Here is a 219,513-nt window from a genome sequence, read left to right as displayed (position 1 = left end):
AGTGGATCAAGGACACAGCTTTCGAGTTTCAGAAGAGGATTTGAAAATGGTTGTAATGAGATGCGAATTGCACGCCAATAATAAGGGCGATACCTCATTTGAAGAACGCAACGACGCTAAAAAAAGTTTATATTTGTTATTTCGCCTAAGTAGGGAACGTTTCTCATAAACCCATATTGCAGTCAAAATTATATTTCTACGCTGGCTCTGAAAAGGTGGATCGAACCTTGTAATCACACTCAGTGTCTGTGAAACTGACGCTGAGTGCAGCGCGCTGATGTGTACCTAAAGAATGCACCAATTATTTAGCATTTTCCTTTTTTCACGTTGATATTAGATTCAAACAAGCAGTAACGCGGTAAAGCACCTTTCAGGATGTTTTCATTTGCGACAAGTACAAGGCTTAGCATATAGGAGAAGCACTAAGTTTCAAATGCTTTCTTGACACTTTCAGAGTTATTTGCTCATTGAATAAATAGAAAAGTACCTTTAGTTGCGGTATTTACGCGCTGTAGATTTCTAATTTATACTAGTAGCTGCAATATGTTACAGTTATACTGCAAGGACAATGGTAATGAAGTTTTAAAGAGCTTTTTTTAAATACCCTATATATTATTTAACACTGGTAATTATTCGAAACGAAGCAGTCGTAACCTGTACGGAGTGAATAAATGAACTTTATTCTTTTGAATCATACCGAAAAATGTGCAAGCAAAGCTTCATACTGTTAAAACATAGTTTCCATGATTTTCTACCATCCTTCTAGGACTTACAAGTCAGTCAGTCAGTCAGTCAGTTTTTATTTGCAGGAAAATCACATCATCCTGCGGGTGGCAGAGACTAAAGGCATGATTGCCTGACGAGGTCTCTGCCCCCGTAACAAAAGGAGCAGTCTGCAGCAGTACATCAGAGAGCTGGTAACAAAAGAAGCGGTGTTACAAAGAGTACACGCATACAGCCTACATCATACATTCTATACAATATGGGTGTACTTAAACACTATGGACAGTTTATTTTTTTTTTAAATCACATTGAAGATTCGCTCATATCAAAAAATACTTAAAAGGAAGTCAACAATTGAAACGGAAATTTACATTTGTCATTGTAATTTAACACTTTCAACCAAAAACAGAATCGACGGAAAACAAAATGAACCGCAGTTCACGTTTGAACGTTTTTCTGGGTAGGCAGAAATCCAAAATAGAAGCACAGTTATTTAACATGTCTATTACCTGATATTCCAGATCTTGTTTTCCATAATTTGTTCTGACTTTTTTATTTCTGCGTTGGGGGTTACGGATATCATATTGCGCCAAGACAGGTGTGTAAATACTGTGGAGTTTCTGTTTATAAATTCGCTGTGCCAGTATCCATAAATAGACTTTATTTGCAGGTAAAACATCAAATCTAGGAAAAAGTGGTTGTGTCGGCAACAAACTAATAGGGCCGGTGTGGTTCACAAAAATCCGGAGGACACGTTTTTGCAGCAGCTGTAGCCTATCGTAGTTCCCTTTTGTCGTTGTCCCCCAGACCAGAATGCCATACAAAAGTTTAGAATAGAACAGGGAGTAATATAGTGATTGCTTTAGCCATAGGGGTAGAAGAGGAGCTATTTTTCTAATACAACCAACAGACTTCGCGAGTTCGGAGAGCAGATGATTGACATGGGGGGTCCAAGACAACTCTTCACTAAACCATACCCCAAGGAACTCTTGTACACTTACTTGTTCTAAGTTATGTCCTCTGTACTGTAAGTTAATCATTTTTTTATGCTTATTGATTGGCTTAAATATCATGTACTTTGTTTTTACTGCATTCAACTGAAGTTTGTTTTGTTGCAACCATGCGGATAAATCATTTAAATACAGATTGGCCGATTGCTCAATGTCATGCAATGTTCTACCTGTAAAAAATAAACTAGTGTCATCTGCAAACATGGTTATTGTGGATGTTCTTTGTAGATCCGTAATGTCATTAACATATAAGAGGAAAAGTAACGGGCCTAATATCGAACCTTGCGGGACACCTAGTTTAATGTCAAGCTGTTTTGAAGAACTACATTCTATTTTAACAAACTGACGCCGAAACGATAAGTAGCTCTTGATAAGGTCCAATGTGATACCTCGAATTCCATAGCAATCTAATTTTATAGCTAAGATTTCGTGGTCAACAGAATCAAAAGCTTTGCGCAGATCGAGAAATATACCTAAGGTGAAGAGCTGATCTTCAATATTTCTGATTATTTGCTGCTTGACGGCAAGAAGAGCGTCCTGAGTTGTCTTGTTTTTCTGAAAACCATACTGTGAGGGTGATATTATATGATACTTAGTTAGATATTTTGACAGTCTGTTATTGATTGACAATTCGTAAATCTTTGAAAACACCGGTAGCACTGAGATTGGCCGGTAATTAGCAATATCGTCAATTCTACCTCCTTTGTGTATTGGAATTACTTTGGCCAGCTTTAATTTATCTGGGAAGACTCCCGTAGAAAATGCGAGACTAATGAGATAGGCTAGGACAGGGCTGATAATTAATGACACTCGCTTTACAGGTTCAACTTTAATTTCATCATACCCACTTGCGACATTATTTTTAAGCATATTATAAGACCATTGATTTCTCTTTCGGTAACGGCATCCAAAACAAATGAATTTACTCGACTAGAAGGCCAGTAGAGCCCACTTTGTTGAATAGACGGCTGGGGTACGGCTGCATTAATGAAATACTCGTTAATTTCATCTGCTAGCGTCTTGCCTCCTACAGAGTCATTTATTACTATTTGGTCAGCCTTAACCGGTGATGGGTTCCTTCCAGTAAGGTAATTTACCTGTCTCCAGATCTTTGCCGGATCCGTTCTTATCCTAGCAAACATTGCTTCATAATATGCAAGTTTGGCTTTCTTTAAATCAGCGTTTAATTGATTGCGATATTTTTTAAATTCTTTGAACAAGTCACCGTCTTTGCGTTTTATGAATTTGTGGAACATATTATTTTTCTTCTTGATGCGTTTTAGCAGGGCGGTGTCAATCCAGGGCTTTTTAATCTTCCCATTGCATTTCTTATACTCTCTCAGTGGAAATGCATCATTGTAGCAACTAAGAAAGACCCGAAGAAAAACCTCATACGCAGAATTTGCATCCTGCTCTAAGTACACATTTGACCAGTCAGCCCGCTCAATTAAAGAATGAAAGTAGCTTAACGATGAGTCATTCACCACCCTATGTTCAAGCCTGCTGCGTTTATAGCTCGTGGTTAGGATGTGTTGTGTGGCAAAGAATATAGGCAGATGGTCACTGATGTCACATGATAATGCCCCTGCTTTGAAATCTGATGCATTCAGGTTTGAAACACATATATCTATGGAAGTAGAACTTTGTGAAGTAATTCGGGTTGGCATAGAAATAGCATTTTCGCACCCATAAGAGGATAAGAGATTCATGAAGTCGCGCGCAGAAGAGTCGTCGGCCAACGTATCAATGTTTACATCTCTCAAGAGAAAGAACTGCTTGTTAGTATTAATACAATAGATTATTACATTTTCTAAATGCTGTAGGAAATGCCGCTTGTATCCAGTCGGTGGCCTGTACAGATCAGCAATTAAAAACATGCTGGTTTCCACCGTTAAGCACTCTATATCCTTATTCATAACTGTGCACTCATCAACAATATGATATGCATACTTTCGCTGTAGATAAATAATCAGGCCACCACCTCTACCTGTTCTGTCTAATCGTATTGGAATGTAATCAGTAAAACAAGGAGAAGGCTCATCTTTGCTTAACCATGTTTCTGTGAACATGAATGCGTCAAAATTAACTTGCAGGGATTTCAGCCAAATGTCCAGCTCATCTTGTTTGTTCCTCATGCTACGGACATTTAGGTGTAATAAGGAAAAACATGGGTGTAAATATTGAAGATTTGATTTTAGCGTGGACGATTCAGTAATGAAAGAGGATGAGTTGAGCATCATACCGATTAAATTAGAAACCCGGGCCAACACAATGACGTCTAAGATTATTTGATGCGGGCGATATCTTGCTTGTCTGCAATTCGAATGGCATCGGTCTGTTCATCTTTCCGTGCCAAAATTTTACCCGAGCTGACCCAGACGTATTTCCATCCGGCTTTTTTCTTTTCTGCAAGGGCAGCCCCAAGAAGTTGCTTGTTCTGTCGTGTTAAGTGCTCATTCACGTAAATGGTAGTGAAGCCTGTGCCCTTATATCCCACATCTTCAGATGACAGCTTCTTTTTTTTTTGACTTAGCAAGGAACGTGTTGCGCTTGGTTCGCGATATGAACCGTACAACGATGTTCTTATCCTCACTGCGGGCCGTGGGCACCCGGTGGCAAATGTCGATATCAGTATCAGTTACCGCTTCACCAACAAGTTCACCTATCTTTTTTATCACTGAGGTCGAGTCGAGCTCCTCTGGCACACCCCTGATTTCCAGATTATTACTTCGCTGATATTGTTCGAGCTCGTCCACTTTCTTTTCAAGTCTCTCGTTTTCCGCTTTGAGATGTTGATTCTGAGCTGTTAACGCTTTTATTTCTTGATGTAACGCCTTGATGTCACCAGTAATTGCCTTAACTTCATCACAGGTGTCGCTACAGAAGCGCAGACTATCTTTAATTTGCCTCATTTCAGGCCGCATTTCCCTGCGGAAGTCTGATAACGCACTTGCGAGTTCCTTTTATTCTTTCTTTGACATCGTGTGCCCACGTCAAAAAGCAGTCAAAATACAAAATATATATCTATTTTTGGTTGTCCGGCAGCAGTGCAGCAAGCAAGGTAATTACTATAACGTGTCAAGGTCGTTTGTTCTTACCTGTAACGATATACAGGATCACTTAGTCGACCTGCTCGCTGGGTGCACTGCTGCCGGACTGAAGAGCGAAGCAGGGATTCCGGGCTTATGTAGGCAGCCGGGCACTCTGCTCCGTCAGCGTAGGCAGAGACGAGGATGCGCAGTAGGTTGCACGGGCGTCACGGTAACCAAAGGGCTCAGGCAGCCTGCGTCGTTGATGGCAAGCCGAAGCGTTGATCCAAGGCCCCGGGAAACGTGTGGCTGTAACGATATACAGGATAACTTAGTCGACCTGCTCGCTGGGTGCACTGCTGCCGGACTAAAGAGCGAAGCAGGGATTCCGGGCTTATGTAGGCAGCCGGGCACTCTGCTCCGTCAGCGTAGGCAGAGACGAGGATGCGCAGTAGGTTGCACGGGCGTCACGGTAACCAAAGGGCTCAGGCAGCCTGCGTCGTTGATGGCAAGCCGAAGCGTTGATCCAAGGCCCCGGGAAACGTGTGGCTGTAACGATATACAGGATCACTTAGTCGACCTGCTCGCTGGGTGCACTGCTGCCGGACTGACACACGCCGTCAACACTCATACTAGCTTCTTACACGGATGCACCCTCAGCCATTCTCCAAAATCTTATCTTATCTGATATTTGGGTGGATAACATTCAGAATAAAAGCAAATATTCTGTACATTCAGCAACGTTGTTTGTCTGATACCCCAGTATGCTGAAGATTTCCCAGCGTATCCTTGCCGTGGAGAACACAGACACTGTATACCACCTCTGGAATCCATGTTTGCACAAGATCAATGGGGGCCGGTTGAAGCGGACGTGCGAGTCTATATATATTTGTTGTCGTTGATGTTGAGATCGCAGGCGACAAAACTGAAAATTTGACGAGGATGCGTCCCACTTCTCCGCCAAATTCGTCCTGCATAGTACCGGGAAAAATGAGATTGCACCCATGTGTGTTCTAGAGTTCACGGTGTCATTAGAAACACAAAGGACAAGGAACAACAGTGCACGAGCTTTGTCCCGGATGCGCCCTTTCTTTTTTGTTGGAGTAGTTTTTTGTCGCACTCATTCAAAGAATGCCTCAATTTCAACTCGTCCAGCTATCCAAGTTAATAAGCAATTTAACTGCAAGCAGGGTTCAACATCACAGCAATATCTCGCACAAACTCTGCCCATCGATATCGCAGTTTCGTCATTTTCACCACTACTATGTATTTTTAATTGATCATGCTGTCGTGATATTTTGTGATGGGGATCTGCGGCTAGTTGCTAAGCAGAGCCGGAATACATTTTACCTTCTACACTTCGTATCAAGTAGACACATTGTTTGCTGATGGAGCGGTGTCTAATTACTTTTTAATAGCGGGATTAAATCGTACCGTGACTTTTCACGCTAAAGCGGTTAAGGGAGTTTAGTAGCGGGATATATGTTTTTGGCATCGTTAGCATTGAATGTAAAGTAGAGAATAGCCAGGAACTCAATCTGCGTCAGACCTGTGAAGTGGCTCCAGGAGAAGAGTGTCGGGGACAGCGGGTAGCTGGATGAAGGGAGACGTCGGTTATTTACCCTCACTTAAAGCCACCAAGGCAGCTGAACTAGGCCATCGGAATGTGAAGCGCGTACACCACTGTCGACAGAACCTGGCTGCGTATAAACATCTGCTCAACACACGGAGTGTATAGAAGTGCTAACATGACCCGTAGTGAAGGATTTGAAAGGGCTCGTGTAAAGCGAATGAACTGAATCACGCCTAGGGACATTCCCGCAAACACTTGGGAAAACTTGAGGCCACGCGCCTAAAAACCATACATCTAGTATTTGTTAAGAGTTTGAGAACTCCAAGAAGCCGCTTCACGTTCTTTTATTTGTTAGGTGTTTTAGCTTAGCTCTCTGAAGGTGTTTTAGAGCCGCAAGCGATAGCACGACCTTTTCTCAGGTATGTGTTATAAAGTTCAAGCCTGAAGTTGTACGCCTCACGCCTAACTTTACCAAGTAGTGAGCACCCACATTGGTTGCATAGTGGTTTTGGCGTTGCGATGCTAAGCCTGAGGGCGCGGTATCAAATACCGGCCACGGCGGCCGCATCTCGATGGAGGTGAAATGCAAAAACACCCTTGCGCTTAGATTTAGGTACGCGTTCAACAACTGCTAAAATTAATCCGTAGTCCCCCACTGCGGCGTGCCTGCGGCGGTTTTGGCGCGTAAAACCCCGTGATTACAATAAAAAAAATGTAGTGAGCCTGTCAGCATTGCAACGTTTGTGGCACTTCGCCTTTTTTCTAACTCGTAATGTGGTATTTATACTTGTACACGCTACAGGAATAATGTACCAGATTACACTTACATTTCTTTTCAATAATGTAATAATTGCATTTACCAGTTTCTATCCAACAAAAATAATTCAACAATAAGTAAAACCTAATCATTTACTTTAACGCTAATTTCTAGCCTTGGACAAATACAATCAAAAGCACGAGCTGATCTGGCTTTCTCAATACGCCCTCTGGAGTCCTTCACCCGTTTTTTAGCTTCACTAAAAATAGTTTTCAGAGTTTTGTAGCAATCTTCCTTCGTTTTCTTGTCACGCCACACATTGCACACAAGATTGTGGTTACTTAATGCCACATGCTGGTGTCAGTCCTCTATGAAGCATCGCACTTCATTGCTGCTGGCGTCAAGGCGCTCTCGATAGCGTCAGTGGAAATTGAAGACTCCTCGACATGTGATTCTCTGGCATCAACGTCCGAAGTCTCCATCGCTATTGAAGTATAAAATAGCCGTTGAAAGGTCCCTGTCTATTTAACAGGGAGAAGCGGGCAAGTTGGTGATCGATATTGAAATGCATTGTGTAACCGCGCAAACGACAATGGACGAAGAAGGAAACACACATCCGCGTTTTTCCTGTGTCTTTCGTTCTTCGTCCATTGTTTTTGCGCGGTTACACAATGCATTCCAGTGCCTGCCTTTATCTGGCAGGCATCCTTCCAGCGCCCTTCACTCACTGGACACTAACCGCTGCATTCGGAAATGCAGCTTAACTTGAAAGTTATATTTGACTTTGTTTACATCACGCCTGGCGTGGACGTGCCTCAAGATGCTCACTGCGTTTCCTATGGCGCGCTCGCGATAGGCGTCAGTTAGATCAAGTCAAGCATGAGTTTCAACTTAAGATGCACTCTGAACACGGGGGTACGACTTAAAGCGCTAAATTGGAGTCCCGATGCACTACACACCTCAAAATAGCTTGTTTCCACAGTGACGATACGTTGTGTCGCCAAATAGCTATATGTTAAACGCATTCCCCGCCATGGTGACACCGTAGCTCTGGCTTTACGCTTCTAAGCTTAAGCGTTCGGAATCAACTTCCGGCCACGGCAACCGCATTTTGATGGTCGCGAAATGCAAAAAGAAAGCCCTGGAACCTTGCATTGAGTGCATGCACGCTTAAGAATCCCAGGTGGCCAAAATAACCCGGTCTTTCCTACTTCACTCTGCCTCATATTTATATCTTAGTTCCGGCGCGCGAGGCCCCAGAATTTAATTTAACCTTATGCTAAACGCATTACCATTGATGGTCATGGTGAGATGAGTTCTGCCGAATTTTTTTCTTTACCTCGTAGCTGCAGGCTTTACGCATTTCTGACTTCATCATAAATGTATACACTGTAGCATGGTATTCCGTCCACACGACTGCTTTTCCAAACATTATATGATAATGGATGGCCGCGTATGCTCTGAAGAGCACCTTGTGGGCTAATGTTTTAGTTGTTCATATCATTCTCCATTTCTGGTTCTAGTAACCATGCTTCTTATGTGCAGCGTAATGCCATGTTCTAGTGCTGTGAATATCAGGGTGTAAAAATTGTACGGTATAATTGTGACAAGACTCTATCTTATCGGCAATCCCTTGAAAAAAAATGTACTATATTAAACGCGCTTGGTGTTTGGCGCTTCTCAATTTGGCCTTCAAGTTGGCTAATAACACACCTTACTTTATTTGTACAGTATAATTATGGAATTGTTATCACCACTCTGGCCGCAATGCAGTAGCAAATGGTGCGTTAGACTAGACTACTGGGCATTTTTATCGACGAATACTATAAAACACTGCCATAAAACAGATTAATGGTATGTAAACATTATTTACGAAACAAAACTGAGCACAATTAGGAAGGTCTTACTACACACCCTTCATTAAATTCTACCCTCTAGTGTACTTCCACATGCGGTAAAATAATGCTACCTCAGTGTGTTTGCTTTCTAGTATTGCTATTTATTAAAGCCAAGCAGTAGCTTTGCAGCAGCTTGCTTACCTAGCGTAGATATTGCAACAGACACAGGAGAAAATTAACTCATTTTGACTATTCAATTAGGACGTGGACATTGCAATTCTCTACGCATTAAATGTACTCGCTTAAATTTTTTTTTCGAATTCGATATTTCGAGTAATACCTTGCACACTGGTATTTGAACTGTGAATTGAATGCGATTTCTTCGCAACGTGCACAACCATGCTTCGCCTCTTCTCTGCGCCATGTATTGCTAAAGCTAGCAGCGCACATCATGTCAGGCTGCATGCTTGTCATGCTTGTCTTCACGCGGATTGGTTTTGATCCGTGAATAAAATAATGCACCATATTCAATTACTATTTCAATAACCATTGCAGCGATTCTAACGAAGCGTTTGTTCTTGCTAATTTGTGTGGAGAATTCTTCTTAGAGAGGCATGGTCTAACCAAAACTGATAAACGTATTTGTAGTGGGCAAGAATAACGAAATGCATTTACGAAATAATACAAAAGGCAATTGTTTTTAACATATACACTGTGGAGCTTTGAAAATAGCATGCATCCTGCAAATAATTCAAGGATCTCAAGTAAACTCTTGCTATCCATAGCATAAAGAAAGAGTTGCAGAAATTACAAATTATGATTGTCAGTGTAAGTGAAAAAACTTATCCGGACCGAAGAGATTAAGTGCACAAAATAACCATTGTTCAAAAATGGTTTCCTGACTTTTATAAGCATGTTTGATAAATTCGGCATACATCATCGTCACCATATTTTAGTAGCTGGTGAGGACTGCGACGGTGATGGTGTGTGCACGATGACGTGAGGATGGTGAAATCGCGATGAAGGATGTGCTGACTGCGGGACAACAACGGCGCTTGACCAATTGAAGGTCTCCATGATCACAACGTAATCGTGATGTTGTGGCGACGACTATACAATGACGGGCGCCAAGTGGCAACAGAAAGGTGACGCCGTGATGCGATGGCATGACAACAGCAGCCAAGTGCCAGGTTACACCATGCAGGAGTACCAGAGAAGCTTTAATATCGCGCAAATATCTTGCATTATTGCAGTCAATCTATGCGAAACTGTGGAGAGCCGTCAAGAGGTAATCACGAAACTAAAGTAGAGGCACACCCGGATTTCAGCGAAGAATGCGCGCCACGATTTCATGGCCTAGGAGTACATCTTTGTATAAGCGGACAAAGATCGGCCACCGGCCAGCGCAAAAACAGACAAAAGATCCATAAAAATTTATTTGCATTAGAGAAACGTTCATATACACATTCTTTTAGTATTTTGCTTACAGCTGTGGCCTCACTTAGTGGGACGATGTCCGGTAATGTCATTAGGTGATCTTTGTACATGAGAATGTCTTGATGCTTGGAAGTGTCGCCGACACATGCCGAAAATGCCGCTTTGTTTTTTTCAAAATTTCCACCACTCAAGCGATGGCCTTAACATTCAGTAGCATTCTTAAATGTCTGTCGTACAACAAATAAAAATGACCAAAATGTTAGCTGTGAGAAGGATGACTCAGTATAGAAAGGTGGAAATTGTACATCAGCATGGTAGCAATTGATTCAAATGCTCTCAGACAGATTCAGCCATGGCTGTCAGTAGTATTTTCTATAAGAATACGATGGATACGCCGACAACTAGGCCGTGTTGCGCAAAACGGGCAGTGTTGTCTGGTACGACGCAGAAAAGTGCACATGTGATATTCACCACAACGTTAATGAAGATAAAGAGAGACGAAATTTTACAGGTGCTCGGTTAAGGTTGATGAGTAGCCACCTTCAGTTTTTACCTATTTTTCAGCCAGATTTAGAGCAGTTGCAGTTTACGTGGCAAGGTTGTCTTTCTAATGAATTGCTGTGTGCACAGTCAGCCTCACAGTTTTCTGTGTTAGGCACATTAGATAAAAAGTGTAAGGTACTGCCCTACCTGCGCGCTTAAAATATCGAAGATTATAAGCCTACACGAGAACAAGAAAGAAAACGGTGTATTAACAATGAAGTAATAGCATTACGAAAAAACGTATTACATTGAAATACACCGCAGGCAACTAAATTTGAGGTTAAGCTGCATGATTACGTTGAAATGAGCTGTAGGTGGAAAGAGGAAAGAGCAGGTAGAGTGGAGTGGAGGTAGAAAAACGCCATTTCCAGTCGCCACAGCGAAGGGAAAATGTCCAGAAGCGCCTGTTGCTCACGTTGCCTATTAAGAGTGTGTGCTCCCCTTGTACCTTTTCTTGTTCTCGTGATGTCAAGTTCATGAAATAAGCGGTATTCGTTGTTTCTATTCTCGCGATCAAGCTTTCTAGGTGACGTGTTTATTTAAAGAATAAACAGAACAAATGAGGCTTCACCACCAAAATTGCACCGCCATTTATGAAAGCCACCATAGTGTGCTGTTCTCGTGAAAGATCGACCCCTTGGAACCCTTCAAACAGCCTGAGAACCATACTACAGGAGCGTTTTCAAATATCGCCTCCAACAAAATATGGCCGACATCGGTTATTCAAACAAGCTACCTCGCGCTCAACGGGAGGAAGTCATGCCGACTGAACCACGTTATTATACATATGTTTGTACATATATATCGCAAAGAACAATCGGTTTCAGCAATGTAAGCAGATGTACACTGTTTTTCAGTATTAACCTACGCTATACAGTGTTTAATATACAAATTAGGCCCAGGTGTTAGCAGATGTGGACTTGGCATACGGTATGACATGGCATTCAAGCCTATCAACTAAACTGATTCGTCATTGTTTTCTCATAATATAGTAAAATTATTGTAATACGTAAACACAGTATTGCTTGTCCGCGTCACACATGCCCAAGGAGAAAGATCTCTCGCACTCCACATGGATAAAACGCGCTCCCATTGAAGAACTCAGGGTACTATAAAAGTCACCCGTTTTATTGTGCAGCTACCTCTACAGACGCGACACCATCACGTTTATGTAAGGACAACTCTTTCTTTTGGTAGTATTTTAATACATCTGCGCCGGCACAGACAACTTTTGGACAGTTGAGGCTTGGCGTTGTGTTTACGCGCAGAATGGCTTTATAGCATTGCGTTTTTTGGTTGCTCCTGCGAACGAGAAACAAAGAGGACACCTTGAACTCTCTTGCCCCAGCCAACATGCACCCTGCTGGACTCGTGAGGCTAAAGTTACTGTAGGACTGCATGTATCCTACGTCTACAACAAATAACAACCCACAAAGCCCTTACGATCACATCACAAGAAAACTGCGCATTAGGGCGGCTGGTGTACTTCCGTGGTCATCAACCGTCTGCGAATGGATTCTTTAAAAAAAATACGGGGCCACATTGTCATGCTGGGTGGGGTCATTACAAGTACCATTGTCGAGCGGCAGATGGAATGATGGACAAATATTATTTCTACCGAACAGCATCTTTCTCGCTATAGGGGACCATGTTAGGTCATAATTGGCCATGTTTGACCATGTTAGTCAGCTTTATTAGCTAGACTATTTTCCAGCAGTTCCAAGGAGCAATAAAAAGAACGAGACGGTTCAAACTTAAATAAATAAGGGTATTATAAGCTACCTTACGAAGACCATATATGTTTAGCACCAAACATGTTTGTTAGAGATGTGGTTATGTACTCTTATTCATAAATTTATGGAAATGCTTACCAAGGGTACAAGAAAAGACGACAACCAATACATACAAGGACGGAAAGCGAACAATTATGACCGGTACAACACTGAGAAATGGTGATACCTTGTTCCATATGAAACGTGGGCTCACGCAAAGAAATGTATTTTGCAATCGTATGAGAAAATGGAGCAAACGATGGTGTTACACCACAGGGTGAGTGGGTCAGCTCGATAACTCTGATAAAAGTAGACATGAATAATGTTATAGTTTGTTTAAATTACCGAGCTTCAAAAATTAACTCGCTTTCACAATTCTTAGCACTACGAGCTCGACAAAAGCCAGTTTCAACTATGGTTAGATGATTATACTTGCTAGATTTGTTAAATAAAAATGTCACAGCAGTTATCGGGATTCTTCGAACGCGGTTCATAATAAATTTGTATTACGGAGACTGATTCACGCATGGATCTCGCACTGAGTCTGATAAATGACAAGTAGGAAAATAATTTTGATTGTGAAGAGACTCTTAAGATTTGTGCCTCAAACAAAACATTTGTGCGAAGACTGACGCACAGTTGTTGTTTATGTAGGTGTTCCGCGATAGCATGCTATTAAGAGCGCATACCAGACATTTCGGGCTACAAAGCTTGTGAGCAAGTTCTGAATGGAATGGGTGGGTGTAATTATTAAAATATGTCTGCGTTATTACAAAAATTACGTATTTATCCCTGTTGATTGTCACTCCCCAGGACCTCCACGACACAGAAGTAATAGATGAATAATAACGCAACTTCTTCGAATCATATGTAAACGCACTTTCTTCTAAAACACGAACTGCCATGAGCACGCACCCAATTCTGATAACACACTCAAAAATGCCAAGAAGGTCTGTAATAAATAAATAAAATTAAGAGAATGGAGGACACTGTCGTGCGTCCCACCAGACGAGCCTGGAAGCTCGTTGAACAGTGTTTCGGAGTTTAAATAAGCTGTTTTCGGATATCTATAAGCTATTTTCGGGGTCAGCGGATATCAAAGAAATTAATATTTCAGAAATTTCCATGTTGCAAAGTTTCAAAGTAGTTGAAGACACGCCATGTTGTTAAACGATTTACAGAAATAAATAAATGAAATTTAATGGAACGTCACAAAAATTAACCGCAGAATCAAGCTCAGTGAGCGTGAAATATCATTGTGTAAGTTTGTGCTGAAAGCTAGGTATAGTTGAATGCTGGTTTAACTTCGCTGTAGGCTAGTTGCTATGTTCAGCGGGCTTGTGGCACGAAAGTTTTGAAAAAGTACTGTGGCAAATTTCTTCAAACAGCTGAGCTTACTTTCTTTAATTTCGCTGCAATACTGCCACTCTCCCAGTCGCTCCGCAATTATTATGGCAACAATGTAACGCAGAAATAAAGAATGCAGTTTCCAATAGGTACGTAATAACTTCGAAGGAACGTGATCTGGACATTGTACGGCACGTATGAAATTAAGAGTTTTAGTTTCGACATCTGGAGTGCAGATCAGTTCAGAAACTGAGAATGATAGCAAACGTGTCCACATAATTTAGTTTCGTGCATATTGACAGGAAAGCGAGAAAACCCCATGAAAGTACATATGAATGGCCTTAAACAACCTATAATAAACCAACAAACATGTGCCTTCTTCACTTCAGGCTCTTCTTTACATTTTCTTCACACATCGTGGCGCCAACACCTTTGAGCCTGTGACGTCCCCAAGGCAAACGTGATCGATTGGTCAGTTTGCGAGGAACATCAGACCTGGGGCCAAATTCACAAAGGTCTTCCGTCTGAAGCGACCTTTGCGTTCGACAGCCAAGTTCACTAATCGAATTTTCAGCATAACAACTAGCTGCCACTTGCACTTAGAAACGTTTCAACCGAAAGAACGTTTTGTAAATGCCGGGTCCTGATTCGTACTCACCTTCATCTTGCCCTCGCATACTGGATTGCTTATCGTGAGCCGTCAACTGATTCCACGTTGTGTAGCGTGTTTGGCGCTGTGCGTTTGGCGCCAACAGTGTGTTGGAGGGTAGAACGCGAAGTCACAATAAGGACGAGTTGCTTGTTCCGCATTTTGAAAGAGCGCGACCAGGGCGTTTTGTACTGGCGTAGTGTCCAGCTAAGAGCAGAGAACGACTGTGAGGACGGTAGCGTTGGCAAGAGCGAGAGGGCTTTCTCGTCTTGGCGTCCAGAGTGACATAGAGGCTTTTTAAAGTGTTCGGCAATATAGAAATTTTCTGTAACCAGGTGCCGTTTGGAATACTTGTTTCATCTTTTCTGTAATTCGACAACTTCCCTGCCCCCCTAAATACTTACATGTGGCTTGAACACGAGCTTTAAGAGGACTAATATAATTTGTATGTATATATTTATTTATCTAAGTAGTGTCAGAATAACTAGGGCGTTGCCAAGAGGAATGGTTAGCACTTCAATCACAGCGTAGAATTGGCGGTCTTGACTGAATGCCCGTGGGGATTGCTGGCGACGGAGGCAGGCAGGTAGTTCCAGTCAGAGGCTGTCTTCTCTATGAAGGAATTTGCGCACTTGTATGGGCGGTAGTTGGGCACATCGACTTTCAGAGTGTGATTAATGAGGGAGGAAGTGTATGCAGGGGCAGCGAAAAGTTCGCGTTTTAGCTCTGGAATGTAGAAAAAAGATTTTGTGAAAGATGCATAGTCGAACACCTTTTCGTCTAATTCCCAATTTAGGTAGGTCGAGAGAATGCTTGATTACTGACACCTCGCGTAGTGGGCGTAGTTGAGCAAAGTAAACGTGGACATCGATTTTTATTTAATTCAAGGGAAGAAGTTGGGGTAGAACAGGGAACCCAAATACCTGAGTGATATCAGATGTTTGACCTGACGAGAGCTTTGCAGAGAGTCAATTTTAGAAAGCTTGCAACAAAAGAGAACTTACGGCGAATGAAACCGAGGCTATGATTACAATTATGAATTGCGTAGTCAATGTTCATTTTCATTGAGGGGCTGTTCGTAATATGGGTACCAAATTATTTATACGAGTTATATGAATGTATGGGCACACTGATAAGCACATACAAGTAAAGAAGGAATCAAGAGGTTACATGAGTGCGAATTGTCATGGACTTGCTTACGAATATTGAGCGTCATTGGCCATTTCGGACACCAATGCAAGGCATAGTTTTATAGGAAGACATCATCATTGGGGTTGGTTATATCGCGGTAAATAACATAGTCATCAGCATATAATCTCGCAGTTGATGAGCCTGCATTAGAATATTCAATAATAAACATAAGAAATAGCAGTGGTCTCAGGACCGGGCCCTGTGATAGTCTAGACCTGACAGAACAAACAGGTTATTTACAGTCAATAACAGAGGCAAACTGGGTGCAAGAGGATAGAAATTATCCATCCATTTTAGCACGTTTGAGCCAAAGGTACGTTGGCGGCGCGAGAGAGTTTCAGAAGCTACGGAAGTCAAGATAAATGCAGTCAATACAAGAACCACGGTCAGTCGCAAGAAACCAGTCATTAGTAAAGAGTAGAAGTTGTATTTCACAGGAGAAGTATTTCCTGAAGTTATGCTGAGACGTGGCAAATAATTTACTGTCTTTATGAAATTATATACAACTGCAATCAATGATGTTTCCATTACCTTACATGGAATAATAATCAGGTTACTGGGTCTGTAGCTGTCAGGGTTGCTCGAAATATCTTTTCTTGGCACAGCAACCACCTTCAGCCCCGTGCAGTCACTGGGCAGGTGTGTGCATTGTTAAAAATTTTGACAAGTTAATGATGAATAGGTGTTAGTGCTTCTTAAAAAAAACTGAGCAACAATACTGTCAACGCCCGGAGAGAATACTTGCAGGTTCTCAATTATTCTAGATACACCGATACAATCAACAAACACCGGATCCTTCTGAGAAAACCAGGGATTAGAGATTTTAGGCAGAGCATTGGGAACATTACTCGAAATGGAAGCGGTACAAAACGGAACGCGAAACTTACTACTTGGCATGACAACATCGAACTCGTCAAGCAGTTGAATAGACTGTTTTGGGAACCGTTAAGAATGCAGCAAAATTTACGCGGGTTGTTTCTTAGTTGTGAAGAAAGGACATCAGAGCGGAACCACTCCTTCTCACAGCGCGTAGCCCGTTTATACTCTGAGAAGCCTGCATGGTAAGCTCACCAGTGGTCCCAGTATTGATGGACGAGGGCTTGTCGTCACAGGAGCTTTTCTGTTCTGAGGTATGTTAAGCGTTGGCGTAAGCCATGGGGAGCAGAAATTTGTGTGAACATTCTGCAAAGGCGTGTACTTTTCTTTGATTGAGAGAAGCAAGTTGCTTTAATGCGGGCCACTTATCATGGCAGAGCCATTCGCGAAATTAATCAGGTAAGCATTAGCGAACGCATCTAGTTCGACGTTGAGTGAGGCGAAATCTCTTCTTGCGTAGTCCCGAATGACTTTTTTGGTGTTGGCTTTTCGCAGGCGGAAGACATTGCACACCAAATTAAGAATGGGTTTCGTTTGGTCTACGCAAATGAGTCAGAAAAAAATATCGCCAGGTGATGTGGTTATTAAATATTATAAATTTTGGGATCTAGACACAGTGCTCGTGGGGTTTTCAATTAGTTGAAGGAGATTAATATCAGCACACAGATTAACAAGCTTGGTACTTTCAGACGAACCATAAGAAACTGCTCCATATACATTGGGCCACATTATATTATCAAGATAATTGCTCCAAGAACATAATTAGTACCGTTAAGATGCAGGACTGCAAAGCTGTGCAACAGGTCATGCAATTCGTGACTAAGTCTCATGAGCGTGTTTGGTGGTCGATAGCTGGCGCAGATAAATACATCTTTATGAGCGATGCACCCACATGCACAAGCGAGCTCTAAGGGGCATTTAAGAGGAAGCTTTAGCTCGGACCCATATCCAACGCGGTCTATTCAAATATATGTGTCGCATATTTTAATAGACCGAGTAGGCTAGGTCACTGTGTATCACCACCTCGTTTTAAAGAGGTCATTAAATCATCGTGATCATTAACACGATATTGTGTAACTTGTCACAACTTGACCTGCACGCCACGTAGCGTTGATATTTGTAACTGTTGCATAACAGCTGTGTCGACTTCCATCAAGTGTCCCAACATGTAGCAGTTGCATGTTGCATGTAGCTGGAAATGGTAAAGTCAAGCAGGCTAAGCGAATATTTATTGCCGCCTTGTTTCAAATGGGACACAAATAAATTATCGTCATCATCAACAGGAGCAGCAGCATCGTATTGTAACACGGGTCAAGCGAAGTAGCACGTGCGCCACGTGGTCTCGATACCTCTGTTTATTCTTCGGTACACGTTAAGGCACCACCTCACAAGGTCAGAACCCTCGAGTGCGTGTCGCCGAAAACGGAGCTTCTATGGGGCGCTCCTCCAGCTTACGCTGTAACTGTGCTACGTGTGCCGCGCAGGCCTGTGAGATTTTTATTTGTGATGCGGAACCAGAAAGGGCACGACCATCCCACTTCCACGGCACTAGAAGGATATCGTGACCAATGTTGCCGTAGCCAACAAATGAAGGAGGCGGAGGAGGAGGAGGAGGAAGAGACGCAGGTTTTATCAAGTTATATATAAACGTTCCTAAGCTATGTCTGTCACTGAACATTATAATGAAATATTTTTGTTTCTCCACCTGCTGCTCTGCAACTTGAAGAAGGAATCACCAAAAAAATGAACTTCAAGCTATAAATAAACAAGAATATTATGCCCTACTTCGTCAACACCGTCTATATGTATAGCAAGCATTTTATTTTGCAAGGTGAATATTTATACTTATTTATTATAATTTAAACACATCTGACAAATGACCGACCATGGACGGGTGTAAATAAGTTCACAGAAAGCCAACGAAACAATGATGGCTCACTGAACAACGTAACAATGAAAATCATATTCCTAATAGGAAACGGGACTCAATTAAAATTTATCTTTATTGAAGTTTTTGTTTATTTTTTGACCATAGGGCCTTAGGGCGTTAGATGGAAGTGGCCACAATGTTAAAAAGTTCGATACAACAAAACACAATAGAAACAAACTTACAAGTGGTAAATTAGTTCCGTTGTTTTATAACCCAATACACGATAAGATTGTGACACACGCCATACAGGGGGACTTCTGAATAATATCCACCACTCGGGATTATTTACCGTGCATCGAATGCCCCCTAAATCACATTTGTAATCTTGAAGGGGTAGCGCTAGACGGCAGAGATAGAAGGACAAAAACACAAAGAATAGCGCTGAGCTCGCAACTTCATCAGAAGCCTGACACAACCTAAGTACTACAACCTATATTCCAGTGCTCTCCCATCGATGGCGTCAGTATCAGTCACAGACAAACAGCAAACCCTGTAATCTTTTGCTATACTATGAAGCGCTTTAACAAAGCAAGTTCACTGCCATGCAAATTTAATGAAGGCATGCTTGCGCTACGCGACCTTTTTTTTTTCTGATATGGCAGGCCTCAAAAATCTCTTTCCCAGTCTGATTGCTATGTGCGGAAATAATTGTGGTTCCTTTATCGAGTGGAGCTGACCTATGTTCAGAGCAATGCCGCGTGACATGTGAATAGGCGTTCAAGATGTTCAACCAGTACCAACTTGCGCAAATGTCGATTCTACCATATTTTCGCTTTTGGCTCACATGGAAACGAGGCAACCGCCACCGGCATTTTATCCCGCGCCCTGGTACCTATGAGCGCTACGCCAAGCGATCCACGACGGATAATGCAAACAACACAAAACAATCGATAACTAGTGCTTACTGTTATAGAATTTGACAACGTAAGTTAAGAACGGTGCAAAATACGGTACAAAATCCATCTGCCTTCAATAGCGTATGGCTCTAATTATTAACTCTAATAATTACTTAGATGAATCGAGGAATAATTTGTTTAAATAAGGAAGGGATACTTAAAAATTGACCTTGCCTTCACTGTCCTTACGAACAGTAGGATGATCATTTAAAGTTGTTGAATATAAATATAAGGACTATTGTCAAGATGCTTTCGAGGCTGTTCATGATAGAGTTATACTAACTATACAAATTCGAATCTGAATCTTGCAGTGAGCGTAGTCAATGACAAACAGCCAATCTTCTCTGCTTAGTAAGACACTGTTTAGGTTGTGCCACAATCAACACAATTTTGTGAAAGGCTGAGGCCCAACTGTTGCTTATGTAGGTGTTCTTCTGATGCCGGTTCTTGTGGATGCGATGGCCTGTGAGGGGCTCCCGATTGTCAAGTTCATGGCAGAGATGAGACAGAAATTCAACATAATAGAGCAACGAATAGAGATGCAAAACACAGACATACGCAACATGCGTAAACAAGAAAGAACACAAGGGGTCCAAGACAAATTCGACCAGCGACGTCAAACATTAGGCCTGTATTCAGATAACTAATCATGGCCAGACCCAATGAAGGAAAAGGCAAAAAAGAAAAACTTGAAATCTCGCAGTGGAATTGCAGAGGGTACCGAAGAAAACAAGGACAATTACAACAGTTCAATAACAAGCAGTTAATTCCGCCCGACGTCATTGCTCTGCAAGAGACCTGGGGCTTCACGCCAAAGTTACAGGGGTATACATGCCAAGCAAATGAGGTCACTGGTCGAACAGCCATTCTGATCAGCAACACCCTTGCCGCCATAGCACACGACAAGATTGCTGACACAGACATAGATCATGAGATTACCGAAATTATACAGAAAAAGAAGAACGGGGGAAGTACTTTCATTGTAAACGTATACAGTCCTCCAAAGCAGAAGAAGGGCAAATTCACGCACCTTTTCCACGGTGTGAACAGGTTGGCTAAAAACAACACGCTTGTAATCGTTGGAGACTTCAACGCCAAGGATCCTAGCTGGGGATACAAGACCACCGATAAAAAGGGTACGACAGTCAAGGAGGTGGCTGACAAAATAAACTGCCAACTCTTAACGGACCCAGAGGTCCCCACCAGGATGGGAAACAGCGTCCAGGAGGACACCAGCCCTGACCTCACCTTCGTAAGAAGAGCGAGATAGGCGGTCTGGGAAAATATGCTGGAAAGCCTGGGTAGTGATCATTACATAATCAAGACGCAAATTGGAATGGCTCACGTAAAGCGTCGGATAGGTACAACAAAAATAACGGGTTGGGATGCCTTTAGACAAGCCTGTGATGGACATCCGCTGGGTGCGATACTGTCAATCGAAGAATGGGGGAATATGCTTAAGGAAAGGCAAAGCGAGTACACCAAGGAGATTGACAGCACAGAGCAAATACCGGAGGTTGACTCTAGACTGCTTCGGCTATGGGAGGCAAGACCGAGCCTGACCAAAAGGTGGAAGAGACAGAAGTTTAATAGGAAGCTAAAGCTGAAGATTGAGGAAATTACGCAAAATACAGAAGAGTATGCGGAACAACTGGCGAGAGCAAATTGGCAGCAATTTAGCAATTCCTTAAGCGGAAACCTGAGTACCGCTCGAAAGTGGAGCATACTCAAAGCACTCCTGGACCCGACTAAAACCAAGTCTGAGAACAACAAGGCCATACAGAGGCTGGTTCACCAGTTTCAGGGCTCAGAGTATGAGCTCATAGAAAGAGTAAGGCACAAGTGCTTCGGGGACGGTGACCCAGCCGCCTACACGGAGTGCTACAAGGGGAAAGAAAATTCTGATCTGGACAGGCCTATAACCAAAGAGTAAGTATACGCAGCAACAAGAAATACCAATAGGAATACGGCTGCAGGCGCGGACAAGATAAAACGCAACCTGAGTGATGAGCTGGTAGTCGAACTTACTATCTCAACAAGCACTGGGCGGAGGAGACAGTACCCGAGGAATGGCAGCATTCGGAGGTAGTGCTGATTCCAAAACCTGGCAAAAAACTGCCAGTAGAAAATCTTAGACCAAACTCTCTCACGTCATGCTTAGGCAAGCTGTACGAGCGGGTGGTTACAATGAGGCTACAAAATTATATGGAGGACCACGAGCTGTACCCCCCCCCCCCCAGCATGTTCGGATTCCGCGCTAAATTATAGACGCAAGACGTGCTCCTTCAGCTCAAGGAGGAGGTGCTCAGCAACGTCCCACGAAACAGCGAACACGTTATCATGGTACTGGACATTAAAGGAGCCTTCGACAATGTCAGCCACGAAGCCATACTCACAGGAATGGATAGCCTGAACTGTGGCAGAAGGATTCATGGCTACGTCAAGGCCTTCCTCTCTAACCGGACAGCAACAATCAACCTGGGAGCGATCAGATCAGAGAAGTTTCGCACCCTAAACAAGGGAACTCCTAAAGGGTTGGTCATCTCCCCCATCCTCTTCAACGTCGCAATGATCGGGCTAGCAAGACAACTCGAACAACTTGAAGGCATACGGCACGCCATTTACGCTGACGACATCACGGTATGGGCGAACCGGGGATCGCTCAGCGAAAAAGAAGAGTGCCTTCAAAAAGTGGCCACCTGCGTAGAAACCTACGCTAAGGCCAGGGGCCTCACCTGCTCGACGGAGAAGTCGGAGCTCCTAAGGGTGTGGCGAGGCAAACAAAATCGAACGGTCCCTATAAGCGATGAGCTCAGCCTCAACGTATACCTCGCGGGACAACGCATTCCGGAGAAGACCACCATTTGGATCCTGGGGATGTGGCTTCAGTCCAATCAACGGTGCAATCATACTCTGACACTGCTGAAGACTGCCACCATGCAGGTAGCCCGTATGATCAACAGAGTATCTATCAAGAGACACGGTATGAAGGAGAGCGACACACTTAGGCTAGTCACGAGCCTCGTTGTTAGCAGAGTGGTCTATAGCCTTCCCTACCACAAATGCATCAAGCAAGAAGAAGAACAAGCGGACGCCATACTGCGAAAGGCGTACAAAACTGCGCTTCACCTGCCGCAGCGCACATCGACCGAAAAACTGCTGGCCCTGGGATTGCACAATACCTTCAGTGAACTAAGAGAAGTACTACTATGCTCTCAGGCACGTAGGTTGATGCAGACCCCCACGGGAAGGGTGCTCCTGCGAAGATATGGCGGCGGCAACATGATCCAAGAGATCGAACGTACCGAGACCATTCCGGGCAAGTATCGCAGTACACTGCGAGTCGCACCGATACCCAAGAATATGGACCGGAACCTGCACAAGGCGTGTAGAGAAGCAAGAGCGGAGTACTTGCAGAGAACCTTGGCGAACAAGGAGAACACAAGGTATACGGACAAGCAACGTTCGTCAAAGACGGAAGACACAACAGCAGAGCAGTGGCGTCGGTGGTTAATTGGGACCTCAAGGGGATCACCAGCGCATCACTACAGGACTGCATGGTAGTCGAGGCCGAAGAGGCAGCTGTGGCTCTGGCAGCACTGGAGGGCTATCGATCTGGCAGGTCCCTAACAATAATAACAGACTCTCAAGCAGCATGCCGTAATTATACAAACGGCAGGATTGGGCGCAGAGCACGCCACATACTATGCTCATGCGACCCGGGAAACAAAGTTCAGCATACCATAATCTAGTTACCAGGGCACACTGGCATAACAGGCAACCAAGAGGCGGGTAGGATAGCGCGAGGGCATACCAACCGGGCATCCGACACATCCAGCCTTGAGGAACCCGAGTCAGTACCCATGGGCTACTCAGATATTCTAAAATATTATAAAGGGGTCAGACTGAAGTACCCACCCCCGGATAAGGATCTAAGCAGAGAGGATGCTGTTGCATGGCGACAACTGCAGACGGGTACTTTCCCGAATCTAAATCTTCTGAATAAAATTTTCCCTACACAATATGAGGCTAAGTGCCCATGGTGCGGAGAGAAAGCAGATCTGCACCAAATATCATGGGCCTGTCAAACTATTGAGTCTCCAACTATCTATAAAATTAAAAGCCCGAGTGCAGAACAGTGGGCGAGTACGCTTTCCAGGGTAAGCTTGAATGGCCAAAAGCGCCTAGTTGTGCGAGCTCGCGGGTTGGCCATACTCAGTGGAGCCTTGGACTAGAGCACCAACCCTGTAATTGCAGAAAGAAGAATCCATCAGAAGATGGAAGAGGCCGTCTGAGGCCGCGAAGATCTCTTTTCTAGAGCCCAATAAATGTTTTCCGAACTGATCCAATGTAGGTGTTCCAGGATAACATATTATCAAGATTAATACTAGATGTTTCTAGCGACTGACATTGCAAAGAATTAAAGACTGAATTATAGACGCAGTCTTCAGTGATATTCCAAGGTATGCGCTTTTATTTGCGTTGACTTGGGCTCCTTAGTGCTTTTATCATGCAGGTATATTACTCGAGTTACTAGCAACATTATTTGGATGGTATCTAGAACCACGCTCCTCTTTAAAAGCCCACTGCGATCCGTTCATAACCGGATTCACCCACCACGCGTAACACTGTCGACAATCTCAATAATAAATAAATTAAAGAAAGAGGGCGAAGGACGCTATTATGTGACTTATCATGTGAGATTGGAAGGCCATGGAATGGTTTACCGCTAGTACAAATTCTTCCAGTTGAAGAATTCGATGGATATCCCATAATCAAGTATTTAAAAATTTCCTTTTTCTCATTTCAAAAATAAGTTGAGCGCATGGCACTTTCGTAAAGGACTTACGAAAATGAAACAGTTCAAATGGTGGAAGCTGAAGGCGAACGAAAGAATAATGGAAACAAATTGGATCACGGTGAATGTCTTCTTCTAAATCCGTGCTGACATCTATGTAGTGCGGAATGCTGGTTAAAGATGCGGTATACGGTAACTATGTGAAAAAGGCTTGCGGGCACGAGAATGTTGAAGAAATGAGTCGGCAAATTTCATTCCACAGCTATTGTTCATTTCTTTAACTGTCGTCACTATACCGCCTCTCCTCCATTTGATTGTTCATTTTGATCGCAGTAACGAAGCCCGAAAACTAATAAAACAATTTCGAAGAGTTACAGCATAGCCACAAAGGAATCGTCGTGCATATTTTGAAGAGCATGTGAATTTAATAGTTTGGTGTCAACATCCTGGATAGCAGGTCAGTACAGAAAAGAAAGAAATTGACATGCAACGTTTGTGAAACAAAGCAGACACATGCATATTTACCAGAAAGCGAGAAAACACCACGAATAAGCGTAATAAAGGGCAGCTCAAGAGGTTGTCACAACTTAAAATAACAATCGCGGTCTCCACTTCTGGCTTCTTCGCTCTTTTGATATCGTGATTTCGACAGGGTCATGCGCGTGACGTCACCAGGGTAGCAGCTGGAGATTCGTCGAGCTCCCAGAGAGGGCATCGATCTAAGGCCGAATTCACAAACATTTTCATTTGTAAGTGATCTTTTCCATTCGCCAGCTGACTTTCTTAATAAAATGTCCACCATCAGCATTTGTACGAACGATTTACTCGTACGAACAATCCTAAGAACTTCTTGTAAATAGGGGCCCTGATTCGTACTCATCTTTGCTATGCCATAACACTCCTACACTAACTGGCTGCCTCTCTTTCCGGGCGCGATCAAATCATTCCACATTGGGTAGCGTGTATTAGTGCGACGCGCCATCGTCGCCAGTGGCGTGTAGATAAAAATATGCAAAATGCTGATAAGCGGGAGTTGACTGTAGTTGATGGTAGTTGATGTAGGGCCAACACGTGGACACTACGTCAGCACTGAAGCAGTGAGCACGCATTGTATAGAGATATACCAGGCGCAGGCAACGCCAATAAGAAGGTTAGTGAAGGTCGGAAACAAACTACTCTGTCGTCCTCGCGATAAAGGTGGTTTAAGATCTCTATAAGGTGTTCCGCAATATTTCTGTTTTCTGTGAATAGGAGACATTTAGGATACATATTTTGTCATTTCGGCGATTCGGAAACTTACATTGTTCCAATACTTACGTGTTCCCCTAAATAACCGTTTTAAGGAAGCGCCCGCTAGGCCGACGATAATGGATCCGTTAAATATTTAGTGCGATGTGCTCTACCAATTGTGAATGTACATTGGCTATTTTAATTCCTAAACATGCAAGCCTTTATTTCATATAGTTAGACAATTGGGATATCTGGTGACATGTACATAGCTCATCAGCAGAACGTATAACGGTAAAGAAATGCCTTATTAGACCTGCAACGCAATGTGCGCCAAGTGTTAAGAACCAAGGCCATTATTTGTCCTTTAGCAACCACCGCCGCACACGCTCCTCTAGAAACCCTGTCATGCGGTTATTATTACATAAGCAAGGAAGAAGTTCCTAATTTTTTGTACCACTCCAAGTTTCGGTGATAACTGTAATATGAGTGGAATATTCCAATAAAAGAATTTCTAGTTAAATAATTTCATTTACAATGCTTTAGGACGTATTCGAAAATCAAAACAGCCTCTTTTTGCAGTTCTTGTGGCGTCACATTTGCATTTTTTCCGGTGACTGTCCACAGCTTTTACACGCTTGATCTGTGATTAGTCGCATAATGGAAAAGCCTTTGTCGACACAGAATATGTGCTGTGTACGAGACACTTTCTTTTCCTGAAAATGGTCCAGCCCTCGCGCTATCGTAGGCAAGTTTAGAATCCTTAAGATAGGAGTGAGTGTAGTCAATTTTAGTAAAAAAAAAATACGATGATCCCAGTTTCTTCTTTTATTGTGTACTACTTATTCATTTTAGTAAAATTCTAAATGTCTGTAATTACCGGAAGTTGGCATCCTCGTTCTGTTATAATGGTGAACGTTAACTACTAAGTAGATTTTTATTTGTCTATACATGTTTTTTTTGCACCCAAATCTCACTCGAACGATGACATTTGACTCCTTTATTATTGTGTTGAAGGTCTGCAAGCTTCATAGCCTGCAAAGCTATTTTTATGCTTGATAAATTCTCAAGTACAGCCTAAATATATCTCTGTCAGAGCAATCGTAAATATTGCTTGCGTTTCGTTCAAACACGTTATAAGAATAGTTTCGGGGCTCGCCACGGCGGAGAGCTCGATGAAACAGTGTTCGAAGATGCGCGTTTTGTGTGTCTGAATGCTTTCTGTCCTCCACCGTAGTCGGTGTCGACGCCTGTACTTCGCAGCCCCGAACTATGTCCTCTCTGTTTCTACCTACGTGCCTTTAGGTAAAATGCGCTACTGCGATATTAGATGCTACAAGTGAACGCTTCAAGGCGGTGTGTTCGACATTTGGTGACGTCTTCAGCTGTTTTATTGGTGGTTTGTGCTGCCACAGTGCATCTGCGAGCGTAACCTTTAGTTTGGGTTAAACTTCTACTTTGCGGTAGGTGCAGTGCACATGCAAAGTTTATCTTATATGACACTTCCTGGTCAATTTATGCCATAGTCACCGCCGTGGATTTCGTACAGAGACTTAGTGCGATAAGATCATCTCTTGCGCCGCGGACGGTATATTGTAACTGTGAGGGAACGCGTGCGAGGTTAAAGGAAGAAGAATTGTGCATTGGTGTAAGCGAAATATTGCTTGTCACGTAAGAAAGCGCACACAAACCTGAGGGAAGAGGGCCGTTAGCGCGCGGTAACGTTATCGAGTGCTCGCTAAGAGGGGCAGGTGAGGGTGCGACTCATCCACTAACCAGGCTCTGGCTGTCCGCACGGCTGACACGCATTCGTTTAGTGCACTATACTTCGAGTAAATGTCGGGTGGGCGCAAAGGTTGGAAACGCCGAGAAGGGCTAGTGGCTGCAAGTCCACTTTCTCCCGGCACTCCTAGTGTTAGAGGTCACGTAATCTCAAGTTCCGGAGACGTGTTTCAGAGAAAGACTCCAGAAGCGTTTGCTCCCTTCCGTTTGCACTCTTTCTCACGCCAGCGTTCAGACAGCGAGTGTGGGCGGCTGTGGAGTGAGAGCATTTAGTGTTTACTTGTGTGCGCGGAATACCAGGCTCTTTATTTATGTAGTAACCGAATGCTTACTGCACTTTATACAGCTGATAAAACTGCTAGCCTTACTTCGTGCATTTGAATAACGCTTTCTTATTGGAAATAAGGCTTTGCCGTTCATAAAAATCTGGCTTCTTTCGGGCGCCGCTTTTGCGTCATGCGTTTATTCGTCACTGTTCGCTAAGCAAGGTTGTCAGATATATTCCGAATTCGGCGCCACAGCTCTCACCTTTGCGTCAAAGTACAGAGTCGTGAGAAGCACGCACTGATGATCATTATTTTTATTCGCACCGCCATCGAAGCAATGAGAGGAACTGTGCTCCTGATCTCCTCAAATGATTATTTTTTACTACATGTATTGCAGTCTAGCATTTTGACGCTTTTCTTTATTAGTAATAAACCTTGCTCTTGAATAAAATATTCATTTTTATTGCGCAGTCACCTATGCCAACAATGACCATATCTGTATCAGTTTTTTCCATACCGTTTCTTCCCCAATACATTAAACGCCTATTGCTTGTTTAGACCCAATACCATTTATTGCGTCCATCCATTCAGAATCCCAGAGCGTTAGGAAAGTGGATAATCCCATCTGTTCCTGGTGGGTGAATATATTAGCATTGAGTTACGGTGTTCTGTGTTATCTCCCGACTCATTCTGCTGTTAATAGTTGGACCTTCATATATTTGTCGTCAAGCAGCCAGCTCGGGCATCAACAGCAAGGCAGTGGGATTTTTATTACCGTAAATATTTTCAGTCCTCATTTCTTTCGTAACTCTCCGCAGCAGTTTTGTTTCTAGCATATGTATCATTTTCACCATCTCCGTTTCCCTCAATTAATTTCCGGGGAGTGGCGACTTTATCTACGATTTTCGCTGGCACTGCCAGCGTCGCCAAGATATTCCGTACAAAGCCCAAGTAAGATAAAATAGGGCTCCGCGCGCCATACGCTCATGTTGCGAGGGACAGACAGACAGACAAAGAACTTTATTAATGGTCCTGAGGAACCGGCGTTCGGGTACCCCCCTTTTCAGGGAGTCCCCGTAGCCGTCGTGGGCCGCACCCACGTCGGGGTCGGAAGATCGTGGTCCTGCGCCCTGTCGCAGGCCCTCTGGACAGCCCGTAGTTGCTCTGAGAGGTCGCCGCTCTTAAGGGCTGCCTCCCAGTCGGTTAGAGTGGTTAGCGATGAGCTGCGTAACGCAGGGCATTGCCAGAGCATATGGGACAAGGAGCAGTACGCCTCCCCACAGTCTGGACAGTGGCGTTCTACATTAGGCGCGAAGTGACTGAATCTGCCCCTGGCGGGAAATGACCCCATTTGAAGCATGCGAAACACCGACGATTGTGGTCTATTAAGTTTAGGGTGCGGTAGCGGAAAGGCCCGCCGAGCAAGTTCATAATGTGTCAAGATTTCATGGAAGGTGAGAAGCGAATCCCTGTACAGCCCTAAGTCGCCGCCCGTGTGTCCACCTGAATCATCGCGGTGTGTCAACTCATTGGCGTTAACTCATTGGCCAACTCATTGGCGTTAAGAATCTCAGAGTGTACATTGATTTCCATGTGGGCCGGGAACCATTTGGTGCTATGAAAACCAGCAGCCCCCTCGCTGCCGAGGATGGCCGTCGCCTCCTTTGAGATCTAGCCGGAGGCGAAAGCTCGGGCTGCCGATCTGGAGTCTCTAAAGATATGGGAACGTAGAGGGTCCTTCAGTGCTATAGCAATAGCAACCTGCTCGGCTACTGTTGAAGAAACCTTCCGCACGTATGCTGAATTATTGAGAGTGCCATTGGAGTCAACCGAAACTACGGCATAGTGATCAGAGCACTCGTACTGGGCGGCGTCAATGAAACATGCCAGATTTGGAGTGGCAGCAGCCGATTTTAGCAGGGAACGAGCCCTGGCTACCCGGCGCCCTACATTGTATTGAGGGTGGACGTTACGTGGAATGGGATCTACCTTGAACGTATCTCGGACCATGGGTGATAGGGTCACGTTGCGCTCCGTGATTTCCGGGTGACCGCATCCAACGGATTCGAGGATGCGTCTCCCCGCTCGCGATGATGATAGTCTAATTATTTGAGCCACTCGTTGGGCCTCGATCACCTCTGATAGGGTGTTGTGCATGCCTAGTTGCATGAGACGCACGGTGCTGGTAGTGAGTGGTAAACCCAGCACGCACTAGATGCTTTTGCGCATGAGGGCGTCGATTTTGGCCTCATCCCGTTTAGACCAGCGCAACGCGGAGGCTACATAGTTAACGTGCCTCATCAGAAACGCGTGGTAGAGTCTGAGTAGAATGCTCTCGCTTAAACCCCCTCTGCGGTTCGAGACCCTGAAGATAAGCCGAAGCATATTCTCCGTCTTCGAAGTAATGCGGGCTATAGTCTGTGAGTTGCCCCCGCGAGGGACACCCGTCGACGGTGAGCCAACAAAGATGTTGGCTGGATGCGTGCCGTCATGCAGCGCGCGCATTGCTTAAGACCACGTGATGAAGCCTCGCGCAAGGCGGAGGTGCGGTGAAGTTAGTGCACATCCTTGCCCCTAGTCCTGCAGTCGCATGCGCGGGCGTGTTTGAGCGCATATATATGAGGTTATCTATGGTAAGTACAAAAATTTGGCATGCCGATATGGCGGTTACATTCGCGTGCGCATTCTTCTCGCGCGCCGTTGTGGGAGATCGCGTATATTTTTGGGGTTCAGAGACACGCTTAAGGGAAAGGTTACACGACGCGCTCGCTACCCAGTGCTAGCGTTCTTCATCACGCAAGCGTGGGGTGAGGGAGTGTTCGCAGTGATAGGGTGAGGTCTAGTCATTTTTGTTTGTACACACGGCAGACATTGTACGTTAATTAATTAGCAAGCCAATGTTTATTGCAATTTATATTGCCGATCACACTACAAGCCTTATTTCATGTGGCATGCCTAGTAATTGCATGAGGTTTTAAACTGTTACTTCAGTAGCTTTAACCAAATAAATACACATAAAAATCAAAAATAAAAGCTGACGTGAAATACGCAACAGCCCGGGTTCCACAAGGTTCTGTCATCAGAGAAGTTTTTTTCCTTGTTTAATAAGGGTTCTTCTTCCTCTCTTACACACGAAACAGCAGTAACCCACGCGAATGACAAAGTTCTTATGACAAGACACCGCTCTTTAGAATTTGCTGAAACTCACGCAAATTACCACATAAGAAACGACGTAAATTGGTTTACACGTAATAAGCATACCACAAGTATTAGATAAAATATACGTTTCCCCTGAGGTCGTACGCTTGTCGTACAAGTGCAATGTGCGCTTTAGTGGATTGCATCTAGAGCGTATAGGTGCTTTTTAACACTCAGGAGTCACAGTTCACTCGACTATTCATTGGGTATCTTGGATCCATCATGTACGCGAAAATTTATCCTTCGGTTGTTTCGAATTACTCGAGGTTCTCTGGCATTTTACGAGAAAAAAGAGTAACAAATATACTCAAGCATCTGCCATTGTCATGTGGCTTGCTGTATAGATACATGGTGTTTCTCATCCTCATCGCAATGCGCAGTCGCAAATATCTTGCAGAAAAGACGATACCGATCATGACATTTTCACGTACATCATTTTCACGTCTGCTGCACACTTTATGGAATTCAGCATTATGACATTCAATGGAGGAAATAATTTTAAAACTGCAATTGTATTGATTATATAGCACTAACATTCGCTTTCTTTTGTCTTATCTCGAGTTCGGTGGCATAAACGAGACACGAGGTAGGCACTGTGCATGAATTTTATTATGTCAAACCCAATTAATCTGCATGACCATCACTTGATATACTTTGCTGGCTCCAACGTTCACAATGAAATAGCCCCTTAGGTGATACTCACCAGGAATTTAGCAGCAATCTGGAAACACAGCATAATTTAATTTAACAAGTTTGCTTTTGCTCCTAACAACACATACTGCTTCTCTCGCCTGAAACCTCTCCCTTATAGTGGCGTTATGGTTCCTCGTGTGTTGGCGTGCTTATGTGATGTATATGCATTCTCGTTTGCATTGCTTGTTAAGATATGTTTATGTTACAGTTTCTTCAATAGCCTAAAGAGCTGACTGGTCACATGCTTCATTCTCAATTATATGGTGTTTTTCATCATTCGAGTGTTTATTGTTGTTTCCCATCTCTAAAGTACTCCGTCGTTTGCTCGAAACTACGATTTCTTTTTATTACAATGTGTTACAATTGTTTTAATACAATATTACAACTTTCTGCTTTTCGAATGGCCCTGTACTGTACATTCATTACCTCTTTATCGATTCATTGTCGGTGCTCTGGACGTGCATACGTATTATGCCCATTTTGTACGCCATTTATTTTCCTCTGCATTTATGTGCCTTTCTTGAGATTAAATTTTGTTGTGCGCTTAGTTGAATTTGAAAGAGGCCCAACCCATTTCAGTCTGCCTTATCCGCGGCTTTACAGTGGGTCTGAAATGCCAGCGCGCGTCTTCAGCTGGAGTTTGAGGTATAGTAGCGGCTTGTGATGGCGGCGAGAAACGTTATCTGGGTAGTACCTGCTTGGGTAGTATTGAGCCCTGGTTGCGGCGAAGCACATTTCTAGCCCAGTTCTTGCACCGATTCGCAATTTTTTCTGCCTTGCTGCGAATGCGAAATGAGTCGCCACTTCTCACAAACCATGCCGACCACGCTGCGAGCTGGCTGCAGCCTATAGTTTAATGAAAACGGACTTTCCGTGTGCCTTGGGACGTAATGTTGGAAGCAGAAAGAATCGATGACGCCGATCCGGGAGACCTAGCTCACCTTCGAAAAAATGTCACCATCCTTACTGCTTCGTCGTGGGCTGCCGTGAACAAGAAGACATGAATCCCAACAACTGATTGTACCATTTTCCTTCAAGGCCTCACGAAGCAGATTGTCGGGCGCACTGAATAACAACCAGCCGCCAGCGACAACACCCGCACGTGACATCACTGCACTAACCCTTTAAAACTAACACGCCGAGGATGACGAGGCCGCCTTTGACGAAGATAGGTCCACCTATCGAAACGTTGGCCAGCCTGTCTGAGGTACTTCAACCCTGTTTAAAAAAGTTTATACCACAGTGTGCCATTCCATTTGCCAGCCCCTTTCTTGTTTTTGCAGTTCATTGCAGTTCGTTTGCTACAGCAAGCAGCAAAAAGTGAGAGATGCATATCATAGTTCACAGATGATGTCTAGGTAATGCGCAACACAGTCAGCAGTGACAACAGAGATGCATAGCAGAATTTACAGACCATGTCTAGGGAATGCACAGCACAGCAAGTAGCAAAAATGAGACGCAGTATATAATTTACAGGTCAAGTCCAACATCTCAATTCAGATAGTCATTATTAACTGGCAGACCGACACAGCACAAGGCATGGCTGGTGATTCACGATTCCAGAGCTGGCCACAGCGACAATTAACAATTCCACCGGTGTGAAGCGCTGAAGTGAACAGGTGTGTACAAATGACCACAAATGGTTGGGCTGATTCGGTGATAATTCGCTACCCAACTACGAGCAGCACAGGTTAGTAAAATGTACTCATCCTTGACCTCAAGCCAGCACGTTCAGGCAACGCAGCAAGGTAGTATTGATTACAGAGCATCGATGTTCGAACGCTGTCATTAAAAGTTACATTAAGCGAGCAGCGCACGAGGTAGCGCTTCAGCACGATTCGCACGTACGTTACTGCGACCTCATATGCATTGCATCAGGTATTTATCAGTCGTTAAAGAGACAGATCGCCACTACTATAGTGCATGCATAACTACTTGTCTAGTGGCATGCACTCAACAAAGATTGCAGGAATCCCGTCGTTTTGCGTCATGTCGAAAGACCGCTGCCCTCGCGGCGCGTACCGTCGTGCGCTCGAGCAGTTCCGTAAACATGGTGTCTGCTTATCGCTGTTGTGAATTCTGTTAAAACAAGCATTTCCTCGCGTTTGCGCGCCTGCTATCTAGCAGCGTGCAAACCTCACATGAAGTTATACTTCGTACGCGACTCGCCTCACTTGCAATTGACACCACGCTAAAACTCCGCCGATAATTTCTTGACCGGCGTACACATATTCGGCGTTGCATAATTTTTTGCTTTTACGCAGCGTGCCGCCCCTGAAAAAATCTTCAGCACCCGATATTCGCCGCAAGCCGTGGTACAACAGGACTGAAAGTGGCAGGTCCATATTGTAAACGTGCTTTCCGAAGCAGACGACCATTCTTGGTACTACCCAGTTCAGGACAGAGGGCGCTCTTTAGCACCATTTACGCAGCGCCCCCTGGGCAAAGCAGGAGCCCCTTATGCATGCCTATATTTCGTTAACACCTAGAAGGTCTCTGATTTTATGTAATATTTAACCTTGGCATGGTATGCACTCATTACATAATACGCACAATGTTAGTCTTTTTCCCCGCTCACTTCGTCCACTCTAATCTGTTGGCTCACTATTGCCATGATACATAACCCCAACTATAGAAACTTCGTACTCCCTCACCAGCTATCATCATCGTAACTTTTGTTTCATTAAAACACCATGCTTGGTCATCGACCGCTCTTCCTGTATGGCCATTCGTGGGTATCTACAAAATGGTACCGAAACCCCAGAGCTGCATATATAAACGACAAACGAGCCCCCAGGACAGTCTGACGACGATCTCAGGCATGCATCGTAGGCAAGAGCACCATCAACGCAAGCGACTGCCCTCAACCATCCACCTACATCAGCCCTCTACAAGGATGGCGAGCTGATGATGAATAGGGGGCTTATCAGCAAAACCATAAGCCTCATCATTTACAATATCGACGCTTTTCTCTGTGAAGCCACAATGCTTCAATTGCACCGCATAAGCAACCGGCTCCAAGTGCTTCAGGAGAGGTTTTGTCTCCCAGATGAAAAGATCGAATTATTCACTAATGGCAATGAAGTATATGAATAAATCCTTCATGTAGATTAGAACTTGAGACTGACTCCAACCAAATAACTGAATTTTATTAGCCCGACGTTTCGGAGTCCATTCGGCTCCTTCTTCAGGGGGTTGTTCTTCGGAGGGTGGCGGTGTGCCGCTTTTAAAGCGTCTTTTTTGAAGAAAGGAGGGGGGGGGAACACGGGAGGTGGGGAGACACTCCACAGACGGAAAGGTGGGGGGGAACAAAAGGAAAGGGGGGTTTGTGTTGTTGACCGCTTCCAAGGTGCTGCGATGACCGGTGCTGGGTGGAGTGCTTACGAGGGTGCCCTTGAAGGGCCGCGGGGGGGGGGGGGGGAGGTTACAGGGTGGCGCCGACGTTCTGTGTTGGTGAAACGAGCGGGAGTCTATCTGGCTGTGCGTCCTTTTCTTCTTTTCGTCATGTCGCCAAGGCCATGGACATAGACCGAGGGTAGGTTGCCCTTCACACGGTTTATGTTATTCTCCGTATTCTGAATGTGCCATGACTCCAGTAGTAGTCTCTTTCGCCAGTTCGTTTCTGTTTGAAGGATTTCAGTTTCCTTGAAAGCAATTTTGTGGTCGGCGACTTCAGAGTGTTCAGCGACGGCGCTGCGAATACGGTTGAATGTCCTGACGTCATTCTCGTGTTGTCTGATCCTTTCTTTTAGATTTTTGGTTTCCCCGATGTACGACGCCGGACAGTCAGCACAACTGATTTTGTAGACGACGCCTTGAGCTTTTTCTTTTGGTGGACGATCTTTTGGTTTAGGGAGGAGGATATTGAAAGTGTTTGTTGGTTTGTGCGCTACTTTGAGGCCCTCTTTTTTTAATATTCGGCTGAGCGCTTCGCTGGTACCTCTGATGTACGGGATGGACACTCGCTTCTGGGGCGTCGTCCCAGAAGCGAGTGTCCCAGAAGCTCAAGGCGTCGTCTACAAAATCAGTTGTGCTGACTGTCCGGCGTCGTACATCGGGGAAACCAAAAATCTAAAAGAAAGGATCAGACAACACGAGAACGACGTCAGGACATTCAACCGTATTCGCAGCGCCGTCGCTGAACACTCTGAAGTCGCCGACCACAAAATTGCTTTCAAGGAAACTGAAATCCTTCAAACAGAAACGAACTGGCGAAAGAGACTACTACTGGAGTCATGGCACATTCAGAATACGGAGAATAACATAAACCGTGTGAAGGGCAACCTACCCTCGGTCTATGTCCATGGCCTTGGCGACATGACGAAAAGAAGAAAAGGACGCACAGCCAGATAGACTCCCGCTCGTTTCACCAACACAGAACGTCGGCGCCACCCTGTAACCTCCCCCCCCCCGCGGCCCTTCAAGGGCACCCTCGTAAGCACTCCACCCAGCACCGGTCATCGCAGCACCTTGGAAGCGGTCAACAACACAAACCCCCCTTTCCTTTTGTTCCCCCCCACCTTTCCGTCTGTGGAGTGTCTCCCCACCTCCCGTGTTCCCCCCCCCCTCCTTTCTTCAAAAAAGACGCTTTAAAAGCGGCACACCGCCACCCCCCGAAGAACAACCCCCTGAAGAAGGAGCCGAATGGGCTCCGAAACGTCGGGCTAATAAAATTCAGTTATTTGGTTGGAGTCAGTCTCAAGTTCTAATCAATTTCCCAACCAGACAGGCAATTCTGTCGAAATGTTTAGCTTCATGTAGATTACAGAGATAAAAGGGATGCGCTGAAGTTTTAATCAGAGTTGCTATTGAGACGACACCATGTAAATAGTGAAAGAAGTGTCACAGATCCCTGGAAGCGTAATGACCACCTTATTACTCTTGCGCGTTGAAGCGTTTCAAAAATATAGCAGGTAAAAGATTGTAATACCGAAGCTACAAGCCATGACCTCATTGAATAACGTAAAAGAAAGAATGACATCAAGACAGAAATCTAAAAATGGTAGAAACATGGTTAGTGACGTGGATGACGGAAAAGAAGACAGCTATGAAGTCATGCTATGATCTTGGACGTTAAAGACATGTCAAAAGCACAATGATGAACAACGAGTAGCTCTCGTAGCTACAGGGATACCGAAAGAGCACGCGTACGGTGTGCAGGACATGCAAGCGGCACAAACAGCAACACACGTTTCGCAACCTCTCTCATGAACAATCGAGAAGTCCACGGTGACCTCATATTCACCAAAGAGTCATGGTGCCGTCCAGGCAACGAAACGCATGCATATTTTATTGATTGCTAAGAAAGGGCACGCAAGTTCCGAAGCAAAATGCACTCCAATCAGTACAGGCGTCAACAACACGAGGCCCATCGTTGCTGCACAATAAACGTGAAGAACGCCTGCCCATTTCCTTGCATCTCGCTCTCCGAACTAAGTGTTTACTTCTCAAATAACAATAGGTGGCACAAGCAAGCAACTTCCAACCAATAAACTACTGTTGACGCAGATATCTAGTAGAGCAAAGCAACTATGCATCAGAGACCGTATATAATCTGAACAAAAGCAATGCAGTGCAATGACCGACCAAGGTGTTCATTTTTACAACTGAATTGCGGATGCTGCACATTTGTTGACGACATTTACACTGTTCCGAGAAAGATCACGCTAGGACCACAGAGTACTAAGCGTCGACATTTGATGCTCAACATTGACCAATGTTGTGTAACACCTCTACGTGTGCGCACAAGAATTGATACTACGAAACAAAGTACAACTGTGCAGTCGGCAAGAGAACAAGGACAGGGCGCAGATTTGCTGAATATCGATCACTAGGCCTAAGTACGCGAACAAGTGAACAACACCATCCGTGCGAGATTTCCTTGACATTCTCTGGCATGCTGGAACATCATGATGGTTTTTAATTGGTGTAACCGGACTGTCTTTATGCCAAGGGCATGAAAAGAACCCTTCATGTCAGGGCGGGGAGCGTTTAGAAACTTATTCTTTGCTGAACTGCTATCATACTCGTCATCGTCCCTGTTGTTTCTTCAAGACATTATGTTTGCTCATGGACCGCTCTTCCTGTGTTGCCCTTCGCGGGTTTCTACAAAACCGACGTTATTGGAACTGGTCGACAGGAGCTCGTCTTCCCATTATCTTATTTTTCTTTACAGATAATGTACATCCAACATTCACGTCAATATACGGGCTTCACGACACTATGTCGGAATTTGGTTGTTTTTAATCCCTCCCTCGTCACTCTGTGGGCTAATCTAAATAATCAGTCGTATTGAGATTGTATCTGGCACTGCTGCCACGTTATGAGCAGCAGTTTTTTACGCTGTTTTGATGTAAACGTTTTCTACAAAAAGCTTAGAGTTCGCAGGCTTCATGGTTGCTGTATGTGGATGGCTTTGAACTATGCTTTATTTCCGATGGAATCACTAATAACCCATTCCATTTACTACAGCCCTTCACTTCCTTTGACGATGCTGGCGCATGCATCATAATGTGGCTCCTACCAATTTTTCATAGTTTGACGCCCAAATCCATCGACTTAGGTAGAGCTGCGCAAAGAAACATGTACGTGTTTCACCCCCTCTCGTGATGGTAATGAACGGCACCTAAATATTTGGGGTTTCAAGTGCTCATCCGTCCCTGCTGTCTTTCCATATGATATGAAGCTCGAAGAATTTCACGAACAAACTTACAGCTCCATTACAGTTCTCAGCCAGTAGGAGCAGTCTCATATTCGCTATCACCACCGAAGCACTTCTGAAGACGAGATCCCACGGTTGACCAATAAGTCACTGCCCTCACATGACCACCACGCTCTCGCACAGGTTCTGTTGCCACATATTTCTGTGTTCGATTTGACACAAGGTGAGATGTGGGCTTTACTCTCGCATTCTCGTGCTCAATGTAGAATTGATGCCGGATCTACACGCCCCATTCGGCAAACGCCTTACCCCGTGTCTTCGACAGAGAGGGCAGTTATCGCCGAACACGTAAAAGGCATACTACCGAAAAATGTTGTTCAAGAGTCCTCTAGTCCGTAGCCAGCACCAGTAATCTTAATAAGAAAGAAGGATGGGTAGTGGTCGTTCTGGGTTGATTACAGGAAACTAAACACGGACACCAACAAAGATGTGCATCGTGTTTCTATAATAGATGATGCCATTGATTTGCCATGATTTGCCATGAGATGATGCCATGATGCCACTGCCTATTTTTCATCGCTAGATTTGCGATCAAGATATTCCCAGATATTCATGCACCCAGCCGATAAGGAGAAAACGGCCTTCGTGACCCCGGATGGTCTCTAAACTTAACGTCATGCCGTCAGGTCTTTCTAACGCTACAGCAGGAGTCGGACGATTGATGGACACTATCTTACGAGGATTTAAATTGTTAATTTGTCTGTGCTACCTCGAGAATGTGGTGGTTTTTAGCAGGACACTGAGTGACCATTACAGATTTCACAGTGTTGTTCTGGATTGTGCCGAAAAAGCCGCCTTTATCCTCTATTCCAAAAAACGTCGTTTTGGGGAAACCGACACGTTACTACTTGAGCGTCTGGTCAACAAAAATGGTGTGAGGTCAGACCCACGGAAGACTGAGAAAGTCAGCTCCTTCAAAGCACCAATGTCAGTACGGGAGTTGGGGAGCTTCTGTTGCTTGTGCTCATATTTTCGTCGACTCGTCCCAAGATTTGCCGACGTAGTGTACCCCTTCACATATCTGCTCCAAAAAGATGTTCCTTGCAACTGGACATTGGCTTGCGACGACGCGTTCCATCAGCTAAAATTTCTACTCACATAAGGGCCCCATATTTAGTCACTTTGATGCATCTTCGTCTGCGGAAGTGCACCCTGATGCTAATGGCATTGGCATATGTGTCGTACAAGTGCAACGCGATCAAGGAGGTGAACAGGTTGTGGCATATGCTAGTCGCTCTTTGACTAAGGCGGAAAGCAATTACACAGTCACCGAAGAGGAATGCTTGGCAGCTTTTTTTTTTGCTGTCCACAAATTTCGGCCCTTTATCTTTGGACATCGGTCCCCAGTCGGTACCGACCACCAAACATTATGCTGCTTGGTGAATCTTCATGACTAGAGTGGTCGGCTGGCACCTTCGGCTTTTCGAGTGCAGGAGTGCAACTTCGCTATTTTCTACAAGTCTGGGAGTCACCATGAAGATACAGACTGTCTCTCCCACCTGCCTCTCACGGCACCTGAGTGTGACGAAAACTGTTTAGATGACTGTTTTTCTCCCATTTCTCCGACATTCCCAGGCGCGATGAATTTCAGGGCAGAGCAAGAAAATTACATTGCTTTGGAACAACTATATGTAGCTTCATCATGGCCTGGAGCGAGATTTTCATTTCCAATCCGTGAGGATCTACTTTACAAGGCCAATTATTCAGTTAAAGGCGCACGCTTCCTTCTGGTGGTGCCGCAGAGTCTCCGAGCGGACATACTGAGACCCATGCAGGACGATGCGAGCGCTGGCTATCTAGGGTTCGTCAGTACTTTGAACCGGATACAGGAGTGTGTTACTGGCCCTGAATGCGAAATGCAGCCAAGCAACACGTTGCCAGTTGCGAACAACGTCAACGCTATAAACATCCTGCGGCTGCTCCGCCAGGTCTACTCAACCCTCTGGCACCTGTATACCGTTTGAACAAGTGGGTAACAATATTTTGGGTCACTTTTCAGGATCAATTACGGACAACCGCTGGGTGATCGCATGTGTCGACTACCTGACCTGCTACGGACAAACGGTGGCCATACCATCTTCAACAGTTGCGCGCGTTGCAACGTTTTTGCTTCAATTGGTAACTGTTAGGCATGGTTCCCCCCACGTCATCATTAGTGTCGGGGTTGTCAGTTTGTTGCAGACGCCGTACCCTTCATCTCTCAGATTCGCAGTTCCGCCATTCGACACTTCATCACCCTCAGACAAATTTACGTGCACAACGTATGAACCAAACTAACATGCTGCCCGTGTAGGTATCTTCCCATCACAAAGAGCGGGATTATGGCCTCCTCTTCATCAACTATGCTTAAATTACTGCAAAGCATGAGACGATTCATAATAGCCCTTTTTACCTCCTTTACGCACGTCCACCGCAAAGCTGCACTGACACCATACTACTGCTCGAATTTCACAGCGAGTACTGTGTTGCCAAGACGCTGTGTCTTGCCGAATAAGCCCGCCGTATTGCTTGTCTTTGTACTCTCGAATCGCAACACCGTTCGAAAGAGCGCTACGACAGCCAACATCAGTCTGTCTCGTACGCTAAAGGAGCCCTTGTGTAGTTGTGGACAGCGCATCGTAAACGTTGCTTATGCGAAACGTTTTTACCCCAATAAACCCGCCCACACTTCTTGTAGATTGCCTGAGCGAGTTAACGTACCTGGTGGCATGCTTGAAATCAGCTGGCCATCGTTCTAGCCTAAGCAGTTTCACCCTGCACTTTCCCAATGATTTGTACTTTCCAAGCAAGCTTCATCTGGGAACCGGGAATCGCTAAGGCAGGATCAGAGGAAGGAGAAGGTGAAGAATACGTTAGCTGGCGCAGCATACTCACGCCATCTTTGCCCGACCATCGGCCACGTCTTGTAAAGCAACACTGTTCACCCTTAACCAGAACAACATATAGAATTTTGTGATTTTTCAGATGATGCCCTTAATGCCCTTACTTGGTGGCAGCATCCTTTTGTCCACCTTTATCTTGTAAATGCCATGCGTGGAGATGATGATTTGCATATTATTTTATTTTTCTCGTCATTCACATTTTGCGGTATTAAATCTACTCAGTGCCTCTTGTTGTCGTAGTTACGTTGTCTTACCTTAAATAGAATCCACAAATTCACATTTGCATTTTTTATAGTTGCCTTATTACTTTCTTGTAATACCTAATGCAGTTATCTCTTTCCAACTCAACAGTTTTCCAGCCATGTCTTATTTATCTTCTGCTGTATGACATCAACCAGCCTCTTCAAATCGGTTAGTGTGGCCTAAATACCCGCTATTCTCCTCTCCATGCATAAAGACCCCTTATTCTTTTATATGTAGCAGAAGTAGCAGAGGGTGCTAAGAATCCCTGGCTCTGGACAGGCCGCCATTGGAATATGAACCTGGCAACGTTAGCTAGTGAAGCGAGTCTAGCAGTGCTATTTGAGGAATTAGAGGGCAGTAAACGGGATATAATAGGACTTAGTGAAGTTAGGAGGCGAAAAAAAGCATATACCGTGCTGAAAAGCGGGCACGTCCTGTGCTACCGGGGCTTAGCGGAGAGACGAGAACTAGGAGTCGGATTCCTGAATAATAAGAATATAGCTGGTAACATACAGGAATTCTATAGCATTAACGAGACGGTGGCAGGTCTTGTGAAATTTAATAAGAGGTACAAAATGAAGGTTGTACAGGTCTACGCCCCTACATCCAGTCATGATGACCAGGAAGTCGAAAGCTTCTATGAAGACGTGGAATCGGCGATGGGTAGAGTGAAAACTAAATACACTATACTAATGGGCGACTTTAATGCCAAGGTAGGTAAGAAGCACGCTCGAGACAAGGCAGTGGGGGAATATGGCATAGGCACTAGGAATAGCAGGGGAGAGTTATTAGCAGAGTTTGCGGAACAGAATAATATGCGGATAAAGAATACCTTCTTTCGCAAGCGGGATAGCAGAAAGTGGACGTGGAGCAGCCCGAATGGCGAGACTAGAAATGAAATAGGCCTCATACTCTGCGCTAACCCTGGCATCATACAAGATGTGGACGTGCTCAGCAAGGTGCGCTGCAGTGACCATAGGATGGTAAGAACTCGAATTAGCCTAGCCCTGAGGAGGGAACGGAAGAAACTGGTACATAAGACGCCGATCAATGAGCTAGCGGTAAGAGGGAAAATAGAGGAATTTCAGATTAGGCTACAGAACAGGTATTCGGCCTTAACTCAGTAAGAGGACCTTAGTCTTGAAGCAATAAACGACAACCTTGTGGGCATCACTATGGAGTGTGAAATAGAAGTCGCTGGTAACTTCGTTAGACAGGATACCAGCAAGCTATCGCAGGAGACCAAAGATCTCTTCAGAAAACGCCAATGTATGAAAGCCTCTAACCCTACAGCTAGAATGGAACTGGCAGAACTTTCGAAGTTAATCAACAAGCGTAAGATAGCTGACATCAGGAAGTATAATATGGATAGAATTGAACATGCTCTCAGGAACGGAGGAAGCCTAAAAACAGTGAAGAAGAAACTAGGAATTGGCAAGAATCAGATGTGTGCGTTAAGAGACAAAGCCGGCAATATCATAACTAATATGGATGAGATAGTTCAAGTGGCTGAGGAGTTCTATAGAGATTTATACAGTACCAGTGGCACCCACGACGATAATGGAAGAGAGAATAGTGTAGAGGAATTCGAAATGCTACAGGTAACGCCGGAAGAAGTAAAGCAAGCCTTGGGAGCTATGTAGAGATGGAAGGCAGCTGGGCAGGATCAGGTAACTGCAGATTTGTTAAAGGATGGTGGGCAGATTGTTCTACAGAAACTGGACACCCTGTGCAAGCAATGCCTCATGACTTCCAGCGTACCGTAATCTTGGAAAAACGCTAACATAATCCTAATCCATAAGAAAGGGGACTCCAAAGACTTGAAAAATCATAGACCGATCAGCTTACTGCCCGTTGCCAACAAAGTATTTAAAAAGGTAATGGCAAATGGAATCAGGAACACCTTAGGCTTTCGTCAACCAAAGGACCAGGCAGGATTCAGTAAAGGCTACTCAAAAATAGAACATATTCACACTATCAATCAGGTGATAGAAAAATGTGCGGAATATAACCAACCTTTATATATAGCTTTCATTCATTACGAGAAAGCGTTTGATTCAGTCGAAACCTCAGCAGTCATGGAGGCATTGAGGAATCAGGGTGTAGACGAGCCGCATCTAAAAATATTCAAAGATATCTATAGCGGCTCCACAGCCAGCGTAGTCCTCCATGAAGAAAGCAACTAAATCCCTATAAAGAAAGGCGTCAGGCAGGGAGATACGATCTCTCCAATGCTATTCACAGCGTGTTTACAGGAGGTATTCAAAGACCTGGATTGGGAAGAAGTGGGGATAAGAGTTAATGGAGAATACCTTAGTAACTTGCGATTCGCTGATGTTTTTGCCTTGCTTAGTAACTCAGGTGACCTACTGTAATGCATTCTCACTGACCTGGAGAGGCAAATCCGAAGGGTGAGACTAAAAATGATTCTGCAGAAAACTAAAGTAATGTTTAACAGTCTCGGAAGACAACAGCAGTTTACAATAGATAGTGAGGCACTGTAAGTGGTAAGGGAATACATCTACTTAGGAGGAGTAAATTTTAATGGAGAGAAAGGAGGAGAGGTCGGCCTGGAGAGCGTGTCTCTAGCCTGCTACTCCTTACTGGGGAATGGGGAAGTGGGAAATACAGGGAAAGGTAGGTGGCGGATGATTATGATATGGTACAATGAGATACTATATACACGTTGTCCAATATGCGGATGCGCACTGGAGACGCAATACACTAAGACTAATCTTGTCCATACAAAAAGTAATCTTGCCACAAAAAGTTCCTGCGCAAACACATTTCGCACTGACTACACGTCTCACAGCTTCTAGAGGCGATCGTCTAAACCAGCCTCACTTAAAAAGTTCAAAAGTGCTTTTATGGCACGTTGGGCACAGTCAACACTCCTCCACGCGCCCAAAAGCTTTTTTTCTGAAAAGGGGCGGGAGTCCAAGCTGTCAACTGTAGATTTGAGTTTTCTTCGTTCGGCCGCATATTGAGGGCACACGCAAAGTACGTGAGCTCGTCTCGAACGTCTCGAGAGTGTGACAGACGCTACATTCAGGGTCCCGTGTTTGTCCAATATTGTGAAGGTATCGGTTGGTGTATGCCACACCCAGCCGTAATCGATGAATGAGCGTTTCCTGGCTTCTCCGCAACCGAAGTGGATGCCGGAATTGTAATCCAGCGCCAAGTCTATGGAGGCGCTCTTGTCGATATTCGGGGTTGTCCTAATGTTGTGCCGTAGAAGTTTTAAGGGAGGTATGGAGCAAGGCGTTAATGTCATACCTGGAAAAATGAATTTTTACAATAGTTCCGTCAGTGTGCGCCTGTTTTGCTTCTGCGTCAGCCTGTTCGTTTCCAGCTATTCCACAATGGCCAGGAATCCACTGCAGCACGATGGTATGTCCGGAATGAGACGCCTCAGCAAGCAGATGCATGATGTCATAAACCAGGGGACTATATGCGGTTCTGTCACTCATATAATTGCTGATGAGTTGCAGTGCTGGTTTTGAGTCGCAGAACACTGTCCACTTCTCGGGACTTTGTTGCAGTATGCAGCGAACTGCTTCTCGAACTCTGGTCAACTCAGCTGCTGTAGACGACGTCCTGTGTCCTATCTTGAACCGTTGTGCGATCCCCATTCCTGGCACAGTGTAGGCCGCCGCGGATGAGGTCTGTGTCACCGAACCATCTGTAAAAATATGTTCGTAATATCCATACATGTAAGCAATGTATGATAGCGCTTGCTGGCGAAGATGCCAGCAAGCGGCATCTTCGACTTCTTCGTTATTCCAGGGATTGAGAGCCTCACCGTTGGCTTCGCCATCGTCCAGAGTGGAACTTCGGGTATGTCATACGGTTCGAAGTCCGACGGCAATAAGTCTTGCTGCGACAACACGGCTTCTGAGTAGGCGGCGACAGGCCGTACGCGTGTGACGTTCGTGAGTGGATGGTTCCTGTGTCTAGTCAGTACCCTTAGATGCACTCGCAATGGCTCATGTTGCAGATAAACTCGAGCTGGGCACGCACGTGCCTCTGCAATAGTGCCCCAAGTAGATGCACATCGTGGTAGTCCTAGGCAAATTCTCAATGCGCGAGCCTGAGCACTTTCAAGTGTGCGTACAGCAGTTGTACTAACCCGAGAAAGTACAGGCGCACTGTAGCGGAAGTAGCCAACAAAAAGTGCCTGGTAGAGCTGCAGAGGAGATGACTTGGATGGCCCCCATGATTTTCCAGACATATGTCGAATGATCTGAGTAAAGCTGTCTAGTTTTTTTCTTAATCCTGAGAGGTGCTTCGACCAAGATAAGTCACGGTCGATGATGACTCCGAGAAACTTGTAGTCGGTTACTGAAGGTATAATCTTCCCTTCAATCATAACGGGGTAGCAGGCCATTGACTTTCGTGTAAATGCCATGGTTGCACTTTTTTCCGGTGAAAGCTGCAGTCCGCGACTGTTTAGGTATGTCGACGTTATTGACACCGCGCGCTGCAGCTTCGTTTGCACGTGTAAGCGCGTTAAGCTCGTGGTCCATATACAGATGTCGTCTGCTTAGGACATCTACTTACATCTACTTAGGACAGGTAGTGACTGCGGATCCGGACCATGAGACTGAAATTATCAGAAGAATAATAATGGGCTGGGGTGCGTTTGGCAGGCATTTTCAGGCTATGAACAGCAGATTGCCATTATCCCTCAAGAGAAAAGTTTTCAACAGCTGTGTCTTACCAGTACTCACGTACGGGGCAGAAACCTGGAGGCTTACGAAAAGGGTTCTACTTAAATTGAGGACGACGCAACGAGCTATGTAAAGAAGAATGATAGGTGTAAGGTTAAGGGATAAGAAAAGAGCAGGTTGGGTAAGGGAACAAGCGCGAGTTAATGATATCGCAGTTGAAATCAAGAAAAATAAATGGGCATGGGCAGGACACGTAATGGAAGATAACCGATGGTCATTAAGAGTTACGTAATAGATTGCAAGGGAAGGGAAGTGTAGCAGAGGGCGGCAGAAGGTTAGGTGGGCGGATGAGATTAAGAAGTTTGCAGGGAAAACATGGCGACAATTAGTACATGACTGGGGTAGTTGGAGAAGTATGGGAGAGGCCTTTGCCCTGCAGTGGGCGTAACCTGGCTGATGATGATTATTATTATTTGATATCTGCTTTATTATATGGTATAAAAATATGCTGCTAGTGTTTACTCTCTTGCGTAACTAGCATTCCCAGAGTTACACATGGTTGCACATTTATGATCACTATCCGACTCAACTTTACCATGATCATATATTGTCATTCGCTCGAGACATTCACAATCCGTTTCACAGCTAAGGTGCAAGCGATACGCCGCCGCCTACTTCCGCATTTACACCTAACCTGTCAACAATGCTTTTCCTTATTCCCTACAGCAAGGTTCTCCTCCTGGAACTAGAGAATCATTCTGATCTGTAAATGCGTCCAGATATTCCATGTGCGTATTTCTATTTCCCGCTACCACTTACCGCCACTCCTTACTCATGCAGTCAACAAGCTCTTTATGTTTGTTCTCCCCAATTACTACCTGTCCATAGTTGAGGTATCCTCAACAACGCCATTTTTTTTACACGCCGCTTAGCACTTATGAACCCATATTTCCTACATGTATTTCTACTCGTTCCCACTTAATACACTGCGGGAGAAGCAAACCTGCGCCTACACACGGCTTCCACCCCATCTGGTTGTTGCACATTTTGCACGCAAATCGTCAATAAAAGCCTGCTCCTCCTTTCTCTCAGATATGATTTAGTCAATGCAAACACGCTAATAGTTTCGTCATTCACGTGCCTTTAAACATTGAGCCATTTAACCGTCTTGCAACCACCATGCATGTTCATGTAGCCAATTGTGCGGTCTCATTTTCTAACGATTGATTTAATTTTGCTCCTCACTATTGTGCCGCTATATTAAATATTTATTGTGTCTAATAATTTTATTGTATCAGTCACTTTCCGTGATATCAATTTCTTTAAATTTAATTTAGTGTCTTTGCACAATAACTAGTGCCTTTACCGCAAATCGAGATCCCGCTGATGGAGCAGCTAATTTTTCGCTAAAATGTATCCTGTAATGCAGGAAAGTGTCGTCGCTGCCCCTGGGTGTACATTCACCTTCATGCTAATCACCGTACATTCCTCGTTTCAGCTATACTCGCGGACAAGTTTCTGTAGCAATGACGGGAAAGCTACGGAGGCAAAGGATGGACAAGTTAAATCGCTTCTGAAAAGAGTCCCATGTTTTAATGCATGTTTGTTTAGGCTGGGAAAGAGAAAACGTAAACACCTTATTCGTAACGGTTAAATAAAATGAAACACACCACTGAATGTAAAGGTTTACTTCATTTGCGGCTTTTCGCTTCCGCGTCTGGACAAATGCGAAAGCGTCACACGTGAAGCGGCGTCGATTCAGTCTCTGTTCCAAGCAACCAAAAGCACATTCAAACGCTGGCGGACTGGTTGGTGCCGTAACAAATGTGCAACAGCTACGTGCTCGTATCTTTCCCTTCATTGCCACTGAAGGTTGTCCGGGAGTATAGGTTCCAAATTTCTCCCTTTGTAGCAACCCATACCCATCGACTTTGACTCAGCTGCCTTTCAACCTCTAGATCCATGAAGGTCTGCACGTTATCTGAAAATTTCCTGATATTTAGGTCCACTTTGGCTGTTTTCCATAACAACTATTATCCTCACACGTAGATGCACTCAAAGACTCCTCTCATAATGCTCCCTTAATCTTTCGCGCTGATACAGAAAATAAATAACACAATGAGTTCTCTCCTGATGTACAAACAAATATATCACAAACAGCAGTAATAATAAAGGACTAGACAAACAGCCTAGTAAACGACACCGCTAGTTCTGTGGCTGTGGTATTGCAATAATGTGTTGGACCAGGTAGTGTGGTTAGTAATGGCTGAGGCGCCTGCATTCTGATAGGGGCAGAATTTAAAAAAAAAAACGCTCGTTCACCGGGCATTAGGTGCACGTCACAGAACCTAAAGTGCTAAAATTTTATTCCGTAGATTTGCTCCACGCCATTAGTCAGAATCATATTGCAGTATTGACGTGAACTTTTATTTAAAATGTAGCATTTGTACACTACACTAGCAGAACCTCAGCAGCAACACATCACTCTATATTTCTGGTTTAGAACAAAATTTTAGTGGTACGCAATTGTCAAATGAAGCTGGACATGCGCAGAAGTTGACATTTTCTGGCGAAAGAAACCGCCATTTCCCTATGCATCTGTCAACAGCAACTTTTGATAACGAGATATTTCGCACACTTGTTTATTGTACGCGCTTAACAAGTCCTGTCACCACGAAAACAGAATAGTACCTCTTGTACTTTCGACGGTTTCGTTTACCTTTGTGTAGGGCAATTTTTGCCATTCTTCCTTTGCTGGTCGCGTATCCTGCCATCTGCAGTCATATGCGCAGGAAGTTCGGCATATAGAATCGAGAAACTGGAAATAAATGTTTCGTTCGATGTCAAGGCTTCTGCGTACACCTAAGATTGGCCCTTTGACTTATCTGAGCTGGATTCACTTCATTGTGCACTAACAAAGCAGCTGACTTTTGTAAATTTTACTGAAGCTAATCTTGTTGGTGCATAGCCCCAATGCTAATGCTCAAAAGGACACACGAGCGCTTGGCAGTACACAGAGACAACATACAGAAGCGCCAGACTTTAGAAAAACTATACTTCGTCAAAACCACGTGAATTAAACGAGTTTTGGTCTTTTATACTTTTTCTCGCTGAGTCAATCCGACATTTTCTTACTCCCGTTAATAGTCAGTTGAAAAGTGTAGTTAAGGTCCCTCTCTTTCCTTTTTAAGCTGGACGTCTTAAGTCGCTCATTGCAATGACTTATGCCTAAAAAACTTGCCGTCCAGTCCAATGGTACAAAACTATCATACAGAAAAAACGCCTAGTCTCCCCCAATGGTACAAAAGCTATCACCATAAGCAATGGCTCATACCGGCCAAGCAAGCAAAATATACAAGGCTCAACCCTCTCACTTTGCCGAACGCTACAAGCCCTTGGCAAACTGAAGCGTGCAATGCATACATCCGTTAAAATTACGCTACAACGTCTTTCATCTCTTACGATACTTTATTGGTATCCTGTATAACGGAGTTACCAACGGCTTCTATTGCACACTCCTTAATGATGCCCATGAAAGCCTATAGAGATTTATACAATGTCCCACGAAGATAATGTTGTAGATAATAGTCTAGAGAGATTTGAAATCTCACAAATAACGCCGGAAGAAGAAAAGAACGCCTTGGGAGCAATGCAAAGGGGGAAGGTAGCTGAGGAGGATCAGGTAACAGCCGATTTGTTGAAGGACGGTTGGCATATTGTTCTAGAAAAACTGGCCACCCTGTATACACAATCCCTCATGACCTCGAGCGTACCGGAATCTTGGAAGAAAGCTAATATAATCCTAATCCATAAGAATGGCTACGCCAAAGACTTGAAAAATTATAGACCGATCAGTCTACTGTGTATTGCCTACAAAGTATTTACTAAGGTAATCGCAAATAGAATCAGGTACACCTTAGACCTCTGTAAACCAAAGGACCAGGCAGGATTCCGTAAAGGCTACTCAACAATAGACGATATTCACACTGTCAATCAGACGAAAGAGAAATGTGCGGAATATAACCAACCCTTATATATAGCTTTCATTGATTACGAAAAAGCGTTTGATTAAGTCTAAACCTCAGCAGTTATGGAGGCATTAAGGAATGAGGCTGTAGAGGAGCCATATGTGAAAATACTGAAAGATGTCTATAGCGGCTCCACAGCCACCGTAGCCCTCCATAAAGAAAGCAACAAAATCCAAATAAAGAAAGGCGTCAGGCAGGCAGATACGATCTCTCCTATGCTATACACAGCGTTTTTACAGGAGGTATTCAGAGACCTCGATTGGGAAGAATTGGGGATGAGAGTTAATGGGGAATACCTTAGTAATTTGCGATTTGCTGATGATATCGGCTTGTTTAGTCTCTCAGGCGAAAACTTGCAATGCATGCTAAATGGCCTGAAGAGAGTAGCTTAGAAGAGTGGGTCTAAAAAATCATCTGCGGAAAGCTAAAGTAATGGTTAACAGTCTCGGAAGAGAACAGCAGTTTTCGATAGGTAGCGAGGCACTGGAGCTGGTAAGGGAATACATCTACTTAGGGCAGGTAGTGACCGCGGATCAGGATCATGAGACTGAAATAACCAGAATAATAAGAATGGGCTGGGGTGCGTTTTGCAGGCGTTCTCAGACTATGAACAGCAGATTGCCATTATCCCTCAAGAGAAAAGTTTTTAACAGCTGTGTCTTACCAGTACTCACGTACGGGGCAGAAACCTGGAGGCTTACGAAAAGGGTTCGACTTAAATTGAGGATGATGCAGCGAGCTATGGAAAGAAGAATGATAGGTGTAACGTTAAGGGACAAGAAAGGAGCAGATTGGATGACGGAACAAACACGGGTTAATGACTTGTTAGTTGAAATCAAGAAAAAGAAATGGGCATGGGCAGGACATGGTCAGGACATGGGCATGGGCAGGACAGTTCCTAACTGAAGTCATGCGAGCGCTAGGACGGGACTTGGCCAATCCCAACAGGAATAGCCCTACAAAACAGGGTAGCGTGCATAGACTTGGTGTTCCACAATTAGGATGCCAATAAAGAGTTACAGTACGTCTCCTGCTACTTTACAGACCAACTACTGGGCATGGTAGCGCTGCTGGCACGATGAGCTCAAACCCGTTTGTTTTTGCCATACAGATCGCCGCCCTACTGCTCACACCGGCCGGTTACGAAGGAAAAGTCCGGGATGTGAAAACAAACTCGACCTATCTTCCAGGGTATCTTGGATCCCAAGTGCCTACCGCGCCATTCTATTGGGATAAGCCCGATCTACAGCACCAATACAGTACAACAACAACGCTGGATGACGTCACGGACTTCAGCGCCACCACAGCGAGGCTATGGGCACCACCGACCATAAAAGGAGGCGACAGACTGCGACGGACCACTGGGCATGGTAGCGCTGCTGGCACGATGAGCTCAAACCCGTTTGTTTTTGCCATACAGGTGAGCAAACGTTTTGGGAAATGCCTAAAATCCAATGAATTGTGCCTAATTGTGCTGCCATGCCCAAGGCTGCTTTCAAATTTGTTATGTGACTTTTGCGTGCACGTTTCTAAATTACTGCTTATAGCAGGGGATGCGGAAAGTAACCCTGGGCCTGATTATGATCAATTTTCCAAGCAGCTAAAACAAATTTCAGACGACATTCATGTTATTAAGGAAGAACGTCTAACATCCATCGACTTAAAACTTGACAGCCTAAGCAATCTCGATACCAAGGTTTCTACATGCATGGAACAAATTAATAGCCTCCAGAAAGCACTAATATCGCTTGAACTAAAAGTGGACGATCTTGAAAATCGCTCAAGAAGATCAAATCTAATTGTTTACGGTCTTCCCGAGGAAGCTAAGGAAAACGAAGGCTCACTTGAACACAAAGTGCACGAAAAAAATCTTAAGATGTAACGATTGAAAGGATTCACAGATTGGGCAGGCCAGCAGCTAAAAAAACCAGACCGGCTATCTTGAAGCTCCTGGACTACCGCGACAAAACAGAAATCCTAAGCAACTGTTATAAGCTCAAGGGGAGCAGTTTTTCAATCGGCGAAGATTTTTCATGGCGTGTAAGAAACATCCGGAAGAAACTGTGGAACTACGCGAAAGCTAGAAAAGAATCTGGAGACAAGGTATCACTGTCCTACGACAAATTGCCTATCAATGATGACCTCTACCGATGGGATGACGAAACAAATGATGTGGCCCTAATCCAAACGCATTCAGCTATCTCGAGCGAAAAAAACCAGGAAGCAGAAAGGCAAACAACGCGCACTCGGCGCAACGCGCCACGTCAGAAATAACTTTCTGCAATATTAATGCGCGTAGCATACTAAAGAAAACTGACTTCCTTGGGGCAATACTTCTTGGTATCGAACCAGATTTTGTTGCTCTAACTGAGACTTGGCTAACAATCGATATCAGGGACGCTGAAATCACACCACCAAACTACGTAATCGTACGGAAAGACCGATTAACACGTGGTGGCGGCGTCGCCTTATTGATTAAAAAGGACATCCCTTATATCGTATTACCTGATGTCACAGGAGTGGAAGGAATTTTTTGTAAACTAACATTTTCTACATGCAATATTGTCGTCGGCTGTATTTATCGTAGTCCCTCATGTGAGGTTGAAGTGATGGAAAGACTGTGTTTTTATGCGCAAAATAACGTTTTGGGGGCCAGACTAATACTTCTAGGGGATTTTAACTTGCCTGATGTGAACTGGCAAACATTTGAACACCACTCACCAAGTGCTGATATGCTTTTCGAACTTATGCTTTCACTGAATCTTAGCCAAATCGTAACAGAGCCGACACGTGTTCAAGAAACCACTTCCAACACACTTGATTTAGTTTTTTTGAGCCATCATTTTCCGTTAGAGCAAACGCACCTTGAACTCATTAATGGCATGTCTGATCATAAGATTACTTTATGTGTTGTACCTGCTCAGAATACATTTTCTTCCCAACCACGCATCACTTACCCGGGCTTCAGTAGAGCAGACGATACGAGTATTATTGACTACTTATCTAGCGAATTTACCGCCTTTGAAGAACTTTCAATACGTTCCACTACAAACAACGAAACATTGTGGCAGGGTTTCAAAAAAATTATGTTTCATTGTATTTCTAAGTATGTACCTTCTAAAGTTAAAAAAACGAGAAAGCACAATCCCTGGATCTCACGTGACATCATTCATGCCAAACGTAAAGTCAATCGTCTGAAAAAATCAATGAAACTAGCACCTAAACCTTCATCTCGAAGTAATCTTACTCTGGCTATCCAAGACATGAAATCTAAAATAAAGACAGCGAAGTCAAACTTTTACACAAACACACTTCAAGGATTTCTAAGAAATTCACCAAGCAAATTCTGGAACTACCTTAAAGGAGTACTGACACAAAAATTTGAAGTCGAGATAACTTGTGAGATCGATTTAGTGGGTCACACACACATCGTGTGTAAAATATCAGCGGCGAATATCGCTTAGAACATATTTAAAATCAATTTTAAAGTACGTGCGCGCAGCCAATCGTAAAACAGAGCACCTCGCGACATTGACATCACCCGGGTCTGTAAATAGCCAAGAAAACGCTACGTCATGTGGCTACGTCACGAATTTTCGTTGGCTACCATGCGGCTTATTCGGGACACACTGTGCGTGCATACGAAAGATTGAGCGGCGCGTAAGCTCCGCCCAGATCCAGCCCTCCAGCTTGACTTCAGAGCCACGTCGAGAAACGCAATATAAACAACTCTCCACAACACTGCGTCGCTTTACGTGAACACTGCCAATAACGTTATGCCTCTGCGAGTGACAGAACACTTCACGACGGCGCGTCGTCCACTGACGACTCCGCTAACAGCCAGCGATAGCGCCGGTAGGCCTAGCTAGGCAGACGCCGCGGCCGACGGCGCTTACGATCCAACCCGAGCTCGTCGAAGAGCGCTTATGTTTGCCAAAACAATTAACACTGTACACTTAGGTCGCCCGTAATTAAATACAATTGGTTTACTCGACGCAGTCGTTGCGAAGGGCAAACGTGCAAGCAAAGCGAGCAGCCTCGCTCAGACGGTCGGTGTGTGCTGTCTGCCCGCGAAATGCCCTCGCGTCGAGTCTCCTGATCTCGCCAGTAGCTTAGTCCTAGTGTACTAGGCGTTGCTTTGAATAACAGGCACACGTCGAGATAATTTTACTGAACTGGTAACTATTTCGTGTCGGAAACAAACTGCAGCAGGCAAGGAAAAAAAAAACACTGCGAGAAACCGGCCAGCCAGCACCGCCTCCGTGGAGGGAACGTCACATGCCAGCCGCGCTGTCATTGGCTGCGGCCAGACGACGGTGCGGTTGTCGGACGCGTCGGACGATGAAAATCTGCCCGGTTTGTCGCACGCCGGACGTCCGATCCGGCGCTTCGGCACGGCAAAACACCTCGATTCCGGCTGCCGTTCCGGCGCGTCGGACGCCGGATCGGACACCAAATCGGACCGTGTGTCTCCCGCTTCATCGTATGCCGCATGCCGGAGCATGCGGCGCCGCACGTCGGATCGGACGCCGAATCGTACCGTGTGTCTCCTGCAGTGCTCGCCGTCGCCGGCCGCAATATTCGAGTCGCTGCTCTCCAGTGGGTCAAATTGAAAGTGATTGGCCACGTCTAATACGGCGGCGACTCCCACATGCAGGAAATCGTCGCCGCTGGACGACGAAAACGAGGACGACGACGACGATGATGGCGAGGACATGGCAAACCACGTGCAGGCGTAGCAGACGACTAGCAACACGAAGCTCGCGTGCCGGCGCGCCGCACGCTGGCTGCGCGGCAGAGCATACGTCATGGCTTTTTGCGAACATGTGACCACTTTGTTTACACACCCGGTGAACCGTTTCGTTGCTCTCTGAAACCGAAACTGGGACTGGTCGCTACAAAAAAGACTGCAGATAATTACCTGTCACGCTCTGAAGTAAATGAGGTCTCGTGCCGTGATTACTGGGTCATTAACTACTTATTAAAGCAGAAAAAACCACATGAATTTTTTTTTTGTCAGTACTCCTTTAATCCTAAGGCATCAAGTGATCTCCAAGTGTCACCCGAAACTAGCAAACAAAGCGCTAATTCACTAAATAACTACTTTTCTTCTATCTTAACATCTGACGATGGCAAACTACCCCAAATTGACATCACCGTTAACAGCACACTAAGCCCCCTCACCGTCACGGAGGCCGGAGTACTGAACTTTCTCCTAAACCTGGACACAAAAAAAGGGCCAGGCCCGGATACGCAGAATGGATGACGAAGTACCTTTGTATAATATTTAACAAATCATTATCATCATCTGTTCTTCCACAGGATTGGAAATCCGCAAAAGTTGTCCCAATACATAAGTCAGGCTGCAAAGACGACCCGTCCAACTTTCGGCCGATTTCGCTTACGAGTACCGTGTGCAAACTTCTAGAACACATCATACTAAAACATATAACCGTTTTCTTAGACAAGGAGAGTATAATATCACCATATCAACATGGCTTTATCAGAGGCCTTTCTACAATCACTCAACTACTGGAACTAACCCACGGCATATCATTTAATATCGACCAACACAGACAAACAGACCCCATCCTACTCGATTTCTCGAAGGCGTTTGATCGGGTATCACACAAAAAGCTCATAAGGAAACTTGAGGCTACATTAGGTACAGGCCCCATAACTGACTGGATTTGCGACTATCTTACTAACCGTACCCAGTTTGTGGAAGTGAATGGACAGATTTCCCAGACAGCCCGGGTAACATCGGGAGTCCCCCAAGGAAGCGTTCTGGCTCCCGTTTTATTTCTAATTTTTAATATTGACCTACCCGCAAAAATCACAGGAAACATTAGGCTGTTTGCAGATGACTGCATCCTATATCGAAATATTAACTCGTATGATGACCATATAACATTAAACAACGACTTGAAAGCTGTGTCTAACTGGTGTGCCCACTGGCAGATGACCATCAATACTAAGAAATCTGCTCTTCTTTCAATCACCAGAAAAAAAAATAACTCGAGCTTTACGTATACCGTTAACGACGTGCCACTAATACGAGTTCACGAACACAAGTACCTCGGATTAACGTTAACACATGACTTCAGATGGAACTCCCATATAAATAATGTCACAGCAACTGCAATGAAACGCCTTTTCTTTCTTGGAAGGCACCTCAGAATAGCACCACCCGATACAAAACTTCTGGCTTACAAAACTTTCGTCAGGTCAGTCCTTGAGTACGCAAATGTTATCTGGTTTCCACACACTAAACAACTAATTAAAAAACTAGAAGGTGTACAAAGGAAAGCTCTACGGTATATATACAATAAACATAAATTAACAGACTCGCCCACCGAGCTACTTAACAAAGCCGAAATCCTAACAGTACAAAACCGAGCTGTACTAGCCCGTTCTAAACTTATGTACCAGCTTTTACATAAGAAGCTTAATATCGATACCTCTAGATATATCTCCAGAAATGAAACACGGCCGACGCGGCATAAAAACACAAAAACACTCAATGAGCATTCTTTTCATACCGATTGCTTTAAGAATTCCTTCTTTCCTTTAGCGATAATAGAGTGGAATAAACTTAGTGAATCCATTAGTAACAGCTGCTCACTAGATACATTTGCTAATTCAGTGGAAGAACACCTCCTTGCCTTACAGCTCTGACACATAGCCAGGTTTGTTACCGATCTTCATAGCCTAACACTTTAATCTATGAGTGTGCCTTTTGTATGATGCATCATACGCATGACTGCATCCTGTTTGTCATGTTCATTAGGTATTGTATATCACATGTGCTTTCAGGTGTTTTTTTTTCCTCTTGTTTGGTTTCTTGTTTTCTCAGATTCTTCCTTGTTATAGCATATTGTGCCCAAATATTGCATTTGTGATGAACTACTTATTTCTTTTGTTTAGTGAAACCAAAACCTTTGCAATAACACACTTATGATTATATAATCTATTTATATTCTTTGTTCGCAAACACTACCCTATGTACTTGCCCTTTCTGTTATAATCCCATGAGGGATTGACAGTATGTGAAATAAATAAATAAATAATAAATAAAATAAGGCAATGGTTATGCCTCTGAACGTTGAGAAGCCGCCGTGCTGCCCCAGTGACAGTATGTGATTGGAGGATGTCTGTCCACTCGACGACGCTAATAATGGCCTTTAGCAAATAAATAGTGATGCGCTACAACAATCATATGTGTCCTTCATTGTGTTCGAGTTGGGTTGCACATTCGCAACATTTACTGGCAACTAGCAAGCTGCACTTATATGCACTGCATTAAGAGCTCGCAAGTGGCGTTGAGGATGTTCACCTATAGAGGGCTACATGTGCACGTGACACTGCCGTTCGTCGTGACTTGCAAGCTCTCTGACCCTTCAGTTCGTATAAGCTAACGCTTTACGAAGCCTGCTGCAGGATTTTGCTTTGACGTGTTACAGCAGTATAACATGCCGCCGAACGTTTTCTGTCTATGCCTACCGATAATTTATTTTCGCCTCAGCTTTGTTAATGGTGTTACTGTACTTGAACCTGACACAACTCCTCAAGATTGTGTGTACAAAACGGCGGTGGATTTTGTTGCAGCTCGGCCTCCTCCATATTGAATTCGTCAAGGGCACAAATACATGTATAATCAATGCATTGTCATTGCCAAAGATGCTCCAAACAAATTCTTGAACTCTATGCACTGTCAAGACAAGTAAAATGCGTATTTTTTGATTATAGAAAGTACTGGTATGTCCCAAAGATTGTGCCCGAAGTAACTGATATCAATGCTTCCATGTATTTTGTCTACCCAGTAAGAAAAGAAAATATCACATGAACTTTAGAACTATATCAGTTCAAATTCAGCAATCAGTGCATGCCGCTGATATTAAAACTGTAAATGCAAAGATGAGAGAGTTGAGGACAAAGATTTTAATGAAACTGTCATTGAAGAACCTTGTTTGCATTTTCGTCGATATGCATCGGCCAGGGAAAAATCACAATGTCGGTGTCCTTTGCTCCAATGTATTGCGCACGAGGAGCTGTCACCAGTCGTGTTTTGTGAGTAATTGCACGGAAATTAGCGTCTGAACAGAAAGCACATGTAAAAAGCAGCAGTTCTGCAAATATACGAGGGCCAGGCATATATAGGCATATATAGGCATATCGGAATATATGAAAAACGGGGTACTTTATTTAAAAGTAGTCTTCATGAGTATTTAGACCTATGTCTCACTGACTAACAAGTCGTGCGATTCCCGTCTCTTAAAACTCCCTGGGTTGCTATTTCAAAAAGTCTGTAAGTGACTCTCTCACGTCATCTTCCGGCAAAAATCAGGTTCCCTTGAGCTGTTTCTTATATTGCCCCAAAGTGTGGAAGTCCTAAGGCACAGGTCTGACCCTAAGGCTGATGTTGCAGCGTTTCCTAATTGAACTTTGCCAGTTTTGTGTTAATCACATCAGCGACGTGGGGACGGGCATTGTCCTGGAGCAAGATGACCTCATTCGTAAATTTCTTACTTTGTTTGTTTTTGATTGCGACGCGCAGCCGATCCTGCGTGTCACAATATGCGACGCCCAGACGATCCGGCGTGCCACAATACTGTAAACGATGGATAGTCTCTCCAGGTTTAGCTAATTTCATTAGTAATGGCCCCTGACGATCGAAAAAAAGTCAAGAACACATTGCCATCGGAAATGATCGCCTTTGGTTGCGTTAGAGGTGGTGAATTTTAATGTTCACACTTTAAGCTTTGCCGACGTGTTTCAGGTTCATAGTAGTGGCACTATGATTCGTCCCCGGCCACAATTGCAGACAAGAAGCCGTAACCCTGATTGTGATACGGGATCAGATGAATGAAGGCAGCGCCGAACTTCTCCGTCTTCTGGCGATGGCTCAAAATCTTTGGCATCCATTGCGCACACAAGAGCCGATAATCAAGATGTTTATGAATTATGACGTAAACTGAGCCCTCATTGATGTTCACACGCTCTGCCAGGTCATCGATGCTTATCCTCCTTCCCGCCGTGGTTGCTCAGTGGCTATGGTGTTGGGCTGCTGAGCACGAGGTCGCGGGATCGAATCCCGGCCACGGCGGCCGCATTTCGATGGGGGCGAAATGCGAAAACACCCGTGTGCTTAGATTTAGGTGCACGTTAAAGAACCCCAGGTGGTCAAAATTTCCGGAGTCCTCCACTACGGCGTGCCTCATAATCAGAAAGTGGTTTTGGCACGTAAAACCCCAAATATTATTATTATGCTTATCCTCTGTTCTATTTAATCAGCTCATCCACCTTTACTATTCTGTTGGGCGTGACTGGACGGTGGCTTAGGCCTGGTTTTGGATCATCTTTGCAACTTTCACATCCATCTTTGAGCCGTTTTCACCAATGATTCACAGCGGCCAATGAAATGCAATGTTCAACATAAAAGGCAGCCATACGGCTACTCATTTCGTTTTGGGAAACACCTTCAGCTGCCGAAAACCTCTCGAATTTGTAGCGTCCATTATGTCACTCAACCAGGTTCCACCCAGTGTATGAGAGCATTAAAGAGCAATTATCCTCACAACTGCGTGTCACTTTTGTAAATAGAGATGGCTGTGTGCTACATGCATGCCTCGCAGACAACGAACCAAAACATTATTGTGCGGGGTGGGTTGGGTCACTTTCATTTGGATCGCTCTCGTACATTAGAAATTCGAAGATACAATGAAATATACAACTGCGAAGATACAGCTTGGTAAAGGGCAAGAGAGTTGCTAGAAACAATGTTCACTACACGCATACACAAAACCTCGCAACAAGAATATTTAGCATACGTATAAGCCTCGAGTAAATCTAGCTATCTAAGAAAAAGTCGCTGCATATAATGCGTCATACAAGGCAAGTGAGCATGTTGCGCAATCACGGAATGCGAAGATCTGCCCCCCCCCAACCCTTCCTCCATTCCTCCTGATAATCGCGTGCGACGGAAGGCGGTGCGCTTCCTCGCCGCTTTCCTTCCTTGCGCATACAATACTGTGCCACCAATGTCGGCTCACCCATGGCAACCCCCACCCACTACGCTTTCACTCGCACATACAGCATGCGGCACGCGGTCACGATGTTATCACCCTTGGCGTCTATACGGAACATGAGGGCGACGACCACTGCAGGAATGTGCCTGGAGTGTCCACATAAATGCACTCGCAATAATAAGGGTATGCGGTCACAGAAGCGCGTCGCAACCCATTACTTTCCGCAAAAGAAGTAACAAAAACGAACTTTCAACATGCGAAAATTCGCTGCGCCGCAACAATGCCTCCTTTTTTTTTGTGGGGCGGGCGCACCGAAATGAAAAAAATATATATAGCGAAGGAAAGCGTGTTTTCGAAAATCCACTGAGTACTTTGGGCATCTACCGAGGAAATTTCGGCTAAACCATGAGACGCTTGATCCACAGATAACCTTAGAACGTGCAACGAAGTTTGTTTCCGGCGACACTACGCATATATACTGCTCGGTATCCTACACTGGCGAGAAAAGATTTTCCGAAGAAGTTGAGCTCAAGCGAACGCGTTGATATCCGTTGAGTCGCCACAGTTATGACGGTGAGTGACCATTGTTTCATTTTCTTGTCTGCTAGCCACAAATTGTCCAAAACTCTAACGGGCGGAAATCCACTCGGCCAGAAAAAAAAAACGAACTCGCACCGACGTGCGCCACGCGGGGGTCGTAGCAACACGAGAAAAACGCATACGCTCTGGCTGGCTCTGGCAGGACACTGGTAGCGAGAACAAGAAAATTAAAGAGGCTTAATGTGTTCTCGCGAACAAAAGTCAGACTAGAAGAATAAAAAAATGGTGGACGCTTAAGCTTCGCCTTCAAGAGTGGAATGCGACAGCGTTCCCGTCGACCCACCAAGGGGTGTAAGACAATGCTCTACGGCGCAGCGATCACTTACGAGGCGCCCCGCATTGGACTTTTCACCCACCAATCAAGCGGTGAGCGTCGAGCAACGCTGTGTTCGGCGCAGCAACGAAACGTGCGCCTGAACGAACTAAAGAACTTGGTGTCTCGGAGGGGGAAGCGATATGCGCCAGCCAAACGTCGTTAGCGGCACAGGCAGAGATAGACAGATAGTGATCTACAGAAAGGAAGGACGCTTGATTCTGCAACCCGTGAGGCCGCACGGCGAAGCGCCGTCAGGGGAGAGGGTGTCTGGACCACGACGGGCCTCACACCGGTCCCCGCACAGCCCCAATGCGCGCATGGCGGGCCACCTGCCGGGGCAGCGCCGTACATTGAGAGGAGGGGGTCTTCTGTGTTTGCCGCAAGATGGCTCTGCGTGTGCGGAAAGCGCAGAAGAAATTTAGCGGAAACGCACTTCGCTACTCGTGTAACTGCGACTTCTGTAAGTTACATGATCATAAGTACCGATATACATCGCAGGATAACTTTCTACGGCTCGTTTCTAAGGCAACACCGCATTCACTAGAGGCGCTTTTGTACCGCTTCGAAGCAACGAACTCGTGGCTGAGTGGAAGCGTCTCCGTCTCACACTCCGGAGACCCTGGTTCGATTCCCACCCTTGCAAGTTGTTTTTTATTCATGAAGTGCCTCCTGGGGTTTATCGCTCACGGCCAATGCCGCTGGCACCAACACCGGCTTCTCTGCGACACCAGCTCATTAACGCTGTCGCGTTAATAAGTACGTATTTAGCTTTGCTGGCTTTTAGCGTCTTCACATTGATGCGTTGGCGCAGGTGAATAAAACGTTGATATTCTTTTCTGTGACATGATGGCACAAATGAACTACCACAACGCTTCGCCTCATCAGACTTCCCTGCGTACTTTGTCAGCATTAGGGTAGCACAGTCTAGGGTACTTGCCTGATAAGTGTGTTCTTTTGGCTTTTCTGGCGTACGACTTAAGCCCGATGTACGAATTAATAAAAATCAAAGCACCTTTGGTGTGAAATGTTCATAACAGCATTAAACCCACAATGTTGCGGAATTTAAAATCTAAAGCACGACTTTGGAAATTTGAATGCACCTTTCGCATCAAAAGTTTATGAGAACTTTATAACTATAACGTTTAGGAATTGAAATCTTTGCGCTCCGTGGATTCTGCGGCCTCCGCGAGATGGCACGGCAAGCCCGCTCGCCATCGAAACGCCCTTGAAACATTGCGCTTGGATGGGACTCTTTGCGTTGTGTAACACCCGGTGCACGGGCGTTCCCACGATATCCAGCCAGAGTTCGCAATAATTATCCCTAGATATCTTTGCGAGCATAAAAAAGACATTCTAGGCAAAATCGAGAATGATTTCCGGGGCCGGGGATTGTATTATTCTCCGCTGGATGACAGCACGAAAACATTTCGGGGAGGCGCTGAAGCCCCATAATTCCCCTTTCCTCCCCTCCCCCCCGCCTACATCCCTGCCAGGAAAGATCGTAAACACACGAACTGCTTGTGCAACTGTGACGTATGAAGCTGGCACACATTCTTATCCGCCACATTAAAGCCTCTTGTCGTAGTTCTGGCAGTTCATGGCAGAACACGTTATTTATCTTTTCATCTACATTTTGTACTGATGCTACTACGTGATTGCCCAACTCTCTGCGGAAGGTATGTGAAGCGGCCGCCTGCCGCTGATGCCTCTTCGGTCTCGAGTGAGAAGGCTATTCATAACGGTAGCCTTGTGGCGGCCTCTGGTGCGAGGGGCGCAGACTGTTCCCTGCAAAATTACTATACAGTATTTGTCGGAGCGATATCTTGTGAACCAACTCAGCACTTCAGTGAACGATGTTCGTGACTTCCACTTTTTACAAGCAGGATTACTTGTCGTAGTGGCATTGGATGACGTGACATATATGCGTGTCACATGAACTATAGCGTGAAAGAAAACAAGCACGCTCTATTTTACCACTTCTTTTTATTGCCACATAGATCGTTGGTATACTGTACCAACGATGGCGGCGTGTATGTTCCCGCTATCTCTACCTAAATGAAGAGCAAGTGATTCCGTCCAGTTATCCATGTCGCAGGACATATACTCGGGAGCTTATTCTGAATAATATGTACAAAATCTTCAGTTCGTCGAAGAAATTATTTTTGGCATTCTCTGGACTAAACCGCGATCTGATTGTTACACTGGCTATACTCATTAACTACGGAATAACTTAGACCACTTGGGCTTCCTTCACATGCAACTAAGTGTGAAATGCATTTAAGTACGCGAAATTACGCGAAAGTACGCGAAAGCACGCGAATGCGCGACCTCCACGGCCGAGTGCGAAGCCGCGGATATGGAGATATTGGTTCCTCTGTATTAATGAATGTTCTTCGTGTATGCTGACATTTTCATTGCGTTTTTATGAACTAAAAGTGAAGGAAGAATTTATCTGTTTATTATAGCCGAAGAAAAATTTACCAAGGAGTGTTTATTTCTGATATTGTCCAAGTGATAGAATAAAACAACACAAACTGCTGTCCGCAAGTTCTAACACACGTACTACCATATAAATAAAACTTTCTCACCCCGTATATATTTGGTCAGTTCCTTAGCTGCTATCGGCCCCTGTGCTATAAATGCCACATATGCTTCAAAATGAAGCCCAAACACTTCGAAGTGCATCTTATTTTTTGCGTTCGCGAAATTGAAGAACTGGAGTGGATAACGAAGTGACTGCATGAGCGTCTCATTCTGAGTAAAATAAATGATTACATATATGTCCTTTTACACGTTTCAGCCATTTATTCTCGCTATGTTCTTTTATGAGAAACATTTACCGACGTTTCTGTATACCATCGTTATGCCCTTATATGAAGCCTAAATGGCAGGTCCAATATTTTTTTTTTCGCGCCAAATAACGTTAAACGGCAATATCTAAATATGCCATCTTCCGTACACCACATCAAAGCATATGTTGATGTCCACATGCGAGAAGCCATTTGACATTTTCTTGCTATAATGCTTCTCCTGTGAGCGCTATAAAATCGTAAGTGACTACCTTGTAGCGCTGACGCTAAGTTTAATATCGCCATGAATCATGCCACTCCGTGGTGGTTGCTTCTATTCATCGCGTCTGTCTATGCGATAGAAGGTAATTTTCTGACAAGTAGGCCCCATTCATAACCAATTCTTTGTTCCTTGAGACCATTTATTTTTGGTCCGAAATTTCGGGACATGTTTATCGCGCAAGAGTAGTATTTATTGACGGTGCTAATAATGATTTCGTTAATACTCTCCCTAGGTTATCTGGGTAAAAGATATTGTCATGCAGATTACGGTGAAACCTGAAAAAAACACCCCCCATAATAATCTGAGAAAGATTATTTTTGGCTGCATATTCCATCAAAAACTACACATTGTACGAAGTATCGATTGCAGTGCGTGGTATTTGTGTGTAGATTGCGTACTTCGAATGTATGGTATTGGAAAGGAGGTTTTTTATGGCATATCGTGTAGAAACCATTTATCATACTCATACACGGTGATCTTACACTGAATAAGTACTTTAACTAGCGGTCTGCAGCAGAGAAAATTTTCTTACAGCGTCTACAATTGTCTACCCAAGAATGCTGGAAAGTCGATCTGAAGATGGCATAAAGGTTTTGAAGATAAATGACGATTTGACGCTCAACTTGCGAAAAGCCTCTGTCTTCTCGGAAGAATTTCTAATTCACACAACCATGGATGGCACACCCATAGCATATCACGTAAGTAAAATTTACCATGGTTGCAAGTGCGTGACGTACAGTTATGAAGTACGCTTATTTACGTGCATGCTTTGATAACGTTACTTCAGACCTATAACAGCGGAGCTTTTAGGCTACTCAAAATTACCTTTTGATGAGAGTCAAAAGACAAACAGTGCTATATCCTGCTCCATTTTCGAAAAAAAAAAACGGATGTGTGTACGCGTAATTCCTGCCTTTGCTAAATATCGGTAAATTTCTGTTTACCCCGTCCATAAACACAAATTTCAAACTTCCTTCAGCATGACAACAGCATTTTGCAGGAAGACAATATTTTAGGAGATTTTCGAACTGTGCTATTAATAGCGTTTTTCTGTGAAACACGTTAGCGCTTTTGTGAGTGCACCACTGTCATGGTTCAGTCATATTCACCGTAACCGGTACTTGAATTTGTTCAATATGAACAGAATTGAGTAAATGAAGACTATGCGCAAGTTTCCTGTTGCACCGGGTCGCACACATATATAAATCTGAAAAAAGCACAATACGTCATTAAGATATAAAGTAGAAACAGTTATCTATAAATTCCTAACTTATTCCTTCGGGACAAAGGCTGTCACGCCATGTTGGTAGATTATGTAAATCAAGGCATTCTAATCTTGGACCTCATGTTGCTTTTGAAAAAGCCATGGAAGAACTTCGTACCTGTAATAAAATACTAAAGATTTCTATTTTTCAGTCAAGTCTGTATACTAGTTAAAAAAAACCTCGCAGGTTCTGGAGATCAGTTTTACCTAGTGCAAAGTACAGTACCTCTTTCAAGATTATCAAGATTGTTGACGCTATTACTAAAGAGCCCATGGTATTTCCTAATGCTTTAACTCTTACTTCGAATCTATTTTCGCCCTCCACAACCATGTAGTTCCAAAGTTTATTTATGATTAACAAACCAATAAACTAGGTGATAGCGCAACTTCTTCTGATGGTGTCTTAAACGCATTCTTTAATCTGTACACCGAAAAGTGTACCGGTTCAGCTGGCATCCCGAAATCTTTCTTTGTAAAATACTGCCTATGCACAGCTTAGTACCACACTGTAACCGTCCAGAAATCCCTAGAATCTGGTCAAGTACCAACTACATGGAAAAGAACCAAAGTCCTACCTTTGTAAAAATGAGGTGATAAACAACTCCTTTCTAATTGCAGACCGACGTCTCACATCCCAGTCATGCACGATATTAGAGCACGTTGTTCATAATCATATAATCGAATTCCTTAACTCTATTGATGTTCTGACATCTGCCCAGATTGGTTATCACCATCGCAGTACCCCTGTGACGCAATCACTCGATTTTGTTCATGATATCGCTTCTAGCCTAAACATACATAATGAGTGAGTGAGTGAGTTAGAACTTTATTTAGGTCCTGAGGGGAAAGCAAATCAATCCGGCGGCTCCATCCAGGTCGGGGCCGGTAGACAGAGACAGGTCGGGGCCGGTAGACGGCCCGGGCCCTCTGGACAGCCTTGAGCTCAGCGATGAGCTCTGTGCTTCTGAACGCTGAGTCTCAGGAAGACTGGTCGGGAAAGTGCGTGCTCGCGTTGGCAGGGCACAGCCAGAGTCTGTGTTCGAAGTTGTATTCGTAACCGCAGTGTGGGCATACAGTAAGAAGGTCAGGATTGATCCTGCTTAGTGTTGTTGGTGTGATGTATGTCCTAGTCTGCAACTGTCTGTAAGTGACGGCCTGTGCTTTTTTGAGCTTTGGGTGAGGAGGAGGAAAAATTCTTTGTGACAATCTATGATTTGAAGTGATTTCGCGGTATGATATGAGCGGGTCTTTGTTGTCTAGGTCCATCCAGGCTGGGTTGAAACGAAAGGGCGAACCACAGACGCGGAATGTGAGCTCTCGCGCCAGTTGGTGTGCCCGTTCGTTCGGATTACAGTCAGCAGGTCCGGAAAGGTTGCCCATGGGGGCCGGGAACCATGTGATGTGTGGGGACGTGAGGTTGTCTACTCCCGTTTCTTGGAAGAAGATGGTGTTGATAACCGTAGCTGCTTTCCTAGAGACGAGGGCCGACGAGATGGTTCTAATAGCTGTTCTTGAGTCCACGTAAACGACTGACGCTCCTTTACAGCTTATTAATACGTAATGTAGAGGATGCCTTCTTTATTGACTTCACTAAAGGTTTCGACTGCATTATTATTTCATAATACCCTTTAAAGGAACCCGAAGGGGTATTACATAGGGAGAACCTCTACGGAAGAAAACATGTAAAGTATACAAATGTTATACAAAATTTTTACAAAAAAGAACACTATATTTATACAAAAGTACGATGTCTAGCAAAATACACAGGAAAAGGAATATACGAAATACATTACTCAAGTGAAACTCAGCTAGAAAATACAAACCTGTCTGAGAAAACAAATGAAGGGAAATTAGAAAGCACAATGTAAAAGAAGTAAAACGAGGTGTTGCACGAAACTGCGTCATTTGTCACGTTGAGAAATTAATGAGACATGAATACACTTGTACAATGTGCACGCAGAACGGTAACACAAATGATAAAAACAATATATACACTGAAGAACATATGAAGAAACAGTACATGATGGATATTTACACGTAACTATTGCGTAAAAGTTCCTGAAAGGTTGCGAAATTGGTTTGAGTAGCAATGTGTGATGGTAGGTCATTCCATGCAAGAATTGTTCGGGGAACAAAGGAGTTAGCATAGTTAGCTGAGCGACAGCTGATATCCTTTTATCTTGAATATATTGTTAGTGCGTGGAAAGAAGACTCTCGCTGGTTCGAAGGTACGGTGAAGGTGAGGATGATGATAAAGTTTGTGCAGCAGCGAGGGGCGGGCGATTCTGTGGCGATGAGATAAGTCGTCAAGCTGAGCGCGAGTTTTAGTACTGAAATGCTAGTATAGAGGGAATAATCAGAAAAAATGAAATGGGCCGCACGGTTTGCAGTGATTCGATTTCTTGGTTCTTGGTGATCATCATCATCATCATCATCAGCCTAGTTACGCCCACTGCAGGGCAAAGGCCTCTCCCATACTTCTCCAACTACCCCGGTCCTGTACTAATTGCGGCCATGTTGTCCCTGCAAACGTCTTAATGTCATCCGCCCACCTAACTTTCTGCCGCCCCCTGCTACGCTTCCCTTCCCTTGGAATCCAGTCCGTAACCCTTAATGACCATCGGTTATCTTCCCTCCTGATTACATGTCCGGCCCATGCCCATTTCCTTTTCTTGATTTCAATAGGGATGTCATTTACCCGCGTTTGTTGCCTCACCCAATCTGCTCTTTTCATATCCCTTAACGTTACACCGATCATTCTTCTTTCCATAGCTCGTTGCGTCGTCCTCAATTTCAGCAGAACCCTTTTCGTAAGCATCCAGGTTTCTGCCCCATATGTGAGTACTGGTAACACACAGCTGTTATACACTTTCCTTTTGAGGGATAGTGGCAACCTGCTGTTCATGATTTGAGAATGCCTGCCAAACGCAGCCCAGCCCATTCTTATTCTTCTGGTTATTTCAGCCTCATGATCCGGATCCGTGGTCACTACCTGCCCTAAGTAGATGTATTCCCTTACCACTTCCAGTGCCTCGCTAACTATCGTGAACTGCTGTTCTCTTCCGAGACTGTTAAACATTACTTTAGTTTTCTGCAGATTATTTTCAGACCCACCCTTCTGCTTTGCCTCTCTAGGTCAGTGAGCATGCATTGCAATTGGTCTCCTGAGTTACTAAGCAAGGCAATATCATCAGCGAATCGCAAGTTGCTAAGGTATTCTGCATCAACTTTTATCCACCATTCTTCCCAATCCAGGTCTCTTAATACCTCCTGTAAACATGCGGTGAATAGCATTGGAGAGATCGTATTTCCTTGTCTGACGCCTTTCTTTATTGGGATTTCGTTGCTTTCTTTGTGGAGGACTACGGTGGCCGTCGAGCCGCTATAGATATCGTCCAGCATTTTTACATATGGCTCATCTACACCCTGATTCTGTAATGCCTCCATGACTGCTGAGGTGTCGACTGAATCAAACACTTTCTCGTAATCAATGAAAGCTATATATAAGGGTTGCTCATATTCTGAACATTTTTCTATCACCTGATTGATAGTGTGAATATGGTCTATTGTTGAGTAGCCTTTACGGAATCCTGCCTGGTCCTTTGGTTGACAGAAGTCTAAGGTGTTCCTGATTCTATTTGCGATTAGCTTAGTAAATACTTTGTAGGCAACGGACAGTAAACTGATCGGTCTATAATTTTTCAAGTCTTTGGCGTCTCCTTTCTTATGGATTAGGATAATGTTAGCGTTCTTCCAAGATTCCGGTACGCTCGAGGTCATGAGGCATTGCGTATACAGGGTGGCCAGTTTCTCTAGAACAATCTGCCCACCATCCTTCAACAAATCTGCTGTTACCTGATCCTCCCCAGCTGCCTTTCCGCTTTGCATAGCTCCTAAGGCTTTCTTTACTTCTTCCGGCGTTACCTGTAGCATTTCGAATTCTTCTACACTATTCTCCCTTCCATTATAGTTGGGGGTGCCAATGGTACTGTATCAATCTCTATAGAAATCCTCAGCTACTTCAAGTATGTCATCCATATTAGTAATGATATTGCCGGCTTTGTTTCTTAACGCATGCAACTGATTCTTGCCAATTCCTAGTTTCTTCTTAACTATTTTCGTCTTCCTCTGTTCCTGAGAGCATGTTCAATTCTAACCATAATATACTTCCTTATGTCCGCTGTCTTACGTTTGTTGATTAACTTATGAAGTTCTGCCAGTTCGATTCTAGCTGTAGGGTTAGAGGCTTTCATACATTGGCGTTTCTTGATCAGATCTTTTGTCTCCTGCGATAGCTTACTGGTTTCCTGTCTAACGGCGTTACCACCGACTTCTATTGCGCACTCCTTAATGATGCCCATGAGATTGTCGTTCATTGCTTCAACACTAAGGTCCTCTTCCTGAGTTAAAGCCGAATACCTGTTCTGTAGCTTGATCCGGAATTTCTCTAGCTTCCCTCTTACAGCTAACTCATTGATTGGCTTCTTGTGTACCAGTTTCTTCCGTTCCCTCCTCAAGTCTAGGCTAATTCGAGTTCTCACCATCCTATGGTCACTGCAGCGTACCTTGCCGAGCACGTCTACATCTTGTATGATGCCAGGGTTCGCGCAGAGTAAGAAGTCGATTTCATTTCTAGTCTCACCATTCAGGCTCCTCCACGTCCACTTTCGACTAACCCGCTTGCGGAAAAAGGTATTCATTATCCGCATATTATTCTGTTCTGCAATCTCTACTAATAACTCTCCTCTGCTATTCCTTGAGCCTATGCCATATTCCCCCACTGACTTGTCTCCAGCCTGCTTCTTGCCTACGCTAGCATTGAAGTCGCCCATCAGTGTAGTGTATTTTGTTTTTAATTTACCCATCGCCGATTCCACGTCTTCATAAAAGCTTTCGACTTCCTGGTCATCATGACTGCATGTAGGGGCATAGACTTGTACCACCTTCAATTTTTACCTCTTATTAAGTTTCACAACAAGACCTGCCACCCTCTCGTTAATGCTATAGAATTTCTGTATGTTACCAGCTATTTCCTTATTAATCAGGAATCCGACTCCTAGTTCTCGTCTCTCCGCTAAGCCCCGGTAGCACAGTATACGTGCCCGCTTTTTAGCACTGTATATGCTTCTTTTGTCCTCCTAAGCTCACTGAGCCCAATCATATCCCATTTACTACCCTCTAACTCCTCCAATAACACTGATAAACTCGCCTCACTAGATAACGTTCTAATGTTAAACGTTGTAAGGTTCTCGTTGCCAGGCGGCCTGTCCGGAGTCAGGTATTCTCAGCACCCTCTGCAGCGTCACATATCTGACCGCCGCCGTGGTCAGTTGCTTCGCGGCTGTTGGGAACTGAGGGCCGGGGTTTGATTGTTGTATTCATATGGGAGGTTGTGGCCAAGTACTGCACCAGGGTGGCCAATCCTGCTCTGGTGAGAGAGTGCGTTACCGGTACTGATCGCCGGGATCAGGCCGCACTCCAGGCCTGTTTGTGCAGTTTTCTCAACACAGGGTTTTTTTGTATTTTCCGGTGGAGAATTGCGCGGCACCGGGATTTGAACCATGGTCCTCTTGCACGGGAGACAGATACTCTACTGTCCCCACAGTAGTTGAATTGAAAAAATGAAATTATGGGGTTTTACGTGACAAAACCACTTTCTGATTATGAGGCACGCCGTAGTGGGGGACTCCGGAAATTTCGACCACCTGGGGTTCTTTAACGTGCACCTAATTCTAAGTTCACGGTTGTTTTCGCATTTCGCCCCCATCGATGCGGCCGCCGTGGCCGGGATCCGATCCCGCGCCCTCGTGCTCAGCAGTCTAACACCATAGCCACTGAGCAACCACGGCGGGTCCCGCAGGAGATGCATACTTGATTTTGGGGCGTAAGAATGTGACGTATGCTAGTCTGCGTAGTTTAGCTGGAGTATGCTTAAGGATGCGTTTGAGGAGGACTAAAGAGCGGTTAGCTGATGCCAACGTCAGGCGGAAGTGATAATACCACGTTAGATCAGACTGCTAGCGAATATCAAGGTACTTATATGAAGTTGTAAGTTCAATTATGTTGTTAGATATTACATACGATGTTGGAATACGGTCGTTGCGCCTAGTAAATGATAATCCCTTCGTTTTAGCTGTATTACGAGTCATCAACCATGTTGAACAGCATGTGTTATTAGCGTTAGGATTGGTTTGAAGAATACCTTTGTCGTGGTCCCATGAAATTATTCGATATATTACGCAGTCATCGGCAAAAAACTCTGATGTGGGAAGACACACAGTTAGACAGGTCATTAATATAGATTAAGAACAATAAAGGGCCAAGAACTCTGCCCTGCGGAACACCGGAGGTTACTTTGGTAGAAGAGGAATTTCTGTTGTTAAAACGTGTATATTGTACTCTGGATGACCTTAATCCATCCAATAACGGTTGCGTGTATGTTAATGTTCATTAGCTTCAGTACTAGTGTATGGTGAGCAACACGATCGAAAGCTTTAGAGAAATCCAGGAAGATAGCATCAACTTGAAACCCTAGGTCTAGGTAGGAATGTAGGTCATGTAAAAAGCCGGCTAACTGTGTTTCGCATGAATAACCACGGCGAAAGCCATGTTGGTAATCAACAATAATTTTGTGGTCTTCTAAGTAGGTAATGATTTCAGTATACAAGACGTGTTCAAGTAATTCACACATAGTACTAGTTAAGGAGATAGGGCGGTAATTTAATGCGTGAGTTCGGTCTCCGGACTTCAAAATGGGTATGACTTTTGCCACCTTCCAGTCGTGCGGAATAGTGTTAGTTGATAAAGGCTGCGAGAAGAGTGCACACAATATAGGTGATAAACTGGGTGACAAATGCTTAACACTTCATTATTAATGCCAGTGTGATAACATGCGGAAGAAATATTAAGTTTACTTATAAAGAAGGAATACCTGATTCGCTAACAATTATTTCTGGCATTGATATGGTAATTAGATAGCCAAGGGTTGGTGAAGATGTGGTGTCTTGCTGTGTAAATATTGATGAAAATGCGCTATTCAATAAATCGGCACATTCCGGGTTGTGGGCCATATCGACGTGCTCATCAACTAGTGCTAAATCGGGATAGCTATTCGGGTTTATTACGCACCAAAAACGTTGAGGATTGTTAGTGAGCACAGAATATAGGTCATGGGCAAATAAATGTCGTTTAGATGATTTTAGCAGTGACTAGTATTTATTATCGCAGGTCTTATAGCGGTGCCAGGAATCTGAGTCACGGGCTTTATCGGTTTTACAATATAAACGATTATTCTTATAATTAAGGTGCCGAAGCTTTACGGTAAACCACGGGGCTGTCGGGGTGCAGGCTATTTTTGTTAGAGAGACGCATCGATTAGTTAGTTCAGTAAGAGTGGTTTTAAGTTCAGCCCAGTTATGTTCGATGGCTTGAAATTGGCATCTATTGAGGAAAGGTAAAGAGAAGTAAGATAGCATGGAGTTTATGCTGTTAAAATCCGCTCTATTGTAACATCGGATGTATTTGTCAGAGCACGGACGTCTTGGAAGGGAAACTGCAAGACCACCCGTTATGATATCATGATCAGATAGCCGATCTTGATGGGTTAAGTGGAAGCACACGTCAGGATTACTGGTTAATACTAGATCTAAAATGTGAGCGGATGTAGCGAAGATCGCTGATGTAGCCGAAAATCGCGATGTGATCGCCTGTCACATCGAAAGTAGTTAAATGAGGTCCAGCTTTCCACAATGCCGGCATCGGGGACCGTATCGGTAAGCCATGTTTCAGTTAGTATCACTGTCGATGCTGAACATGAGTGAATGATGGATGATAGCGGTACTGTTTTAGAAATGGCAGTTATTATGCTCGTGTAAAGAAAAGGAATGCGGTCTTGGGTGTCATTCTTCCTCGATATCGGTGCACTGGTTTGATGGTTAGTGTGATCACATGGCACTCGTCATTCTGTAGCTCTTTGAGACACTCACTTGGCGCTGCGCCTAACCAGCGGCGCAAGTTCTCTACCAAATTGAACCACTAGGTATTTGTTGTCGTGATGATGTCGTGGTCGTTTCATTGGTGCATTGCAGCAGCCCCATCTGACTTACGTTATGTCACTGTCGTCACGCCTTCTACGACGGGCCAGTAACCCAAGTAGTCTAGCAGCATGGACCCATACGCATGTGCTCCACTTCGTGGTGCCCATGAGGACGTTGTATCGCCGCCACACCAGCTTCATCATCCGACTCTCTCCAAGCCATCGTTGTCACTCCATGGTTGTTGTACATGGAATGCACCTCATTGTCCTCATATTGTTGTCACGGCATCATTGTAATGTCGTCGTCTTCAAACAGTCATCGTCATGCAATCGATATGATGTCGTCATCGCCATGCTATCATAGCCGTTCCATCGTCGTTATTGTAAGTTCGTTAGTTGGCTCTCTTTATGCCGTCGTCATCACTCCATCGCCATCGTCGAGTCGTTATTATACAGTAGTTGTAACACGTCTTCTTCATACATTCGTTCTCATCGACTGTCCGCATACCGGTGTCATATCATTGCGTCGTCCTACTGCGGTCGTCATTAACCCGATGTCATGCCATAGTGGCGATGTCACTGCGATCCTTCTATCACCACTTTTTTTCACACAGTCGCCACCAAGCGATTGCCCTCTTGCTGTACTTATCAAGCTTTAATTTTGCCATCGGGATTAGCTAAAAAACGTCAACGAATTGTGACCATGCTGTCATCATACTGCATTTGTAGTTTGATCGATGTCATTTATTCTCGTTCATTCTAACGTGACCTTGTTTTCGACATGGAATGACCATTAAGGCATCATTGTCATGCCATCGTCATCATTGCATCATCATTAGAAAGCCGCATTAATGGATCAGTTGTCATATTAGGGTAATTAGGCCGTCGTGCCCGCCATTGTCTCATACAGGTGCCAGGAATTAGTTGTCACATCATTGTTGTGGTGCGGAGTAGGTTATCGTATCACCGTCAGTTCAGCTTCATCATCCAGCTCTCGTCATGTCATAGTCGTCACTCGCCGTAATCACGCCAGCATCATTATATATTTTGCATTACACAAGTGTCGTCATGCTGTTTTTACCATCCCATTGTCGTCATACCGTTAGCATGCGTACCACGTCAGTGCGCCGTGCACATAACGCTGTCGTCAAGTATTCGTAGCCATACCGTCATCTTGTTGCCTTCGTGGTCGTTCCGTCTTCGTGAATCTATCTTCTTCATCCCACTTTCGTCATGCCGTCATGTGAAGCAGTCGTTCTAACGTCATCACTTATGTGACATTTTCCCAATATCTTCACATTGTCGTCATCATATGGCCATAGCAATTCTTTCTATATCATTCTAGTATAGTATTGATGTCCTAAGTTAACAGTAATTACCCCTCCATTGCCATACTGTAGTCGACATTGCATAATTATCAGTAACTTTCACGGATTCCTTGTCTTGCCAATGTAATCGCCGCAGCTTCGTAATCTGGTGGGTCTCATGCACTGGTCACCATACCACTTTCTTTATGTCTTTGTCGTCATGCTGTCGTTGTTATACCATTACCTTCATTTCAAGATCTTCATCTCGATGTCGTGATGCAGCCGTCGTTACACTTTTTTGTGATCCTATTAGCGCCCTCCTTTCCTCATCATTCCATTGTCTGCACTGCATCGTCATCATACAATGGTCGTCACGGCGTCAGGCTCATGGGCATCGTTGTAAAGCGAATGTGATAATGAAGTGGGCCAACACTGGAGGCAATGTATGTCTCATGTTGATGAAAAAACGGAAGTCTCATATTGAGCAATACACATTATAAATAGGCATGACTTAACCAATACGCTTTTCTGTTACATTGTTTGAGTGATAATTGCAGTAGCATTGACAGTCATCGCGACACAAGTTCTGCGGATTTTTCCATTATAAGTACTCTTGTTTCAGATGCTTGGTGCTGACATGGACATGAATCTGTATGACGATCAGGAACAGATGGCAGCTGTACATGTCTCAGAAGAGGATGGTTTGAGCGTTGTACGTATCAGTTTCATGTCAACATCGAGCGGCATGCAGCGAGCTCACTGTGGCTCTGTTAACCTTACGCTGGCTGTCTGCAGCTCAGATTCGCTACTGCAGCTCAGCGCAGTAGCGTCGATTGCAAAGCTGCACTGAAAGGCGAGCATCAGCCTGCTAGTTGTTCTTTTGCAACACTCTCAGAACTGCAATTTGTTGGGCTACACTTCAGAGGGTCATCGCAAGTTTTCAGTGACAAAAGTTAATTGGGCTGGAGGGAAAGCTTGCTTCAAGTTGCCAGTTACGACTATCGCTTGCTGAAGAAAGGTTAAAAGGTGATTAATATTTTAGTGACGAGCTATCACATGTCATTCGTCATCGCAAGGCCGCCACTGCTGACCGCATGTCCCCGAAGGTAGCGCAGTGTTATATCCAATTGGCTTTTTTTAAAATAATACTTTGCCTTGTTAGCCATGTGCCAACCAAATAGAAAATCCCAGTTCCACAATACTGCATTAACATCTTGATGAAGGCTGTTATTCGGACGAAACAATGAAAGAAAATTGCTTTGTGCAAAACATGGAATTAATCAAATGTTCAGTGCGTTTGTTCAACGGGCTTGAATAAAGAAAATATAAATATTGTTACGTAGAAAGACGCAGACGACAAGCTATGTACAAATATATTTACAAGGAAAATACGCTGCGCTTGGCCAAGAGGCAACAGCCCGCGCTAGCTTCTGAATCGTCGTCTTCGTCTTCTTCCTGCTCAGCTCTTCGTCAGTGGGAGCATACCCCGTAGCACTACCCCCGGCGGCAAAAGCGCCGTCCCGGAGCGACTAAAGGCTGGACTCTGAAGCAGTGTAGTAGCTCTTGAGCCTACTGACGTGCACGACATCACTAGACGCCAGAGTAGATGACGAGGTTGAGCTCACAGGAGCAATTTCATAAGTCACAGGCGTCACCTGGCGCAGCACGCAGTAGGGTCCTGTGTATCGCGAAAGGAGCTTTTGTGAAAGTCCGACGTGACGAGAGGGCGACCACAAGAGCACGAGCGCACCAGGCGAAAACTGCACGTCACGGTGGCGGGCGTTGTACTGACGCTGCTGAGTGGTTTGCGAGTCCGTCATTCGAGTACGGGCAAGCTGGCGTGCATGGTCGGCGAGAGCGATGGCGTCGCGCGCATACTCGCTTGTTGAGATCGAAGCAGGAGGAAGTGTCGTGTCGAGGGGCAAGGTCGGTTCGCGACCGTAGAGCAGATAAAAGGGAGAAAATCCGGCGGTGTCGTGCCGGGAAGAATTATAAGCGAATGTGACGTAAGGAAGCGCAATGTCCCAGTCGCGGTGGTCCTTGGAAACATACATTGACAGCATATCGGTAAGAGTACGGTTTAACCGCTCTGTCAGGCCATTGGTTTGAGGATGGTATGAGGTAGTCAGCTTGTGTTGAGTGGAGCAGGAACGTACAATGTCGGCGATAACTTTCGAGAGGAAGTTACGACCACGGTCAGTGAGCAGCTGTCGCGGGGCGCCATGAAGTAAGATAATGTCCCGCAAGAGAAAGTCCGCGACGTCAGTGGCGCAACTGGTAGGGAGAGCCCGCGTGATAGCGTATCGGGTGGCGTAGTCAGTTGCGACGGCTACCCATTTGTTCCCAGAGGATGACGTGGGAAAGGGACCGAGGAGGTCTAATCCAACACGAAAGAACGGTTCCACAGGGACAGTGATCGGCTGGAGATGACCGGCAGGTAGCACCTGAGGTGTTTTCCGACGCTGGCAGGTATCACAGGCAGCAACATAGTGTCGGACAGAGCGAGCGAGACCAGGCCAATAGAAGCGGCGGCGGACGCGGTCGTACGTGCGGGTTACGCCAAGATGTCCTGCAGTAGGTGCGTCATGCATCTCAAAGAGCACAGTCTGTCGTAGGTGTTTTGGCACGACAAGAAGAAGATCAGATCCGTCAGGGAGGAAGTTCCTTCGGTACAGAATGCCGCCCTGGAGGACATATCGGCGAACGGATGCGTCGGTAGGTGTAGAGCGCAGACGCTCGATGAGTACTCGCAGCGATAGGTAGACAGGCAGACACAGAGAAAATGCCGTCGGCAGTACTACTGTCGGCGTCGTCAGGCTCGTCTACCGGGTAGCGAGACAGGCAGTCAGCGTCCTTGTGTAGTCGGCCAGATTTGTAGGTGACAGAGAACGAATATTCTTGGAGGCGTAGGGCCCAGCGACCAAGTCTTCCTGAAGGGTCTTTCAATGAGCATAACCAACAAAGCGCGTGATGGTCTGTGATAACGGAAAAGGGTCGGCCATATAAGTATGGGCGGAACTTCGCAACCGCCCAAACTAGGGCCAGACACTCACGCTCAGTGATGGAATAGTTGCGCTCCGCGGGTGAGAGGAGCCTGCTGGCGTAAGCGATAACACGGTCGTTGCCGCGCTGGCGTTGTGCCAGTACTGCGCCAATTCCGTGACCGCTGGCATCAGTACGAACTTCGGTAGGCGCAGACGGATCAAAATGGGCCAGAACGGGAGGCGTTGTGAGAACGTCGATTAGATGCGAGAATGCAGAGGCCTCGTTAACGCCCCACTGGAAAGGGGCGTCTTTTTTCAAAAGCTCGGTTAGTGGTCGTGCTATGGCCGCGAAATTTTTCACGAAACGGCGGAAGTAGGAACAAAGGCCGATGAAGCTGCGCACATCCTTGACACACTTCGGAACAGGAAAGTGCGTAACAGCATGGATCTTGCCTGGGTCCGGTTGCACTCCGTTCGCGTCAACGAGATGCCCAAGGACGGTAATCTGGCGACGGCCGAATTGGCACTTCGATGCGTTCAGTTGCAGACCGGCGCGACGAAAAACGTCCAGGACTGCCGAGAGGCGCTCGAGGTGCGTAGCGAACGTTGGGGAGAATACTATGACGTCGTCCAAGTAGCACAGGCATGTGGACCATTTGAAACCGTGAAGAAGGGAGTCCATCATGCGTTCAAAAGTGGCAGGAGCGTTACATAGACCAAACGGCATTACTTTGAATTGATAAAGACCGTCCGGAGTTACAAAAGCAGTCTTCTCGCGGTCGAGATCGTCCACAGCAATCTGCCAGTAGCCGGAGCGGAGGTCAATAGAAGAGAAGTAGCGAGCACCATGGAGGCAGTCAAGGGCGTCATCGATCCGAGGTAGGGGATACACGTCCTTTTTGGTAACCCTGTTAAGGTGCCGATAATCCACGCAAAAGCGCCATGAACCATCCTTCTTTTTTACCAGTACAACCGGTGACGCCCATGGACTACATGACGGTTCTATGATGTTATTGGCAAGCATTTTGCGAACTTCAGCGTGAATAACTTGACGCTCAACCGGTGACACTCGATACGGGCGGCGATGAATAGGAGGGGCATCGCCGGTATTAATGCGATGTTTAACAGTTGTAGTTTGGGCCAAAGGACGATCGTTAAAGTCAAAAATATCGTTGTAGGAAAGCAGAACGCGGTAGAGCTCACGAGCGTGCTCGGACGGCATGTCGGGCGCAATCATTTTCTGTAAGTCGGCGATGGTGCAAGTTGTCGACTTAGATGGTAGAGGAGGATCGGCTGAATTGCTGTCTACCTCAATAGATGCTATTGAGTGATCTTCGAATGAGCAAAGTTGGGCCAGAGACATCCCGCGTGGCAGCACTTGTGTCGTCAAGCCAAAATTGACCACTGGCAGGCAGACGCAATTAGCCGTAATAGATAAAACGGTATGAGGTACCGTGATCCCGTGTGTAAGGAGGACGTCTTGTAGAGGAGCCGCGATATAGTGACCGTCGGGCACTGGTGGGGATGACACTAGGTCAACGTAAGTCAGTGCCGTAGGTGGCAAGCGAACAAAGTCGACGGAACTGAGGCGACTGGGGTGTGGTTCAGCGGGATGCAGAACAGGCAGGTCAAGGCGGAGAGTACTGGCGGAACAATCAATGAGAGCAGAATGTGCGGAGAGGAAGTCTAAGCCGAGGATGATGTCGTGGGGACAGTGGGCGATGACTGTGAATAGCACGACTGTTGAGCGATCGGCGAAGGAGACGCGGGCGGCACACATACCAATTACGGGGGCTGTTCCGCCATCGGCGACACGGACAACAAGCGTCGTGGCGGGCGTGATTATTTTTTTCAGGCGGGTACGAAAGTCCGCGCGCATTACCGACAAATGCGCCCCAGTGTCTATAAGAGCAGATACAGGAACACCGTCGACTTGCACGTCAAGAAGGTTCAGATGAGTGGGCAACGTCAGTGGAGGATTTGGCGGCGTAGGGAGCAATGCAGCGTCACCTCGAGGCGCTGCATCATTCAGTTTTCCGGCTGGGAGCGGCGTCCGAAGGGAGTCGGCGAAAAGGAGCGACGGGGCTGGGGAGAGCGAGATTGTCGCCCTTGGGGCGAAGGTGAACGAGAATAGGGGCGGTTCGGCGCAGGAGAGTCAGTGGCGGCATTATCGAAGCGTGCGGCATAAGGACGAGAAGGGCCACCCGAGGGGCGGGAATAGGCAGTATAAGCAGACCGGGTCGGGGAAGTCCAGCGACTTCGACAGTGCCGAGAAATGTGCCCGATGCGACGGCAGTGAAAACAAATGGGCTTGTCGTCAGCAGTGCGCCATTCAGCTGGGTTGCGGAAACGTGGTGGGTAAGACGATGCGGGACGGGGCGGAATCGAAGAAGCCGGATGGGTATCAGGGTGATGGGCCGAGCAGATGGTGTGAAGGCCCATGTTTTCGAACTCCTGGCGGACAACTGCCTGGATCAGGGAAACCGTGACTGCCGGTGCGTTGGTGGGGCTGGAGTCGAAGGCAGCCGGATAGGCGGCCTCAATCTCACGCCGAACGATCTTGGTAATATCGCCGGTGGTGTTGGGACGAGGAGCGTCGGCACAGGAAGAAGTCGCTGGGGTGTTGGGCAGACGGGCAAACTGCTGATCGATACGTCTGCTTTTAGCGAGTTCCAGGCGGCGGCACTCTTGAGAACAGCATCCACCGTCGCGACGTTGTTGAATACGAGCAAGTTGAAGGCGTCATCGGCAATGCCTTTGAGGATGTGGGATACCTTGTCCGACTCAGGCATGTGTGCATCAACTTTGCGGCACAGAGCCAGGACGTCCTGAATGTACGTGACATAGGGCTCTGTTGACGTCTGCACACGGCCGGAAAGCGCCTTCTGCGCGGCAAGTTTGTGACCGTAGGGGTTGCCGAACAAGTCTCGGAGCTTTTGCTTGAACGAATCCCAACTGGTGAGCTCCTCTTCGTGCGTCCGAAACCAAACTCGAGGTGTGCCACCGAGATAAAAGACTACGTTGGCGAGCATGATAGTGGGGTCCCACCGGTTACTGCGGCTGACGTGTTCGTAAAGGCTGAGCCAGTCCTCGACGTCTTCCCCATCTTTTGCCGAGAATACGCCAGGATCACGGGGAGCGGAGAGGGTGATGTAGGTCGTCGAAGTGGCAGCAGGTGTCGGAGCCGGTGGAGTCGGGTTGGCGTCGCCGGGAGCCATGAAGGTAGGCTCGACGTACCGGCCACTGCGAAGCTCCGTGACGAGGTACAGGGAACGTCCACCTCCACCAAATATGTTACGTAGAAAGACGCAGACGACAAGCTATGTACAAATATATTTACAAGGAAAATACGCTGCGCTTGGCCAAGAGGCAACAGCCCGCGCTAGCTTCTAAATCGTCGTCTTCGTCTTCTTCCTGCTCAGCTCTTCGTCAGTGGGAGCATACCCCGTAGCACTATGATTTTTTAGGATTTTTTTTAAATTTTTAGGACTTGGATTGTTTTTTTATTCCTATGCTTTTCAACCTCAATGCATACATGTTATGTACTAAAATTGTATGTGCTCAGAGTATGCGCAGGCTTGCAAAGCACTCGATACATACTCACTGGGCAGAAGAGCTGTATGCAGTATCATGCGGTCCAGCCTGTTCACGCGTTTAGTGGAACAATACACTAGGGACTCGACAGGTACAAGTTGCTAGGAGATATTAATTAGTAAAGCTTTCTTTGCTTCATCGAATTTTCTACTGCTGCTTTGATGTCTGTGTTGCACGGTGCGTGGGAGGAGGGGGGGGGAGGTTCACTGCGTGTGTATACATGGAAGGAGCGTAGCACAGAGGAAAGGCGACGCGATAAAATTGGGTTGATATTTGCAACATGCTGAATGTGCGGAATTCCGTCTAGAGCTCTCTGGTCGTCGCCATGTTAGCCTTTTGACAATTGTAAGTATCCGCGGTATCCCGCAAAGCAATGCAGAAATTGCAGCCCGTTTACCTTTCTACTAACCTGCAAGTCTACAAGGAAGCTAGCTAGAATACTAGAGATGAGGCAGAGAGTGGGTAGATCCAATGCAGTCGTGAAACTAGTGAATAAAGGCGTTGTTATGCTTCGCTCGCAATTCATATACAAGAGGTTGAGGAGGGTACAAAGGGAATAGACGGAGGGAAAAGTCAAACAAATGGCACAGCTATACACACGACAGTGCTTGAGGGGAAACTGGATAAACTTAAGTACAAGGTACGGAACGGTACGTTTCTACTATTTCTGAAAAAATAAACACGATGCAAATAAGTAACCCAGACAAATTACACAGGGTGGGCAGAAGCCAAGCTGCATCCAGACGACAAACTGCACCATTTGCTGTGTGCCGCTCTTCAATTAACCTATTTGAGGACAAATTAGGTCATGATATACCAGCCACAGGGTATGTGGCGTTCTTCAGGGAACCTCCGTGACCTTATGATGGACAACTGCGCATGTTCCACTGTGTGTATACATGACTAAGTATCTGTTTCTTGCCATAAATTTAGTAGGCGCCTACTTGGGGGATTTGCGCACATTAGTATGTACCACTCTGCATTAGGAAAATAATTATTTCAATTTATCCAGGGCTCAGTTGAGCTGAACCTGCCTTATTTATATTCAAAGGCGTCTCAGCTTATTATTCAAACAATTGGGAAGCCCGGAGTTCGCGGAAGCCGCACTGCATGACGCAGCAAGGACTTGTGCATAAGGCAGCAGCGAGGTGGGATACACGCCGCATACACGATGCGTCTCTGCGATGGTGTTATGGCGATACTACGTGCTTCATTGGTAATCGCATTAACCTCGTCATTTATCTTAAGGTGGGTTCTACAGAACTTTAACGGGATAGCATTCTTCTAGTACTTCCCGCAGGATCTCGGAATCTATCTATCTATCTATCTATCTATCTATCTATCTATCTATCTATCTATCTATCTATCTATCTATCTATCTATCTATCTATCTATCTATCTATCTATCTATCTATCTATCTATCTATCTATCTATCTATCTATCTATCTATCTATCTATCTATCTATCTATCTATCTATCTATCTATCTATCTATCTATCTATCTATCTATCTATCTATCTATCTATCTATCTATCTATCTATCTATCTATCTATCTATCTATCTGTCTGTCTGTCTGTCTGTCTGTCTGTCTGTCTGTCTGTCTGTCTGTCTGTCTGTCTGTCTGTCTGTCTGTCTGTCTGTCTGTCTGTCTGTCTGTCTATCTATCTATCTATCTATCTATCTATCTATCTATCTATCTATCTATCTATCTATCTATCTATCTATCTATCTATCTATCTATCTATGTTTGTATTGAACCGCTTCCCCGTCTACCTGTGGGACTCATTAGTTTGTGGTCGTATGGTTTGCGCATCGGGCTGCTGTCTTGGGGCAAGAACTTTCGAAATCAACCGCTCAACCAGCTTGGGTCCCTAAATGTGCGCCAGTGTGTACATATGTGTCGCAGTTCAACGACTCTGCCACGCCGACATGGGACACCTCAGATGCGAGTGGGTAGGCAACGCTGTTCGCTAGTATCCTTCATGAGGACAGACTTGGAACACTACGTATTTGACACACGGTCTGTGCTGGCCTTCAGTGAACCTCTTTGATGCCGAATAGCCTGTCTGGTTATGTGTCAGTAGTTGGGTGGCGCTCCTTAATAAACGTTCTGACGGCATTTTTTGTTATTAGGTGCGTTGCTCTCAGAATTTGCCGCCATAGAATGACCAAAAATTCCTTAAATTACTGCGATGCTACCTGGAATCAAAGCGATAGCTCAAGGGCTCCACAAAGACAGCCAACGCGATGCTCTATTGGGGTTCACATTTCACGGCTACGCTTTAGCGAGCTGCGCCATGAATTCCTTAAGTTCGTGTCATTATTCAATGAACTTCTCGTCCACTGAGTGTGCGGAAAGCGAGAGAACAATTCTCAGGGTTCACAGGCACGGGTGTGCCACGCTACTCGTATATGATACCACGCGTGGACTTCTAGGCAGTGTTACTTGTAGGCACAGCGTGTCCAAAAAGAACCGCGACATAGGGACCCGGTGGCCACATCACGTGTTTCTCAGTGCTCCCACGCACGTGCATGCATTTTGGTGGCCCTGTGCAGGCTTTGCGGCGCTGACGTTAGATGGCGACGAGTTTTCTTGGGGAGACGCGAAAGTTGAAACGTGCTGTAGCACACGCCTCATACAAAAGGCGTTTCGACAGTCGCAACACGTTGTGCCGCTATAGTGATTCAATTCTAATGCATTGCAAGCAAGAGATCTCGTCAGACGGGTTCTGTCGCATTTTTGAAGGCTATAGACGCCGGCACATTGGCCCATCAGTACGAAAGGTGCCCATGAATACGCGCAAGCTCATATCGCAGAAGGAGTCCCGAGGTTGTTTCTTCGGGCAAAACGTCAGTTGTCGATGTTATTTCTGCGGCAATACAGAAGCCGGTTCATACCTACTTGCCGATGTTGACCCACCTTCCATACGTGGCAAGAAACATGCGCGTGGGAAAGTGGCTGAATGTGCTAAAGAAAACGATTGCTATGAATGAAAAGGGTAGGAGTGCCCGTGAGTGACACAGATAAGTATGGCGCCCTCGAAATTTCAAGCACAGTGCAAAATCATTGCATTCAACCACTACTAACACTTGGAACTTAAAATAAAAAGTATCGACCAAACTAAAGGAACACCCAGAAAAGCAAAGGAGCAAAAGCATATTTTTGCGACTCTAACAGAAAGGAAAGCAGCCGTGTCGATTAGAAAGAAAGCGTGAGATTGCAACGTGGCCGTTGATAATGATTGAAAGAAATAGATTTAGGCAAGCCAAATATTGCGGATAATATACAACCGGTGGTCAAACGCAGCTACAGAACTGCCTTGATGGGAGGGATACTCACACAACTGGTACCGTATAATATATACGATAAAAAGTCCAGCAGATTTAAAGCGGCAGAAAACAAAAGAGCCGTGCCAGCAAAGTAAGAAAAATGAAAACATGCGCAGGACAAATTGACCACAGAAAACGGGCATAGCAGTTCGTGAAGGTAATTTGGTTACATAAATAAGCCACACAAAAGAAGTTGTGAAATAGCTCAACATAGTAGAAATTACAGCATTTAAAACAAAAAAATCTGTATGTATCAACGTCACTCGCGTTGGAGGCGTGCGCGGCCATTTTCTACATCGCTGGTCATCGCCTCCAAACGAAAGTAGTGAATTCTGGTGTCGTAGCGAGAGCGCTAGACGTTTTTGGCCTCATTCAGAACAATAAAGTTCTGAATTCAAAGTACAAAATTTGAGGTTCAGTCGTCTACTCTACGCTCAAGCGTGCAAGCGTGCTGGTTCTTGTCCCTTATACAAAGTTCCGGCAACTACGATCTGCAAAACAATGTTGCGGAGATATTAGACGTGATGCTGCATCCATTACCGTACGCAACAATTCTCTATTATCGACTCGTACATGACGAAACCAAGTAGATGTTCATGTCGGTGATATTACCATTAAAGCCTTTAAAGAGCGCAGAGCGCAGATAGTCATAAGTGCTTCGCGCTGCACTAGGCTGCGCAAAATTATTACTCCCGCTGCTCAGTGCCCTGCAGGATCCATCGATAGCACTGCGCGTTTCATTCTTGGAATGTGCACTTCTGTATTTCTGGGTGTCAGACAACTACTTTTTACGCCATGCTTCTGAAGTGTACTGATGACGTGATTATCGGTCATGGCTACTTCTAGACGCACGCTGCATTATCTGTTGCTCGACGGGGTTTACTTAAATGCAGGCGGGTGATTCTGTAAGTGTCCAGCTGCTGGGCATCTCAGTTATGCCTGCTGCTGAAGTTTTTATTGTCTGGGCTGGGGTACGCGTGAGCAATAACCAGCTGCCCCCAGAAAATCAGCACTTCAGCACCAGACCAAACGGACATGCTCACTCGATGGAGACTTACAGAACACCTCAAAAGGTCTCTTTTTTACTACCTCAGCATCTCTGTTGCTCGAAGACACCTATACACTGAGATGTGTTAACATGAGGGTCAATCCTTCACATATTTTTCTTCACCTGATTACCCACTTGTCGGCAATTATACGGTATGCGCGGGTCTCGACGTGGTCTTTTTATGCAGAATGCATCAATTCATCCCACTTTTATCACAACAGGCTGCAACCAAGCCTGCATGCACATTAATTGCTTGCACCGTCATACCTCACCCGCGCAAACTGTATGCGCCGGACGACATTGTATTTCGTGCTATCGCTTAGCAGCGTTGACCTTATTTGACGTAGCCGCTAATCTCATCTTTCACCCCTATTTTTGTAGTCTGCAGTGGCCCCTTCGATCGCATAGCTCCACAGCTATGCCGTAAAATTGATTCACATTCCCTGTCAACACATTTCGAATAGTTATCGTTGCTGGAGGCACCGTTTGCTGCCATAATAATAAATATTTTCACCAGTGACCACGCGTTTAATATTGCACTCATTGCCTGATAGTTGGAGCCTACATACATATGAACCATACTTTGCCTCTATATTAAGGTTATAGCCAGTCAGTATCTGTCCCTATTCGATGCTGTCTCTTTTATTGTTCATTTTTCCTTCATTGCAATGAATTACCATCTAAGTGTTTACATTCCTAATAAACCACAAATAAGACATTGCACTCAGCCGTGCTGCTTTACTTTCAGTGACATATGGTTGGTTTCTTTCCCATTGATTGTCGTCGCTCATTATTGCAATTATTTTAGGAGGGTGTACTCGGCCACACTCTGCGCATAAAACCATTGGAAGGAATGGAGAGATCTTCAAGCGGTGAAATAGCTCATAAACTCTACGAGATTCCTGACCCACAGAATAAGCAACATCGAGGAGACGATTACTGTAAGGAGACCTCACTGGTTTATTGCTTTGAGAATTCACACCATGCACGCGATCTACGGTGAAAATATTCTAAGTACTCTAAAAGAAGAAATTTATTTTATTGAGGTATACCTATTTTGTGCAAGGAATTGTTTTCACAAACTTCTAATGGATTCGCCCAAAAGTATCAGGGCATTCGGCAGTGCCACGTGGCGACTTAAGGTGCTCTCACCCAAGCTTTCAACGAATAATCACTGCATCAAGGAGGCATAATGTCAAATCTACACCAGAAGCAAACGAGACGGCCTAAGTAAAAGGGCTTTAGCAGCCTCTTTTGTTAACCTAATTTGGGCAAGGAAGTGGTAAAGTAAATGAATACATGTCATATAATAATAAATAGCCAATTTAAAATATTGTAGCCCTGTCATATTTCGTGCCGTTGACAGGCTACATGAGGGAGAAGGTTACCATGGCTGATGATGATTCATCTCACAAGGCAGTCATGGCCATCCATCCTCTTCCGCTTACGGGCAATTGATTAGTTTTGATCTGCATGCAGACAGCTTTGATAAGACGTCTGTGGCATGGGGAAGGCAGTAATTTGACTGCGCGCTAGAACCGCATCACATGGTTGATTTCCAGATTTTTAGTGGTTTTAAATGAGTATTGGAATGATAAAATATGAACAGCCATTTTAATGTAAAAAGGACCATTTATTGTTGCTCAATACGTTACCCAACATGCTGCGTTTCCGGCTTTGAATGGCAGCTTTATAAGTTTGTCGGTCAAATTATTTATTTAGTGGGGTCCTGGACCACCCTCGGGCTTGGTGAAAAAGCGCCGTCCACGGTAGTGTATGCTGTTTTCAACACCTCAGCTACATTTTGCAATCATAGGCGCCGCGTGGAGCTGGAAAGCGCAACGCTAAATCCAATTTTTCTGAAACATTCTCTTTTCCACACAAGCCTTGTTCTGAGTCTTTTCGGGCGCCATATCTAGTCGTACAGCATATTGCGTATGCGGCAGCAACTGGGCAATAGCTGACACCAATGAACAAGGATGCTTAGACCACTGGGCTTGTTTCTTTTAATAATGTTTGCACTCATCGACGCTGTTTAACAAAATGACTGCAGAAAGAGAAAAGATGCTTTCGAATAACGGTAAGGATTAAGTGTTTGCAGAAGAGTCCGGTTATCGCCTGCTCACCCTTGGCCGTGGCCGCCCGTGTAGCCACTAAGCTTTTCCCAGCCTGTTTAGTGGTGCCCTAGCCTTCGGGTGACGCAAATCTCGATTACTTTTGAACACTCAATTATCCTCGACCTACAGGGTGCATAAAGCCACATCACACATACGCTTGCAAGCACGCGATCACCACTGGCTGCTCCAGACTAGACACCATGGCATACTTTGCTTCTAACTTAGCTCTTGACAAGGCTTAATCATGCGCATCTTGGATGTGGCTACTATCCAACGATCAAGCTGGGGCAAAACCAAGCCGGCCTCAAACATGTAACACAGCCATACAGGAGCAAATGAGCGCCAGCGCGCACTCAAGGTCTGTCGTGCCCAAAGCAAACACTGCGCACATGCACTAGCGTTGCAGGTAGCTGCGGTCTGCAAAGTAACTTAGATACCACGGCATCCGCGTGTTGCCGCGACCAGTACGCTGGCTGTGTGCACTGCAACTCGCTGAGGACAACCGCGTTTGGCGCGTCGTAGACGCCCAACTCGGAAATAGCGCCGTTTACGGGGACATTCAAAATAAAATTTTAACTATGACACACAGTGGCGTTCAGTATGTGGGACGTTGTGGACCAACCTTTCTCTACCATAGCCTTAGCAGTGCAAGGCATTGAAGAAGGAGCAGGAGGACCGTGAAGGTGACCTTTGCCAACTATTGCGCTTCTTATGAATGAATAGAAGCACTTTTTGCGTCAAGGTATTTCTAGAATACTCTACTGTAAATTCAGTTCCGTTCATGAACTAGGAGAACAGGTGGTTCAGGGCTTTTTAATGAATTATGTGAACAGCAGAACTAGCTATTTTGCTTAAGATGACATTTACCAGCGCTCGGTTGGCTAGGTTTTTGAAGGCCCAACGTATATTTTCTTAGGGTTTCACAGAAATAAGCTGAAACACCCGGTGTTTTAGCTTATAACAAAATTTCTTCTCACAAAAACGTCAATCAGACCACTTTATACGTAAGGATATTTTATACGTGTTTGTACAACAGATGCAATAAAGCACTATGTTCATGAAGGTAAGAATGCGGCAATTTCAATAGCACTATCTTCTCACACACAATGAATAAAAAGCCTCAAGTACTTTCAATACTACGTTTGACAACGTTTGTATACTTCTTTCCTCCTGCAGCAACGCCAAATATCAGCCTGGAGGCGCGACAGGTCGAACCTCGATTTGATTGGTACAAAGGTAGGGTTTCTCAAATACCATCGTCTCCATCTTATCCAGTCACTTGTCTACCACACCATATAGCGATATAGAAATAGTTGACAAACTTGATACGTTAGAGCAAGTTTAACCACCGATGATTGTTCTCGCTTCTGTAGTTTTACATTTAATGTTGCTCGGTTTACTTGACGCAAGTTTACTCAGAAAATGGCGAATTTATTTTTTAACACTTCTGTCATTGTTTCCCGTTGTTTCCCACCCCCAATAGCGTATCACTACTTCACAGACATTACAACACATTTACTTATCTTTTCAACAGGTCCACGTTTGCCTGTGTTTATAACGCCTGAAGTATACGTCGTCGTTGATTACCTCATCTGCAAAGCATTAAAATTTGTAGAAAAGAAAATTGCAAGATACGTTGCTATAATGACTACTTCGGTACGTATCCTGTTCTTCTGATAGGTCGAAATGACTGTTAGGTTAAAGGGTACTGCTTTTTATTCTCATTTATAATACAAATAAAGAAAAAGTAATCATGATATCGCCACATACATTGCTGGTAAGAGTAAACTTATTTTCTGTTGGCCGTCACCAGAAGACAGTAAAGTGTAAACCTGTAGCCAGGATAATGTATCAGATAAAAGAAAATTACCAAAGCAACAATTTATGAAGGGGCAAGACGTATCACCTTGTTCATTTATATGACCTAGTCGAATCAGGAAGGACCAGTAGCATTAGTGCAACAATCTGTCTCTTTTATTTCTCGTACAAAATATTGTGGCAGCCATTTCCGATAGTGGTCACCTTAGAGACCTGTCCCGATAGAACGCATTTCGAGGGCCAGACAGAGAGACAGACAGACAAAGTACTTTAATTAATCCTGCGCAGCTACTGTCAGGACCTCCTAACGGGAGGCCATTGTAGCCGCTGGCCGCGCCCACGTAAAGGACAGAACACCGGGACGCTCCGCTCTTTCCTGGGCCCTCTGGATAGCCTGGGATTGCTTACGGAGTACCGTGCTTCTGATGGCCTCCTCCCATCCCGCTTCACTGGAGAGCAAGTCGTTAGGCATCGCGGGACATCGCCAGAGCATGTGAGCCATTGAGCAAAAGGTTTCAGTGCAGTCGGGACAGCTAGGGTCCACATCCGAGTACATCCTACTGAGGAATCCCCGCGACGGGAAAGATTCCATCTGCAGCATTCGAAGTGTAGCTGACTGACCTCTACTGAGCTTCGGGTGAGGCAGAGGATAAATTCTCCGACCAAGTTGGTAATGTTTAGTAATGTCATTAAATGTGAGGAGCGGATCGTTCTGCTAAGTCCCTTCCTGCCCCTCCGGAGCCTCCAGACCGTCGCCGCGGCGCGTGAGTTCTCGCGCATGGTCGTGGGCAAGCTCGTTGAGGTTTGGGAAGCCCTCGAGAACGTTCGTGCCCATGTGTGCGGGGAACCACGTGATATAATGAAAACCGGGGCAAGTCCTTTTCTCTAAAATAGAGACCGCTTCTCGTGCGAGGTTAGCCGACTCAAAAGCTCTGATTGCGTCTCTCGAGTCAGTGTAAATGTAGGAACGCTCTGGGTCACACAAGGCCAGCGCAACCGCAATTTGCTCTGCGATACTCGCGGTGGCAGCTCTGACCGAGGCCGAGAAGCGAAGCGCCCCCCCCCCCCCCCGCCCGTCTATAACCGACAACGCGAACACTCTCCTGTTCCCGTACTGCGCCGCATCGACAAAGACCGCGGAGTCTCTGTCATCTCTAACTTTCTTCAATATGGCTCGAGCACGGGCTTTACGTCTATCCTCGTTATGCTGCGGATGTACGTTCCGCGGGAAAGGCCTCACTAGGTAGGTTGCCTTCGTTTCTCGTGTCAATGTAATACGCCAGTCCTCCGTTATCTTAGGAGCAATGCCAACCTCGTCGAGAATTCGCCTGCCAGCTTGGGTCGACGATAGCCTAACCACCTGGGCAGTGACCTGTGCCTCTATAATCTCTTCTATGCTATTGTGCATACCGAGTTGATCTAGCCTGTCGAAGCTCGTGGCAATAGGCAAGCCTAGCACTTTCTTGATGCTCTTGCGCATGAGTGTATTTAATTTGGTCTTTTCCGCTTTTGTCCACAGTAGAGCTGACGCCACATAGTTAATATGGCTCATGAGGAACGCGTTGTACATCCCCTTCAACCCCTTCTTTCGGTTGGACACCTTAGCAATTATCCGCAACATATTCTCCGTTTTGGCTGAAACGTGGGTAACTGTTCTGGCATTACAATTCCTCGCGTCTATGAGCAGGCCTAGTATCTTAACTGAGCCGACTCTAGGAATTTTCTGCCCATTATTCGCGTATAATGCCACGGGTAGCTGGTTGAGGGGCGTCAGACCCCGAACCCCTTGCCTTGCGGTCCTGTAAAGCAACAGCTCCGATTTACTCGTAGACAGCTTGAGACCCGTGTCCTCGAGGTAAGCCTCCGTCTCGTCCAAGACCGCTTGTAGAGCTTGCTCCATTTCAGCTACGGAGCCCCCTGGGCAACAGATCGTGATGTCATCTGCGTAAAGTGCGTGACCTATGCCCTGGAGGCCACCCAGCCTATCTGATAGACCGTTCATGACTATATTGAAGAGCAGCGGCGAGATAACTGATCCTTGAGGGGTACGTCCCGAGCTCCCAATCCGTACCCGCTCGACCGAATCTGCCCCATTTGAATAGTAGCAGTTCTATTCATGAGAAAGGAACTTACAAAGGCCTGGAATTTGACTCCTAGGCCTATCCCGGCCATGGCTTGCAGAATGTATCTATGAAACACTGTGTCGAATGCCTTAGTGAGATCCAGGGCGAGAATCCCTCTCACGTCCCGGGTGCCGCTATCAAAGATTTGCTTCCTTAGCATTAGCATAACCTCCTGCGTCGAGAGGCCGGGCTGAAAACCAACCACATTATGTGGGAAGAGGTTTCTGCGCTCTATGTACACGGAAACCCTGTTCAAGATCACATGCTCCGCTACCTTGCCTATGCACGAGGCTAGCGATACAGGCCTCATGTTGTCCAAATGAAGGGGTTTTCGTGGTTTACGGATGAGTGTCACTATAGCCGACCGCCATCCGTCAGGCACCTGTCCGGTCTCCCATACCCTGTTTACCTCCTTAGTTAGTAGTTCCACTGTTTATCGTCCAGGTTTCGTAATAGCCTGTTAGAAATTTTATCCGGACCCGGAGCCGATCTGCTGTTTAAATTGTAGATCACCGCCCTGATCTCCGATTCTGAGAAAGGCGCGTCCAGTTCCTCTACCGTCGCGCACTCGATCTGCGGATAATCCTCTTCCTGCGTCGGCCCTATAGGAAGGTATCTATCCGCGATCGCATTCAAAAGTGACTCTTCAGTAACTCCCTCCTGTTTGTGCCGGTGTATGACTTAACTAAGTGTTTGCCTTTGATTAAGCTTTGTCTGTGCGTCGCCCAGGAGGTGCTTGAGGAGGTTCCACTTCCCTCCTGAGCGCATAGACCCGTCTACTGCCACGCAGACCTTGTCCAATTGTAGCCTATTGAGCTCCGCGCAATATCTCTCGATCTCTCTATTAAGCTCCGCAACCTTTTTCCTCAGCCTACGATTTAACCTTTGTGTTTTCCACCTCATCAGAATTGACGATTTCGCCTCCAACAGATGCGCTAGGTGCGGATCCATTCTTAGGACCTCCGCTCCTGTTTCTACTACCCTAGTAGCCCTCTCGACGTCCTCCGTTAGCTATTCGATAGCCTCGTCAAACGAGGAAAATGTACTCGTTCGCTCCTTCCTAAGTTTCCTGAACTGCTCCCAGTCCGTGACTCGAAATACCCTCGCCGGTCGGGCATCCACCGTTAATGTTATCGCTACTATGAAGTGGTCACTGCCCAGGTTCTCCTGCTTATTGGCCCACGTTACGTTACCTACGTTCCTTGCACAGGCCAAATCAGGCGTTGTGTGTCGCGCAACTGATGTGCCCAGCCTAGTTGGGAACCCTGGGTCCATGATTACCAAAAACGCAAGATTATCCAGGATCCTAGCCAGGTTCTCTCCTTTTGCAGTCCGTCTGACGTAGCCCCATGCATTATGAGGGGCGTTAAAGTCCTCAGCAACTATAAGAGGAGAGTTTTTGGCTATCGACGTCGCCTTCCTAAGCAGGGAGTTAAACGTCTGTCTCTGGTCTGACGGTGGGCTATAGACATTAAGCACAAAGACGCTCTGCTTGAGACGCCCGTGCGGTATAACCTCCACGGAAAGAGCCTCCATCTTACCCCGTCCAGATTGGATTGTATGTTCAATAAACGCTAGATTTTTTTTTGATCATCGTAGCTAGTCCTCTGCCTCCCTCGTTCCTGACCGACACAGTGTTGAAGCCAGAGAGGGTAGGGTCGTCACATAGTGTCTCCTGTAATAACAAAATCTGCGGTTTTTCCACCTCATTCACCAAAAGGTGCCGTAGCGGATCCTTGCGCCTTTGAAAACTAGCGCAGTTCCACTGCCATATTACCAGCTCTTTGTGATCGCCCACCACGATGCTACAACAACATACCTTGCTCCACAGCCGGAGCAACCTCGGAGTGATTCACTGCCTTACTTTGCGCTCGGACCTAGGCTTTGGCCTTAATCGCCGCCTTTTTTTTCTAGTGCGGTCACTCTTTGGATCAAAAGCTTTACGCTTTCCTGATTTTCTCTACTTATCCTAAGTAGTTCTTCCAACATCTTTCTTTGCTGGACCTCTCCCTCAGACGTGTCCGAGTCGCTCTCGTCGTTAGGAAGGGGGGCCTTACGCTTTGCTTTAGTGAGTCCTACGCGGGGTATATGCTCGACTACCTGTGGCGTCTTGTCGCACGCCTCTATTTCAATGGACTTTGGGTTTGCCTTGGCGGCTTTGAGTCGGCGTACCTCCTCTCTAAGCTCCTTAACTTCCTTAAGTAATGTGTCCACCTGCGACCTACTACCATGCTCTGGCGAAGCCGACCCCGTTACCTCCGTGGGTCTCTGTGGCTCCTTCTTCTTCTTCCCTTCGTCACGATCCGCCCAGGTAAGCTCCTCCTGGATCCGCACGCTGGACACAGAGCGCCCTCTTGATCTGGAGCGCTGCCTGATTGCACCGCGCTTCTGCGCAGCTGGCGTGCGAGAGCGGCTGCTTTCGGTGCTGCGCTCCTGCATAACTGGCGTACGCGAGCGGCTCCTGCCGCCCGCCGTGATGACGTCGGTTCCCAGTTTCAGCTGCTCGGCGCGTCGACGCCGCTGCCGCCGTCTTCTTCTGACGATATATGGTACTTGAAATTTGTCCCTACACTCTTTGGCCGCGGTGGGGTGTGGGCCACCGCACAACGTGCATTGCGGATCGCACTGATGTTCTACCGCCGGCGATCGTTTGCCGCAGGTGCGACACAACTTGCTTCCCAGGTTGGGACACACGTCAGCCCGGTGTCCCAGTCCTCCGCAACGGCAGCAGACTTCCATGTGGCGTCGGTACAGCGAGCAGCGAAACATGCTCGTGCCGCATGCCACGTAGTTGGGCACCCTCATTCCCTCGGAAGGTACCACCACCGCTGTAGTGTTCTTGATCCGCCTGACCTCCAAAGCGCCCGGATTCCGATTATTTACAATTCTCGCTCTGAGTTGAGCCTCGCTGACTTCCACGTCGACTCCTCTTATGACTCCTCTACACGTATTCCCGGGTGGGGCCAGGTACGCTGCAACCCCAAACGTGCCTTCACCGAGCCTGATTTGCTGCACTCGGGCGTACGCGTTCGCGTTTTTTTTTTTTGTGAGGAGTACACACGACAAAAATGTTCTGAACTCCGTTAGGACACATCGTGTCCTCTTCGATAGCGGCTGCAGCCAAGGATGCCGCCATGGCCAAGGCCTGCTCAAAGCGTATTTTACTGACCTTGTTTACATTGAGGCGGTCGCGTGGTCTGACAATGATGCGAAAAGCGTCCCTCGGCAGTCGAGGCAGCCTCGAAGCAGCGGTGACGCGTCGCATCGCGTCGCGTGGTGCCGTGGTGCGGCCGCCGTCCCTCCGTCTGCCACTTTTATTTCCACCGTCTTGACCCGAAGAATATTGTTCCCTGCACCTGCCGGGCCGGTGGCCGTGCGCCACCTTCCATCGCGCGTCGCATGGCCTCTTCCTGAGTAATCTCTTCTCCTTCCACAACGTCCATCCTGCATTCAAAGTCCCACATGCGCGGGAGTAGGCCTAAGCCTACCCTCACCGTGTTTCAAACACTCGCAGAACGGCAAAATGTCCTCCCACCGACGAAAATCCTGTATCGGCATGGTCCTCTTGACGTTCCACGTCGATTAAGGCATAACTCGCCCGTTATGGCAGGGAGACCCACTCGAGAACGTTGATGAAAGCTGGAGCCGATGTCAAAGCGTCCGCACTAGACGACTTCTTCTTCCTCCCTTTCAAGGGCCAAATGCGCCTTGTTTTCGATGAATGCGTATGCAGCAAATCTAACTGTTTGGCAATAGCAACTGTAACGCTTGACAGCGCTGCCTTATATCTACCTATATCTCTGGAGCGTTATGGGAATATATTTCATAAACATAAAATATTCCTACAAAAGCAACGCGCTCTTGTGGCTTGATCGCGATGGTATGACGACCAGCAGATGACAAGAATGGAATGACAACAATAGCACAACCAAGGTGGCATGACGAATATGGTATGACCACGGAAGTAAATAAGCATCATGCTGATGACAATAATCAATGACAACAGATGCATAATACAACTATCTCACCATGACGCAATGACGATGGTGGCATGACAAGTGGGACATAGAAGGACGAAGAATGAATGGCATTGACGGATTCAAAAAGGCAGTACCACCATGATGGCATGACTGTTGTCGCATGTTATGCCATAACGCATGTCAGTGTTAAAGTTAGAATATCGTAAATGGAACAGACGCCATGACATCACTATGAGATTAGGACAATGAATACATGAGGGCGACTGTATGACGACGACGTAATGAAGAAGTTAGCATGAGAACAATGCGCATCTTCAATTTTCGGAGTTCTGGCAATCCCCAGGCAGCCAAATGGCAGCCAGCTAGTTCTGGTCCTGACAGGAAGTCACGTGGGCTGGGATTCCAAGACAATCCTAAGCTGCCCAAAGTTTGGAAAATACAGCGCCGCGTCAGCTAGCTGCAGGATAAATGTAAACATGCTACCAACATGGCAGCGCCCGGCGAACCCGGCACGCGCTTGGCGTACTCGGCCCATTTGTGCGTTGCCAGCTTGAAAAGGCATAGTTGTATTCAGGAATAACAGCACTTCCGCTAGATTTCATGCGCCTCGGCACAGGCAGCGCACTGGGCGCCCTCACTTTGCGCACAGTAACAGACGGCCTCCGACACGTGCGATGCTAAGAGGCAATATCACGCGCAAGTGATTGTGTCTCCAAAAACAATTGCTCGAGTATACCTACTGAAAGCGATCACGTCGCCCACCGGTGACATTGATGAGTTCGCGTTATGTCTTCACTTGACAAGGCAAAAAAAAAAAAAGCAGGATGTCGAGTACGCCTTTTGTGCACAAAATTTTGCGCAGAGATGCTTGGCCTTCGATTTGAAAAAGTTTTTTTCGGCTAATGGTGCAACTCTTATGACCCAAAGGAACTCGGGATGCGGCTGAAGCATAAAAATGCACGCCGCCAGCGACCAGCGAAATGTTGTGCACGAAAAACAATATTGGTCACGATCATGATAGCGATACGCTAATGTTCCGTCATGTGTTATATGACCTGCAACATCGGTGCCCGTTGTCGAAGAACCTCAAGCACTGTACGGCTGCGCAGACAAAGGGTGTGATCTATACCTCAACACAAATTCAAATAGTGGTATTTATTAAAATGTTATTTCGCATGTCAGAGCTGCTGCGTAGCCCTGGAGCCCCTTCGACCACGAACAAGGGTGTTGCAAGTCATTGCACGCGACTGTACGTGTACCTATTACTCAACCAGCGCATTCTTAACATCAACGACCTGCAGTTAGAACATGTATCGGCTACGAGATACCACCCATGGACACGATGGCGAGAGAGCGAAAAACATTTATTGCTAATGAAGTGGGGAGAGTTTCTGGAAGTGTGGAGTTCTTAGTTCAGGGCGACATTGGCTCGCGCCGCGTGCCCGCCGGATGCCTTCGCTAACTGCAGAAAAAGGAGATATCGCCACATATATACGCGAGATATGTGAAAATGAACTCCACAAGAGAAAGATGAACCGAAAATGTACCAAAATCTATATGAATGAGCGTCTAGAAGTTGCGCAGAACACGAAGCATATAACATGCACGCATGAGAGCATGGCGCGCTGTTCACTGCCGGGAAGAAGCCTTCACGAGCCACACGCGCACAAAAGCTTAAATTGTTCACTGTCGCTCGTATCGCACCGCCTCGCAATGCAGAATGTGCTTTAGAACCTAAGAAGATAAAGCTAGAGGTAAGGAAATCCGGCAATGGCCGTTGCCTGAGCGAGGTAAGGTCTTCATGCGCCCGCGTCGCAATCGCTCAAGTCCCCACAAAGATGGCGGCGAGCGCTCATCGCCTCTTTTGTCGTTTGCTAGCCAGAGAAGTTCCACAGAGCAGCCAGACCAAAATTGTCCCGGCTTGATATGGCAGCCACCGGGTTGCCAGAACCGGCCAGGCCGAGTAAAACGAACGCCCGGGGGAAGTGCTGTGGCGCGGTGGGTGGAGCAACTTGAGAAAAACGAAGACGCTCTGGCTGGCCCTGGTAGCTCTCGGGTAGCCAGAAGTGGCTACCCATTGTACCACGCATTGTAGAGTTTGCATATGCAAACCCATGTTTGAACAAACGGAAATATTGTATTAAAATATCAATCACATCAACCGCGAGATTGCACAAGCCTACTTCATGCATGTAAACTAGGGCACATGCGTCAGCCAGAGTTATATCACTCTGCAGGATAAAGAAACAGATTTTTTGAATGGCAAGATAGGCTAAAACCCTTGTAAACGACACTTTACACGTGTTTATATTTTCTGTATATTATAGTCCCTTGTTTAAAACAATAAACCAGCTGTTACACTGCGCTCGTATTGTATACTTCCTCTCGTGTTTCGTCCGGGTTGCGCTGCCCACCCATAGGAACATGTTCAATCACCAACTCGACCAGCGTGGCGTCTTAATTGAGCAATATAGCGACTTACCTTATTCCTGAAGTGATGTTTATTAAACATCTGTAGTATTAATTGTGATACTTGCATTGCTTCAGCCTCGTGCAAGTTTCCTATTGCTCTTTCTCGTCAAATTTACCCATGAGCACTTTGCCATGACGACCACTAGATTACGCGGCGCAGCAACGAGGACGGAATGACGAAGGAGTAGTGGCGTCACTGGCACAAAAAGGTGGTATTACCACAATGACATGATGACAATGTATAGACGATTAGTAAAGCTTGAAAGTAGTACAACTATGACAGAGTGGCTGTGACGACATAAGGGCAATGGGGTGTCGAAGACTCTATGACGACGATTGCGTGATGACAAGGCTATTACGATACCAGTGACGAAGCTGCAAGGACGATTATAGCACCTCAGGGACAGTATGACAACGATTGCATGATAGCAAGCGTCTACAACGCCCCAGTGAAGATGATGGCATGATAACGGTGGTATAAATACGCTTGAATCATGACAGCATGGTTTCTGTATAATTATGCAAAAGTGATGGCAACAATAAATCGACGAAGAGAATGGGATGATGTAGAGGAGTGATGAAAATGGTAAAGCGACTGTGTAACGACGACGATGTGATGATCATGGCTAATGACATTGGGATGAGGACATAGGTAAAACGAAGAGTGTATCATGACATCGGTGTGACGACGGTTGTATCAAGAAGTCTGTATGACAGCGATAGCATGAAAGTCATAACGAAAGTCGGACGACGATTGTATCAAGAAGTCTGTATGACAACGATAGCATGAAAGTCATAACGAAAGTCGGAAGACGTAGCAGGAGTGATGATGACGGCATGGTCATGATGACGTGACGATAACGGTCTGACAACAGATGAATGACAGCGACTGTCTCATGACGATGGCATGACAGCTAGGGACTAATCACGACTGAATGATGACAGCCTGAATACAATACAATTACGAAGAAGCAATGACATTGCTGAAATGACGAAGGCAGTATGACTGCAACGAAATGCAGTTCCTGAAGCCATGACGATGGTAAAACAAAACGACCACTTGATGACACTACGATATTTGACGACCACAGCATGACATATATATCGACGAGAGTCGAATGAAAAAGCGGAAGATGATGAAATGACCTCGCAGCGTTACGAAAGCGGTGTGTCAGCCAAAGCATGGCGACTGTATGAAGATGATGGCTTGAATATGATGTCAGGACCAGATTTGGGTGAGAAAACTGGAACGACGACACTGCTGCGATGGTGATTGCACTGCGATGACGAGCCCATACTTAGAGGCCATAGCAAATAGTCAACTTGGGCATCTGGTTCGATGTACAAGACGGGACGACGTCGACAGGGTGAGAGTCAAATTAAGAAGCTGGAACTATGAAACTGCAATGGACACGGTGGCATCTCGGCCACAAGCCCATGCATTGTGGCCCAAGCTTTTAGATAACTTGAGCCACTAATTCGGCGTAAGCGAATGGATATATAGCTAAATGCGCAAGAGGACTGAAGCCGGCAAATATTGTTGACGGCTATAAAAGGTGCAGATAAGACATTTTAATACGGCTACGTGAAGGCTGCCGAAGACGTACAAATTATCTGCAAAGACATTCCGGAAGTAGTTTAGGTAACCTAAATTGCCAGGAATAAGTCCTACTCCATGTTTGCGTAATGACTAGCATAAAGAAGTGTCTTAGAAAAGAAAGTGCTGTTGGTGACCACGACTAGGTGTGAGGGAGTTTTGGAGAAGAGCAGTTTTTTTTTCCTTCCAGCCCTAAGTATTGGAGCTTGAGTATTAAAAATCCAAGCGTTTATACTGTTGCTTAGTAATAAAATTACCTGAAGTTTTCCTGTGACTTCTAGATCGTGAAGTAACATTTCACGAATTACAGGATGAAGAACCACTGAGGTGAAAGACAGATTAGTCCGTGCCTCCCATGAGAGACAGCGCACAAAATCATGAGATGCAGGTACGGGTCAGTGAAGGTGTTCAGTACAAAACGACTCTGAAATCTAAGTGTCAGCAAAATACACTTCAGGGAGCTGATTGACCTATTGATTAGAAGTACTAAACGCAGCGTCACGTTGCGTCATGTCGCAGGACGACACAAGCTACGATCGAAAATAGTTTCTCTTTCAGCATTGTGTAAACGAAGTGACAGTTAACTGAAAACCGTATCACGTGCTCCCATATACAGCAGCATGCACTGACGTGGTTCATAGCTCCTAAGTAGAACTGAATGATTTTCCAAAAATTAAAATACGGTGTGTATCACACAAGCGACCGTTAAACGCATCTTTCAATTCACATTGTACAGGTAGCCTATAGAGTGAGTTTGGCAGACAAGGGACAGAAGCAGCAGTGCTTCGGCACATCCGTAAGAAACACGCGTGCGCATATTTCATTAGGCCAGCAAAGCTCCTCACCGATTAAGGGACCTCCTTCGGAGAGTGCCAATAAAATTGCGGGAAAGTGAAAATCGCCGTCCTGGTAGAGCAGCGGAAAACTGTTATCTGTTTAGAAAGTCAAAGTCGCTAAGTGAAAGCGTAAGAAGTTTTCCAAACGCCATTTTTACCAAACTGTTGCCACATCGATTTCAGTAGGAAAAGAGACTGCTGAGAGCAAACTGTACTTTTTTGCTCTTTTATGTTTGTGTACATTATCATTTAGATATTGCAAAAAAGAAGATAACTTTGTAACGCTCGCTTAGAATTCAATGTCTCATTGCATTGCAATGTCTCATTGCATATATATATATATACATATACGTGTGTGTGCACGTTTGATAAAATGTACCGCTCTATGAAATAGGAAGTATTTCGCATATTTCACCATCGCCAAAATCTTCCGAAATACTTGCACAATTCACTTCGCGAAATTGGCGCAAAGTACATGGTGAAAAACTGACTCGTGTTGTAGGTACTTAATTCCTTTTACATGTTCTATTACTGCTGCCGCCTTTTCCGAAAATGTACTCCTGGGTGCAGCTACCGTAACAATGCAGTATGCTTTATGGGCTGAGTTTATCTCTGAGTTTATTCTTCTCCAGATCATTGTTTACCAGCCCGCCTCACCATTTCCAATACTACTCCATACATCACTAATATTAGCGTGCCTGATACAGATATTTATGTGGCTGATGAATGTAAACGTTCTGTTTTTGTTCCAATAGGCCAATTTACGCTATCGAAGCATTATTCAGCCAAGGGTTCAGCTGGTGATTGTTGGCGTCAGCGTTACTAAAAGGGTAAAGCTTGTTTATTTCATCTTTTCTATACAAGCGGTACACTAGACTGCATGTACAAGTGGCTGCAATTTGTACTGCTGATTGTTCAAGTCGTAAAGCGTAGAAGCAAGCATGCAATATTTCTAAACATTTCTGTGCCAAGGTTATACTTTGGGGACGTACATGCGAACTGTTCTATTATGTAACGGAATGGTTCTGCGGAAACATACAAGGTGGCAAGCCCCTTTGTGGGTTTCAGCCGTACAATTACATCAAACTATTGCCTTCACTTAGAGGTGTTGAATAATTTGACTTCGCCCGACCATCCGCTAGCTGCCTAACTAGCTGAGATGGTAGAGCGGCTGCCCTGGAAAGGCGGTGGTCCCGGTTTCGAGTCCCGGACAAGGATGAATTTTTGGAACTGCGAGGCTTTTCTTTCGAGGAACCCATATGGGTTTCCTTTGTAGCAATTGCTACGATTGGGTCGATGTCTCTTTTTCCCTTAATTAGTTTGCATTATAGTTTAGTTGCAATTCGCGAAGTCGCAGGAATAGGAATTTTTTATATGAACAGAGCTACTAGGATAAATATTCCAGTTCATTCGGTGGCGCCTTAGTTGTTTCCTCAAACTGATGACCACCATGGAAATGGCGTATTGATTGGAAGGTTTTGCAGATGTTCTATTCATGTACCTGAGTCTGTATGGCGTGTAATAAACGATAAAATATAGCTCATATCGCTTGATTGTGAAAGCATAGATTTGTTCCCCAGTTCTCCTTTAGTCGTTACCTGAGAGGGAGGTGTAGATGTTGGTATGCCGAACGTTAGTGAGCAGCACTCTAGGGTGCATCTGTCAATTCCATTCTCCTTTTAAACACTACCGTTATTCAGATAAATATATATGCTGGCTGCTGAAAAATCCAGAAACTAAAGATGGCAGCCAAATGCATTTAATCTTGGGCACACCTTTTGAAGTTATGTAAAGAGTTTCTCATTAATGTAGTTCTAGAAGAGTGCAGGAGGTGAAGGTAGAGAGCACCTGATCGGCGCCATCATATCACATTTATTTTATTGTAGCACATAGCATAGCAAGGTTCACATTTATTAGTATTCACATCAGGGTGTAAGGCAACTTTCTAGGGCAAGATTATACCAAGCAGATTCTACGGACATAATTTAGAAATGAAGTCATGCACGCAATAAATAAACACTACATGCTTTCCTCTATATTACATATAATAGCAATAAACATAAAGCAGTGATTTTCTGTATATATGGGGAAGGAAAAAAGTAAGAATACAAAGTGGAACACTTCATATATCACATTTTCTCAAAATGTACGGCTTTTAACTTGTCATAGAAAACCTTATAAAATACTGTTAACCAATTTTATTGCAAATTAAGCTTCCCTATTGCAAATGAGTTTGTGTTTGCTGTTCATTATTGCTTGGAGAGCCCTCAATTTGCTGTGTCTGAGTATACAGCGAGAGTCATTTTTGCCACTTTTTATAGAAAAACACGCATGTGTGTGACATATTGAAATATATAACATATAGTGAACACAAGGAAGAGAAACTGAGGGCCCAGATTTTTGTTAGCCTCAACCACACGAAGTAACCTGTGGCTCTTACGGCCAAATAATAGGCCCACATTGCACGGGACCCGGCTTAATGAATCTGTGACCATGCAGGAAGGTAAAGGGTCCTGTTTTGCGCATGCATATCCAGCCAGGTGTCGTCTAGCAACGCAAGGCTGACTCAACCTGCTTCCACTCTCCTTTATGTGAAAGCAGGTCTCCTTCGCACTTCTTTGGCGGCAATATTAAGCTGTCTACATACCCGACAACGAAAATGTAAACCCTCGTGTAAGCCCTCACCATGATTGTCCTTTAGAGACCGTGGCGTTCGCACACGAATGCAATCTAAAATTGCTCAGGTGTTCGCAGTAGTTAATAAATAAATAAATAAACAAGTAAAAAGATGTGAAGCAATGCGGAATAAGTAACTGCGAACGAAGCTTTTGTAGCAGTAGCATTGGTTGACGATAATTTTCGCTGATGTTGACTACATATGTAGGTTTTTCCACGCTTGGTTTAATACTAGACGGGAGAGGTAATGTTAATATTAGCTTGCGTGTACCAATTGCACTTGTATGAGAAGCGCAGAACACAGTGTGTGACCTATTTCCTTGAGAAGACACTGCGTGTCATTCTTTGTACGCATTTGAGACGTTAAGGCTGTGATTGTTTCATACTGCGCGTGGCATCGGGGCATGAGCGATGGTCTGCTAGACGACCAATAGTGTAGCGTCATCTTCGCATTGCAGTGGTTGACTCCGCGTTTGCTACTCCACACCTGGCACCCATTGTGCCCATGATCAAATATGGACTGGGTTTCTTTTAACACGTCTAGGGGGAAATTCGGCATCGCTGTCAGCGTCCGGTGCCCGGGTCCCCGTGAGCGAAAATTTCCACTTATATTGAGGTATATGTATATGTCACGCCTTGCTATATGACATGTGGTATGCGCGGGCTATACTGCCTCACCAATCTTACAATAATTTTTCTCATGCTTGTCTTACGTTACTAACAAAGTTAGTTTGGAGAATTTAGAAAATGAAAGCGTGCACACAAATGCCATGAATCAAAACACCCACAGCGCATGGATTTTATGTTAAATCTTCTCACAATGAATTATTACAAGTGCGCAACAATAAAAAAAAACTTGAAAATATTGCCTTTCTTTCGTGGCTGTGCCCTAACTCCGGCATCGGCCCAAGCAAGAGGCCGCGTTTCTACCATAAAGCTCGCCTTCATGCATAGCGGTCACTGCAAGCGTTTCCGGGTCAACTTCAAAGTTGCATCGGCTGCAGCTTGCGCAAAGCGTGAGAAGCAGTGAGCAATCTGCGAATTCTATCGCGTTTCACTCTTATAGGCGTTGCTTACGCTCCCTCTAGTTTTCTTGTCATAAAAAAGCAAAACGTAGTGCAGCGTACCTCGAATATACGTTTCAACAGTTTCTCCGCAACTGTTGTCATGTTTAGTAGTAGATTGTCCTGCAAGGAATTGGAGGTTAGACTGCGCAACATTTGGACGACACACGCAAAGGAGAGACGCACACCACAGAGCGCTACTTGCAACTATTGTTTTATTCCCTTGTGAATAGAATAAGTACAGGAAGATACTCGGAGGGAGGGGGGTAGGAGGGAGGAGGTTAACGAGAAAAACAAAAAGATAACATTTTTTTACAAACAAGGCCATCCACCATTGCCCAGACGGCTTTTTCATGTGGTCATTTTTGCTGCACTTCACATCGCAAAAAGGAACCAGGATACAAAATTTCAGATTAGCGCGTGAGGAAATCTACATTGTTGGCACTAAGGGAAACTGATGGGATGCTCACGCACATACTTTCCAAACGCGCAATCTCAGCGGCGTCGATTATCTCTCACGTCGTGTGACTGCCATCTTTTCTCACAATCTTGCATTTCTTAAAGAATTGCCGACATCCACTATCTATGCAATGTATCCAAAGGTGTCCGGTGACTGCTTTTGAAAACTTATATCATGCTCATTTAATCTTTCATTCAAAAATTGTCCAGTCTCTCCGATGTACTTTCTGCCGCAACCCCTGAAGTGGAATAGAATATACCGCTCCTTTATTGCCATCGAGGAACTTTTGTCTGTGTTGTGTTTCACAACCTCGTTTCTTTGTTGCACCTGGGTTTACCTTTGCACATATCCTCAGCAATTTTTTCCGGTGTGGGAACCCCAACATTTACATCGCATCGTTTACCTCGGTGCGTGATCGAATGAATGTACGGCGGCCCCACCGTTTTTCTCGGGTGCTTGGACGGCAAAACTCCTTCCCAGATAATGGTGTCCTGGTTTCAATTTCCTTGAGCAAACATTGTGCCACAGATACTCATACATGGAAAGGCAAACCTGCCTCCATGAAGCTGCGCGTTTGCTCCCGAAAGCTGTCTGCAATACTATGATGGCACGATTTTTGCAACGTGTTTTTGTAACATGACTTGCATATGGCTCGCTTTACTACTTTCGAATGCGTAGATTCGAAGTGCAAAAGAGGCTTATTTGCACGCGGTTCGTATTGTCGAGAACAATGACTGGAGCCCAGACATAGTTTTAAGTCAAGAAACCTAATTGATCCCCAGTTTGGCTCTTCACTTGTGATCACCGATTGCTCTAGCCCCTCCCTGAAAATTTTTTCCAGGTGTGTCAACGGCAACTGAGTCTCGTTTTGACATTTTCCACTAAAACTAAATAACCATCAACAAACCTGAACACGTGAGCAACCCGTGAATTCACCAGTCGCGCATCTAAGGTTCTATCAATGTTGGCCACGAACAAGTTACTCAGAATCGGTGCGATAGAAAAACCTATACATATTCCTTGTTTCTGAAGGAAAATGTCTGCCGTTCAAGACACGCAGGTGAATCTTAATTACAAGGACAACAACTCTAAAAAGGCTTGAACATGCATCTGTGAATCATTTTGAAAGGTACCGTTTCCGTAATACATTGTCCAATGCACAACAAGAGCTCTTTAGGAGGAATAGAGTCTTTGACATTAAAAAAAAAGGCAAATACACCTTGTCAGAATGTTCTCGTAGGAACGCAATAGCTTGCTCAGACCTTTTTTTTTAAAAGGGGTCGTGAACTTCCAATAATTTTAAACTGCTCTGAAGGAACGAGGCTACCGGCAACTGCCAGATGCCTTTAGCAGTGACAATTACCCTAAGCGTGAAGTCGACCTTATTTAAATTTTTTGTTTTTGTTCTTGTCGTTACCCTCTTTGCCGCTCCCCCCCCTACACACACACACCGAGTAACTTCCTGTATTTATTCAATTGACAAAAGAACAAAATAATAGTTGCAAGTAGAGCTCTGTGGCATGTGCCTCTCCTGTGTGTGTGTCGTCCAAATATTGCGCAATCGAACTTATAATATGCTATACCAACGCGCCCAGTCTTTAACGTTTGCCGGCAATGAAGATGCTCTAAATGATACATGCTTTCTATGATATGGTACTATATGTGATATGGAATGTGTTTATCCGAAGAGTCACGCGTAAGTTGTTCAGGAGGCTGCGGAAAGAGCGAAGAAATTCTTGAAGCACACAAGCAACCCAAAAGGACAAAAACCAGTGTGAAAAACAAAATATAAACCAGTCATCACTGGATAAAAAAGCAAAAAAGAAACAGGGAAATTCCTGGTGTAAAAAGTAAGGCCTTGTAGAAATCAAATACAGCTACAAGGACGCACAGTATATATATATATATATACTGTGCGTATATATATATATCACGTTGAATAGTGACGGTTGAGGACACAGCAAGATAACTGTAAGTGGTAAAACTAACTTATTGGGCGAACCTGTGCACAGAAAAACAGGCTACACTCAATGCTCAACGAAAACAGCGAACACAGTCGGCGATCGTCGCAAATCTGATCAGCGGGTCAAGCGCTTCGGCTTTTATAGATCAGTCGTCGAATGTTCCAGAGTAACCACTGGGATCCGCGTGCCTTCCACAAAGTTCTACGCCATTCGCGTCACGCATAGATGCAATCAGATGACACAAGGTTCGGCGACAGACAGTGGATGGACGCATAGATAGCATTCCAGAAATTTCCGATACGTGCAGGCGCGTCCTGCACTGCGCGATAACATTTTTCAGGCGGTGAAACGTGTCGCCCGATAAAGACAAAGAAGTACACGTGTCAATATATATGGTGACATTTAGAGCTAACTACACAAACACTAGATCATACGCTGAACATTAAAATGACACCCGCCGGGCTAGCATAGCGGTTATGGCGTCGCGCTGCTGAACACGAAGTCATGAAATCAAATAGCGGCAGCGGCGGCCGCATTTCGATGTATGCTTTTAAAGACTTTTTGGTGGACGTTAAAGATTTTTTGGTGGTCAAGAATATTCCGGAGTCCCCCAACTACGGCTTTGCTCATTATGAAATCGTGGTTTTTGGCATGTAAACCCCAGAATTCAACAATATAGAAAACATGGCAACAGGAATTCTGAACAACTAAAGTGAGCAATTGCTTATCCAGTTCGTCACTGCTGAATTGTTCAAAGAGAGGTATTGCATTTTCTTTTCATTTGAAGAAGCGGATAGCAGTACCTTTCTCGATCTTTGCGGTCCAATGTGGTGTACTTGTTCAAGTAATCTGGTGTTATAGAATGAAGCTCCTGGTTACCGCAGCTGGTGCACAGCTGTTCTTGTTAATGAGAAAAGCATTCGTTGCGTTTTTCAGCCGATTCAACATCTGTCTGTCTGTCTGTCTGTCTGTCTGTCTGTCTGTCTGTCTGTCTGTCTGTCTGTCTGTCTGTCTGTCTGTCTGTCTGTCTGTCTGTCTGTCTGTCTGTCTGTCTGTCTGTCTGTCTGTCTGTCTGTCTGTCTGTCTGTCTGTCTGTCTGTCTGTCTGTCTGTCTGTCTGTCTGTCTGTCTGTCTGTCTGTCTGTCTGTCTGTCTGTCTGTCTGTCTGTCTGTCTGTCTGTCTGTCTGTCTGTCTGTCTGTCTGTCTGTCTGTCTGTCTGTCTGTCTGTCTGTCTGTCTGTCTGTCTGTCTGTCTGTCTGTCTGTCTGTCTGTCTGTCTGTCTGTCTGTCTGTCTGTCTGTCTGTCTGTCTGTCTGTCTGTCTGTCTGTCTGTCTGTCTGTCTGTCTGTCTGTCTGTCTGTCTGTCTGTCTGTCTGTCTGTCTGTCTGTCTGTCTGTCTGTCTGTCTGTCTGTCTGTCTGTCTGTCTGTCTGTCTGTCTGTCTGTCTGTCTGTCTGTCTGTCTGTCTGTCTGTCTGTCTGTCTGTCTGTCTGTCTGTCTGTCTGTCTGTCTGTCTGTCTGTCTGTCTGTCTGTCTGTCTGTCTGTCTGTCTGTCTGTCTGTCTGTCTGTCTGTCTGTCTGTCTGTCTGTCTGTCTGTCTGTCTGTCTGTCTGTCTGTCTGTCTGTCTGTCTGTCTGTCTGTCTGTCTGTCTGTCTGTCTGTCTGTCTGTCTGTCTGTCTGTCTGTCTGTCTGTCTGTCTGTCTGTCTGTCTGTCTGTCTGTCTGTCTGTCTGTCTGTCTGTCTGTCTGTCTGTCTGTCTGTCTGTCTGTCTGTCTGTCTGTCTGTCTGTCTGTCTGTCTGTCTGTCTGTCTGTCTGTCTGTCTGTCTGTCTGTCTGTCTGTCTGTCTGTCTGTCTGTCTGTCTGTCTGTCTGTCTGTCTGTCTGTCTGTCTGTCTGTCTGTCTGTCTGTCTGTCTGTCTGTCTGTCTGTCTGGTTGTTTACTGCTTCGGCCCCAAGTTACGCGCTCCTTGTCAGGATGCCGGTGTGGTTGTTTCATTGATGCCATTCCAGCTTCGTGATTTTAGACCTGTAAGGCCATCGTCGTTACGCCCTCTACATTTGCCCAGTGCCCCAAGTTGTCTCATAGCATCGGTCGCGAGATATTAACTCAGGGTCAAAATTCCGTCATAGCCATTGCATTGTTGTCATTGCAACGTTATCGTACCACTCCCCTCATGCCTTCGTCTTCACGATCTCGCCGTCACAGATTCCTCATGCATCAGTTGTCACACCGCTGTCACAATGTCGTCATATTCTTTCCATCTTCTTTAGTCCCGTTTCGTGATTCGACTCTTGTGATGTCATATGCCATGGTGTTTTCGCCATTCTGTCGTCATCAAGCTGTCGTTTTGTCATCGTCACGACTTCAGTAACATGAATTCAAGGCATCGGGTTATTTATAACGTCAGTAGCTGCGACGTAAGCACCCCCGTGAGTTTGTCGCATTACATCGGCATACCAGATGCTCGTCTGGCACAGTAGTGCTGCTTCAGGCAGAGCATTTAGCGTTGGTTGCCGGACCAGCTGTATGACTTTCACCGCGGACTACATCAGCCAATGGAGGCAGCGTTGGAGCTTTCTGGTCAGGTCGTAGCTTCTGAAGCTCTTCTCTAAACATAAATCACGGAATTTCCCATGTGATCCCTATGCTCTTGCCGAAGACTGATGAAACTGCGTCTTCAAAAGAGCAGTTTATATGCTGATTTGACATCATTGATCACTGTTGCAACGTTCTTTCGACTGTTGTTACCTTAGAACAAAGCTCACCGACGGTGCGCGGTGGGCTCTAAACTAACCCGGCGAACATTTGCTATTTTGCATCCCGCATTCGATGGCGAAGCTCCTTGTCTTTGCTCATGTTTGGGTAGGCTCGGAAAAATTGGCGGTGACCATGTCTTCTGCATAAATGGCCAAGCTTTCATTCTTCACCTGGCGGACTGTACTACGGTAATTGTCAAGCCACTTTTCAAACTGTTTGTACGCAACTTATAATGCGAAGTAAACGTTTGGTGATTTTCCCTCACGAAAAGTGTAGAATGACCTGACCTTTCATCAATTAATAACTCCAATGACATCAGTGGACGCTCCAGTAGAATTTGGCGAATTTCTAAACTCAGGGCCTCACCAGGTAGGCAACAATTGTTGCGCCGATGACCAATAGTCAGTTGATTGGGTCCTCTTTGTTTTGAGTCAATGATGCTTTCCCTAAATGTAAAAAGGGCTTGCAACCATTACCACGCAGCGCCACCGGAATTCTAATACAGTTTACACAGTTGACTTTAATTTGTTTACCTTGGATGAACTTAGCCCCTATCAAACAACTAAGTGAAAATCTAGCTTCAATGCACACAGGCTTTTCCCAAGAGTTGCACACGTCTTCTATTCCTCGTATCACGTGCTGATGTCGCGTTGCTCCAATCCTCTGTGTTTTGCGAGCACGTGTTGCCTGTTTCACTGCTGCTCTCTTTTGTACGTAGCCGTAAAGAAATAGAAGGGTGCAGGAAACACCTGGTGCACGTGATTTAAAGCCAGGCTTTGTCAGTAACAACAGCATTTTTACCACGAATTATTTCAATGCTATCAAAGTCGAAAGTCACAAGTATAACTATTATTCGGTGATAAAAGTGCGTTGCGGACCTGAGTTTCACGGATTTCTTAAAACAAAAGGAAGTCATTCCTATGTTTGTTCCTTTCCACTTCAGGAAAATGGTACCTTTTGATTAAATCAACAAAAAATAAAAAATCGGCCTGTTCAATACCAGATATTGCTTGGTTATTTAATGTAATATATATTACTTGTTAGCTTGACCAGCCATGGTTTCGTATTTGCTCAAGCCTTCTCTCCATTGCGCTACCCCTCAGGCTGCTGCAAACTTCAAAGCAGTTATAAAGATATTGCCACGCAGCAGTTTTGGTGAACAAAACAGTTGGAAAACTGTGAATGATTGAACTAATTTCATATTGCTCGAAGCTGTGCCCACAAAATCAAGCTACACTCATAGCACAACGATCGCGGCGAACACAGCCGGCGATCTTTGAAATCTGATCAGGGAGGTAAATGCGTTGGCTTTATGCATGAATCATGAGAGGTTCCAGACTTATTTGCTGGTGCCCCCGTGGTTTCGAGAAACTAGTACGCAATTCATGTCGCACATGCAGTTTCAATATACATGGTTCCCTGAAGGCAACAGGTAGAATCACCGATAAAATCAGCGTAATTTAAAAGTCATGTAGGTGTGCGCTGAGTTGTTCTATAATAAGTTGTTAGTGGACTAAAAACAAACCCCGATAAAAGGATAAACAGACGGACACATGGCAATGCTCCCGTCTTATAAAGCAGCGTGCCGGTGCTACAAATACGAGGGCAAAACACTAAAGCATAAATAGTGATGAAAAATAACAAAGAAACAAGGTCCATGAGTGTCCTAGCGCTAGTAAAAGGGCTTTTGGCTCATAACATGGACTATTGGAGGCCGTGAGTGGCACGGCTTGGATTGCGAAATGTCTGTCAGTCGACAGCCGAACGACAGAAAGCATCCTGTGAGAACAGGCTGGCAAAGAAAGCGCAGTTATTGCAGGACGAAGTAGCCATTAAATGGGAAATGTACCGGGAGAATAAAATCTATCGGGCAAATACTGGTGCAAACAAATATATGAGGTGAAAGTGAACGTTGATTGTCAGAAATACGTGAGAAAAAGAAGGCCCAACCTAGAATACTTTCGAACCACATGAAATAATTAGGCAGGAAGTCAATAACAATACAACATATCCTAGATGAAGATGGAAACAAAGTGGAAGGGCAACCGGCTTTAAATGGCATCTGCAAAATAACAGCCGAATCTTTTCAAGGCAACGAGGAGGATGTATTTTAAGGATCGAAAAGGAGCTGGTGCTGACAAATTTCAATTGGAAAAAAAGCCGAAGAAATAATTCCTAAGCGCGCAGCCACAGAGCTAGACGAGGTTCCCGTTAGGTTCATTGATGAACTAGGACCAGAAAGTAAGGAAGCTCTGGTGAAAGCAGGGGAACAAACTTTAAGAATTGATGAATGCTAGACAGTTGGCGACGAAGTAGAATGGATTTATTTATAAAGGTAAGGGGGGGGGGGTAGTTAGAATTCACTCGTGTAAGTTGACCACCATTGGTAATATACACGTTAGCAATGCAGGCATTCATATTAAAGCTGCAAGCATAGGCATAGAATAATGGCCTTTTGGGATAACTTCAGAATGGCTTCAGTATAGGTAGGCGTTTGGACGATAACTTATTTCGTCTTACTCAGTGTATTGAAATATCAAGAGCAAAAAGCTGACCGGCCTTTTTAGACACACCAGGAGCGTATGACAATGTAGACAGCGACATTTTGCGTGATATTCTGGAAGGGGAAGGCTTAGGCGAAGGTTGTCTACAGCTTTTGAGATAGATTTACCGAGAAAATACCGTTTGCGTTGAACGGGAAGAAATGAAAGCGAGGAGAAAGTTGATATCAACGAGGGACTGAGGCTGGGGTGCCCTTTATCCCCTGTCCTGTTTATGATGTACATGGTGAAGATGAAGAGGGCGCTAGAAGGAAGTAACATCGGGTTTAATCTCTCATACAAATATGCGGGTACAGTAGTAGACAAGCAGCTTGCAGGTTTATCTTATGCGGTCGACATTGTGCTGCTGACTAACAAGCAAAGTGATTTTCAACGTCTGGCTAATATCTGTGTACATAAAGGCGAGCATTTAGGTTTGAAATTTAGCGTTAGAAAATAAGGTGTTACGGTATTCAAGGAAAAGAGTGAGCAGACAGTGGCAATACAGGGCCATGAAATGCCCCGCGTAAAAGAATATAAATATTTTGGAATACGGATAAACGAAGACAGTAGATATATGGGAACACCAGAAAAAAACAATAACTGTGATGGGGACAAGAAATGCAGCGCTAATGAAAAGAGAGTACTATGAAGATACAATAGGCATGAGGTGTTCCGGGGTATATTGAGACGCGTACTTGTCTTTATCGGGCGACAAGTATTGTCGCCTAACAAATGTTATCGCACAGCGCGGGACGCGCCTGCATGTGTCCGAAGTTTCTGGAAAGTTATCGATGCTTCTATCCGCTGTCTGTTGTCGCCGAACGTTGTGTTATCTGATTTTATCGCTTGACACGAATGGTGTAGAACATTTTAGAAGGCATGCGGGTCCCAACGTTTAATCTGGAACATTCGATGATTGCTGTATAAAAGCCGACGCGCTTGACCCGCTGATCAGATTTTCGACGATCGCCGAGCGTGTTCGCCGCTATCGTTGCGCTATAAGTGTAGCCTGTTTTGTGGGCACAGGTTCGCCCAATAAAAGTTAGTTTTGTCGTTCACAGTACTGCTACTGTGTTATTCAACGTCACGACCACGTGACATGTGGTGGAGGTGCTTGTGCGTTCATGTACCGAACGCCCCCGCAAAGCCGCGATCCAAGCCCGAAGCCCGAGGACAAAACCAACGTCGCCCAAGACCAGCGAGCTAGCCGCCGGCTGCAAGGACTGCCCCCAGAGCACGGACTCCTACCTGAGACGTGCAGGAAGATCGCCACCAAGTCCACCCCAATGGCAGCCCCAGCATCCCCCGTCGTGCTGCAGCAGCCCAGGGAGCCTCCGACGTTCCGCGGTTCAACGTTCGAGGACGCAGAAAGCCGGCTTGAGACATACGAGAGGGTCGCTGCTTTTAACAACTGGAACAGCGAAGACAAACTGCGACATGTCTTCTTCGCATTGGAAGACGCTGCCAGGACGTGGTTCGAGAACCGAGAAGCCACCTTGACTGCCTGGGAGCTGTTCCGAAGCGGCTTCCTGAAGACATTCACAAGCGTCGTACGCCGAGAACGAGCCCAAGCACTACTGGACACCCGAGTGCAGCTGCCCAACGAGACCACCGCGATTTTTACAGAAGAAATGAGCCGCCTATTCCGCCACGCTGACCCGGAAATGTCCGAGGAAAAGAAAGTCCGGCTACTAATGCGTGGTGTTAAGGAGGAACTTTTCGCCGGTATGGTACGAAACCCACCGAAGACTGTCGACGAGTTTCTTCGCGAGGCCACTAGCATCGAGAAGACACTCGAGATGCGAAACCGGCAATTCGACCGCCGCACCAACGCTACAAACTATGCCGGAGTTCAATCACTGGCCTCCGAAGACCTGCCCGAGGCTATCAGGGCAGTCGTACGAGAGGAGCTTCAGAAGATCTTCCCGTCGTCGCAGCCTCAAGTGGCCTCGATCGCTGACATCGTCAAAGATGAGGTTCAGCGGTCGCTTGGAGTCCCGGAGGTGCAACCTCAATTACCGCAACCCCAACCCGAAGCGATGACCTACGCCGCCATCGTACGCCGTCAAGGCCCTCCTCAGCGACCACGCCAGGGCCCTGTAACGCCGCAATTTCGTCGTCCGCCGCCGCCGCCGCCAGCACGACCACCCGTCGCCCAGCGCACCTACGCGAGGAAGACGGACATTTGGCGTGCTCCTGACCACCGCCCGCTCTGCTACCACTGCGGAGAAGTGGGTCACGTCTACCGACGATGTCCGTACCGGGAGATGGGACTGCGAGGTTTCGCCATCAACGCGCCGCGTCCACAGCTTGGAGAGCGCCCACGTGACATCACCGATTACCTCGCCGCTACTCAGTGGAGCCCTCGACGGCCATCCCGTTCGCCGTCACCAGGACGCTACCTGTCGCCGCAGCGCCGACCATACACTGGCCCAGCCCGGGGCCGGTCAGCGAGCCCATATCCGGAAAACTAAAAGCAGCAACCGATGGAGGTGCGGTTGCTGTTCGTCGAACTGACGAAGATCCTCCGCCGCCGACGAACACGACGACGAAACGATCTCGACGACATAACAACGACACGCCGCCGTCCCGACGAAGTCAGGAAGGCAAGACTACACCGACGAACGACGACTTGACGACGCGACGTTCCAACTTCAGTTCAACACGACGCAGCCGTGATCCGACGCCACGACCTAACTGCAACGCCAGACAAAGAACCACCGACCTCGACGTGCTTCTCGACGGCCACGCAGTCGCTGCCTTAGTCGACACAGGGGCTGATTCCTCCGTCATGAGTGGACACATCGCCGCCGAGTTGAAGAAAGTTAAGACTATGTGGGAAGGCCCTCAAATTCGAACCGCTGGAGGACACCTCATCACGCCGTCTGGAGTCTGCACGGCAAGAATTACCGTTCATGACCGGACTTACCCTGCCACCTTCGTTATCCTCCAACAGTGTTCACGAGACGTCATTCTCGGTACGGACTTCCTGAACCAACACGGCGCAGTCATCGACCTGAAGTCGAAGTCAATAACGCTGTCGGAAGATAAAGCGATACCGCCGGAGAGCCCTCGTAGTCACCACGGCTTGAGTGTGCTCGAAGACCAAGTGAGCATCCCGCCCCGCTCCAGCATTGTTATTTCGGTCGGCACCGAAATACCCCCTGACGTAGAAGGTGTAATCGAAGGCGACCAACGTCTCCTGCTAGACCGTGAAATTTGCGTCGCAAGAGGGATCGCTCGACTGCATGGAGGGAAAACTGAAGTGTTGCTGACAAACTTCAGCCAGGAGTTCAAGCACATCAGCAAGGGCACGACGATCGCGTACATCGAGGAAATTGTGGAAACCACTAATGCGTTTGTTCTCTCGGATTCCGCTGCATCTACCCCGACGACCATGGTTCCCGAACGAGACTACGACATTAATCCAAGTCTCCCAGTGATTAAGCAACAGCAGCTCAGAAGTCTGCTCCGACGATACAAAGGCTGCTTTTCGACGACATCGAGGATTCGACAAACACCAGTCGCCAAGCATCGCATAATCACCGAGGAGTACGCTCGACCACTCCGCCAAAGCCCTTACCGAGTTTCGCTGCGAGAACGCGAAGCTATAAGAGAACAAGTCGACGAAATGCTGCGCGACGACATCATCCAGCCGTCGAAAAGCCCGTGGGCATCCCCTGTTGTGCTGGTGAAGAAAAAGGACGGAACCCTACGTTTCTGCGTCGATTATCGTCGTCTGAACAAGATCACGAAGAAGGACGTATACCCCCTTCCACGGATAGACGACGTATTGGATCGGCTCTGCAACGCTAAGTACTTCTCGTCGATGGATCTCAAGTCTGGCTACTGGCAATTAGAAGTCGACGAGAGAGATCGCGAAAAGACTGCCTTCATCACGCCAGACGGCCTCTACAAGTTCAAGGTCATGCCATTCGGACTCTGCTCGGAACCTGCAACTTTCCAGCGCGTCATGGACACAGTGTTAGCAGGATTGAAGTGGCAGACCTGCCTTGTTTACTTGGATGACGTCGTCGTCTTCGCCGAAAATTTCGACGATCACCTTAGGCGGCATACGACAGTACTAGAGGCCATCAAGTCATCAGGGCTCACTCTGAAACCAGAAAAATGCCGCTTCGCTTACGACGAGTTTCTGTTCCTAGGCCACGTCATCAGTAAATCCGGAGTACGCCCCGACCTCCAGAAAACAGCTGCCTTCGCAAAGTTCCCGCAGCCCACCGACAAGAAGGCAGTGCGTAGATTCCTTGGCATGTGTGCCTACTACAGGCGCTTTGTCAAGGACTTTTCACGCATCGCCGAGCCGTTGACACGTCTAACTACATGTGATGTTGAGTTCAAGTGGGAAACGCCGCAGGCCGACGCATTTGAAGAACTCAAACGACGCATGCAGTCGCCGCCTGTACTTGCGCACTTCGACGAGTACTCCGATACAGAAATCCATACTGACGCCAGTAGCCTAGGCCTCGATGCCGTTCTAGTCCAGAGGAGAAACGGAGTCGAACAGGTGATAGCTTACGCTAGCCGGTCGCTGTCAAAAGCGGAAGGCAACTATTCTACGACCGAAAAGGAATGCCTCGCCATCGTTTGGGCTACAGCTAAATTTCGCCCTTATCTTTATGGCAGGCCATTCAAAGTCGTCAGTGACCATCACGCGTTGTGTTGGCTAGCGAGTATAAAGGATCCTTCAGGACGACTGGCGCGGTGGAGCCTCAGACTACAAGAATACGACATCACTGTAACCTACAAGTCTGGACGAAAACACTCTGATGCCGATTGCCTATCACGCGCCCCCATTGACCCGCCGCCGCAAGATGACGAAGATGACGACGCCTTCCTTGGCATGATAAGCGCGGAAGACTTCGCTGAACAGCAACGGGCAGACCCGGAGCTAAAAGGCCTGGTGGAATATTTGGAAGGGCACACCGAGGTTGTCCCCAGGGCATTTAAGCGCGGATTATCTTCCTTCACGCTTCAAAACAATCTCCTCGTGAAGAAGAATTTTTCACCAGTCCGCGCCAACTACCTTCTTGTTGTCCCGTCAGGACTTCGTCCAGAAGTATTGCACGCCCTACATGACGATCCGACCACTGGACACCTCGGTTTTTCCCGGACGCTATCGAGGATACAAGAAAAGTATTATTGGCCGCGCCTGACCGCCGACGTCGCCCGTTATGTCAGAACATGCCGAGACTGTCAGCGACGCAAGACACCGCCAACAAGGCCAGCCGGATTACTACAGCCAATCGAGCCTCCTTGCCGACCATTCCAGCAGATCGGGATGGACTTGCTGGGACCCTTTCCGACGTCAACAACCGGAAATTAGTGGATCGTCGTGGCGACAGACTACCTTACCCGCTTCGCTGAAACTAAAGCACTGCCGAAAGGTAGCGCAGCCGAAGTGGCAAAATTCTTTGTCGAAAACATCCTGCTTCGACACGGCGCCCCAGAAGTCCTCATCACCGACAGAGGAACGGCCTTTACAGCAGAGCTCACCCAAGCCATTCTGAAATACAGTCAGACAAGGCACAGGAGGACCACGGCCTACCACCCGCAGACGAATGGTCTTACGGAGCGGCTGAATAAGACCCTCGCCGACATGCTAGCGATGTACGTCGACGTCGAACACAAGACCTGGGATGCCGTCCTGCCGTACGTAACATTCGCTTACAACACGGCGGTGCAAGAAACAACACAGATCACGCCGTTTAAGCTGGTTTACGGCAGGAACCCGACGACGACGCTCGACGCCATGCTGCCCCACGTCACTGACGAAGAGAATGTTGACGTCGCTAGCTATCTCCAGCGCGCCGAAGAAGCCCGACAGCTCGCCCGTCTAGGGATCAAGAACCAACAGAGGACCGACAGCCGACACTACAACCTCCGACGACGCTTTGTTGAGTACCAGCCCGGCGACCGTGTTTGGGTTTGGACACCGATACGCCGACGAGGACTCAGTGAGAAACTACTCCGACGCTATTTCGGACCCTACAAGGTCATCCGACGTATTGGTGCTCTGGACTATGAGGTCGTGCCAGACGGCATTTCGCATTCACAGCGACGTCGCGCACGACCTGAAGTGGTCCACGTGGTGCGTCCTAAACCATTTTACGGACGCTAACGAACTTTCCTTATTTTGTTTTTTTCTTTGCTATGAGTGCTTACTTATTACTTTCGTTTGTTTGCAGCATCGGGTCGATGCTTTTTAAAGGGGGGGGGGGGTATTGACACGTGTACTTGTCTTTATCGGGCGACAAGTATTGTCGCCTAACAAATGTTATCGCACAGCGCGGGACGCGCCTGCATGTGTCCGAAGTTTCTGGAAAGTTATCGATGCTTCTATCCGCTGTCTGTTGTCGCCGAACGTTGTGTTATCTGATTTCATCGCTTGACACGAATGGTGTAGAACATTTTAGAAGGCATGCGGGTCCCAACGTTTAATCTGGAACATTCGATGATTGCTGTATAAAAGCCGACACGCTTGACCCGCTGATCAGATTTTCGACGATCGCCGAGCGTGTTCGCCGCTATCGTTGCGCTATAAGTGTAGCCTGTTTTCTGGGCACAGGTTCGCCCAATAAAAGTTAGTTTTGTCGTTCACAGTACTGCTACTGTGTTATTCAACGTCACGACCACGTGACAATATGGAAAGGTGTAATGACTCTAGGACTTACTTTTCGAAATGCAATTCTTTGCTTGAAATCAGGAGTACAATCAGGACTGGATGGCAACCAAAGTTCAGTGGGACACCTCACATTGGGCGCTCGCGGGACGACTACAAATGAAGGTGTGCAGGGTGATATGGACCTCACAAGCTTTGAATTGAGGGAAGCTCACAGTAAAAGTGACTATGAAGAACGACTGAGGAATATGGAACAAAGCAAACGGGCTGAGAGAGTGTTGAGGTATTTGTACAGGAAAAACATTGATTCACAGTGGAAGAAAAGAGCTAGGAAGCTTGCCAGCAAGCATTCAACCTGTGTGAGCACCACAGCAACGAAGTAAGTCAAGCGGAAAGTCAGAGAGGCTGAAATAATCTCATGGGTCGGGGCAATGGAACACAAACCTGCTTTGAGTAACTCCTTAAGAGGAAACATACGAAATCAGCAAAGAGGCACTTTATGATAACTAAAAGGGAACCTCGTCACTTCTTGAAGCTAGATGAGGATGCTGAGAACACGCACCTATAAAGTGAGATATAAGAACGAAGAAAACGAAGAAGAAGCATGTTCTTGCTTCGGTAAGGCTACGAAAACGATGGAGCCTATTGTATAATACTGTGAAGATATCTGCACAGCGGTCGATTTAAGCACCACTGGCTTCCTTGAAGCCTTGTGTTCAGCGAGAACAGAGGGAATGTAAACATGTCTGCGATAGATTTCAGTAAGAAGCGATTGGAACATTGGTGGAAGAAAAGTAAGGAAACGACAAAAAATGGAGGCGTACAAAAAAGTTCACAATAGGGGGTCAGAAATTTTGGTTATGGCTATTCATCGCGTTTTTTTTTCTTAATCTAGGTAGGGCATTATTCAGTGTAATAGAAAGGGTTTGGTGCCGCACCCTACAGCCCCATTCCAAAGGGAACGCTCATAACATCCATCCATCCATGCCATTTTACATGGCCTGATAGTCCAGTGCGCCAATAAGTCGGATAGTCTTGTAGGGTCCGATATAGTGTTGCGAAAGTTTCTCGCTAAGTCCTCGTCGGCGTAATGGGGTGCAAACCCAAACGCCGACGTTTGGGGCCTGTACTTGACATAGCGTCGTCGAAGATTGTAGAGTCAGCATTCAGTCTTCTGCTGGCTCTTGATGCATAGGCGAGGTAGCTGTCCGGCTTTTGGGCATTGTGCAGATAGGTGGCAACATCGAGGCTCTCTTCTTCGGTGATGTGCGGGAGCCTGGTATCGAGGGTCGCCGATGGTTCCGTGCGTAAACCAGCTCTACCGGCGTGATCTGCGTTTTCTCGCGTCCTTGTTAGTGAACAGTGCGTATGGGAGGACGGCATCTCAGATCTCGCGTCCTACGTCGACATACATTGCTAGCATGTTGGCGAGGGTCTTGTGCAGCCGCTCCTTAAAATAATTCGTATGCGGGTGGAGGGCCGTTGTCCTGGTGTGGCTTGTGTGGCGGTATTTTAGAATGACTTGGGCGAGCTCTGCTGTAAAGGCCATTCCTCTGACGGTGGTAAGGATTTATGTGTCACTGTGTTGTAGGAGGATTCACTCGACGAAGAATTTCGCAATTTCAGCTCCACTAACTTTGCCAAGCCTTTCGTTTCAGCGAAGCGGGCGAGGCTGTCTGTCTGCTCGACGATACATTTATTTCTGGATTTGGACGTCGGAAAGAGTCCCCCTAAATCCGTCCCAATCTCCTGTAACAGTCAAGCAGGCTGTGTTGGTTATAGTAATCCAGCTGGCGTTGGTGGTGATGTCTTCCATCGCTGACAGTCACGACATTTCTTTACGCGACGGGCGACGTCGTAGGTCAACAGCGGATAATACTACATCTGTATTCTTGCTAGTGTATGGTAAATATCGACGTAGCCGGCTGTCTGATCGTCATGCAGGGCGTGCAGGATTTCTGGCCGGTGTTCTGTGGGCACACCATGAAAGTAGTTTTGGCGAACATGAAAAGAAGTTGCTTTTTACGAGGACATCCTTGTGTGAAGTAAACGAAGATAGTCCACGCTGAAAGACCCTTGGGACAGTGTCGGTTGTGACTTCTAAGCACTCCACAAAGCTTTGTAACTCAGGGTGGTGTTCGGCGAAGTCGTCTGCGGTTGTTGCTCCTAGGAATGCGTCGACGTCCTGTTCGCCTTGCGGTGGGGGCTCATTAGAAGCGCGCTACCGGCAGTGGACATCAGAGTGTGTGCATTCATACTTATGGACCACGCTTATGCCTAATTAGACTCGAGCGTGTTAGAAGACCTGAAGGATCACTTAGATTTGTCATCCAACACAAGGCATGACGGCCGCTTAACACTTTGAATTGGTTGCAGTACATGTAAGGCTGAAATTTCGCCATAGCCGAAATCATCGCAAGGCATTCTCTCTCCAAGAAAGAATAGTTTGCTTCCGCTTGCGACAGTGAGTGGGTAGCGTAATCCAATTCGCTTTGAACTCAGTCCTTCCCTTGAACTAGCACGGCACCGAGTATTGGCGTATTCGTGGAAGTTTGAAAGCACCGGTGGTGAGTGCAGCCGTCGTTCAATTTGGCCAAATGTGTCATCTTGCAGTGTTTAGCATTTAAATGTCGCGTAGCATTTCGTCAGACTGGTCCATGGCTTTGCAGTGTTTGAAAAGTCTCTCACAAAGCGCCTGTAATGGGCACACAGGTTAAGCAATCTGCACACTGCCTTCTTGTCAACGGGATGCTGGAACTTACCGATGGAAGCTGTCTTCTGGGTACTGGAACGATTGCAGCTTTGCTGCTGATGTGGCCTAGAAACAGAAGTTCCTCGTAAGCGAAACTGTGTTTTTCCAGCTCGTAGGTGAGCCCAGGTAACTTGATCGCCTCCAATACTGTCTGAAGCCGCCTCAAGTGATCGATGAAATTCGTCACAGTGCCCACAGCATCACCAAACTGCACGAGACAAGCCTGCAACTTCAGTGCTGCTAAGACAGTGTCCATGACGTGCTGGAATGTTGAAAGCGCAAACAAAAATCCGAATGGCGTGACCTTGAACTTGGCAAGTTTTTCTGGCGTGCTAAACGCTGTCCTCTCTCGTTCCCTTTCATCGACTTCAATTTTCCTGTTACCAGTCTTGCGATCCATCGAGGAAAAATACATAGCGTTGCAGATCCGCTCTAATGCGTGCTCGGTCCACGGAAGGGGGCGTACGTCATTCTTTGTTAACTTGTTGGAACGGCGATAAAGGACGAAGAAGCGCAGTGTTCCATCCTTCTTCATTAAGACCACATGAGATGCCCACAGACTTTTTGACGGCTGGATAAGTTGCTTGCGTAGCATTTGATCGACAAGCAGCCTTATGGCTTCTCTTTCCCACGTCGAAACTCTATGCGAGCTCTGATGGAGCCACTGAGCCCATTCTTCGGTGATTATATGATGGTTTGTGACTGGTGTTCACCGAGTTTTTCGTTACGACAAAAAATAGTCTTTGTATTGCTGGATGAGTTCTTCAACAGTTCTTGTTTATAGCTCGGAAGACACGGAATGATGTAAAACGTTGGTTCAGGAACATGAACCAGGAACACGCACCATTGGTGTAACTTCGATAGAATCGGAGAGCAAGGTCTATCTCCGACAGCTGCAACTTCCTGAACGTATGTGATCTTCGTTGCCTTTTTCATGTTTTTATACTTCTGGCTGAGGTTCGTCGACACTACCTGCGCGCGCAACTAGACGGTACCACTCCTAACGCCAATTTCGCGGTTGCGTGGCTGGTGTTGGTCGTTCTCAACGATAGCTTCCATGTCTTCGGCTGCTTTGGCTCTGGCGGAAATCATGATGCTAGCGCGAGACGGAATGTGGACTTGGCCTTCAGGTACTCTCAAAGCACGTGGATGGGAAGTCCTCTCAGGTCGAATCGTTTAGTCTGTGACAGCGTAGTCTATTTCGGCTTTAGGTCAATGAATTTGCCATGTTGATTCAGGAAGTCCATACCGAAAATGACGGCGCGTGAGCACTCTTGCAGAATAACGAAGGTTTCAGTGTAAGTCCGGCCATGCAATGTAACTCTTGCTGCAAACATTTTAGCCGGCTGTCCGGATATAAGGGCCGATCTATCTTGACTTTCTTCAGCTTGGCAGTGAAAGGTTCTCAGATGATGAAGTAGTCGGGTGCACTGCCTTCGATAGTGCTGACAGCGTGGCCGTCTAGAAGCATATCGAGGTCTCTCGTTCTTAGCCTTCAATGAAATGGGGTCGTGATATCGCATTACGGCTGCATTATGCTATTCCGTAGATGATACGTCGCATCTTCAGGTCTTTACTTGTCGCCGTATTCTTGGCTTCGAAGCTTCGACGGGAAAGCGGCATGTCGTTTCTTTGCCGTCAAGACGGAGTTTGAAACGTCGTCGTTGTAGACGGAGGATCCTTGACATTTTTTTATTTTTTTATTCAGAATACCCCTAAAGGCCCTTTGCAGGAAGGTATTACATAGGGGGGAGGGGGTGCAGTAATGCATACAGATGTAATAAGTGAGTAATAGGTTGAAAAGAAATCGGGAACTGATAAAACATAATCACAAAATATAATAACAGAAGACCAATAAGATTATTGTAATAGTAAAAATGATAATCAGAAATGTACAAAAAGAGAATACGAATCCCAAACACACAAAAATTGGAGGGTAAGCTGGGTCATAGAAAGCACTCAGACCATTAATGTATAACAAAACAGAAAACAATACTACACGTAAACTTAAAAGGAAAAGGCAAAACACTGCAATAAAAATAGGAACAGTAACCATGAAAATATGCATGTTACATAGAGTACCAGAACATATTTTACCATCAATTGTAGTTGGGAAAAAATGGGGGGGGAACATGACACAAGAAAGGTGTACGCACTTTCATAAAGGATTTGAAGTTTCTGGAATTCATATATGTCGGTGATGGTTGCGACGTGTGATGGCAAGCTATTCCACTCGGCTATGGTGCGTGGTATGAAGGGTCTGGCATAAGTTTGTGTGCGGCACGTGAAGCGTTCGATTTTAAAAGGGTGATCACGGCGGAGAAAGATGGCAGAGGGTGGCTTAAACAAGTCGCCGCGAAGTGATGCATGATGGTAGAGCTTATGAAGAAGGGATAAGCGAGCGATTTTACAGCGACATGATAACACTTGCAGTTCAGCGCGATACTTCAATGAAGTGACGCTGGTGTGACGTGAGTAATCCGAAAAAAATAAAACGCACAGCACGCTTCTGTAGGGCTTCGATCTTTAATTAGTGTAGTCTTGATCGGAGGGCGGATTAAAGTGATATAAGCCAGTTTACCTAAGTGCGACGGGGTATGTTGCAAGTTACGTTTAAGAAACCCAAGTGAGGGGTCTGCTGAAGCAAGGGTGACGTTATTATGGTAATGCCAGGACAAGTCAGACTGAAAGGTAACTCCAAGATATTTGTACGTTGTCGCAAGCTCACATTGAAGTAATATTTAGCAAGTAATACGATGTAATGCGAGAAGCTTTCTTAGTGAAATACATCAACTTAGTTTTTGAAAGATTTAGTGTCATTAGCCAAGTTGTGCACCACGAAGTGAAGGAATTCACGTCAGATTGCAGAGACTGCCGGTCAGCTTCAGAAAAGATGTTGCGGTAAATAACACAATCGTCAGCGAATAGCCTAACTCTAGATTTGAGGGAGGAGGGTAAGTCATTTATATAAATTCGAAAAAGCAATGGACCGAGCACACTTCCTTGAGGAACACCGGATCAGACTGGGACGAAAGCAGAGTCAAAGTTACTGAGCGACGTGAACTGTTGTCTATTGGAGAGGAAGGCTTGCACCCATGCCAGAATAAGTGGGTGAATATTAAGTTGTCTAAGTTTTAGTAAGAGCCGGTGGTGAGGAACTCGATCGAACGCTTGGAATACGGCGTCAATTTGGATGCCGGCGTCCAATGATGTGTGTAAATCCTGAGTAAATCCTGCAAGCTGTGTTTCGCATGAGAAGCCCTTGCGAAAGTCGTGCTGGTATTTGTAGATGATATTCTGTTGCTCTAAATATGTAATTACTTGTGAGTTTACAATGTGTTCCAAGAGTTTCCAAATGGTACTAGTTAAAGATATAAATCTGTAGTTAAGTGGGGACGAGCGATCCCCTGATTTAAATATGGGTACTACTTTTGCCATTAGCCAGTCCTGAGGAATGGTGCTTAACGACATTGATAGAGAGAAGATGGCTGCCAAGCAACGATAGATACCAGAAGAAATATGTTTAAGTATTTTGTTGTTGAAGCCATTATGATCAGATGCAGATGAATTTCTCAATTTTCCAAGTAGGGATAAAATACCAGTTTGGTCAATTATTATTTCAGTCATATTAATACCGGAAGCATCAATGTTAGGGCATGTTGAGAATGAATCATTTATTAACTTAGCACACTTGGATTCAGTAACAGGAGAACCATTGGTGTTAGCAAGAGTTACGTCGTGGTGGTTGCAGGGATTTATTGTGCGCTAAAAGCACCAAGGGGTATTTACTTGCAAAGATGACAAATCACGACTGAAAAAGCGACGACGAGTAGTTTTAAAAGCTCTTGGTTTTCTCTGTCACACTATTTATAGCGACACCACGAAGCGGATAATCTGTTTTCGTCTACCATTCTGAAAAGTCGTTTCTTTTTATTATTAAGTCGACGTAATTGCTGATTGAACCTTGGAGAAATATTGCTTGTTATGATGGTCAGAACTGCAATGTATTTGTCAATTAGGTTGAAAGAGTATTTTTAAAGGTTCCAGTTATCTTCAATGGAACGTGACAAGTGGGCATCTAAAAATGTTCCGTGAAATGGGATAATTCGATACATATAGCATCAAAATTGGCTCGCTTATAACACCTTATACACTTTCCATCAACTCTCGCTTTGTTAAGTGAACAAGTTAAGATTCCAGTAATTATGTCATGATCAGAAAGACCATCGAGATGGGCTATGCCAGTAAACAGGTCAGGTCGAGAAGTTAAAATTAGGTCAAGAATGCTTGCTCATGTGTCGAGCAACATGTACGTTTTTCGATAAGCTGGCAAAACGAAAAATCAAGGCAAGAATCAAGAAATTCCTGTGCCTGAGTATCGTTGGCTGAAACAGATAGTGTAGACCATTGAATATTGGGATAGTTGAAGTTTCCGAAGATTATAAGAACCGCATTTGGAAACCTCCCGCATATTTCAACAACAACGCGAGGAAATTCACTTTCGAAGGTCGCAATCATGTCCAGGGGGGCGATCAAAAACGTCAACAATGAGATCAGTGAAACCAAGCTTCAGGGACACAAATACGCTTTCAATAAATGAGTTAACAAAGCTAGGTATAGTGATGCAATCTTTAGAAATTCCAATAAGCAGACCCCCACCTCTTCGATCCTTTCTATCGCAGCGAAAAAAAGTTAAAATCTACTTGACTGACAAGAATATTATTATCGGAAACTGTATCATTCAGCCACGTTTCTGTTAGTGCGATGATGGAAGGCGAACTTGAGTCGATAATTGAAGATAGTTCAACACTTTTAGAAAGAACACTTCTGATATTAATGTAGAAGAAAGAGGCCTTTCCATCTGAACCAGGTGGGGTGATTACATGTGCTTGACGCTTAGAAGGGGCACGTCACGTAGGTGGGGAGATTACTGAGCGTGCGTCGGTGCGTGGTACACACACCGCGCAATTAGAAGTTGTGTCCCAAATGTGTATGTCGTTATTTAGGCACAGCCTGTCAAAAATAAGACGCACACAATCACCTTCCTTCCTCAGTGTTTTCGAAAACTGCAATAACTTCCTGCGTTTGTCCCGCACAGCCTCAGAATAGTCCCGTGCGACACTGAAGGGCGTATTCTCTAGTTTGAAGCATTTGCTCAGAATGGTTTCAACTTCTTCGTCATTAAAAAAGTTTAGCAATGATGAGGCGCTTTTTATCCGCGGAGAAGCGACCTATGCGGTGAGCCCTGGCTAGTGACAAAACCGAAAAGTCAAGTCGGTTCATGCACAAGTCATGCACAAGGCGTTCAGACGATTCTCATGTTTCAAATTGTTGCCCGTCGTCAATTCCATAGAATAATACGTTTGACCTTCGGGAACGATTTTCCAAGTCGTCAATTTGGGCTTGAAGGTCTGAGAGGTCTGATGAAGGTCTGATATTGTCCCGGCGTGACCGGTTTTCCACCTCATCGGATTTTGAAGTGAGTTTAGCGATAGATTCACTAAGTGAGGCAATTTCAGAGTTAAGCTTGTTATACATTGCACTGCAGTCAACAGCTCCTGTAGAAGATTCGAGCGAAGATACACGTGTTTCAAGGGCTTCAAAACGGGAATAAAGGATTCCTTGATTTAGGCCACGTCCTGTGCAATTTGTTTCTGATCAGCCAACAATTGCACAAGAAGATTAGCAGTGTCTGGAGGGGAACTAGTGGAGCACTGGCTGCTACTTGTAGTAGTGTTATTAGCCTCACTTGACTTTGACGTACATTCTGAAGGCACAGCTCTAGGTCCAGGGTTAAGTTCAACATCCCCACTCAAGAGAAGGCTATCGTAACAGTGCAAAATGCGAAAGCAGCAAGTAACAACACTGTTTGGGCAGAACAGCAGCAGCAAAAAGTGGTCATCAGAACGGTAGCTATAGGCAGCTTGAATATAACATACCTGCATGGAAAACAGGCAGCGTTTAAGCAACACTCCGACGTCGCTGCTGTACTGCCCACTGAAGGAAGGTGCGTTGCGAAGACCTTTATATCAACCGGTGTAGACGTCTCTGACCACAGCTTAGCGGTGATTGGTAGAACGACGCTGACATCAGCCAGAAGCGAAGCACGTGGGAGGCCGTTGGCAAAGCCATGGGGCATGCCAGGGCTATCACCAACAGAAGTGACAGGGCTGTCCATGGGCACACGATCGACCGCATCCACATGCCGGTGAAAAGCAAGCGCGGAAGATAAGACATTGGCCCCGTAAAAGAATCCATGGAAACATCCCATGAACTGCGTGAAAAACAGGCAGCGTTTCAGCAACGTTCCGGCGTAGCTGCTGTACTGCCCATTTCGACTACACATTTCCACATACAGCAAGTGCACTGCCACAATTTGGCGCTTTTATTTTTTTCAATATTGGCTTACGACTACGGATCCATCGAGGGGCTGGTTCTATGTGTGCTAGGCCCTACGGTGACAGGTAGCGTCCTGTTCATGGCGAAAGCGAAGAACGCCGGGGTGTGCACTTCGTTGCGACGATGCAGCCGGCGATATCATAAGGCTCTTAGCTCTGCTATGGGCGAGGTGCTTTGGCGAACCCTCGAGTTAACAAGTCGCCATGTGGGCATCGGAGGTAAACATGGCCAGCTTCCTCATAATGATAGCAGAGCCGGCGGTAGTCCACGACATGCCAAATGTCCGCCTGCCTCAAGTAGCTGGGCAGGGGGACGTGTGGGCGTGCTGGCGGCGGCGTTGAACAACGAAATTGCGGCGTTAAGAGGTCCTGGCGCGGGCACGGAGGGGTAATTTGACGACGGCAGATGATGGCGAATCTTATCGCTCCAGTCTCGGGCTGAGGTAATTCCGGTTAACATGGGAAATTAAAATGACAGCTGAATTTTCTCGCAGACTACACCAGAAATTGAATTAACTTGGGGCGGGCAACATCTTCACTTATTCTTACACAACTGCCCTTTTCTTCTCCTGCCAATAATTGCAGCACAGTGCTTGAAGGCCTCCCTTGTCTGGCCTCGAGCTGCAGATGTACTGCCTAGTGTGTATTTGTATCGTCTTTACAATCGTCGAGACCTGTGAGATCGTCACAACTTCTGCTGCCGTCCTAAGCGGGGTGGGCACAATTCCCCTGAAGAGTTATTCCAGAACCCCACGAACAAGAAAGCGAATTTCCTTCTTCTCAGGCGTATTCGGGTCGGCGTTCCGGAAAACTCGTGTAATCCTTTTTACGTAAAAGCTGCGACCTCGTTGGGCAGGTTCACTCGTGCTTGCAGTGAACTTCAGTCCGTTCTTTTTTGAAGACGCTCGTGAATGTCTTCAGAAACTTGTTCCAGAACAGACAAACCCGAAGTCGTTAACGAGGCCTCTCGATTTTAAAACGAAGTACCGGCTGCTACTTCCAGTGAAAAATAAACGTGCCGCAATTTTTCCTCAGCGTTCCACTTGTTGCAGTTTACACCCTCTCGAGTGTCTTAAGCCACGTCTCCAAGTTCTCCGATGAAGTTCGCTCTAAAGTAGAGGGCTCTTTGGATTGACATTGTGGTTGTTCACTTGGCCTTGATCTTCTAGGTCGTCTCAGGTAGAAGTCCGTTTTCGAGGGGCACGTTTTGAAGCCTGCGGCTAGCTCGATGGTCCATGGTTATGCTGATGTAATCTTCAGGTTCGGGTTGCTACTTCGCGGGGGCGTTCGGTACATGAACATGCTAGCGCCTCCAACAGACGTCTCGTAACAGTGACCGCGAAGAAAATGGCCACAAAACTATGCATGACGAAACTAACTTTTTATTGGGCGAACCTGTGTCCTCAAAGCAAGTTGCAGTGAAAGCAAAATGATAGCAGCGAGCAGTCAGCGATTGTCAAATTGTGATCAGCCGGTGAAGCCCATCGATTTTTATGCATCATTTATCGAAGGTTCGTGTCGTGTATGTAATCTTATTTTACACTCTTTGGCGAGGACATATACAAACGAATACGATCAACGATAACATTCGCACAAGTTCTAAATTATTCAGGCATGCCTGGTGCTCCACGATAAATTTAAACTGTTAGCAGGTGAGATAGCAGCGGCCAAGAAGAGGATTTTCGCCTCTCATAACGGTATACTGCATTCATGTGTTCCTTTCAAATAACTCCCAATCAATGATATAGCTAGAGTTAAGGAATATGATGAATCATTTTTCTTTGTTCACTTCTTTTTTGCTTTTCTTGGTCATCCATAGATACAGTGTAGTCTCAATTTCAGATGTCACGCTCTAATATAGAGGAGCGGTTTATTAGTTTTATTACGCTCGAAATGACATAGGAATTTTGTCTCATCATTTTGCTGATAATCGGGTGTTTAAGAGTAAAGACAATAAATCAAGAGATAAATATGGACTTGGGGAGAGCTAGTATTTCGTACTAGCAATATATAAGTCCGCAGTTAGAATGAAGGCGGTGTATAGATGGGCTCTTCTTTCACTCCATTTCTGAACGTCTCGCAAATATATGGAATTTTTTTGACGGGACAAAAGTCGCGATGGGTTGACGTCCGAAGGAGTAGGAGAATGACAATATGGCTGATTCTATAATATATATATATATTTATGTATGTATGTGTGTGTGTGTGTGTGTGTGTGTGTGTGTGTGTGTGTGTAGGGTGAAAGCTTGTCAAAACACCCAATCATAGAAAGGATGTAAGTTCAGCAAACACTGCGATATGGGTGCATTAGTTTACCGAGTTACCTGTCCTATCAATGTCAGGACTGGAGGTACAGATAAAATGAAACACTTTTAAGGCTGAAAATTCCTTGCGCGTGTATGGTGCGTCGGACTTGAGCGTCCGCCTTCGCATGCTGCATCCCTGTTTCATCACTCTTTCAGCAGGCCGGCTCTAATAAATCGTGGTCGCGGTAGCTCTCTCTCCTCGGCTACCTGCACAAATTCCTAATGATCGAACTCTCTGCGGTAATTCTGTTAACAATTGCAAATTGATAGACACAATCTACATCCCTTCTCATGGCCAACAGTGCTGACCAATGTTGTGTTGTCAACCACCCGCTTGACAATTACAATGCGGTCAACAGGCTTTGCGCTTTTCTGTTAACGAACAGCTCTGTATCTATTTAACGTGTTATGATCATCGCGACATCGAGAAGGTCATATATGCTATCGAATCAGCCTATGCTTGAGTTGAGCCAGAGTGTTAGCTCTACAAACTTCAAGAAAGCTGTTGCGAAGACAGTCACGCGTCTTTCACATCTGCATTACCACAAAGCTTCTGCATGAGTATTCTGCAGTCGAGGCTGGGGCTGTGCCATGAGCAACTACAATGAGCTAACACTGTTTTCGTATTAGAAGAGGGGTATGTGGTTATATATAAGGCCGGGCAATACTTAGCGTATTTTACTTTTATGGAGATCCCATATACAGAAATCACTTGACGAAAACTAATTACTCGTCCATGAAAGATAAAAAATATATGCATCAATAAGTGGCCTGCTTTTTGAAATAGTCATCATGTGCCGTATGTGCCACGATGGTTCATGTTATTTATGTAGCAAAAGCGTATTTAGGGGGAAAATAGGCGCTTTTTTGAATGCACATACTTGTTTTTATTTCTTGCAGCCAGAAGACGAGCCATATATGGCTAATGTAGCTGGCTATGAGGCTACGCGCAATATTCTTAATGACCAAACCAGATATAACTTTAAAAAATACGTAAAGGAGCAACCATATTTTCAGCAGTCCGACATTATTTTCCTACTTACAGGGTAAGTAGTGTAGTATACTTGCCATCAAATTGATGTTCTTGGTGGTAGCATATCTGAATTTTCCGAAACACGCTATCAAGCGCTCTATCGCGTTATGACTGCTAATTCGCAATCATTGAGTAAGGCCTATTAATTTTTGCCTGAGCGCAGTGACAACGATAAAACTATGAACCCTATTTCGTGTAATTTCTTTGCTATTGCCATTAGTGCTCCGAATTCCGGAGAAATAAACTTATATAGCGAAACTATTATAGGCTCGCTCCATGAGGATTGTGTCCGTGTGTAGACACAAAATCCCGAAGATAGTGCAATACCGGGCAGATCCGCGGCCGATTTGAACCAAGCGTCAGGCCCTCTCTATACGTGGGCCAATGCCGAAGAAAGTGCAATGCCGGGCCGATCCGCGGCGGATGTGAAGTAGGCGTAAAGCAATCCCCATACGTGGGCCGATCCCGAAGGTAATGCGACGCCAGGCCCACCTGCGGTAGAGGTGAAGTAGGTGTAACGAAGAAGAGTAGCCTGCCTGTGCCGCAGCACCATCGCTACCGGCATGAGCTCGTGGTTGCTGTCTTTCGCCGCACGCTTGTGACGGCTACCCATTCGCGCCCGTTGCTAATAAATCTCTTAGCAAATTCGACCACCATGGAACTTCGGAGTCACACTCTACCCCCCATTATGCCCGACGACGCATACACTCCTCCAGCTCCTCCAACGGCACCGGCCACCTTGGTTTGTGCCGGTGCCTTGCGTCAGCGAGATCCCCCTATCTTCTCCTGCACAGATCACAAAGACGTTGAAGATTGGATCTCGTCTTATAAGCGAGTGAGTGCCCATAACCACTGGGACGACGTTACCAAATTGAGAAACATCGCATTCTACCTTACGGACGTTGCGAAACTATGGTTTCTAAAATATGAAGCCGACCTCACTTCGTGGTTGGCCTTCAAGACCAACTTTACCCAAGTTTTCGGTCGGCCTGCAGTAAGAAAGCTTCGTGCAGAACAACGTTTGCACACACGATCCCAAGAGGCCGGAGAAAACTTCACGAGCTACATTGAGGACATTGTCGACCTTTGCAAACGGGTGAATGCGTCGATGTCAGAGGAGGCGATGATCAAACATATAATGAAGGGTATTCAGGACGACGCATTTCATATGTTATTATCGAAGAGTCCTCACACTGTCGCTGATGTGATATAATTATGCCAGAGTTACGACGAGTTGCGCAGGCAACGGCTTCACACCCGACGTCCCACCCCGCCCGCCGACTCTCTATCAAGCCTTGGAGTCGACGACAGCCATGCTGCTCTCTTGGTAAAAATTCAGGAATTCGTTCGCGCAGAGGTCGGCCGCCAGCTGTCTTTGATATCTTCTGTTCAGGAACCACCACCTGCTTTGCATCCTACGATCTGCGACTGCATTCAAGAACAAGTATCTCAAGCCATTCCTCCAGCCGTTGAGCAGACACCAGTCACGGCTGCTCTCACTTACGCTGAAGCAGTTTCCGGATCTCGTCCACAAACGCCCCTGCCGCCCTCTATGCATCGACCTATGCCGCTTCACGACCGACGGCATTTTCCTCCTATGCTGCTGCCCGACCGACAGCATTTTCCGAATCCTCAACCGTGACTCGGACTTTACCCCCACCAGTGGCGCACCTTCGATGACCGCCCAATATGTTTTACGTGTGGTGGTGCTGGTCACATATCGCGCCATTGTAGTCGTGGCATGCTTCCTCTTCAGAACATCCGCCGAGCGCCACCTTTCCCCGCTCTGTTTTCCTCTTCGCCTTCCAGCCTTCCTACCTCTTCCTTTTCCCCTGACCATCCAACCGCCTCTACTCGCCGCTCACCATCTCCCCGTTGTCGCTCGCTTCCTCCGATGCGGCGCCGTACCGTGTCCACCGAGCAGGAAAACTGATGGCCGCAGTTCCGGAGGCACGAACTGCGTTCACGTCGCAATGCCCTAGTCCTCGTCCCTCTCTAGCCAACGTAATTGAAGTCTCTGTCGAAGGAATCGCCGTCCTGGTACTTGTAGATACAGGAGCCGCCGTATCCGTGATTTCCACCGAACTCTGCCGCACACTACAAAAGGTTTTGACGCCTCTCTCCGACGTCTCCCTTCGAACCGCGAACGCTCAAAATATAACGCCTCTCACTGCCTGTACTGCTCGCGTCTTCATTCAAGGTCTACTGTATACCGTCGAATTCGTCGTGCTGCCCACGTGTTCCCATGACAGCATATTAGGCTGGGACTTCCTTGCAAATAACGCCGTTATTGAATGTTGTCACGCCGAACACGAACTTTCTGCACTTCCCGACGTCGAGACTATCGAAAACGACCCTTCCAGTGCTAAACTGTTTGTTTCCGAAGACAATTCCGTCCCTCCACGCTCTTCCCTTCTTGTGCCTGTGTCGTGCGCCGCTATTTCTGATGCCACTGTTCTCTTTACGCCCTCTGAGCTGTTCATTCGCCGCCGATGTTCTCCGCTGCCCTTTGCTCTCCTTACTCTTCGCAATGGCGTCACAAAAATGGTCGTCGAGAATCCCACAGCCTGCCCTTTAGCTTTATTTCATGGTGAATGCCTAGGCCTTGTTCAACCGGTCGACACCTTTTGCAACTTTGACGCTCCTGCCGTTTCTACTTCTGTGGGCCTTGGCGCACTTACTTGTGACTCTGCGGTTGATCAGTCACTCTTCGACGCTTTCCACTGCTCCATCGACGATGGCAAGTCATCTTCATAACGAAGCCAGCTTATTGCTCTCCTGCAGAAGTTCAGCGCATCTTTTGACAGCCATGCTTCCAGTTTGGGCCGCACACCAACCGTTTTTCACCAGATAGATACCGGCAGTCATGCACCTTTACGGCAGCGCCCTTACCGAGTATCCGCCTCTGAGCGCCGTGTCATTGACCACCAGGTTGCTGACATGCTCAACCGTGGCGTTGTGCAGCCTCCCAACAGTCCTTGGGGATCACCGGTCGTCCTCGTTAAGAAAAAGGATGGCTCTATTCGATTCTGCGTCGACTACTGACGTCTGAACAAGATAACGCGCAAGGACGTTTACCCGTTACCGAGCATCGATGACGCCCTCGACTGTTTGCAGGGAGCTGAGTTTTCTTCGCTGGATTTACGTTCCGGATACTGGCAAATCCCCTTGGCACCATCTGATCGACCTAAAACAGTATTTGTAACACCTGACCGATTGTACGAATTCATCGTAATGCCTTTCGGCCTGTGCAACGCTCCAGCCACTTTTGAGGGAATGATGCATAATATTTTACGCGGCCTCAAATGGAACACATGTTTATGCTACCTGGATGACGTAGTTGTCTTTTCCGCTGATTTCCGAACCCATCTCAGCCGTCTCGAGCAAGTTCTGTAATGCCTTACTGACGCGGGACTTCAACTTAACTTAAAAAAATGTCGTTTCGGCGCCCGAAAGCTCTTTATTCTTGGCCATGTTATATCACGAGGCGGCGTCCTTCCGGATCCAGCCAAGCTCCGCGCTGTCACCGACTTTGCGCAACGAAAGACGTTAAAGGAGCTTCAAAGTTTCCTTGGTTTATGCTCATACTTCCGACGTTTCATTCGAAATTTCGCTTCCATAAGTGCACCCCTGACAGCCCTTCTAAGTGGCGACAAAGAACTTTCCGCTTGGTCGCCCACCTGTGATGACGCCTTCACGAAATTACGCCGCCCGCTAACCTCGCCCTCGCCACCTATCCTCCGCCACTTCGATCCTGCAGCGCCCACAGAGGTCCACACCGATGCCAGCGGCGTCGGACTTGGCGCCGTACTCGCGCAACCAAAAGCGGGGTTTGATGAATATGTCGTTGCCTACGCGAGCCGAACTCTGACAAAGGCCGAGGCTAATTACTCTGTTACAGAGAAAGAGTGTTTAGCCATTATTTGGGCCCTTCGAAAGTTCCGTCCTTATTTGTATGGTCACCCCTTCGATGTCGTCACTGACCATCACGCCCTTTGTTGGCCGTTTGCCCTTAAGAACCCATCTGGCCGACTTGCTCGCTGGGCCCTAAGCTACAGGAGTACGATATCCGCGTTCTCTACCGTTCCGGCCGCAAACACACGGACGCTGACGCCCTTTCTCGCTCACCGGTCTCCGCTGACTGCACTTGCCTATCCGCCCTTGAGCCCACAGTTCCATCTCATGCACTGCGCAACATGCCGTCGGCGCAGTGCAAGGATCCCTGGATCAGTGCTCTCATCAGCATCCTTTCTGATCCATCCACCTCTTCACCATCTCGCGCTCTTCGCCGCCAGGCTACCCACTTCTGCATTCGCGACGGCCTTCTTTATCGCCGTAATTACCTCTCCGGTGGCCGCAAGTGGCTTCTCCTGATACCTCGCCATCTCCGTGACCTTATCTGCGACGCTTTCCACGCAGACCCTCAGTGCGCACATGCCGGCCTCTTCAACGTCTATGCTCGACTACGCATCCGATTTTATTGGCGCGGCATGTATACCTTCGTCAGAAAGTTGATTCGCTCCTGTGCTCAGTGCCAACGCCGAAAATTACATCCCTGACAAGTCTACCCGTCACAACCCCTTCCCTGCCCTAGTTGGCCCTTTGATCGGGTTGGTATAGACATCTACGGACCGCTACCCTCCACGCCAGCAGGCAACCGCTGGATTATTGTTGCAGTGGATCAGTTGACCCGCTATGCTGTAACAGCTGCTTTGCCGACTGCCACCTCCCGCGATGATGCATCGTTTCTCTTACGAGATTTCGTTCTTCGCCACGGTGCCCCTCGCGAACTTCTTAGCGATAGAGGCCGCGCCTTTCTTTCCGATGCTTTGAAGGCACTACTCGACGAATGCCGAATCGTTCACCGCACCAGTACAGCGTACCATCCGCAAACTAACGGCATGACCGAGCGCTTCAACCATACTCTTGGCGGTATGCTCTCCATGTACGTCGCCTCTGATGATTCAAACTGGGACCGTGTTCTCCCTTTCGTGACGTATGCGTACAATACTGCGGCCCAAGCAACTACTGGTTTTTCCCCTTAATTTCTCCTATACGGAGGAGAACCTTCTACTGCTCTAGATACCATTCTGTCATATACACTTGACGCGTCCGAAAGTACTCCGCTATCTGAAGCTGCTCGTCATGCCGAGGAATGCCGCCAGCTTGCCCGCTCTTTTTCCACCGAGGACCAGTGGCAGCAGCAATCCCGTCAACCTGCCGGCCCTTCTGCACCAACTTTTTGCCTGGCTCTCTTGTATGGCTTCGGGTACCCGCAACTACACCCGGCCTCTCCTAAGAACTTATGGCAAAGTACCTAGAACCCTACCGCGTTCTCGAGCTAACGTCCTCCGTCAATTACATCGTAGAGCCCCTCACGCCATTGGCGGACCTACGCCATCGCGGCCGCGAACTTGTCCACGTCTCTCGCATTAAGCCGTACTATGACCCAAAGTAGTCTCTTCGCCTTAAGCCTCCAGGATGGCGCCTTTTTCTGCAGAGGGCGATTGTAACGAAGAAGAGTAGCCTGCCTGCGCCACAGCACCATCGCTACCGGCATGAGCTCATGGTTGCTGTCTTTCGCCGAACGCTTGTGACGGCTACCCGTTCGCGCCCGTTGCTAATAAATCTCTTAGCATAGGCGCTAAGCACTGCCCATGCGTGCGCCGATCCCGAAGATGGTGCAAGTGTGGGCCGACCCACGGTGGAGGCGAAGCAGGCGTTATCACTCCCGATACGTGGGCCGATTTCGTTAGTGCTCGCGGCGAAGGTGAAGCGGCGAAGGTGAAGCAGGTGTTAAGTACTCCCCATACTTGCGCCGATCCTGAGGATAGCGCAATACCGGGCTGAGCCACGATGGATGTGCAGTTACCCATTCAGAGGCCCATTGACCCAGCTTCACTGGCCATCGTTCTTCGTAGAGTGGAAGGGCACTGAGTTCTTTTTTGTGTACTACCAATATCCCCATATTTTACCCACACTTTCGAGCACCGCCTGCGGCCACTAAGCGTGGTCAGCTACGGCGTCCGAGATTTACGGTGCCGCGTGACGCAACACACGCAAATCTCGGACACCGTGAGCCACATCGGTGCATTGCTCTCGGTGCGAACTTCGCTGTATGCGCTGGCGCTCAGAACCACGCTGATATGGCGCCACTTCCGTAAAATTCCTCATAAGCTTGCTTGTAATGCTGTTTGTAATGCTGAAAATTTATGCATTTAATTAATGAAATTTGCGATTTGACGAATGGATTCTCTGAAAGCAGAACTTTTTTTATGTCGAGGTTCGACTGTGCTCAAATGCAAACACATATGTTCACAACAGAAATTTTATTTCTGTATAGTTAGGTACTAAACTTGTAATACCTAGCGATAAAAAAACAAACAACTATCTAGAATAGTTGGGAGCAGCTTAAACAGAAGAAGAATATTTGCTGCTAAAAGCTACGGCAGTAGTTCTCAGGCTCTTCAGAGATTGTTTATACGAAAACGTTACAAGAATGAAATGCTGTTAAATGGCTAGCATACCCGAAACGTTAAAATATTGGTTGCCGACAAAATATCAAAACTTGCAGGAAATCTACCAAAAAAGCTCCTTAAGCACCTGAGTACCATACACACACCTAAAAGGGTCCGTTATAAGGAACACGTCACTGATTGCATCCTAAAGGATAAAAATTGCATATGACTAAGATGGGATAAACAATAAATAGCAGACTACAAGAGAAGCTGCTGAGGTTATCATGAATGCTTCAGTCGGGAAACCGATAACAGAAGCAGAGGTTCCAATACTCCCCTTCTGTTTCCTAATTTCTTTGAATATCTTTCTAGTTATTTCACTTCTGATCACTGGCGATGCTTTATTTACAAGACGGGAAACCGCAACCGGCTGTTAACAGTGTGTTCCTGCAAAATATTCACTTTACTTTTCATATTCAAAAATACCTAATAGTTAGAAGAAAACTATTTACTCGGACGCTTCGATCACTCGTCCACCCTTATCCCAAACATATTAATGAAGTCCATCAAGAATAGGGACTGCTGGTTGCCACGGTAAGGCGACAATGGATGCCCGTATTCTGAATGGAGAAGCAGTGTTTTGAATCGAGGGCTGTGGTTTAGCCAAATTAGAAACGCCATGCCTCTTATATTTGTCGGCTCTATCCTTGAATTTGTATTATGCAAAAAAATTGTCTCCCACGTCAACGTTTAGAATTGCTTCTGTGTGCTCCTCGGGACAGTATGAATAATGCCACACGGTCCGGTTAGTTGTCTCTCTCTCTCTCTCTCTCTCTCTCTATATATATATATATATATATATATATATATATATACATATATATATATATATATATATATATCGGTTGCGGATGTAGAGCAACATTGTTGCCTGAACACTCTCTTTATTATTCGTCGCATGTGTGTTTTCGGCGATGCATGTCGTCGTCGCTTGAGTCGAAGTCATCGTCCTGGTCGCTGATGGTTATGGCGGCGTTTATACTGATCTTTTTCAAACTTCAGCAGGGGTTGTTCACGTACTGCTTCCATCAGCATTGGACTTTGACTTGTGTTGCTGATTGGCGAGGTGATCTATGCGGTGTGCGTGTTGTGTGTGCGGCACGCGGACCGCACAAGGACTGTGCCGTGCGATAGTGGGTAACGAGGAAGACGAAGAATAAAGTCAGTGTTCGGGCTACCGTGTTGTTCTACATACATACCGTCCTGCTCACATCACACAAGTCGGCAAGATAATAACTTGGCAGCCAGATCATCGGCCTCAAGCCATCACGCAACCATTGCAAAGTATTCCGTACACCCCAAGTGCAGATATCTACTACCTACACCAAACAGCGTCCTGCCCACGTCATTGGAAGCTTTAGACATACCAAAGTAGACCGGATCAGTGGAAGACGGGCCCATGGAAGATTGGTTCCTCCTCTTCGAGTTGCACGCATCTCCTACTTCATGGTCGGAATGGAATATGATGGCAAACTTCGATTATTACGTCACCAGTTAGCTATTTTGTTTATTCCTCACGCGCGTCTTTGAAAACAACGATTCATGGAAGAAAATCGAAAAAGAGATGATCAGTCGATTTGAAGAATACGTTGCAGGCCCCTTGGTTGCCCAACAGTTTCAGACATTAGACATGGGTCGCCGCAGTCACCGACAGTCCCCACATAACAATCATCACCAGTGCCAACCACAGCCACGTATAACTCCATCGTCGACAGTTTTCACAGTGTAAGCTGTGATGGGCTCCTTCCAACACCCTTTGCAAGTGGCGATGGTGTACGCCACCATCACCTCCGCCGCAGGTACCGCCGGGAATGAGAAAAAAGAGACCCAGTTCACGCAGGGATGAAACCCGGGCCCTTTTCGTGCAGTCCGTTACCCTGCCAATGACCCACACCAGCGTTTGATAGAATGCAGCTGGAAAATTCCCTGTGAACGCGACATAGCGCGCGAAGAGACACGCGATGTGACAACACTGCGTAGCGCAGATACGAAGCCGTCTTGAATTGCACATGCATTGCACAAGGTAGGAGGACACGTTACATGTGAACATCCAACGGAACAATAGTTAAAAAAAATGGAAGAAAAAGATGTTTAAGGAGATGTTTACAAGAATGCTTGTAAAAATATTCATTCTGGACCTCTATAAATGAAGATTGCTATGACTGTGTCACCAACGCGTTTCAAAGGGGATGCCAATAAATCATGAACATCCTTAGCATCGTATCGTGCCACTTGCAATGAGATTCGCGCTGCCTAGCTTCTATACGCGTGTCCTTTGCGTAGCAGTCGCATACTACTCCAGCTGGCATGCAATGCATCAGCTGCATTGTTAGGGTTGCAAGGTAGATAGAGAAATTTTTCAGGAAGAAAAAGAAAATTACCGAGACGTATAAATGTTAATGTTATGAAAAACGTGCATGGCATACCTGAATAATTCAGGCAGCCTATGTGACTATTTTTCACTGCCTTGTTTCAAAGCGAATGCCATTAAGTCATCATCATCATAATTACCATCGCATTACGTCCTTTCGCCGCCGCGCTGCGTAGCGCCGAAACGTACAATCTTTGCATTGCAGTTTTGTTATACTACACAAGGTGTCCCGACATGTAGCAGTTGTATATAGCAGTTGCATGGTGCATGTAGCTAACCCTGCATGTAGCAGGCTAGCTGACTGTCGCCAACCCGTTTCGAACAGGGCGTCAAAATAATCATCAACATCATGCACAGGAGCGTACCGTGCCACGGGTCAACAAATGTGACAAGTGCACCACGTAGCCGGGACAGCTCTGTTTACTCTTCGGTACACATTATGGCGCATCATCGAAAGGGACGAACCTGAAGTGAATCGTAGAGCTACACGCGCGGCTGCTACCAAGCAATGTTGGCCTCAGCAGACGACGGTGCAGAGAACAGGGCAAGCTGCAGCGCAAGCCGTAGCGTGCCGTCAACGCTGGGGGGAGAGTTAAGATATTTTTCGTGAAAGCGACGAGAAGATACTTCGCCCCAAAGACCTTGTGAAGCGTGGTGTCGAAAATAGAGCTTCTATGTAGCCGCTCCTCCAGTGCGACATGCGCCACGCAGGCCTGTAACTTTTCTTATGCAGTGATCTTGTCGGTAAGACGAAAAGAAATCGTACGCCTAGTACTATTTCACCATGAACAATGGGCAAAGTAAAACCTGCGATCACTGACCGATACTCAATGACTTCGAGATCAAACATTTCACCATATTTCTCTTCCGCGCAGGAATTCTCGTTACGCGTGTCTTCATCAGGCCATCAAATACCTGTTCTCGGTAAAGAATATAATGTGTTCACTGTTTCTTGTACGCATGGTTTCAAATCACGCGATTCTTCTATGAACCTCATTACGCAGCCCTTGATTCACAGAATTGCTTCGTCCACGCATTGAACCTAGAATTTTCCAGAGGCGTATTTATCACTGGAAACGCGCACTGAAGCCACGTCTACTGTGACACCATCCAGTGATCGAGCATTCAGGATTCCAAGATGCATTAACTCAGACTACGGTACCATACATAAGAGTCAATAAAAGAGCGCCGCTGTTACTTCCAGCGGTGAGATGAAGCAGACTGCCTTGTCACCAAGAAAACAGAAGAAAACCTCCAATAGCATGTGCTCTTTTTAGAAAGAAGACAATACACTTTCAGCAGCTACGGACGAGCCAGGCACGTTTGGATACCAAACTACTTCGCAATGCACAAAGTTTCTTTCGCGTACAACTCCCGAACAAGCCTTTGTCTCTGCAGAAGTGACGCAGGGATCAAGCGTTGCACCCTACCATATTGCTCCATCCTCAAAACAGCCTTCTCTGAAGCTTGGCACAACGCTTTTTCCACCAGACATGTCTCAAAAGCGAGCAGTCTACCGGATACCCGCAGACCACCACGTCAGTTTCCTGAACAAATCAAAGTTCACTTCTGATGGAAACACTACACCTACAAGTCCCGCATGGGCACCAAAAATATCAATATCAACTTTACCGCCAACTTCAGTTACCCCAACAATGTGATCTGCACAAACGACGACAAAGAGCATCGCCGAAAATGCAGATGCGACAAAAATACGTGAACGTCCAAGCGAACTAAATCCAACGCGAACGCAAGTACCTCGTGTTCAGGAGAAGAACATTCCCAAGGACCTTATCAGCACCACCAGTAAAGAATGCACCTATTGCAAGGACTACCGCGATGACACCGCATGCGACGACGAAAAGGCCGAGTGCCATGTTCTGACCTCAGCAGTCCCAAACAACGTACAGTCATTTCAGGAAACGCGTATTGCCAACCATAATAAACGAGACGACTCACTCACAATCGGTGCAACTCATGTGCGCACAATATTTCAAAGAAAACTCATTACATGTATCCTTTCGTCCGCACTAGTTTCAAGAGCAGCCACAGCTCTTTCTACTACAAGGCATTTGAATGACACTAAGCTGTGTCAAGAGATGAGCGTTTACTACTACGTTCAATGTTCCCTAGGGACGCCACATGTAGACGTCCTCCGGAGCACAAGTCAGTCTCTCCCACCAGAGCATATGCTAAACGTCTACGGGCCCAGCATTCTATGAAGTTGTCAACACACGCAGAATCATCTTGGAACATTAGACTAACGGCACATTCTTATGCTGTTTATTCATCAGACTCTTTGCTGTCTCTCGTGTTGTTTGCTGCACGTCCTGTAAATGTGCATACGATCATATGTAAGGGATTATATGTAACCTTACATACGTAGGGATATGTAATAGTGTACAGTATGCCCATAGCTGGAAGTGAAGACGAAGAACATAGCTAGTGTTCGGACGAACATGTTCCCGCCCCACGCGCATACACGCGCGCACACACACACACACATATTCTGAGTTGTTCATTATTTTATAGGCTGTGGCGCTAAAGTGCGTGCTCTGAAACAATTGTTTAATTTATGCGTTTGCATTCTCTCAGGAAGAATTTATCCGAGTGGGAAGGAGGCACCTTACAACATTGGATCGGAGGTATGTACAACTTCTGCGCACCAGTGAAACCACTACAGAAGCAACACTGTTGATTTAGTAAAACATGGTATTGAATAGCAGTGAGATCGAACATAGTATACTCTATATTTGAAGGTCTTTTGGGTAATGTTGTAATCGCTGCAGGGCTTAGTTGTTCTTCGGAGAAACAGGCAACCGATTGTGAATTTTTTTATGCCATGAGATGCATTAAGTGCGTGTTGAAAACTACACAAAAATTCTAGTAAACATTGCGTGCCAAACAATAATGCATTATCACTTTTTGGAACTAACAATTTTGTAGTTTGCGGCTTTGTGCTACATATCGTTTGAATTAAAGTGTTCCTCCATTCCTCCATTCTAATATCGCAAAAACCAAGGAACTCCGCATAGTATCGGCGACATCATATACGTTTTTAATGCTGTTTTTGTAGGACAGGCCATATGTTTGAAAATGGGCGACCATGTGTGTTATGTTGAGTCTGTTCAACATTTATTGCTGTTTAAATTTTTGTAGATGACTGATTTGTGGCATTTTAAGTATTTAGGTTCTGTTCGTATCTCATTTTGCTTGTATGTACGTGCTTTTCAAGGATTCGGTGTGAAAATTAGATCAGTCTATGCGCAATATATTGCAAGAAAGGTGGTAAATCCTGCAGCGTGAGGGACTTCCGTCAAGGTAACTTTGGGGCAGGATGGAAATGGAAAGGCAATCGAGTAGCCCAGCACACACTGTCCCTTCCATTGTAAACTAAAGAATATGTATGATGTCGAGGGTCAGCTTGTCAAACAAGTTGAAAAACTTATAATTGAGCTTAAAACAGGGCAATAAGCACGGAATGCTGCCGAAGAAAGAGTTCGAGTGGTCAAAGAAAAAGAGAACAGGGCTCTCATCATGAATGAAAATGGTATTGACGATGGAAAGCGGACTCGCCTTGTGACGTGACAGCGAGTGCCAACAAAGCACGCGGAATGCGTGGAAGGCGTGTAATGTGTGGTTCGGGTAGCTAGAAAGAGGTCCACCCAGCTTGAAGCTGCCACAAATGGAAAGCAGGAATGATGTGATCAGAGCCCGGTCGACAGTTTGAGTCACGCAGAAAAGAATGAGAAACCGAGGCAGGCAGAGGCCTCGTTAGTAACAGAGGATGAAAAGGTCATTATTGCCGGTGACTCAAATATGAGTAGGTTCTCAGAGGCGATTGTAGAGATGGCGAAAGGCGAGAAAAAAGTGGTGGTAGGAATATTTTTATGGCAGACATTGGGCTCTGTCACGGAGCAAGCTAGAGAAAAGCTCGCAAGTAAAAACGTGTAGTAGTATCTAACAGGCTCATTCACTTACCAAACGTACTCGCACAAGAAGAAGCCAAATGTGAACAAGTGAATTCAAAGTGTCAAGAGCATCTTGGTTATCAGGCACATTAGGTGGACAGAAAATTCGGCTGTGTGCAAAGTATTTGAAGACGGGGAAAAAATTGCAAAGATAGTAATGAAGACGTAATTGAATGCCTAAGTTCTGATATTACATGTTTCCATAATAATGCCAAAATTATCCTGTTAGGTGACATAAATTCGCACATGCAGGATCTAGACGGCTATAGCGACAACAACGGGAAGTTAATGCTAGATCTCTTTTGGCAACGTAGCCTTGTTATTGTAAATATGGAGCCTAAATGAGATCGCCAGATGAAACGGTAAGTCCACAAAAGGCAATCGACCATGCGTTGCGGCCTGATGACAGAAGAAATTTACGATAATTTGAGAGAAATGGTCACTGACGTAACACAGCATAGCAATGTATTATGTCAGCAAAAGCGAATCATTTTCAAAATGGAATGCATATTTGTGAAAGAATGCAAGAGGCGAAGAACCACCAGTGAAGGTTAACGCTGCAGAAATAACACATTAAGTAAAAAATAGCGAGAAACAACTTATGTACTGGCGAGCGAAGAGTACGAATATGGTGAGCTTCGAAGCAAATGAGGAAAGAAAGAACGAATGAGAATCAATACGTTTATGGTGAAAGGAACAGAGAAACCGGAAAACTCGTGGAACAGAAAGATACGCGAAGCGATCGATGAACGACAGAAAGCATCAAAAAAACATCGACGGCGAAACATTCAGATTACCGCAGGACGAAATATACATAAAACGGGAAAGATACCCTCAGAAGAAAATCTAGGGTTCTGATACTGGACCAGGCAAAGAGTAAGGGTAAAGTTAAGCATTTATTACCAGAAATGCGTTGGACAAAAGAAGGCTGCACCTACAGTATTATGGAACCGCATTAACAATTTTTTCAGGATATCTGCAACAAAACAATGTACACTAGACGACCGTGGAAAGAAGCAGAAGGATAGGCGGCATTAAATTACATGCGAAAATTAAGAGCCAAATCATTGCAAAGCAATGACGAGGTGGCTTTAAAAAAAGAACAGCGTGAAGGAGAACCAGATGGAAAATGAACAGGCACTGTGAAGTTTCGATGGGAAGAAAGCCGAAGAGAACATTTTTAAAGGCACAGCCATAGGGTTGCACAAGGTTCCCGTTTGTCTAATAAATGACCTAGGACCAAAAGTAAGGAAGCTCTGTTGGAAACTGTAGCAAAAAGCTTGCAAGATAGATGAATACAAGGCAGTTGGCGACAAAGTAGAATGAATGTAACTTATCAAGCTAAGGTAGAAAAACATAGAATTCACACTTATACATCGCTGACCATTACATCGGTAATATACACGCTCGCAATGCAGGCAAATAAAGCAATTCTGCAAGCATAGACACAGCCTAATGACATACTGGTAGAATTTCAGATTGACTTCAGAATTGAAAGGCCACTGTATAATAATTTAGAGGTTCTTGGTGAGTGTATTGCATAATCATGAAAGGAAAGGCGACCCTTATATGTGGCACTTTTACACATTACTGGAGCATATGAGAATATGTGCTGCTACATTTTATTCGATATTCTGGAAGAGAAGTATTAGGAAACGACTGTATACAGCTTTTGAAGGAGATTTAGCAAGAAAATACCCTTCGCGTTAAATGGGAAGGAAAGGCAAGCACAAAGCTGGTATTGCCAAGGGACCCCGAGATTTTGAATGGTGAGCGCATCATGAAGTTCCTTTAGAACGGTTCAACAGAGGTGCATTGGGACGACAAGAAGGACATGTGCGCCTTTGAAGTGAACATCACGAGTGTATAAACTACCATCCCTGAGAAGAAAGCGACGAAAGGAAGCGTTGTCAGGCACGGATTTAAAAGGATCTGCGAGCGCTTTTAGTGAGACATCATGTATTGCTCATTGGCATTGCGGAAGAACTGTGACGCGAAGAAAACACAAGCTGCATATTCCATGTCAGGGACGTCAGAGCTGTGGACGGGGTAACGCGACAAACTGTACGCGTCTTGGTGTAACCGTCCGCACTTGTGAACCTCAAGTAGGAAAACTCCTGAAGCCTCAAAGCCCAATCACCAAACCGGACCGTGTGATTCTTGAGTGAGGAAAGCCAGCAGAAGCATGACGGTCGGCTACTAAGGAAAAGAGACGGCCATAAATGTAAGGGCCGAACTTCGCAATGACCCCACAACAGCAAAGCATCCCCGTTTCCTAATGAACTAGCTAAGCTCTGATGCTGAGAGGAGGCTGCTCGCGCAAGCGATAACGCGATCGTGACGACACTGGCACTGGACTTGGACAGCGCCTCAATCACGACCACTGGCATCGATACGCATTCCTCTCGGGGTAATATTGTCGAAGTGGCCGAGCATCGGTGGAGGGTTCAACTGAGTGATGAGATGAGAGAAGGTGGTAGATTGTTGAGCTCCCCATGTGAAGTGCACGGCTTTCATCAAAAGATCAGTGAGAGGCGGAGCAATAGTGGCAAAATGCAGGACGATGCTTCGCACATAACAATGCCACCCAACAACACTGCAAACTTATGAGGCTGACTTCGGAAATCGGAAGTCTCGGGCGGCACGAGTTTTCTCTTGTTAAGGTTATAATCAGGAAGCGTCGACAAGATGACCTAAAAGTGTAATTTCGCGGCGATCCAAACGGCATTTCGACAAGAATATTTTAAGCGTAGCCTTAGAAAAAATGTCATGTACGGCAGAGCGACGCTCAACGTGAGTGCCAAATGTTGGTGAAGAGATAATAACGCCGCGAAGGTAGCCCAGGCACACAGATCCTTTGAAATCCTGACGCAAGGAGTCGATCATAAGCTCAAATGTAGCCGGCACGTTTCGTAATTGAGAGGGCATAACTTTGAATTGGAAAATATAATTGGCTGTTATAAGTGCGGTCTTGCTTCTGTCCATGTAGACGATGGCGATCTGCCAGTATCAGGAGAAGTAGCTGACACTGTACAGGCAGTCAAGAGGGTCATCGATTCGCGGCGACGGGTGCCCGTAATTTTTAGTCACTTTGCTCAGATGGCGGTAATCCACACAGAGGCGCCACGATCTGTCTTTCTTAACCAACACTGCCGTAGACAACTCCTGACTCGAAGGCTAAATGGTGTTTTGTCGAGTATCTCGTTTTTCTCTGTCTTATTTACCCATAATTCTAAAGGACATACTCGATATGGTCTTCGGTTAAGAGTAGCACATAGCCAGCACCAATACAATGCTTCAAAGCATGTTTCCGGCCTATGGGGCGATTCTAAACGTTGAAAACATCCATGGAGGATAGCAAAACATTCTAGAGGTTGTCGGCTTATGCAGCTAAAAGAACTGTCGCAATCATTTTCTGAATCTTGGGACCAGCCCAAGAGGCATGCTTTGGAGAACTGGCAGGCTCACACGAAACGTCTGGTTAGAAAGCCGCCATGTGATGGTCATCTGAACGCTGAAGTTGGGCGAGGCAAATAGCTTGAGGCACACTTTGCTTGGTTAAACCGAGGTCTACGACAGGGATGGAAGTCCTGTTGTCTGTGATAGTCCTAACTGTGCAAGGTAAGGTGACATCTTATTGCACTGGAATGTCGGGTAGCGTAGTAATCACTCTCCTTCAGCAATGGGCGAGGAAGGCCACAGTTTGGTATATTATAATGATTTGGAGGGCAGTCGAACAAAGCTTGTGGGGCAAAATCGGCTGGGGTTTCCATCCAAAGTATGAAAAATAGGCATTTCTTGTCAAAGGATGCTGGTGGAGCAGTCAGTAAGATCCGAGTTCATTGAGAGGCAATCAAGGGTAAGAATTAGGTCGTGCAGGTAATGCCCAATCGCGGTACAAAGACAGCGTAGCTGCCGGCGATGCTTACACGGATTGTACGGCACGGATTGCACGGCCCTCGAAATCATTATAATATACCAAACTATGGCCTTCCTCGCCCATTGCTGAAGGAGAATGATTACTACGCTACCCGACATTCCAGTGCAATAAGATGTCACCTTACCTTGCACAGTTAGGACTATCACAGACAACAGGACTTCCATCCCTGTCGTAGACCTCGGTTTAACCAAGCAAAGTGTGCCTCAAGCTATTTGCCCATGCCAACGACAGGAACAGTACCGCCATTCACAACGCCGACGACGCGTGTTGGTGCAGGGGTAAGGAGCTTTGTAATTCGTCGTCGGTATGCAGCGCTCATAATGTAAAGGTGGGCACCTGTGTCGATCAGCGCAGTGACAGCATTGCCTTGAACGTTTACTTCAAGAAGGTTCTGGAACGCGACCAAAGTTAGCAGAGGATTTGGCGCCAATGTCGACATCACAGCTTCACTTCCAGAAGATGCAGTTCCTAGTTTTAGGCCAGTTGAGGGGGAAATTGACGACGACGAGAAGCGACAGGGCTCGGGCGAAGGAGGCTGATGACGTCGAGGTAACAGCGATCGAAGCTTGCGAGACTTCGGAGCAGGGGTGTCAGCGGCAACAAGATCCAGCGAGAAGCATACGGAGCAGTAGGTGCAGAGTTCGCCATCGGTTGCGGCAGTGACGAGCAAAGCGGGAAATGCGGCAGTAGTGGAAGCAAATGAGCATACTGCTAGAAACAGGTCATTCGGATGCATTGCGAGATGCCACGCGATGAAATTGTCGGTGACCAGAGGGCCGCGAGAGAAGTGGAGCACACTGTGTACGTGGCTCGACGAGCACACGGAGTTGAGGCCAGTGTTTTCAAATGGTTGTCGGACAACAGCTTGGATCAGAGCAATTGTGGCTGCTGATGAATCAGTGTACGTCATGGACGAAAACGGCCCATAGGCGGCCACGAACTCGCTGTCAACAACGCTAGTTAGGTTGTCACATGGGATTGGCTGGCGGGGATGGTCCTCACAAGTCGACGTAGCAGCCATGTTTGGGAGGCGCACGATGTGCACTGTTATACGTCCACTCTTGACTTGTCCGAACCAGTGACCTTCTTTGATGAAGGCGTCAATATTAGGAACATTGCCAAAAACCAGCGATTTGAAGGCATCGTCAGTGATAATATCCTTTAACATGTGCGCACGTTTCTCTATTTTAGACATCTTGCTGTCAGCTGTGCAACAAAGGAGCGGGGCGTTTTGCAACATGAAGCGTAGAGCTTTGTTGGGCTCAGACCAAGCGTCGCAAGGGCCTTTTTTGCGGCGACCATGTACCTGAAGAGGTCACTGAACAGTTCATGATGTTTTTCTTTGGAAATGTCCAAGTTCGTTATTTCATCTTCGTCGAATCGGTATCATACGGGTGTGATGCCTCTCTGGACGTTAGCGAACTTGATTGCTAGCTCCCACCTGTTATTAGTGCTGACGCGTTCAGAAAGGTTAATCGACTGTTCCACGTCAGTGCCATCCAAGCCTCCAAGCCAAACCGTCCAAGAACAGAATGTCTTTATTAAAGTTACCACGTTTTTTTAATAGTATTAGATCTGCCGGAGTGCGCATTCAACGCTATTCGATAATTTCAGATCGGCCGGAGTGCGAATTTCCTTGTAAATAATACATTCATCAGCGAAAAGCCATGCTTCAACAGGAAGACTCTTAGCCAAATCATTTATAAATATAAAAAAATGAAGGTACCCGTGCAAAGCCATAAGGGATTGCTGATGGCACAGGGGAAGGTTTAGAAGTTATATCGGTAATGGCCACTACCTGTAACCTGGAGGACGAGTGGGCTGCTGCTCTATGGTCTGCTAATGGCTTGGGCCACAAGGGATCATAGTCGTGTTGCCGTTGTGACCGTTGCATCCCCGTCATTTCAGCTTGGCGATCCGACACTCGTCATGCTCATCGTACCATCGTCGCCACACCGCCGTCGTCACGCTGTCGTTTTATGCGCAAACGTAAGTGGCCCGCAAACCATATCGGCGATAAATAGTTTGAAGCCGCGTAGGAAGCGAGCGCCGTAGGAAGAAGGTGCGTGGATGTGCAGCAGAGAATCGCGTGCCGTGGAAAGTATGAAGAAGCGCGCTGGGTGCGCGACAAACCAATACCACTTAGAGGAAAATCCAGGTGGCGTTGAGCGAATCGGGGAAGGTTAAAAGAGGCTTCGCGCGTCATCCATTTAAGCATTCTTAAACGTAAGGCTTCCCATCTAGCTTGAAAGCTCACGCCAATATAGAGCCAGTGCTTGACGTGTGTTCACGTTTGATAAGGAACGAAGATATGCGCGGAAAGGTGCTCACGCCTCGAAGAGAGAGCATGGCCTCTACTTCCCAGCGGGACCATCTAGGTCCGTTTTCGATCAAGTTAACATTCGAATCGACCATATTTTCTGGCGCCACATCATGTTGTCATGTTGTAGTAGTTACGTTTCACTTGCTTGCATTTGTTTTTGTGAAAAGTATGCCCAAACGAGACAAGGTCCTTTAAAGTGGTTATCGCTCATTTCTCGAGATTTACCTCAAACTTTCCATTCGCGCCTTAGTGATTAGGTATCTTAAATGAAACATACAAACTGTTGAAATAAGCATTCGTTTCTGCAAAACGAAAAAAAAATTCATCACAATTACGATACTCCCTAATGCGTGATTTGCGTAAAAGCTTTACGATTGATTTCATTTCCCGATATATTGGCTGGCGAGGGCAATCGCTCTCGCGCGGCACGTTGCAAACGGTGTAAGACGTGGCACCACTGCCTCGGAAATCGGGAGACAAACCTCAGGTTATGCAGCGCTTTGTTTCCACAGAGATGACGTGCGCCACTCTGGCAGCATTTCGTAGTCATCGCTGCCGCAAAGCGCGGCACTACGCGTTTCTCCTCATGCTTTCGCGATACCCCCGTCCAGCAGGTCTCAGCGGCTCTTGAAAGGCAAAGGCCGAGCGAAACCGACGGAACGTTGCCCCTCAGGGCGACCGACCGCGGGAGTAACACGCGCTGGAGCTGAATAGAAACCACCCGCTGAGAAGACATCTGGGCCCGCGTCACAGCGCCATTTAGTGATGGTGTCGTTCTGCAGGCGACTACATCAAGTTGTTTCTCTCTCTCTCTCTCTGCCTTCCGATTCATTGTTACGCGGCACCCTCAACATTCCCTTTTCTCCTCGCAGTATATTAGCTATAGTCGTTTTTCATGTTTAGCTGCACTCCGAGTTCGCTTTCATAATTGCTGTTTTCTTTCGGTCGGTTACGAGGAAAAAAGCCGACACTCGCGACAGAACAAGCACCTAAGAATGCGCTCTAAAAATACAAATGAGTATCTTGACGATCGTCTACGCACATACAGCTGTTGTCGCTTCCATAGTGTTTATCCTTGCTTTGTACTCTTCGCGACATGTAGATCGGAAATATGGCAGAAAACCTAAAACCTACCAGGAGGCCCTCTGCAAAACCTGATACGGCACACCGAGTACAGCCGCAGCGTAAGCTGGAGCAGCGGCTCCATAGGAGCGCCATTTTCTACAGTCCGCACTCAGGGGCAGTTCGCACTCATTCACAGGGAACTCTCTATGCGTTATTTCATGAGAACTATCTTAAATGCCAACCGGGCATCGACTGCGAGCTACGGCATTTGCTGCACTCTGCACAGCGGTCTGCTGAGCCTGACGTTGCCTGTTTCTAACAGCGCGCCTAGTCTACGATTCGCTAACCAGCGGTTCGTACCTTGTGAGGAAGCGCCATAAATCTTGCAGAAGGGTAATGATTGGAATTCTGATGTTATTGGTGGTGTCGGTGGTGATGATGATGATGATGATGATGATGATGATGATGATTTATTGGCATACACTTTGATATTTGCAGTGACAAATATTCACTTAGCCTACTTGAGTAAATCAGGCCTAGCCACATGGAACTGCTACATGCAAGCGCTACATGTCGGGACACGTGGTTGAACAAAACGCAGCTGCACAGGAAAGCTGCAGCATCGACGCTACGCGGCGCGGAAGTCACATCGCGTGACAAGTGGCACGATTTGCTCATGATGACGATGACGATTTGCTGGCATGCTCTTTGAAATGGGGCGGTGACCAACAAGCCTGCATGTATAATAAAGTATCCTGTATATGTTTCTTTTTGATTCTAGCATTCTTGCATACATCTAAAACTTCATTTTATTCGTTAAGACAATCTATCAATGCCACGGCCGATCCCCTGTGGTGGGTAGGAGGCGCATACTTCGTAGAAAATACATGCTACCTTGTACCGCTGCTTATGCAACTGCTAGCTGAAAAAAATTAAATTATGGGTTATAACGTGCCAAACCCACTTTCTGATTATGATGAAGGCCGTATTCGAGGAGTCGGGAAATTTGGCCACCTGGGGTTTTTTAACGTGCACCTAAATATAAGCACACGGGTGTTTTCGAATTTCGCCCCGATCGAAATGCGGCCGCCTTGGCCGGGATACGATCCCGTGACCTTGTGCTCAGCAGCCGAAGACCATAGCCACTGGGCAACCAAGGCGGGCGCAACTGCTAGCTGGCATGCCACTTGGTGTGATAATATGGAACTGCAATGGAAAGTCCGCACTCATTGACACTATGCGGCGGTCATCTCACATCGCGTGGCAGGTGGCACAATGTGATGCCAATGATGATTAATATTACGTTGATTGAGAACCCCTTTGAAACAGGGCGCTGACAAACAGACACCTAACCTGTTTGATTTATTCAGGTATGCTTAAACGTTTTTAATTCTAGCAATCTTTATGCATCTGAACTATATTTTTTCTTCCTCAAGACAATCCAACCATTTCTTTGTCAATCCCCCGTAGCGGGTCCGGTATCTGGAGATAGCTGCGATGAGCAAAGGCGGCCGCGGCGGAGAGTATCGCCCACTGAAACGGCTATACGAAGGAGCGTATAACAGTTTACGCTGTAAAACAGCATTGAAGTTTCGCAAATCAGTGGGTTGTAGACAGTAGTATGACCGCGTGTAAGAGTAATTTAAATGTGGGCTTTGTGTTATACGCAAAACATACAATCTATTTCTTAGAGTACTATGTTTCTAGAATGTTAAGGTCTTTTAGTTCCATATAAGATATTCATTCTGTTTTAAAGAGAAACAAGAAATATCGTGCAGTACGCTTTTTATGAGGTGAACAACAATATTCAGCTTTTAAAAGTTAAAACCGTGTTGCCATGACCATCTGTACTGCAGTCATAGTGAATGACCAGGTGGGTCTCTTATTCACCCGAATATTCTACGGATCTTTTTATATAGGATCAGCGTACCTTGGAGGAGCGTGCCTAGAGTGGAAGGTGGGAATATCTGAAGAAAGAGTTGGCAGTTATTATGGCGTGTACGTCTTCGCGCATGAGATTGCACACAGGTAAGTGAGCGTCTTCTCAGTTATATTTCCATTGCATCTAAATGCTGGCTGATTGTTTCTATTAGATTCTATGAGAATGTAGGCACGGGAAAGCTACAAACAAGCTATTTAGCAAAACTGGTGCGCTCACTGTTTTTCTCATAACTTTTGCGACAACAGTCAGAGCGGGCTTTTTTGAAAAGTCGTAATCGTTTACGATGACAGTGCTCTCGGGATGCAATTTATCTCTAAAACAAAACTGAAGGTCTAAAGTTGCAACCAGAAGCAGCATCGCAAAAATAAAAGCCCAAAGAGCATAAGTCAGTTTTTGTAGTCATCTACGCATTCTATATTGCTAAGGACACCTACAAGATGTATCACTAATATGATAAAACGATACCACTAAGGCAACATACTTGTTGCCTAGTCCACTGGCTGTTGGCCTAAGGTATGATCGTTTGCGACTAGCGTATTTGCGATTTGTGTCGTTCACAAGAGACGGTAATGTTGCGGCGTGTGTCATAAGGCTGACAACCAGCCTCTTTGTCCATGACATTTCTCATGATATTCCACTCTGGCCACGTCGCTTTTCTTTTGATTTCGCTAAGGCTAGTACGCATTGCCCCTCTCCACTACACCTGCCCTGCTTTCTTAAAAGGATGGGCTTATTGGATACATTTTATGTAGCATTGTCGCACCCAGAAAAAGAAGGCTTGAACACGTTAGATGAGCAGGAAATTTGCGACGTCAGTTCACGTGTAATGTTTGGGGCTTAACAAGATCTACCCAGCAATTTATATGAAAAGGCATGTTGTCTGGTGAACAGAACTGTGCAGTCATCTCTTCGAGTGTCAATTCGAAGTAGCGCAGCATCTCTGCGACGGAATACTACCGTGCATGTTTGCTGGCTTCATTTAATTTATTTGCGCTCAATGCCTTTCGGCGTTATGAAGAGCAGATGGTGTAAATAAAAAAGGGAAAATATATGATGTGTCTAGCCAAAGATAATATCTGTACCCTTCGGGGTGCCCATTCAAAGAACAAAGCACGATGTTACAATGCCGCGCGTCGATGTAGATGGATGGATGGAGTAACTTTATAGAAAGGTCCTGCGAGCTACGGGGCGCAAGGTCCCATAGAGCGGGCTACTCCCACGTTCGGACCGGGAGTTGTAACTCCCTGGCCGCATCGTGGGCTCGCTGGGCAGCCCAGAGCTGCTCCGCCAGGTCCGTGCTGCGTAATGCTTCTTGTAGCCTGGCGGAGTCTTGATCCTTGTTTGCGTTGGTCCGACCACACGACCAGAGCAAGTGATGTACGTCTAGTGTGCTATGGCAATTTTCGCAATATGATGTTTTGTATAGCTCAGGCATGTAGTGATGTAGTCTGTTCTGCCTTGGGTACGTGTTTGTTTGAAGCATTCTGAACGTCAGGGCTTGAGGCCTGGTGAGCTTATTGTGAGGTGTGCTGTATATTCTGCGGTCTAGACAAAAGTGCTTTATGATCTCGTTATATGTGGAGGGAGGGTCCCGATTCTCGCTGGGTGGTCACGACCAGAATAGGTGGCGTCGCGGAAGGTTAGGTCTCGCGCGCTCTTGTGAGCCATCTCGTCGATATGAAGATATCTAAACCTAATGAGACTGCTCAAAATATGAATATGCTTGTCTAAATCGAAACCATGAATTCATATGCTGTGTAAAACGAGACATGCTTACTCAATGGCTTGGAACTCTTGTGCGTAAGTTACCTACTTCGGGTTTTAGTTTAGCAACTTGATTGCCTTGACAATTGCGCAGCTAGTAATACTGGCGCTGGCTAAACAAGCACAATCGAAATGAATGTCTGATCCCCTCAATCTATCTCTCCCCTGGTTTGCAAGAACGTTTGTTCTTCATTGTAGTATTCGAACGGAGCAATTATTTGTCAAGTTGGAGTAACGAATTCTAGAATCGAGATTCTTCAATCGATTGCAAAGTTTTCGATCTTCCCACGCACCCAGTTGAAAATGCTAGAGTTCCCTTACGTTGAAAAGCACGGATTTCTAAATGAAAGTTCCCACGCTCAGAGCCGAAATATGGTAAGATTCTGTTTTCGCGACATGACAATGGATACTTCTTAACAATAAAGCTTTTTGGTGAGCATACAGAAGTATTATGGATGTTTTAGGCGTAATATATTGTGTACACATGCACACGAATTACAAGCCACGGTCTTGAATTGAAATGACGTAGTATCGAACATACAACGGCGCATCTTATTTCCTATGCGTCGTAATATCTGCAGAGCAGCTATACAGTGAGCATACATAGTGCGCATGCAGCGTGATCAAGTGCACAGCTAAATGTGCATCGCAGAATGAGAAAATGTTTGTGGAACTGAAGTAAAAGAAGAATCACCATGAAAATATTTTTTCTGGCTCGATTTTACAAATATCTTGCTGAGGCTGCGCTCACAAGGTGTGCCTAGTTGAGAGATATTTGATACGACCTGAATTCCGCATAAGAAAAACCAAAGTTAACATGAAGCCATCCTTTACTATAATGGAAGACCGCACCAATAAATGATCGGCTCATCTCACTATTGCCGAAGGTAGCGCTGGACACAGAGCCTTTCGAAGGACAGGGTGCTTCGTAGATGAAAAGCAGTACCATTCATAAAAGTAATTGCTAGAAACGTTGGCATACGGAACAAGGTTAGATCACAGCCGTGGCATCAAGGTGGAAGGACCAGCATTGACAGTTAGTCGGGGCCTCACGTACGCTAGACAGAAACAAGAAAGTGAAAGGAAGGTTTCACCAAGCGTTGAACAGAAGCTCTAACTGATAACTGAACCAACGAAACTCAGAGTGCCATTTGTCGCCAATCTCTCTAGATTCTGATAACCCACCAAGGCCATACGGTCGAGCCATATTTGACTTTTGTCACACCAGTTAAGTGGAAATCTTTTATGTCAGGCACTACTCGTGTGGTACTTACGCTTGACAGCCGCTAGCAAGGCTTCCGCCGCCCTTCTTACCTTCCGAATCCCTTCCACCGTCTCGGGGAGACAATGTCTTATCTTCGGCAAGAGCCCCATTAAAATAATGCACTCTCGTGGACAAGCGAGAACACGCGAGAACATCCCGCGAAGCTCGCTGGGCCCGCAGCGTGCAACCGCAGCGTTTCAAGAGCGACGCGGCGTCCGCTGCGGGCTCTGCGGGATTTCTCGGGCCGTATCGTGTGTTCTCGTGTGTACACGACAGCGAATTTCTTACAGCGAAGCTGTCTATGCGGACCATGCGCCATCGTTCTAGGCGTTCGCTAAATCTATCATCATCAGCAATGGCTCGAGCGTCGTCGCCTTCTTCCACAGCTGACTCGTTGGCGTCCCTCGGCGCTGCCGCGCGAATGCGCTTGTGCCACCGTGTTCGTCGTCGTCGTCGTCTTCTTCTTCGACAACTAGCTCCACTGTGGCTAGTCATTCCTGCGCAAAACATGACTTCCCTTCATGACGTCGTACTAGGGAGGCCGCGTTACCGGGGTATCAGCCATTGCATAAGGGGATATGAACCATTCATTGACTTACATGACGGACGAATTTTATTTTGAAATAATTTAGTTTTTAAGAATCGCAAGCGGCAATAGCGGGCGGATGCTGATGACGAAGCCGCCGAGCGCAATCAAGACATCGAACGCAAGCGACAACGGCGGACTGCGGGCGTACCGTCACTGGCGTCGTTCTCTCCGTCGCAGCCGAACGTGTGGTAACCTCACTAAGAAACACAAAGACCTCAACCGTCAAAGCGATTGAACCGCCTGCATCTCCACTGGTGCGCCTTGCAACCAAATACTGAGCTTTACATTACTGGTTCCGCACATTTCACACCAGCTGCAACTATTCGAAAACCACGAGTAGTGCGTACTGATGAGGAAGAAGCTGCGTACCGCAGGCGTAACAGAGAATTGGCTCGTAGACAGGCTCGCCAACGTAGGGCCGGCCTCACGCGCAAATATACAGCTGGAGAACCGAACGACAGCACTAATGAAGCATGCCCAGCACGCGAAGCACAGAAAAAATTATCCGACGATTACGATACTCCCTAATGCGAAATTTGAGCGCAGCTCTATACGTGTTTCCATTTCGCGATATTTTGAAGCAAAGAATTTGAGAGAGACATGTAGCAGAGTCGGTAATGGTCGAAAATCTGATCTGCGGATCAAGCGAGCCGGCGTTTATACATGACTCGTCAAAGGTTCCAGTGTGATCGCTGGTGCCGCATGGCTTCCAGAAAGTACTATACAATTCGCATAGCGCCTACAATCAGATTAAGAAACAATCTCACACAATAACAACCAAAACAAGCGCGAACGAGACCGACCCAACAGAACCAAACAGGCGCGGGCGAGAGCTGTGGCGCGAGCAGACGATAGTACGAAACGAGCGGATCGGCTGAGACCAGACACGAGTGCGCATCGAGCCGTAAGGAGGGTCCGCATGACACCAGCATCGCGCGCGCACGTCACTGAAGGGGCCGCTCTCATTGGTCTCCGCCATTCGCGGCTCGCGTCCTTCGTCTCCCACTCCAGCGAAGGGGGGCGGAGCTGGTTACGAGGCCGACGACAACGCCGACGACAACGACGACGCGAAACCCAGGAACGGACGCCAAAGAGCTGCGCTCTAAAACTAAAATGATGTGAGAGAATGCTGAAACACAATATTTACAATACAGACTGCTTACGTTATTTGACTTGCATGGCGTAACTCTCGGTGAAAGAAAGCTTCGCTGTTCGTTCATCTTCATAGGCTGGCTGGATGGATGGGTGGATGGATGGATGGATGGATGGATGGATGGATGAAAAAAGTATATTGATGGTCCTGAGATAAGAAGGCAACATAATATTTTACAAAAGTCAAACATTCAGAGAGTCAGTCCCAGTCTTTATTCATAAACCCAAAGAGTAAAAGGGATGAACTAAGTGGGAGTGTGAACAGACGCGGGACTTCTGCGGTTTCCATGAAAAAGCTTTTCTGCAACGGACAAACATTGGCATCGCCAAACTCGAAACGCAAGCGTCTCCGCTAGGGTGGCCGTATAGTTATTGTATTATTAGCACATATATATGGCATATCACTATTTTCACACAACGCAACTCATGAGTCGTAAGGAATGTTGTGATTAGTAGAGCTGACACAAAAATAATTCTTTCGAAGAATCGCGAGGGACTGAGCCCCCGTGTACACCCTTTATGCTGGCACCGTTTTCTCACGCAGTGAAAACCTTTATTAATTGTAGCGGTTGAGGTTCGGTTTGGTTCGTGCCCGATGTAGGAACCTCCGTTCGCATTGGGATTCAGTTCTGGCTAGAATTACGGTTCTGGCATGGTTTCCGTTTGGGGTTTGGTTCAACACCCTGGTTATAACAGGTGTTCACGTAGCCATAATCTGAAGAAAGAAGACCGTCTGGTTCAGACCACGGAGGACAACAGGTGGTTCCAATACAGGCTGGTTAGTGGTACAAATGAAGTATAATACTGTTTAGTTGAACACATCGGAACGCCAGCTTTTACGTAGTGGTTTATTCTTGGCGAGAATAAGCTAGCTAAAATAAAAGGATTTGCACAACAGTAATCTTCACCAAGAAACATATGCAGGAAGCGCTACGTGCTTCGCATTGTTATCAGGCGAACATGAGTCAATTACGCGATTCATATTCTTCTTTTGCACTTGGTCTTTATTGAAATGAATGTTTTGAATTTATTTATCTATGTACTTGCCACTTAAAAACCAATATTTCTTTTCGCGGGTGAGCGCCACGAAGAATTCTGACTAGCTAGAGGCTAACACATTCGCAGTAAAATACAGTAATATTTAAAAGGGTAGGGCCAGGCGACAAAAGCAAATTATGAGGTTTTACGTCCCAAAGCTGCATTTTCAATATGAGGCACGCCGTTGTGGGTAACTCCTGAAATGTTGATCACCTGGACTTCTTTACGTTCGCCTAAATCTAAGTGCATGGGTGTTTTCAGATTAGCCCACCCAAATGCGGCCGCCGTGGCCCAGATTCGTTCCCGCGACCTCGTGCTAAGCAGTGCAACAGCATAGCCATTAAGCAACCACGGCAGGTGGGCAATTGAGAAGCTTCGTTCTATAAAGTCAAAACTGCCGTTACCTTCTTTTTGTTATCTCGGTCAATGTGCGCGTTCTCCGTAGGGTTGACAGTAATGTAAACAGCCAGGTATTTCCTAAAGTAATCGGACGCCCAAGGCAACACACTCAAGTTGTAAGTATTTATAGAGAAAAAAATATCAGTCTGTCAAGTTATTGTCATTGACTTACGATTTCTAACATTTGGATTATTTAACCGCGTAGTGCACAAAGCAGAGATATAGTTAGGATTAGAGAGGATTGATGTATCATAGCCGCAAGAGTCTTCCTCTTTTCAAGCAGACCTCTGAAAAAAAGTGCTCTACATAATCTAGGTGAAGCATACACACCATTTTTACCCATCAGGTAAAGTAAAAGAGCGAGCACTGAGACTTTGGGGATGTCTGTTTGAGCAGGCCAATCGTGAGTCATGTTCATTAGCACTGACGTACCATCTGTAATTTCCTAAAAAAAAATCCACACTTCCCTTAAGTGCACTCACATCTAAGTTCAGCTTGCTAAGTTGAAAAAGTCACAGCCGTTCAGAAACAGGATCAAATGTTTACCCTAGTTAACAAGGATACATACGCCATAAAGCAACGATCAGAAGCAGATATAGTAGCAATTTCGCCCGAAAGGTGAAGCATCGATTGCGATAGAATATTATTAGACAGCTTTAAAAAATTATATATTTATCGGTCATTTGAACTTCGGAACCTTCGCTTAGTAACTGAATTATCAAACATTAAGTCCCGCGCGCACAGGCATACGTGAACACATACCACTCGACGACTGCGGACACTCGTTGCCAAAACACTGGCGAAAAAAAAAAGCGGCGGCAGCAGCGAGCAATATACTCGCTGCTGCCGCCGCTTTTTCTCCTTCTTCTTGCTGCTTTATTGCTGCTTCTCGCTTCAACGTGAGCTAAACGTCGAGAACACATCGGCCATGAAGCCATCAGCTCTCCGTGCGCCTTCACTTTGTACGGATCGTAGACCACTGTTAGGGTATGGCATGCGTGTCCGAGCTCAGCCACGCCATACGCAGCCGTGGGCACAGTAAAACACCCCTCAACCAGGTGCCCTACGCCCGAATGAAGGCGGCTCGCTGGCCTTTGCCCTCACGAGGTCCAGCCACCACCCTTGGCTCAGCCTCGCAAACTTCCACTCGCACCCACAGCACACGGCGCGCGTGACCACGATGTCGCAAATTGGCATCTAGTGCCCATTAAGTAGCTATCGCAATAAAATCAAGCCGTTGTTGAGCATTACTAGCTGCGTGCTTGAAAAGTAATGTTTGTGGAACCCGCGGTAATGCATAGGAAAAGGACGATTCATAAAAGGTAATTAAACTGCTGAAAATTACTTGAAGTTTGCAGAGAATAAATATGCGATAGCGCAGCATCATCACGTATGTCTACCTTGCTGACTACCTGCAGATGATTCAGGTGACTTCATATATGTGCGCCGGCACTAAATAAACTGATTTGCATTCGTGGTTTGGCTCACCGAGCATGTTATGACAACTGGCGACGGGGGTCTTAGGTACTCGCGTAAGCGACAGCCTTGGGGCCCGGCGGATGAACAGACACGAACGGAAGCAAGCGAGCAGAGCTTTCGTCCAGCTTCCAGGGGCTGTACGTGCTCCCGGAGTACGGCACCGCCCACCGAACACATTTTTGATGAAGCGCTCGGCCACAAGGAACAGCGGGGTGCAACGGCCGCTGCATACCGCGCATTCCCGGCAGAGGTATTCGGCCACAAGGATTGACAACAGGGCTTGGACTTCGCAGCATATCCAAACAACGAAACTCCAAACTGACGTAGAGCGAATATATGTACTTCTGTCGAAATGCCGCCAATGGGAAAGATATCAAAGTTCGACCCTAAAACGCGAACCTTCGAGTCGTACTTGGAGCGTTTTGAATGTTTCTTAACGGCTGATGATGTCACCGATGCAAAGCGCCTTCCTGTCTCTTTGACAGTAATAAGTTCAGAGACTTATGAAGTATTGAGAAGTCATTTTGTGCATGCAACCCCCGGACAAACGCCATGCGAACAAGTTAAACGCCTCCTGAAGGAGCACTACAGCCCTAGGAGTTCTGTGACAACATAACGATGCAAGTTCAACCCGGGCGCACTATAGGACGGCAATAGCGTGGAAGGGTTCAACGTAGAACTTTAGTCAGAAAGAAGATTTAGTAAGAAGATTTAGCCAGAAAGTGTAACTTCGGTGACTTTTTCCAAGACATCCTACGAGTTTGGCTGGTTCCTGGCATACCCCACAAAGACACTCAGCGTGTTCTGTTTGCTGAACGAGGGTCAAACTTTGATGGCGCTTGAAAAATCGCCCTTGATAGAGAACTAGCGGCGCGAGACACCGAACAAAAGTGCTGAAGAGAACGAGAGGCACCTGTGCTCGTAGTGAAAAGCCGACCGGGCCAATACCAGAGACCGGCAAGTCCCAAGCATGTTCAAGCCCACAAGAGCGACAAATGTGGAAGATGCAGCAGGGGACGCTCATCGGAAGTGTGTTGCTACAAAAACTTTATTTGTCGCACGTGTTCGGCTGTAGCTCATTTGAAAAGCAATAGCGAAGTTCTTAGAGCGTAACCAAAAAGCTCGCTTGAGGTCGAGTGTTCTAATGAGGACTTGGAGCAGGAACTGTACCATTTCATTAACACTAACCAATCATGTTATGAAGTGGTTGTAGAAATTGAAGGGCGTACACTGAATCTGCAAATTCACACGGAAGAAGCTCTTACAATTGTCCCGGAGCCAAAGTACCTGTCTGAATTTCCACGCTTAAGATGTGAAGCACGAAAAATGTCCCCTCAAACTTATACTGGGAAGCAAGCACAGCCAAATGGCCAATGTGACGTGGTTGTCAAGTACAAAAAATCTGAGCACAACTGTACCCGTGAGTGTTGTAAACTACAACGGCAAGAAGAAACCAGAACTAATGGGACGAAATTGGTTGGAATGTCTGATAATTGACTGGCTAGAAATTGGCCACATTGAAGTTCAAGACAGAGTTGAGGCGCTAAAACAGAAATACCTTTTGTGTTTTGTAAAGCGTTGAGGCTGTTGAGCAAAGACTGTCATAAACCCGATACTGTTCCTGAATTTTGCCAACCTAGGACCCTTCCATTTCCCTTGAAGGAAATGTTTGAGCGGCAGCTACGGGAACCTGTGGAAACAGGCATGCTGCGCCGTGTAATGCAAAATGACGGACTGCGCTACTTCTCACTGTTATGAAGGGAAACAGCAGCATCCGATTTTCTGGGTACTATAAGACAAAAGCAAACCACTTCCTGAAAACAGATCAGTACCTTCTTCCCAAGCCAGAGGACTTGTGCACTGCGTTAACAGGAGGAAAGGTGTTCAGTGTACACACCTTTCTTCGGCATACCAGCAGCTACCACTCACTCGAGAGCCACGACCATTTTTGACAGTAAACACTAGTCATGTGTTGTTCGAACTTCAGCGCCTTCCTTACGAGGTGGAAAGTGCGACCGCTACCTTTCAGGCAATGATGGACGAGGTGCTTCACGGCATCCCACACGTAGGGTATTGTATTGACGACGTTATCGACACAGGGACTGACATCTGCGACTGCGAAATGACGCTAGAACGTGTCTTGCAATACCTGAGAGAATACAACGTTATGCTTACCGTGTATAAATGGCGCTTTTTTGCAAAAAGCGGTTTCGCGCTTGTGCCATACAGTGACTGAGCTAGGCATTTATCTTACCGAACTAAAGGCGAGTGCAAACTTACAAGCCCCTGAGCGCACTACAGTTGCAGAGCTTAAGGCGTATTTGTGAATGTGCAATCGTACAGCTGAGCTGTATAGGGCTAGCCAATTCGTTCGTCCGTGCGTCGCCTTTACGCAAAAATTTCTCCGGCGCAACCCCATGCGCATGCGCAAAAAGAGAGCAAGCAGGGCACGCGTTGCCTGATGTCGTTGCTCTCCGTTGCAGCCGAGCGCGCTCGCAGCAGTTTCTGTCCGTCACCGAAATGGATAGACCACGCGTCATACGTACTTCTGAGGAGCAGGCAGCTTTCAATCAGAAGCGCTGCCAGCAGACCTGGATACCAGCTCGTCTACGCCATTCCGATGCTGTAGCCCGGGCACCAGAACAGGCTCGTACAGCCTAGTGCAAGCAGCAACTGCGTACCGAGGATGGGCAGCCTACCAAGCCGTTGTTTAATTAACCATCGGGATTAACCCGGCGATAAACACTGGCACCGCAACTTCAATAACGTTGGTCCAGCATCTGTATGGGTGCTTTGGTGGTGATTTTTTTTTTGCGTCAGCTGGCAGTACAAGCCCTCTCAAAGAATAACAGCATAATAAGGAAATCACCACCTAAGTACTTTCTATAGATTGTTAACCAGCGAAGCTGAAACATGCGGCCCCAGTATTCATCACTGGGTTAATCTCGACGGTTGATTAAACGACGGTTCGGTAGGCAGACAGATCCTCAGTACGCAGTTGCTGTTTGCGCTCATACGCCCGAACCTGTTCTTGTGCGCTATTTGCAGTATTGGCACGGCGCAGACGAGTGCGTTCCGGTTCTGCTCTCGGCGTTGCTCATCGAAAGGTGTCAGGTCCTCAGGAGTATGTATGACGCATGGCCTACCCATTTCGAAGCCAGAGGAAAAGTGCCGCGCGGGCGCTCGGCTGTGACAAAGTTGGGCGACGTCACTACTGACGCAGTCAATCGCGCGCCTCTTCCTCTTCTTTAATCGCGCCTGTGCGTGTGGTTGCGCAAGCAGGAGTTTTCGGCGTACATGCGACAGGTCGATGGACGGAGAGACGAATCGGCTAGCCATATACAGCTTGGCAATATATACAGCTTCGCTCTATATACAGCTGACAGGATACAGCTTGACGGTTGGCAGTATATACAGCTTCACTGTATAATACTACCAACCATCAGAGTGCCGTAAATACTTGTCTGTACGTTTCTATTAAAGAGGTTCGGCTTCGGTAGCTGCAATGTTGACATGCTATGACGTCATGACACACCGACTCGGTCACTTCATGCGATCGCTGCATGCAACTGCCGACGCGTGCACAGGAAGAAGAAACAAGCGAGCGGTACTCATAACGTCACGATATTATGTCGATGACGTAGGTACGGCCTTTCGGTACCATAAGATATTGTGCTAACATATTGTATTGAAGTTTTTGACAACCTTTATAGTTGCGGAGTGTCATCCTCTTACGTTTGCGAAGCGTGTGGTTAGAGTTTGTACCGAATCGATAGCATGTGTTTCAGCGCTCCTATTAAATGATGCGTAAGAGATAGTACCGGGAGCATTGCACTTGTGAGGGAAAACACCATCATATATACACATGTACACAGACACAGTGGCATACTATTCATCTTTTTTTTATTGTGCAATCCACCAGCAATTGGCAAAGGCGGAGAATGCAGTATGTTTGCGTGTGAGCGGTGGTTCGCTTCGTATCGGTGGCTAATCGTATGGCCGCATGATTTATAAGAACAATGCCGCGCTACCGTATCACGCACGTGCGAACATAACTAGACGGCAGTATCGTTAGAGCGGAGAAGACGAGGGGGCATGATGATTGAGGGAGACAAGCGACCACATTGTATACCCCTGTCTCTCCATCATTTTAGCAGTAGTCGATACGACACAGGCGCCATGTGATAACTACACTAAACCTCACTAATAGTGCTTGTAGCCATCCCTTCGCAACCCTTGGGAATATTGCGGAGTATGTCTATCTCGGTTCGTTTGGACTAAAGCAAACTTAAAGCTCCCTTGGTTGTTGTTTACTCAGTTTCGCAAGAACACTTTGACAGTGGCAGAGCCGCATTATGGACTACTTGGAAAATATCAATAATGGTCGTCGATCAAGAGGTGTCGCACTGCGTTTGAAGCTACGAAGCACTTGCTGACAAACGGCAAGGTGCTCACAATCTATGCGTCAAGAAACACCTCGCAATGTTATGTGATGCATTGTTATATGGCTTAGTAGCTGTTACATTTCACTAGAAAGCTGAGGGCGAATAAAATCCAATTGATTTTGCTTCGCGTACACTGTGGTAAGCACAAAAAAAAATTGCGCAGGACGAACGTGAGGCTTAGACGTTAATCTTTAGCCTGAAAAAAATTACGAGTGCCTGTATGGCCGAGAATTGACTATATATGCAGACCATTAGCCACTACACGGTATACTATGGCACGATAAGCGTATCGCGACTGTCGCTGTCATGCGTATGGAAAGCTGGACTCTAACCCTTGCAGCTTACAGGTACGGGCTGAAATTGGGAGAAGGGAGAAATTCAAATGTAAGCAGATGCCTTGTCTATAAGTTGCCTAAACCAGGACGGGCGAAAGACGAGTCATCAGACTGCTTGTCCGTCTTTCAGTGTCTCCCGGTGGCAGTAGAGGAGATGGCAACGGTCTCAAAGTGAAGGTTAACTCTATGCCACTTGACATAATATACGTTATACGGGTGGCCCAGACAGCATGCAGACGAATTGGAATCTTACTATGTTCGCCGCAATAAGGTGTCGTTAGAGCAGGGCTGCGTGACGTGGTGTGTAACAGTCGTAGTTTCAGAGCTGCTGAGGGACGGCATGCTGAAGTTGCTGCATGAGGAGCACCGTGGCGCCTGCTGCATGAAAATGCCAGCGAGAAGATTTGTATGGTAGCCAGGAATCGACTTGACCATTAAACAGTGCATCCAGAGGTGCAATTTTCGTCAATCAGTTCAGCCAGCTTCTCAGCTGGTGACCGTGACCGACTGCACGCAGTTGGTCACGCGTCCGTATAGATGTTGCAGAGACGGGTAGAAGCGTTTTTTTTTATTGGTCGACTCATTCTCAAAATTGATTGAAGTGCGCCCGATGTCGTCAACATCTGCCAAAAAAAAAAAAAACATTACGAAAACTTCAGAGTGCGTTTGCCGCTTATGGCTCGCCCGAAAATTATTGGTGAGTGAAAACGAGGCACAGTTCACCTAAGCTGAGTTTGCAGAATTTATTAGCACCGATGGTGTAAAAACACGTTCGTATTCGTCCTTCTCACGCAGCTTCGAATGGCGCTGCAGAGCGAAAGGTGGAAACCATGAAAAAGGCCTTGCTCAAACAGGGGCTTTAGAGTGAAGCCTCGTGTAAGCAGTCGAGAGTACAAGAAAACATTGATAATTTTCTCATGGCCTACCGGAGTACACGAAGCCGTGTCAGAATCACCAGCTAAACTTCTTTTGAGACGGCAGCCATGCATAAGGCGTTCACTGCTGAAACCTAATTTTTCATAAACGATGCAACACAAACAGGAGAAATCTAAAGAGTGGCCCGATTTTTTTCATGGGCAGTAGCACAGGTTCACGTTGGGTGACCGTGTGTTGATGAAAACTGTGCGTGGCGAATGCATCTCGTGAGAAGAGGGTATTGTGATCCAAATCGTTAGTGCGGTTAGACATAGGGTGAAAGTGCGCGGTCAGCTCCGTTTCGTACGCGCCGTTTACCTGTGTCCTGGGCATCCGGATACCACCGACACGCCCCCGCACACAGCAAAACTTCACCAGAAGAGGTGCAGGTACCAGAGCACCCTTCGACACCAAGACAACAGCAAACAGACCAAGATGGTGCCAGTTCCCCTTGGACACCAGCAGAACCCAATCGCTGACAAGCAACAGAGCATGACGAATCAGCACCCCGCCCACTCAGCAGCCTGTACCGCGGTACTTGCAGAGCCGTCCGTGCCAGCCACCGCTAGTCCTAAGTGTTTGTGGGCGCCGAAAATCGGAGTGGTTTAGAATGGAATTTTAAGTGGTTGCCACTAATGAGTGTGACATGTGTTACTGTTAACTTAATTATTAAACGGTACTTATTACTACTGGGTGTTAGCTTAACAATGTCTGTAAGGAAGTGCGAAGGAGTTGTCTTAGCGCAGCACGTCAAAAGCCGCATGTGTACGTTATTGTTGTGCATGATCCATAATGTATAGGTACTGACGCAATGAATGTCTCCGGTCGTGTGAACCTCTACCACATTTACGGTCCCCCAGTCATCCGGGAGCTCGCGGCTCTGTAGCGACTGGGCAAATATATTACTTATGAATATGTTTGCGTTCCCTTCGAGAACAGTAATTTCAGCTATCGGCTACAGGAAAAGAAGAAATTGGACATTATGGATGAATTTAGAAATTCGGCGCTGTAAACAGAAATCGGATTCACCAGCACATGAGCTTGAATAGCAAACTCCGGAAGCGCGGCCGGGTAGACAGTAAAAGATAAGTAGAAGGTGTGATTCAAGTACATGTAGCACGAGGCTTTTAGAATATTTATATTGTAACACAACCCCACGACATTGCAGAACTTACAAGGCTTAGCGATATTAGGAAGAAATTCCATTAACACAAAAAGAATATTGATTTTCATTTAACTGAGCGCACGTGACTTCAAATGCTAGTGAGACCTCTGCGGCCATGTTTAAATAAAATGGGAATTGTTTAATTTATGAAAGATGTTTGTTTTCTGTTTAGTAAGAGTAATAAATATTGACACGTGTACTATCTTTACCGGGCGACCAGGTTTCGTCGCCTAACAAATGTTATCTCACAGCGCGGGACGCACCAGCATGTATCCGATGTTTCTGGAAAGTTATCGATACTTCTATCCGCTTTCTGTTGTCGCCGACCCTTGCGTTATCTGATTTCATCGCCTGACGTGAATGGTGTAGAACTTTGTCCAAGGCACGCGGGTCCCAACGATTAGTCTGGAACATTCGACGACTGATGTATAAAAGCGGACGCGCTTGACCCGCTGATCAGATTTCCGACGATCGCCAACCGTGTTCGCCGCTATCGTTGTGCTATAAGTGCAGCCTGTTTTTGTGGGCACAGGTTCGCCCAATAAAAGCTAGTTTTGTATTCCACCGTATTGCTGCTTTCTTCCCCGTCACTGCCACGACACATCTGTTGGAGGTGCTTGTGCGTACGTGTACCCAACGCCCCCACAAAGCCACGATCCAGGCCGGAAGCCCGAGGACAGAACCAACATCGCCCAAGACCAGCGTGCCAGCCGCAGACTGCAAGGACTGCCCCCAGAGCACGGACTTCTACCTTAGATAACAAAGAAGATCGTGGTCAAGACAATCCCAATGGCTGCCCCAGCGTCCCCCGCTATCCTACAACAACCTCGCGACCCACCAACCTTCCATGGAGCAGCGACTGAAGACCCGGAATCATGGCTGGAGACCTACGAACGAATTGCGACATTCAACAACTGGGACTCTGACGACAAGCTGCGGCATGTCTACTTCGCCTTAGAAGACCCCGCTAGAACTTGGTTTGAGAACAGGGAATCGACATTGACAACGTAGGACCTGTTCCGTAGCGGCTTCCTGCGCACCTTTACAAGAGTCGTGCGCATGGAAAGGGCTGAAGCTATGCTGTAAGCCAGAGTGCAGCTACCAAACGAGAACTTTGCCATCTTTACGGAAGAAATGAGCCGTTTGTTCCGCCAGCCGACCCGGATATGGCCGAGGAGAAGAATGTCCGCCTGCTGACGGGTGGTGTAAAGGAAGAACTTTTCGCCGGAATGGTAAGAAGCCCACCGAAGAAGAGTTTCTTCGTGAGGAGACGAACATTGAGTAGACACTCGAGATCCGAAACCGGCAATTCGATCGCCGCACGAAACCTAGAAACTTCGCCGGGGTTCAATCACTGGCTACCGACTATCTACGCGAGACTCTCAGAGCGGTCGTATGCGAGGAGCTGCAAAAGTTCTACCCAAATACGCAGTCCTAAATGGATCCAATCGCTGAAATCGTCAAAGAAGAGGTTCAGCGATCGCTTGGAGTCCCTGAGGTGCAACTACGATCACCGCAACCTCAGCCGGAAGCGATGACCTACGCCGCCAGCACATCCACCCGTCGCCCAGCGCAGCTACGCGACGAAGACGGACATTTGGCGAGCCCCCGACCACCGCCCGCACTGCTAGCACTGCGGCGAAGCCGGCCATGTGTACCGCCGATGCCCATACCGCGACTTGGGATTGGGGGGGTTCGCCGTCGGTGCACCGCGCCCTCGGGAAGGTAAACGCCCTCGTGACATCGCCGACTACTTCGCCGCTACTCAGTGGAGCCCTCGACGGCAATCCCGTTTGCCGTCACCAGGCCGCTACCTGTCGCCGCAGCGCCGACCATACACTGGCACAGCCCGGGGCCGGTCAGCGAGCCCATATCCGGAAAACTAAAAGCAGCAACCGATGGAGGTGCGGTTGCTATTCGTCGAACTGACGAAGATCCTCCACCACCGACGAAGACGACGAAGAGACCATCCCGACGTCGTAATAACGACACGCCGCCATCCCGACGAAGTCAGGAAGCCAAGACAACACCGACGAAAGACGACTTGACGACGCGGCGTTCCAGCTTCGGTTCAACACGGCGCAGCCGTGATCCGATGCCAAGACCTAATTGCAATGCCAGACAAAGAGCCACCGACCTCGACGTGCTTCTCGACGGCCACGCAGTCACCGCTTTAGTGGATACAGGAGCCGATTACTCCGTCAGGAGTGGACCCATCGCCGCGCAGTTGAAGAAAGTTAAAACTGCATGGGAAGGCCCTGAAATTCGGACAGCTGGAGGACACCTCATCACGCCGACTGGAATATGCACGGCAAGAGTGACCATTCATGACCAGACTTACCCTGCCCCCTTCGTTATCCTCCAACAGTGTTCACGAGACGTCATTCTTGGTATGGACTTCCTGGACCAACACGGCGCAATCATCAACCTGAAGTCGAAGTCAATAATGCTGTCGGAAGATAAAGCAATGCCGCCGGAGAGCCTTCATAGTCACCACGCCTTGAGTGTGCTCGAAGACAAAGTGAGCATCCCGCCTCGCTCCAGCATTGTTATTTCGAATGGCACCGAAACACCCGCTGATGTAGAAGGTGTCATCGTAGGCGACAAACATCTACTGCTAGACCGTGAAATTTGCGTCGCAAGAGGGATCGCTCGACTGCATGGAGGGAAAACCGAAGTGTTGCTGACAAACTTCAGCCGGGTGTTCAAGCACATCAACCAGGGCACGACGATTGCCTACATCGAGGAAATTCGGGAAACCAGTAACGCGTTTGTCCTTTCGAATTCCGCCGCATCTACCCCGACGACTATGGCTCCCGAACCAGACTACGACATTATTCCATGTCTCCCCGCGATTAAGCAACAGCAGCTGAGACGTCTGCTCCGACGATACAAAGGCTGCTTTTCGACGTCATCGAGGATTCGACAAACACCAGTCGCCAAGCACCGCAGAATCACCGAGGAGTGCACTCGACCACTCCGCAGGAGCCCTTACCGAATTTCGCAGCGAGAACATAAGGCTATAAGGGAACAAGTCGACGAAATGCTGCGCGACGACATCATTCAGCCGTCGAAAAGCCCGAGGGCATCCCCGGGTGTCCTGATGAAGAAAAAGGACGGAACCCTACGTTTCTGCGTCGAATATCGTCGTCTGAACAAGATCCCGAAGAAGAACGTGTACCCCCTCCCACGGATAGACGACGCATTGGATCGGCTCTGCAACGCTAAATACTTCTCCTCGATGGACCTGAAGTCTGGCTTTTGGCGAATATAAGTCGACGAAAGAGATCGAGAAAATACCGCCTTCATCACTCCAGACGGCCTCTACGAGTTCAAGGTTCTGCCATTTGGACTGTGCTCGGCGCCTGCCACGTTCCAACGCGTGATGGACACAGTTTTAGTAGGACTGAAGTGGCAGACCTGTCTCGTTTACTTGGATGACGTCGTTGTCTTCGCCGGAAATTTCGACGATCACCTTAGGCGGCTTGCAACAGTACTAGAGGCCATCAAGTCATCAGGGCTTACTCTGAAGCCAGAAAAGTGCCGCTTCGCTTACGATGAGCTTCTGTTCCTAGGCGACGTCATCAGCAAGTCTGAAGTCCGCCCCGACCCGCAAAAGAGAGCTGCCATTGCAAAGTTGCCGCAGCCCATCGACAAGAAGGCAGTGCGTAGATTTTTTGGCATGTGTGCCTGCTACAGGCGATGAAAAGTCAAGGACTTTTCACGCATCGCTGAGCCCCAGACAATGCTAACTAAATGTGACGTCGAGTTCAAGTGCGAAACGCCGCAGGCCGACGCATTTCAAGAACTCAAACGACGCATGCAGTCGCAACCCGTACTTGCGCACTTCGACGGGCATGCCGATACCGAAATACACACTGACGCCAGTAGCGTAGGCCTCGGTGCCGTCCTAGTCCAGAGAAAAGATTGACATAAACACGTTATAGCTTACGCTAGGCGGTCGTTGTCAAAAGCAGAAGGCAATTATTCTACAACCGAAAAGGAATGCCTCGCCATCGTTTGGGCTACAGCGAAATTTCGCCCTTACCCCTATGGCAGGCCATTCAATGTGGCCAGCGACCATCACGCGTTGTGTTGGCTAGCTAACTTAAAGGACCCTTCAGGACGGCTCGCACGGTGGAGCCTCAGACTACAAGAATACGACATCACTGTAACATACAAGTCCGGACGAAAGCATTCAGGTGCCGATTGTCTATCACGCGCCCCCATTGACTCGCCGCCGCAAGATGACGAGGATGACGACGCCTTCCTTGGCATAATAAGCGCGGAAGACGACGGGACGCGGAGCTAAAAGCCCCAGTCGAGTGTTTCGAAGGGCACACCGACCTTGTCCTTAGGGAACTTAAGCGTGGATTATCTTAGTTCGCGCTTCAAAACAACCCACTCGTGAAGAAGAACTTCTCACCAGTCCGCGCCAACCACCTTCTTGTTGTTCCGTCGGCGCTGCGTCCAGAAGTACTGCACACCCTACACGACGATCCGACCGCTGGGCACCTCCGTTTCTCCCGGAGGCTATGGAGGGTACAAGAAAGGTATTACTGGTCGCACGCACCTAACCGCCGATGTCGCCTGTTACGTCAAGACATTCCCAGACTGTCAGCGACGCAAGACACCACCGACAAGACCAGCGGGATTACTACAGCCGATCACGTCTCCTTGCCGAGTTTTTCAGCACATCGGGATGGACTTGTTAGTACCGTTTCCGACATCAACATTCGGAAATAAGTGGATCGTCGTGGCGACGGTCTATCTCACCGGCTTCGCTGTAACTAAAGCTCTACCGAAAGGCAGCGCCGCCGAAGTGGCGTAATTTTTCGTCGAGAACATCCTGCGATGACATGGTGCTCCAGAAGTCATCATCACCGACAGAGGAACGGCTTTCACAGCAGAGCTCACGCAAGCCATTCTGCAATACAGCCAGACAAGTCATAGGAGGACAACTTCCTACCATCCGCAGACGAATGGTCTCACGGAGCGCCTTAACAAGTCCCTCGCCGACATGCTAGCAATGTACGTCGACTTCGAGCACAAGACGTGGGATGCGGTCCTGCCGTACGTAACATTCGCTTACAACACTGCGGTGTAAGAAACAACACAGATCATGCCGTTCAAGCTGGTTATGGCATGAACCCGACGATGAAGCTCGACGCTATGCTGCCGCACGTCACTGACGAAGAGAATCTTGACGTCGCTACTGTTATGTTTGTGCCTGGGGATTTGCCTGACGGCAGGCCACTGCGGTGGTGTGTCGACCGTGGAGGCAGCGTTAATCCCCACATGGTGCCCGCTTCGGGCACGTGACGACTAAGTGCGCGGCGTGGGTGTCCTCGCAGCTGCACGGCGTCAACGACGGAAGCGGCCGTCGGCTTACCGACTGCTATTCGGCCCCTCCTCGTGCGGACAGCAATGCACCCCACCCCTTCCTTCGTGCGGCGGCGCCAAGGGGCAACCCTTTTACCGACCACCCAAGGACTATGTTTCGACACCTTGCCTTGCAGATCGTTCGTTCCCTTTGTCGTATGCCGGGCCACTGAACTTGCCCGGCGCCCCATACCGACCGACCGCCAGATTAGCCTGACGGCGCAGCGCGGTGCCCGGAGGCGCCGGCCACTGAAAGCGGCGTTGGGACCACCGAGGCTGCCCGGACCCTCTCTCTCTCGAACTTGTTCGTCCTTAGGGACTATCTGGGGAATCTGGGGACGGGAAGTGTTATTTAAGCAGCTTGGAGCTGCTCGGTTGGTCTCTCCTCATAACCACGCAAACTTGTACATACTGTATAAAGAATTCTTCGCCGAGAAAGCTCTCCTCGTCTCTGACTCTGCGTGAAGTGGGGTCCTGACCTCCTGCCGGCCACGCATACCTCGGCACACGCAACAACTGGATGGCGAGCGGTGGGATCGAGCCTGAAGTATGACGGACGAGAGCACACCGAGATCACAGTGACGGACAGCTTAGAGCTGGTGAGTGTTGGCTTTGCTCGTTTCAGTGACCGGGCTGACTGGATAGAGGTGTAATCCTAGTCGCTGGTAGGGACCTGCCGCAGAAGCGTGTGTTTTGGTACTTCTGGGTAGAGGTCGAGGCATTGTCACACCAGTGTTCCGCGATGGATCTGAAACGGTTGCTTAGAACTCAGCTCATATCCCTTTGCGAGGAGCTAGGCGTTGAAGTTCAGCTTCAAATGACGAAAGCAAGTATCATTGAAGCGATTGAGAGCACGGATCTTGCGAAAGAGGAAATCGTAGAAATGTGGAACGAAATCCTAAGGCGCAAGGCGGACGAGCAGAAGCTAACAGAGCTTCAGATAGAGAAACTTCGACTTGAAGTCGAGTTGAGAAAGACAGGTGTGGTTCCGGAATCAGAGGGAGCAGGTAGACATGACTTATATGATCTATCTAAACTTATGCAGCCCTTCAAGGTTGGGCAAGACATAGGCCTGTATCTGGTAAATTTCGAGAGAACTTGCGAAAAGTCAAAATTTGTTCGCAGTACATGGGCGCGGCGCTTGCTTAGTTTGTTGCCCTGCGAGGCAGCAGATGTGCTTGCGAGGTTGCCGGCGGATGATTCTGACGACTATGATCAGGTGAAAGAGAGCCTATTGAAGCGGTTTCATTTGTCAGCAGAGGCATTCAGGCAGAGATTTCGAAGTCTGAACAAAAGGCAGGGCGCTACTTTTGCCGAGTTTGCTTATGAGTTAAAGGTGAATTTGGCCGAGTGGTTAAAGGGCGCCAAAGCTTTTGGCAGCTTCGAAAAGGCGTTAGAAGTGTTTGCCTTGGAGCAGTTTTACGCGAAGGTGCCGGAAGCAATGAAACTTTGGATCCAAGACAGGGATCGTGTCGAGTCGGTGCAGTCAGCCGCTGACCTGGCGTATCAGTATGCCTCACGCAGAGGAATTAAAGAGGAGGCTACGATTGCCGGTGCGGTGGAAAGGAGAGGCTGGAAGGGTACAGCTAAGCCCAGTAATGTGAAAAATGCTGCGAAAGAAGTGGAGCAGAAGGTTCACGAGCAGCCGGTAGGGGAACAAGAGAGAGGTATTCGTGAGAAACGTTCACAGAAAAGCTTGTTCGAAGAACGGAGGCCGGTGACTTGCTTTAACTGCAACGAAACCGGTCATATAGCAGTCGGCTGTCGCAAACCAAAAGTTGTGTTCGCGTACGCTTCTGACTCGCAGACTAATGATGAGCTACTCAAACCGTACCTGTCTAAACTGCAGGTGAATGGGAAAAACTGTACCGTGTTGCGGGACAGTGGAGCAACGATTGACCTGGTGCACCCAGATCATGTGAAGCAGCAGTAGTACAATGGCAAATGCGCTTGGATAAAGCCTGTGTTAGAGGACACGAGTGTCTGCCTTCCGGTCGCAGATGTGGTGCTCAGCGGGCCATTCGGTGAAGTGTGTACTGAGGCGGCTGTTTCTAGCAAGCTGCCGCCGCAGTACCCTTACTTGTTCTCTAACCGTACCGATCGCCTACTGAGGGACCTGGGTAAAGATTGGGTGGAGGGTACCGTTCAGGCTCTAACGAGATCTAAAGCGCGTGCTTTGGCTTCTAAACTGGAAATGAAAGAACGGAATACTGATGGGGAAGTGAGCAATCCGCTCGGCGATGAGTCCCAAATTGAACCAGAAAACCCTTCAATAGCTGTGAGTAGTGAGGGAGAAGCTGTTAAGCATGAGAGAAAGGTTGTAGAAAATACAGAGGCGAAGGCCGTTAGGCGGTCAGGCAGACCAACCAAGGAAACCGAGATCGAGAGCGCATTGATGAAGGACGCCGAATGTGTCGAAGGGTTATTTGTTCTGCCGTGCTCCAGCTCGCTGGATAGCATGCTAGGAAAGGTGACGAAAGATGTTCTCATTAAGGAGCAAGCAGAAGATTCCAGTCTAGAAGAGGTATGGAACACAGTCAAGGAAGGGCTCGCGCGTAAGAATGTCAGTTTTCCCTTAAGGAGTGGCGTCTTGTACCGCCGCTACCGCAGTGCTAAGGGTCGCATGTTTGATCAGATTGTGGTGCCCACTAAATATCGTTCTAATATCCTGCACCTCTGTCACGGGGAAGGCTGGTCAGGACATTTGGGAATTAAGAAGACTAAGGACAGGTTGCTAACAGAGTTTTATTGGCCAGGGTGTTTCCGCGATGTTGAAAATCATGTCAGGGCATGTGACACCTGCCAACGAGTTGGCAAGCCCCACGAGAAGAGCAAGGCACCTTTGAAACTTGTGCCTCTCATCTCTGAGCCATTTCGCCGTCTTGTAATAGATGTGGTAGGGCCACTTCCGATGACAAAAACTGGAAACCGTTACTTGCTCACTGCTGTTTGCCCCGCCACAAAGTTCCCGGAGGCGATACCCTTAAAAGAGCAGAATTCAGTGGAAGTGGTAAATGCGCTGCGCTCTATTTTCGCAAGAGTAGGGTTTCCTCAGGAAGTTCAGTGCGATCAGGGATCAGTGTTCACCAGTATTCTGACTTCAGGATTCTTAGAGAAGTGTGGCATCCGTGCCGTTCACAGCTCGGTTTACCATCCCCAATCAAACAGCGTAGAGCGCTGTCATTCGGTAATGAAGCGAATTTTGAGGGCTCTCATCAGGGAGAAGAAATGCCAGTGGGATGCATGCGTCGCGGCCATGCTGTTCGCGTTGCGGACCGTTGCTCATGAGGCAACCGGTTTTAGTCCAGCAGAACTGGTATACGGACGAACTCTGCGTTCACCCCTGCGCCTTTTGAGAGAATCACGGGAATCACCGGGCTCCGATTCCAGTGTAGTGGAGTACATTTTGGAGTTGTTAGGACGACTTTATCGCTGCCGCGAAATAGCAGAGACGAACATGCGAGAGGCTCAAACAAGGGCTAAAGCCTACTACAATCGAAACGCAAAACTACGATCGTATCAAGAGGGAGATGAGGTACTCGTGCTTCGGCCCTCGCGAGCTAACAAGCTCGAGGTGCAATGGGAAGGCCCGTTTCGCGTGCTCCACAAGCTTTCCGACACGAACTACGCGATTGAGCTGAAGGGAAAGGGAAAAGAGGTGATGATATATCATCAGAATCTCATGAAACGTTACGTTGGAGATGTGCAAACAGTTAATTTAACACTCAACGTGACGGAGGAAGTTGATACAGAAATTCCGTGCCTAAGCAAAATGAACGAAATAATGGATGCGGAAGATGTGATGAGGGTCGCTGCGCCTCAGGAAGTTTTGACGGACGTGCAGTTGACGGATCTAAGAAACTTGGTAGAAGAGAACATGGATTTGTTTTCTCAGAATCCAGGAAAGACTGAGCTGATGACTCACGACATAGAACTCACATCCGAGACTCCAGTGAAGTCACGTGCTTACAGGATGGCACCGAGACAGCAGGAAATATTAAAAAGAGAAGTTGAGCGGATGCTAGAACTTAAAATAATAGAACCTTGCGAGAGCTCCTATGCTTCTCCGCTCATTCTTGTAGAAGTCCCGGGTAAAGACCCACGACCTTGCATTGATTATAGGAAGCTGAACGCGATAACCAAAGATCAGGTGTATCCCATTCGAAATATTGAAGAACTGATTGAGAACGTGAGTGCTGCACGGTATGTATCCACTCTGGACTTAGTTAGGGGCTACTGGCAAGTGCCGATGACGGACCGAGCCAGCCAGTGTGCTGCCTTCGTGACTCCGATGGGCACATTTAGACCCCTTGTGTTGAGTTTCGGGCTCAAGAATGCTCCTTTCTGTTTTTCAAGGTTAATGGACAGGGTGTTAAAGGGCGCGGAGGAGTATGCCCGTCCTTATTTAGATGATGTAGCTATATTTTCTGTGACCTGGGAGGCGCATATCTATCACCTTCGCGACGTTTTTCGACGCTTGAGAGATGCAGGTCTCACTGTGAAACCTACGAAATGCCAGTTAGCTCATGCCGAGGTAAAGTACTTAGGACATATTGTAGGCCAAGGCAACAGGAGACCCGACGAAGTAAAGGTAGAGGCAGTGACGGCGTTTCCACGACCCGAAAAAAAGTCGGGCATCAGAGCGTTTCTAGGGTTGACGGGATATTACCAGCGTTACATTCCCCAATATTCAGAACTAGCGGCTCCACTGACCGATGCTCTAAGAAAATCGGCTCCTGAAAGAGTAATTTGGGATGACGCCAAGGAGGACGCGTTTCAGGGGCTCAAAGCGGCTCTCTCGGCTTCTCCCGTGCTGCGTGCACCGAACTACGACCGACCCTTCATTGTACAGTGCGATGCAAGCAATCGTGGGTTAGGGGTTGTGCTGTGTCAGGAGGATGAGAATGGTGAAGAGCACCCAGTGTTATACGCGAGCCGGAAGCTCACGGTGCGAGAGGAGGCCTATAGCGCATCGGAAAAAGAATGTGCATGCCTTGTTTGGGCATCTCAAAAACTAGCCTGCTACCTTTACGGAACGACATTTGTCTTTGTGACCGATCATTGCCCGCTAAAGTGGTTGGCTCAAATGTCAGGCAAGAACCCCCGATTGTTAAGGTGGAGTCTAGCACTTCAGGAGCTGAATTTCAGCGTGCGCTATCGAAAGGGAGCGGCCAACGCCAATGCTGATGGTTTAAGCCGCGCCTTTTAGTTTATCTTGCCAGCTTGTACTAGATTTCTTTTGACTGCAACTGTAAAGTTTTGTTTATTTGCATTGTGAAGAAGCGAGAACACTTGTGTGACTGCCAGAAGTTAACGAAGTACATGTTTAGGAGTTTTCACTGTCAATGTCAGCTTGGTCCCTTGGCGAGTACGGCTTGCACTGCCGAGCCAGTGGTTTCGTCCTACCTGATTTAGGAGAAAATCAAGAGACAGGAGGCGAAGCAGATCTCTTCCGTCGAGCAGCTGAGACTTCTCACCGTACGAGATCTTCCCCGTCGGCGGAGGAGCTGTTATGTTTGTGCCTGGGGATTTGCCTGACGGCAGGCCACTGCGGTGGTGTGTCGACCGTGGAGGCAGCGTTAATCCCCACATGGTGCCCGCTTCGGGCACGTGACGACTAAGTGCGCGGCGTGGGTGTCCTCGCAGCTGCACGGCGTCAACGACGGAAGCGGCCGTCGGCTTACCGACTGCTATTCGGCCCCTCCTCGTGCGGACAGCAATGCACCCCACCCCTTCCTTCGTGCGGCGGCGCCAAGGGGCAACCCTTTTACCGACCACCCAAGGACTATGTTTCGACACCTTGCCTTGCAGATCGTTCGTTCCCTTTGTCGTATGCCGGGCCACTGAACTTGCCCGGCGCCCCATACCGACCGACCGCCAGATTAGCCTGACGGCGCAGCGCGGTGCCCGGAGGCGCCGGCCACTGAAAGCGGCGTTGGGACCACCGAGGCTGCCCGGACCCTCTCTCTCTCGAACTTGTTCGTCCTTAGGGACTATCTGGGGAATCTGGGGACGGGAAGTGTTATTTAAGCAGCTTGGAGCTGCTCGGTTGGTCTCTCCTCATAACCACGCAAACTTGTACATACTGTATAAAGAATTCTTCGCCGAGAAAGCTCTCCTCGTCTCTGACTCTGCGTGAAGTGGGGTCCTGACCTCCTGCCGGCCACGCATACCTCGGCACACGCAACACTACCTATCTCCAGCGCGCCGAAGAAGCCCGACAGCTCGCCCGCCTATGGATCGAGAACCGGCAGCGTACCGAGAGCCGACACTACAACCTCCGACGACGCTTCGTCGAGTACCAGCCCAGTGACCGTGTTTGGGTATGGACCTCGATACGACGACGAGGACTGAGTAAAAAACTATTGCGATGCTATTTCGGACCCTACAAGTTCATCCGACGTATTGGTGCACTGGACTATGAGGTCGTGCCAGACGGCATTTCGCATTTACAGCGGCACCACGCACGATCTGAATTGATCCATGTGGTGCGTCTTAAATTCTTTTACGGACGCTGACGAACTTTCCTTATTTTGTTGTTTTCTTTGCTACGAGTGCTTTTCGTTATTACTTTGATGTGTTTGCAGCATCGTGTCGATGCTTTTTAAGGAGGGGGTATTGACACGTGTACTATCGTTACCGGGCGACCACGTTTCGCCGCCTAACACATGTTATCGCACAGCGCGGGACGCGCCTGCATGTATCCGAAGTTTCCGGAAAGTTATCGATGCTTCTATCCGCTGTCTGTTGTCGCCGAACCTTGTGTTATCTGATTTCAACGCCTGGCGTGAATGGTGTAGAACTTTGTTGAAGGCACGCGGGTCCCGACGATTAGTCTGGAACATTCGACGACTGATGTATAAAAGGGGACGCGCATGACTCGCTGATCAGATTTCCGACGATCGCCGACCATGTTCGCCGCTATCGTTGTGCTATAAGTGTAGCCTGTTTTTGTGGGCGCAGGTTCGCCCAATAAAAGCTGGTTTTGTATTCCACCGTATTGCTGCTTTCTTCACCGTCACTACCACGTGACAATATATGTAAAATCAGTGTGCTTTCTTCTCGTATAGCTAGAAAGGCGGCCAACTGGAATGTACATATCCACAAGTGCAGTTTATCAGTTGCTTTATACTTAAAAGTGACCAGTTTACAGGCGTAAATAAGACCCCAAAATGACTAGCAGACTTAAGCTATGAAACTTAAGTTATGAAACCGCCATAGCCTCTTACTAATGTGGTCACCCGAGAAAACGTGCTTTACGCCGAGGGACTCTCATCTGCTCATCTCGCTACTTCCACCGTTTCTGCCACCTCCAGAAGCATGGTTTTCCAGCTCGAAGCTCATGGTCAACATGGTGCAACCGGTGTAATGTGCCATTGTTCTTGACGCACTCCCGGTTGTAAATCAATACGCTTTCACTGTCCTGTACGCAATTGCGCGGCATTACGACGGTATGCGCTGTGCTATGCTGGCCCAGTATGGATCCCAGTATTTGCCGCTCCCAGAGCTCAACTACGAAACCGGTTTTGTATCCACCACAACAAACAAGGAAGTACAACGCACAACAAGCACAAAAGGCTTGTTTGTAGAATTCTGCTAACTGGGATCTTCATTTCCAGCACTAGAACATGCTCATGTTTTCTAATACCCAGCACCTGTGACCATTGCTTTAGAGAAAGAAACCATAACCATCGTGCATCGTGTGCAAGTTTTTTCTGAGAGTAAAGTGTAACTAACCTACGTTTCTCAAAATCTCTACTTGCACCTAAATAACCATTGACAGTTTTACTACAAATCTACTCTAATAGCAGTTTTTAGTCTCGTAACCTTTCCTGCATACCGAAGCGCCACCAATAAATTTGAAATATTTGTCGCGTTCCCCGAAGTTGCGCGCCAAACGAATCACGTGTTCTCCATCTTACCTTGAGTTCCACCTCAAATAGCTGATGCCGATATTTAAAACATTATCTGCTTTTTTTTCTACTCTTCAATCTGGGCAGAGGGGAATCTGCAGTTGACGTTAAAATATAACGTCTACAGAAATATATATTTATACAAGCTGTAGGCTGTGAAGCAAGAAACCAAAGCTACTTATAAAGTAAAAAGAAAGTCCTGAGGGAAATCTATTTCGCAGTTACAGCGAAAATGTTAAGGGCTGGTTTCCCCACTATCGTGTCCGCGCGTAGAAAAAAATCCCAGAGGTAGTACAATGCCGGGCCGACCCCCGGCAGAGGTGAGCAATGCGTTAAGCACTCCCCATACCTGACCCGATCCCGAATATAGTGAAATGCGGGCCAACACGCGGTGGAGTTGCAGTACCCCAGTAAGGGGCCCACATACACAACTTTGCTGGTAATCCGTCTTCATAGAGGTAAAGGGCACTGAGTTGTTTCTTTTTTTTAAACTTCGAATATGTGTTCCTTTTTTCGGCATATGCCTATTGCAGTACAAGTTGCCAGTGTTCTAATTTTCACTTCCTTACTTTCAGTCTTGGCTGTGCCCACGACGGGGACGATGCTGAACAATGGCCTCCCGGACATATTGGGTCAAAAGACTGTCCTTGGGATCTTGGCTACATGATGAGTTATAAGTTTGTAAAGCCGAACATGTACAGGTTTTCTAAGTGCTGCCAGAGGGAAATTATGAATATGTACAAGTAAGAATTCTTGCATTTCAATAACTTATTGCGTTTCTGATTTACGTTACTAAACCAAAATTATTGCCTTCACAGCCGCCCGGAACACCAGTGTCTTCTTGTGAAGAACAGCCTAAAAACCTGGATATTGTCTTCCAAACTCCCTGGTGCCGTGTCAAGTCGTCAAACATATTGCGAAAAAATTTACGGGCTCTACAGTAGTTACGTTAAGGTAGACAGGGTAAGTTACCATTCTATCTTCCTGGAAAAGCGATGAATGATGTAGGCATTTGGAAATAGAGCTATTCTCCTCATACTTCCGTGGTCAGTGGTGCCACAAATGCCCGAGCGCCTGGCACACGTGACGCCCAATGACACAGATCGCTTTCACGAAATTTCAACTTCAACGAAGAAAACCAATGCAGTGCTGTGTGGTAATAGTGGTACACCCAAATAAACGTGCGGACGTAATGCGCACACAAAATCCGGGGTATAATTTGAAGCTGCATTTTACTCATGCACTGTGTGCAATGAGTTACATGTACACACGAAGCAAAACAATACGAGTATTCTGTCCAAAGATTTTGTTTTTAGTGCCGGCATGCTGGCGACAATGTACGTCACCAGGAACCCGGCCGCGGACAGTATGGTTCTGCCGTCAAAACAGCCTCCCCCTCCCAAAGTCTTTAGAAGGCGAGATTGTGTATAAGATACAAATATGAAATATACAGTTTGTACCGTGTGAGCTACGTATGGTATACTAAGACTATAAAAAAGATATTGGCCCTACGGCAGAGTGAGCCTCTTGAATGTTGCTGTAAACTCCCCACGATCTCAAGCCTCGGTCGGAATCTTTTCGAAACCAGTCTTTATGCAATATGCGGATCATGAATTTAACTTAGTGTTAACCTGTCGGTGCTATAGTACGTAGTAAACCGGTCTTTTCTGTCTTAAAGTGGCTTTAGCAGGAGTGCGCATTTGTTTAAACTTATTTGTGATACTGCTACAGAGGATGAAAGGTGATTTCGGCACATTTCTTTTTCGCAGCATTACTCGCTGAAAGGGTGCATCGTTAAGTGCTATATAAGCAAAAATTGGGACAACATGCTGATTGGTGCAGTCGACGGCGTAAAATGTGACAAAGGAAAGGTAGGGAAGCATGGTCATTGTTTTTTCCGCGTTATTCTAATGTACGGTGTTCTGCGTTCACGGGTCTGTATATTGTGATTTAGATAAAGGAGAAAAACAGAGAGAAATGACCTTCACCACCAGCGTCCGAATAAATTAATTGCAATGCGGGAGCCCAGAAGTTGAGCTATCACGTAGGAAAATATGTTTGCGCCAGTAAATTAACTTTTCGTAAGCCGCCGTATGTATAAAGAAGGCCTAGGAGACCGCAATGTCGAAAAAAACGTAAGCTTTCCTTAACGCTTTCTTCCATTTCCCCCAGTGCTCGCGCGATGCGCTGATGTCTGCGTAGACACCGCCAGTGTGTCAGCCATGACTGAGGAGACGGTTAAGCTTCATGTACGCATTCTCTCCTTCTCGTCCTCCTCGCAGTGGAAGAGACCGGCGGTGTCTGTGTGTGCGTGAGTCAGTGAGCGTCAGTGCCCTTACCTCTACTCCGCGAGTGGCGGTGGGAAAATCCGTTGAACTGACTGCCGCTAACGTGGAGGGTGTTCGCTCTCTACTTCATCTGGGCGAGGGCGTTTTCAGGACTCTATAAAGGACGCCCTCGTCGACGGACTTCTGCCTTCAGCACATTCGATAACGTCACGGAGCTTGTAGAACTGGCCCCTCCATAACGACGTATTGAATAGTTTTGTCCCTCACTATGTTACTTCGTCTCGTGTTTTGGCATGAACTCGTGAGCCACTGCAAAGTAGTCAGATGCACGTGCCTGGCAAGTAGTGCCAGTTTGTAGCAACAGGTGCGAGCATTGCGTTCCCACATCGATTGGTTGTTCTCATGAGATGCATAACTGCGGCCCGATTGTCTACGCCGAATTCCTGGCTGCAAGGTTTGGTGAAAGCGATTCTTTCTCCACTGAATTTTACCACTTGTTTTACAGTATAGGTAAAAAGCAGGTAAAAGCTGTCAAGTCAATGTCACCTTGTTTGTGGGAGCGTCAAGTCAATTGTCTGTCCAGTAAAAAAAGCTGCAAATACATCAGTCATGAAATGGAAGCATTTGCTTGAACCAGAGCTGCCGGAGCTCGCGACTGCACTAAAAGAAACAGCGTTGGTCGAACCTATTCTAGCGTGGGGAGCATCTGATGTCGAGCTTGCGGAATGCCTTGAGACGATTCGGGAGAGACCAAGAAGGCAGGCAGAAGAGCGCCAGCCTGCTGATGAACAAAAAAAGAAAAACGTGCGCATGAAAGAGAAGAGCGCGAACTTCAGAGGCAAGAAAACGAAAAAATGAAGAGAGCGCGAATACACACGTGACATGATGCTGCTATGACAAACTAGAAATATTTCGAGCAGCGCGTTTGAACAACAAGGCACCCTGTGCTGTAGAAAGATACAAGCAACGCCCAAAGAAATGCACCTTCTAATTGGGAAGGTTGCGAAAGGTTGGACTGCTGGAGTTATTTGTGTCGGGAGCTTGTTGTAGATGCAGTGGAAGATAAGACGGCTTCCGCTATTCGCATAATCATTTTAGAATGTGAACCTAATTATATCAGGAACAAATACTTTGTGAGGGTGATTCTAAGCGAGAGACTCAGGGAAAAAGGAATACGTGAGCAAATAGAAGGACTCGACAAAGGGATTGATTAACTGAGACAGGAGTTGCGCTGCAAAGAAAAGCGCGGTGATCGTGCGTGGATGAAACCATGTAAATTCGCGAGTACTGCTCCGTCAAACACTTGTGAGCTTGCTGAAACGCCATTAGGTTAGGAGACGACGGTTTAAGCGATGCAGCTTAATGAGAAGCGCCGCGCGATAAGATCGATAGCGCCCACGCATTGAAGCGTAATGACCTTCTCCGCAGAAGCCGTACGTGTGACGGTGGTTGCAAGCGCCGAGCATGAGCCAGACGCACCGCACTCGAAGGTTGTGAAAGCATCCGTGTTAGAAACAAATGAACTGGCTGCAAAATCAACCGTAGTTCCATAACGAACAGTTCCAAGCGGTAAGCACACGTAAGAGGCGCTGTGTTCTGAAATCGCAAGAGCGTCCTCGTCAAAGCTGAATAGACGAATCAGGAATGAGCACGCTGCAAAGGCGGTAGTTCGGCAAACGGTGGTTTCAAACAGCGAGCGCCATTCAAATGCGTACAGCGCTGAGGCCCCTGAGATTGAAAGCAGGCCCACGTTACAGCGGAATGACAATGCCGCGAGTACGGAAGTTCTAGTGTCTACAAAACTCAGGCGTTTCATCAGACGTGCTGCATTTCGAGATCTGCAGCACTTCTGCGATAGACCACGGTGTAGATAATTCACAGCGCGAGATGGAACCACACGCCCTCGCAATCACAAAGAGGTGCGAACATGGTGCGACACAATTGCAGCAAACGCTCGTGAGATCATTTTAAACTATTTTGATAGGTAACTGAACACGGCATTCATGTGACGCCCCCATCAGGAAGCGGAATGACACTAGAGGTTAGCAGTTCCGCCTTGTGCCCCAAGGAAAACGACGATCCTACCTTACCAAACATCTTGGGTGATGTGCGCAAAGATGCAGCAGGAAATAATGTAGGCTTTCGAGAGAGGCGTTGCACTACAGAAAAAGAACAGAGTCCGATGAGCTGCTCGTGCCTCAGCCGTATCGCCAGGCTGCATGTTGCACGTGTCGCACTGAAGTCTATGCTACCAGGAAGCAGGTTCAAGGCAAACTGGTTGTTTCTGCGAGACATAGCATCTTGTGGGGATATGCGACATAAGTGACTGTGAAGGCATGCCAGCTTATTAAGCGGAAGTGTCAGTAAGGCTAGTAGGCATCCCTTCGATGGCTCAAGGGCCACCCAGTGGTAGGTTTACAAACACGAAGGCTTTAATGAAGCACAGGTATCCTCCTAGAATGGGATAGATAAAGGTTATTGAAAGAATAGTCAGATTAATCGCTAATGGTCGGGCTCTTGTCCAGGGATTCGCTGACTGCTGCCATCTTCTCAATTTTCTTGATAAGCTTGAGCTAGTCATCGAGCGCCGAGCTTGACAGTAGTACCTCCCATTTCACCCTCACGGGGTCCGTGTCGTGTTCTATTTTGTGTAGCGTGAACTCCCACGTAGTGTGGTATACGGATGGTGTGGCCCTCACCAACGGTATTCATCGCTGTTAGCTGTGGGGTGCATGTGATGTAATATGGGTAGAGTAGTGTAAGTGCCTGTCTGGAGCCTACGCCAGGCAGCAGCATCCTTCGTCTTTGGAAGCGATGGAGCGGTGGATATCGGGAGCGACGGCCTCTGTGATATTTCACGATGGCTGAGTGCTCGAGGTCGACAAGTTCCCTCTTATCTGCAGTCGGTGGGATAAGTGCTTGATAGTGCACGAATCATAGAGATGCTCTGTCGGCGTGCAGGCTTCCAGTGTGATCCAGGCATTGTTGGGTCGTGTGGTCGGTGATGGTGAGATCTGGAGTATTTTCATCTGGGGCAACCTTGAAAGTTTGAGTTTAAGTTGTTCGGTCCTACCACAGAGATGTCATGCCGCAGGAATCGTCAGATAACGCAAGGTCCAATGCTGAGCACAGAGCCAATATCCACTACGGCTGTACAGAAGGAACGTGTCACGTTGAGCTCCGTGATCCAGGGATAAATCACCTACTCCTACCAGGCTTGACATTAAAAATCCGTGGTTTCTGATGAAACCAGGAAACATAATTTTCCGTAAACAAAAAAGTGAATGAGCAATTTACGCCCTGGAGAGAGAAAACCAGTGTGAGCCATTCCCCAGATCACGCGATTAAAGTGATTACATAGACCAGGGAGACGCCCGTGAGTGCTGCACGGCAGTTGCTAGAGCCAGATCGAAGGTGGAAAGCAGGAGCACCCTCTTGTCAAGTAATAAGTGAAATGGAACAGTCAGGAGAAAGCGTACAGAGCCACCGAGAAAGAGTGCTCGCGCCTTGTATTAGGTGTTCGCGAATTGTCAGGTAATCTTGAATGTTTGAGTTCGATCATGATGTTGGACGTTGCCCTCAACACTGGAGCCTTGTCTAGCAGAAAAATTATTTCGAGAATCGTGCGAAAAGGAGTGTCTCAATGGAAAAGCGCATGGCTCAACAAACCCCTTAACGCAATAATAAATTTCTAATGAACATTTAGTTGTTTTCGTTTCCCGTCTTTGTCTTTCAAACTTTTGCTTTTGTTCTGCAATCTTCCGTAAGAAATTGTTTTGTTGTAGGAAAAATTCACGAACAGGATTTCAGTGCTTCCGCTTTATTTTGGTAAGGTAGCGTGACATATTAGTATGAAAGTAAGCCTAGTGGCCCTTTGTAATTGAATGTCTCGCGTTTCCCTGCTGAGCGGTTAAGATTTTGGCGTGGTTCTAAATGATGCCAGTGCCCTGTACTGGAGGCTGCGGTTTGACCTCACAATGCTTTGAGCGGCCATTTTGACGTGGAACGAGGCACCTATCGGAAGTAGTTCGCCGACCACTTTCTGGTCACAAGCTCTGGGGCAACCACGTGCCGGTGCGATTACCAGTGCACGCACTCTCGAAGTAGCGGAAGCTGTGCACTTCCCATGGGTATTGTCTTCTCCTGGTGGGTAGTCTGTAACGACTGCGCTGTGGGATGAACAATTTGTGGGATGCTGCCAAACCAAAATTCCCGGACGTTTCACAACCGCTCAGCAGCCCGGAACCGTTGAGAAACGCCTCGGATGCCACCACTACAAAAATGCGTTAAGATTTGTTAATATATTTGATAAACTTCGTTAAATCGCGCGCGACAACCTGATGTCTATGTGGGCTCGTCAGCGCTGTCTCCCTTCCTCGAGTGAAAAGTCTAAGCTTCGCGTACGCATTCCCTCCTCGGGGCCGAAAACGCTGGCACTGTCTACGAGTGCGTGTCTGAGCGCCAGTGCCATTTTTTCGCCTGGGCGAGTGGCGACTGGAAAATCCCTTGAACTCATTGCCTTGTTCAGGGAGGCGGCCGCAAGCGTTGAGAGCATTCACTTTCTACTTCTGAGCGACGGCATTCCGAAGGCCCTATATATTGGGCCAAAGGACTTAAGCCTTCAGCATAGGCAACTGCTTGTGTATCAGTTTCCGTCGCCAAGCTCGTAGAGCTGTCCTCTCCGCAACGATGTAATTAAAGTTCTTGTTATTCATTACTCAGATCTTCTCGTGTGTCTGCGAGCACCCTGTATTCTGGCAAAGCTCCAGATCGTTAGGTCGCCGCTATCTGCACAGTCCCAAGGCACATTGTAACACTCGAAAATGCTCTTGTCGATTGTGTTTCTTATACATATTTACGCAACCTAGCTTTTGTAGCTTTAGTTCATTTTCCAATCACTTTATGTATAACCGTTTTCTTTTTGCGAACGCGAATATGCTAGCCTACGGGAAGGACAATCCGCGTATTTCATGGTAGCGCAAGTTGCGTAACGGTGCTCATTCACTTCATTACTCAACACCAGTCGTCAAACCCTCTACTCAATATAGACTAATGAATGTTGCGTGAGTTTCTGTCCATTTATCAATACAAAGGCCCATAATCATGGTCTCAACCTAAATAGTTATCGGTGATGCCATATTCGAATTGCACTTTGTGATGTCGTTCCCATTACCCCGATGCAAATATCAACCAAATGGCATTACGCAAGTGCTCTAATCGATAGCCCTCCAGACCTAATTCGTCTAAATAACCATAAGGCCTGAAAGTGGCTTCCGGTGCGTGATGAGGGAGTGCGCCGTAAGGGCTCCATCCTAGGAAGTGGTGCACGGATGCTCGTGCCAGCGTTGACTTCCGGCAAGCTGGTTTTTTTAACCCTCTTTGCACTTTCACCCTCTCAAGGCTTAGTTGGCGGGTGGTTTGGCATCAACTTCGCGTTATATTTTACACAAACGGGGAAAATGGCTGCCCGACCTCTTCTGAGTAGCACTGGTTCATAATAGCATAATCGTTGTTTGCAAACTCTTTGGTTTGCCGCATAAATCTGATACTTCAAATCATGAAACTCTCCCTCCTCCTGCGGCCAGCAGTTAATTACTGCAGTTCGTATATTGCGGAGCAGAAGCAATTGGTGTGGTGCCATGCCTCTGATAGCACTGAAAACAGCTTCCATGATAAAATAAACTGCTGCTGCTGCCGTCATCGTCGCACATTCAGTCCCTAAGTTCGTCCTCACTGGTGAACAAGTGGAACAGCTTGGCGGTAGCAAGTTCACAAACGCGCGAAATGCTATAGCTGATGCGGAAGTAATATAAGATGGCGGGTTGGCTTTGTCGGGAGCAGTCACCAAAAACCTCGTTAGATGCGTTATCAGGTTTTCGCATGCGAGCTAAATCGAGTGCCTGACTTTGGAGTTCGGGGCGCCGTATCTTAAGGAGCTTCTTATCTTTTCTTATTTTTGTTATTTTTCGGTAACCTCCTAACGTCGTTATATACCTGTGTGCAATAAATAGGGCCATTACAAAAGGCCAACGTGACCAATGCACCGCAGCATAAAACACACTTGTTCAGATCAAAGTAAAGATACGTCAGACGTTAATAAAATCACTCAACAGTAATCCACTGTACGGACAGTGTAAGGATACCAAGCGACTTTACTACAGCACCCTAATATAAGGAATTGCACTCGAGCACAATAACTTGTGATATAAAAATCACATCCCTTTTCCTAACGAAAGATCAACGCAAAGCTTTCCTCAACGCTAACTGAATCAAAGTAAAAGCTGGAAGCCAATGAACACGCAACGAACTCAAGAAATGCTGAGCGACCCGATACTATGGATATATGATTTGACTGCATGTTGTGCATTGTATTCTTTGAACGTTGAAGGTTAATGAAGACACATTGCAATAAGTAGCATAGGCATTATTTTAGATCTTGTAGCTGTTGATTCCATGCGGAGACTCACGCTGTAACGGACGACATTGTACTCTCTCTCTCTCTCTCTTTATATATATAGATATACATATATATATATATATATATATATATATATATATATATATATATATATATATATATATATATATATATATATATATATATATATATATATATATATGTCAAGAGCGTGACATTGCTCCTATTGTGCGTAGCACTACGACTGTGAATGTAAACTGTAGCGCTCTACGCAGATGTGTATGTAAGTAGGCTTTCCTTAAGTGCTTTTTCGGCGCTCATGGACGAATCAGTGAGACATAACCAGTTTACCTTTAAAAACACATTCTTCGACATAACAACAATATAAAATAAGACGTACCACTAACGAATTGCTCCAGGTAAAGAACAAGAGAGAGAGCAAATGATAAATGAAAGGTAGGGAGGTTAATCAGGACTCAGCCCGGTTGGCTACCCTACACTGGGGAAAGGAAAAAGAGGACGGGAAGAATAAAAGAAGAGAAAGTCCACTGGGGATATCATTCGGTCACTCAGTCCAGCTCACAGACACTAACTCAATCCTGTAGCTTTCACATACCACATCAGCGCTTTAGTGGCTATTTGTAGCTGCGATATGTGAGGTCACGGTCCCAAGATCTTGTTCGAGGTGAATGGCCTTCTATCTGACTAATTGAGAGATGCGCAGAGGTCATGCCTTTCATTTTCAAAAGACTGGCAGCAGCACAGTAGATGTTCTATAGTTTCCTCAACACCGCAAGTATTGCACTCAGCGCCATCAGCCATTCCAATAAAAAAAGTATATGCATTGGTGAATGCGACACCCAAGCGTAAGCGGCACAGCATAGTTTCCTCATTACGTGGAAGTCCTGGTAACAGCCGCAGTTGCATAGATGGGCCGAGTTAATGCAGCCGATGTTGAGTGAATTCAGGTGCGTGCCACTTCTTCAATGTCATGCGGTGCGCTAGCTTGCTCAAGTGTTCGGCTGCGTCAGACCATGATTAAGCTACAGAAACAGGGGTTGCTCCTTCGTGTGCTTTCCTAGCAGCATCGTTAGCGATGTCGTTGCCGGAGATACTGCAATGGCCAGGCAGCCACTGAGACTCGACGTCGTGTCCTTTCGCGGTCATATGATGGCACATTTCTCGTATCTCCGACGCGAGTTGTTCACAGGACCCGCGACGAAGAGTTGACAGAAGTCATGGTAAGGCCGCCTTCTATTAGCAGATTATCGCCCACCGATTAGCCGTTTGGTTCTTAATGTAATCAACGTCACCTCGGGGGGCAACATGCTCCGAATCGGTGGATGTAGTCCAGGGAGAAATATTGTACCGGATGCTCATTGATCGTGATGGTATAACCACTGCACGGGTGGAGCTGGTCTGAGTGGAAGAGCCATTCATATATATGTGGACTCGGTTAAAGTAGAAAGTGTGAAAACAATCCAGGGCTGCTTCCTTCAAGAACAAAGTAGCCAGGTTAGTCTTTCTTAGGCGTGGAACCGTAAGACGCAATTGAGGTTGTTTTAAACACCAGAAAGCTGAGCTTGAACATGCTGACGGTGTGAAGCCCGATAGTAAGGAGGTACGATGGATGCTCACCTCGTTGGAGGAGGATGCCTGTGGTCGTTGTCCTGGCAGGCAGCCAGGCAAGAGAGCTACTGCATCCATGATACACGACGAACATGGGCACTAAGCGTGTCAGTGCTAATGTAAGTCGTGGTCGGATGGTCTTGAGCCATTATGTGGGTTCGTGCTGTTGAGGCGCTCCGCGGAAGGCCTCGGAAACACGTAGTGCCTGTGCTTGCACGCTCTGTAGTTCTCGAAGATTTGACTTGCATCTTTTAGCAGGCACGGGGGAACTATAGCGTAGGAATCCGATAAAAAGTGCTCGATATAACTGTATCATGGAGCCCACTCACAAACCCCATGTTTTGCTGGCGATGAACTTGAAGACTTAAATAATAGTTGTGAGCTTCATCAAGTGGGCAACCTGAAGGCTCCAAAATAGGTCCCGGTCAACAATGACGCCCAAAAACCGTTTATTTCTTTTGTAGGAGATAGGTTGGCCATTGATGAATACTGCATAACGAGTCATCGCTTTCCGCGTAAAAGCGACTACTGTACATTTTTCTGTTGAGAGGGTAAGGCCTTGTGTGTGAAGATAGATGCCTGTGCTGCTGCTTTCTGTAGCCTTGCGCGAACCTGCAGGCGAGTGACCGCTGATGTCCAGATGGAGATGTCCTCGGCGTAGGTGGGGACACTCACTGTTTCCGGTAGGGATTCGCCCATGAAGCGCGAGGTTGAAAAGAATAGGGCTTAGAACATCGCTTGGGGAACGCCTCGACATGTGTAGTAGTCGGCAGTCCGATCATCTTCAGTACCTACGAACAAGGACCTTTGTGTCTAGTAGTTTCTTATCCATCGATAGACTCTCCCTCCTAGTTAAATTGTCAAAAGTGCGCCTAGAATGGGTTAATGGGAAGCGTTGTCATAAGCACATCTCACGTCAATGAAGAATTCTACTGATAACCGCTTCCCAGATTTTTGCTGTTCTACAGATCATACTAGATTGATGACACCATCAATTGATGAACGACCTCGTAAATTTTGTGCTGGTAATCTAGCGGTAGATATTGTGGTGTTCAAGATACCATTCGAGACGCATGACGATCATACGGTCCATGAGCTTCCCGGCACAGATGGAAAGAGCTATAGACCGATACAATGCCAATTCGAGCAGCGACTTTCCTGCTTTTAGAAGTGGTACCAGGCGGCTACGTTTCCATTCCTGTGGTACGACGCCATCTTGCCATAAACTATTGAAAAGGCTGAGGAGTTATCTTCATGCTTCTCGACCTAGGGAGCGCAAAGCAGTATATGTTATGCCATTGGGCCCTGGTGAAGCCGAACACCTACATAGCGCCATAGCAGCTTCTAACTCTTCCATAGAGAATGGAGCTTCCATACTTGTACCTCGTGGACTGGCGATGTTGCCTAAAGCCATTTCAGGGGCTAAGACAACATTCACAAAACATTCCTCTGCAACGTCTGTCTCACGGCGCTTTTGATAGAGAGCAAGAGCTTTAATAGGGCGTCTTTGCTGGTGACTTGAGCAAGGACGCCGTAGGGTACGCCACACACGAGACAATGACTTGTGGGGGTCCACTGACTCGCAAAAGGATTTCTATCTTTGATCCGCTAGCTTCTCCACTCGGCATTTTATCTTCTTTTGCTTGTGCCGAGCTCATCTGAGGACAAGAATTGACTTCGCGCGCCTGTACCTCCTTTCAGCTCGGCAACGTAGTGCACGAAGCCTTTCCAATTCGATGTGATTCTGTGTACGCTTTTATATACTTGTGAAGCAGCGCGTACAATCTTACATTGCGTCTGCAATTATGTCATCTATTCTGAGTGCGATATGTTTCTTGCATGTGTCTTCTACATGATCTTGAAAGACTGATCAGTCAATTTGACGAGATACAAGCGGTAATGCTGCGTCTCGTCCATAGATTCTCACATAGCATAGAATATGATCACTTCCGTAGGTTGCAATATCAGTGAACCACTGCACGTACGAAGTCAGGCATTGTGACACCAAAGCCCAATCAAGGCAGCTGCTCTACGTTGTTCCTCGCATAAATGTTGGGCTTCCGTCATTTGGAAGACACAGGTTGTGGCCTCATGCAAAGGCTATTAGTGACCTGCCCCTCGAATTTATCCTGGAGCTTCCCCATATATGGTGGTGAGTTTTGAAATCCCCTGTTATTATCCAAGGACCGGGAGTAGCAGCCTTAATATCTTCTAGACTTTTGCTCTCGAACTGACTTGTTGGGGAAAGGTACACGCCAATAAGAGTAAACGACAGCCTCTTCATTTCACAGGAACACAGAAGTATTGGTTATCGTTGCGTTGCGCTACGGGTTGGGAAAAATACGTAAGCTCCTTACGAATGTAAACCAGAACCTTACTCCCACGTGCACACGCATTTGAAAAGAGGTTCATATCCGGATAGGCTCATGGTGCCTGAACATATTGAAGTGGCAGCGCAATAAGACGGAGACAGAAGGCAGGAACACACAAGACAGCATGTTCCTGCCTTATGTCTTCGTATTATTGCGCTGCCCCTTCAAGATGTTGAACCAGTACCAACTCGCCCAAATCTCGATCCTTCTACAGTATATTTAGGGAGCCTGATAAGTTCCATTCACAGATGACCAGTATAGAAAAGCGGTTTCCAAAGATCATCATCATCATCATAATCATCCTGGTTAAGCTCACTGCAGGGCAAAGGCCTCTCCGTTACTTCTCCAACAACCCCGGTGATGTACAAATTGTGGTCATGTCGCCCCTTCAACCTTCTTAATATCATTCGCGCACCTTTCTGCCACCCCCTGCTACGTTTCGCTTCCCTTGGAATCCAGTCCTTAACCTTCATTGACCATCGGTTATTTTCCCTCCTCATTACATGTCCTGCCCATGCCCGTTTCTTTTTCTTGATTTCAACTAAGATGTCATTAACTGGCGTTTCTTTCCTCACCTAATCTGCTCTCTTCTTATCCCTCTTTAACGGTACACCCATCATTCTTCTTTCCGTAGCTTGTTGCGTCGTCCTCAATTTAAGTAGAACTCTTTTCGTAAGCCTCCAGGTCTCTGCCCCGTACGTGAGTACTGGTAAGAGAGGGCTGTTATATGCTTTTCTCTTCAGGAATAATGGCAACCTGCTGTTCATGATATGAAAATGCCTGCCAAACGCACCCCAGCCCATTCTTATTTTTCTGAATATATTTCGGTCTCATGATCCGGATCCGCGGTCACTACCTGCCCTAAGTAGGTGCATTTCATTACCACTTCCAGTGCCTCGCTACGTATCGTAAACTGCTGTTTTCTTCCCGAGACTGTTAAACATTACTTTAGCTTTCTGCAGTTTAATTTTTAGACCCACCCTTCTGCTTTGCCTGTCCAGGTCAGTGAGCATGCATTGCAATTGTTCCCCTGAGTTACTAAGCAAGGCGATATCATCAGCGAATCGCAAGTTACTAAGGTATTCTCCATTAACTCTTATCCCAAATTCTTCCCAATCCAGGTCTCTGAATACCTTCTGTAAACGCGCTGTGAATAGCACATCTTATTCTTGCCTATTCCTAGTTTTTTCTTCACTGCTTTTAGCCTTCCTCCGTTCCTGAGGGCATGTTAAATTCTATTCATATTATAGTTCCTTATGTCAGCTCACTTACGTTTGTTGATTAACTTTCAAAGTTTTGCCAGTTCTACTCTAGCTGTAGGGATAAAGGCTTTGATACATTGCCGTTTCTTGGTCAGATCTTTCGTCTCCGGCGGTAGCTTACTGGTATCCTGTATAAAGGAGTTACCACCAACTTCTATTGCACCCTCTTTAATAATACCCATAAGATTGTCGTTCATTGTTTCAACACTAAGGCCCTCTTCCTTAGTTGAAGCCGAATGCCAGTTCTGTAGCTTATATCCGGAATTCCTCGATTTTCCCTCTTACAGCTATTTCAGAGATCGGCTTCTTATGTACCAGTATCTTCCGTTCCCTTCTCAATTTTAGGCTAATTCTGGTTCTTACCATCCTATGGTCACTGCAACGCACCTTGCCGAGCACGCCCACATATTGTATGATGCCAGAGTTAGCGCAAAGTATAAAGTCTACTTTATTTCTAGTCACGTCATTCAGGCTTTTTTTGACTTCCTAGTCATCATGACTTGATGTGGGGGGCGTACACCTGTACGACCTTCAATTTGTACCTCTTATTATGTTCCACAACAAGACCTGCCACCCCTCGCTAATGCTATATAATTCCAGTATGTTAACAGCTATATTATTATTAATAAGGAAACCGACTCCTAGTACTCGTCTATCCGCTAATACCCGGTAGCATAGGACGTGCCCGCTTTTTAGCACTGTATCTGCTTAATTTGTCCTCCTAACTTCACTGAGCCCTATAGTATCCCATTTACTGCCCTCTAATTCATCCTTTAGCACTGCTAGACTCGCCTCATTAGATAACGTTCTAGCGTTAAACGTTACCAGGTTCAGATTCCAATGGCGGCCTGTCCAGATCCAGGGATTCTTAGCACCCTCTGCGGCGTGACAGTTCTGACGGCCACCGTGGTCATTTGCTTCGCAGCTTCTGGGGACTGAGAGGGCCGGGGTTTCATTGTTGTATTCATATAGGTGATTGTGGCCAAGTGCTGCACCATGGTGGCCGATCCTGCTCTGGTGAGGGAGTGCGTTACCAGTTCTGGTCACCGGGATCAGGCCGCCCTCTAGGCCTGTTTAGGCAATTTTATCAACACGCGGATATTTTTTTTTATCCGGTGAAAAATTGCGCGGAAGCGGGATTCGAACCAGGGTCATCTTGCACGCGAGGCGGATGCTCTACCTCTACGCCACCGCTCCACTTTCTTTCGTTCTTTCCAAACAAGAACTGTCAAAATTCTGAAATACGTGACGTCAGGCCTTCCGCATTCCATTAGAATATGGAGGCACTTCTCACATCATCCTGCAACGATCGCTGTTTTCGATGAGCCATGGTTCTGCTGTAGGAGTTCGCAAGCACTAGATTGCTGAATGCTAGCTAGACCCGGATTGATGGCATCTAGCACTTGCAACACATTTCGAGTTGTTGATGCCTGTAGCTTGTCCAGAAGAACACGAATAGCAATCACCAGAGAGCTGATCATGGCAATTTGTTGATCTTGGTCCGTGAATTTATCAGGAACAGACGAAGTGTCTCTTGCTGTAGAAGCCTAATTTCGCTCAGTAGGGGCATGTAGCCTCGGGCGGGCCGGCCAAGCATCAGCAGCCGTGCTGTTCGATGCACCTTTGTCCTTTCAGCTGAGTGCGTTTGGCATGGGCGGAAGCGTGTGTGGTAATGTGCGTGAATGACGTTCTGCAGAGGCTCTGCAGGCTCTTGATCGACGTCGGTGGCGTGATCGTCGTCGCTAAATGGATGTTGCTGCTTCTCGGTGAGACGAGTGGTCTCTAACCATTTCCTTCAATATTGCCATTTCCTTTCGAATCAAAGGACATTTCTTCAAAGATGAATCGTGAGGCGCGCTGCATTTTGCGCACTCCAGCACACTGGCCTCGCACGTGTTAGTGGTGTGGGGCCCAGTGCAATGAGAACAGATGGTAGTGTTAGTGCACACGCTACTCACATGGCCAAGCTTCATGCACTTCCCGCAATGCAGCAGTCTTGGTAAAAGGGGTGAGCTGCTTGTCGGAAGTGGCCCACTTTTTCATGCGATGGGAAGGATTCGCCCTTAAATATGATCTTAGCACACTGTGATGTGCCGAGACGAAACGTGTTTGTGACGATGGTGTTTCCTGTAGCCGGCTTCATTAAGATTGACAGATTGTAGTCGACAATGGTCTCGTCAACATCGTAAATTACGCCAGTACGGAATTTTTTGCCCAGCGGAATATGAGGAGGGACTTTTATCCCGTCAAGTTCCGTGACATTGCGCAAAGAACCCAACGCAGCCACCTGTTCTACGTCAAACGCTAGCAGGTTGTCACGGGTGCTCACTCTGATGTCGTTTATTTCATTCGGAACCAGCGCCTCTAGATGGGATGATACGGCTTGCCTGTTGAGGCGTCTGTGCTTTTCAGTGGCGAGCAGTGAAGCGAACAGGGTGGTGAGCACCTAAGTATTCCGCGAAGATCTCACGGTGGACTCACTCGAATTCGATGATCACTGAAAAACATTCGCTTTGCTTTACGACTCCGCACCACCTCCAAGGTGTCGTCAGAAGACTCTTCACTGCTGACATAGTACTGCATGGTGTCGTCACTGTTAGTGTCGTTCTTTGTGCCTTTGCGCTTCCTGGAGGCAGCCGCCACGGGCACTGCCGAGTCCGGTGGACGCGCGCGAGACTCCATCGACATCGTAGTTAAGGAGGAAACAGCAGTTCACTGGCAAAGTCTAAGAAATTCACAAAATGAGTAGGGCTTGTGCGTGAAACTTGTTGCCTTGTCTAGCAATGAATTTGCTAATGTATAATGTCTTGCATGTGTTACAGACCTGCGTCAAAGAGCGTCCAGTATATTTTACTTTCTAGAATTTTACCTGCGTAAGTAATCAATTTGCAGTGTTGTGATAAGTGTAAATGGTTATTTAAAATCACATCGATCAGGTCTTTCCCGCATGTGCATCATGCAGAATTAAAACGACTGTGTGCGCCGCTGCGCGCTTTCATTGAAAAACCTAAATATAATGTAACCTGAACGCTACGCTATCTCACCTATAAATAGCCGCGCGCCCATGCTTACATCTTCATTGTGATTAAGGGACCCGTACGGGGCCGGAAACGTCTGTTCGTTATTTTTCTTTTATTCTTGGCGAGTACGCGTATTTTGGCACAAATATAATTCTTACCCAGGAACTGTTCTTGTGACAAGGTGCAGAAAAGACCCAGCAGAAACCATGCTTATGTCTCGCCCATGTTTCGTTGCCGTTTATTTAGTGCAAGTAGCAGCTCGAAGAATACTGGGTTGCCTAGAAATGTCTATCATATACTGAAGAATACGAAGAGACCGTGTTTTTTATTCTATAGCACTAGCCCCATTTATGCCTTGCGTGGAACTTTGTGTGTTCTGTCATATGCAATGTTTATCAACGCTTATGATTCACATGCTGGTGAAATATATAGAGCGTTTTTGTTCAAATTCACATATTGTGACATTTTGCTTCTTTTGCAGGTGTGCGTTCTTGGTAATTGCACTTCTAAAGCCATATTGAAGAAATTGGAATGAACTAATAAGCAATCAATTGTATATCGAGTTACTCTGAACCTGCTGCATTTGAGGAAATAAATACAGAAATAGCCTAAGTTTCTTTTCATTGAATAATAAAACTGAGTAATAGTTTGGCAGGGCGCTTACTGCCTTACACCGCAGACTCATTTTCAACAAAGGTAGAGCAGACTTTGAGTGCTCTCGCTATCAAACAAATTTGTATGTGTAATATTCTTTTATTTGGTAGGATAAAACCTGCGCTGCGTCTAGAAGAAAAATTTCTTGCAATTTTGTGTTTATTGTTGCGCTACATGTGATCTTGAAACTTACAGCACATATAAACTTTCCCGTATCTTTCCGTACTTGGGAGTGCGGGAGGGCACATTCGTACGAAAAGAAACAAAAACTAGAACCTGCTTTCTGCTTCCGTAAAACTACTTGATTTGTGTGTTTGAAATTTCAACACACAAACAAATAGGATTACGCGCAAACAGGCACAAATGCGTCAGCATAATATTTTTAATTTGTACTGCCACGTTGTCGCGACGCTGACCAACGACCAGGTCACGAAGCTAGCTTCTTACCGGGGGCACCTGCGCCCAGAAAAACAAGAAAACCTTTGCACATAAACACCCCTGAGCACACTTGTCATTAGTCGAAATCTAATTTGTGGTTGAGAAGCGTACACCTTTTGTGCATGACTCAATGGAACCTTCGAGTGCAATCGCTTGTGCTCACGTAAGTACAAGAATGTGCACCACTCTTCTAATCACGCATGCAATGTGATAACAGGCTCGGCGACAGTACAAACAACAGATAGGAGAACAGTACTATTTGGTGAATGATAGCTGTGCTCGTTGTTCAGACAGGCAAACAAGATGCTTTGATCGAATCCGTCAAATGTTGGGAATGTACGCCATCAGCGTGTCAGTCGTAATGTAGGTTGTGGTTGGATGAATTCAGGGCATTGCAAGTTTTGATGCTGCTGAGGCACTCCGCGGCCAACCGAGGCCAATGCGCAGTGCTCTGTGCTTGCACACTGTGAAGTGCTCGAACATTTGACTTTAATGTTGTCGATGCAACAGGAGACCTATAGCGTAAGAAAGTGTTAAAAAGTGCTCGTTACATCTGTCCAATGAAGCAAGGTGTAAAGCTGGGCAGTTATTTTACATTATGATGTCTATAGTGCTGGCAACCGACGTAATCCAGGTTGTAATGCGCACATCGTAATGCAGCATAGATCCCATTCATGTTCCCCATGTATTGCCGGTGGTGAAGTTAAAGGCTTGCAAAACAGATGTGAGCTTCTTTTTGAAGCGGGCAACTTGAGGGGTCCTGGAGAGGACTGGCGAACAATGACATTAAAAAAACAGATAATTTCTTTTGCAGGAGATAGGCTGCCCATGGAGGAATACTGGATAACCAGTGACCACTTTTCAATAAAACCGACAATGCATGCTTTTTGTCGAGGTGGTTAGGCCCTGTGTTTCGATGATAGCGAAACGCCTCTGTTGCTGCTTTCTGTAGCATTGCATGAATCTGCAGGCGGGTACTGCTGATGCCCACCTGCTGATATTATCAGCGTGGATTGAGTCAATGACTGTTTCCGTTAGAATTTACCCAGACTTCGACCTAGAATTTCGACCTCAGCCTGGAAGGGTGAAGTCGAAAATAATATGGTTTAGAACACAACCTTGGGGAATGCCACAGCACAGGAAGTGGTTGGTTGTAGGACCATCCACATACAGTAGGTACAAAGGAGGACCTTCTTGTAAAGTAGCTTTGGATCCATCATTTTATAGACACTCCTACTTCAATTGTCAAATCCGTGTCTTCGATGGCTTGATGGTAAATGATGACGAAAGCACCTTTCATGTTGAGAAATTGTACTACTGGTACTTGCTTCGCATATTTTTTCTGTTCTACAGATGACAATAGACGTCTGCAGGTGTTAATTGATGAACGGCCAACTCAATATGTAGCCACTGAGCTAGGATAATTTTGTGTCGTTGAAGGTACCCTGCAAGCCAAATGTTGGTGAAACATTTGAGGAGCTTCCCGACATTGCTTTCGAGTCCTTTAGGCTGACATAATGTCCATTCCAGCGGTTACTTTCTTGTTTCTTGCAGCGGCGCCAGGTAGCTGGGATTTCATTCCTGTGGAGCCCCGCCATCTTGCAATGACCTATCAAAAACGTTCAGCAGTTTTTGTTCTGCTTCTTGACCTAGGTGATGGAACGCAGAATATCAGTAGCTTGACTTGGTCGAATACCCTGTGACGTGGTTCAATGGGCTGCAGTAGCGTTGTGACCTTCAGAGATGGCGTCTTGTACCGCAGACATTAACCGAAGCTTTTACATATTTTCGACGTATATTGTGTGACCCAGGGCTGTGCAGCTCACAACGAGCAAAGGCCAAAACAATCTCTCTGGGAGCCACACAGGCTAAACTTTAGGCGCAAATGTTGCAACATTTTGCTTGGAGAAGGGCAATATGGTTTCATTCTCGGCTGTCCCCAGCATGTGTGGAAATTTCGCTTCGCTCCCTGCAGATTGATGTAAAACAATTTTTAATCACAGATTGAAAAACTCGTAAAGAGCAATTCCAGTTTCAAAACCTTGTCATACATATTTTGCTTCCCTTTTATTCGGGGTTTTTAGCAAACAAATGAAATGGCTACTGGCCTCAGCGCTCGTTTTTCCTCCGATGAACAATACAGTTCTGCGCAGCCCTGGCTGATTTGCATAGTCACAGTACTCCAGCGTGACCTGTAAAAGGTCGCAAAACGGGTATTCTCTTATATTTTAAAGTCTTAAAATTCTGCTAAAATATCTGTCGACGTGTTTCGAACATTTCTTCACGTGCATGAACACTTATCTTTGGCTTCGAAATCAACTGATGCAGTGAGATAATAAAAGTGAGAAGCTCTTGCAAATTAAAGCTTAAGTGCGATGGGGATAGGTAGCGCTGGAATACGAATAAGCTAGTACGCCGACAAATTGGCCTGTAAACCTTGGTGACTTAGTTACGAGCTCCCTAAAATGGGCCGCTTAAGCAGTAATATATTATTGCCGCATGACGCGTATCTCGGCGTTTGCAATACGCCGCACGCCACACGTTTCGGAGTCCCCGCGCACGCTTCAGGGTGGCGTCCCTAGATGGAACCGATTGTTCTTAGGGAAGTGCAAAAGAGTAGTCCTGCCATTCTGTAGCTGTATTTATTCAATGCTAACGCACTGCTATCAGCAGTGATAGCGAGGTGGGCTCTGGCGCAATTTCTTTTCTTCCTCAAAACTTCTATACATTTCTTGTGCCCTTGCCTATACTTGTAACCCATACGATCCTGTAAATCTCTTGCTTGCAATTTTCGCCACCAGTATTCTGAGCTTTGTTGCTTATCCAGACTGCTAACAGTTAATGTTTCCAGCCTTTCAAAATACGGCCCTTCTTAAAGGTGGACGGTACGTACGTGCTTCGCTTGTCGATATGTTGGCCTTCCATTAGGATTTTCTTAGTTGTCTCCCGCTTTCGCCGGCATCAGACACATACATCGGGCTGTTGCAAACGTTTGCTCCAGTATTAACTTGAGTTTAGGCCGCTGCCTGTTGTGGTATGGCGCAGATTTTCCCACCTGTATACTTCACAGACGTTCCCGTAAGAATGTGCACATTTTGGCGAGCTACTATCGCTCTTTGGTGAAGTAGCACAACACAAACATCACATACAAAGTCGAAGGAAAAGACAATACGTGCGCTTACACGCAATTACCAGTTTTATAATAAAAAAAAGGACATCCATTGAAAGGAAACTGAACTCAGCTCGCAATCTCTAAGATTACCACAGGCTGCTCTGTGCACAAGAATATAAAAACAATGAAGTCCAATGAAAACGAAACAAGACACATGGCGCTGGCGTTACAACGTTAAAAGTTATAACCAAATTACAACATTGTTCGCGTTGGCTTTGAATATAGTCTAAGCGTTCGACGAAATTTTGCCGCGTGCATAGTTTCTCACCGCCGTCTGCGAGTCACTAAGTACGTTTCTGCAACCGGGGTTAACGATGGCTAGGGATATCGCCACCTCTTCCGGTACCTCTGGGCTTTTGCCACTTAAACTACACAAACTGACCAATTGTTTGTCGGTACTGAGGACTGCCACTGCGAAGGCACGTCAAACCCCGTATTCTGCCACGTCTACAATCAGCGTTTTCTTGTCTCTACCGAAGGCTTGTAGTAAAGCCTTGGCTCTACTGTCTCTTTCAACCTGGTTGAATTCGGGGCTCATATTCTTGGGTAAATTAGTCACCTAGAGCTTTTCCCTGACCGCGCTTAGGAGGGATGTCTTGTCGCCGTGCTGCTTGTGATAGGTTATACCGAGTTTGTCCAGGATGCTCCTGCCCGTTCGTGTCCTCGTTAGTCTCTCGAGTTGCAAGATTTGATGTTTCTATTAACTCGCCGGGCGTGTACTGGACGCCCAGCTGTAGCGGAAGTTCCGTGCTTGTGCTGTCTAGAAAGCCCAGTGCCATCTTCTGTGTTCTTCTAATGAGGATGTTCAGTTTTGCCTTCTCGACTGCGTACCGGTTGTGCTAGATTGCCACATAAATGATGTGGCTAATAACGAATGAGTGTGTGAGTCTGACGACTCTCGCCTCTCTCATACCCTGATGTTTGTTGGCGATTCTTCTGAAAAGGCTCGCCATGTTCGTGATCTTAGTCTCCAATTTCCTGACTGGTTCTCCGTTCTCCGTTTGTGCCGTTCGATTCTGTGATGAGTCCGAGCACCTTAATCGGCTTCACCCTGGGTATTTCTTGTTCATCTTTGATGCGTACGGAAATGTCTTTGTATGCATCATGCTAGATATAAGCATTGGGGGTCTTCCCCTAAGCGTGGGGAGGTAGAGGAGAAGTTCCAATTTTTCTGGCGAGCAGACGAGACTGCTAACGACGAGGTACTCTTCCACCACCTCGACAGTGGTCTGTACCCGCTGCTCGATTTCTCTGTCGCTTCCCTCGCACACTCAAATAGTAACGGCGTGGCGTATGTGGTGCGATGCACTCCCTTGATGGCATTGAGGCACTCGGATAGGCCGATCATGATGAGATTAAAGAGCATCGGCGAAATGACTGAGCATTGCGGGGTGCTGACGCCGCCCATGCGCCTGTCTTCGGATGCTAGTTTGCCCATCATTAGGATACTTTCCTGTTTATGAGGAAATCTTCAACATATCTGTACGGTCGGTTTCCTAGAGAGTGGAGCAATGCTGCATAGTATGGCCGCATGAGCCACGTGGTCGAAGGCTTTGTTGAGGTCTAATCCTAGAACGACCCTGGTACCTATCGTCTTGTTGTCGAGTATCTGGAGTTTCATTTGAAATACCGCATCCTGCGTTGAGAGATGAGCTCGAAACCCGAGCATGGTGTCCGGATACGCTTCGACGTCCTCCAAGTATACGGTAATCCGGGTGAGGATGGCGTGCTCTATCAACTTGCTGCCGCACGACGTAAGGGATATTGGTCGAAGGTTAGCGAGATCTGGGGGTTTCCCTGGTTCGGCGATGAGTACCATTTTTGCTCTTTTCCACTGGTCGGGGGTGGAACCTCGGGTCCAGTAATCGTTAATGTACTTGGTCAGTTCCCATATGGTCTTGTTGTTTAAGTTACGAAGGGTCTTATTAGTTACGCTGTCCGGTCCGCGAGCCGACTTGCTGTTAAGCTGTGGTAAAGCGGCTCAGATTTCCGCCTCCTTTGCGCCGCCCAGAGAGAAGTTGGGTTTTTATGGGTATTCGCCGTCTGGAATAGTCGAGTTCTGTGGGGCGTATCTGTCGCAGAGTTCGGAAGGGATTTGTTGCTCCTCCTTGGCGTTTGTGTGTATTATATTGCGCATGGTTTGCTTATCTATTGCTTTGGCCTTGGTTGAGTCTAGAGGTGTCGGAGCAGGCACCACGTGCGACTGGTGCCAATCCGTCCATCCATCACGTCACAAATATCATCCCATTGCTGTTTACTACGAGTTTTGCAGTGTTCTTGTATTTGCTTGTTGAGAAACACTATCCGTTTCCACCACTTCCTATTGTGTCTTTGTTTCTCATCACAGACATTCAACAATGGGCCGAAAAAGTGATGGCTGATGTCAATGAAGTGACAAAGACCATGACACCAGAACTCCCCATCGAGAAGATAGACAGCCGCCTGGTGTACATGTGGGAGGCCATATGATCCCTACAGGCCACGCGGCAGACACGTCCGTCATTCCGGCTCGATTCTTACTGAACTGGTCCCCGTCCGTCCAGTTGAAGGTTTTATTGGGTTCAATTTTTAAATTATCGGATAATTTAGTTTCGAAAACTCGGTGGTCACTGCCAAATTCGAACGGGTTATTCCAACGGGCTCCTGTCGTGTTCTTGACTAATGTTAGGGCGCGCGTGGTGTCCCTTGTCAGCCTGGCTCCCATTTTGGTGGGAGAGCTGGGCAAGGTGATGAGTGTCAGGCCTGCCTCCTGTATGTCCTGCCACAAATTCTCGCCTTTGGCTTTCCTGTAGGCGTAGCGCACGCTCCATGCGGGGCGTTAAAATATCGCCTGATTAGTAGGGGATGGGAACCCGCAATGTCGGTGGCCCTCCTATAAAGGGCTAGGAAGCGCCGTCGTATGTGCGCGGGGTTTCTGTATTGCTGGAAACGTGCTGGATTGGCTTTTGCTTTTCGGTATAATTTCTACAAATACTTGTTTCATCTGCGCTACCTTACTGTCGTGACGAACGACCACAAAGCCTTTGCTGACCAAAGTAGATACCGCGTGGTTCTCCCTGGATGGGGGACCGGTGGCTTGGTAACCGGGTAGTTTTGCTAATTTGTGTGTCTCTCGTAAGATTATCACGTCGGGTTTCAATATGCTTTAAAGGCGTTGTTACAGAACCGCTTTTTTCGCTGCGCAACTCTTGCAATTCAACTTACATATCGTCAGCACACCTCTTTTACCATGTTAGCCTATTTTGGTCGGGTCGTGGGGTGGTGGCCTGAACGACTGCAGGTACTGCTACGGTGTTTGCAGCGGCATTGTGGAATTGATTAAATATGACCCCAGTTGTGGAAGATCCTGCGGTGGTAACTGGCTGAAGTTTGGCTACCTTAAGACTTAGGTTGGCCACGTTGTTTTCGAACTTGTGAAGTCTCGACATTACGGTCGGGACAGCCAGCGGGAGGTTCCCTACGGCTTCTGCTTATTCTTCGAATACATTTTGCATGTCCTTTAATTCCTGCTCTATTTCTGCTAGTTGCGATCCGGTTTTTCAGCTGCACCTCCGCTACAAGTATTTGGACAGGGGGATATCCCGCCCTTCAACTATTCTTTAGATTCTGGATTTCTCTCGTGAGGTGTGAGATCATTTCTCTTATCTATGTATTTGTCCGGCTCACTTCTGCTATTTCCCTAGGAGCTGCACTCTCCTCAGATTCCCAGCGGTGCGACGCGCCTTTGGCCGCATCTGCCCAGCTTACCTTGTTGGTCGCGTCTTGTAACGCCGCACAGCCTCACCTGAGGCGGGACCGGCATCGCGCACAGCTCCTGGATCTCGTTCGGGCTGGTCCGGATGTGTGAACTGGACTTTCTGGTTCTGGAGCGGGCCGTCAAGCGTGAAGGAGGCCTGGAATCCAGGGAATAGCATCTAACTGGTTCCCTCGTAGCCTCCGATGTTAGGAATTCGTCTTCCTGTTGCAGTCTTTCCCATCGCCGCCTCTTGAATATATATGGCGTCTAGGAGCGAGTGTTGCCATTCTTATCGGCTGTTAAGTGCTCACCCCAGCAAAGTTGGCAATGGAGGTTGCACAGTTGGTCGAGACCTGGATTGGGCGGGCAACAGCCTCTACAGATGCGGTCCTGCAGGCTGGGCCCATGTCCATGCGTTGGCCCAGCCTACCATATTGGTGGCACAGGTTGACTTTGTTGCTGTAAAATGCACACCTGATGAGTGCGCAGTGCGCCTGCGTAGCAGACCGTGGTGGGAAACTACAGTCCGAAAAGCATCGCGATGACCTTGGTGGCAATGCTGAGTTGTTTCGTTGGGATTGCCGCAGAATTCTTGGGGGTAACGACGTGGGCGTTGATGTCCCGGAGTGAATCTGCGAAACGTATGCCCATGTTGACTCCTTTGGAAGTTAGGTCGGGTGCCAACTAATATGCGTTGGTCTGATAGGCCTGGCCGTTGACCACGAGCCGCTCGACTCCTTGGTATCTGTCTGCGTTTGCTTCACGGGCGGTATTTCCTACGATAATGTTCTGGTGTACGTTGAGGCACATGGGGTCGTCTTCCCTGTGCTCCCTGGGTATGCCATCAGCTTGGTAGACGCACGAAGCTTCTCGGGCCGCTTCTAATTCGCCAATATTCAGGCCTCCCTTTGGGCGGATGATGATCTTGAAATCGCCTTTCGGTAGATATGGCATGCAGCTGGCCTTTAGTAACTGCTGTTTCAGCTTCTGCTCGCGCTGCTGCTTCCTTCCGCTGGTGGTGAGGTGGGTGCCGAAACTGCTGGTATCGGATCTCTCCACGGTATCACGCCCAAGCCAAAGCTTTCACGCCCTAGAAATCGTTGATACACTTTATTTATTTATTGACACTGTCAGCACGTGACGGGCTATTACAGGAGTGGCAGTAAGATACATAAAAAGAGAAGTGCATAAGTGCGATTGAACAATGCACTAAAAAGAAGAAAAAAGAAAATGAAGTAGCACTGCTGATATGAAGCACATTAACAATATAATTACAGAGCATATTTTGACTCAGTATATCACAATATTAGTACAGAAAATCAGTGTTCAACAGGGTACATAACGCAATGTATTGCTTCCAAGAGTGCATTAACTGATTTTATTTGGACAATTGAATCAGGCAAAGAGTTCCACTACTGAATTGCCCTGGGAAAAACTATACCTGAAGCAGTCATTGTGCACGGTGGAAAGAGGTATATACATACTGTGTCTGTGCCGTGATGTTTCCTGTGTGTTGACTTGGAAGTACTTGTATCTTATTTTGACAACGTTATGAATGACCAAGAATGGGAATTTAAGCCTTTCGTACTCCGTACGTTTTTGCACAGGTGGAAGCTATGCAAATTTACATCATTCAGTTGGAGAGTGAAAACGGCGGTATTTATTAAATATAAACCTAGAAGTTAGGCGCTGGACCTTCTCTAGTTTTAGAGAGCTACTTTGGGTCTAGGGATAGCATACTATATTTTCCTACTGCATTATGGTTCTTAGCAAGGTTTTGTAAGCTAAAATTTTAATATCAGGGGAGGCAAAGTGCAGGTTGCGTCTCAGGCTCCACAATACTTTGTTAGCTTTTGCACAAAGTTCATTTACGTGAAGATTCCAACGCAAGTCTCATGTAGATATAAGACCTAGGTATTTAACTCCAGCAAGTTCATGCCCGTTGATCCTGTATGAGAAATTTAAAATATTATTTTTCTAGATATGGACATAAAAACCGAATTAGTTGGATTAAGCTGAATTTGCCACCGATCGCACCAGTTCTTAATTTTCTGTAAGCTAAGATTAAGGTCGGCCTGATCACCTCGTGACTCTATTCTCTTGTACATTATGCAGTCGTCTGGAAACATTCTTATATGGGAAGTGATGTCATTTGGCATATCATTTACAAAATTAAGAATAAAAGGGACCCTAAGACACTACCCTGGGGTGCCCCACATACCACGGGAGATAAACTAGAGTGCTGATGTCGCAGTGCAATAAGTGCAATAAGCTGAGTGACGGTGGACAATCCTTTGCAAAAGCCATGTTGTCCTGGAAAAATTAATTTATGTTCATTTAAATAGGTGAGCAGATGACTTGATACAATGTGTTCTTACATGTGTTCTACAGTGTGTTCTAGTTCTAGCAATGTCTTCTAGCTTAGGAACCATTCTGCAGAATTATAGCATGAGTGTCAAACAAATTTCCGTGGTCTGTTGGACCAGCGAAGTCGAGGACGGCAGACAATAAGGGATGCGATGAAATTGAGAAATTTTAAAGCATAAGAGGAGGTTAGCTGCTGCAAGGTAGGAGTAATCGTAACTTTCTGGATAATATATTTACGTCCAGCAGTGTACATAAATATAGTAATTATGATGATGATGATGATGATGATAGTTGTGAGAATTATGCGTGCATGCGGAAGGCATAAACAAGCTATACTATCGCAGACGAGGACCACAGTTTATGCCATCATAGAGTTTTCAATAACCACTTCTCTAGAACCCATATAATAATGTTTCAGTTCTAGTCTCACGGAAAATATTTCATTGAAAATTACATAGTGGCATTTGCAAAACCAAATGGTGTCTTTGGGATGGAGAGAAAGTGACAGGCAAGCGAAACAGTGAAGGATGTTTGCCTAGGGAACGTTTTTACAAGGGCACTGGGATTAGACTTGGTAACAACTGTTATCTTTCACGCAGTACAGAGTGACATCTGTCATGCCACAACCAGCTTGACTTTACACAATAAGAATATTTGTTTCTTTCGTAACATATGTGCTTTGTGCCATAAGCTCTTGATTGTTGTATTATTATTTGCATAAAATCCATTTCTACAAATGAACATCTACTAAGTCCAGAGAAAAGCGATCAAATGCTATTATGCGTGCTATTATGCTGTTCTGAGTATTAGCTACCATGATGCTATGATTATTATTATTTAGTATACTATTATACTGAGATATTTTCCTGTAGGCCTGTATGATTATATACAGTTTATGTTTCACTAATAAAAGCCGGGAATTATAGATTGCGCACATGTTATACAACAATGTTCAGAAAATGATTTCTTCAGCCATCCATTAGAAGTAATATTTCTCCACCTGAAGGGCTTACATGATCATGGTGAATCGACTCCGTATCCTTAGAAACATAGTACTTTATAAAAGGTATCGGATTGAAAGTTTTGCTGCCACATGTTTCTGTGTTCGATTTGACACAAGGTGAGAATTCGACTTTACTTTCACATTCTTGTGCTCACAGCAGAACTTATGCCGGATCTGCACGCCTGATTCGGCAAAAGCCTTAGCGCGGGTCTTTGACAGAGAGGGCAGCTATCGCTGAACACGTAAAAGGCATGCTACCGAAAAATGTTGTTCAAAAGTCCACTAGTCCGTGGCCAGCACCAATAACCTTAATAAGGAAGAAGGATGGGTAGTGGTCGTTCTGTGTTGATTACAGGAAACTAAACGCGGTCACCAACAAAGATGTGTATAGTCTTTCTATGATATACTATGCCATCGATTGTCTACATGCCGCTGCCTACTTTTCATCACTAGACTTGCGATCAGAGTATTCGCAGATATTCATGCACCCAGCCGATAAGGAGAAAACAGACTTTGTGGCCCCAGATGGTCTCTAAATTTAACGTTATGCCTTTAGGCTTTTCTAACGCTACAGCAACAATCAGATGATTTATGAACACTATATTACGATCATATAAATTGCAAATTTATTTGTGCTACCTCGATAATGTGGTGCTTTTCAGCAGGACACTGAGTGAGCATACAGACTTCTCAGTCCTGTTCGGGATGGTGCCAAAAAAGCCGCCTTCATCCTCAGTTCCAAGAAATGTCGTTTTGGTGGAACCGAGAAGTTACTGTTTGAGCGTCTACTTAACAAAAATGGTGTGAAGTCAGATCCACGGAAGATTAAGATAGTCAGCTCCTTCAAAGCACCAAAGTACGGGAGTTGCGGAGCCTTTGTAGCCTTTGCTCATATTTTCGTCGATTCGTCGCAAGGTTTGCCGACGTAGTGTACCCCCTATCTTATCTGCTCCAAAAAGATGTCCCCTTCAACTTAACATTGGCTTGCGACGACGCGTTCCACCAGCTCAAACTTCTACTCACATAAGGGGCCCATAGTTCATCACTTTGATTCATCCTCGTCTGCGAAAATGCACCCGGATGCTAGTGGCATTGGCATCAGTTCCGTACGAGTGCAATGTGATCAAGGAGGTGAACACGTTGTGGATTATGCTAGTCGCTCTTTGACTAAGCCGGAACGCAGTTAAACTGTCTCCGACGAGGAATGCTTGGCAGCTCTTTTCGCTGTCCACACATTTCGGCCCTATATCTATGGACGTCGGTTCCCAGTCATTACCGACCACCAAGCGTTATGCTCGTTTGTGTATCTTCGTGACTCGAGTGGTCGGCTGGTACCTTCATCTCATCGAGTGCAGGCGTGCAACTTCGCTATTTTCTACAAGTCTGGGAGCCACCCTCAAGATGCAGACGGTCTCTCCCTCCTACCTCTGATGACGCCTGAGTGTGACGAAGACAATTTTGATGACTGTTTTGCTCCCATTTCTCCCTCATTCCCAGGCGCGATGAATTTCAGGGCAGAGCAAGAAAATGATATTAGTTTGCAACAACTATTTGTAGGTTCATCATGGCCTGGAGCCGCTGTTTCATTTCGAATCCGGGATGGTCTACTTTACAAGACCAACTATTCAGCTAAAGGCGCACGTTTCCTTCTGGTGGTGCCGCAGAGTCTTCGAGCAGACATGCTAAGAGCAATGCACCTAGGCTTCCTCAGTACTTTGAACCACATACAGGAGTGTTTTACTGGCCCTGAATGCAAAACACAGCCATGCGCCACGTTGCCAGCTGCGAACAATGTCAACGCTATAACCGTCCTGGGACTGCTCCGCCAGATCTACTCAAACCTCTGGCACCTGCATGCCATTTAAACAACTGAGGATTAATCTTTTGGGCCCATTTCCACGATAAGTTATGGACGACCGATGGGTGATCGTGTGCGTCGACTACCTGACCTCTTACGGAGAAACGGTGGCCATACCATCTTTAACAGTTGTGTGCATTGCAACGTTTTTGCTTGAATTCGTAATTCTTCGGCATGGTTCCCCTCGTGTCATCATTAGTGCCGCTGTCGTCAGTTTGTTGCAGACGCCGTACCCTTCATCTCTGCACTTTGCAGCCCCGCCATTCAACACTTTATCACCTTCAGACCAATTTATTTGCACAACGTACGGACCAAACTAACATGCTGCCTGTGTAGGTATCTTCCCATCACAAAGAGTGGGATTACGGTCTCCTCTTCATCACCTATTCTTATAATACTGCAAAGCATGAAACGATTGATTATAGCCCTTTATACCTCCTTTACGCACGTCCGCCGCAAAGCTACATTGACACCATACTACCGTTCGAGTTTCACAGTGAGTACTCTGTTGTCTTGTACTTTTGATGGTTTCCTTTACCTTTGTGTAGGGCAATTTTCGCCATTCTACCAATGATGACCGCGTGTCCTGCCATCTGCAGTCATATGCTTAGGATGTTCGGCATATAGAATCGAGAAACTGGAAATAAATGTTTCGTTCGATGCCAAGGCTTCGTACGCCTGAGATTGGCCCTTCGACTTATCTGAGCTGGATTTACTTCATTGTGAATTGTCAAAGAAACTGGCTCTTATAAATTTTACTGAAGCTAATCTTGTTGGTGCATAACCGCAATGCTAATGCTCAATTAGATACACGAGCACTTGACAGCACACAGAGGCATCACACGACTTAAAAAAAGCTATGCTTTGTCAAAACCAGGTCAATTAAACGAGTTTCGGTCTTCTATATTTTCTCTCGCTCAGTATATCCGACATTTTCTTACTCGCGTTAATAGTTAGTTGAATAGTGTGGTTAACGTCCCTTTCTTTCGTTTTTAAGGTGCAAGCCTTAAGTGGCTCATTGCACTGACAAAGGCCTAAAAAACGCGTTGTCCGGTTCAATGGTACAAAACTCTCATACAAAAAAAGGCCTAGCTTCGCACAATGGTACGAAAGCTATGACCATCAGCAATGGCTCATACCGCCCAGAAGTGGTTCTTGAGGGGAAGGAGAAAAGGCTAGCGCTATTTTCTGCAACCCATGCGGGAGCACGGCTCAGTGCCAGCAGGGTGGCGGGAATGGGGTTAAAAGAGAGATAGGGCAGGAGGGAGAAAGGTAGAGGGTCGTAGAGATGCAAGCGAAGTAGTGGCCGATCAGGAAGCCCGAGGTGGTGGGATGGCCTTTAGGCCATCCACCACCTCGGACTTCCTGATCCTCGAGCCCCGACGAGTCGAGGTACTCGACGACACTTAGGAAGACTGGTAGCTGATTACGACAGGGGAAGAGGATATCTTCCTGTCGTGAGCATGGGAGCCCCAGTCAGTGGAACTCTTGCAGAAGTCGACCGCGGTGCTGCAGGTGAGCAGGGCAGGCCAGCAGGAGGTGTTCCAGAGTTTTTGGTTCACCACAGGAGGCACAGGCTGGCGAGGTGGCTTTCACAAGGCGGTGCCGGCGGGCTGCCGTCCAGTAGCAGCCACCTCGCAGTCGGAGCACCAACGAGGCATCCCTTCGTAGGAGGCCGTGCTGTGGAATAGGCAGTGGAGGCCGGCCCAGGGATACCAAGCAGGCAAAATATACAAGTCTCAACACTCTCACTTTGCTGAGCGTACAAGCCCTTGGTAAAGTAAAGCATGCAGTGCATACATTCGTTAGGCTACAACGTACAGAAGCGTTTGTTGATCGGATATTTCGTCTCCTGCGAGAGTTACTGGTAGCCTGTGTAACGTAGCTACCACCGACTTCTATTGCACACTTCTTAATGATGCCCATGAAAGCCCATGAAGTATAAAAGACTCTAACCCTAAAGCTAGAACAGAACTGGCAGAACTTTTCAAGTTAATCAACAAGCGTAAGACAGCTGACATAAGGAAGTATAGTATGCATAGAATTCAGCCTGCTCTCGGGAGCGAAGGAAGCCTAAAAACGGTGAAGAAGAAACTAGAAATTGGCAAGAATCAGATGTGTCCGTTAAGAGACAAAACCGGCAATATCATTACTAATATGGATGACATAGTCCAAGTGGCTGATGAGTTCTATATCGATTTATACAGTACCAGTGGCGCCCATGACGATAATAGAAGAGAGAATAGTCAATTCCCAAAAGTAACGCCGGAAGAAGTAAAGAAAGCCTTGAAAGGCATGCGAAGGAGGAAGGCAGCTGGGGATGATCAGGTAACAGCAGATTTGCTGAAACATGGTGGGCAGATTGTTCTAGAAAAAATGACAACCCAGTATGTGCAATGCCTCATGACCTCGAGCGTACCGAAATCTTGGAAGAACGCTAACATAATTCTAATTCATAAGAAAGGGGACGCCAAAGACTTGAAAAGTTATAGACCGATCAGCCTACTGTCCGTGGCCTACAAAGTATTTGCTAAGATAATCGCAAATTGAATCAGGAACACCTTACACTTCTGTCAAGCAAAGGACCAGGCAGGATTCCGTAAAGGCTACACAACAGACCATATGCACACTATCAATCAGGTGATAGAGAATTGTGCGAAATATAACCAACCCTTATATATAGCTTTCATTGAATACGAGAAAGCATTTGATTCTGTCGAAATCGCAACAGGCATGGAGGCATTGCTCAATCAGGGCGCAGACGAGCCGTGCGAAAAAAAACTGAAAGATACACATAGTGGTTCTACAGCCACCGTAGTCCTCAATAAAGAAAGCAATGAAATGCCAATAAAGAAAGGCGTCAGTCATGGAGTTACGATTTCTCCAATGCAATTTATAGCGTGTTTACGGGAGGTATTCAGACTTCGATTGGGAAGAATTGGGGATAAGACTCAATGAAGAATACCTTAGTAACTTGCGATTGGCTGATGATATTGCCCTGTTTAGTAACTCAGGGGACCAATTGCGATGCATACTCACTGACCTGGAGAGGCAAATTAGAAGAGTGGGTCTAAAAAATTAATCTGCAGAAAACTAATGTTTAACAGTCTCGGAAGTAAGCAGCCGTTTACGATAGGTAACGAAGTACTGGAAGTGGTAAGGGAATACCTCTGCCTAGGGCAGGCAGTGACCACGCATCCGGATCATGAGACTGAAATAATCAGAAGAATAAAAGTGGGCTGGGCTGCGTTTGGCAGGCGTTCTCAGATCAAGAACAGCAGGTTGCTATTATCCATGAAGAGAAAAGTATATATTAGCTGTGTTTTACCAATACTCACCTATGGGGCAAGAAACCTGGAGGCTTACGAAAAGGGTTCTACTTAAATTTAGGACGATGAAACGAGCTATGGAAAAAAGAATGATGGATGTAACGTTAAGGGATAAGAAAAGAGCAGATTAGCTGAGGGAACAAACGCGAGTTAATGACATCTTAGTTGAAATCAAGAAAAAGAAATGGACATGGGCAGGACGTGTAATGTAGAGGGAAGATAACCGATGGTCACTAAGGGTTACGGACTGGAATCCAAGGGAAACAAAGCGTAGCAGAGGGCGGCAGAAAGTTAGGTTGGCGGATGAGATTAAGACGTTTGCAGGAACGACATGGGCACAATTACTACATGACCGGGGTCGTTGGAGAAGTATGGGAGAGTCCTTTGCCCTGTAGTGGGCGTAACCAGGCTGCTGCTGCTGCTGCGGATGATGATGATGATGATCTACAGAAACGCGTCGTCTTTCGGGGAAATAGAAGCCGCGCTCGCATTTCCATCGCCGTTTCAAATGTCTCAGAAACAAACAAAAGTCGTTTTCCGACATACAGCCTTCCGATTACGCTCAGACAGCCACACGTGCTCCTAGTTGGTGACTTTAAACTAAACGCTGACGCTCCCGCGAAGTTCCTAAGTCGTGCGAGTGCTAGGATTGGACTTGGTCAATCCCCACAGGAATGTCACTACAAAACTGGGGAGCGTGCATAGACATGGTGTTCCACAATTAGGATGCCAATAAAGAGTTACAGTATGTCTCCTGCTACTTCACAGACCATAAGGCAATGGTTATGTGTCTGAACATTGAGAAGCCGCCGTGGAGCCCCAGTGAAAGCGTGTGATTGGAAGATGTCTGTCCACTTGACGACGAGAAAAATGGCCTTTGGCAAATTATCAGTAACGTGGTACAACAATCATGTGTCCTTTATTGTGTTCCAGTTGTGTTGCATATTCGTAACACTTACTGGCAACAAGCAAGCTGTATATATATGCACTGCAATAAGGGCTTGCAAGTGGCGTTTAGGAGGTTGACCTATAGAGGGCCACATGTGCACTTGACACTGCCGTTCGTTGTGACTTGTAAGCAGTCTGATCCTTCAGTTCGTACAAGCTAACGCTTTACGAAGCCTGCAGCAGGATTTTGGTTTGACGCGTTACAGGAGTATAACATGCCGCCGAACGTTTTCCGTCTATGCCTACCGATAATTTTTTTTCGCCTCAGCTTTGTTGATGGTGTTACTGTACTTGAACCTGACACAAATCCTCAAGATTGTGCGTACAAAATGGTGGTAGATTTCGTTGCAGCTCGGCCTCCTCCATATTAATTTCGTCAAGGGATCAAATACATGTATAATAACTGCATTGTCATTGCCAAAGATGCTCCAAGCAAATTCTTGAAGTCTACGCACTGTCAAGACAAGTAAAATGCGTATTTTTCGATGATAGAATATACCGGTATGTCCCAAAAACTGTGCCCGATATAACTGTTATCATTGCTTCCATGTATTTTGTCTATCTAATAAGAAAAAATGTCACACGAACTTTAAAACTATATCTGTTCGAAACCAGCAAGCAGTGCATGCCGTTGATATGAAAAATGTAAATCCAAAGAAATGAATGAGTTGAGGACAATGATTTTAATGAAACTGTCATTGAAGAACCTTGTTTGCATTTTTGTAGATATGCATCTGCCAGGGAAAAATCTCAATGACGACGTCGTTTGTTCCAACGTATTGCGGACGAGCAGCTGTCACCAGTGGTGTACTGTGAGTAATTGCGCGGAAATGATACTCTGAACAGAAAGCGCATATAAAAAGCGGCAGTTCTGCAAATATACGAGGGCGAGGCAAATGAAAGTTAGCCACTCCGAATATATGACAAATTGGGTACTTTATTTAAATCTAGTCTCCATGAGAATTTAGACATATGTGCCACTGACTAACGAGTCGCGTGATTCCCGCCTCAAAGAACTCCTTGGGTTGCTGTTTTAAAATCTGTAACTGACACTTTCACGTCAACATCCGACACAAATCAGGTTCCCTTGAGCTATTCCTTCTACTGCCCCAAAGTGTAGAAGCCCCAAGGCAACAGGTCTGACTGTATGGCTGATGTTGCAGCGTTTCCCAATTGAACTTTCACGTCCATCTTTGAACCGTTTTCTCCACTGATTCACAGCAGCCAATGAAATGCAATGTTCAACATAAATGGCAGCCATACGGCTATTCATTTCGTCTTGAGAAACACCTTCAGCTGTCAAAGACCTCGCGACACCCCGCTGCTCAAATTTTGTAGCGTACATTAGGTCAAGAGAGCAGGTTCAACTCAGTGTATGAGAGCACTGAAGAACAGTTATCCTCACAACTGCATGTCATTTTCGTAAATGAGAGATGCCTGTGTGCTACATGCATGGCTCGCAGACAATGAACCAAACCATTATTGTGCGGGATGGGTTGGCTCACTTTCATTCGAGTCGCTCTCGTACGTAGAAATTCGAAAATCCAATGAAATATAGAAATGCGAAGAGACAGCTTGGTAAAGGGCAAAAGAGTGTCACTAGAAACAAAGCTCACTGCACGTATACACAAAACTTCGCAACAAGAATTTTGTGCACACGCATAAGCCTCCAATTAATCTAGCTATCTAAGAAAAAGCCGTGGCATAGAATGCGTCATACTAGGCAAATAAACATGTCGCGGAATCACCGAATCCTAAGGTCTGCCCCCCCCCCCCCTTCCTCCACTCCTGATAATCGCGCGCTACGAACGGAAGGTGGTGCACTTCGTCCCCGCTTTCCTTCCTTGCGCCTACAATACTGAGCCACCAATGTCGGCTCAGCAATGGCACCCCCCCCCCGCCTACGCTTTCACTCGCAAGTACACCGGCGCGCGGTCACGATGTTATCGCCCTTGCAATTTATACGGAACATGAGGCCGACAGCAACTGCAGGAATGCGCCTGGAGTGTCGACATAATTGCAATCGCAATAATAAAATAAGGGTATCCGTCCACTGAAGCGTCTCGTGGCCCATTACTTTCCTCAAAAGAAGAAGTAAGAAAAACGAACTTTCCCATGTGGGAATTCGCTGCGCCGCAACGACGTCTACTTTTCTTTTATGGGGCGGGAGCACCAAAATGAAAAAGAAAGGAAACGCGAAGGAAAGCATGTTTTCCACAATCCATTGAGTACTTTGGGTACCTACCGAAGAAATATTGATGAAAACATGAGACGCTTGGTCCACAGAGAACCTTAGAACGTGCAACGCACTTCGTTTCCAGCGACACTACGCATATATGCTGCTCGGTATCCTACACTGGCGAGACAAGACTTTCCGGAGAAGTTGCGCTCAAGCGAATGCGTTGAAATCCGTCGAGTCCTCACAGTGACGGCGATGAGCGACCATTGTTTCCTTTTCTTGTCTGCTAGCCACAACTCGTCCAAAACTCTGCGTCTCGGTTCATGGGCGTTGGCACGAAATGCAGCCAGAGTTCGCAATGATCATGTCGAAATGTCTTTGCGAGCATGAAAAAGACATTCTAGACAAAATGCAGTATTATTTCCGGTACCAGGGGTTGTATTCTCCGCTGCATGACAGCACGAAAAAATTTCGGGCAGGGGCTGAAGCCCCGTAAGCCCTCATTCTCCCTCCCCCCCTCTGGCAACGTCCCTGTCAGATAGGATCGTAAACACTCGAACTGCTTGTGCGACTGTCACATATGAAGCTGGCACACATTCTTATCCCACACAATAAAACCCCTTCTCGTAGTTCTGGCAGTTCATCACAGAACACGTCATTTATCTGCTCATCCACCTTTTACACTGATACTACTAAATGATTCCACAACTGTCTGCGGAACGTATCTGATGCGGCAGCCTGCCGCTGATGCCTCTTCTGTCTCTATTGAGAAGGCAGTAGACTTGGGGCGGTCTCTGGTGCGCGGCGCGCAGACTGTTCCCTGCAAAATTACTATACAGCCTTTGCCGCACCGGAGCGATATCTTGTAAACCACCTGAGCACTTCAGTGAACAACGTTCGTGATTTGCACTTTCTCCAAGCAGGATTACTTGTCGTGGTGGCATTGGATGACGAGACATATGCGTGCGAGATTTACTATAGTATGGAAGAAACGAAGCACGCGGAATTCTACCACTTCCTTTTGTTGCCCCATAGATGGTTGGTATACTGTACCAACGATGGTGGTGTGTATGTGGCGGGTATCTTGACCTAAATAAAGAGAAAGTGATTGCGACCAGTCAGCTGTGTCGCAGGAAATATGCTCGGGAGCTTTTTGTGAATAATATGTACAAAATCTCAAGGTCGTAGGAAAAAGTAATTCTTGGCATTCACTCGACTAAACAACCATCTGATTATTAGGCATGCCATGCTCACAAACTACGGAATAACTTAGGCCACCTGGTCTTCCTGTACACACAACTAAATGTTAGTATGCGAAATTTTTGCATGAAACCCCCTTTGAAGGAAGATCTCCACAACCGAGAGCGAAGGCGCGGATGTGGAGATATTTGTTCCTCTGTCTTAATGACTGTGGTTCATATACTAACGTTTTCATTGCGTTTTTATGAACTAAAAGTGAAGGAAGAATTCATGTGTTTATTGTAGCCGAAGAAAAATTTACGAGGGAGAGTTTACATTTTGGCATTGCCCATGTGCTACAATAAAGCAACACAAACTGCTGCCCACAACTTCTAACAGACGTACTGTAATGTAAATAAAACTTTCTCGCCCCTTATATATTTGGTCAGTCTCTTAGCTGCTGTCGGTCCTTGTGATTTAAATGCCGTATATGCTT

At 46.4% G+C, this 219,513-nt stretch overlaps 1 protein-coding gene across 1 annotated transcript; it reads left to right on the top strand.

Annotated features, from left to right (window-relative positions):
• Positions 1-64,060: 64,060 nt before the first annotated feature.
• Positions 64,061-198,825, top strand: LOC139057580 (venom metalloproteinase BumaMPs1-like). The gene is made up of 14 exons (XM_070536066.1): positions 64,061-64,177; positions 64,630-64,793; positions 75,324-75,413; positions 86,468-86,600; positions 88,953-89,012; positions 89,311-89,432; positions 101,358-101,432; positions 131,063-131,208; positions 142,680-142,729; positions 153,303-153,411; positions 181,741-181,908; positions 181,984-182,128; positions 182,935-183,036; positions 198,636-198,825. Exons 1-14 carry the CDS (start codon positions 64,117-64,119, stop codon positions 198,687-198,689), a joined length of 1,479 nt encoding a protein of 492 aa, XP_070392167.1. The 5' UTR covers positions 64,061-64,116; the 3' UTR covers positions 198,690-198,825.
• Positions 198,826-219,513: the final 20,688 nt, after the last annotated feature.

This window comes from Dermacentor albipictus, chromosome 3 (genome assembly GCF_038994185.2).
Source record: "Dermacentor albipictus isolate Rhodes 1998 colony chromosome 3, USDA_Dalb.pri_finalv2, whole genome shotgun sequence".
In the NCBI taxonomy this organism is placed as follows: domain Eukaryota; kingdom Metazoa; phylum Arthropoda; class Arachnida; order Ixodida; family Ixodidae; genus Dermacentor; species Dermacentor albipictus.
Note: the sequence above shows the minus strand (reverse complement) of the source record. Positions and strands in the feature narration are given on the sequence as shown.

Bases quoted from the DNA above. Each gene is read 5' to 3' on its own strand.
- LOC139057580 (XM_070536066.1), top strand. From the start codon at position 64,117: ATGAATCATGCCACTCCGTGGTGGTTGCTTCTATTCATCGCGTCTGTC. The intron at 131,209-142,679 runs GTAAGTAGTGTA...GCATTCTCTCAG, and splicing joins ATTATTTTCCTACTTACAGG to GAAGAATTTATCCGAGTGGG. The intron at 182,129-182,934 runs GTAAGTTACCAT...TCTTTTTCGCAG, and splicing joins GTTACGTTAAGGTAGACAGG to CATTACTCGCTGAAAGGGTG.